At 44.6% G+C, this 288,358-nt stretch overlaps 4 protein-coding genes and 1 pseudogene across 7 annotated transcripts; 3 read left to right on the top strand and 2 right to left on the bottom strand.

Annotated features, from left to right (window-relative positions):
- The first annotated feature begins 52,114 nt into the window (after positions 1-52,114).
- Positions 52,115-105,269, top strand: TMC3 (transmembrane channel like 3). The gene is made up of 22 exons (XM_061159623.1): positions 52,115-52,305; positions 54,197-54,343; positions 59,793-59,868; positions 63,526-63,607; positions 69,958-70,064; positions 71,193-71,291; positions 71,394-71,536; positions 74,664-74,811; positions 75,490-75,533; positions 76,958-77,105; positions 79,115-79,224; positions 80,871-80,949; positions 82,992-83,231; positions 84,993-85,121; positions 85,381-85,448; positions 88,364-88,492; positions 90,015-90,125; positions 91,013-91,138; positions 91,780-91,858; positions 93,627-93,669; positions 95,955-96,204; positions 102,644-105,269. The coding sequence occupies exons 1-22, from the start codon at positions 52,217-52,219 to the stop codon at positions 103,461-103,463; spliced, it is 3,267 nt and encodes a 1,088-aa protein (XP_061015606.1). The 5' UTR covers positions 52,115-52,216; the 3' UTR covers positions 103,464-105,269.
- An 8,804-nt stretch (positions 105,270-114,073) lies between these two features.
- Positions 114,074-122,620, top strand: STARD5 (StAR related lipid transfer domain containing 5). Of its 2 annotated transcripts, none has more exons than XM_061158859.1 (6): positions 114,074-114,218; positions 114,881-114,930; positions 115,287-115,419; positions 118,391-118,508; positions 119,615-119,708; positions 122,005-122,620. In XM_061158859.1, exons 1-6 carry the CDS (start codon positions 114,195-114,197, stop codon positions 122,150-122,152), a joined length of 567 nt encoding a protein of 188 aa, XP_061014842.1. In that variant the 5' UTR covers positions 114,074-114,194; the 3' UTR covers positions 122,153-122,620. The 2 variants fall into 2 exon arrangements, with proteins under 2 accessions (XP_061014842.1, XP_061014841.1); XM_061158858.1 differs by having other exon boundaries at positions 114,074-114,293.
- A 1,594-nt stretch (positions 122,621-124,214) lies between these two features.
- Positions 124,215-247,161, bottom strand: IL16 (interleukin 16). Of its 3 annotated transcripts, XM_061158856.1 has the most exons (20): positions 247,147-247,161; positions 233,886-234,016; positions 202,851-203,263; positions 180,188-180,296; positions 173,975-174,117; positions 172,946-173,056; positions 170,895-171,009; positions 161,935-162,008; positions 160,194-160,410; positions 158,132-158,249; positions 155,806-155,938; positions 149,869-149,956; positions 147,195-147,673; positions 140,768-140,918; positions 136,505-137,591; positions 135,439-135,607; positions 131,643-131,744; positions 127,824-128,082; positions 127,476-127,598; positions 124,215-124,695 (listed from the first exon to the last, which is right to left on the bottom strand). In XM_061158856.1, exons 2-20 carry the CDS (start codon positions 233,923-233,925, stop codon positions 124,502-124,504), a joined length of 4,125 nt encoding a protein of 1,374 aa, XP_061014839.1. In that variant the 5' UTR covers positions 233,926-234,016; positions 247,147-247,161; the 3' UTR covers positions 124,215-124,501. The 3 variants fall into 3 exon arrangements, with proteins under 3 accessions (XP_061014839.1, XP_061014838.1, XP_061014840.1); XM_061158855.1 differs by lacking the exons at positions 233,886-234,016; positions 247,147-247,161 and having other exon boundaries at positions 127,476-127,595; positions 202,851-203,253; XM_061158857.1 differs by lacking the exons at positions 147,195-147,673; positions 149,869-149,956; positions 155,806-155,938; ... (8 more) ...; positions 233,886-234,016; positions 247,147-247,161 and having other exon boundaries at positions 140,649-140,788.
- Positions 245,885-246,154, top strand: LOC133067998 (COMM domain-containing protein 6-like; annotated as a pseudogene).
- Positions 247,162-255,468: 8,307 nt separating the features above from the next.
- Positions 255,469-276,567, bottom strand: CFAP161 (cilia and flagella associated protein 161). The gene is made up of 8 exons (XM_061159098.1): positions 276,499-276,567; positions 274,869-274,958; positions 273,567-273,799; positions 271,679-271,763; positions 266,560-266,718; positions 256,919-256,992; positions 256,330-256,513; positions 255,469-255,507 (listed from the first exon to the last, which is right to left on the bottom strand). The coding sequence occupies exons 1-8, from the start codon at positions 276,565-276,567 to the stop codon at positions 255,469-255,471; spliced, it is 933 nt and encodes a 310-aa protein (XP_061015081.1).
- Positions 276,568-288,358: the final 11,791 nt, after the last annotated feature.

Here is a 288,358-nt window from a genome sequence, read left to right as displayed (position 1 = left end):
CTTTGCAGCAGGCACAGAGTTGCTTAGGATGCAGATTAAAATCAGCTGAGGACAGAGGTCAGGAGCAGGGTCAACGGTCCAAGCTCGCTATGCTTACCACTTGACATGAGGTGTGGAGGCAAAGAATACAGCTGCATTCTGAGGGCCGGCTGACCAAGAAGATGGCCAATTAATGTCTCCAAATAACCATCTTGTTGGGGTCTGGATGCCAGGTTCTTTTATGAATTAGAGATAGAAGAGGTGAGGAGACAAACTAAAAAGGCTGTTAATCTTGCATATATCTTGTAGAATGGCAAGTCGCAGGCAGGGGATGTGTTAATTTCTTCTTTCCTGCCATCCACAGGTGGACAGAGTTCTGAACAAAGGCACTTTAGTTTAACAGTCAGGCAGAGGGGCAGGATTCTCTGAGGCAGGCCATTATGTGTGATTATTGTAACAGAAGTAACAGAGAGCAAGTCAAAGAGCACATGCACGAAGGGTGAGTCCTGAAGATGCATGTGAATCAGAGCAGGAGCTGTGCTCCAGGAGGCTGGACTGTACGTGGCCGGTCACTGCCCCACTCCCAGGCACATCTGCCCTGTGGAGTCCTCTGCCCTTTGTCAGATTCAAACCTTTCATCTCACATTCCAAGCTCATCATTTCCCCCACTTCCAAGGTGGATAATCCATACACAGAAACCCAGGCAGAACCAAATATTCCTGCCCAGCTGTGTGTCACGTGGCACGTCTCTGGCTCAGATTCTCTACAGGAGGTTCCCATTGCTCTTGAAGAACTCTCATCCCCTCTGCACAACTCTGTTGCTGAAGATCTTGTCCCCTGGGTCCCCAGCCTTCAGCTCTTCCAGCCCCTTGTAGCTGGGCAGTCTATCACTGTCAGTTCCTCTGGTGCCCCCACAGTCGCTGGTGGGGTGACCTAGAGTAGCAGCAAAAGGCATAAAGCACTTCCCCTCCTCCAGGCCCTGGACTCCTTTATTCCTTTCCTTCTGTCTCCTTGGTGTATCTGTACTGTGAGTGTTCAATTCAATCGCTTTCAAAGCTGTGCTGTGACCATGGCCTTTGGATGAGGCTTCATCCCCAGGCATCAGCAAAGAGCCTGATACAGACTGGCTTGCAGAAAGTGGTTTTGAGGAATCCCCAGGGCCTGGGAGCTCCTGGAGAGAGTGGGCAAGTCCAGTTTCTTAAGGACATTTTGATCCTGCTTCAGTTTCTGTTCCAGTGTGGTTACTGGAAGGCAAGCGCAGAGAAAAAGAGAGTGAGCTGGGCTTTCAGGCAGAGAAAGATTTATTATAGGAAGAGAGGAAGTGACTGGCTTTAGAGAGAAACCAGTGATCTGCCTTACAGCCAACACTTCTTATACCCTATCAATGGGAAATTGTGCCCCAAAGGGAGGGGACCTTAGTTTATCTTCAGCCTGCAGCTGGGGTCTTGTGATCACGTAGTCAGAGGGGTCTCACAGGCAGGTGGTCACATAGTCTTGAGAAACTGGCACCAGCAGGGAAAAACAGGACATTGCCTTAAGGAAAAACAGGATGCCACCAGGGCGATGTGGCCACTGTGACATCATCCCTTGTTTGTCAGGTCACTGCAATGGTCCATTTTTAAATAATATGCTCTGAGCCCCTTGTGGACCCTAACAGGTACAACTTGCTTTCTAAAACCCTTCGGATCACATGGGTGCTGACATCAAAGCCTTCAGCCAGTCTGGGAACTGACCAAGACTGCAAATTCCCTGTGTAAATATCCATGAAAAAAAAGAAGCAGATTTTCCATCTGTGAAGACATCTCCTATCAGAACAGTTAATGAATAATGTAACACTAGTGATAAATACATGAAAAGAAGGCTTGGAAAAACTGCACATGCAGTCTCTATCTTGCACCACTAAGTGACTACAGCCTATTCTTCTGGGCTGACAGCAACACCCAACTACTCTTAGTCATTGCGTTTTGTTAGGTAGTTAGAATAGGAAACAGGAGTCCAGAATGGCAGTGGCTAAAAGATAAGGAAGGGGAAAGCCCACGAATATAGAAGAAAGGAAGTTCCGAGGACCAGAGTGAGGACCTCAGGTAGAACAAATAGCACTCCTGGCTAGCCCAATTTATATACGGCAGGCCCAGGGGGAGGAAAAAAACATATAAAAAGAGGAGCCAAAGGGCCGGGGGTCTCTCTTTCTCCGGCTTGCTGGCGTGCTCTCCCACTCTCTTCTCTTCGCATCTTTGGGTCGGCATGCCCTCACGCCTCGAAGATGGATTTTCCTGCTATTTTCTAAATAAAATAGAGCTGTAACACGGAGCTGTAACACTGATCTGTCTAAGAGCTATAACACGGTGTGTCCGAGATTATGACACACCAGGGGCTCTAAAGTCCATCGCTTCAAATTTTTGTTGTGATGAGACAGAACTGAGGAGAATACACTCACCCGACAATTTCATATCAGCTGGATTCCTCTCCTGCATGACAGGTCCCACTTAGATCCTGATGATGCAAGAAGGTGGTCCTTCCCTTCAAAAAACATACAGTCCAGACATCCCTGACAGTGCAGTAATGAAGACTGTGCCTCCAATGCAGGGAGTTGGAAGATCCAGTGCAGGTGGGGTTTGATCCCTGGCTGGGGAACTAAGATCCTACCTACCCCACTATGCACCCCAAAACAAAACAAAACACAAAAAAGACTGCTGTGTGATTGAATGGTATAATGTGTAATAAATACCCAGCTCAGGGCCTATTCCTAAGTGGACATTCAAAAAAAAAAAAAAGAAAATACAATCTGGTGGTGGAGACAGATGTATTAACATCCAGCAACACTATGAGAAGGATCTCATCAAAGGATGCTGTAAGAGAACTGGGGAGGGAGAGGCAGGGACAGGCTAGTGCCACACCTGCGGGGTGGCCCAGGAATTGCTTCAGGAAGTTCACACTAGAGCTGGTCTGAAAACTTGAGCAGTTGTAACAAGCTGGTACAGGGGAGGAGAGAAAGAGGGGGCCAAATGAAGTGATGTAGAGCAGGCAACAGGTGAAATACAAGGAAGCACATCACCTTTGTTGGCAAGAGCACAATCTGTGTGACAGTGGGAGCTGGAGCAAGACCATGCCTCGCTTAGGCATTCTGGAGTTTATCTCAGAGCAACAGTGAGCAAAGGAAGAATTGTAAGCAGCAGAATGCCATGAGCAAATTTTCATTTTGAAGCCCAACCCAGTGATAGTGAAACAGGGGGCAGTCATTAATTAGATTCCTTGAACTATCATCTGTATGTTAATAAATAATAACCTGTAACTTGCTTTCACTTACCAAGTGTGTTTTAATTGTGCCTGCAAACTGCATACCCTCCTGGCTTCACAGCCTAGAAAATATATTTCACAACTCTTCTAACTGCCCCTTGTAGACAACACTTCTGACCAGGGGTCAGTGTAGTAACAGTCGCTTAAGTTGTTGTTCAGAACACAGGGCTAGTTTTGCCCAGTTCAAACTAGTTGAGACCACTGACCATTCAACTGGGCCTGCACAAGTGTCCAGTGGGTGCCCTTTCATTGTCAAGGGCCAAAATCTCCATCCTGAGATCATGATAACACTGCCCATCATTTTCTTAATGTGCATCCCGTGAAGAACCATGTAACTCAGATATCCCTATGCACAGCTCCAATTACTTCACCTTTTTCTAACCTTCAATAACCTTTCCTGAAGCTTCAAACCACCCTGCTTCTCTTTTTGAATTTTATTTATTTGGCTGCACTGGGTCTTAGGTGTGGCACTTGGGATCTAGATCCCCAACGAGGAATTGCACCTGGGTCCTCTGCATTGGGAGCATGGAGTCTTAGCCACCGGACCACCAGGAAGTCCCCCACAATGCTTCTTTACCCCATAAATATCCTAAGCGTCTCCTTCAAGGAGGCCAATTTGAGATTTGTTCTCCTGTCTCCTTGCTTGGCTGCCTGTACCCCTGTAGCCCCTTTCTCTGCTGCAGACCTCAAGGTCTGAGCACTGGGTTGCTGTGCAAACAAATGTGATTCAGTTACCTGGTTCAGTAACAGTGGTTTTTTGGGTTTTTTTTGTTCAAGACCAGAGATGGAAAGAGCAGGCATCAGGCAAGAGGTTGTCAGTAATTCAGGCAGTCTGAACTGAGGCAGGGGCACTGGGAGCAGAAGAGACTTGAGAAATATTTTAGGAAGACCAAATGGTTGTACTTGGTAAGGAACTAAATATTGGGTTAAGAAATAGGCTGAGAGTCAATATTTTTAGAGTGGGTGATTGGTGGGACTTTCAGGGATACAGCAAAAACAGGAGCAGAGGGAAATGATCAGAGAACAATGATGAATTCTGTTTTTCACACATTGAGTTTGAGGAGCTGATGTGACAGCCACACAGTGATGTCCAGTGCACGGCTGACTATGGATTCAGAACAGCATGGCCTGGACATGACGGATCTGGGAGTCATACGCCAATGGCAGGTATGGTTGAAGCCACCTGGCATCAGGCAGGGAAATACACAGAGTGAGATAAAATGACCCAGGACCCAACTCTAAAAAACTGCAATACTTAAGGTATAGGAGGAAGAAGGGAAGCCCAGGGAGGAAACAGAAAACCAGTCCTACAAATAGGTGAGTGGTCCACTGAGTCAAGGGAGAATTTCAAGAATTCAGACAAGGTCAAATGCTGAGAAGTGTTAGGCAAGCTAAAGTGTTGACAGTCAGTTATACCTAGCACTGAGGGATTCACTGGCATATTTGTGAGCAGTTTTGTCATGATGAGACAAACAAAAATGAGAGCAGGCAGTCAAGGAGCCAGGAGGCAATGAGAAGAAAGAGAAGAAGGAGAAGGGAGTGTAGTGTAGCCTTGACAGCTGAGTTTTGTTTTGTGTGCATGTGTGTATAATCCAAATGATTGACTTAAGCTTTGCTTGCCAAGGCATGCATTTTGAAGATGGCTGTCTTCAATAAACACATTGCCAGCCACACAACTGGATAAAAAGCCTGGCTCCTCCCATCCCCAGCCCCCACCTCCACACTGAGGCCCCTTTGTTTTAGAGATTGTGGTTGACTTCAATGATTAACCACTTGGGCCACTTGCTTTTTCTCTTCCTGTGTCTTAAATTCCTGTTAAATTCACTAATAATGATTGAGCCCTCAAAATCCTAGGCTCCACCCCCCAAAACACCCTAGACCCCAGTGCTCAACCCCAATAAAAGTAGAACTCCAGGCCCTTGCAGTTCTCTCTACCCAAGACCGTGCTGTGTGGCCTCAGGTTTGCCATGTAATTTCCAGGTCATGTAAGTGTTAAACTTGCCCCCACCCCCCTGCCAACGTTTCTTGATGGTTATTGAAAGGCATCTTGTAATCTTAAGACCCACAAGGGCTGATCCAGCCACAGCACTGGTTATTGATAGACTAGCCTGACCCACAACACCGACAACATTAAATTGACAGATCGAGGTCCCTGAGAAATTACGTAGGGATTTGACCTAGAGCACCCAGAGGACTGGTCATAGACAAGTGAAGGACTGCCACTTCCCCAGTGATGTGAACAGAGTACAAGATGGAGAGTGGAAGATAAGGAGGAAGCCAAGACACTTTAATAACTTTTTACCTAAAGGCCTGACTTTTCTCTGAATAAAAAGATATTTACTGGCCCCCAAGGGGAGGTGATAGATAAGAAGATGGAGAGGTTGAAAAGGCTGGTATTCAATACACGAGAGGAAGCTGAAAAAGAGAGGTGTTATAGGCTTATAAAATCTTGATCATCTCTATAAAACCCTCCTTATTCTAAGTCTCAACTCCAGAGTTATTCTGATGAGAATGAAAAATGGAAATATGACCCATGGAGGACTATTTAGCAATGTTTATCAAGATGCAAATACATTTACCTTTGGGTTCAGCAGCCCTACTTCTGGCAGATATGTAGACTGATGTGTACGCAATGTTATGCCCTGGAGCACTATATGTTAAAGTAAATGCGTGAAAACAATTCAAGTGTCCACTGTTAGGAAGGAAGTTAGAAATGAGCAACAAGGGGAGGCCTGGCTGAAAGGATGTAAAACCCCATGGACAGCAGCAAGCCAGGCTTCCCTGTCCTTCACTAGCTATCCGAGTTTGTTCAAACTCCTGTCCATTGAATCAGTGATGCCATCCCACCGTTTCATCCTCTGCCACCCCCTTCTCCTCCTGCCCTCAATCTTTCCCAGTAACAGTGTCTTTTCCAATGAGTCAGCCTTTATATCAGGTAGCCAAAGTATTGGAGTTTCAGCTTCAGCATCAATCCTTTCAATGAATATTCAGGGTTGATTTCCTTCAGGAAGCCTCACTAGAAGGATTTTGAACATTACCTTGCTAGCATGTGCAATGATTGCAATTGTGTGGTGAACAGTTTTTGACATTGCCCTTCTTTGGGATTGAAATGAAAACTGACCTTTTCCAGTCCTGTGGCCACTATGAGTTTTCCAAATTTGCTGGCATATTGACTGCAGCACTTTAACAGCATCATCTTTTAGGATTTGAAACAATTCAGTTGAAATTCCATCACCTCCACTAGCTTTGTTCTTAGTAATGCTTCCTTAGGCCAATTCGACTTTACACTCTAGGATATCTGGCTTGAGGTGAGTGATCACACCATCATAGTTACCCGGGTCACGACTTAGTTTGGAGTAATAAAATTCATACTGAAAAAAATGATTTAAAATAAGTAACAAGATGATGAAAACCAGAAGAGATCTTTCTGAATCAGATAAGAAATTCAGAGTAGTAAACAAAAAACAATGGGCAGAACTCCCCTGGTGGTTCAGTGGCTAAGACTCTGCACTCCCAATGCAGGGGACTCAAGACTGATCCCTGGTCAGAGAAGTAGATCCCATACGCAGCAACTATCTAAAACCTCACAGCTAAATAAATAAATATTTTAAAAAGAGAAGCAATGGGTATATTTGTTCACATAAGTTTTTTTTTTTAATATGGAAATAGTTGTATGAAAATTCAAGCTTCTTAAAGAGTATATCATTATAACCTTTTAGACGTAAAATATGTCTTGACCTTTCCTCTAATAAGAGGCTTTGTGTTAGTTGTTCAGTCGTGTCCAGCTTTTTGCAACCCCATGGACTGTAGCGCAGCAGGCTCTTCTGTTCATGGAATTCTCCAGGCAAGAATACTGGAGTGGGTAGCCATTCCCTTCTCCAAGGGATTTTCCCAACCCAGGAATGGAACCCAGATTTCCCACATTGTAGGCAAATTCTTTACTCTCTGAGCCACCAGGAAAGCCCAATAAGAGGCTATAGAACAATGCAAAAGGCTCCAGCTTCCCTTACTAGGAAATAGCTGGGGGTGTCATTAATTCACTGGATATTTGTTCTGTAGTGCTGGGCACTCTTTTAAGTGAGTGCTGACCACTCGAAGGTCTTGCTCTCATGGAGCACATGTCCAAATGGTTAACAGTAAAAGATGACAATGATGAAGCAATGTGAAATCTTCTGGAAAATTCATGGATGCTCAAATCCCTTTCAAAAAATGGTGTAGTACTTGCATAAAACCTACACATACCTTCCTGTATACTTTAAATCATCTCTAAATTATTTATAATAACCTCAGACATGCAGATGACACCATCCTTGACATCATCCATGACACCATCCTTCCATCTTTGCAGAAAGCAAAGAGGAACTAAAGAGCCTCTTTTTAAAAAAATTATTTATTTTTTAATTGACAGGTAATTGCTTTACAGAATTTTGTTGTTTTCTGTCAAACCTCAGCATGAATCAGCCATAGGTATACGTATATGCCCTCCCTTTTGAACCTCCCTCCCATCTCGCTCCCTACCCTACCTCTCTAGGTTGATACAGAGGCCCTGTTTGAGTTTCCTGAGCCATACAGCAAATTCCCCTTGGCTATCTATTTTACATATGGTAATGTAAGTTTCCATGTTACTCTTTCCATACATCTCACACTCTCATCCCCTCTCCCCATGTCCATAAGTCTATTCGCTATGTCTGTTTCTCCATTAAGTTCAGTTCAGTTCAGTCGCTCAGTCATGTCCGACTCTTTGCGACCCCATGGACTGCAGCATGCCAGGCTTCCCTGTCCATCACCAACTCCCAGAGTTTACTCAAACTCATGTCCATTGAGTCGGTGATGCCATCCAACCATCTCATCCTCTGTCGTCCCCTTCTCCTCCCGCCTTCAAACATTCCCAGCATCAGGGTCTTTTCAAATGAGTCAGTTCTTCCTATCAGGTGGCCAAAGTATTGGAGTTTCAGCTTCAGCATCAGTCCTTCCATTGAATATTCAGGACTCATTTCCTTTAGGATGGACTGGCTGGATCTCCTTGCAGTCCCAGGGACTCTCAAGAGCCTTCTCCAACAGCACTGTTCAGAAACATTGGTTCTGTGTAGGAGCTGGTCTGTTCTCTGCTCGTTATTTCTGAAGGAGAGTGTGACAGCAGGGATAAAAGTAGCTGCTATTTGATTTGATATAAAAACACACGTCTGGAGAGAAAACAGAAGGAGTGAAAGATTAGACAAAGACTTTAGGAAAAAAGTAGCCAGGAGGGCAACTCTTTCTCCTTTGAACCCATCCTACACACACACACTCACACATATGCATTCACCTGGGGCCTGAAGGATGATGAAATGCTAGGAGGCAAGTGATGAACAGAGGAGCCAACAGAGGCTGGGTCAGGGGCACACTAAGTGTAGCAATAGGTCACTTTTACAGATTGTTTGACCTGGCTTTAAGTAGGGACCCTGACCACCATGTGAGCCCGGAGGCCATGTCTGTTACCTTTTTAACCAGTGTTCCTCTGACCGCAGGCAACACTTTGCCCATTAGTAATGGAGCAACAGGGTTTCCCTGGTGGCTCAGCATAAAGAATCTGCCTGCATGCAGGAGCCACAGGAGACTCAGGTTCCATCCCTGGTTCAGGAAGATCCCCCTGGAAGAGAGCATGGCAAGCCATTCCAGTACTCTTGCCTGGAGAATCCCATGGACACAGGAACCTGGTAGGCTACAGTCCATGGGGTTGCAGAGAGTCAGACATGACTGAAGTGACTGAGCACACATGCAGAAGGATTGAGCAAGAAGGATTCCCTTTGCATCTTACCACTTAAAACCCCTGGTATCATCCCAGGACACTTATATGTCTACTGAAACCCATGACCCTGGTCACCAAGTTTAGTGAGGCTAGGGATGATGTGCAAAGGACATATTCAGAGCTGGGTTACTCAAACTCAATCCAGGGCAAGAACTAGAGATGAATACTTCTTAAGGTCGCAGATGGCAACTCACAGCCTACTATTCTGTTGTTGTTCAGGCACTAAGTCATGTCCTACTCTTTGACACCCAATTGACTGCATCCTGCAAAACTTCTTTGTCCTCCACTATCTCCCAGAGTTTGCTCAAATTCATGTCCTTTGAGTCAGTGATGCCATCCAACCATCTCATCCTCTGTTGCCCCCTTCTCCTCCTGCCTTCAATCTTTTCCAGCATCAGGGTCTTTTCTAATGAGTCGGCTGTTCGCATCAGGTGGCCAAAGTACTGGAGTTTCAGCTTCAGCAACGGTCCTTCCAATAAATATTTTAGGTTGATTTCCTTTGATTGTTTGTTTTGATCTCCTTGCTGTCCAAGGGACTCTCAAGAGTCTTCTCCAACACCACAGTTCAAAAGCATCAAACCTTCTGCAAAAGGCAGCTGAGAGATGACCCTCTTCTTCCCATCAGCACCAAGAATTTCGCTGAGGTTTTGGAGATACCCACCTTGTCTCTTCAGTGGCCCGTGGTTGCCATCATTCCCAATCTAAGCTGTGAACTTCAGGCTTTCAGAGCTTTCAGAGTGGTTGGTGCTCCCTTGATCCGGTCCTGTGTGTGTCTATCATGTAGAAGTTCCCCAAAGTTTCTGGCATATTAAGGTCATTTTCCCTTTCTAAGTCCTGAGACTGGTTTTCTCTGCCTGTTTCCATATTTCTCTGGTTGAAACTTGGAAGGCACAGGCTTTACCCAGGTGGACTAAGTTCCTTCTCTTGAAATTCGACTGTGCATTAAGTTTCCCCTTAAGGGAAATTCAGCTGTGCATTGAGTTGTCACCTTAACTTCATCATGGTTTGTAAAATGTTTTTGAAGTTTCTGGAATTCGAGTGATGGTACAAACCCTTTCCCATCCATGGTCGTTTTAAGGTGAATGTGTGAGAAGCATACATTTATGAATATGTGGCCTCAGATTGCCACATCTCCGTGTTTTCACCAGATTCAAGAGATTTCATTTACATTCCAGCTCTAAGTCAACAAAGTGGAGAGGATATCTGTTCTGGGATAATTTCTGCTGTCTTAGACATGACTTACAGATGCTCTCTGAAGAATTCTGACATTGACAGGAACTAATAAAACTTTTAAATGAAAAGAAAGAAAAGACATTCTCTTGCGCAACGCCAACATGTACAACTGCCTGCTTCATTTTCTCCACTGCCGTGTGGACAGCAAACTAGAATTCATTCCCCTCTTTGTACCTCCTTTAATTCTTTCCTTTTTTTTATTGGCACTTTGCATGAGAGAAAATGTGCAGAGTTAAGAAGGCATTTTAGGATCTTTCTCTATGCCAAATTAGCTTGCAAATTCTGCTTCTGCTGGAGAACAAAATGGAACACTCTTGACATTGCCAATATTCCTGACTATAAGATCACTTAAGGTATTACATTCCCTCTTAGCAATCCCTGAAAGTTGTCCTCCTCTGTGATTTGAGATAGACTTTTGCCAATTTGCTTTCTCTCTCTCTTTTTTCTCCCACTTCTAATATATTTCTGTGCCATATACAAATATCTGTGTGCAAATCATCCAGAAGTATTCATATCTTAAAATAAAGCTCGTTTTCTTTTCCTGTGGGATGATAAAGCTGAAAGTAAAGTTTAGGGAAAAGAACAAGAATACACCAAGCCCAGATGGACTGTTTTCATTTGTCTCTGCTCACTTAGTATTACAGGGGGTGATTTTTTCAGTCAAATCTGACCACATGGTGAAACTCCTTGCAGGTTGACATGGAGCAGGACATGCAAAGGAAGGATGTGGGGTTTTTTGTTGTTTGCTTCTTTTCTTTTTTGACTTTTTGTTTTATGTTGGAGTATAGTTGATGAACAATGTTGTAATAGTTTCAGGTGAACAGAAAATGGAATGAGCAATACATATACACATTCTCCCGTAAACTCTCCCATCCAGGCCGCCACATAACACTGAGCAGAGTTCCTTGTGCTATACAGCAGGTCCTTGCTGGTTGCGTGGGTGTGTGCTAAGTTGCTTCAGTCATGTCCAACTCTTTGTGACCCTATGGACCATAACCCCCCAGGCTCCTTTGTCCATTGGATTCTGTAGGCAAGAATACTGGAGTGGGTTGCCATGCCCTCCTCTAGGGGATCTTCCCAACCCAAGGATCCAACCTAAGTCTACTGCATCTCCTACATTGGCAGGCAGATTCTTTACCACTGAGCTGCCTGGGAAGCCCATCTGATAGTTTCCAAAATTAGTCATTTGGGACTTATTTTAGGGAATGATTACTGGAAAAGGTCAGTTTTCATTCCAATCCCAGAGAAAGGCAATGCCAAAGAATGTTCAAACTACTGCACAATTGCACTCATCTCACACATTAGCAAAGTAAAGTTCAAAATTCTCCAAGCTAGGCTTCAAAGGTACATGAACCGAGAACTTCCAGATGTTCAAGCTGGATTTAAAAAGACAGAGGAACCAGAGAGCAAACTGCCAACATCTGTTGGATCACTGAAAAAGCAAGAGAGTTCCAGAAAACACCTACTTCTGCTTTATTTACTATGCCAAAGCCTTTGACTATATGGATCACAACAAACTGGGAAAATTCTTAAAGAGATGGGAATACCAGACCACCTTACATGCCTCCTGAGAAAACTGTACGCAGGTCAAAAGCAGCAGTTAGAACTGGACATGGAACAACAGACGGTTCCAAATTGGGAAAGGAGTGTGTCAAGACTGTATATTGTCACCCTGCTTATTTAACTTATATGCAGAGTACATCATAAGAAATGCCCAGCTAGATGAAGCACAAGCTAGAAACAAGATTGCCGGGAGAAATATCAATAATCTGATATGCATGTGACACCACCCTTATGGCAGAAACTGAGGAGGAACTAAAGAGCCTTTTGATGAAATTGAAAGAGGAGAGTGGAAAAAGTTGGCTTAAAAATCAGCATTCAAAAAACTAAGATCATGGCATCCGGTTTCATCACTTCATGGCAAATAGATGGGGAAACAATGGTAACAGCGACAGATTTTATTTTCTCGGGCTCCAAAATCACTGCAGATGGTGACTGCAGCCATGAAATTAAAAGATGCTTGCTTCTTGGAAGAAAAGCTATGACTAACCTAGACAACATATTAAAAAGTAGAGACATTACTTTGCAGACAATGGTCCATCTAGTCAAAGCTTTGGTTTTTCCAGTAGTCATGTGTGGATGTGAGAGTTGGGCCATAAAGAAAGCTGAGCACTGAAGAATTGATGCTTTTGAACTGTGGTGTTGGAGAAGATGCTTAAGAGTCCCTTGGGCAGCAAGGAGATCCAACCAGTCAATCCTAAAGGAAATCAGTCCTGAATATCCATTGGCAAGACTGATGTTGAAACTGAAACTCCAATACTTTGGCCACCTGATGAGAAAAACCGACACATTGGAAAAGACCCTGATGCTGGGAAAGAATGAAGGCAGGAGGAGAAGAGGACAGCAGAGGATGAGATCGTTGGATGGCATCACTGACTCAATGGACATGAGTTCGGGTAAACTCTGGGAGTTGGTGATGGACAGAGAGGCCTGGGGTGCTACAGTCCATGGGGTCACAAAGAGTCGGACATGACTGAGTGACTGAACTGAACTGTTGTCAAGAGCTGACCTCAGCCAGGCACTGTGTTCATTGCAGTGACCTCACTTATCTCCACAACTCCCTTCCCACAAATAGGAACCATGATTATCCACTTTTTACAAATCTGACAAGTAGGAGGCAGATTAGTGGTATGCTCATGGCCATACAAACACTAAGTGATCACTCCCAATGTGTGCTTGTACCACTATGCTTTTTGGTTTCTTAATGTTGAACTAATACATTTCTTTTAAAGTGCCTTAATTTGTCTCATCTCGCTTTAACCTATTAAGCTTTCAGGATTTCATAATCCCTTTTATCTCTCATTTTTACAGTCCTTTAAAATGTGTGTCTATTTATCCATTAAATATTTTATATATTTTATTATTTACCCTTTAATAATTTAACTGCAGCATCATTTTTATGTCCTTTGATGTCTGAGTTTTCATTCCCAGCAGTGAACACTTTTCCTGGCACAGAGAAAAATTCAAATAAATATTTTTTGAATATTGAGTGAGCTTCTAGTGTTCATACTTTTGATTTGTTAATCTTCTTTATAAGTTTCCTTTTAATTATTTACCTTCTTTAATTTTTATTATTCACCCTTTGGTAGTTTAACTTTGACACAATCAGTTCACTGTAAGTGCTGAACAAGTGGTTTATCTCTTGTGATTGTTTTAATTTCTCCATAGACTGCTAATGTTTTAAACTTTTAATATTAAAGTTCAAGGTCCTGATATAGCATTATTTTGCCCCCACCCCAATTTCCTTATATTTAACTTTTAAATTCTGAAGTTTTGTTTTTCTTCCTTAAATTTTCAGTTTCTTTCTTTTCCCAATTTACCATGCTGTCTCATCTTTATATTTACTTATTTTTAATTAGTTATATGAAAACACTTTTCTTTATGACATTTGCCACAATATGTTTTTATTAATAATAACTCTAATGTCAACTAACAGTTTTTACTGTATCAGAAAATGTAAATTGCCTTTCATAGTATCTCATTATTTACTCATTTTTTTGTTCTTGTTGTTTAGTCACTTCAATCATGTCCGACTCTTTGCAACCCCATGGACTGTAGCCTGCCAGGCTCCTCTAGCCATAGGATTTCCCAGGAAAGACTACCGGAGTGGGTTGCCATTTCCTTCTCCAGGGGATCTTCCAGACCCAGGGATCAAACCTGCATCTCCTGTATTGGCAGGTAGACTTTTTTTTTTTTTTTTTTTTTTACCACTGAGCCACATGGGAAGCCCCTTTCTAAATGATACCTGTTAAAAAAATTTTGCCTATTTTTCTATGAGTCATTTTCTTTTTCAAATTCATCAGTTAAAATTATTTATATATTCTAGATAGTATACACTGTCCCATCACTTTATCAATGAGCCTTTTGTTAAACACAAATTCTTGATTTAATGTAGTAAAGTGTATCAGCCTTGTTCTCTGGAGTGTGCGTTGTGTGTCTTGGGTAAGAATTCCTCCCATATGTCAAATTCACAACCATATTCTCTTGTACTTTCTTTTAAAAGTTTTATAGCTTTGTCTTCTACATATAAGACTTCATTTATTGGAGAACTAACTTTTGACTTTGTTCTTTCTATTATACACTTTGTTTCTACTTCATTAATCTCTCTTTCTGTGTGGTATAAACATTGATGATCCTAAAACTAAACATAAGATTAAAATGAGCCTATACACAAATAAAAAAATTTCAAGTTCTGAAAGTACTTTTGTTTAGAGGATATGAAAGGGCTTTCTTAATATACATACAAGTATAGATAATGACACCTCACTTAATTCTTCAGATCATGGAGAATTACCAAGATCTACCAAACCTTTTAGTGACCAGAACTGCATCTTAAAAATATAACTCTGGGACTTCCCTGGTGGTCCATGGTTAAGATGCCATGATTCCAGTGCTTCCACTGCAGTGGGCATGGGTTCGATCCCTGGTCAGGGAACTAAGATCCCACACACTGTGTGGCAAGGCCAAAAAAAGTAAATAAATAAGTAATAAAAATACTACTCGGGCTGAAGTAAGTGAGATCATGGAATTCTGAATGATGTCACTGACAACAGGTAGTCAAGAAGAGGATTTAGCCAGGTCTTATTGGGTGTGAGGTATGCCAGAGAATGGGCCAGTATTCAATTTCAATGTTAGTAAAGCATACGCTTAGTGACTATTAAATGGGGAAAGGAAACTCAATAAACTGAAGCCTGTGCTTTTGTATTTTGAAAAATAATTTTTTTTCAGTAGATGCCTACTTTTTTTTTAAATTTGAGTATAATTACTGTACAATGGTGTGTTAGTTTCTGGTGTAAAACAAAGTAAACTGGCTGTTTGTATACATATATCCCTTCCTCTTGAGCCTCCCACCCAACATGCCCCATCCCACTAGGTCATGACCTTCTTGGTCATCACAGAGCACCAAGCTGACTTCCCTGTGTTAACAACAGCTTCCCACTAGCTGTCTGTTTTACACATGGTAGTTTATGTATGTCAGGACCACTCTCTCAATTCATCCCACTCTTTCCTTCCCCTGCTGTGTCCACAAGTCCCTTCTCTTTGTCTGCATCTCTATTCTTGCCCTGCAAATAGATTTTCTGAAATTCTGAAAAGTAAAAGGAAAAAGAAGAAGGAAGAGCAGAAGGAAGAGGAGAGGCGGGAAGAGGAGGAGGGAGCTGTAATTCTAGCCCCATTAAAAGTTAAACCTTGTACATACATTATAGTCGGTATGTGTTTTGCTTTCTCACTGTGGGAAGTTCCCGTTAGTGCTTAATGAAAGCACTGTAATAGCTGCAAAGAGAATATAATCAGCCTCAGAAAAAGATGCAGGGAAGCCAAGACACAATGGAAATCTGACCATTAGATTGTTGGTGAGCAGAAAGGGGAAGAGAGGGTTCCACGGAAACAAGGACAAAAAACACAGCCCTGTTGAACATCAGCCCACTCTCAGACCACATGAGCAACAGGGGGAGTAACTGATCAACTACTATATGGAGTTGAAGGAGAAATAGCAGCCCCAGAAGATACTGTCCTGTTCTCCAAGGTAAGTGGTGGTCAGTTTGGAAAGGAGGATGGAAATGAAGCAGCCCATGGAGCTGGAATAACGTCCTTCTGGTAAGAAGGACAGCATTTTCCACCTCAAAGCCCCTGAATACACACCCTCACAGGGAACACCTGGGGGATCCTGGACTATCTCATTTGAGTTTGGTTTTGAATTTCCAAAAACGTTGTTCACTCCTTAAGAAATAAGATGTAGAAACCAAGGTGGGCTCAATATGAGTCAGGTCTTACTAAGATTGGATTCTGAGCTAGATGGTGTAGCTTAGACATGTTCATTGAGATCCAGGTCAGAATCACAAACTTGACAGACTTCTTCTAAAAGTGTATATATAGATAGATAGATATAGATGATATAGATAGGGGCTTCCCCGGTGGCTCGGTGGTAAAGAATCTGTCTGCCAATCGGGAGATTCACGTTCCAACCCTGGGTTGGGAAGATCCCCTGGAGAAGAAAATGACAATCCACTCCAGTATTCTTGCCTGGGAAGTCCCAAGGACAGAGGTGCCCTGGGGTCACAAAAAGTCAGACAAGACTTAGAGACCAAACAGCAACAATGTAGGTATATATATGTGTAGATACAGATAGTTTTCTCATTTTGTAGGTTAGTGTTTATGCACACAGAATTTGGTGCCAGATAAATTTGAATTTAAATTCTAAATACTAACTGTTGGCAAGTTGTTTAATTGTATCAGAAAAGGGAGGGCATCATAGATGTATCTAATTTACAAGGTTGTTGAGGAGATTAAATGCACAGAAAGAGGCAGAAAATAGTTAAGATCTCAATTAATATTATCTGTGATTAATTTCCCATTGTCTTTGAATACCAAATGTGCGAGGCATTTAACCTACGTTTTATTTGATCTTCGTAATAACCATCAAATTATGCCAAATCACTTTAACATTCAGTGAACCAGGCTCAATTTGTTAAATAAATCCTTGATTATTCAGTTAGGAAATTGGGGGAATCAGTTTTAATATGGGTCTATTTGATTCAGAAACTGTTGGAAATTTTCACTGCATGTGGCTGAATGATATTTCAAGTGATCCAGAGAATTTATTTCAAAATGAAGCAGTGCCTAGATATGGATTAATTTACTAAGTCCTAAGTTCAATTTCTATCTGAATATTGTTTTTCCTGCTTTAATAAAGACGTGAGTTTTTAAAGGAAATGTGAAAAATCAGAAATGAAAGGAGCTAACATCACAGATTAATAAACAAGTCAAGTGAATTGAACTTACTCTTTAAAATATAATTTTATTATAAAAGCTTTAAAATATTCAAATGATACAGAGAATGTGTGTGTGTGTGTGTCTGTGTGTGTGTATGTTAGTCAGTCAGTCATGTCTGACTCTTTGCAGCCCCATGGACTGTAGCCCACCAGGCTCCTCTGTCCAAGGAATTCTGCAAGCAAGAATACTGGAGCGAGATGCCATTCCTTCCTTCAGGGGATCTTCTTGACCCAGGGGTCAAACCCAGGTCTCCTGAATTGCAGGGAGATTCTTTAGCATCTGAGTCACCAGGGAAGCCCATGATACAGAGGACAGTATTGTGAAATCTCATGTATCTATAGCCAGATTTGACACATGTCAACAATTTTCCATATTTTTTAAGAAGCAAAGCACTGGTAGAGTTGAACCTTTAATCTCATTGTCCATTTTGCTTTTCTTCCCCAGTAGTAATGACCTCATCTTAAAGCTGGCATATATCTTTTTCCAGCTTCTCTTAGCAGAAATAATCATTTCCTTGATTTTATTTATTTTTTTTCTATTTTAAATTTCATATAAACAATCAGACTGTACATATTCTACAACTTGCTTTTGCTTGTTCAATAACTGTTATAGTTAATATATTTTTATATATATTATAATGTATTCATTTTACTGTATTATAATATCCATACAAAATGTAGTATATTTATAGATTTTGCTACAAATTAATTTGTTCTACTATTGTTGGGCCTTGGAGCTGTTTCCAGTTATTTGCATTATAACAGTTACAGTGCATACCTTGGCAAGTGTCTCCTTGAACATGTGTCTCTGATTGTGGGGTGCTAGTGTCTTAGCACATTTCCTTCTTCAGGTAAATTGAGTATTTCCTGGATATTGTAACTCTGTTTCCAAAATTTTACCCTTATAAAGAGAATCTGTGGTGTATATTTTGCACACTTTTCCCATGACTTTCTTAATTTGTTTACTTGTTTTTCCCCTACCTTCTAACTCCTTCCGAACTATGTTGTTCAGCTGCTAAGTTGTGTTCAGCTCTTTGTGACTAAAAGCAATTCTTTTTAGGGAATTGCTCTGACATCACTGAATATTAAATAACCTATACTTTTCCACAGTAGGCAAAGTGAAGCCACCCCACTACTTGTTAATGACATTTAATAAATATGTAAATTTTGCAGTATCCTATTATCTAACTCAATAAGAGAAGAGTACACAGTGGTGACCAGGTGGTCCAGTGTCCCGTTAAAAGATGCTCTCTGCTCCATCTTCCCACTGAAGCTGTCCTGTGCTCTGTTATTTCCTGGAAAGAACACTCAATCTTGTAAACTTGAGAAACATTGCCATGTTTCATTTCACTAAGATAGTGAGTCTTCAGGTAGTCGCATGAAATTTAATCTGAAGGAGAATAAAAATCTCCAATGCATTTTCTGTCTGGTGTGTAAGGAAGTCAGAATGTGCACACTTTCCTTAGTCTTCACCAAGGCTGTGTGTTTTAGAACATAATCTACGAGGAGAAATTGGGTCTAAGTTACACGGCTTTTCCTCAAAGGAAATTTTGCTGTTGCAGGTGGTCTGATGACTCTATTTCCAGCACTGTGAAATCTTATAGTTTTTCCTGAAGCCAGCCAACCAACCTTTTATCCTGTTAATGTGTACTTTCAACTTTATTAACAAGGATGACTTACCAAACAAGGCTTTTTGAGAGCAGCAAAATCAATGGCTTTCCTTCACTCTGACTCTTGGAGGCTGAAAAAAATGGAGCCTGATGTTCTTATCGTGTGTATTTTTTGGAAAGCTAGGCAGGGATATGTGAGCTTTAAAAATGGTTATTAAGAAGAGCTAGTGCACATTTTCATCTGCATACATAATTTATGCTAATAGCAAATATTTTCCGTGGGTGTGAACAAAAATCTAGCAGGCTGAATCGTGTTAGTGGCTAGATTAAATCAGGACACCGTGTCTAGGGCATTTTCCTCTCCTGTGATTTCAAATTTGTAATCGAAAACCTAGAACAACTGAACAATGATTATAAATGTGTGCTACATGGCAGAGATAACTGCTTTTGCACTTTGTTTGTTATTTGCTAGCATAATCTTCTCTAAGTGTGGATTTCTTCCCAAATGACTTCCAAATGAGTATTTAAAGTCACCATTTACAATCCACTATAAGCCCACACTTACTGCAGTCAGGCAATATTCAGTTCAGTTCAGTTCAGTCACTCAGTCGTGTCCGACTATTTGCGACCCCATGAATTGCAGCACGCCAGGCCTCCCTGTCCATCACCAACTCCTGGAGTTTACTCAAACTCAGGCCCATCAAGTCGGTGATGCCATCCAGCCATCTCATCCTCTGTCGCCCCCGTCTCCTCCTCCTCCCAATCCCTCCCAGCATCAGGGTCTTTTCCAATGAGTCAACTCTTCGCATGAGGTGGTCAAGTACTGGAGTTTCAGCTTCAGCATCAGTCCTTCCAATGAACACCCAGGACTGATCTCCTTTAGGATGGACTGGTTGGTCTCCTTGCAGTCCAAGGGACTCTCAAGAGTCTTCTCCAACACCACAGTTCAAAAGCATCAATTCTTCAGCACTCAGCTTTCTTCACAGTCCAACTCTCACATCCATACATGACCACTGGAAAAACCATAGCCTTGACCAGAAGGACCTTGTTGGCAAAGTAATGTCTCTGCTTTTTAATATGCTGTCTTGTTTGGTCATAACTTTCCTTCCAAGGAGTAAGCGTCTTTTAATTTCATGGCTGCAGTCACCATCTACAGTGATTTTGGAGCCCCAAAAAATAAAGTCTGACACTGTTTCCACTGTCTCCCCATCTATTTCCCATGAAGTTATGGGATCAGATGCCATGATCTTAGTTTTCTGAATGTTAAGCTTTAAGCCAACTTTTTCACTCTCCTCTTTCACTTTCATGAAGAGGCTTTTTAGTTCCTCTTCACTCTCTGCCATAAGTGTGGTGTCATCTGCATATCTGAGGTTATTGATATTTCTCCCAGCAATCTTGATTCCAGCTTGTGCTTCTTCCAGCCCAGCGTTTCTCATGATGTACTCTGCATATAAGTTAAATAAGCATCGTGACAATATACAGCCTTGACATACTCCTTTTCCTATTTGGAACCAGTCTGTTGTTCCATGTCTGGTTCTAACTGTTGCTTCCTGACCTGCATACAGGTTTCTCAAGAGGCAGGTCAGGTGGTCTGGTATTCCCATCTCTTTCAGAATTTTCCACAGTTTATTGTGATCCACACAGTCAAAGGCTTTGGCATAGTTAATAAAGCAGAAATAGATGTTTTTCTGGAACTTTCTTGCTTTTTTGATGATCCAGTGGATATTGGCAATTTGATCTCTGGTTCCTCTGCCTTTTCTAAAACCAGCTTGAACATCTGAAAGTTCTCCGTTCACGTATTGCTGAAGCCTGGCTTGGAGAATTTTGAGCATTACTCTACTAGTGTGTGAGATGAGTGCAATTGTGTGGTACTTTGAGCATTCTTTGGGATTGCCTTTCTTAGGGATTGGAATGAACAGTTCCAATCTGTTGGAACTGACCTTTTCTTTTTCTTTTTTTTTTAGTTGGAGGTTAATCACTTCACAACATTTCAGTGGGTTTTGTCATACATTGATATGAATCAGCCATAGATTTACACGTATTCCCCATCCCAATCCCCCCTCCCACCTCCCTCTCCACCCGATTCCTCTGGGTCTTCCCAGTGCACCGGGCCCGAGCACTTGTCTCATGCATCCCACCTGGGCTGGTGATCTGTTTCACCATAGATAATATACATGCTGTTCTTTTGAAACATTCCACCCTCACCTTCTCCCACAGAGTTCAAAAGTCTGTTCTGTACATCTGTGTCTCTTTTTCTGTTTTGCATATAGGGTTATCGTTACCATCTTTCTAAATTCCATATATATGTGTTAATATGCTGTAATGTTCTTTATCTTTCTGGCTTACTTCACTCTGTATAATGGGCTCCAGTTTCATCCATCTCATTAGAACTGATTCAAATGAATTCTTTTTAACGGCTGAGTAATATTCCATGGTGTATATGTACCACAGCTTCCTTATCCATTCATCTGCTGATGGGCATCTAGGTTGCTTCCATGTCCTGGCTATTATAAACAGTGCTGCGATGGACATTGGGGTGCACGTGTCTCTTTCAGATCTGGTTTCCTCAGTGTGTATGCCCAGAAGTGGGATTGCTGGGTCATATGGCAGTTCTATTTCCAATTTTTTAAGAAATCTCCACACTGTTTTCCATAGTGGCTGTACTAGTTTGCATTCCCACCAACAGTGTAAGAGGGTTCCCTTTTCTCCACACCCTCTCCAGCATTTATTGCTTGTAGACTTTTGGATAGCAGCCATCCTGACTGGCGTGTAATGGTACCTCATTGTGGTTTTGATTTGCATTTCTCTAATAATGAGTGACGTTGAGCATCTTTTCATGTGTTTGTTAGCCATCTGTATGTCTTCTTTGGAGAAATGTCTGTTTAGTTCTTTGGCCTATTTTTTGATTGGGTCATTTATTTTTCTGGAATTGAGCTTCAGGAGTTGCTTGTATATTTTTGAGATTAATCCTTTGTCTGTTTCTTCATTTGCTATTCTCTTCTCCCAATCTGAGGGCTGTCTTTTCACCTTACTTATAGTTTCCTTTGTAGTGCAAAAGCTTTTAAGTTTCATTAGGTCCCATTTGTTTAGTTTTGCTTTTATTTCCAATATTCTGGGAGGTTGGTCATAGAGGATCTTGCTGTGATTTATGTCTGAGAGTGTTTTGCCTATGTTCTCCTCTGGGAGTTTTATAGTTTCTGGTCTTACATTTAGATCTTTAATCCATTTTGAGTTTATTTTTGTGTATGGTGTTAGAAAGTGTTCTAGTTTCATTCTTTTACAAGTGTTTGACCAGAAAACTGACCTTTTCCAGTCCTGTGGCCACTGCTGTTTTCCAAATTTGCATATTGAGTGCAGCACTTTCACAGCATCATCTTTCAGGATTTGAAATAGCTCAACTGGAATTCCATCACATCCAGTAGCTTTGTTCGTAGTGATGCTTTCTAAGGTCCACTTGACTTCAGATTCCAGGATGTCTGGCTCTAGGTCAGTGAAGAGAAGACTCTACACATGGACATCACCAGATGGTCAACACTGAAATCAGATTGATTATATTCTTTGCAGCTGAAGATGCAGAAGCTCTATACAGTCAGCAAAAACAACACCGGGAGCTGACTGTGGCTCAGATAATGAACTCCTTATGCCAAATTCAGACTTAAACTGAAGAAAGTAGGGAAAACCACTAGACCATTCAGGTATGACCTAAATCAAATCCCTTATGACTATACAGTGGAAGTGAGAAATAGATTTAAGGGACTAGATCTGATAGACAGAGAGCCTGATGAACTATGGACGGAGGTTCGTGACATTGTACAGGAGACAGGGATCAAGACCATCCCCAAGGAAAAGAAATGCAATAAGGCAAAATGGTTGTCTGAGGAGGCCTTACAAATAGCTGTGAAAAGAAGAGAAGCGAAAAGCAAAGGAGAAAAGGAAAGATATTCCCATTTGAATGCAGAGTTCCAAAGAATAGCCAGGAGAGATAAGAAAACCTTCCTCAGCGATCAATGCAAAGAAATAGAGGAAAATAACAGAATGGGAAAGACTAGAGATCTCTTCAAGAAAATTAGGGATATCAAGGGAACATTTCAGGCAAAGATGGGTTCGATAAAGGACTGAAATGGTATGGACCTAACAGAAGCAGAAGATATTAAGAAGAGGTGGCAAGAACACACAGAATAACTGTACAAAAAAGATCTTCATGACCCAGATAATCACAATAGTGTGATCACTGACCTAGAGCCAGACATCCTGGAATGTGAAGTCAAGTGGGCTTTAGAAAGCATCAGGCAATATTAGAACACTTTATACACTGGCATTTCTCAAATTCTGTGTGGAAAGAAACAAAAGTCTTTTTCTGCCCAATGCATCATTAACTAATCATCTTAGAAAAGATAACAAAAGTGAATTGTTACATTGATGAAATTTAAAAGATACAAAGTAGGGACTTCCCTGGTTGGTCCAGCAGTTGACACTTCGTTTCCAGTGCAGGGGATGTGGGTTCAATCCCTGGTCAGGGAGTTAAGATCTCACATGCCTCATGGCCAAAACACCAAAAACATAAAAAACAGAAGCAATATTGTAGCAAAAATCAATAAACACTTAAAAAATGGCCCACATCAAAAAATTTTTTCTAAAACAAAGGTACAAAATATAATCCTCAGAGATTTGTTTAAATATTTAGATTAAACAGATGTAAAATTCCTCACTCTGTCCAACCGATGTAAAAGTTCTAACACGTACTCCCAATTTCTATATTTATCTCACTGCAGGTCAATGAAAAATATTTCAGGAGGGGCTCATATTCACAAGCCCTATTTTGAGAAGCACTGCCCTAAATAATGACAGATAAAGGAACATGTGTGACTTTCAAGGTCTACTCTGTTAGGCGATGCTTAGAAAGTTAATAAAAATGTCCCCATCTTTATCTAAACCATGTAAGCTTACTGGAGCTGTTAATTTTCTCTTGACTCTTTTTTCTGATGAGCTAACTGAGATAAGAGAGCCCCTGGGTTCAGGATTTTTTTTTCCAAAATCATGTTTGGATAACATCTAAAGACGTGAATACATCTCTTTGAGATCTTGTTAAAGAAGCATAATTTAGGAAAAAAGCTTCCTGAGATTGGGTGCTCTCCAAGTACAAGAAGTTGTTGTTCAGTCACTAGGTCGTATCCAACTTTTTGCGACCCCATGGGTTATAGCCTGCCAAGCTCCAACGTCCATGGGATTTCCCAAGCAAGAATACTGGAGTGGGTTGCTACTTCTATCTTCCTGAAGATCCCCTGGAGAAGGAAATGGCAACCCACTCCAGTATTCTTCTCTGGGAATTCCCATAGACAGAGGAGCATGGTGGGCTACAGTCCATAGAATGGCAAAATAGTTGGATACAACTTAGAGGCCAAATAGCAATGACAATGTATGGGATATTACAGGAGCAGAGTGATGAGCACATTTCCTATTTTTCTGGGGGTGGGGGGTGGGAAGCATTAGTGAAGGTGATACATGTCACCTGTCCCTGAAGAGGAAGCCTGCTTCTCTAGCAGATTTGCTAAAGCGCAGCATAGCCCTGGCCCCTGGATCAGGGCTCCGATCCCAGACCCTGGCATCTTTTTCCTTCCTAAATGTGCATCTCAGTTAGGTTGGGGAGCAAAGATTACATTTCACTCTTGGCTCCAAAATCAGAGAAACGGGTTTTTAAAAGGCTTCAGAGGAATTCAACACTACAGTGGACTGTGTCTGATGCTGGGGTGAGAACCTTAACTCAGTGTAAAAGAAAAGAAAGGAAGAGTGTGCAGCAAATCCACCCTGGGGGAAAAAAACCCCAAAAAACGTTAAGTCTCCTTCAAATTACCGGGAATCAGGCCTTTGAAGTTCAAAAGACATGATTTATTTTTTCCTTCATTGTTCTGTACATTTAAAGTGATACCTTTCTTCTCCTTCTGCCTTTTGGGGAAAAGTCTCAGGAAGGCAAATGAGCAGATAAAAGGATTCTCTCAGCCTCTTTTCCTCTAGTCTCAGAGCTGAATTTACCTGAACTGGATATCAAGTGATATGACTTCACTCCCATCACTTGCAGGATATTAAGCAACTAACTGAAAACATTTAAAGAATTTAAAGCGAGTCATCATTGGAGAACACAAAAATAAATATTAATACCATGAACCAGAACACAAACCAAAGGAAACCATGAAACACATAAGTCATATGAGGTCATATAAAAGGAAATACAACAGATATCAGCATATGAACGCATTGAAATATAATTATACATGGTATATTTGCATATGTATAAACAGAAAACCGACTGTAATCTTCCAATTTTAGTATATGTGCTGCCGAAGCGAGCACCCGACTGTAATCTAAAGTGTCAACAGTGCCTATATCTGTGGAATAGAAACAGAAACAAAAATGTAAGAGCATTCATTTCTAACCGTATCTAGTATCATATTATTTAGAGAGAGCATATTATCATAGTGCTCTGTGGTGACCTAAATGGAGGGAAATCCAAAAAAGAGAGGATATATGTGTATGCTGATTCATTTTGTTGTATAGCAGAAACTAGCATAACATTGTACAGAAACTATACTCTAATAAAAATTAATTTTAAACACACACACAAACAAAATAAGAAGGGAGATTGAGAGAGTGACTGGAAATCATTTTAGAGAGGACAGTCAGGAGCAATCTCTCCAGTGAGGTGACGTATGAACTGAGACATGAGACGGAGCCAGGAGGCAAGCCAGAGATGGAACCTTCCAGGAAGGTCTCCCCTTGCAGGCTGGGGTCTGGCTGTGGTGAGTGTCTTGGTGTTACAGTATTCAACCACGAATGTAGGATCAAAGGTAGTGATGTTGCCGGGCGGTGGAGGGGAATGTTGACTGTGCCCATTAGTCCCTAGCATGTGACTTCCTTACGGATGGCTAGATGTGCAATATAGCAGGGGTGGGGTGCAGGTGGGGGTGACTATGGTTTTTTTTTTTTTTGGTAAAACCTGTGTTTGCAAGATCAGCTAATAACAGGGACTTCCCTGGTGATCCAGTGGCTAGATCTCCAAGCTCCCAATGCAGGGGGCCCAGGTTCAATCCTTGTTCAGGGAACTAAATCTTGCATGCCACAATTAAAAAAAAAATCCCACACATCACAGTGAAAATCGAAGACCTCGTGTGTGGCAACTAAGGCGCGGTATGCTCAGTCAATTCGGTTGTGTCTGACCCTTTGTGACCCCTTGGACTGCAGCCTGCCAGGCTCCTCTGTCCCTGGGATTCTCCAGGCAAGAATATTGGAGGGGGCTGCCATGCCCTCAATAATGGAGTGGGTTGCCATGTCCTCCTCCAGGGGATCTTCCAAACCAGGGAATGAATCCATGTCTCCACACTGCAGGCAGATTCTTTACCTTCTGAGCCACCAGGGAAGACCCAAGACCCAGCACAGCCAAATAAATAAAATAAAATATTTAAAATATCAGCTAATAACAGGTGGAGGAACATAAGGTGAGAAGCAACTATTGCTCAGAACTAGTTCTCCTGCCAGCTCAGCCAGGCTTTTTCCTTCGTGGGTTTAGGAGACAAAGTGTGTGCAGGTCTCTGAGTGTAGGTTGATGCAATCAAATTCAACCTGTGAATTGTCCGCCAGACTTGTCGCCACCTTCAGTTTTCAATCTGGTCTTTTGCCATCATGTGATGAACTCCCTAGCAGAACTCATTATCTCAAAAGAGAAAAAATCACAGGAAGTCTAAATTCATGTAGACCTTTTATGTTCCTGCTTTTCTAGCAGATGTTTTTGTACATCTGACACTTTGCAACAAGAAAGTTCATAAGTCAGCTCTGCAGTGACAGATATCTAAGCAGTTTCCCAGGTGTGATTTAAAGAGAGTTGAGAGACTCTACATCTAGAGGTTAGGGTTAGGATTTTTTCCTTTGTTTTTGTAACACATCAATCTTTATTGAAAATGGCAGTATTATTTGGCTTCCCTGGTAGCTCACTGGTAATGAATCCATCTGCCAAGGCAGGAGACATGCACTCAATCCCTGGGTCAGGAAGATACCCTGGAGGAGGAAATGGCAACCCTCTCCAGTATTCTTGCCTGGGAAATCCCATGGACAGGGGAGCCTAGACAGCTACAGTCCACAGGGTCTCAAAGAGTCTACATGATTGAGTGACTGAGCAAGCACGCACAAAATATTACCATATACATTTCTTGTTGCAATAAACATGCTTTTAAGAATTTCAAATCAGAGTTCATCTACTTGTCAGATTGCATAAAATGTTAAAACGGTATGAATTTACACATAATGGAATTGGCTCAGAATGGACGTTCCATTGCTTTGTACTGACTGACACCTTAAGTTTATTTATTTATTTATTTTTTCATTTATTTTTATTAGTTGGAGGCTAATTACTTTACAATATTGTAGTGGTTTTTGCCATACATTGACATGAATCAGCCATGGATTTACATGTGTTCCCCATCCTGAAGCCCCCTCCCACCTCCTTCCCCATCCCATCCCTCTGGGTCATCCCAATGCACCAGCCCTGAGCACTTGTCTCATGCATCCAACCTGGACTGGTGATCTGTTTCACACTTGACAATATACATGTTTTGATGCTGTTCTCTCAGATCATCCCACCCTCACTTTCTCCCATACAGTCCAAAAGTCTGTTCTATACATCTGTGTCTCTTTTTCTGTCTTGCATATAGGATTATCTTTACCATCTTTCTAAATTCCATATATATGCGTTAGTATACTGTATTGGTGTTTATCTTTCTGGCTTACTTCACTCTGTATAATGGGCTCCAGTTTTATCCCTCTCATTAGAACTGATTCAAATGTATTCTTTTTAATGGCTGAGTAATATTCCATTGTGTATATGTACCACAGCTTTCTTATCCATTCATCTGCTGATGGGCATCTAGGTTGCTTCCATGTCCTGGCTATTATAAACAGTGCTGTGATGAATATTGGGGTACACGTGTCTCTTTCAGTTCTGGTTTCCTCGGTGTGTATGCCCAGGAGTGGGATTGCTAGGTCATATGGCAGTTCTGTTTCCAGTTTTTTAAGGAATGTCCACACTGTTCTCCATAGTGGCTGTACTAGTTTGCATTCCCACCAACAGTGTAAGAGGGTTCCCTTTTCTCCACACCCTCTCCAGCATTTATTGCTGTAGACTTTTGGATAGCAGCCATCCTGACTGGCGTGTAATGGTACCTCATTGTGGTTTTGATTTGTATTTCTCTGATAATGAGTGATGTTGAGCTTCTTTTCATGTGTTTGTTAGCCATCTGTATGTCTTCTTTGGAGAAATGTTCGTTTAGTTCTTTGGCCCATTTTTTTTTTCATATTATGGTAGTTTATTCTGATAAACCAAATGACCATAATTTATGTATATCTTGGATATAAAACTGTACTTTTTTCCTTTTTTTTTTTTTAAACATATAATACACTTTCCAGTGTGATGACATTTCAGTGAGGAAAAGATTGCATTCATAATGGATACCATCCTCCCTGAGTCCACAGCTCTGAAACACCAGCACTGTCTAGACCTCCCTCGTGGTGGAACAGACCCTGACAAAAAAGCTTCCTTCCTCTATCCCTTATCACTAGTTGAAAGTCACAGAAAGTGTAGCATTTCTGGAGTGTCTACATCAATCCACCATCGAGAATGCCAGTGACTAAACCCATAGCACTAACAGTGCAATGGTAAAACTACACAGCCCTGACTTCGCATTTTAATCTCTGTAGCCAAGGTCAGAAGTGCAAGGTTAAAATTGCTTTATTTTACCATTTACCTTGCTGAGAACCTCATAATCTGTTTTTCTTGTCAGTAGCAAAATTAGGAATATAACTCTGGAAGTTACCCAAGGACCACTAAAAAATATATATATATATAGTCTTTTCCAACCTGTTTCCCCAGCATCTGGCACACAGACCTTCATTAAATGCTTGTGGGGTAAACAGAATCACAATCCTCATTTATCCGGGGGTGTACAGCCAACGAGCCACAATAAGTTACGGTGTCACACTGATTTACTTTAAAAGACGTTCTTTCAAACTGAACGCCAGGAAGAAAAGCAGTCTACACAGCGAGGGATGCTGTAGCAATCTTGCTGAGGAGTTTGCTGAGAGCTCTAACTTTTCCTTCCAAGAATTGGGACTTTTTCCTCGGCGCCTCGTTGCTTCTCTTCAGTGACTTGAAGCGCTTTTGTCAGGTGGGCATTTTCCACAAAGAGCTCCTTGAGCAGCTGATCAGATCGTGTGCTTTTTCAAACTGGAGAGGGGAGAGAGCCACAGTGTACTGCACGTCTCACGCAGCCACACCACGCCACCAGCTCTCCCTTCCTATTCCTCCACACGCATTCAGACCAGTCTGGGGAACCTTAAATCAGAGACGTGTTGGATGTAATGACAGCTTTTTTTCTCCTGGCATGAGAGAAGAAACTGCCGAACTATGTGGTAGAGAAAATTTAAGCCACCTTTGTACAAACTGGGTTACCACAAAATGAAGACAAGAAGACCCAAATCTGGAAGCCTCCAAAAGACGAGGAAACTGTCAGGAGCACCCAAACTGTTTGGCTTATCTCAGCGGGCTCTGCAGGCCCACCATGTCAGCAGGAAGCACCGAGGCTCCTTGGGTGCTGCCTACATGACACCGACAGGGGCTCCAGCGATGGGGACGCAGGATACACGGTCAAGATGCAAAGACGCAGGGGTCCCGGCTTTGGGCTTTGACAGTCCCCGCTGAGTTCACTCACTCAAGTAGCTACTGAGCAGCTCTGCAGGCCAAGTGCTGCCCAGCCACGGCCCTGCTCCCACAGGAACGTGTTCTAACGGGAGGAGCCAGCAGACACTGCGTGCTCTGCTGGCGTGTTCACACAGAACCCAGCCGGGGGACACACGGCTGAGCCTGAGGTGAACAGAGAGACCTAAGAGGAGCATGGGGAACGTGGGGGAGGCTGCCTGGGTAAACCTCCCGGGCAGAGGCCGGCACATGCGGGGGTGACAGGAACGGCCAGGAGGCCTGTGAGGAAGGCAGAGCGGCCACGCCGGCTGGGCAAGGGGCCGAAGGGAGGGGGCCAGGACCTGCAGAATCTTGAGGCCACCAGAGAAGCCGCTGTCTACTCTGAGGAAGGCCGGCAGCTCCTACATATCTGAGGATGACTGCTGTGCTGAGGGGCTGGCAAGGGGAGACGAGCACCCCAGTTGTCAGGACCCAAAAGACGGTGGAGCGGGCAATGGGAGCTCTCCTCAGCACCGAGGGCTGCGCTGAAGAGTGACCCGCCCGCCTGGGTGGGCGGGCGGCTGGGAACAGAGAACTCAGAAGGGGCGCCTGTTCCTTCAGCTCACCCACTTTCTCTTGGAGGAGCACTTCCATGTTCTTCAAAATCATCTCCACCTCCTCCACCTGCTCTTCTGTTGCTTTCAGCTGTTTTTCATGTGCTTCCTGCGCCTCCTCCTGGAGCTGCCAAGCCCCTCGCTGCTCCCCTTCCAGCAGCTGCTGCAGCTTGGCCACGCGGCCTGCGGGCTCGCACTGTGCCATCTCCTCCTGCACCTGCAGCACCCACTGGGAGTGCTGGGACCGGGCCAGCCACAGCCTCTGGGTGGCTCCATACAGCTCTTCAGCAAACGTGTGAAATCGTAAAGTACTTGGCAAGACACTGCCATAATCCCACCCCAGGGCGCTAATCCGAAGCAGCCGGTCATACCTGAGCTCCAGCAGCCCGTCTCTCAGTCTCTCAGCGCATCACGGGGTGAGATGCCCACCGGAGCCCGCACGCACAGCAGCTTGGAGGACGGGGGGGGGGGGGGGGGGGGGGGGCGCAGCGCGGGGCGCTGAGTAAGTGGCGGCGACGGCCGCACGCGCGGGAAACTGCCAAAACCGACCTGCCCACAGCCACGGAGTGGAACCACAGGCACACCCGCCAGCCCGCTCGCGGCTGCGCAGCCCCAGAGCAGCGGCCCGGGAGGCGCCTGCTCGCCTCTGCCCTGACGGCGCCCCGCCTCAGGCAGCCTTCCCTTGACCGCGCGGGGCAGTCCAGGGCCGGCTCCATGGCCTCTCGCAGAACGTGGCGCAGGCGCCAGGCAGAGAACTTAGGCCGTGCCTCGTCGGTGGCGCGCGGGGGGAGTGTGAGCGGCGAGTGGCCCATTTTTTTGACTGGGTCATTTATTTTTCTGGAATTGAGCTTCAGGAGTTGCTTGTATATTTTTGAGATTAATCCTTTGTCTGTTTCTTCATTTGCTATTCTTTTCTCCCATTCTGAAGGCTGTCTTTTCACCTTGCTTATAGTTTCCTTTGTTGTGCAAAAGCTTTTAAGTTTAACTAGGTCCCATTTGTTTATTTTTGCTTTTATCTCCAATATTCTGGGAGGTTGGTCATAGAGGATCCTGCTGTGATTTATGCCAGAGAGTGTTTTGCCTATGTTCTCCTCTAGGAGTTTTATAGTTTCTGGTCTTACATTTAGATCTTTAATCCATTTTGAGTTTATTTTTGTGTATGGTGTGAGAAAATGTTCTAGTTTCATTTTTTTACAAGTGGTTGACCAGTTTTCCCAGCACCACTAGTTAAAGAGGTTGTCTTTTTTCCATCGTATATTCTTGCCTCCTTTGTCGAAGATAAGGTGTCCATAGGTACGTGGATTTATCTCTGGGCTTTCTATTTTGTTACATTGATCTGTATATCTGTCTTTGTGCCAGTACCATACTGTCTTGATGACTGTGGCTTTGTAGTAGAGCCTGAAGTCAGGCAGGTTGATTCCTCCAGTTCCTTTCTTCTTTCTCAAGATTGCTTTGGCTATTCAAGGTTTTTTGTATTTCCATACAAATTGTGAAATTATTTGTTCTACTCTGGTAGCTTGATAGGGGTTGCATTGAATCTATAGATTGCTTTGGGTAGTATACTCATTTTCACAATATTGATTCTTGCAACCATGAATATGGTGTATTTCTCCATCTATTTGTGTCCTCTTTGATTTCTTTCATCAGTGTCTTATAGTTTTCTATGTATAGGTCTTTTGTTTCTTTAGGTAGATATACTCCTAGGTATTTTATTCCTTTTGTTGCAATGGTGAATGGTATTTTTTCCTTAATTTCACTTTCTGTTTTCTCATTGTTAGTGTATAGGAATGCAAGGGATTTCTGTGTGTTAATTTTATATCCTGCAACTTTACTATATTCATTGATTAGCTCTAGTAATTTTCTGGTAGAGTCTTTAGGGTTTTCTATGTAGAGGATCATGTCATCTGCAAACAGTGAGAGTTTCACTTCTTCTTTTCCTACCTGGATTCCTTTTATTTCTTTTTCTGCTCTGATTGCTGTGGCCAAAACTTCCAAAACTATGTTGAATAGTAGTGGTGAAAGCAGGCACCCTTGTCTTGTTCCTGATTTTAGGGGAAATGCTTTCAATTTTTCACCATTGAGGATAATGTTTGCTGGGGGTTTGTCATATATAGCTTTTATTATGTTGAGGTATGTTCCTTCTATTCCTGCTTTCTGGATCGTTTTTTATCATAAATGGATGTTGAATTTTGTCAAAGGCTTTTTCTGCATCTATTGAGATAATCATATAGTTTTTATCTTTCAATTTGTTAATGTGGTATATTACATTGATTGATTTGTGGATATTAAAGCATCCTTGCATTCGTGGGATAAAGACACCTTAAGTTTAATGCAGAGTTAAGGTAGGCCTTTAACACTGAAGACAATGCTGACATAAGTACTAAGATAATAGGCTTTTTAAAAAAAGTTACTCTAACCATGTAAGAAGACAAAGCCTGCATCTTTTGTTGTTGTTGTTGTTGCATCAGAGATTTCTGCCATCACAAATCTATAACAACAATGGGCATAAGCAAAGAGCCTCTGTGCCTCCTTACATAGGAGGGTGTCACAGATGGTGACAACACAAAAGCTCTTTGGAAATGTAATTTTTGTTTTCTGGCTCTTTGGTGCCCTCTGGAGGTCTGATACTACATTCACATCCAATCATTTATTTCAGTGAAACAGGTCCAGATGTGTGGCAAAGAGCAGAGGTCCCCAACATTTCTGGCACCAAGAACCAGTTTTGTGGAAGATAATTTTTCCATGGACCCAGGTAGTAGGGGTATGGGATGATTCAAGCTAATTACATTTATTGTGGACTTTTTATCTAATATTATTACATCATCTTCACCTCAGATTATCAGGAATTAGATCCTGGAGGCTAGGGACCCCTGACAAAGAGAAATGAGCATGTAATTCATAAATTAAGACTCTTTGTTGAATCCTTATAAGTGAAGTGAAGCACAGGACTGACGAGATTATTTACGTACTTTTGGCCATGTCTTACCAGACATCCTAGAATGAGAAGTCAAGTGGGCCTTAGGAAGATTCTCTATGAACAAAGCTAGTGGAGGTGATGGAAGTCCAACTGAGCTATTTAAAATCTTAAAAGATGATCAATATTCTTGCCTGGAGAATCCCATGGACAGAGAAGCCTGGTGGGCTATAGTCCATGGGGTTTCAAGAGTTGGGCAAGACTTAGTGACTAAATCACCACCACCAAAACATGATGTTGTGAAAGTGCTGCACTCAATATGCCAGCAAATTGGAAAACTTAGTAGTGGCCCCAGGAATGAAAAAGGTCAGTTTTCATTCTAATCCCAAACAAAGGAGATGCCAAAAAATGCTCAAACTACCAAACAATTGCACTTGCCGGGATCCAGCCTCAGCAGGATCCAGGGGTACCCTTAGGATGAACGGCATCGGCAAGGAGAGAGAGAGAGAGGGGGAGAGGGAGAGGGGAGAGAGAGAGAGGGGGTGGGGTGGGGGGTGCATGCGCGCGCGAGAGAGACCAGACTGGGGGTGTGCAGCAGGGTTTGGAAATGCTTTATTTTTTACCATAGCTTTTATATTTTAAGTTAGTACATTTTTAAGGGGAAGATAGTTTAACATTACATCAGCTGGTCCTTCACGAAACCAGGGTGTTTTCTGCATACTTTTTTGTTTTTGAGTCTTGTACATTATCTTCTGGCCATGGGGCCTATTGACATTTTATGACTTAGGTGAATGCAAAACTGTTTTCTGTAATCTATTCTTTAATGTTCCATTTTGCCTTTCACAGAAAACAGAGAAGTTGCAGTGTCATGGTACAGCAGGGTGCAATATAGTAGCAATTCAATCCTGTTAACAGAAAGGTCAGTCCTTTTGCAGAAGTTGTCAGTTAAATTTATCTAAAAGGTTTACCAGACAAAGACTCTGCAGCTCCCGTGAGGAAGCCCCTGTTTAGCACTCCTGGTTAAAGTTAACAGTTTTCTTATTGTTTCCACACTAGGGCTAAACTCTTATTTTTCTAAATCTTTAACTATATTAACAATAGTTTCCACTGCACAACCTCAGCACATTAAGAGCAAAAACACAGCAAGCAAACATTGACCCAATAACCATTTTTAGAATAATATTTTTTGTGTTCTCTAATAGGGCTTCCTCACCCCCTGAAGGGCTCTGTGCCTATTAGGGCCTTTTGTGTGATCAGGTTTTTTATGCTGTTTAGGATTAAGGTGTTGTGAGCAGTCATGTGCATTAGTACGCATTTGCCAAGCAGACTAGAATGCCAGCAAAGGGGTCTAAATTGAAACACTCCTTTCATCCTGGATGATCTTATAGGATACCATTGTCCGGGGGACATATTGATTAAAGTTCTAAGTTGATTCTGTGTGGAGAGAGATCGGGGAAGGCTGTCTAGCTGTGTCACAGAAATTAGGAAGTAGTCTAATATAGCAAGCATCATAAAGACATCAGATATCATCTTTAAAGTGAGCCCTGGGGCAGCTTTTCGAAATCCCTGGAGTCCTGATCTGCCTTGCTTGTCAGGTCTTCTCCTCATGGGCTTGTCATGGATGGGATCTCTTGTGCTGGCTCCTGGCATGCACTCATCTCAAATGCTAGTAAAATAATGCTCATAATTCTCCAAGCCAGGCTTCAACAGCACATGAACTGTGAACTCCAGATGTTCAAGCTGGATTTAGAAAAGGCAGAGGAAGTAGAGATCAAATTGCCAACACCCATTGGATCATTGAAAAAGGAAGAGAGATCCAGAAAAACATCTACTTCTCTTTTATTGACTATGCCAAAGCCTTTGACTGTGTGGATCACAAGAAACTGTGGAAAATTCTTAAAGAGATGAGAATACCAGACCATCTTACCTCCCTTTTGAGAAATCTGTGTGCAGGTCAGGAAGCAACAGTTGACATGGAACAACAGCTTGGTTCCAAATAGGGAAAGGAGTCAGTCAAGGTTGTATATTGTCATCCTGCTTATTTAACATATATGCAGAGTGCATCATGAGAAACCCTGGGCTAGATGAAGCTCAACCTGGAAACAAGATTGCCGGGAGAAATATTAATAACCTCAGATATACAGATGACACCACCCCTATGGCAGAAAGCAAAGAAGAACTAAAGAGCCTCTTGATGAAAGTGAAAGAGGAGAGTGAAAATGTTGGCTTAAAAATCAATATGCAGAAAACTAAGATCATGGCATCTGGTCCCATCCCTTCATAGCAAATAAATGGGGAAACAATGGAAACAGTGACAGACTTCATTTTTTTGTGCTCCAAAATCACTGCAGATGGTGATTGAAGCCATGAAATTAAAAGATGCTTGTTCCTTGGAAGAAAAGTTATGACTAACCTAGACAGCATATTAAAAAGCAGAGACATTACTTTGCCCACAAAGGCCCATCTACTCAAGGCTATGCTTTTTCCAGTGGCCATGTGTGGATGTCAGAGTTGGATTATAAAAAAGCTGGGTGTTGAAGAATTGATGTTTTTGAACTGTGGTGTTGGAGAAGACTCTTGAGAGTCCCTTGGACTGTAAGGAGATCCAACCAGTCAATCCTAAAGGAGATCAGTCCTGGGTGCTCATTGGAAGGACTGATGTTGAAGCTGAAACTCCAATAGTTTGGCCAATTGAATGGAAGAACTGACTCATTGGAAAAAGACCCTGATGCTGGGAAAGATTGAGGGCAGGAGGAGAAGGGGACGACAGAGGATGACATGGTTGGATGGCATCACTGACTCAATGGACATGAGTTTGAGTAAACTCCGGGAGTTGGTGATGGACAGGGAGGACAGGTGTGCTGCAGTCCATGGGGTTGCAAAGAGTCGGACTCAGCTGATTGACTGAACTGAACTGAACTAAATGTAAAATCAAATAGCACAGCTTATCATCTGTTCAAGGAGTGAGAAAGAAGGAGGTAAACAGATGGACTGCCTACCCTGAAAGGACTCACTAGACAATGATTTAATGCTCAAGTAGACTCAGGCTGAAACTACACTAGCCCAAGTCCAAGTGTTAGAAGAACACCAGGAAAACAGAAAAAGCATTCTTATTTAATAACGTGAGTTCTGAAGACAGTTTGCATCAGTTCAAATACCACAGCCAGCATTTACAAACTGTGGTAGTAAAAGAGCTATATAAATTATCTTTTTTGGACTTCTGTGGTGGTCCAGTGGTTAAGAATCCACCTGCCAATGCAGGAGACACAGGTTCAATCCCTGGTCCAGGAACATCCCACATGCCATGGAGCAACTAAACCCTTATGCCACAACTACTGAAGCCCTCGTGCTCTAGAGCCCGTGCTTCACAAGAAGAGAAGCCACAGCAATGAGAAGCCTGTGTACTGCAACTACAGAGCGGCCCCCCACTCACTGCAACTAGAGAGAAAGTCCACAAGCAACAATGAAGACTTAGTGCAGCCAAAAATAAATAAAACAAGTAAATAAATTTTTGTAAAAACAGCAGTTATTTTTTTCTCTCCAAAATGAGCTATATAGTCTCTACCCTATAGGGTCTTTGTGAGAATTAAATGACATAAAGTGCGGAAAGTGCTTCCCATGGACCCTAGTGTTCAGCGCTCAACAAATACCAGGACATACTTGGGTGACATGAGACCCTTCTGATCCCTCCACCCAATGGCCCTTGAATAATGAAGCCTTTTAGTTCAGCTGGTGGGAGCAGGTTCTATGCCTGTGAAGACAGTGAGGTCTGGGGAGTGAGCACTTCCTGAAAGAATTGTGTTCAGCTGACCACACTGGTCACGTGTGGAGGGGTAGCATCAAGGCATGAGGTCAAGTTGAATGTAGGCAGATGACTTTGCTTTTGAAAACAAACTGCTGGAGTTCCCTCTTGCTATTGGAAATGACACCCATTGCAGTTCTAGTGAAGTCAACCCAGGGGACTTTATGTGATGGATGCTGGACAGGGAACAAGATCTGATCCTGCCCAAGGAGAAGTATCTTCATGCTTCACAATCCAGCTGGGGACATTGTACCAACAGGCAGGATTCAGGATTAGTATGGAGAACTCCATCACAGGTGCATAAGAAAGAACATCTAGACATACACAGAAGGAAGCTGAAATCCCCAGATATGGATGAGATGGAAAGTATGGCCTCCAACAGACTGCTCATTGAAGAGGCAACAAGATAGGGTGTGAGTAAAAAACAAGATGCACAGAACGTTTGCTTCCTTTTTCTTAAATTCACATTAACGTAACACACAAGTTAACTTCTGAAACAAGACAGCATTCTTACTATAGTAGTCATGTCTGACTCTTTGCAACCTCATGGACTGTAGCCAGCCAGGCTCCTTTGTCCATGGAATTCTCCAGGCAAGAATACTGGAGTGGATTGCCTTTCCTTTCTCCAGGGGATCTTCCTGACCCAGGGATCCAACCCTTGTCTCTTGCGTCTCCTGCATTGGCAGGCAGATTCTTTACCATTATCGCCACCTAAGAAGCCCACATTAGTGATTATTAGTCTTATAATGGTCTTCCCCATTAGATGGTAAAGAATCTGCCTGCAACACAGGAGACCTGGGTTTAATGCTGGGAAAAATTGAAGGCAGGGAAAGATTGCTGGGAAAGTGAAGGCAGGAGGAGAAGGGGAACGCAGAAGATGAGATAGTTGGATGGCATCATCAACTCAATGGACATGAGTCTGAGCAAACTAGAGGAGACAATGAAGGACAGTGAAGCCTGGACAGCTAAGCATTAACAGTTATGTTTTGCCAAAGACAGTCAATCAAGTAGGAATCAATTTGAAAAAGAATTACCCCAAGACTTCACTGGTGGTCCAGTAGCTAAGACTCTGAGCTCCCAATGCAGAGGGGCCTGGGCTTGATCCCTGGTCAGGGAACTAGATCCCACATGCCACAACTAAGAGCCGATGTAGTCAAATAAATAAATAAATATAAATATTTTAAAAATAAAAATATATTAAAAATTGCTCCAATAATAAAACGAGATACAAAATGAAGAAACGTAATTGGCTAATGAATATTTAAGAGATTATATGTTTCATTTACCTATTACTAAACAAATACAAACTTAAACCACACCACAATTGCATTTTCACATAACAAATGGTCCAAGATTAAAATAGTTGCCTGATATTTGGGAAATAAATGTTCACTCTTGTAACATGCTTACTGAGAAGTAAACTGCTGCAGACTTTCTAGAGAACAATTTGTAATTCAATACCAAATCTCTTTAAAATGTGCATTCTGAAAAATATATATATTTAAATAAAAGCTAAAAAATTAAGTATTCTGTTGAATTAGCTACCCCACCTTTAGGAATTTTTCTTTAGGAAATAATCATGAACATGCGTAACATTTAACTTTAGCCATAAGAATGTACTCAGTAGAATGTTTATAACAGCAAAAAAAAAAATTAAATGGTAGAAGTAATATATGGGTGAAATAACTTATGCTCTATCCACACCGTATATTATTTAACTCCTGTTTGCCAAATTCCAGAAAAGCATCCTTTACCTCGATGTCCTTGCACAAGTCTGTTTTCTATTAGTCTTAATATCTTAGTTTTACTTCCATCTTCCAGGCAATCATCTAGTCACAATTTTATAAAATTTAAAACTTTTATCTCCTAAGAAAGGTAAAAACCAACTGGTTCAGCCCTATTCTCAGGCCCGTTACATGTTAACACTTTCTTGAGATTCTTTTTCTTGTCTTCTATCACCAGCTTCAATGATGTGCTTTCTTTCTAAAACTGTATATCACAGAGAATAGTGATTTATCCCTTCATGAGATCTACGCTCCTCACAGCTGAAAGTAAACAGCGTTCTTCCTGAAACAGATGTTGGGACTCTGGCAGCCCCACTGGAGAGGTGTGAAGATTGGTTTCCTGCATTAACCGTGCACACTTCAGAGTTGAAACATGTACTTCTCCCTCTCGTGGAATGTTTTCTGGACTGCAACTCCTGTTCGGTTTTGCTTCAATTTGCCTTGTATACCTTTGCCTATCGTTTTTGCTAATTTTATAATGTACTTATTTTATTGTTTATTTTTGGTTGCATTGGATCTTCATTGCGGTGCAGAGGCTTTCTCCAATTTCGGCAACTGGGACTACTCTCTAGTTGTGGTTTACAGGTTTCTAGTTGCAGTGGTTTCTCTTTTTGGGACGCACAGCTCAGTAGTTGTGTAACTTTTCCTGCAATTCTGATACCATCGTGATATTTTAGAGTCTTTAAAGAGTTACAGAGCTGAGTTCACATCTCCCAGAGGTAGAGTGGTCATAGTGGTACAGTCACACAGCTGAGTGAGCTTGGGCCTTCACACATGGTGTCAGTCGCTCAGTCATGTCTGACTCTTTGCAACCCCATGGACTGTAGCCAACCAGTCTCCTCTGTCATGGGATTTCCCAGGCAAGAATACTGGAGTGGGTTGCCACTTCCTCTTCCAGGAGATCTCCCTGACTCAGGGATTGAATCCATATCTCCTGCATTGCAGACAGATTATTTACTGCTGAGCCATTAGAGAAGTCTTGATTATGCTAGGTCCTACAGCAAAGAAGATGACAACATCATATTACATGAAACTCCATCTTATTAGACAGAAAGGAGGGGTCCCCCCACAACACTGACCCAGAAGAAATAAGCAGCTCTGATGTGAACAGCTTACAGACAGGGCCACAAACCTGGGGACCAGAGGAGTGGAGGGCTTCTTTCCTACAACGGCAGGGAACTAAATTCTACCAACAACCACATGAGCTTTGAAGAGGACCCCAAATGCCAATGAGAACACAGCACCAACTGACACTTGATTCCAGTCTTGTGATGCACTGAACAAGAAACTCAGTTGAATTCAGAATGCCCAGACTTCTGACCTATGGAAATTATGAGATTACAAAGAGAAAGGTGTTATTTTAATCCAGTAGATTTGTAGTAGTTTATTATATAGAACAGAAAACTAATGCAACTTTGATACACAGTTTAGCAGCTTAGATGCTGCCACCCCACACAAGAACCACCCAGCCATCCTCCTGACCTTTGAGTTTCTCAAACCATTTCAATTCCCATCACTTTTAAAATTGTTATCCCACATTGGCTACCACTATTGTAAGAGTGCCGAGGACCTGGTCAGAGCCCAGATCTAACCCACTTCTGTATCCTTCTCTCCATCCTTCCTGCTGCTCTCTTAGTTGGACCACTGTTAGCTCTTCAGCTTCGCTTGCTCTCTGGATCCATTTCCTGGGACACCAGGTGTTCTTTCTAAATGCATACAATTTAAATGTCGACCCTCAGGACAAAACCTAAGCTCCTGGTAGGCATTTACATTGTGGTCAAAGATTTTGTTCCTTTTTAAAATTCTATGCAGGGATTTCCCTGATGGTCCAGTGGTTAAAATTCTGTGCTTCCGCCTCAGGGTTCCATTGCTGGTTAGGGAACTAAGATCCTGCATGCATCAAGGTGTGGCATAAAATAAAATAAAAAGAAATAAAATAAAGTAAATGAAATGAAATAGAATAGAATAAATGAATAGAATAGAATAGAATAAATGAAATAAACATGAATGAAATAGAGAAATAAAGTAGGATAAAATAAATGAAATAAAATAAGAAAATAGAATAAAAAATGAAATGGAATAAATAAAAAATAAAATACGTGAAATAAAATAAATGAAATAAACAAATTAAATTAAATTCTCCCCACTCTTACCTCATGTGTGATGACCAACCACTCTCTCCTGCATCCCGATGCATTTTCCTGGTTAACTCCTACACCTCCCTGAGGGGTCAGCTCAGGTTTCTCCTGTTCTAGAATAACTGCTGGTGTCCCCAGGTACCCCAGAATCTCCCTAGCACACCCTACCTCCATAGTGTCGAATCCCCTAGACTTCCCTGTCTGTGCACCTGCCCCACTAGACTGTGATATCACTGGGGGCAGGGGCTGTGCCGTGTTCACCAGTGTATCCTCACTTCCCCGCACATAGTAGGCCCTCTCGTGAGTAAAAGAATGAACAGCTGTCTTTGCACAGTTCACTGTACAAGTTGGAATTCTGTCCTGAATGGCTGAACGAAGCTTCTCCTGTTGGATCGAAGCTGACACGCCTTGTTTATGCTTCTCATGGAAGGCATTGACCACCTAGCTGCTCCTCTAAGTTTGCAAGATGTTCAGTACTGAAGGTGATTGCAGAGCTGAATTTAGCCACAAGATGGAGACTCTATCCTGGTCCTGGAATGCATCCCAGTGCCTGGAATTTCTGTACTTACTATTTCAGAATGAAATACCTTAATTAATTTCTAGTCCAGTCTCTGGTCCCATCTATAAAATGGAGAGGTCATGGAGAAGTCACGAGTCAGTTTTCAGCAGACAGGAAGGAGAGATTTTCTCACTGATATCACCTGGCTCAAACTCTTAACTCACTTAATCACAGTTGGTCTTTCTTCCAGGACCAGCCCCCTTCCTAAGTCGTCTCTTTAGCATGCGTGCATGTGTGCGTGCTCGTTGTTCAGTTGTGTCTGACTCTTTGTGACCCCATGGACTGTAGCCCGCCAGGCTCCTCTGTCCGTGGAATTTCCCAGGCAAGAATACTGGAGTGGTTTGCCATTCCCTCCTCCTGGGAATCTTCCCAACCCAGGGATCGAACCCATGTCTCCTGCTTTGGCAGGCGGACTTGGAGATGAGGGAGGTTATAATGGAAGGTTGGCTGTGGCCTGAAGAGGCAACAGATTATTCATTCACCAGGAAGTCAGAATTCTAATGCAAATTTATAGGTTTTTTCCCAAAGGAGCTTTGTTTGTGTTGACCTCTTATGTTCATTTGAAATGGCTTTCCCGTGATCCCTGGTCTCCAGGAGCTAATGATATCTTTGGAACAAGGCAGTTCTGAGACTGATAGCCAACTTCTTTCTGTTCTGAGTAGCAGACCCTGAGGACTGCCTTGGGAAGACACTTGGCTAGACTTCCTCCTATTTATCTGCATCAGGGCTGGCGGACACTGTAATTGCGTTTGCTTCATTTCCTATACAATTTATAGGAAGATCGTCAAGCAACAGGAAAGAACAGAGGTCAGAATATGTGAGAATGACACTGAAAGGTTTAGGCTGGCTGTTGAAATTAGAAAGAACCAGAAGGGTCCGCTTCAAGGACTTACACAAAGGTACGAAACAGGGCAGCAGTTCTCTTGGTGATTGTCCTTCCTCGAGCCAATATTCTTCAAGAGATTTTTATTACAAAACAGATCATCCATCATATCTATAAAGACTACGTTGTGATTACATAGTAGATATTATACCTTAAGTCTCAGCTCTGTGAGAGTCATCATTAAGGAGGCTGTGTTCAACACAATCAAAACTAGTATCTGGAGGAATTCCCTTGTGGTCCAGTGGCTAATATTCCAAGCTCCCAATGCAGGGGGCCTAGGTTCAATCCCTAGTCAGGAAAGTAGATCCCACATATCACAGCAAAGATCAAAGACCCTGCATGCCGCAACCAAGACCCAGCTTTGTTGTTGCTGCTCAGCTGCTCAGTTGTGTCCAACTCTGCGACCCCATGGACTGTAGACCACCAGGCTCTTCTGTCCATGGCATTTCCCTGGCAAGAATACAGGAGCAGGTTGCCATTTCCTTCTCCAGGGGATCTTCCTGACCCAGGGATTGAACCATGTCTCTTGCATTGGCAGGAGGATTCTTTATCTCTGAGCCACTTGGGAAGCCCACATGACCTGGACTAATCACAAAAGTTCTGGGAAATATAGTCTTTCTGTGTGTACCTGAAGGACAGAAAAACAGATATGGGTGAGTCCTGGTTGACCCTTACTTATTGCCTCATAACTGTCCTTATTATCAGAGTTATATGAGAGATGCTATTATAGTTAATAGGTGTGTGTGTAAATGGTACACAGGAGGTACTTAGAGAAAGTTAACTTCATCATTATTTTTTATTCCATGTCAATGAACATGTGGTTTGCACATAAGAAATATAAAAATCAAAGGAAGAAATGACATTTGAAAAGGCTGCTTAAGAACTTCCCTGGTGGTCCAGTGGTTAAGAAACTGTGCTTCCGCTGCAGAGGACAATTGCCTTACAATACTGGTTTCATTTCTGCCATCCATCAACGTGAATCAGCCACAGGTATACACATGTCTCCTCTCTCTTCAACCTCCCTCCCACCTCTCACCCCATCCCACCCCTCTAGGTTGTCACAGAGCACTGGGTTTGAGCTCCCTGCCTCATGCAGCAAATTTCCACAGGCTCATTCTATGAAGCATCAAGTTGCTTTAAAGAGAGGCTGGTGTCTTGTTTTCCATTTCATCCCTAAGGAAGTGTGGACGAAGCACAAAGCAGGCACAGAGCAGACATTCAGCAAATGCCTGATGAGCAAACACAGGAACCAAGGGGCTGGTTTACAGCTGACATCCTGGCTGGTCTGCTCTTCCTCCCTGCCCCAGCCAGGTCAGCTCATCCCAGAACAGGCCAAATTTGAGAATTCTACCTTGGCCTTGACATTAGGTTGGAGTGGAGGGGACAGAGTAGAAAAGCAGTGGACAGTTGCAAAGGAACAAAAAAAAAATTTTTTTTAATCACGATGCCAAAGAATTTCTGCCCAAAGGGAAAAAGAATAGAAAAGGATCAACTGAGTTTTCAGAATAAACAAATCTGGATTTAACAAGAAAAAACCTTTTTCCCCCCTCCTCCTGCATGTCTGTGGACTGCCTTCTCTATTTGATGGCCATTTGGAGATCATTTCAAGTCCAATCCATAATTGTTTTCTTGCTAAGCTTCCTTTATGCAGAAAAATGATAATATGGTTAGGATGCTTTCAAAAGTCCCCAGGGAAATTAATTTGTTTACAGGATCATGTATCATATGGTTAAACCAACAAGGAGGAACAGAAGGCTCTCTTTCTCAGCTGTGCTAAAACCACTGTCCTGTGAGGTCACAGGTAGGTGATGCTCTCAGGGCCCCAGTGGGCTCAATAGGTGCTCTCTGTTTTTTGCTTGTTTTTATTTTTGTCTTCTTCACACTTTTAAAAATTAAATTTTATTGGAGCACAGTTGTTTTACAATGTTGTGCTAGCTTCTGCTGTACAGCAAATGAATCACCTAAACCGATACATGTGTGAAAGTGAGTATTAGCGGCTCATTCGTGTCTGACTCTGCGGCCCCGTGGACATCAGGCTCCCTCATCCATGGGATTCTCCAGGCAAGAATACTGGAGTGGGTAGTCATCCCCTTCTCCAGGGGATCTTCCCGACAGAGGGATTGAACCTGGGTCTCCTGAATCGCAGGCCGACTCTTTACCATCTGAGCTCTTTACCAGGGGAGTCCATGAGGTACCTAGCATGGTGGTCAAATGCACTGAGACAGAAAGCAGAATGATGGCTGCCAGGGGCTGAGAGAAGGGCGGGTGGGGGGAGTGACTGCTTAATGGGTACAGAGTTTTCGTTTTGCACCCTGAAGAGAATTCTGGAAATGGATGGGAATGATGGTTGCACAGCAGTGTGAATATTCTTAATACCACTGAACTGCACACTTGAACTGGTTACAGTGACAAATACTATGAATACTCATAATTACATTATCGAGACAGAGGTGATCCAAGCAAGAGTGGCCATTCCGAATAGGAAGTCTCCAGCGTGGGTATTTTGCACAGATTAGAGCTCTCTCCACAGTGATGAGATCTTCCTGCTGTGGAAAATTTCCAACAGAGAAGGAAAGGAGACAGACAAAGCCACATAGGTATCGGAGGAAGAGGACATGTGAACAAAGAACGGAAGGAGAGAACTACCCACGAGTGCAAGAAGGGAGGAGTTAACAGAACAAATCCCCAGTTCTTTCCAGGATATTGTCAACTAAAAAAATGCACAATGTGAGAGTTGCAAGTTAAGTTTTATTTGGGGGCAAAATGAGGACTGCAGCCTGGGAGACAGCACCTCAGATATCTCAGAAACTGCTCCAAAGAGGCAGGGGGGAAAAGACAGTAGAGATGTGATTTCGATGAAGTGGGAATACGTGCAAGCAAGCATATTTTTTTTGGTAGAAAGTTTCTGCTGGTCTCGTGAAGCTTCTGCTAATCATGAGAAAAAATCATCACCATGAAAGATTTTAGTGCTTTTCTAGCTATGAGGAGATGCAAGAATTGGGCTCATAAAATCAGTTCCTGAGAATATCTAACTATCTGAAGACCTGTTCAACCAGTTGTTCCAGAGCACAGAGTGCCTGATTTCTGCTCTCCACCCTGAGCTCCTTTCAGGGGGTGTTGAAGGTCAGCAGCTGCAGCAGAACCTGATTTAATCCTTGTGGAAGTAGACAGCAAGTGCCCATGGCAAGTGCCAATTTGTGGCTGACAATGCTCCTAGTTTCCCTCCCCTTCCATTGCCTCTTACAAATAGCTGTGAAAAGAAGAGATGTGAAAAGCAAAGGAGAAAAGGAAAGATATGCCCACTTGAATGCAGAGTTCCAAAGAAAAGCAAGGAGAGATAAGAAAGCCTTCCTTACTGATCAGTGCAAAGAAATAGAGGAAAACAATAGAATGGGAAGGACTAGAGATCTCTTCAAGAAAATTAGAGATACCAAGGGAACATTTCATGCAAAGATGGGCTCAAAAAAGGACAGAAATGGTATGGACCTAACAGAAGCAGAAGAGATTAAGAAGAGATGGCAAGAAGACACAGAAGAGCTAAACAGAAAATATCTTCATGACCCAGAAAATCATGATGGTATGCTCACTCACCTAGAGCCGGATATCTTGGAATGCAAAGTCAAGTGGACGTTAGGAAGCATCACTATGAACAAAGCTAGTGGAGGTGATGGAATTCCAGTTTAGCTATTTCAAAGCCTAAAAGGTGATGCTGTGAAAGTGTTGAGCTCAATATGCCAGCAAATTTGGAAAACTCAGCAGTGGCCACAGGACTGGAAAAGGTCAGTTTTCATTTCAATCCCAAAGAAAAGCAATGCCAAAGAATGCTCAAACTACCGCACAATTGCACTCATCTCACATGCTAGCAAAGTAATGCTCAAAATTCTCCAAGCCAGGTTTCAACAGTATGTGAACCGTGAACTTCCAGATGTCCAAGCTGGTTTTAGAAAGGCAGAGGAACCAGATATCAAATTGACAACATCTGTTGCATTATGGAAAAAGTGAGAGAGTTCCAGAAAAACATCTAGTTCTGCTTTATTGACTGTGCTAAAACCTTTGACTATGTGGACACAACAAACTGTAAAATTCTTCAAGAGGTGGGAATACCAGACCACCTGACCTGCCTCTTGAGAAATCTGTATGCAGATCAGGAAAGTGACTGTTAGAACTAGACATGAAACAACAGACTGGCTCCAAATAGGGAAAGGAGTACGTCAAGGATGCATATTGTCACCCTGCTTATTTAACTTATATGCAAAGTACATCATGAGAAATGCGGGCTGGAGGAAGTACAAGCTGGAAACAAGATTGCCGGGAGAAATATCAATAACCTCAGATATACAGATGACACCACTCTTATGGCAGAAAGTAAAGAAGAACTAAAGAGCCTCTTGATGAAAGTAAAAGAAGAGAGTGAAAAAGTTGGCTTCAAACTCAACATTCAGAAAACTAAGATTATGGCATCTGGTCCCATCACTTCATGGCAAATAGGTGGGGAAACAGTGAGAGTTTTTTTTTTGGGGGGGGGGCTCCAAAATCACTGCAGATGGTGATTTAAGCCATGAAATCAAAAGACGTTTACTCCTTGGAAGAAAAGTTATGACCAACCTAGACAGCATATTAAAAAGCAGAGACATTACTTTGTCAACAAAGGTCCATCTAGTCAAGGCAATGGTTTTTCCACTAGTCATGTATGGATGTGAGAGTTGGACTATAAAGAAAGCTGAGTGCCAAAGAATTGATGCTTTTGAACTGTGGTGTTGGAAAAGACTCTTGAGAGTCCCTTGGGCTGCAAGGAGATAGAACCAGTCCATCTTAAAAGAATTCAGTCCTGAATATCCATTGGAACAACTGATGTTGAAGCTGAAACTCCAACACTCTGGCCACCTGATGTGAAGAACTGAATCATTTGAAAAGACCCTGATGCTGGGAAAGAATGAAGGTGGGAGGAGAAGGGGACGACAGAGGATGAGATAGTTAGATGGCATCACTGACTCAATGACCATGAGTTTGAGTAAACTACGGGAGTTGGTGATGGACAGGGAGGCTTGGTGTGCTGCAGTCCACGGGGTTACAAAGAGTTGGACACAACAGAATGACTGAACTGAATCAAACTGAACCACTGCCTCACCCCACAAAGTCATCACCCAGCAGTCTCCTCCAGTGACAAGCTGAGAGATTATATCTAACAGCATCCTTGAAGCAGTGAGGAAAATTAAAGAACATTATTGGGGAACAAATACCAAACAACAAGAACACTGGATATTCAAGGAGCAAGGACAGAGAAAGAATTAACTAAAAATCCCATAACGTTAAAAAAGGAAATGAACATGAAACATGCAAGAGGTAGAGAAAAAGCATATTTTAGAAGACTGACTACAGAAAACAAAATGTAATTCTTAGCCCATACTGACTTCTCTCAACGAAATAAAATCAAAGTGTTCTTTCCGAAACAATAGATGCAAAATTGAAGTAATAAGAAAAGATAGTTATAAAGAAAGGCCAAAAGGGTTAAAAAAAAATGTGAGTGGAAATTGACATGGCAAAAATAAAAACCAGACTTGCAGAACGTCAAGAAATAAGATGAGGGTAATCCAAGCCCTTCGGCAGCCTTGAGTGAAAGGTTAAGGTCAAGGGTTGTCAAAATAAGAGAAAGCTTTAACCATGGTAGAAGCAAGTATCAGTCACATAACCCATATTTCAATGAGCTTTTTAAGGATACATCATAAACTACTAACCCATAGTGGGTCATCAATAATCTAGTTACAATTCTCACTCGGCTTTTATTTCTTTAATTTAATTTTATTACTTTTTAAAAATATGTATTTATTTAGGCTGTGCTGGGTCTCTGTTTCAGGCTTCTCTAGTTGTGATGCACAAGCTTCTCTAGCTGTGACCTGCCGACTTATTTGCCCCATGGCACTTGAGATCTTAGTTTGCCAACCAAGGATCAGACCTGCATCCCTGCATTGGGAAGCAGATTCTTTACCACTGGGATCACCAGGGAAGTCCCCTTAGAGCAGTTTATGGGTTTAGATATAATCATCTATGAAAAAGAATTTCTTTTTTTTTGAGAAAGCACAACTGCAGAGCAGGACAGGAGATTTCTATTTTCGTATCCCAGTTGCAACCCCTCTAACAGTCACTGCCTTCTTCCACAGGATTCTGTTGGGGTGGTGATAATCTGTCTTCACTTACTGCAGGGGCAAGTGTAGCAGAGGACAACCCCACCCTCCTGCCCTGTGGTCAACCTCTCATAACTAAATGAGTAACAAAGTTTCGCAATCTCCCTCAGGGAAATCTCAGTGTCTGCTCAGTTTCAACTTCAATCTGTAGGAGATGACTTCAGGAGGAATTCAACAACAGTAATTTGCTCTCATGTCTCAACAAATTCCCTTGTTATTTAGAAAACTGGAAACAATTCTTGAACTTCTCCCCTAAATAACATTTTTTGGACCCAAATTGTAATTCTAAACTTCAAACAAAAGCTTTTAGTGTCACTCAGACAATATAACAGGCACGTAAATATATCTCAGAAATGGAAACGTCTCTCTTGTAAAATCCAGAGCTAAACACTTGATAACTTAGAAAGGGGAGCTTGGCATCGCTGATGGGACTCAGATAGTACCTTAGGGGTATTAGTATTCACTTAGCAGCAAGTGGGGAATGCCTTTTGTAGATGATGAAGGGAATCAATGTTATTTTGCCTGTAAACTAAGCTGCCTCATGATTTCTGTTAAAACCTCCTGGGATTTATAACAAATTTTTATTTCTTTTCCAACTGAAAGAGATTTGTATGTTATACAAATAGACCTCCACGTGATTTTTCTCTCCTTTTCAATCTTGTTTATCTTCCTCCTTCTCACACCACCCAGAATTTGTAAGCAGTCGATTTAGAAAATAATGGTTTTAGTGCATCTTGACATTGGATCCTTTCTGATTTTTTAAAGTGTTTCCACTATTAGCATTGGAAGGATTTTTAGTCATTTATCTACATACACATGCTAGCTTAACTTAAAACCATCCAGCACATCTAAAGCCGCTAATCAGATTGTCAGAGGAAGTCAGATGCAAGCCCAGTCATTTATCCCCAGCACTCAGAAATTAGCATCTCCTGCCTGCACTTCCTCTTTCTAACCAGCCCGGGGGAACCCAGAAGAGCTGGGGGCCCAGAGAGGAGCTAGGCGGGACGGGAGCAGGTGTGTGTGAATCTGAGTCCCTCGTGCTGGGGCTAAGGAGCGGCAATGATCCCTTCACCTGGTGCTCATCGCCACAATGACTGCCCGGTGGACTCAAAAAGAACTTTAAAAATCAGGAGAAGGAAACCATAAAAAGACCACACACAGACCACACATCAGAGCACATTAAAGCTCATTCTACCAATATTCAAAAAACACAGCATAATTTGTTTTAATAAATCTCTGTAGAATCCTTTAAAATTTGCTATCAGTACCTTTTCCTATCTCTCTAAATGACAGAGGAAACTGGCGGGCTACAATCCATGGGGTCGCAGAGTTGGACACGATTCAGTGACTAACACTTTCAATTTCACCCCTCTAAAAACACAAATATATATATATGTATATATGTATATATATATATATATGTATATATATATATATATATACATGTGTGTGTATATATATATATAGTCGCTCAGTTGTGTTCGACTCTTTGCGACTCTTTGGACTGTAGCCGGTGAGGTTCTTCTGTCCATGGGATTTCCCAGGCAAGAATAGTGGAATGGATTGCCATTTCCTAAAAAAATAACATGCACACAAACCAACCAATAGAAGCAATTCTATTATATATGCCATTTTGTCCATTTGATAAACACAAATTTTATCTAATATTACTAGATGGATTATCAGGTCAAATGACCTCAGGCAGATTAACAGACAGGTGACCAGATGTCACAACGCCCCAAGTCCATCTTGAGTGAGGGCCAGCTCTGGTGTCCCGGCCTCTATTTCATTCCCATACCCTGAGCCCCAGGATCTAAACTCCTGTCTGCAGCAGTCCCTGAACCCCAAGGTCCCAGACTAGGGTTCTGGCTTTGCTTGTCAGACCCATGCATGACAGACAGGAAGAGGAATCTAATGACTTGCTAATAAATGAATAGAAGAACAAAATAATGCATGAATGCAGTCCCCCTCCTAAGCCCCAGGCCTGGAGTTGCTAACAGATTTCCTTTCTGCCCGGTTGTCTAGTGCTTGGCCCGTTCCAAGACTCACCTCTTTGTGGTGTCTCTAGTGTACTGACAGTGCAGAGTCTTCAACAGAAAGAGCCTTTTCTAGTTCAGTTCAACCAACCTTACTGCAAGCAAATAATTTCTTGGGTCAATTTTTTTTTTAATGGAGGTTTATGTGGTGAAACTATTGGAAAGTCCTGGACTTAAGGATGAATTCAAAAGTTAAAGTGAAAGAAACAAATCTAATAAGGAGTTAGATTTATTCTTCCCTATTACATGAACAGGGACAAGTTTCTTACCTTCTCTAAGCTACTTTCTTGATGTGCAATCGTGCAAAGTCACTTCAGTCATGTCCAACTCTATGCGACACTATGAACTGTAGCCCAGCAGGCTGCTCTGTCTGTGGGATTCTCCAGGCAAGAATACTGGAGTGGATTGCTATTTCCTTCTTCAGGGGATCTTCCTGACCCAAGGATCGAACCTACATCTCTTATGTCTCCTGCAGTGGTAGGCAGGTTCTCTACCACTAGCACCACCTGGGAAGCTCACTTTTTTGATAGTTAACTTTTTTTTTTTACTGCACCGCATGGCATGTGGGATCTGGTTTCCCGACCTGGGATCAAACCTGCATCCCCTGCTTTGGAAGCATGGAGTCTTAACCACTGGGCCACCAGGGAAGTCCCCTCTAGTTACTTTTAAATGGTGTAGGGTGGAAATGTATAGATAAAAATTAAAGCAAATGTGACAAAATGTTAGCAATTGGTGGGTCTAGATTATGAATATATAGTACTTGTATGCTTTGTATTGTTCTATCAACATTTCCGTAGGCTTGACTTTTTTCAAAACAGAAAAATAAAGCTGAGAATATTGGTAGTGGTAAAGAGGGGTAATTAGTGGTAAAATAGAGCTAGTGGTAAAGAACCCGCCTGTCAATGCAGGAGACATAAGAGATACTTCTCTTATGATAAGTGTTCTCTGGGGGTTCAATCTCTGGGGGGAAGATCCCTTGGAGGAGGGCATGGCAACCCACTCCAGTATTCTTTCCTGGAGAATCCCATAGACAGAGAAGCCTGGCAGGCTACCATCCATGGGGTCACAAAGAATCACAGGCGACTGAAGCGACAGTGCACACAATAGGGGAGGAGGCATGGTTGATTGTTCAAAGTCTTGGTGTAGGAGTCCTTTGTTCCCACAGCTGTCCAGACAGATCAAGTATTCCTATAGATCTCCAACAAGACAAAATGTTTTCTGTTCTGCAACTTTCCATCTCTATAGGAATGGAAAAGTGTTACACCCTTAAAGATCAGGGCCTTAAGAATGGGCCCTCCTGTGTATTTCAAGCTATAGTTGACATTCTTAACACAGTAGAATACAAAGGTTAAAATAAAAGAAACAGATTTAATAGGGAGTCAGATTTATTCTTCCCTATTACACGGACACGGACAAGATTCTTACTGTCTCTAAAGTACTTCTTGATAATTAAAAAACCAAACAAACAAGCTATGCCTTGCATCCTCCCTAAATATTTTCTGAACACCAGTCATGGTAACAGATATAAAGTGCTTTGCAAACAGCAGAGCCCTTCCTGGCACAAGGGGTCATCCATGTGATTATTTGGGCAGCACCAAGTGGTCTTAGATCACTTGGCCAAGCCTCTTGCCTTTTGCTGTCTTAACTCCAGCCAATCTCTGCTGCCACAGCCACCTTAACATGCATATGCATGAGTGGCTTCCTGGCTTCTCTGCTCAGAGTATCACTGCAGACGCACAGACCTGGTCCTGAGAACTGGAGGGCAGAGCAACTCACACAGCAGACTCCTGCCTGCCTGCTTCTCAGCGCCCTGCCCACCCCTCCTGATCCCTGGCCGCCAGCTGGCTCCCATGAAACCACCGAAGGCATCCCAGCATTTTAGAAGCATTCGGAGAAACGCCAACCAACACTACTTCTATCAGGAGTCCCTGCTGCTCAGGTGAGCCGTCCCGCCCATCCACCGGGCAGTTAAGGCAGGTGTGTGAGGAGGAAAAGCCTGGGTCCCCCTTGCTTGCATCTTTCCAGAGGACCAAGTGCCCATCTTCCTGGGTTCTCCTTCAGAATAAGCTCAGAAACTCCTTTATCCAGGTCCTTATCCGTCAAGGAAGACAACCTCAGCCACGTGCACAGAGGGTAGTGTCTACCTGCTTCTGATCAGCATCAGAAAGCTTACACCCCAACCTGCCTTTATTGCTGGCCAAACCCACAGACGTCCTTTATCTGTTTTCTCTTCTCTTTACTCCATCAGCAATATCAAGAGAGAGCAGATGATACATCTGGCATAATAAATGAGGTTTCTGTTAGAATATAGACTAGATAGAAATGGGGGAGTGTTACTTGAATTTGTTAAACATTTGCAAAGGTATATTAAAACCTCCATAAATTCGGAGAAGCTGGAGAAAATTCTCCTTGGAGTAAGTAAAAACAATCTGAATTAGAAAAAACAAAGGAATTATTTCCCCTTACCTTTAAGTGCTTCCTTGAAGAAATAGCCATAGCACAATACTCTATCCCCTCCTGAAAAGTTGCTTTAGGGTACATATGTCCTTTTGAATTAAGCTTTGAATTAAGCACAGGAAGCTCAGCTCAGGTGCTCTGTGATGATCTAGAAGGAAGGATGGGCTGGGGGCGGGGAATGGTCAAAGGAGAGGGGATATATGCTATACTTTAAGCTGATTCACTTCGTTGTACAGCAGAAACTGTTAGGGAGTCCAAGCTGACTCTGCTTGCCAAACGACAGGCCAATGAATCTGAGAGAGGAGGGGTTGAGGCAAGGGACAGATTTTAATTGGGGAGCCGGCTGTTGGAGAAGATAGCAGGCTAGCGCCTCAAAATAACCATCCTGTTAGGGCTGGGTTGCCAGGTCCTTTCCTCAATCAGAGATGGGAGGAAGTGAGGAAGCAAAAGCAAAAAGACTTCAGTCCTTACAAATATCCCCTAGAATGACAAGCCTCAGGCAGGGGGATGTGTTAGTTTCACTTCCTTGCAATCCTTCACAGGTGAGTGCCTCAGGCAGGCCATTATGTATGTTTAATAACAAAAAAGGGTTAAAGTCACAGAAGCAGTTCCAACATAAATTCAAAATTAACCTTTCCCAGTTACAAAACTAACACAACATTGTAAAGCAATTATATTCCAATAGATAAGAAATAATATGTAACATTACGGAAAAAAAATTTGCATTAGAATTAGTGTATTCATTTTCACTGGGAATAAATGTTGCTACAAACTGGAAAGTTGTTCTCCTTAGAGAGTAACTAATACGCTGAAATATTTGCCTGTGAAAATTTGTTTAGCTAATTTGTTCATAGAAACGGCTGCCTGTTTCCCATCCTTATCTCAGATTTCAAATGAATCCAAGCAGGAGTGCGGAGTGGGGGGGCTCTCTAGATGAGATAGTTTGGTTTTTATTTATTTTACATCCAGAGTTAGGGGGCAGGAGGAGTCCTTTCTTTAAAATTAAGCTGATTATTTCAGTTAGCCTGTAAAAGAAATTGTTTTGCCACCAAAGATGCTACTCTTCAGGAATCCTACCTAAGTACTCTCTTGGTTCCTTTTACGACAGCTTCTGATAGCATCTTTTATCCTTCGAAGGTTATGTCTTTTACTGACCCATCAAAGTTATAGAATCCAGTGAATGTGTTCCGGTGGCTGCTAACACTACTGGATTCTCTCTCCAATGCCCCAGATCCCTCTCCTCTTCTTCCACACACACCAGCTTCATACAAATGACCCCCAGAGAGCAAGAGGCTGAACTTACCCAGGGTAAGATCTTGGCTGGAAGTAATTCTACTAATCTGATTTCCTCCTTAATGCTCTGATCCATTCAGCAACTTGGAGGACAGCTTTACTGCTGATGAAACGGGGGACAGCCATGATCCAGAACAAATCTTCCAGAACATACAGTTCCAGAAAGATCTCATGGCAAACATTCGCTGTCGACCCTGGACCATGGGGCAGAAGCTGAGGGCGCTGAGGTAAGGGCCCCGACAGCACCAATTGGTTATTGCAAGTGTAGGTGTGATAATCTGTTTCAGCCCTGTTTGACTCTTTGTGACCCCAAGGACTGTAGCCTGCCAGGCTCCTCTGTCCATGGGATTCTCCAGGCAAGAATACTGGAGAGGGTTGCCAAGGCCTTCTCCAGAAATCAACTCTATTTCAAAAAAACACAAAAAGTCATGTAGGGACTTCACTGGTGGTCCAGTGGTTGGGACTTTACCTTACAATGCGGAGGCTGTGGGTTCCTTTCCTGGTCAAGGAGTGAAGATCCCACTGCCTCAGGGCCAAAAAAAAAAAAAAAAACCCAAAACATAAAACAGAAGCAATATTGAAACATAATAATAAAGTCTTTAAAAATGGTCCACATAAAAAAAAATCTAAGTCATATATTCTATCAGAATTTTGAAAAGCATACAGAAACTCTGATGATTAACAATTATCTGAAATGTAAGAGAGTGAGTTTTTTTAACCAGCAGGCAGAACAAAGCAAATGATAACTTTTCAGTCAGGATTCAAGGAATGAACCAGGCCCTTCTCCATAAGTGTAGCCAGGGCTCTGAGACGCCGATACCAGGGAGGCCCAGGCCAGCCATCAAGCTCTCGGAGAATAGCTCGCCCTTCAAGACCTGCATTTGTCATCCCCTGTCACCTGTCTTCTCCCAGTCACCTTGAGAAACTACTGGAGCAATGGTCCAATAATTGGACGTGTGGAGACTCACCAGGTCTGTGGAAGGCAGAGAGAGCAATGGACCCTGACTGATCTGGGCTCAAGAGAGTGTTGCTGAGGCAGAGAAAGCAGGAAACTCCAGCCTTGGGTCTGGACCTACAGCCACCTGTCTGGGAAGACAGAGCATGTATCTGTTACCTGTAGAGAGGCTGGTCTGTGATGGGGCCTGGGTTAGGAACTGTCCCCACTGCTGTTACTGAAGGGTCCTTGGCATCCTTCAGTTCAGTTCAGTTCAGTTCAGTTCAGTCGCTCAGTCATGTCCAACTGTTTGTGACTCCATGGACCGTAAAACGCCAGGCCTCCCTGTCCATCACCAACTCCCAGAGTTTACCCAAATTCATGTCCATTGAGTCAGTGATGCCATCCAACCATCTCATCCTCTGTCATTCCCTTCTCCTGCCTTCAATCTTTCCCAGCATCAGGGTCTTTTCCAATGAGTCAGCTCTTCACATCAGGTGGCCAAAGTATTGGAGTTTCAGCTTCAACATCAGTCCCTCCAATGAACACTCAGGACTGATGTTTAGGATGGACTGGATGGATCTCCTTATAGTCCAAGGGACTCTCAAGAGTCTTCTCCAACACCACAGTTCAAAAGCATCAATTCTTTGGCACCCAGATTTCTTTATAATCCAACTCTCACATCCATACATTACTACTGGAAAAACCACAGCCTTGACTAGACAGCTAATGTAATGTCTGTTTTTTAATATGCTATCTAGGTTGGTCATAACTTTCCTTCCAAGGAGTAAGCATCTTTTAATTTCATGGCTTCAGTCACCATCTGCAGTGACTTTGGAGCCCTCCAAAATAAAGTCTGCCACCATTTCCACATCTATTTGCCATGAAGTGATGAGACCAGATGCCATGATCTTAGTTTTCTAAATGTTGAGATTTAAGCCAACTTTTTCATTCTCCTCTTTCACTTTCATCAAGAGGCTCTTTGGTTCTTCTTCACTTTCTGCCATAAGGGTGGTGTCATTTGTATATCTGAGGTTATTGATATTTCTCCTGGCAATCTTGATTCCAACTTCTGCTTCATTCAACCAGCGTTTCTCATTATGTACTCTGCATAGAAGTTAATAAGCAGGGTGACAATATACATCCTTGACATACTCCATCTCCTATTTGGAACCAGTCTGTTGTTCCACGTCCAGTTCTAACTGTTGCTTCCTGACTTGCATACAGGTTTCTCAAGAGGCAGGTCAGGTGGTCTGGTATTCCCATCTCTTTCAGAATTTTCCACAGTTTATTGTGATCCACACAGTCAAAGACTTTGGCATAGTCAATAAAGCAGAAATAGATGTTTTTCTGGAACTCTCTTGCTTTTTCGATGATCCAATGGATGTTAGCAATTGTATCTTTACTTCCTCTGCCTTTTCTGAATCCAGCTTGAACATCTGGAATTTCACGGTTCATGTACTGTTGAAGCCTGGCTTGGAGAATTTTGAGCATTACTTTGCTAGTGTGTGAGATGAGTGCAATTGTGCAGTAACTTAAACATTCTTTGGCACTGCCTTTCTTTGGGATTGGAATGAAAACTGGCCACTGCTGAGTTTTCCAAATTTGCTGGCATATTGAGTGCAGCACTTTCACAGCATCATCTTTCAGGATTTGAAATAGCTCAACTGGAATTCCATCACCTCCACTAGCTTTGTTCATAGTGATGCTTCCTAAGGCCCACTTGACTTCATATTCCGGGATGTCTGGCTCTAGGTGAGTGATCACACCATTGTGATTATCTGGGTCATGAAGATCTTTTTTGTACAGTTCTTCTGTGTATTCTTGCCACCTCTTCTTAATATCTTTTGCTTCTGTTACGTCCATACCATTTCTGTCCTTTACCAAGCCCGTCTTTCATCTCTGCATGAAATATTCCCTTGGTATCTCTAATTTTCTTGAGAGATATCTAGTTTTTCCCATTCTATTGTTTTCCTCTATTTGTTTGCACTGATCACTGAGGAAGGCTTTCTTATCTCTCTTTGCTATTCTTTGGAACTCTGCATTCAGATGCTTATGTCTTTGCTTTTCTCCTTTGCTTTTCACTTCTCTTCTTTTCACAGCTATTTGTAAGTCCTCCTCAGACAGCCATTTTGCTTTTCTACATTTCTTTTCCTTGGGGATGGTCTTGATCCCTGTCTCCTGTACAATGTCACGAACCTCCATCCATAGTTCATCAGGTTCTCTGTCTATCAGATCTAGTCCCTTAAATCTATTTCTCACTTCCAATGTATAGTCATAAGGGATTTGATTTAGGTCATACCTGAATGGTCTAGTGGTTTTCCCTACTTTCTTCAGTTTAAGTCTGAATTTGGCAATAAGGAGTTCATGATCTGAGCCACAGTCGGCTCCCAGTCTTGTTTTTGCTGACTGTATAGAGCTTGTCCATCTTTGACTGCAAAAAATATAATCAGTCTGATTTTGGTGTTGGCCATCTGGTGATGTCCATGTGTAGAGTCTTCTCTTGTGTTGTTGGAAGAGGGTGTTTGCTGTGACCAGTGTGTTCTCTTAGCAAAACTCTATTAACCTTTGCCCTGCTTCATTCTGTACTCCAAGGCCAAATTTGCCTGTTACTCCAGGTGTTTCTTGACTTCCTACTTTTGCATTCCAGTCCCCTATAATGAAAAAAACATCTTTTTTGGGTGTTAGTTCTAAAAGGTCTTGTAGGTCATCATAAAACTGTTCAACTTCAGCTTCTTCAGCATTACTGATCAGGGCATAGACTTGGATTAACGTGATATTGAATGGTTTGCCTTGGAAACAAACAGAGATCATTCTGTCAGTTTTGAGATTGCATCCAAGTACTGCATTTCGGACTCTTTTGTTGACTATGATGGCTACTCCATTTCTTCTAAGGGATTCTTGCCCACAGTAGTAGATATAATGGTCATCTGAGTTAAATTCACCCATTCCAGTCCATTTTAGTTTGCTGATTCCTAAAATGTTGACATTCACTCTTGGCATCTCCTGTTTGATCACTTCCAATTTGCCTTGATTCATGGACCCGGCATTCCAGGTTCCTATGTAATATTGCTCTTTACAGCATCGGACCTTGCTTCTATCACTAGTCACATCCACAACTGGGTGTTGGCCTCCTTAATCAACAGAAATTAACCAGAGGCCAGACAAGAAATTCAGGTGAGGCTTTATTGGGGTCCCTGCTGCAGCAGGGGAGAACAAGAACAGACAACAGATTCCCTTGTTTGCCAACTTGTTAAAGTGGGGGAGGGTACAAGTTTGCCTCTTTTGTGCAGTGAGGGTAGGGTGTGTTCAGGGGTCAGGCCGGAGGGATGGCTTAGGTGTCTGCCCACCTGAGGTGGTGCATGTGCAGGGGGCATGCACAGTACCCTGTTTTTGTTCCTGACTCTTCAGAAGTGATAGTTGGGGTTTTGGTCTCTTTGTATCTTATTGTCCATAATTTGCCCCAACTATGCATGCAAGTAGCTATTTTTAGTCCTTTATAGTTTCTTTGTATTTTGTTGCCTGGGAGGTGTGTCCAGGTGCACACACTGTAGGAAAGCGTCCCAGGTCCCAGCCTGGCTCACTGCTGCCTCGGCCCCCTACTCAGTCCTTACACACCCACCCTCTCCCATGGTTGCTTGAGGTCTCTGTCATCCTTATTAGCTAGTGGGTTATTCCAAGGGACCAACTGTATTTTATGCACCTCTGTGTTCCATTGTACTTGACCCAAACAGGTGTGCAGAAAGTTGCTTGCATGGAAAAACGTAATGAATGAATTGGGAGAATAGCACTGACATATACACACTACCATGTGTCAAATAAACATCCAGTGGGAAGCTCCACTGCTATAACACAGAGCTGAGCTGGGGGCTCTGTGATGACCTAGAGGGGTCAGATGGGGGTGGGGAGGGAGGGACAAGAGGGAAGGGATATATGTATACATACAGTTGAGTCACATCATCGAATAGCAGAAATTAACACAACATCATAAAGCACCTATATCCCAATCAGAAAAGAAAAACTTGACCTGAAATTTTATAATGAGTGAATGAAATGAAATGAATTATTATTTCACTGATACAGGCCGTTGTCTCTGCTGTTGTTATTCAGTCACCAAGTCATGTTTGACGTGACTCATGGACTGCAGCATACCAGGCTCTTCTGTCCTCCGCTATCTCCTAGAGTTTGCTCAAATTTATGTCCATTGAATTGGTGATGCCATCCAACCATCTTATCCTCTGCTGCCCTCTTCTCCTTTTGCCTTCAGTCTTTCCCAGCAACAGGGTCTTTTCCAGTGAGTCATTTCTTCTCACCAGGTGGCCAAAGTATTGGAGCTTCAGCTTCAGCCCTTCCAATGAATATTCAGGTTTATTTCTTTTAGGATTGACTGGTTTGATCTAGGATTGACTGGAAAGATTGAGGGCAGGAGGGAAAGGGGGTGGCAGAGGATGAGTTGGTTTGATGGCATCACTGACTCAATGGGCCTGAGTTTGAGGGACTCTGGGAGATAGTGGAGTACAGGGGAGCCTGGTGTGCTGCAGTCCTTGGGGTCTCGAAGAATCAAACACAACTTGGAGACTGAACAACAACTGGTAATCAAAAGTTAGGAAATGCAAGATTTGTATAAGCGCATCTCTTCTCCACGGTTTGGCTATCTATTCCTACTGCACATTTACATGTGTTGCCGGGATGACCAGGGTGATAAACTTGTGCTCACCACCATGTTTTATTTCCTCTCTCAGGCGAGCGAAGGACATTGTGCTGAAGTTTGAAGGGCGGTTGACCAGGACTCGAGGCTACCAAGCGGCCGGTGCAGAGGTAAAGAGCACACACACACAGATGCCCACCCTTCCTCTGGTCCCCTAGCCCAGGCAGTTGTACTTAACCTTGAACTTGCTGTACTACATGTGTTATAAACGTCCATCATTAATAGTTGTTGAACAGTATGGTGAGCTCGAAGGTCCGAGTTTCCCAAAACTTGCATTTGAAGTCCTGATGATGTCACTTAACAAATTGTGCACCCCCCAAGGAAGCCCAACTCATCAGCAAAAGGAGATCTTCCCTTGGAAGAATGATCTGGCCTCTTTCCCAAGTGAAGCCCACTTATGTGTGTGGGTTTTCTTCACTAATGAGAAAGTTGCAGGCATATTCCAACACTCATTTTGTAATACAGTGTTATATTATTGCTTGTTACTTTTCCCATCCAGTTACTTACAGTTGAACTTTGGTATACAATGAAAGTATTTATTAATAAAGACATTCCAATAATTTTCATAAATGCTTCAAAAGCAACAACAAACAAAAAAATTTCTTCCACTATAATCCTCTACTTTCCATAGTATCTTTTGGTGGGGGATGAAGTAGAAAAGAATAACTTTTACTGCTTTGCTTGTATCTTTCTTTAAACTTCACATTTCAGTCATTGGATATATAGTTTTCACATCAGGCTAATTATGTTGTTGCTGTTTAGTCACTAACTCGTGTCCAACACTTTGCAACCCCATGGACTGTAGCCACCAGGCTCCTCTGTCCATGGAATTTCCCAGGCAAGAATATTGGAGTGGGTTGCCATTTCCTTCTCCAGGGGATCTTCCCAACTCAGGGGTTGAACCCACGGTTCCTGCATTGACAGGTGAATTCTTTACCATCTGAGCCACGAGGGAAGCCTCAGAGTAATTACAGTATATAAATATTTTTGTCTTGCTTTTTTTCACTTAACACCATAACAAGGATTTTTCTCCATGTTTCTATGTTTATTTTTCACCATGTTTTTATACTTATTGTTTTCTATGACTCTGTAATATTCCATCAGGAAGATGGATGTTAATTTAATTAGTTACTTGCCTGCTGGTGATATTTAAATAGCTTCTAATTTTTCATTAGTGTTAACAGACCTTCAAAGATTGTCTTTGTGCAGATGGCTTTTCCAGTCTTTTAAAAGTCTTTTTCTAGGATACATGTCAAAACTATGACCTCTGTAGAAAAAAAGATGATCCATGTTTTTTGGTTCTTGATAAATATCAATCAATTGTTTCTCCAAAGCATTTACCATCCACTATGAAGACAGCAGATTTTTTCATTCTGACACTTTGGTTCTTCCCCTCCTCATTCATAACATCATTCCTCTACCCTTTTTTCTTTTTCGGGGTTGACTATTTATTCTTATGTCTTGTATGATAGTGATCAATGATTGTGTTTTTTTTTATTGGAATATAATTGCTTTACAATGTTGTGTTAATTTCTGCTGTACAAGAAAGTGAATCAATGATATTTATTCATATATCCTCTCCCACCCACCCTCATCCCTCCTCTCTAGGTCATCAAAGAGCACCAGGTTGAACTCCCTGTGCTATACAACATCTTCTCACTAGCTATCTATTTTATACATGGTAGTATATACATATATCAATCCCAATCTCCCAGTTTGTCCCACCCATCTCCCCCCGCCACGTCCACATGTCCCTTCTCTATAAGTATGTCTATATTTCTGCCCAGGAAATAGGTTCATCTGTACCATTTTTCTAGATTCCATACATATGCATTAGTGTATGATATTTGTTTTTCTCTTTCTGACTTCAGTTCAGTTGCTTAGTTGTGTCCGACTCTTTGCGACCCCATGGACTGCAGCATCCCTGTCCATCACCAACTCCCAGAGCTTGCTCAAACTCATGCCCATCAAGTCGGTGATGCCATCCAACTATCTCATCCTCTGTCGTCCCTTTCTCCTCCTGCCCTCAATCTTTCCCAGCATCAGGGTCTTTTCCAATGAGTCAGTTCTTCACATCAGGCGGCCCAAGTATTGGATTTTCAGCTTCATCAGTCCTTCCAATGAATATTCAGGGCTGATTTCCTTTGGGATTGACTGGTTTGATCTCCTTGCAGTCCAAGGGACTCTCAAGAATCTTCTCCAACACCACAGTTCAAAGGCATCAATTCTTCGGCACTCACCTTTCTTTATAGTCCAACTCTTGCATCCATACATGACCACTGAAAAACCATAGCTTTGAGTAGACAGACCTTTGTTGGCAAAGTAATGACTCTGCTTTTTAATATGTTGTCTAGGTTCGTCACAGCTTTTCTTCCAAGGAGCAAGCATCTTTTAATTTCATGGCTGCAGTCACCATCTGCAGCCATTTTGGAGCTAAAAAAATAAAGCCTCTCACTGTTTCCACTGTTTCCCCATCTATTTGCCATGAAATGATGGGACCGGATGCCATGATCTTAGTTTTCTGAATGTTGAGTTTGAAGCCAACTTTTTCACTCTCCTCTTTCACTTTAATCAAGAGGCTCTTTAGTTTTTTGCTTTCTGCCATAAGGGTGGTGTCATCTGCATAGAGGTTATTGATATTTCTCCCGGCAATCTTGATTCCAGCTTGTGCTTCATCCAACCCAGCATTTCGCATGATGTACTCTGCATATAAGTTAAATAAGCAGGGTGGCAAAATACAACCTTGACGTACTTTCTCTCTGACTTACTTCACTGTATGTGACAGACTTTAGGTCCATCCATATCTCTCCAAATGACCCAATTTTGTTCCTTTTTATGCTTGGGTAATATTCCATCTTACTTACATTAATGTACATTGTGTACACATTACATTTAGAATTAAATCCAGACTCCTTCCTCTGACCCACCAGATCAGCCATTTGCTACCTTTTTGACCTCATCACATTCCTTTCTCCTTATTCTTTTCTGTAAAATGCCCAGCTCATGCTAACCCACAGGCTTCTCCTGGCTATTCTCCCTTTTTAGGTAGCTCCTCTAAGGACTTACTATTTTTTGAACTATTGATTAACTTTCATTCACATCTCAGCTCAAGTATGACCTCCCCAGATAGACCTTCCTTGACCCTTTGTTTCAAAGAGCTATCCCCCAGTTCTAATGAGTTGAATTCTTTGTTGTTTCCTCCCCTCTACCTGGATGCAAACTCCACACCAGCTGATACCTTACATGTCTTGCTCATGACTTGTATCCGAGGTACTGGAAACACAACATAGGTGCTCAGTACACACTCTGGATGGACAGACTGTTCATAAGCTATAATACATGTTGTTAGTACATATCTGCTCTCGATGATCTTAGAAGCCTTACCAAATCTCAATAACCCAGGCCTGAAATTAGGACCCATTTCTTCCTTGGTTTTGCTTTATTTTGTGTTCACTTTGCCCTTAAAAGGCTTCCCGGGTGGCTCAGATGGTACAGAGCCTGCCTGCAGGTAGGACACCTGGGTTTGATTCCTGGGCTGGGATGATCCTCCTGGAAAAGGGCATGGCAACCCACTCCAGTATTGTTGCCTGGAGAATCCCATGGACAGAGGAGCCTGGTGGCTACAGTTCATGGGGTTGAAAAGTCAGACATGACTGAGCGACAGCATGCCTGCTGGGAGCCTCACCCGCACGTAGGACCTGGGCTCCACACAGTCACTGCCACCCTCATGGATGTCAAGTCCTCTAATCCTGCTCCCTCCTCTCTAGCTGTGGCGGAAGTTTGCTCGTCTGGCCTGTAACTTTGTGGTCATCTTCATTCCCTGGGAAATGAGGATAAAGAGAATTGAAAGTAAGTGCTGGCACTTGGAGGAGTGGGGTGGGAGGTGGTGCTGGTGGCCAGCCAGCAGTGAGGTCTGAGATGGGTCTGGGGCAAACTGGTTCCTACACTGGATAGTCAGGGCCCTTGTACATGCAGTGTTGACTGAGGCTGCCCAGGGGTCTGTGGAGGTGGGAGACACAGTGCTTGTCTGTCCCTACCACCTCCCAGGATAAAAACAGCCTCACATTCCGCTGGGGCTCTGTCAGTTATCTGTCAGTTCATGCCTTAGATACAATATAAACCCAGAAACAATAGGGAGGAAAAACTGTTAGATGAATAAAAGGATAACATGGGTGATTGCAAAACAAAATGCAAAGATTAGCATTTTGAGAGAGGTGACTGTACTCATTTAGAAAAATACACCCCCCCCCCAATTAAATCAATCACAGTAACATTTGAAAGCACACACACAGGGGGACTTCCCTGGTGGTTCAGTGGTTAAGAATTTAACACTCCCAACACAGGGGTCATGGGTTTGATCCCTGCTCAGGGAACTAAGATCCCAAATGCTGCACAGCACAGATGAAATAAATAAATGTTTAAAAGAATAAAAACCCACACAGTACAAACACACAAATGCAACACACAGGAATAAATATAACCAGAAGTCTGAAATGAAAACTAAAATTTGATCATGAGATATTTAAAACATTTTGTGAAGAGACATAGAATGATTTAATATTTGGGAGGTATTGATTTTCTCAATATCAATTCATAAGGTTTAATGCAATTTCAATAAAATTACAATACAGTGTGTTTTGTGTATTACTCATAGAGAAAAAAAAAACTAACTGAAAACCTTTTTAAAAGGAAAAACTCAAATGAACTTGTATAACCAAAATGTTAAATAAAATATGTTGTAGAAACTACAGGAATTGAAACATGTAGTATAGCGCCATAATTGATGCTGGAACAATTGATTCAACTGTTTTAAAGAATAACCTAGATCTTTCACTTTAAAGCTCCATTAGGTCAGTTCAGATGCTGAGTAGTGTTCAACTCTTTGCCACCCCATGGACTGCAGCACACCAGGCTTCCCTGTCCATCACCAACTCCCAGAGCTTGCTAAAACTCATGTCCATCAAGTCAGTGATACCATCCAACCATCTCATCCTCTGTCATCCCCTTCTCCTCCTGCCTTCAATCTTTCCCAGCATCAGGGTCTTTTCCAATGAGTCAGTTCTTCACATCAGGTGGCCAAATTATTGGAGTTTCAGCTTCAACATCAGTCCTTCCAATGAACACTCAGGACTGAACTCCTTTAGGATGGACTGGTTGGATCTCCTTGCAGTCCAAGGGACTCTCAAGAGTCTTCTCCAGCACCACAGTTCAAAAGCATCAATTTTTTGGCACCCAGCTTTCTTTATAGTCCAACTCTGACATCCATACATGACCACTGGAAAAACCATAGTTTTGACTAGATGGACTTTTGTCGGTAAAGTAATGTGCTGCTTTTTAATATGCTGTCTAGATTGCTCATAGCTTTTCTTCCAAGGAGCAAGCGTCTTTTAATTTCATGGTTGCAGTCACCATCTGCAGTGATTTTGGAGCCCATAAAAATAAAGTCTCTCACTGTTTGCATTGTTTCCCCATCTATTTGCCATCAAGTGATGGCATCAGATGCCAAGATCTTAGTTTTCTGAATGTTGAGTTTTAAACCAACTTTTTCATTCTCTTTCACTTTCATCAAAAAGCTCTTTGTTTTTCTTCTCTTTCTGCCATAAGGGTGGTGTCATCTGCATATCTAAGTTTATTGATATTTCTTCCGGTAATCTTGATTGCAGCTTGTGCTTCATCCAGCCTGGGATTTCTCATGATGTACTCTGCATATAAGTTAAATAAGCAGGGTGACAATATGCAGCCTTGACTTACTCCTTTCCCTATTTGGAACCAGTCTGTTTTTGCATGTCCAGTTCTAACTGTTGCTTCTTGATCTGCATACAGATTTCTCAGAAGTCAGGTCAGGTGATCTGGTATTCCCATCTCTTAAAGATTTTCCACAGTTTGTTGTGATCCACACAGTCACAGGTTTTGGCATGGTCAATAAAGCAGAAGAAATACATGTTTTTCTAGAACTCTGTTTCTTTTTTGATGATTCAGTGGATGTTGGCAATTTGATTTCTCGTTCCTCTCCCTTTTATAAATCCAGCTTGAACATCTCGAAGTTCACGGTTCATGTACTGTTGAAGCCTGGGTTGGAGAATTTTGAGCATTACTTTGCTAGTGTGTGAGATGAGTGCATTTCTGCTGTAGTCTGAACATTCTTTGGCATTGCCTTTCCTTGGGATTGGAATGAAAACTGACTTTTCCAGTCCTGTGACCACTGCTGAGTTTTCCAAATTTGCTGGCATATTGAGTGTAGCACTTTCACAGTGTCATCTTTTAAGATTTGAAATAGCTCAACTGGAATTCCATCATCTTCACTAGCTTTGTTCATAGTAATGTTTCCTAAGGCCCACTTGACTTTGCATTCCAGGATGTCTGGCTCTAGGTGAGGGATCACACCATCATGCTTATCTGGGTCATGAAGATTTTTTTTGTACAGTTCTTCTGTGTATTCTTGCCACCTCTTAATATCTTCTGCTTCTGTTAGGTCCATACCATTTCTGTCCTTTATTGTGCCTATCTTTGCATGAAATGTTCCCTTGGTATCTCAAATTTTTTTGAAGAGATCTCTAGTCTTTCCCATTGTATTGTTTTCCTCTATTTCTTTGCATTGATCACTGAGGAAGGCTTTTTTTTTTTTATCTCTTCTTGCTATTCTTTGGAACTCTGCATTCAAATGGGTATATTTTTCCTTTTCTCGTTTGCCTTTCCCTTGTATTCTTTTCACAGCTTTTTTTAAGGCCTCCTCAGACAACCATTTTCCCTTTTTGTATTTTTTTTCCTTGGGGATGATCTTGATCACTGTCTCCTGTACAATGTCACGAACCTCCATCCGTAGTTCTTCAGGCACATTTTCTATCAGATCTAATCCCTTGGATCTATTTGTCACTTCCACTGTATAATCATAAGGGATTTGATTTAAATAGGAAACCATGAGGGAACAAAAGAAATACAAGTAATGTGATGTCAGAATGGAAGCCTGTCAAATTCTGAAAGTAAAGAAGAAATCATCCAAGAAAGTACTGTTATATTTAACTACACATAAAAGTAATTTTACGTACATAAAAAATAGAGGTAAAAGTTAGATGACAGATTGAGGAGGGGAAAAGTATTTTTAACATTTAAGTGATATTAATCCCTTTCATACCAGTGGTAGAAATGTCAATTGGGATGCTATTTCTAGGGGAAAGTGGTAATTTGAACCAAACACCTTCAAAATGTTTATACTGTTTGATAGAACCCTTCCATTCCCTAACAACCAGAGGAAACAGCAGCCACAACAAAATCAGTCACACTTGGTCCCCTGCCCAGATCCCTTTACTTGTCTGGTCCACCCTTTTTCAGCTGTTCTGAGTGCTGGCTGCTATGTCTTCTGGCCACTCCCTTCTCTCGAGGATTAGTCTTGGCCCACATGGTTCCAGATGTTGGGCACACATCACTTGCTCCCCCAGACCCACTGGAGAGCTTACAGGTGATGACTAAGGGTAATTTAAGTCTAGCTTCTTGTTCAAAGTGGAACCAACACTATGATGCAACTTGCCCTCCAGAGCTCCCCATGGGGTTAGGCTAAGCCAGGCTCAAGTTGAGACCACATTTTTGCTCAGCTCTTTCCCCTGACCTCCCCTGACCCCCTGACCCTCTTCCTCCTGAGACTGCTTCCTCAATATATCATATTCAGTTCAGTTCAGTCAATCAGTCATGTCCGACTCTTTGCCACCCCATGGACTGTAGCATGCCAGGCTTCTTTTGTCCATCACCAACTCCCAGAGCTTGCTCAAACTCATATCCATCAAGTTGGTGATGCCATCCTACCATCTCATCCTCTGTCATTCCCTTCTCCTGCCTTCATTCTTTCCCAGCATCAGGGTCTTTTCCAATGAGTCAGTTCTTCACATCAGGTGGCCAAAGTATTGGAGTTTCAGCTTTAGCATCAGTCCTTCCAATGAATATTCAGGACTGAACTCCTTTAGGATGGACTGGTTGGATCTCCTTGCAGTCCAAGGGACTCTCAAGAACCTTCTCCAATACCACAGTTCAAAACATCAACTCTTCAGTGCTCAGCTTTCTTTATAGGTCAACTCTCACATCCATACATGGAAAAACCATAGTTTTGACTAGATGGACATTTGTTGGCAAAGTAATGCCTCTGCTTTTTAATATGCTGTCTAGGTTGGTCATAGCTTTTCTTCCAAGGAGCAAGCGTCTTTTAATTGCATGGCTGCAGTCACCATTTGCAGTGATTTTGGAGTCAAAAAAAAAAAAAATTCTCTCACTGTTTCCCCATCTATTTGCCATGAAGTGATGGAACCAGATGCCATGATCTTAGTTTTCTGAATGTTGAGTTTTAAGCCAACTTTTTTACTCTCCTCCTTCACTTTCATCAAGAGGCTCTTTAGTTCTTCTCTTTCTGCCATGAGGGTGGTGTCATCTGCATATCTGAAGTTATTGATATTTTTCCCGGTTATCTTGACTCCAGCTTGTGCTTTATCCAGCCCAGCACTTCACATGATATACTCTGCATGTAAGTTAAATAAGCAGCGTGAAAATATACAGCCTTGACTTACTCCTTTCCTGATTAGGAGCCAGTCTGTTGTTCCATGTCCAGTTCTAACTGTTACTTCCTGACTTGCATACAAATTTCTCAGGAATCAGGTCAGGTGGTCTGGTATTTCCATCTCTTTAAGAATTTTCCACAGTTTGTTGTAATCCACACAGTCAAAGGCTTTGGTGTAGTCAATAAAGCAGAAATAGATGTTTTTCTGGAACTCTCTTGTTTTTTCGATGATCCAACAGATGTTGGCAATTTGATCTCTGATTCCTCTGCCTTTTCTCAATCCAGCTTGAACATCTGGAAGTTCACAGTTCGTGTACTGTTGAAGCCTGGATTGGAGAATTTTGAGCAATACTTTGCTAGCATGTGAGATGAGTGAAATTTTGCAGTAGTTTGAACCTTCTTTGGCATTGCCTTTCTTTGGGATATATATATCATGTTAGTTGAACCCTTTTCTCAGGCTCTGCTTCTAGGAAATCTGACCTTAGAAACTGATTTCTGCAGAATCATTTATGCTAGCAAATACTCTACCTAGTGAAAAGTTAGAAACTTCCAAAGAGTCAGGGAGTGGGGTTTAAGTTAAATAAATTGTGTAAAATTCATTGGATGGAACAATAAAATTCATTTTATAGGGAAATATTTAGTATGAGAAAATGTTCATAATAGACTGTTAACCCTAGATGTGTAGAGATATGACAGCTTTATACCAAAAAATACACATATGGTTGACACATATGGATGACAATGGATGGTTCCACTAAAAATTACTAGAAAGTAATTCTAATAGTGATTTTAATTTAGTAGCCTTGGAGTAGGTGACTTTTTTGGGCTTTCTTTGTGATGTTTTGTGTTTTCCTACTTATTATGAAACATAAGCTAGATTTGAAATAAAATTTCAAGATGCTACTTTTCCAAAGTATGATACAAGTCCACCTGCTCCAGAAAGTCATCACAAGTGTCACCTACATCCCCATCCAACTTTATCTAAGCCCCCTTGTTTTCTCAATAGAAATTTGTTTTTATTCATTTTTTGGCCACATTGTGGGGCACGTGGGAACCTCAGTTCCAGGACCAGGGAGTGGTCCACCTACCACCTGCCACCTTCCACTGTGCCACTTGCAGTGGAAGTAGGGAATCTTAACCATTAGACCACCAGGGAAGTCCCAGAAATTTGTTTTTAAATGCTCTTTTTATTTTAGAATAAGTTTAGATGTATGGAAAAGTGGCAAGGGGAATTCTTATAACCCCTTTGACCACTTTTCCCTAACATCTAACACGCTGTTATTTCTTTTGAAATTAAGACAAAAGAATCCTTACCATACCCTTGGAATTTTCCAAACTATGCAAAATGAAAAAGAAATCTTTTAAATCCTCAAAAATAGGCTGATATTTCTGAACATAGGTGGAATGTAAATCTGATAAAATCATTTTAGGTCCATATGATATTAGGGATTAAGGATGTATGTGTGTAACTGGTAGGTATTAAGGAATGTGTTAATCCTTCTGAATGATCATCATGGGTCAACACCCTGACAGGGACATTATGGCACTCTTAGTCTATGTCCTGCTGATATAAGAAAAAAAATCAGTGTTGCTTTACAGTGAACTTCTTGCACTGGGGGGATTTACTTTAAACTGTGCTCCTTACCTTGTCTTTCTTTAGGTCATTTTGGATCTGGTGTTGCCTCTTATTTCATATTCTTGAGATGGTTATTTGGAATCAATATTGTGCTCATGATTATGACAGGTGCTTTTATTGTTCTTCCAGAGGTAAGAACTATATCAGGAGAGTTTAAAAGTGCTGTTTGTTATAATGAAGAGATGTTTAAAGCTGTAGTATAAGACAGGCACCCTCATTATCCTCGTGGGAAGGATAATCTGTGTGTCCAAACAGGGCTCGGTGAACTTTTTTCAGTAAAGGGCCAGATAGTAAATATTTCAGTCTTTGTGGGCTTTTTAAATCTGCCACATCATACAAAAGTAACTAATAAGCCCTAGGTCACTAGTAAGTATGGCTGCATTCTGATAAAATTTTATTTATGAGTACTGAGTCACTCAGTCGTGTCTGACTCTTTGTGACGCCATAGATTGTAGCCCCCAGACTCCTCTGTCCATGGGATTCTCCAGGCAAGAATACTGGAGTGGGTAGCCATTCCCTTCTCCAGGGGATCTTCCTGACCCAGGGATTGAACCCAGGTCTCCTGCATAGCATACAGATTCTTTACCATCTGAGCCACCTGGGAAGCAATTTTGGATTTTTTTCCAACCTGTGCAATGGTCTCCCCAGGTGGTTCAGTGGTAAAGAATCCAACTGTCAAGCAGGAGATGTGGCGTTGATTCCTGGGTTGGGAAGATCCTCCAGAGAAGAAAATGGCAACCACTCCAGCATTCTTGCCTGGGAAATCCCAAGGGCAGAGGGGCCCGGGGGTCTATAGTCCATGGGGTCGCAAAGAGTTGGATATGACTTAGCCACTAAACCACCACCACTCAAACCTTCCTTAGCTCTTGGGCCACACAAAAGGAAGTGTTAGGCTGGATTTGGCTTATGGGCCAGTGTGCAGACATTGTGTTAAAGTAAAATCCATTTCTCAACTAAACTTTATCTTTGCAAAGCAAATGGGACCATTTCCTATGCCATTATAGAAAGCCAGTGGCTTCAATCATCCTCCCTTAGAGGCCATGTCCAGCCTAGAGAGTACACTCAGACTGGCCCCAATCAGGCAAATGAAAGTCTGGGCACTCATGATGAATTCCTCATCAATAAGTATCAAGCAGAATCCACCTCCTAAGAGTCTTGTAGGTGAAGCATCTTCACAGGTGCATGGAGATCAGTGGCCCCTTTTCTTCCGGTCCCTTCCCACCCAGAGGACTGCATGATCGCCTTTCCTCTGTCACCAGCTCATTGCAGGCCAACCATTTGGAAGCACAGCCAGCAAGACCATCCCCAAGGAGCATATTGCATCTGCCCAAGATCTGGACACCGTTTGGTCTCTGGGGGTGAGGTTCATGCCCAGCCATGCTCTTGTCTCGAGGTGGGAGGGGGCTGTGAATGTTCTAGAACCTGGGAGTCAGAAATGACGCCAAGTGCTTTCTCTGCAGGGTTACCTCCAGTACTCAGTCCTCTTCTATGGCTACTACGGCAGGGAGAGACGGATCGGGAGAGCTGGGTACCGGCTGCCCTTGGCCTATTTCCTGGTGGGGATGGCGGTGTTTGCTTACAGCTTTATCATCCTCTTAAAAAAGTATGTCCGTTCAGTTCCTCAAAATCCATGCCAAATGCTGTGGATGATCTCATTTCATCTTGTCACTAACCCTGCAAAGTCAGGGCATACATCTGCTCACGTTACAGATTAGTTACAGATTAGGCGTGGCCTCCTTGCTTAGTCATATCTGACTCTGCAACAACTGTATGACCTGTAGCCCACCAGGTTACTCTGTCCATGTAATTTTCCAGGCATGAATGGATTGGGTTGCCATTCCCACCTCCAGGGGATCTTTCCAATCCAAGGATTAAACCTGTGCCTCCTGCATTAGCATGCGGATTCTTTACCACTAGTGCCATCAGGGAAGCTCTGATTCTGTGAACACACCAGCTTGTCTTCATCACACTGCCCCTTGCATCATCATAGCAAAGTCCAGGGAGAAGGGATTAGGATAAAAAAAGATAAAACAGTCATCATCATCATTATCATCAAGCAGATAAAACCTAGGGAGATGCGCAGTGACTTGAGTACCTTAAGAGTTCACACAAAAATGGGTACATGTATATGTATGACTGAGTCCCTTCGCTCTGCACCTGAAACTATCATAACATTGTTAATCTGCTATCAGTTCAGTTGATGTCCAACTCATTTCAACCCCATGGACTGTGCCACACCAGGCTTCCCCGTCCGTCACCAACTCCTGGAGCTTGCTCAAACTCATATCCATTGAGTCAGTGATGCCATCTAACTATCTCATCCTCTGTCGTCCTCTTCTCCTCCTGCCTTCAATCTTTCCCAGCATCAGGGTCTTTTCCAATGAGTCAGTTCTTTGCATCAGGTGGCCAAAGTATTTGAGTTGCAGCTTTAGCATCAGTCCTTCCAATGAATATTCAGGACTGATTTCCTTTAGGATTGACTGGTTTGATCCCCTTGCAGTCCAAAACCCCAATAAGAAATAAAGAGTTAAAGAAAAACAGGAACATGATAAAAATCAGCAAATAAGAATATTGTTGAAATATGTTTATTGATATGTAAGGTTATGTTTATAATTATGGTTATAATTAGATTATTATAAAACAGAAAAAACAGCAGGTGGTGCTAGTGGTAAAGAATCTGCCTGCCAGTGCAAAAGAAGCAAGAGATGTGCATTCCATCTCTGGGTTGGGAAGATCTGCTGGAGAAGGAAATGGAAGCCCACTCTAGTATTCTTGCCTGGATAAATTCCATGGACAGAGGAACCTAGTGGGCTATATATAGTCCATGGGGCTGCAGAGAGTCAGACACAACTGAGTGACTGAGCATACACACTCACATACAGGGAGATGCAGAGTGACTTGAGGACCGAAAGTTCACAGGAAGCTTTCCAGCTTAGCCTCTGGGGGGCCTCAAGACCCCACCTACAACATGAACCCTTTGCTGGATGTTAGAGTTTAAGAGACAAATTGCTGTCAACTCTGGAGCAGGAAACATGGATAGACAGAGAGGGAAAAGCTTCTAAGAGGAGAGATGCTCTAGAGCAGCAGACTTTTTTGGCACTGGGGACCAGTTTCACGGAAGACCATTTTTCCGTGGACAGGGTAGGGGATGGTTTTGGGATAATTCAAGCACATTACATTTATTGTGCATTTTATTTCTATTATTATTACATTGTGGTATGAAATAATTATACACCTCACCGTAGTGCACACTCTGGGAGCCCTGAGCTTGTTTTCCTACAACTAGACAGTCCCATTTGGGGGTGATGAGAGAGGGATGGGGTGCAAGTGAAGTAGAGACGAAGCTTCGTTAGCTGCCCAGTGCGGCCTGATTCTTAGCAGGCCACGGACTGGCACTGGTGCTTGGCCCAGGGGTTGGGGACCGCTGGCCTGAAGGACAGGAGCACTTTCTCCTGAGGACAGAATCGTGACTCCTGCCTCACATCTAATGCAAAGTCCTGTATAAGAGGTATCTGACAGGCTCCCACTTGGTGGGGTGGTAGCTTCATCGGGCAGGGGCTCCAAGGAGAACTGATTCAGTTCAAATTTGTTTCACAACCACAGCTGCACAAGTGCAGTGAGTGCACACACTTACAGGGACCTCCTGACCACTAGTGATGGGAGGGCTTATGCAAAGGACTTACCCAAGAATTTGCTGTTTTCACACTGTTCAAAGCGGGTGGTTGAGTTCACAAGCCACAAGCGGGGCTGAACCCAGCCAGGGCTCTGCCCGTCCACACATAGATGGGGCTCCTTGCTCTGCATGGACTCACAGCAGCCCCCAGTGGCTGAGCCTGTTTCCAACACTGTTCTTGCATGACCCTCTCTGGTCTTTTTGTAAAAAATTTTAATTAGTGTTTAGTTGACTTTTCAATATTGTGTAAGTTTAAGGTATACAGCAAAGTGAATCAGTTACACCTATATATGTGTGCTCATGTGCTCAGTCACTCAGTCCTGTCTGACTCTCTGTGACCCTATAGACTGTAGCCCACCAGGCTCCTCTGTCCATGGAATTCTCCAAGTAAGAATACTGGAGTGGGTTGCCACTTCCTACTCCAGGGGCTCTTTCTGACCCAGAGACTGAACCCACATCTCTTGCATCTCCTGCATTGGCAGGTGGATTCTTTACCACTAGCGCCACCTGGGGGAAGCTTACATATACATAGGTTCACAGATTGTTTCCCAATATAGGCCATTACAGAGTATTGAGTAGCATTCCCTGTGGTATGCAGCAGATCCTTATTAATTACCTGTTTTATATATATCAATGTATATGTGTCAATCCCAATGTTCCAGTTTATCCCCTCCCCCACTCTTATCCCACCCCCAGTAACCGTAAGTTTATGTTATACATCTTAACTCTGCTTTGGTTTTGTAGGTAAGTTCATTTGTAGATTTTTTGTTTCTTAAGATTCCACATATAAGTGATATAATATGATATTTGTCTTTCTCTGACCAACTTCACTTAGTATGAGGATCTCTAGTTGCATCCATGTTACTGCAAATGGCATTGCTATTCTTTTTATGGCTGAGTAATACTCCCTTGTTTATACACACCACGTATTCCTCTATTCCTCTGTTGGTGGATGTTTAGGTTGCTTCCACGTGCTGGCTGTTGTGAGTGGTGCTGCAGTGAACATTGGGTGCATGTGTCTCTTTTGAATTATGTTTTCTCTGGTCCTCTCGTGCAGGATGGCTAAGAACTCCCGCACAAGCCTCGCCAGCGCTTCCAGTGAAAACTATACATTCTGCTGGCGGGTGTTCTGCGCTTGGGATTACCTCATCGGCAACCCAGAGGCGGCCGAGAGCAAAACCGCAGCCATCGTGAACAGCATCAGGGTGAGTTAGGGAGCCGTCCAGGCTGCCGGGAGTCAGGGCTCTGCAGACCACAGCCTTTATAGCAAGAGCCGCTGGCCCTCTGTCGGGGGTCAGCGTGGTCCCGTTCCCATGGCACTCAGACCAAGGCAGCCACAGTCTCCAACGTCACGTGACATGATGTGTCCCCCACATGCCCCAAACAATCCGATGGTGTGCAGGAGAAAAACACTGGAACTTTTTAAAAAAATTTCATCCTTCTAAAATTTCCATGTGTGTATCTGTGTTAATTTGCATAATGGATTAGTACCTTGTTGCATGCATATAACTTGTAAATGAATAAAAACATCTATGTGGGAGATACAAGCTCTTAGCATTGACTTAGAAGATAACACAGTAAAAAGCATTCAGTGACAGAGCTCCTGAACAACAACATTACAGCTAAATGGTGCCGCTTCTGAGAAAAACATTATTTAGATCATTTTGATGATCTCAATAATTTACTTCTCCATTTCTTCTTTCCATTCTCCAGTTGCCTTTTTTAGTCTATTATTATACAAAGTGCTGATATAGAATGAAGTCTAGATGTTGAATTTATGATTTAAAATACTGGATAAGTCATTTCTCTCATAAACTATTTGTAAAAATTTATGACTAATGAAAATACTAAGCTTTCAATACTGTATGTGTCTTTCTTTAAAGGAGGCTATACTGGAAGAACAGGAAAAGAAGAAAAGCAAAAACCTGTATGTATGACAAACTCCCCATACTAGAGTCTTTGATAAGCTGTTTTAATTTGGTGCCAAAATCACCAGAGTCTATCTTATTTTCATACAACGTCAGGCAGTTCTTTTTTCTTAAAATCTATCCATCTCGTAATGTGGTATGTGGGAACCCTATAATTTTTCCCTCTTTAAGAATATTTACTATTTATTTATTTGGCTGTGACTGGTCTTAGTTGTGGCATGTGGGATGTAGTGCCCTGTTGAGTGTTTAGTTGCTCAGTCATGTCTGACTCTTTGCGACCCAATGGTCTGTAGCACGCCAGGCTCCTCTGTCCTTCACTATCTTCTAGAGTTTGCTCAAATTCATGTCCATTAAGTTGGTGATCCTATCTAACCATCTTATCCTCTGTCGTCCCCTTTTCCTTCTGCCCTTGATCTTTCCCAGCATCAGGGTCTCTTCAGTGATTTGGCTCTTTGAATCAGGTGTCGAAAGTATTGGAGCTTTAGCTTCAGCATCAGTCCTTCCAATGAATATTCAGAGTTGATCTCCGTTAGGATTGACTGGTATACAGAGCAGTGTTTATATGTTGATCCCAACCTCCCAATTCATCCTACCCCCTTGGGGTCTATGCATTTGTTCTCTATATCAGTCTCTCTTTCTGCTCTGCAAATAAGTCATCTCTACCATTTTTCTAAATTCCACATATAAGTGATAATTGTGCTGTGTTTGTTTTTCTCTGTCTGACTTACCTCACTGTGAATGGTAGTCTCTAGGTCCATCCTCACTGCTGGTTTAAGCTCATGGTTAGTTCCTGCGATGCAGAAAAAGCCTGTCCAGGGGATGCTGGAGACCTGGGGAGTTAAGGAAACACCAGCCCCTGAGAGGAAGCAGTTGTTATGGGGAGATGGACTCTCCATAGGGTGTTGGAAAATGGATTCTAGCCCTTTCTTTGTCATTATTTCTATGACCCCAAAATGCCCTTGACTCTTCGGGGCCGCTGCTTCCTTAGCTATGAAATGAAAGGATGGGACTCCATCTATGTTCCCAGGGGGCAGAGAGCACCACCCACATGAGGATTACCTGCAAGGTGCTGCAAATGCAGATCCCTCCAATGCCCACCTTGTTTGACAGAATTAACATCTCTTAGAGTGAGACCCAAGACTCCACATTCTTAGCATGTCTCACAGAGCAAACCTCACAGGTGATTTTGATGTTCCCTCAAATGTGAAAGCTGCAGCCATCCTGAACACATTCCCATTCAAAAATGTCTCATTTGGTGATTCGTTATTACAAGCAAACAGATCAGCAGAAAGCCCAGTTATCATTTCTCTCCCACACACAAATCCTGAATCCTCCTGATTCTGTCAAAATGTGAGGAAGACATGCATCTGGACACCCTGTGTGGAGCCTGGCGTACTGTCCCCACACCTGCCTCTCCCTGCAGGGCAGTGACCATCTGCCTGCGGGTTGTGGCCAACATCCTGGTGCTTGTCTCACTTGCTGGGAGCATCTATCTCATCTACTTCGTGGTGGACCGGTCCCAGAAGCTGGCGCAGTCCAAGAAGGAGCTGACACTCTGGGAGAAGAATGAGGTACCCACACACAGTGGCAGACCCTCCTCTGTTTCCTGGGTGTTTCTTATTTTTTATTTTTAATGAATTAATTAATTTGCACCAAGTCTTAGTTGCAGCATGCAGGATCTTTAGTTGCAGCATATGGGATCTAGTTCTCCAACCAGGTATGAAACCCATGCCCTCTGTACTGGGAGTACAGAGTCTTAGCCACTGGACCACCAGGGAAGTCCCCCCTGTGGTGTTTCTTAAGTGGATTCACTGGAAGTATCTCCATGGAAAAACTGTAGTCCTCTTATTCTAGAGCACGGATCACAAGGGCTTGGAACCAGAGTGGCAACACTCGGGCTTGGCTGAATGATATCCCCAGTCTTAATGAGGAAGGTTTTGATTCAAAACCACCCTCAAGATATGTACATTCTTTCCCTTGGAGTTGTACGGCTGACTGTGCTTTGCTTTCTTGGCTTTGTGTTTCTTTATATGCATGTTTCCAGAAACTGACTTCACCAGGATTTGAATTAGCAATTGCATTGTCTTCCATTGCATGTGTCGAAGTTGACCACATGGGGATTGTTGAACATTTAGGCGGTTTCCGTATTTTTATATTTTGCCTGTGCTGGGTCTTCGCTGCAGTGTGAAGGCTTCTCTTGTTGCAGTACATGGGTTTAATTGCCCCGAGGCATGTGGGATCTTAGTTCCCTGACCAGGGATCGAACCGGCATCCCCTGCACTGGAAGGTGGATTCTTAACTATTGGACCACCAGGGAAGTCCCTCTGTATTTCTAAGTCACAATAATGTTTCCCAAAATAGCCTCACACTAATGGCTCATTTTTGTAAAGGTCCTTTCCCCTCCATTTATGTGACTATTCCCACGAATAGAAGATTACCAAGAGGAAGGTTATAAACAGTTTTATAATTCTTACTAATTATTATAAGACTCTGGTCCTGAAAGTTTGGTTTGATTTACCTGTAAATATTTGAATGGCAGAAGTAGCACAAATGCCATCTCTCAGACCACTTCTATGAAAATGATTAAAAACAAAGTATGCAGGCAAAATATTCATCCCCAACGTACAATAATTTTCCAGAATCTGAGACTGCATTACAGAGTCTCATCTCATACCTCTGTATTTTATGTCAACTAAGTGGGTTATAGAAATATGTGCTTGTGTGTGGATAGGTAGAGTCTCATCTCATACCTCTGTATTTTATGTCAACTAAGTGGGTTATAGAAATATGTGCTTGTGTGTGGATAGGTAGATAAATTTTTGAAAGATAAATTCAGAAATTATTTCTTCTTTAGCTCACACCTCTCATGTACCAGCTAAGCCTCTGCTTTCACTTGCCATAAATACAGAGAAACAAGAGTCATTCAAAAGTAATGCTCTAGATAATCTTACATGTGCAGAAAGAATTTTATTACCTCTCAGACTTTCCTTTTCTGTTCTTAACAGCTACATTTATTTTCTTCTTCCATCCACGGTAAGGAGAGTTTACATAGAATAAGATGGTAATTGAAGAAGGTGGCCAAAACACCAGTGAATCCCAAATGGCATATATGAGAGTCTTCAGTTTAAGGAAGGTTCCTAGAAAGAATAGGGCTTCCCTGGGGGCTCAGTTGGTAAAGAATCTGCCTACAATGCAGGAGACATGGATCGGATCCCTGGCTTGGGAAGATCCGCTGGAGAAGGAAATGGCAAACCACTCCAGTATTCTTGCCTGAAGAACCTCATGGACAGAGGAGCCTGGTGGACTGGAGTCCATGGGGTTGCAAAGAGTTGAACATGACTTAGTGACTAAACTACCACCGCACCACTGCAAAGAATAAACCCATGGCAAAGTGGCCTTGTCAAACAGCTATTAGCTAAGATCTGGGGGAGGTTTTCCATGTAAGAACTGCAGGATTCTCTGAATACCTCTCTCCCCTACCAAACATTAGGCTATGAGATCAACTGTCAGGTGATGAAGCCTGAGATTCGGGGGTGGGGGGCCCTCGGAGGAGCTTGGTGGGGCATGCATTCTCTTGTAGGTGAGTGTGGTGGTCTCCCTCGTCACCATGCTGGCACCATCGGCCTTCGACCTTATCGCCGCCTTGGAGATGTACCACCCACGAACCACACTGCGCTTCCAGCTGGCAAGGTACGGCCACCGTGCTGGGAGGTTTCCTTATGGGTCCACTGTCTGGCCACCCACTGTGGGAACTCCGTCTCTCAGGAGCCAGGGCTTGCTTTGCCCCACCCCGCCAACCTTAGCACAGGACTAGCCCTACGGAGTGTCTTAGCTACCGGGGTTGAATGATGGGAAGGAGGGGGAAGAGGAGGTAAGGAGAGAGGAGGGGGCTGGAGAGGAAGGACCAGGAGGACTGAATGGAAGAGACGGATGAAAGGGTGGTGATGAGAAAAAAGGAAAAGAGGAGGAGGGAGGGAGGGATGGAGAGGATGAGAAGAGGGGGAAACAGGCAGAAAAAGCAGATGCGAGAGAAAGGACCAGAAGATGAAGGAAAGGCTGCCCTGTTTTGCCCACACTTGGAGTCCCTCGGTTGGATTAACCACAAGAGGTGAGAGACTCTTGCTGTCTTTGCAGATGTGAGATGAACATAATGCTTTACTCATAATTCCCCAAAGCACAGACCCATAGAGGTTCTTGTGGGTAAGTCAGGGAGCATGGGGGCTGTGTCAGGATGGTCAGTGGGTGTTCAGCAGGTGGTAGATGCAGATGTGAGCCACAGCAGTCTGAGGACAGGGGAGATCAGAGGGGCTGGACTCATGAAACCACATTTCATTGCTAGTATTGGCTTCAACACTGTCTTACTGAAAAATCTCCGTTTCCTCCCTGGAGCAGCCTCTTGGTCAGTAGACATGCAGCTTTAGGGGAGGTTCTGTTAGGGTGATGGTTGCAGAGGGCAGGGATATTAGAACATGGCTTACTTGTCTCCTAACCCTCTGGGGCCTCCAGTGCTTTGATTGTATTTCCTCTTGTAACACTGGATCATGTTCTACAGAACAAATAGATCACTTTGTGAAGAATGACTCTCTTTCAGGAGTCGGCAAATATTTTCTGTAAAGGACCAAGTACCTCTTTTTGATTGTGCTGGTCTATGAAATCTCTGAAGAGAGACTATGAAGGCCTATGAAGGCTCAATTCTGAGGTCATAGTAGGGAAGTGACCATGGACCATACAGCATCTATGGGGTGTGGCCGTGTTTCTTGCAGTTTTATTTCCAGAAATAGAAGAGGGTAGGATTTGGCTAAAAGGCTGTTATTTGCCAGCCTTGAAGTCCAACGGAAGTCCAATTGTCATTTCAAAGATAGAAAAACAACACTTGAAAGATCAGGGGATGGCATGTGGAAACCCCTCATCCAGGGTGGCTCTGGGGGGAGGGGTGGTCCCAGCCCCCGGGTTCAAACCCTTGCCTCTATGCTGCGCTCAGCACCTCCTCTGTCAACCCAGGAGAGAGAAGAGCATTCCTCAGCAGCTCCCTCACAGGTAGACACCAGGGAGAAGCAATACTATGATTGCATTCTTAGTATACAGATTGGCCTCATTGTTCTTGTTCAAAACTAGAGAAACAGAGGCATTGATAGACTTGCCCCTCATGAGTTCAGGCTACCATTTTTTTTTTTTTTTACACAATCTGATTCTGAAGGAAACCAAGGGTGACAACCAACCACTGTCTTAGTCTAAGCATGATAGTCACTCCAGAATCATGGTAGAAGCATGGATCAGACAGAAGCATGGATTTTGTGTGGTGGTCTGCTCATTCAAGGTGGGTTTGTGGCTTTCAGGGTCCTTGTACTCTATCTGGGGAACCTCTACAGTCTGATCATCGCCCTCCTGGACAAAGTTAACAGCATGAGCATTGAGGTGAGTGCTCTGCCCTGGGAACTTGCCCAGCTGCCCACTGCCTCCCCCATACCACACACAGGCACATGTTCACATATACATATACACACACACAAACATTTACACACACATATGCACATGCACACACACATGCATACACTTACTCATACACATATATGTGTGAACACACGTGCATACATACACACAGATACACACATGTGCGTACACATATGCATGCACATAAACACATGCATATATATGCATACACACACACACACACACACACACACACACACACACACACACACACATACACATACACACACATTGGGCTTCCTAGGTGGCGCTAGTGGTAAAGAACCTGCCTGCCAATGCAACAGACAAAAGAGGTGCAGGTGAATCCCTGGATTGTGAAGATCCCTTGGAGGAGGAAATGGCAACCCACTCCAGTATTCTTGCCTGGAGAATTCCATGGACAGAGGATCCTGGTGGGCTACAGTCCATGGGGTTGCAAAGAGTCATACATGACTGAAGTGACTTAGCATGCAGCACGTATGCCAATATACATACCCTATGAATACATACACACAAACAGAGGTACACATATATACACAGTACACACAGAGACACACATATACACATGCACACATATACACATAAACAAACATATATTTATATATATATATATACATATACATATGCACACACACACACATATACATACACATACAGGGCAATCGTCAGTATTGTCAGCATTACTGCTTATACTTGCACTCCATTCTTCATGTTGGAAATTTAATTCAGTTGTGGTCTTCTCAACATAAGAATGGGAAAATTAGTCCCAAGATAGAGAACCTGAGGCCAGAATTGATGGCTAGTCACTAATAAGTGCTAGAATGAGAATCTGGGTTTCCTGACTCTCTTTTCCTGGAATTCCACCAGGAAAAGCCATTAACAGCTCTGGTAAATGATCCTGGAAGAACTGCAGGCCATGTGACCCACTCAGAAAATCAGGAGAACATAAACATCTTATGGAGAACAGTTCAGAGCAGCCCCCCTCCCAATACCCACCAGGGGATCCACTCCCAGCCTAGGATAGGTTTGGAGTTCATGTTAAACCTGATCCACCTGTGAGAATATCCCAAAGGGTAGGGGGAAGTGAGGCAGGGAAGAGGAGGTTTCTTAGGGTTGTTTATATAAGCCATACCTGACTAACATCAAATCTTACAGCTTGTAAGACAGCGGAGGCCACAGGGAGTAATGGTTCTGCATCAGGGCTTCAGTGTTGCAAAGACCGGGTCCCCACCTGCCACCTACTAGCATCTTACTTCATTTAGCTGAGCTTCATCTCATCTATCACATCTATAACATCCATTCCTAGTACGGAGCACTCACCTCATCTATCACATCTATCTTATCTATCACATCTCGTCTATCACATGCAATAATCATTCTTACCTGACACTCTCATGAGAATGAGAAATAGAACAGGCCATAACTTAGGACAGCCTCTGACACTTACTAATGACCAATAAACAGTATTCATTACAATGTTCATTCCTGGACTCTTCCTAGTCAAGTGGTTATCAACCAAGCTAGAGAGAGTGGGAGAGTGAGAGAGATAGAGAGATGGAGACAGAAACAGAGATATAGAAAGAGATTATTTTGAAGCATTGCAATGATACCCTTGGTGTTCATGATAGATTGTTATTTACAAATACAGTAAGTCCCCTACATATGAACTTTCAAGTTGTGTACTTTCGAAGATGTGAATGTGCTCCTGTGTGCTAGCTAAATTGTAACTGTACTACTGTACTTTTCAAGGTCCTGTACTGTTAGAATAAAAATGTTTTCTTTATTTTTGGGGTCTTTTTTAATGTATTATTTGTGTGAAAAGTATTATAAACCTATGACCGTACTGTACTATACAGTAGATTGTGTTTGTTGGATACCTAGGCTGACTTTGTTGGACTTATGAACGCGATCTCAGAGCTGAACTTGTTCACATATTGGGAACTAACTGTAACTGAGCAACCTCTTTTCTTCCTTCTCTCTGTCTGCAGGAAGCCACTCCCCAAAATAGCACAAGTCACTGGATAGATTCTACCTTTGCCACCAGGGCAGCCCCCGGAGAAGAGAGATGGTCCACACTTGGGCCTGGAATAGGGCTCAGGAGAAACAGCACATGGGCCTTGGAAGAGGCCAACATTCCAACTTACATCTCACCTCTCTCAGGAGCCAACAAGACCACAGTCTCCACCCGGAGTCCACAAGACCAATGCTGGGAGACCTACGTTGGACAGGTAGGTTGCTGTCCTTTATTTATTTATTTATTTATTTTGGTTGCTGTCCTTTATAAAACCCTTTTGAGTCGATTATGCCTCTTTTATAGAAAAGGAAAATAAGTTAATTGGGGGTTTAAGATTGCCCAGGTCTCAAAACAAATAATAATAATCAGTGTAAAGACTCCTGCAGTATTAACCATGTGCTTGACCCTGTTGTCAGCGCTTAGTCTAGAATTTTATTGTTATCATCCTTAGAACCAGAGATAAGGAAATTGAAGCACAAGAGGTTAAGTAACTTACCCACATGACAGATAGTTAAGAGGCTTCCTTGATGGCTTAGTGGTAAAGAATCCTCCTGCAATGCAGGAGACACAGGAGACATGGGTTTGATCCCTGGATCAGGAAGATCCCCTGTAGGAGGAAATGGTGACTCACTTCAGTATTCTTGCCCGGAAAATCCCGTGGACAGAGGAACCTGGTGGGCTATAGTCCATGGGGTCACAAAGAGTCGAACATGACTGAGCATACACACACGCACACGGATAGTAAAAGCAGAGTGATGCCCCAAATGCAGGCATCTGCTCTAAACTGTGCTCTGAACCCATCTGCTTTTCACATTTGCTCTGTTGTCTTATACAGAGACTCTCCCTCCCTAGGTATTATCCCATAAACATGCCTCAAGTGGTCTCCTACTAAATGGCTCCCAATCATAGGTTGTTTTTTTTTTTTTCCTGGTTTGGTGTAATGCTGGCCTCAAATATAAAAATTCAAATGAACAATTTTTTTTAAAGATTTTTTTTTTATTATTATTATTATTTTCCAGTGGGTTTTGTCATACATTGATATGAATCAGCCATGGATTTACATGTATTCCCAATCCCGATCCCCCCTCCCACCTCCCTCTCCACCCGATTCCTCTGGGTCTTCCCAGTGCGCCAGGCCGGAGCACTTGTCTCGTGCATCCCACCTGGGCTGGTGATCTGTTTCACCATAGATAGTATACATGCTGTTCTTTTGAAATATCCCACCCTCACATTCTCCCACAAAGTTCCAAAGTCTGTTCTGTATTTCTGTGTCTCTTTTTCTGTTCTGCATATAGGGTTATCGTTATCACCTTTCTAAATTCCATATACATGTGTCAGTATGCTGTAATGTTCTTTATCTTTCTGGCTTACTTCACTCTGTATAAGGGGCTCCAGCTTCACGTGGACCATTTTTTAGTCTTCCTACTTTTGGGCTTCCCAGGTGGCCCAGTGGTAAAGAATCAGCCTGTCAAGGCAGGAAACACAGATTCCATCCCTGGGTTGAGAAAATCCCCTGGAGAAGGAGATGACAACCCACTCCAGTATTCCTGCCTAGAAAATTCCATGGACAGAAGAGCCTAGCAGGCTATAGTTCATGGAGTCATAAAGAGTCGGACATGACTAAACACGCACATGCACAATTTTTTAGTCTTTATTGAATTTATGTTTTACAATATTGGTTCTGATCTACGTTTTGTTTTTTTGGCCCCGAGACATATGGGATCTTAGCTCCCCAACCAAGGATCGAACCTGGCCTCCCTACATTGGAAGGTGAAGTCTATACCACTGGACCACCAGGGAAGTCCCCAGATGAACAAATATTTATTGAGTGCCCGTGTGCCAAAAATGGAGTCACCACTGGAGGGGGTCCAGTGGCTGAAGTCATGGAAATGAACAGAGATGGGGGGATCCTGATGAGAAAGTGGCCATGGGGAGGTCTGGGCATGGTGGCACGCAAGGATGCCTTGTGTTTCAGGAGATGCTGAAGCTGTCCATCATCGACATGCTCTTCACCGTGGCCAGCATTCTGCTCATAGACTTCTTCCGAGGACTTTTCGTTCGGTACTTAAGTGACTACTGGTGCTGGGACCTGGAAAGCAAGTTTGTAAGTAAGATGCTGCTGAATCCACCCTTTCCTGATGGCCAGGCTAGGAAACTGACATGGCTAAGAGAAAACACGTGAGGGACGAGAGAAAGAATGTACAAAACTAAGTTTCCATTTCTTTTTTTTTCCCATTCACTATTTCTGGGATGGCCACACAGACAATGGGAGCAAAGAATTCTATGCATGTCATGATAATGAACCAGTTTACGCAAAGAACTTTGGAATGTTTTTTAATACAGAAGTTCATTTTCCCTTGTAGCCAGAATACGGGGAATTCAAAATTGCAGAGAACGTGTTACATTTAGTCTACAACCAAGGAATGATTTGGTATGTATCAAAGCTTCTTCTTCCTGCCTGTGCTCATATCTAATCTGGGGTGAGATTTTTATTTACTTCAACTGGATGGGGTGTGACCATAGTAAACACAGTCATAAGAATTAGTAAAGGACATAAACAGTTTATGATTGAAGGATTTCATATGAATAGTCATTTCAGTAATGGTTTTTGAAGCATTTTGTGGAAAGGAATGATGAAGGAAATGGTCCATTTTTAGACCACTATCAGTTCCTGCAAAACAAATAAGCAAACAAAATTGCACAAGAACCAAGAACCAGTAGAATAAACTGTTGGGGAAGGTGGGGCTGGTGGCAGGGGGAGGCTAGGAGGAGCGGCTGCTGACCCCTCAGGAGGATTTCCTTCAGTAGCTGTGTCCCAGCGGGGAGCCTGCCCTCAGCTCCCCACTCTCCTTTCATATTTTTTTTGAGAATATTTATTTATTTATTGGCTGTACTGGGTCTTGGTTGCTTTGTGCAGCCTTTCTCTAGTTGCAGTGAGTGGGGCTACTCTTCATTGCAGTACACGGGCTTCTCATTGTGGTGGCTTCTCTTGTTGAGGAGCATGGGTTTTAAGCACAGATTCAGCAGTTGCAGTGCATGGGCTTAGTTGCTCCAAGGCATGTGGGATCTTCCTGGATTGAACAGCGACACAGGACCTTGCCGGACTGAACCTGTGTCCCCTGCATTGACAGGTAGATTCTTACCCACTGTGCCACTAGGGAAGTCCTCTCATTTCATCTTTTCACTAAGCCCAGGTGCATGACCATCCATCTACCGGATAGACAGACCCATCCTAGGGGAAGGCTGTTCACCCAGGTTAACTCCCAGCCATGGCAATCATGTTCATAAAGATGCTAAAGGCTGGAAGGGATCATCTGATCCTTATGGACAGGTGTGTCCCTGGGGGCATGGTGGAGAGCTCCCTAATCATTCTTCCACTTCTGGCTTTCCCTCCTGGACCCCCTAAAGTGCTCTCTGTTAAAATACAAGCAAAGAAAGAAAAGGAAGAAGTGCCTGAATGTTCCATACATTCACAAGACACAATCTCTTCATCATCATACAGTAAAATGCAGGAGAAATGGAGAATCAAGTAATACTCCTTTATTCAAATTCTGTGTTCTTGGGACTTCCCTGATGGTCTGGGAGCTAAGACTCCAAGCTCCCAATGCAGGGGGCCTGGGCTCAATCTCTGGTCAGAGAACTAGATCCCGAGTGTCACAACTAAGACCCGGTGCAGCCAAATAAATTTTTTTTTTTAAAGTTCTCATTTCAAGAAAAAAAAAATTAATTCTGTGTTCTTATAGTCCACTTATTTTGAAAAATATTTTCATAAATATAGTATTAAAATAATACATAACATTTATTTAACATTTGCTAGATATCGGGCACTTTTTCTTTTTACCTGTAATAATTGGTTAAATCCTTATAGAGACCCTACGAGGTAATTAGTATTTTCTTCTCCATTTTAAATATGAGGAAACTGAAGAAAAGAGAAGCTAAGTGTCTTGCCTAACATCACATGGACAGTGATCTTTTTGCCTGATGTGAGAAACCAAAAGCTTTTTTTAAAGAGTTTTACTTATCAAACCTATCCTTGTATCTATATTTATCTTCCTGCTTACTAAACCCAAATTTGACAAGTATTGTATTGAATGAGCATCTAGTACAAGCAGATTAGCCTTCAGTCAGAAGATCTGGGTTTCTTTCCCTATTTGGCACTTATTTGCAGGGTAATTGTATCTCTGTTTCCCTGGCATTTCATCCCAGGCCTGTCATTCCCAAAAGCACTCAATTTGGTTGATATAGGTCACCCTTTTATTATTAGTCTTTGAGCAAATCACCTAATTTTCCCAGACCCAACTTTGGATACTAACCCCTCCTTTTATTTTATTTTTATATTAATATGTTTATTTACTTTTATTTCTGACTGTGTTGGGTCTTCATTGCTGTGTGTGGTCTTCTCTCACCGGGTCTTAGTTGCAGCATGAGGGATTAGTTGTCGCTTAGCATGTGGGATCTTAGTTTCCCAACTAGGGATTGAACTTGTGTCCCCTACAGTGGAAGGCAGATTCTTAACCACTGGATCACCAGAGAAGTCCCTACTCCTCCTCTTTGATTGCAGAAGGTTAAGTGGGCCAAAACATGTGAGGATGCTCAGCCCAAGGTGCAACAAAAGTAGCTGTGCTGCACATATCTTGATGGAAACTGAAAGTCAACAGCTGATTAATGTAGCCCTCACCATGGATGCTTAGATGCTCAGCCACTTCAGTTGTGTCCAACTCTTTGTGACTCCATGTAGCCCACCAGGCTCCTCTGTCCATGGGGTTCTCCAGGCAAGAATACTGGAGTGGGTGGCCATGCCCTCCTCCAGGGGATCTTCCTGACCCAGGGATTGAACCTACATATCCTGCATCTCCTGCATTGCAGGCAGGAGACACCAGGGAAGCCCTAGCCCTCACCATAGACAGGCAAAATCTAGAGCCTACTCAGAACCGTAGGGTTATCCACTGTTTGCATCTTGACCAGAAGAGGGTCTTCCCTTTGCTAACTCTGAAAAGACATTCAGCATTCCTGTGTCAAGAGAATTTCTTTTAGGCCATGCTGTGCAGCAGGTGGGATCTTAGTTACCCAACCAGGGATGAAACTTCTACATTGGGAGCTTGCAGTCTTAACCACTGGACCCCCAGAGAAGTCCTTTCTGGTTTTTTCTTAAGAGGCTATTTTAAAATAGGCTCTCAGCTCATCTGCGGAGGTGACTAGTCTTGCTTCCAGAAAGTGGAGGTTTTGGATCTCAGATCTCCAGGGGCTTCCTCAGTTATTTAAGCACAGAGTACACATCTCGAACTCTCAGAACCAAGGCAGACCCGAGGAGAACAGTAGCTAACTGGGCTCCCCTTGTGGTTTCAGGATGGGAGCCTTCTTCTCCCCATGTCTCCCTGCCTTCAACGTCCTCAAGCTCATTGGGCTCATGTACCTGCGCAGCTGGGCTGTGCTGACCTGCAATGCGCCGCACCAGCAAGTCTTCCGGGCCTCCAGGTCAGTGAGTGGAGAGAACTCACATCAACCACACGCACCTTATCCAGGGGGGGTCTCCCCAGCTCTCTGCCTGTCAAAATCTTGTTCACCCTCCATTTGCATTTCCTCCCTGAAGCCATTGCCAATGCCCACTGCTCCCCTCCACTCCGACCTTGGAAGGAATCACGACTCTTCTTTAAGCTCATGACACTTCCTTTACAACTTTTTCCTGAAGTTTAATCATCATCTAGTGTCAGTCACTCAGTCATGGCCGACTCCCCATGGACTGTAGCCCACCAGGCGGCTCTGTCCATGGAATTCTCCAGGCAAGAATACTGGAGTGGGTTGCCATTCCCTTCTCCAGGGCATCTTCCCAACTCAGATTGAACCCAGGTCTTCTGCATTGAAGACAGATTCTTTACCGTCTGAGCTTTCTCAGCTCCTATATATATACATATACATATTTATATGTATATATATATTTTATATAAAATGTGTGGGCTTCCTGCATGGCGCTAGTGGTAAAGAACCTGCCAGCCAATGCAGGAGACATAAGAGACACAGGTTCGATCCCTGGGTTGGGAAGATCCCCTGGAGTAGGGCACTGCAACCCACTCCAGTATTCTTGCCTGGGAAATCCCATAGACAGAGGAGCCTGGTGCGCTACGGTCCATAGGGTTGCACAGAGTCTCAACGATTGAAGCAACTTAGCATGCATGCATAAAGAATGTGTATACATAAATAGAGAAAGGCTTCACAGATTAACACTCACCTACCTACTATGTTCTAAGTGGCCCAATATTTTCTTTACTCTTCTAATCAGTCTATTTCATTAGAGAGAACATGCTGTCTGAGAATCTGTAGGTGAACAGATCATTCATTCTCTTTTCAGGACTGTTTACAGTCCTAAAAACACCAAACAGACCTGCACTGTCCTCAGGGGAAGCCTGAGTGGCTGAGCTTTCAGATACTAACTTAGGGCCCAGGGCCCAGGGCTTAATCAGGCAGAGACTATTTTTCACCCTGAGCAGCCAGGAGCAGAGCAGATGAAAGGCTGAGAGACACAACCAAGTGAGAGAGTTAAGAACCACAATGAAGGAGTCACACCATCCTCAGACATAGGGGACAAGCTCAAGGCTGGCAACTGGAGAGGGAATCACTCCTTAAGGACTCAGGTGGGTGGGATAAAGGTTCAAAGATTTTTTCCATGAATTAGTTTACTATGTGATGGCCATGGGGTCATCCCTCCCTTGGTTTGATGTGGACAGATGCTCAGCAAGTGTTTAGTAGATGAGCAGGTTGGGCTGGGTGATCATTAATTTCCTTGGAGCATCCATTTCTAGTTTGCTAAGTTGCCTGTGACCCTGTGACAGACCCTTTCCTTAGCAGTAATGGGAGGAGGATATTTTTCTGTTTGCAGAGAATTAGGGCTACAGTTTCTGTGTTGGTGTTTTAGGGGGCAGGAGAAGTGGGGTGATACATATGCATCAGTGGCAGCTGGCCAGGGAATGAACTCAACACCTGGCACTTGTTTTCTTTGCAGATCCAACAATTTCTACTTGGCAATGCTCCTGTTTATGCTCTTTCTATGCATGCTGCCAACCATTTTTGCTATTGTCCGGTACAAACCATCTCTAAATTGTGGACCATTCAGGTAAGTCAGGGCTTCCCAGATGGTGCTAGTGGTAAAGATCCTGCCTGCCAATGCAGGACACGCAAGAGACTCAGGTCAGATCCCTGGGTAGGGAAGATTCTCTGGCATAGGAAATGTCATCCTACTATAGTATTCTTGCCATTAATAGAGGAGCATCCTATGGACAGCTTTTTTTAAAAAAGATATTTTTGATGTGGACCATTTTTTTAAGTCTTTATTGAGTTTGTTACAACACTGCTTCTGTTTTTTATGCTTTGGTTTTTTTGGCCATGAGGCATGTGGGATCCTAGCTCCCTGACCAGGGATCGAACCCACACCGCCTGCATTAGAAGCATGGAGTCTTAACCACTGGGCGGCCAGGGAAGTCCCCAGTGTCACTTTTGATTCTACACTTATCTAGCTGCATCAAGACAGAAGTCCCTAGAGTTATCTCCACCTAGGATTTGCTTTCAATTAGGGTTTTTTTTATTTTATTTTTTGGCTGTGTGGCCTATGGGATCTTAGTTCCCCCATCAGGGATCGAACCTGCGCCCCCTGCATTGGAAGCATGGAGTCAACCACTGGACCACTGGGGAAATCCCATTAAGTCAGTTTTGATACATTTATGTAACATTTACAGTTTGTCTTTGTATACGTTATACACACACACACATACCCCCATGTAATTATTGACTTCATCTTCAAGCCTACATGTTAATTAAATGAATACTTCAGATAGGATCATTTTAGGAACCCTACATATCATCCACGTTCATCGGATACTTATTTTAGCTTTGAAACTGACTTGAGGATTGGCCTCTGGTCAACTAGCCCCCCTTTTTTAATGGCTCACAGGATCCTTCTGCCAAAAGCAATATAATCTGGAATTATGGTTTTCTTTCTCACAGTGGACAAGAGAAAATGTATGACATCGTGTCAGAAACCATTGAGAAGGACTTTCCCGCGTGGTTTGGCTCTGTGATTGGGTACATCAGTAGCCCTGTGGTCATCCTGCCAGCCGTACTGCTACTTTTGTGAGTACTTTCCTGCCAGTTGTAGGGGGACTTCTATGTGTTTGGCCAACAAGAAAATCACTGCTTCCCAGTTAGAGTATAAATTCAGTGAGTTCATTCAAAAGTCACTTACGGAGCCTGATGATCTGAACAGGAACACTGAATCCCGTGGGGACCAGGGAGGCAGAGCATGATGGATTCATCACCAGTATTTGGGCCATCGCTGTGGCCGTTATCATGGTGTTCAGTGTCATTATCATTATTTTACTTTCCAGAGGTTTAATCTCAACATGGAATTTTACAGTGCAGCTCGGTAGCATCTGTTTTGACTTAAAGGGAAAAGAACATCAAACAGTGGATCCAAGATTCCTGGCATGATGCACTGTAAATGCCTCACCCATCTTCACTCCTTCTTTACTGTTGTTACCTGTAAAGAATTTCAGGTCCATGGAGGTGGCTTTGAAAATCAGGAGAGAGAAAAGGAATGCCACCCCTTCCTGGTGCTCACCAGCCTGAGAACTTGCTGATACCTTTTGTCCCCAGAGGGTGGGCTGGGGTGGGAGTGGGGGTTGGCTGGTCACCCACATCTGGCGGGGAACTCGGCCAGAAAAGCTGAGAAAGGAGATGAAGTACACTCACCACCCTGTGCTCTTCCACCCTAGCATGCTCATCTATTACCTGCAGAGCATCGCAAGATCCTTAAAACTCAGCAACCACCAGCTCAGAATGCAGATCCAAAATGCAAGTATTGTGTAACCTTTGCTGTTGTGAAGGTGTGTCAGCCATCTGACTGATGTCCCTGGCCAGGGAATACAAGTGAGGTCATGCTTGGATTCTTGGCCCTCCCTCCCCGTGTCAGGACCTCCCAGGGCTATATAGTTACAAGAATACCCAGGCCTTCTGGTGTCAGAATGAGCCTCCTATCCCAGAGACTTTGTTGATGCCTTCAGCATTTCAGCATCCTCTCCTGTGCCCACATGGAGCTTACAATGGACTAAACTCTTCTCCTGGCTCTGCTAACTGGGAGCGGAGAAAGGATTCCTCCCCAGCCCCATGTCAAGTTGGAATCTGAGTCCAAAGACACTGTTTAGACTCAAAGACCCACCTTTTCCCTATCTTTTAATTTCTGGTTGTCATTACAGTAAGTCCCCTACATAACGAACAAGTTCTGTTCAGAGGGTGTATCTGTAAGTCCAACAAAGTTAGCATAGGTACCCAGCTAGCATAATTGGCTATATATCACTGTTCTGTCATAGGTTTATCATGCTTTTCACATAAAAAGTACATAACAAACAGACATACAAAATAAAAAAGCATTTTTAATCCTACAGTACAGTACCCTGAAAAGTATATTAGCACAGTACAACAGCTGGCGCACAGGGGCTCTCATCGAGTGAACAGGCAAGAAGAGTCATTGACTAGAGGAGGGAGTGGAGGTGGGAGATGGTAGAGCTGAAGGATCATCAGCAACAGGAAACAGAGGGTAAGCTGAGGTGTCACTCAGGCCAGATGTTGATGAGATGTGTGTTCGCATCTTTGAAAGTATGTAACTTGAAGTTTCATGTGTAGGGGACTTACTATACCTTCTCTCCTGTCTGGGGCTCAAACCACAGATCTCAGAACAATCAGAGAATGACCAGTACTCACCAATTTTTCCACAATTTCTCCTCCTCTGCACGCATCTCAGGTATTCCCCTAGGCCTGGGACTAGGAGGAGGCAAGCGAGGCACTAGGGTGCCCAGTTTAGAGGCACAGACTCTGAGGGTCACATCGACCCTGGGCTCTCACAGCCCCAAGAGTGAGCTCCTCCTTAAATTTGGCCCCTGGAGATCTCACTTGCTTCACCCCAGCCCCAGAACCCCATGTGAAAAACTCCCACCTTTCTTTTTTTTAAACTCTCATAAATATCAATTAATGTAAAGAAATACTAACTCATTTCATAACAAGTCAAATAAAAAATGTATCTGGGGACTCCCCTGGCAGTCACATGGTTAAGACTGGGTTTCCACTGCAGGGGGCACAGGTTCAATCCCTGATGCGGGAACTAAGATCCTACAGGCGGCATGGCTTGGCCACTAAAAGAAAAAAGAAAAAAGAGAGAGAAAGAAAGAAAGGAAAGAGAGAGAGAGAGATGCAGCCAGAGTTGCAAAATGCATTTTTATGAAAACATACATCTCCCATATGGTGGATCCATATTTCTCTTTTGTGTCTCAGGCAAACTATTCTTAGCAGAATCTCAACAAAATCTATCAAAGAGCTGCCCCTAAAAGTGAAACTTGCCAGGGATTAAAGTTCAGCTTTCAGGTGTCAGCATGTATTCATTCAAGTCACAGGCTTAGGGTCAGCAGATGCTGTCCTCAGGTGATGGCAGTAGCTTGGCCATGGCCCAACTACGAGCAATGATGGCCAGCACCTTCCCCAGCACCTTCCCCAGTCCCCGTAAGAATAGTATTTGTTACTCCTTCCTGCTAAATCCAAAACAAATGTATGATTATCATTTATATTTTAGGCAAGATCTGAAGATAGGAAAAAGGTTGCGCAAATGGTAGAAGGTAAGTACAAACAAGAGTTCCTGATGTCTCAGTTGGTAGGCATTTTTAAAAAACAGCCATTTAAGGTTCAACACTAACAAAAACAACAACAACCAAAAGACTTCCTACTCTAGTTCAGTTTTCACAGTTAATTAGACCCGATAAAAATCTAGGGATAGGCAAATTCCTGGTGGTCTGGTGGTTAAGATTCTGTGCTCCCAATGCAGGGGGTGTAGGTTCGATCCCTGGTTGGGGAACTAATCCCACATACCTCAAGGTGTGGTCAAAAATAAATAAAATAAAAATGAAACAAAAACTATAACCTAAAGCCTTCTTTAAAAAATAATCTTAGGATATAAATGTTGGTCTGTATCTATAATTTTTACATCAGACCTAGGCCTGTGAATAATCCCAAAACATGCCTGAAATCAGAAGGAAATATTGAAATAGGCAAGAAAAAGCAGCACAAAATTCTGGAGGAAGCCCATAAGAATGTCTTGGCCTTGTTTACATCTGTGTACTTCCTCTCAGTGGCTCATTTCTTCCTTGCAAGATGCCCTCCCCTGTCTCTGCCCCTTGGGTCATATCCCCCATGACCATGTTGGGGCCTCTGTGTCCCCCACCTGCAGAACAATGTCAGGTGGGCAGGTCCAGCCATGAAAACAGATTTCCCAGTAAGGAATCCAAGCCCAGTGGGCTCACCTCTTCCTGTCTTGCCCAGCAGTTCCTGGACACACTTGTTCCCATCTAGGCTTATCCAGGGAGAAGGAAAGAACATCCCTGTAGAAAGAATGAAAATATAAAGAGGATCATGGGCTGAAGGGAGGGGAAAGTGGACAGGTACAGCTCAAAGGAAACACATCTGCCACTTGGAGCCACTGACAGGTCATGGTATGAGCCAGAAGGATCACCAGACAATGGCAAAATTGTGTGGCTCGTGTTCTCCTGCAGAAAATGAACGAGAAGATGACCCAAAAGGCTCTGTTAGCCGGTTCTTTTGTCTGCTTTTCCTTTTTTTTTTTTTTTTAACTCTATGGCTCTTTGATATTTATTTATTTCTTTATTTGGCTGCCCCAGGTCTTAGTTTCGGCACATGAGATTTTTAATCATGGCGTGCAAGTGCTTAGTTCCCTGACCAGGGGTGGAACCTGGGCCCCCTGCACTGAGAGCTCATAGTCTTAGCCGCTGGACCACCAGGGAAGTCCCGTTTCGTCTGCTTTAATCCAGAACTAATTGGGAGGGATGTGTTTCCTTCCAGGAAAATGCCTGATTAAGAGTCTTGAGGCCTCAGGGTTGTGTTCGCTCCAACCACTTTCTCAGAGAGCAAGCCTACACATAAAAACTGCTGTGGGAAGAGACTGTAGCTTATGTTACAAAATTCCACTGTTTAATTGTCGTTCAGTCACTAAGTCGTGTCCCACTCTGCAACCCCTGGACTGCAGCCCACCAGGCTCCCCTGTTCTTGACCATTGTCCGGAGCTTGCTTAGATTCATATCCATTGAGTCAGTGATGCATGTAACCATCTAATCCTGCCACCTCCTTCTCCTCTTGCCCACAATCTTTCCCAACATCAGGGTCTTTTCTAATGAGTCGGCTCTTTGCATCAGGTGGCCAAATCCCACTGTCATTGTCAAGTATTATTTGCCAATGGAGCATAATTCAGCTTAGTTCCAGTTACCTTCAAAAATTAGGATTTCTATAAATTTTCTCAGGATAGCAGTATCATCCTCTAACGTCCATTTTCCAGCCCAAGACCACATTTATTTTTCACAGTGTTCTCTGAATTGTTTATAAAACACCATAATTATCATCCAAGCTCCATTGTATGCATTACATAGATAAACAACCAGAGCCCCAGAGCTAATGGGGCCATTAGATGGTGCAGCTAAAAAGGCTTGGGGTTCATTTGATTACTCCTACACTCCTTTCTGGCTTCCTAGGTGGCTCAGTGGTGAAGAATCTGCCTGCCAATGCAGGAGATATGGTTCAGTCCCTGGGTTGGTAAGATCCCCTGGAGGAGGAAATGGCAGCACACTCCTGTGTTCTTGCCTGGGAAATCCCATGAACAGAGGAGCCTGGCAGGCTACAGTCCATGGGGTCGCAGAGTCAGACATGACTGAGCGACTAAACAACACTTCCTTCCAACTCCAACTCTCAGTGAAGAAATGATTTGAATGATAGTTTCACCCATCCGGCTAGGAGTATCCGCAAGTGCACACAACTCTAGATGCACCTGCAGGAAGTCAGGATACTGGCAGTGCACCAACCTGAGTGTGTCTTCCTCTTGCCCTCCCTCTTCCTGCAGCCCGCATCCAAACCCAGGACGAAACCACCAAGAGGTTTCCCAAGGACAGTGATCTCGGCAGCCAGTTGTCCTCGGCTCACTCGGCGACACCCCAGAACAACGGCACTGTGGTCAATTTTGACTCATCGAGCAGCAGGAGTAGTAGGGTGGAGACCGTTGCCCAGCCCACGACCCCAAGCCCCCAGCCAGGGCCTGGCAGCCCCAGCTCCCCTCTTCCTGGCTTCTCCAGGTCTAGGCACTATTCTACCAGGTGAGTCATCTGCAACTTGGCAGAAAATCTGCCTCCTTGGTGATACCCTCCTGTGATGGCCCAGGGCCATAAAGAGCAGCATAAAAAGCCATTAAGGCTTCAAAGGCCCTAATAGTTTCCAAGGAAGTGAGAGCCATTACATTCCATTTCTGCTGAACATCACAAGGCCACTTCTTCCTGTGACAGCTGTGATTGAGGAAGAAATGAAAGGACAAAGTTTATCAAGCAGGACAAATTCTTCCTTCTCAGCCTTCTGCCATATAACCTATAAGCAAACCTTCCTGCCAGCCTAGGGTATTTATTTCTATAGCCTATGAAAAGAAAATGCCTTAAAAAAATTTTTTTTCCACTGGGGACTTACTTTAATGAAGGGCAGGATTAATTTTATTTTATCCTTTTAAATCAATATTTTTCTAAGATTTTTAAAAATATGGACCATATTTAAAGTCTTTTATTGAATTTGTTACAATATTGCTTCTGTTTCATGTCTTGGTTCTTTGGCCAGGAGGCATGTGGGATCTTAGTTCCACAACCAGGGATCGAACCTGCACCCCCTGCATTGGGAGGTGAAATCTTAACCACTGGACCACCAGAGAAATCCCAGAGGGATTAATTTTAATTGGTGTGTCAGTTGTTTGCTTATCAATGGCAGCAACACTCTAACTCATGAATTCCCAAAACAAATTTATTGTAAAGAATTCTCTAATGTCTAATTCAACAAGCTTTTATTGAGAATCAACTCTATCCTAGTCTCTGTGGTTACCATAGCTGCAGAGATGATCAGACACATCTCTGCCTCAAGGAGTTGACAGAATAGTGAGAGAGTGATGTAGGTAATTTTTATATAATGTGATAAATGCTATGCTTCTGCGATAAACATGTACTTTCAGAGGACGGGGTAAGTCTATGTGGAGAATGCATAAATATTTCATAGGAGAAATAATATTGGACTTCAGCCTTAAAGACTAAGTAAGAGCTCACTAATGGAGAAAAGCCAAGAATAGTATTGAGTAATAAACTGTTTTTTTTTTAAACTTTTATTTATTTATCTGGCTGCACCAGGTCTTAATTGCAGTATGTGGGATCTATTTCCCCTGTACAGGGATCAAACCCATGCTCCCTGCATCAGGAACACAGAGTCTTAACCACTGGACCACAGGGAAAATCCCATAAACTAGTATTGATGAAAAGCCACTTTTTAAATTGATTTAAAAAGAACAATTCTTGTATTTCTGGGATAAAACACACCTGGTGACAATGTACAATTCTTTTTATTTATTAAGAAACAAACTAGAATATGTTCCTGAGAATTCTTGGTTGGTTATGGACAGTATTGCCTAAGACCTACACCAGTTAAAAAAAAAGTTTGCAGTTCTTAGTCAATTAAATCCCTCCATTAAAAGGAGACAATGGCATTGAAAAGAATGAAATAATGCTATTTGCAGCAATGTGGATGGACCAAGAGATTTACATACTGAGCGAAGTAAGTTAGACAGAGAGGGAGAAATACCGTATGACCTACTTTATATGTGGAATCTAAAAAAAAATGATACAAATGGACTTACAAACCAGAAAGGGACTCATAGACTTAGAGAACAAATCTATGGTTTCCAGGGGGTTGAGGGGAAAGAATGAAGGGAAGGGATAGTTAGGAACTTTGGGATGGACATGTACACACTGCTATATTTAAAATGGATAACCAACAAGAACCTACTACTGTATAGCACAGGGAAATCTGCTCAATGTTATATGGCAGCCTGGATGACAGAGGAGTTTGGAGGAGAATGAATACATGCATATGTAAAAGCTAAGTCCCTTTGCTGTGCATCTGAAACTATCACAACCTTGTTAATCTGCTATACTCCAATACAAAATAAAAAGTTTAAAAAAAAAAGGAGACACTGCAGTAGAGTAAAAAAACCGAAGACAATGGTATTTGTGTAAAAAAAGTGGTTACTATGTGAGGTGATGAATGTGTTCATTAGCTTGAGTGTGGTAATTATTTCACAATATATACATATATTAAATCAAGTTGTGTACTTGAAACATATATAATTTTTATATGTCAATTATACCTCAATAAAGATGAGGTATATATTACTATACTAGTAATTGAAAAGGTCCATTACTATTCCACTATACAGACAGACTATGATTTATTTAACCAGTTTCCATTTATTATATTTTTGGTTTGGGGATATAGAGAGAATGTTATAAAGAAAAAACAAAACAAATTAAAAATTAAAAACAAAAAAATTAAAGAATGTACTATAGCAGAGAATAAGCATGAACAAAGGTATGATGTTATAAGGAAGTGAAGCATCTTTGGAAAATGACCATAGAAAACAGAGCCTGGAGGGGTTTCCCTGGTGGCTCAGGAGTAAAGAATCCACCAGCAATGCAGGAGACGTGGGTTCGATCCCTGGGTGGGGAAGATCCCCTGGAGATGGAAATGGCAACCCACTCCAGTATTCTTGCCTGGAGAATCCCATGGACAGAGTGCACCTGAGAGAGGGGTCTATGGGGTCACAGAGTCAGACACGACTAAGCAACTGAACACACACATACAAGGAGAGCCTGGGCGGGGGGCAGGAGATGAGTCTGGAAAGAAGTGTGATGCTGAACCACTAAGGCCTTTGAGTCTCTTTGGAATTAGAACATTGTCTCCTTATTATTATTATTATAAGTATAGTTGATTTACAAAGTCACATTAGTAAGTGATTCAGTTATATAAACATAGATATATACATATAACTTTCCTGGTGACTCAGAGGGTAGAGAATCTGCCTGCAATGCGGGAGACTCGGGTTCAATACTTGGGTCAGGAAGATCCCCTGCAGAAGAGAATGGCTAACCAGTTCAGTATTCTTGCCTAGAGAATCCCATGGACAGAGGAGTCTGGTGAGCTATAGTCTGTGGGGTCACAAAGTGACTTTCACTTTCTTTTCACCTCATTCTTTTGCAGATTCTTTTTCATGATAGGTTATTACAAAATACTGACTATTGTTCCCTGTACTATATAGTAGGTCCTTGTTGTTTAAATTTTTTATCTTTTTTTGTTTGTTTTCACTCCAGACTGACTATATTATTGGCAAGATCTTTTATATTTTAGTTCTAGGCTGGCTAAGTTATTGGCAAGACCATTTCTGCATTATATGGGTCAATTATTATTATTATTATGTTATATTTATATTATATAATAGATATAATATTATATATTATTATATATTATGTATATTATTTATATATATAATATATTTTATTATTATTATTATTATTCAACTGTACCTACACATAAGAAAGCAGAACCCTGCAGTCTTTCATGGAGACTGGATATCAAAAAGGTGCACTGCCCCTAACTTATATGGAGAATTATATTTGATCAGAATGTAACACAGTGAAAACAATATAGGTAAAATATCGGAGGGTTATTTGGCAGGGGGGATTGTCTTGTTTTAAAGACAGTAAGTTAACAGGAATTGTCTTTGTGTATATATTGGGTTCTGGCAAGAAGGAGGGATTCCAATAGTCCTGGAGAGGTGTCAGTTGAAAAAAAACAAAAAAACGCACAACCTAAAGTTTGAGACTTATGTTTTAGTCAGCAGACTTACTGAGGACTGGGCTTCCCTGGTAACTCAAATGGTAAAGAATCCACTTGCAATGCAGGAGACCCAGGCTCAATCCCTGGGTCAGGAAAATCCCCTGGAGAAGGGAATGGCAACCCACTCCAGTATTCTTGCCTGGAGAACTCCATGGGCAGAGGAACCTGATGGACCACAGTCCATGGGGTCGCAGAATCAGACATGACTGAGTGACTAACACACACACACACACACACACACACACACACACACACAGTGAGGACTATGGCCTAGGACATGGCATCTCAGAGAGTTCTGAGGGACTGTTTCAAAAAGGTAAGGGAGAAGTCAGAATACACAGGAAGTTTCGCTGGAAAAAAACCATGCTGTGGAACATCAAAGGATAACTGCTAGTTGCAAAATACAGATGTCTCAACTTAATGACTTTAGTGCTTTAAAAAAATTTTTTTATTGGAGTATAATTGCTTTTCAATATTGTGTTTATTTCTGTTGCACAACAACATGAGTCAGCCATATGTATACATATATCCCCTCCCTCTTGAGCCTCCTTCCATACACTCATCCCACTTTTCTAGGTCATCACAGAGCACCGAGCTGAGCTCCCTGTTCCTCTATGGAAAGATGCAAGAGTCTGGGCTCACTGAAATCATTCATTTGATTTGAATCTCAACTACCTAGGGCCAGTATCTTGTTTTTCTCTATTCTGAAACTCCTTCAGGGTGCACTGTTTTGGGTAGCTGCGTGCCTGATGGCTTTACATTCTTGGTTTAAAGAAATGGCAGGTGACATTCTTTTTTTTTTTTTTTTAAGTGCAACAGCAGAAATGTATTGTCTCTTGGTTATGTAGACTGAAAATCTGAGCCTAAGTTGTTGGCAGGGCCCTGTTCCCACTGAAGGCTCTAGAGAAGGATCTGTTCCAAGCCTGTCCTGGCTTCTGGTAGTTTCTTGACTTGTGGCAGCGTAACTAAAGGTGACAATCTTTGTCCATACATTATGGGGAGGAACTGTCCAAGAATCTGGACAGCTACATGGCAGAGATGATCAGGGGCATTGTTCACAGAATGCACTCCACAATCCCTAGACACACTATGTTGTCCTTGTGGTTTAGTCACTCAGTCATGTCTGACTCTTTGTGATCCCATGGACTGTAGTGCACCAGGCTCCTCTGTCCATGGGATTTCCCAGGCAAGAAAACTCTAGTGGGTTTCCATTTCCTCCTCCAGGGAAGCTTCTCAACCCAAGGATCCAATCTGCATCTCCTGTGTCTCCCTTATTGCAGGTGAATTCTTTACCTCTGAGTCACTGGGGAAGCCCCTAGGCCTAAAGAATTCTGGAGATGTTGAATGGGGTGAGTGTTCTTCACATGAGAAGGACATGAATTTGGGGGGCCAAAAGCCAGAATGTTATGGACCAAACTGTATCCCCTCAAAATTTATATACTGAAGCCCTAACCACCTGTATTTGGAGACAGGGTCTATAAGGAGGTTAGAGGTTAAATGGGGGCCAAACTGGGAGGGGGGAGGGGTGGCTTAATCCAATAGGAAGCATCCTTATAAAAAGTGGGAGAGACACCCAGAACTCTGTCTCCTTCTGTGTGTACACAGAGAAGAGGTCATGTGAGGATGGAGACAGAGGAGCCTGGCAGGATCAGTCCTGTCCATGGAGTTGCAAAAGAGTAGGGTATGACTTAGCAACTAAACAAGAGCTACAATGTTAGAAGAGGACTGTCAACAAGTCAGTAAAAGAAGTCTGACCAAAACCAACCCTAAGAACACCTTGATTTTGGACTTCGAGTTGCTAGAGCTGTGAAAAAATAAATTTCTGCTGTTTAAGGCATCCAGTGTGTGCTTTTCTTTGATGGTGCCCTGCAGACTATTGGGCCTCCCCAGGTGGCGAAAGTGATAAAGACCTGCCTGCCAATGCAGGAGACGTGAGAGATGCAAGAGACACAGGTTCGATCCCTGGGTTGGGAAGATCCCTTGGCAGAGGGCATAGCAACCTACTCCAGTTTTCTTGCCTGGCGAATCCCCTGGACAGAGGAGCTTGGCAGGCTACAGTCCATGGGATTGCAAGAGTCAGACACTGCTGAGTGACTAACACTACACAGGCTATTACTAATACAGGGTCCTACACATTTCTTAAAAATTTTTCCTAGATGTTTTTTATCATAATGTTATTCAAAGTGGCATTTGGAATAGGGGTTCTGAGGCTTTTGTGCACCTATTAATAGTGGTCCTTGGTTCCTTTTCTTGAAGCCTGCTCTTACTGCTATTGCCTCACATCAGTCTACCTTGTAGCTTCTGTTACTGAACTGCTGAATTCAAAGGGACCTGACCCTGGTTTACCTTCATATTGGAGGACAAAGACACTACGATTTCCAAATGCTATCCTCGAGGTTACGACTGGGAAGTTTAGGATAGGATAGTTAAGTCCCCTGAACCAGCCGGTGTGCAGTGTGGTCAGCAACCTGTGCAGATGAGTTTCCTGAATGTCCTGCAGGAGTTGGGCGCTCTCCTCTCCCCTGTGGGGGAGTGGCCCTGATGAGTGGGGTTTGATTTGTTACAATATTGTTTCTGTTTTGCCTTTTGGTGTTTTGGCCTCATGGCATGTGGGATCTTTGCTCCTCAACCAGTGATGAAACCCGCACCCCCTGCAGTGGAAACGTGGAGTCTTAACCACTGGACCACCAGGGAGGTCCCCACTGGACACTCACTGATACTTCAGAGCAGGTTTTGGTGAAAATGTAGTGGCAGCGGCCACCTGTCCTGCAACACTTGGATGGCTTGGGGCTCTGAGAACACCAAAGCCACAGGTGTCTAACTACCTCTGTCTTTCAGGTATCCATGTGGCCCATGTATGAGCACAAGTGACCTTCATAGGAGCAGATCCTGCACACCTGGGATGTTTACAAAGCACATTGAAGACGTTCACTCAGAACCTCTTTTCCGAAAAGATCTTCAGCCAATCAACCATGGGTCAGTGGTCTCAGCCTTGGTGCCACATAGTCCTCGGTCCCATGCCCCCAGATACTATCTCATTAATGAACGTGACTCTCAGCAAAAGAAACATTCAACTTTCTGGCCAGAAAGACATTTCAAGATAGACACCTCCAGGGACACTGCGGACATGTACCCCAGGAACATGAGACGGTGTGAACCCTTGGCCTCTCCACAGCTCAGTGAAGAAGAGGAGGAGGTTCCGAGGAGACAGGTGAGCAGACAGGCCTTCCACCCGCGCTCCTTGACCGACCTCCACGGGGTGCATCATTTTTATGTTGGCGAAAGTTCAGGAAGTCAGGCCCTGACTCCTGAGCTCCAGAGACCAACACATTACACATCTTGGAATGATGGCTTTGGGGGTCAACTTGACAGGCCAATGTACATGCACAAAAAAGCACGCTCCCAGAATTTCCAATACCCCCAGCACCCTCTGAAGCCCAGGGCTAAGGCCAAGTTTGAACCATCCATCACAGAATCTGACTTCATGTCCGCGGCATCCAGCAGGGACCAGCAGAACAGTGGCACCAACCAGTACTTCCAGGTCACCCACAGCCAGCCCAAGTGGCCAAGGTCTGCGGGCCAGTTTGGCCGGAGGAAGGCAATATCGAGGCAGGAGTTGACTGCAGGTCTAAATGACCTGATTTGTTCAAATGTCTAGGGCTTTCTTCTGGCATCCTGTTCCTAGAAATCACTCCTACTGGTGGAGTGTGGTGTGGTTGACAATGCATGGTCCCTCCCCTTCTGGGAAGACAGACAAACACACCCAGCGGATGTGATCAGTGGGGCATATTCAGGCACGTCGTCTGCTGGTTGTGGCCCAGAGACCCACAGGGCCATGACTCCCTAATCTACAGCAACTGAACACAAGTGGGCTGTGTCCGGGGGTCTCTGGGTCCAGACACTTTAGGAGATTGTTTCAAAAAAATCAACCTTTGACCTCCATTCAGTGTGATGCCAGATCATAAGCAAGCCAGGCAGCTCACCTAATTGCAAAACCCTTACGTGACATGTCTACCCTTGTCCTGAATCTTAGGAGTGACCTGTTTGTGTTATAATGTTCTCTTGCAGCATACATATCTCAGTCCTCCCTGATAAGCACCCCAAAATGAGTTGGCTGCCCTTAAAGATTTCACAGTGCTTAATTACTTCACATTAATGATCAGTTTGATAGTAACCAGAGTAGTTAAAATTTATTAAGAATGTAAGATGTTGAAGCTGAAACTCCAATATTTTGGCCACCTGATGTGAAGAGCTGACTCATTTGAAAAGACCCTGATGCTGGGAAAGATTGAAGGCGGGAGGAGAAGGGGACAACAGAGGATGAGATGGTTGGATGGCATCACTGACTCAATGGACATGAGTTTGAGTCGACTCCGGGAGTTGGTGATGGACAGGGAGGCCTGGCATGCTGCAGTCCATGGGGTCGCAAAGAGTTGGACACGACTGAGTGACTGAACTGAACTGAACTGAAGAATGTACCATACTGTTTACCCAACTATGTATCTGTCTTAGGGCTTCCCCCATGGCTCAGTGGGTAAAGAATCGGCCTGCAATGCTGGAGACAGGAGACACAGGTTGGAACCCTGGGTCCAGCAAGATCCCCTGGAGGAAGAAATGGCAACCCTCTCCAGTGTTCTTGCCTGAAAAATCCCATGGACAGAGGAACCTGGTGGGCTACAGTCCATGGGGTTGCAAAGAGTCAGACATAACTAAGTGATGAAGCACACACATATATCTGTATTAATTAGTCAGGACCCTTGGGTTGGAGGTAACAAAATCCCCAAGGTTTATTGGTTCCTTTAACTAGGAGGGATGAGAATCAAGCTAGCTTCAGGCTCAACTGGACCTGGCTATCAAACATCTTCTGGATTTTGTCTTTTCACCTCTCAGCTCTACTTCTGTTTGTTGACCTTGTTTTCTCTTACTGCCAACAGGCTTTCTCCATGTAGTAGGTGAAGGAGGAATGCACAGACACAGAAAATTCCAGGTTGATGGCACCCAGCCAATGAGCCCCAAGGAAAGAACAGAGCTATACCCATTTGCACTCCTGTCCTATTTCCATGATAACTCTTTCACTTTAAATTTATCTTTTAAGTTTTCTGTCTCCTCCATCAGACTGTTGAGTTCCTTTGAGAGAGGAATGGTGTTTATTCATTTCTGCAGAACTGGTAACTGATACATAACACATTTTGTACTTGTTTTCTCCCTCTCACTACATAACAAACTTAGTAACTTAAAACAACACTGATTTATCAACTCAGTTTCCATAGTTCACCTGGATGCTCAGCTAGGGTCTCAAGCAAGGTGTTATCCAAGAGCCTGCATCTCATCTGGGGCTAGGGGGTCACCTTCCAATGTTGTGTGGCTGTTGGCAGCATTCACTTCCTTGGGGTTGTAGGACTGAGGTGTTCTGCTCCCAGGGGCAGCCTGCATTTCCCTACCACATGATCCTCTCCATAGTGTGGCTGTTTGTATCTTCAAGGCCAGCAAGAGAAGGCCTTCTAACATTTGAATCTCTCTCTTGGCAAGACGTGGATTATCTTTTAAAGGACTCACCTGATTAGGTCAGGCTCATTCAGGATAATGTCCTTTTGATTCATTCAAAGTTAATTAGTCAGAGACCTTAATTATATCTAAATAAATTCACTTTTACCATATAATAGAACCTCATCATGAGAGTGAAACCTTATCAGATTCACAAGTGCCAACACACTCAACAAATTTTCAAGAAATGTACAACAGGGGCAGGAATTCTGGGGGGCATCTCAGAAGGCTGCCTATCCTAGGTATTTCATGAAACATCTGTTGAGTGTAAATGGATGGACTGGAGTAATGAATAAATTATAAATGACATGGTAACAAGATTATCTTCCAAGATCTACAGCTAATTCTAACCTCAGAGAAAAATCTAGTATAAATAATGCCATTTTAAAAATAGACAGAGGTCTTCCCTGGTGACTCAGTGCTAAAGGACCCACCTGCCAATGCAGGAACCACAGCAGGAAGAGAAGCCACTGCAATGAAAAGCCTGAGTACTGCAACTAGAGAGTGCCACAACTAGAGAAAAGCCTGTGCAGCAATGAAGACTGAGCACAGCCAAAAATAAATAAAACTTTTAAAAATAAAAAGTAGACCCAGGTTAACACTCCTCACAAAAACCATGAAAAAATGTGCAGTATTTTCACATTTCTTGACAGTGCTTAACTACTTCACATCATGCCCTCCAATTCTTTGGCTACCTGATGCAAAAAGCTGAGTTGTTGGAAAAGACCCTGATGGTGGAAAAGACTGAGGGCAGGAAGAAAAGGGGAGGACAGAGGATAAGATGGTTGGATGGCATCACCAACTCAATGAACATGAGTTTGAGCAAGCTCCGGGAGATGGTGAAGGACACGGAAGCCTGATGTGCAGCAGTCCATGGGGTTGCAAAGAGGCAGACATGACTGAATGACTCAACAATAACAAAATGCCCTCCCAACCACGACAGACCCAGGAGGTTGTGGCATGTTCCAGATGAAAAGCTTACCCTGCCATGGGAACATCCCTTTGTGGTACAGGTGCCTGCAGGAATTCGTCCATGCGGGTACTCTGGTTCACATGCTTGGTCTTGGGGCTGTAGCCTAGAGCTCCCTGGGACATTGAAAAAGCCTAGCTCTGCCCCAGGCAGCAGTACCTGTGTCTGTGTGCAGGTAGGGGAGCATTCCATCCGGCAGGCCTTGCAGCATTCCTAAGAAAGCATGAGTTTAGCCAATATTTATCCAGGGTTGCAGATGTGTTCATCAACTTTCAGTGAGCAACACAGCTCACATATACTCCAGCACTTAGTATCAGGTATGACTTTAATTTAGAGCAATTTAAAAGATGCAGAATAGTACAGAGACTAGTGTGACAAGCACTCATACTTCTATTATGTCAACAACTGTTGACATTTTATTTCCATCTAGTCATTTTGTTATTAAAATATTACAGATACCAAAATTTACTCTAATCCCCACACTTAGTTGCATTCCCCTCATGCTACTAAGAGTTCAGCATGTGTCCATTCACCATTTGTTTACAGTTACATATGTTGTATGCATATAACTATATATGTATAAACATCCATAAACAATATGTAAGTACATCTTAAGTAAGTACTATAATACTGCATGTATTGTACATACTTACCTTTTTAATGTCCGTTGAAGAAATAAACAGATCAGGCTCACTTATTGTAACTGCTATGTAGTGTTTCATCATGAATAAACTACACGATATTTATCCATTTCTTACTGATGGACATTGAAGTCATTCCCACTTCTTTGCAGCTAAAAATAATGTTACACTATTCTATACAGTGTCTACTGCACATGTGCCCATGATGAGTTTGAAGTGGATACTGGTACTTTAAAAAAATTATTTTAAAAAAGATTTTTATTGAAATATAGTTGATTTACAATGTATTAGTTTCAGGTGTACAGCTAAGTGATTCAGTTACATACACAAATATATACATATATATAAACAAATATATATTATATAATAATAATTACATATATAAATATATATTCTCTTTTAGATTCTTTTCTATTAGAGGTTACTACAAGATACTTAGTTTTTGTGCTATGCTACAAGATACTGAGTAGAGTTCCTGTTCCAGTAAATCCTTTTTGATTATCTATTTTACATGTAGTAGTGTATATATTTTGGAGCTTCCCAGCTGGCTCAGTGGGTAAAGAATTCACCTGCAATGCAGGAAATGCAAACAGATGGGAGTTCCATCCCTGGGTCAGGAAGATCCCCTGGAGGAGGGCATGGCAACCCACTGCAGTATTGCCTGGAGAATCCCATGGATAGAAGAGCCCAGTGGGCTACAGTCCATGGGGTCACAAAGAGTCGGACATGACTGAGAGACTAAGTGCACACACATTACTATATATAGAATAGATAAACAAGGACCTACTGTATAGTGCAGGAACTACAATCAATATCTTGTAATAACCTACAATGGAAAAGAATCTGAATCACTTTGCTGTAAAAATGTTAGCGATGTAAGGATGATTCTCTTGGTCACTCCCCTGCCCTGCCTTTTTTTTTTCCCTGCTGCATTGTGAGGCATGTGGGATCTTAGTTCCCTAACCAGGGGTTGAACCCATGCCCCATGGTTTGGGAGCACAGAATCTTAACCACTGGGCCACCAAGGAAGTCCATCTTGGTCATGTTAGGTAGTTAGAATAGGGGATGGAGTCCAAAATGGCGGTGGCTAAAAGACAAGGAAGGGAGAAGCCCGCGAAAATAGAACAAACGAAGGTCAAGGGAAGGTCTGAGGACCGGAGTGAAGACCTCAAGCAGGACAAACAGCACTCCTGGCTAAGCCCAATTTGCATGGGGCAGGCCCAGGGCGAGGAAAAAACATATAAAAGGAGGAGCCAAAGCGCTTTCTTTCTCTCTCTCCCCCACATGCATATGCTCTTTCTCTCTCTCTCTTTCTCTCTCTCTCTCTCCCACACGTGCATGCGCACTCTCTCTCTCTCCCACGTGCGTGCACTCTTTCTCTCTCACTCCCTCTCTCCCACGGGTGTGCGTGTGCGCTTTCTTTCTCTCTCCCTCCCCCCTGCCACGTGCGTGCACTCTCTCTCTCACTCCCTCTCTCCCACGCGTGCGTGCACGCTTTCTTTCTCTATCCCTTCCCTGCCCCCCCCCCCCCACCTGCATGCGTGCGCGCGCTCTCTCTGTCTCTCTCTCTTTCTCTCTCCCGTGCTGTGGCACTCTTCTCTTTGCATCTTTGGGTTGACATGCCCTCACCCCTTGAAGATGGATTTTCCTGCTAATATCTAAATAAAATAGAGCTGCAACACGGAGCTGTAACACTGATTTGTCTAAGAACTCCAACATGGTCCATTCAAGACCTGAGAGCTATAACACGGTCTGTCCAAGACCTGAGAGCTGTGACACACCGAGGGCTTTAATGTCCGTCACTCCAAATCTTTGGTGTGATGATACAAGAACCAAGGAGCATACACTCACCTGACAGTCACTTCTTACATTTCTGGATTCATGAATGCCATGAAATTCAAAGAAAAGTTTTCTACACACCTCTAGAAGACTAACTTCCCTAATCTGTGGTAGCATTCCTGTTTTCCTGATACTCTGTAGTTGCGTGTTTGTGTGTTTTTCCTCCTTTTTAGGGTTCATATGTTATTGTACGTATGTTTTAACCTTTGCCCATTTCATAGTAAACACTGCATATCCTTACAGGATGTGGGAATCAGTAAAGCATATGAGTCAACATGTGACCTTCAGAAATATAAACAGGTGTGGTGTGTACCATAGTTCTGCCACTTATTAGCCATGTTGCCTTGGTCACCCTTACCTGTGTGATACTGTTTTTAAAATAATTTTATTTATTTTTACTTTTGGCTGTGCTGGGTCTTCATTGCTGCATAGGCCACTCTAGTTGCCATGTGTGGGCTTCTCGTTTCAGTGGTTTCTCTTGGTGTGGAGCGTGAGCTCTAGGGCATGCCGGCTCAGTAGTTGTGGCTCCTGGACTCTAGAGCACAGGCTAAATAGTTGTGGTGCACAGGCTTAGTTGCTCAGCAGCATGTGGGATCTTCCCTGTTCAGGGATCAAACCCATGTTCTCTGCATTGGCAGGTGAATTCTTAACCACTGGATGATAGATAAGTGCCAATCCTCAGTTTCTTAACCCAGGTTGTTCAGTCACTCAGTCATGTCCAACTTTTTTCAGCCCCATGGACTGCAGGCAATTGGAGATAGTTGTCTCTACCTGTGAGGGTTAAATGGCACAACGCAGGTAAGGTGGTTGGGACAGTGGCCTGCCAGTGAATAAAGAAGTACCTGTATGCCAACAGAGTAGATCACCTAGCACCTGCCTGACTAAGTAAACATGCATACAATTCTTCATCAGTGTCTACGTAGAAAGCAAATACTCCATTCAGGAGCTTTTAGGATCAGCGCACTTGGACACTTGGCCCACCCCCTTGGTGGTCTGGTGGTGGTTTGAGTTAGGAATCTCTGGGCCTCCTGCCCCATAGGCACTTAGTTAAAATTCATCTTGGACGTCGGTGAGGTGTGCCCTGGACAACTGAGTGACTTGGAGGCCTGACAACCTCCCGGGTGGGGTCTGATCAATGGAATCTACAGATGTCAGTCATTTCTTCTGCCCTGGTGGCTCTGAATGAGCCTCCAGCAGACTGCTAAACAGGCCAGCTGAGCAACTCTGATGGGCAGGTGGCACTCAACCCCTGGATCTTGCCAGCCACTCATCCTGCCCTGTCCTGGACTCTGGAGACAAACAGATGAGAGCCTGCCCTTGGTTGGCCCTACTTCACCTGGCGCCTGCTGCCAGTGTGTGAAGACCTCGGGGATGAACAGTTTGCCTCTCTGAATATTTCACATATAACCAGGACTGGCATTTTCTGGCAGCAAAGATTAAAGTGTCTTACAGTGCTAGAACAATTTTAAAGCCATGCTCCATTTTGTAAGTATCAGTTCAGTTCAATTCAGTTGCTCAGTCGTGTCCAACTCTTTGTGACCCCATGAATCACAGCACGCCAGGCCTCCCTGTCCATCACAAACTCTCGGAGTTTACCCAAACTCATGTCCATCAAGTCCGTGATGCCATCCAGCCATCTCATCCTCTGTCGTCCCCTTCTCCTCCTGCCCCCAATGCCTCCCAGCATCAGGGTCTTTTCCAATGAGTTTGTAAGTATAAAAATCTCTTAAATGTTCAATGTCTAAAAGTCACTTTCTAGAGCAAACTTACTTTCCCTCAGCTTCATTTTCACAGTTTTTTATCCCCAAACAAAATTCTAATAAGCTCCAGACTATGAGAGTTCAAAGCTGCGACTTTAAGAATTATTCTACATTGAATTTTTTAATGATGCTTTTTAAATTTAAGAAAACCTACATGTCAGTAATTAATATAGTAAGCAGTAGATGATGCTATAAAGTGAAAAAACATCTTTTGGCATTACCCCCTCCTGTTAACAGTTTATTCTATGCCTTTTTAGAAGTGAATATTCCAAACTAATGTACATATATCAACATATATAACATATATGTAAAATAGAAATATAAGCATATACAAACACAACTTGAGTTATTTCTCTTTCTCACTCAAGATATATATACATGATCTATGATATATATATATTATATACATTTACTTACTGAATGCCATGCACCATTCTCATTGCTTTTCACTTATTAAATCCTTTAACCCATATGTCAACCCAATGAGTTAGTATTACTATTGTTTTTATTTTCCAAATGAGGATGAAAAATTCTGGAATGGTCAGTTATGTACTGAAGTCACAGCTAACAAATGGGGACACTGGGATTTGAACCAGGGCACTCTGACCTGAGCCCTGACTCTCATCTGTAGAGCTGTTGTCCTTCAACTTATATATATATATATATATATAATATTATATATATATGACATTTTTCCTGTTACTACACATATAAACATTTGTCCTGTGTCAGGAAGATCCCCTGGAGGAAGAAATGGCAACCCACTCCAGTATTCTTACCTGGGAAATTCTGTGGACAGAGAAGCCTGGCAGGCTGCAGGTCCATGAGGTTGCAAGCAGTCAGACAAGACTGAGTGACTAAGCATGCACCCATGGGGTAGTTGGTGGGGATAAAAATTTAAATTTTAAGTTATTGTAGAGTTAAGGTTGAAATACCATTTTTATTTCCTTCCTAGAGAGTGAACTGCTCTTGAATAAAATAGTCGACTCATATTCACTCATACTTCTAGTTGCCTAGGCTCTTTTGAGCATTTCCTGTCTGTTCCAGCCCCACCTTTGTTCATCTGGGCCACATTATATGAATGGCTACATAATAGTCCAATAAATGGATATCCTATAACTTTGTTTAAGCTACTGACAAATAATGGGCTGTTTCCAGTGGTAAAATCAACTTTATACACCTGTGTGCAGGAGTTGCTGGGTCAAAAAACAAGTAAATTAAAATTTTAATATATTATTTTAATAATTTTTTATATATTTTAATTTTAATATATTATTCTATTCCCAGAAGGTTACAAAAATTGACACTCTCACCCACTACTGTTTATCCATATGCTTACCAACATAGGGAATTAACAAACCTCTTCAGAGTTGTCTCTCTGATAGGTGTAAAAAGTGCCCCTTGTTTTAATTTGTAACTCCCTAACAGTGAGGGTGGTTCTGCATCTTCTCATATCTTTGTTAGCCATGCTTATTTTTCTGTAGTGTCTGTTCATATCTGATGCATCCTTTTTGTCTGTTGGGTTATTTGAAAACGATTTAGTGATTTCCAAGAGCACTTTGTACATTAAGAAAACTTCCTTTTAGTTAAAACAGGCTAATTTTCCCTCAGACTGTGGTCTGACTTTTTATGATATTTTGATGTGCTAATTTTTTAACCACGGTTAACTGCAGGAGTTATATAGATATAGATATAGATATAGATATAGATATAGATATTTGATGCAGACCATTTTTAAAAGTCTTCATTGAATGTTACAATATTGTTTCTGCTTTATGTTTTGGGGTTTTTGACCCAAGACATGGGATTTTAATTCCATGAACAGGGATCAAACTGGTACCCTTTGCATTGGAAGGTGAAGTCCTAATCACTGGACCTCCAAGGAAGTCTTTTTTTTTTTTTTAATGGCTTCAAGGAACATTCACATGCATTACTTCACCTGCCCATCACACTGGCATGGGATGACATCTATCATGGTCTTGCTTCACCTATAAGCAAACAGACTAAGTGACTTGCTCAAAAGCACACAGTGAATTGTGCACGAAGCCAGGTTTAGAACTCTCTAATTCCGCATCCAGCCTCTCAACACCTGGCAGTCCATCACATCTTCCATGAAATGGTTTCAAGTAGTCATTTTCTTTACACCATTTTTTTAAAAACTTGAGATGAAACAATATGCACCCAAAACAGAAAATAAAAACTGATCTCAGTGTTGATCTTCTCAAATATTTAGTTGGTTATAGCTCTGAAAAGGGGGTCCCGGGTGGCTCAGTGGCTTCCCTTGTAGCTCAGTCAGTAAAGAGTCTGCCTGCAATGCAGGAGACCTGGGTTCCATTCCTGGGTCAGAAAGATCCCCTTGAGAAGGAAATGGCAACCCACTCCAGTATTCTTGCCTGGAGAATCCCATAGACAGAGGAGCCTGGCAGGCAGTCTATGGGACTTGATAGTCTATGGGGTTGCCAGAGTCAGACACGACTAAGCACACGCAGCAGCAGTAGCTGCACTTGGGTTCCATCCCTGGGTGGGGAAGACTCCCTGGAGAAGGGAATGGCAACCCATTCCAGTGTTCTTGCCTGGGAAATCCGATGGACAGAGGAGCCTGGCAGGCCACAGTGCATAGGGTCGCAGAAGAGTTGGACACGACTTAGCGATTAAACGACAACGACCGCGCTGCGAAGGAGGAAAGGAGCTGAGGGGATGTGATCCCACGCACTCCTCCAAGGTGGAGGCCACCAGAGGCACAGAACTCTGCCATCTCTTAGCTGTGCCCAGCTCTGTCCCAGATGCCAGCGCATCCCAGAGTCTCCCAGACATCCCTTAGAGGTCTTTCAGGCACCTCCTACTGAATAAGATCAGAACTGAACGCACCATGTCCCCCCTCAACCCTGTCTCTGGCCTCCCTCGCAGTTAAGCTACCAGCGGCTCAAGCCAGGTGGGAGTCATGAGCTTCCTACTCCTCCAGTCTCCACCATCTTTCACAGAGATCTCTATGCTCTAGCTTTCTAAACACTTTCCGAGGGTCCTCTTCTCTCCACCTGCACCACCACCCCCTGCTCCAGGCCACCCCCATCTCTCCCATGACCGCTGCAGCTTCCTAACTGCTCCCACCTCCACCCCCGTCTCAGCGCACACTGCCTCTCCCACCCCTACAACAGCCGCCCTAGAAAGGAATATCTGATTGCAATTTCACCATCATCCGCCCTGGCAGAAAGCCTCTCCGCACTCAAGACAAAAGTCCACTATGCTTACACAAGCCTACGACGTCGTCCAAGACCTGTTCCCGCCCTCTTGGCTCTCCACCACAGGCCCTCCCAAGTTCCGGCGCCCCCAAGCCCCTCCCTGAGCTGGGACGGGCGAAAGGCGGATCCCGCTGGACCTTGCAGGGGGAGCCCTGGACCAGCCCAGGCTGAGCGCGTAGTGTGCGCTGCGGGGCCGGTCTATCTCCAGCGCTGCTAATCTCAGAGTAGGGCGGGACCTATCAGAAGGCCTAAACCAATCCGAGATCGGGGGCGGGGCTGGGGCGGGACTCTGGGCTCCAAGCCAGGCCCTGGTTTTCCGGCTTTCCAAACCCAAGTGCGGGGCCGCGACCGCATACCCCGCCTGCGACCCCTAGGCCTCGCGCATCTTTCGGCGCAATGGACCCGGCGACGGCCGCGCAGGTGAGCGAGGCGGTGGCGGAGAAGATGCTCCAGTACCGGCGAGACAACTCGGGCTGGAAGATTTGCCGGGAAGGCGTGAGTGAGGAACGGGGCAGAAAGGGGTCGTGGGGCCTTTGCTCACTGGGGCTAGGGTCTCAGAAGCCCCTAGGCTCCTCCTCTCCCAAGAGGTTTTGTGCATTCTATCCCCTGGAGCTAGATTGAAGAGGAGATTCCACTGGGGGTTGTTTCCTTAAAAAAAAAAAAAAAAAAATAGGGCCAGTTGTGCACACAATGACCCCCAGGGGTTGAGTATGTGTCCATTTCACTAAATGACTTAGCCAAGGTCACCTGCTGGCAAATGGTTAGGGTGGAGCGGGAAGCACCAAACAGAGCTAAATTGTCCGAGAAAACAAGATGCATGGTGGGTTTTAAAGTGATTTGAAAATCTCCAGTGCTCTAAAGCTCTTCCAGTAGCCACACGAGATCCCTTTGTCCACCGCATCCTCCTGGAGGCAGCTTTGTTCAGGACTAGTCCCCACTCTGTCATGAATCAGTTGGGTCTCACCTTGGAAACTTGCATCTCTTGAGGCTCTTGACTTTTCTTTCATAAAACAGGGGATCGGGCTCTATCTCCCAAGAGTCCTTCTAGCTCTAAAATTGTGCGATTCTGTGCCTTTTGACAGAACGGAGTTTCAGTTTCCTGGAGGCCATCTGTGGAGTTTCCAGGGAACCTGTAAGTGCATGCCTTGCTCAGAGCTCCTTAGGGTGTCACACCTCTCCTGATGTTTCTGTGGGTTTGCTTCCTCTGAGACGGCAGTCCATCCTAGCACCTGGAATCAACTTGCCAGTCATCCTCCGGAAAAGCTTCTGCATCTAACTAAATCATTTCCTCAAACTGTATTCTTGTGAAAGCTTAGCATCCGTCTGTTTCTGCAGGCCCATGGGGAGGTGGGCCAGTAGATGTCAGCCCCTTCTCTGCAAGGCTGTCTTAAAGAAGAGTGGCACACATGGCTTCTTGTCCTTCTGTGTAATCCCAGGATAAACAAGTTTGGTTTATGCCTTAGGGTCACATTGCTCTTTGTGCTCCAGGTACAGAGGAAAAGGCATTGTGAACGGGACACCAGAGCAGGTGTGGGACTGCGTGAAGCCACTTGCTGGGACTTTACGAGCTCAGTGGGATGAGAATGTGAACAGTTTTGAAATTATTGAAAGCCTCACTGATGTAAGTCTTTCCAAGCACTGTTATCCAGAGACAGTAAGCTGACTCTGTCCCCTCTGTGAAGGGTCAGTGACACCTTTAGGCAAGGGGTTGTTGCTTTGTTGCTAAGTTGTGTCCGACTCTGCAACTGTAGCCAGCCAGGCTCCTCAGTCCATTGGATTTCCCAGGCAAGAATACTGGTGTGGGTCGCCATTTCCTTCTCAAGGAATTTTTCCCGACTCAGGGATCGAACCTGCCTCTCTTGCATCTCCTGCATTGGTAGGTGGATGCTTTACCACTGTGGCATCTGGAAAGCCCTTAGGCAAGGGGAGTGCCCAGCAAATAGGTTGTGCACTGCTCAACACTTAAACCCAGCCTCAGCCCAGGTGTAGGTATGTAACAGTGAGACCCAGAGAGGTAGAGCTGCCCTAGACAGAGCTGAGAGAACCCCGCAGTGGCTAATGAAGGCAGGAGTGCAGAGTGAATGTGAGCTCTGAGAATGGTGAAGCAGCCTGGATTGGACGCATCAGCTCTAGTTTGAAATATTGCCCCTTGATGGGACCGTGATAATGAGTCCTGGCCAAAGACTCAGGATCCTCTGCCAGCTGTGAGGCTGTGCCGGGGGAAAATTCTGGATGCCAGTTTCTCTGCTGATAAAACATGTGGTATCTAGCCTAGTGCTGCCCAGTAGAACTTTCTGCTGTGATGAAAATATTCTACAACAGCGCTGTTCAATACAGTAGCCACTGGCCCCAAGTGGCCACAGACATTTGAAAGGTGTCTAGTTTGAAGAAATAGTTAATTTTATGTAATTTTCATGATTCAGTGTAAATTTAAATTGCCATGTGGAACTTGTGGCTGCCATATTGGACAGCAGAGATCTAATTGGTCCTGCCCTGGGATCCTCTGTAGTGTTAAGCGTGTGTGTGTGTGTGTGTGTGTGCTAAGTTGCTTTGGTTGTGTCTGACTGTTTACGACCCCATGAACTGTAGCCGCCAGGCTCCTCTGTCCATGAGATTTCCCAGGCAAGAATACTGGAGTGGGTTGCCATTTCCTCTTCCAGGGGATCTTCCTAACCCCGGAATTCAACCTGGGTCTCTTGCATTGGCAGGTGGATTCTTTACCACTGAGCCACTTGGGAAGCCCCATAGCGTTAAGAATCCACCTCATTTTGATTATAGAAGTTAAGGAGGAAAAAAAAAGACAGCCAGAAGAAATGAAAAAGTTGCCTTGAGGAAATGTTGCAAATTTTTTTTTTTTTTTTGAATGGTGCCTTGATTTTGACATCTGTGGACCTAGTACCCTCTTGGGTGCTTCTGTAGCAGGTATTAGGAAACCTCAAGCCATAATTCTTTATTACTTGATCGGCAGGAGCCAAGTGTTCTTAACCTTCACCAGGAATTCACATTTCAATTCATCATCACAGGAGTTTATGTCAGTGTTTCGTGAAGGGTGAGGCACAAGGTGATAGGTCTTTAACATTTGAAGCTGAAGTTCAATCACACCTAGTGACGTCACTCCATTTCAAGCCTTCAATCTCTCTGATAACTTGAAGCAGAAAGTCTCAAGGGCTGATGTGCCCTTGACACCTTGCTAATCTCCATGATGACAAGACAGCTGGCCTCAGGCCCAGAAACAGAACCCAAGAATTCCGTGTGTGTGTAGCAGTTGTCTTTTATTTATGCCAACTGATACCTTCTTTTTCATTTCCAGCAATTAAATAGCTTCCTTTTAAAATAACTTTAAGTTTTAAAAAGTGAGCACATTTAGATAAAAAATAGTAAGTGAATGGGCTTCTCTGATGGCTTAGATGGAAGAGAATCTGCCTGCAATACAGGAGACCTGGCTTCAATCCCTGGCTCGGGAAGATCCTCTGGAGAAGGGAATAGCTACCCACTCCAGTATTCTGGAGAATCCCATGGACAGAGGAACCTGGCAGGCTACAGTCCATGGGATCACAAAGAGTCAGACACAGCTGAATAATTAACACACATTCAGTGAATAATGGGATAGGCGCTCCCTGGGACTGTCCCATCTTGGGGCCTGATCTTATGACCCTGAAAGGACTGATGTCCTGCTGGAGTAGGGGAACCATGGGATAAAGCATGGGCTTGGGGGGTCCTTGACTTGTAAAGTGGGGGAATGGACTTGGTGGAATATTCTGAGACTGGGTGAAGTTCTAGGGGTGTTCCCTCCCAGGGTTGGGACTGGGGGAAACCAGAAAGCTGTGCAGGACACATATTTAAGGAGGCACTGTTCTCAGGGTTGGGCAAGAAGAGCAAAGGCAGCCTAAGAAAGGAGTGGCCTCTCTTGCCTCAGCCTAGACCCGGCCCAGTTCAAGTCTCTCCTCTCCACCCTGAGCTTTGTGGTCAATTCCTTCATCTCTGCAAGCCTCAGTTTTCTTCTTTGGTCAAATGGGTAAATGAAACCAGTTTCTCAGTTGTGCAGGACCACTGAGAGCATTGTTCATAGACTCAGTGGACATGAGTTTGAACAAACTCTGGGAGATAGTGAGGCACAAGGAAGCCTGGTGTGTGTTAGTCCATGGAGTCGGTGCAGAGAGTCGGACAAGACTTAGTGACTGAACAACGGAGAGCTTTGTCCAGCCAGACTCTTATTACATGCTCCACCAATGACAACTCTCATGATCCTGTTTATTTTTTAAAGTATTTATTTGTTTTTACTTTTGCCTGAGTCAAGTCTTAGTTGCTGCAGGCCAGCTCTTTGTTGCATCATTTGGGCTGCCCTTGTTGCCAAGGTCACAACCCAAGATTTTGCTAACTGGGTGTGTTCCTGTGACCCTTGGCACCTCCATCCGGGGAAGTTCACCCCAGACCCTCTGGGTCACAAAGCCACCTTGCTGTCAGTGCTGTTCCCATCTTCCAGAGCCGGGGTTATTGGGACCAGATGCGGGGGTGGGTGAGCTCTGAGGAGTCAGGGCAGGGGGCAGACGCCTGGCCATTGCACGCAGCTGGACCCCTCTTTCCTCTGACAGACCCTGCTCTTCAGTAGAACCACCACGCCCTCAGCCGTCATGAAGCTTATTTCCCCCAGAGACTTCGTCGACCTGGTGCTAGTCAGGACATACGAGGACGGCACCATCAGTTCCAACGGTGAGTGACGGTGGCCCTGCTTCGAGGTGTTAGTGGGCTGCTGGTCTCTGTCTCCCCCACACCCGCCCAGTTCCTCAAAGAAAGCCCACCAGCTAGAAACCCCTGGGGCATGCACAGCCTGGGCTCGTTTTTCTGTCTTCCCCTCCCCTTGTCAGGTTTGGGGGGATTCTGTGCCAGGGAGATCTGAGATGAGAGCGTCCATACATGTCATTTTAGTTTGAAGACACAGATTCCATCAGCACCCTGTTTTCATTCCTGCTGAGGTGCATAGTTCGTACCCCAGACACGTGGGCTATGGTTTGGCTCCAGGGAACCCCAGGGTGTGATGATCCCCTGCACCCATGGAGCACCTTCCCATGAGGACTGTGGTGCTGTCAGCTCCCCGACTTCCAGCCAGGAGCAAAGTTCCTGCCTCTGCACTTTTTACGGTTCCTCCTGCAGAAAGTGCCAGCCTTGCTGCTCTCCTGAATATCCCATGTGGGGGCAGGTGATGGCACGTCCACACCTCTGTTGGCTGGGATTTGAGAGGGGGACCTTCTTCCTTCTACCCTCGAGCCTGACATCTGAAATGTTCTTTCTTTTAAAAAGAAAAAATTGTATTTATTTGGCTATGCAAGGTCTTAGTTATGGCATTTGGAATCTAGTTCCCTGCATGTGTGTATGCTCAGTAATGTCCAACTCTTTGTGACCCCCTGGACTGTAGCCTACCAGGCTCCTCTGTCCATGGGATTCTCCAGGCAAGAATACTAGAGAGGGTTGCCATGCCCTCCTCCATGGGATCTTTCCGACCCAGGGATGGAACCCACCTCTCCTGCATTGGCAGGTGGGTTCTTTACCACTGGGCCACCAGGGAAGACCCTGAAATATTCTTTCCTCTAATACACTGGCAGGTTGGAGAGGGTGTGTGTGCACGTGTGAGTGCAGAAATGTGTGGGCACACATACGTGTGAACGCGTGTGTGCAAGGGACAGTGGAGTGGCAGTATGGAGAGCTCAGGCTCCAGGTGACTGGTCTGCATACACTCTGGGTGCCTGGTAAGGCCCTTCAGCCACTGGGGCCCGATTGCCCAAAGCTACAGCTCCCTGACCCTTTACTCTCTCTTCCAGCTACCAATGTGGAGCATCCATCTTGTCCCCCGAAACCGGGTTACGTGAGAGGATTTAACCATCCCTGTGGTTGTTTCTGTGAACCTCTGCCAGGGTAAGGACAGCCTCCAGAATGAATGGCGTGCTGAGACCTCACTGTGGCTTCACTGAAGATGTCCTGTTGTTGTTGTTGAGTCGATCAGTCGTGTCCGACTCTTTGCAACCGCAGGGACTGCAGCATGCCAGGCTGCTCTGTGCCTCACTGTCTCCCAGAGTTTGTTCAAACTCACGTCCATTGAATCGGTGATACCATCCAGCCGTCTCATCCTCTGCCTTCCCCTTCTCCTTCAGTATTTTTCAGCATCAGGTCTTTTCTAGTAAGTCAGCTCTTTGCATCAGGCGGCCAAGTATTGGAGCCTCAGCTTCAGCATCAGTCCTTCCAGTGAATATTCAGGGTTGATTTCCTTTAGGACTGACTGGTTTGATCTCCTTTCTGTCCAAGGTGGAGGATGTTCTACTCAATGGCAACATTAATGATGATTCCCAATAATTAAAATGCCTTACACCTCTGTAGGCCTTGCTGTTACAGAGTCTGTGCAGGGTCACAGGCTGGCCATGTAGGGTCTGGGCACCCAGTGTTCTTGGGGTTCTGAGAGCGCTCCACCAGCTGGGACCAGCCAGGAGCTTAGCTGTCACCACCCTCAGTCCCCCCACTGGTGCTCATCTTATGTCCCCTCAGCAAGGAATGAGGTTGAGATGCTCTGGCCTAATGGGTGATTCTGAGAGCACAGCATGAGTCAGCCCCAGAACTGAGCTCAGAAATGGTTCTGTCCCTGTGTTCTCACAGGTCATGGCCAGGTTTGTTTATTTATTTTTTTTATTTTGCCATACCGAGCAGCATGCAGGATCTTAGTTCTTATATTTTTGGTCTGAGTCTCCACTGTTACTGTTTAGTCACTCGGGTTGTGTCCAACTCTTTTGTGATCCCATGGACTGTAGCCCGCCATGATTCTCTGTCCATGGGACTTCCCAGGCAAGAATACTGGAATGGGTTGCCAGTTCCTTCTCCAGGACATCTTCCCGACCCAGGAATCAAACCCACATCTCCTGAATTGGCAGGTGGATTCTTTACCGCTGAGCTATCAGGGAAGCTCTCATTTACACTCTTCAGTATTATACAGGGCATCAAAGTGTTTTGTTCATGTGGATTATATCCATCAGTATTTACTATATTTGACATTAAACCTGAGACATTTAAAAATATTTATTTTAACATAATGATACATTCATTAGAAGTGACTCATTGGAAAAGACCCTGATGCTACGAAAGATGGAAGGCAAAAGGAGAAGGGGATGGTGGAGGATGAAATGGTTAGATAGCATCACCAACTTAATATGAATTTGAGCAAACTCCAGGAGACAGTGAAGGACAGGGAAGCCTGTCGTACTGCAGTCCAAGGGGTTGCAAAAAGTCAGACATGATTTATCGACTGAATAACAACAACAGCAATTACATGATAATGTAAATATTGTTGTGAAAAATAACTATATTTTTCAAAAGAAAAAAATAGCGGGGAGTGGCCTTGTTTTACATTTGAGGAAATATTAATGTCAGGCTTAATAGAAGCTCACATCTGCTTCTACATTCAGTCTGTTGTGATGCACACATCAGAGTCTTTGGAAACTGCCCCCCACCACCGCCCTAGCAGCGAAGCTGTTAACAATTCCATTCAAATAAGATGCTTAGGAACCTCCCTGGTGGTCCAATGGCTAAGACTCCATACTTCCAATACAGGGGATGCAGGTTCGATCCCAGGCTGGGAAAGTAAGATCCCACATGCTGTGAGGCATGGCCTCCAAAAATTAAAAATAAATAAATAAACAAATAAAAATGCTTAGTCTCCACAAAGCCCATGCCTTCATTGTGCTGGCCATGGGGAAAATTTGTGAGAATAAAGTACAGGCTGAGAGAATGGGAGTGGAAAGGCAAATCACATCTTAGTGCTGTGAGAAAAATAGCCTTGACCTTGAAAAGCCCTTGAAAGGGTGTTAGGAACTCCCAGGAGTTGCCAGACCTCTCGCAGAATCACTGCCCTCAGTGGTCAGAGGGCAGCATCGTGTCTCTTTCTCCCAGGACCCAGCACTGGAGTAAGTTCTCTGAAAGACTTTCCCGAGTGAATCAGGCACAGGGAATGAATGGCCTTGCTGGAATGGAAATGGGGGCATGTCCTTGCTGGCCATCCATGTGGGGCCAGGGAAGCATGCTTGAGAGGACCCGCTTCCATCCTGAAAAGAAGCAAGTCCAGAGGGGACCCCTGGGCAGTGAACCCAGCAAAATCCCTGGGTTTGGACCACTTCCCTGAGTGGGCCTTGGTTCTAGATACCTAACAGCCCTGTTTTTGTTTTCACAGGGAGCCAAACAAAACCAGCCTGGTCACATTCTTCCAGACTGACCTCAGTGGTTACCTCCCACAGGGCGTGGTGGACTCCTTCTTCCCCCGCAGCATGGCTGGGTTCTATGCCAACCTTGAGAAAGCAGTGAAGAAATTCTTCGGCTGACAGCCTGGCTGGTTGGCCGAGCACTGCCGTGGCTTGTGCAGAAGGGCAGTTGTTGGGACACCCCTGAAGAGCCTGGGAGCACATGGGCTCCTTTGGAAGACACCGATGGAAAGTTCGTCCCCGGGGACATCAGCCAGGGGCGACCCTGTGTCCCCTGCTCCTCCATCTACTCGGGTGGGGCTCTTGTCATCCAAGTACACCTTCTCCGGCAGGTGCATCTGATCCCCCGACCACCAGACGGGGACTCTGCCTGGGCACCGTGGGACACACTAGGGTCCAAAGCCTTCCTCTGCCGGTCACTCTCAGAGATCCCCCAAAACCTGGCTTAGCCCCTTTCTTGCATCCGAGCTCTCAGTCCTGTACCACAGACCCCCGGATGTATGGTGCTGGGCCAGCCTTCCCCTTAAAGACGTCAACCTGATGTTTAAAAAATGAGATGAACCTTCAGGAAAAACACTTTCAATATTCCTTTTGTTGTCTCTTTTATTCAAATCATTTTTCTTTATTTTCCCCCTGCATGAGTTAAATTTCATGTGCCCCAGGGAAACCAGGCAGTTTGAATCTGGCCCTGGAAGCACTCTGGAATTGATTCTGGATGGAGCAAGCCTACAAGTGGGATTTGAGGAGAACCTCCCCTCCCTTGGGCATTTGCCTTTTCTTGTCCTTGGTTATGGAAGGTGGAGCAGGAGTCTTCTGGCCTCCAAGCCCTGGTAGGGCCATACGGCTGTTACCAAGTCCATGGGATTTCCCAGGCAAGAATACTGGAGTGGGTTGCCATTTCCTTCTCCAGGGGAGCTTCCCAACCCAGAGATCAAACCCATGTTCTCTTGCATTGGCAGGCAGATTCTTTACTGCTGAGCCACCAGAGAAGCCACGGTCAGGGGATACTAGGTGTTGCTAATCAATTTCCTTGCCCCAAGCTCAGCAGTCAGGCGCTAAGTAATGACCACAGCGGTGGCTTCCCCACAATGTTCTGTCTGCATTTAAAAGCATCCTGGCCTCTTGTGCACATGCTTGTTGCTCAGTTGTGTCCAACTCTTTGTGAACCCACGGACTGTGGCCCGCCAGGCTCCTCTGTCCATGGCATTCTCCAGGCAAGAATACTAGAATGGGTTGCCATGCCCTCCTGGCAGGGAATCGAACCCGAGTCTCTTGTGTCTCCTGTATTGCAGGCAGATTCTCTACCTGCTGAACCATCGGGGAAGCCCCATCTTGGCCTATTGGTCTCAACCAAATCACAGAAGAAAGGACTCACTCTGTATCATTTACCAGCTGGACAAGTTTCTCACTGTCTTGGGTCTCAGTGTTCTCATCTATATAAGAGGATGATATCACGCTCTGTAGACACTGCTGTGATTACTGAAGACAATGTCCACTTAATACCAACACGGTGCTTGGCACATGGGAGGTAAATGGCAGCCATGTGTATTTCACCCTGTCAGACTCAGGCTGGTCTATTCTGTTGGCACAGCTGAGCACACATGGAGTTTCACTTGTCTGTTTACTTGCTCTGTCACTGGGTACCACCCCAGCTAGGAGCGCTTCTCCAACCCCAACCAAAAACAGTTTTGCAAATGCACTATGTGATAGACCATATTTTTCAAAAATAGCCCAAGCTGCCTTTCCCCTCCCCTTAAACCTGAGCAGGTCTGGGCCAGCTCTGACTGATGGATCACAAGAGAAGTGATGCTCTTCAACTTTGGAGATAAGGTCACATCAAGGATGCAGCTCCTACCTGGCTGTCACTCTCTTGGGGGACACCCAGTCATGTATTGTGAGGAAGCCCTGGCCACAGGGAGAGGCCGCCTCCAAGTGTCCAGGCCAATGGCTCCAGCTGAGTTCCTAGCAGCAGCCAACCTCAGTGACCTGTGTGTGAGTGAATGACCCTTCCAGTGGTTCTAGCCTCCAGCCTGTGAGTTGGCACCAGTTGATGTCAAGTGGAGCAGGATGAAGGGAACCCCCTCCAAGCAGGCCAGCATTGCAGACTCATGAGAAAAACAAAGGTTAGGGTGGATCGTCACCCAGAGACAGGCCTTAGAAAATCTGCAGAGCAAGCCATGGATTTCATATCCAATCATATATCCATTTTATTTACAGCACCACAGTCTTATCACTAAGCTCTCTAGATACAGTCTGTCATTTGTATCGGCCACCCCACTGTGACTGTGCCCTAACTTCTGGGACCACCCTGTCACTGGGTGGGGTCCCAGAAGGTCCAGACCTGGGCAAGCAGCCACCGGGAAGCACACCTGTACGTTCCCCCATTGGGTGGGGTTAGCTGTGACCCTGAGAATTAGCAGTTCGGGGACCTGCATGTGGTAGGCTCTGGCGTCTGCACTGGTGCTGGGCCTAGGGATCTCCAGCAGCTGGGGTCCCCTTGGACTGCAGGCTCTTCCTCCTGAGGACAATCGTCACAGGGCCATCAGGCAACGCCTTGATGATGTTCCAGGCTTCAAACCGCGTGAGGCCCTGCATGGCGGTGCCGGCCAGATGTAAGATTTCATCTCCTGGCTGGACTGTGTCACTCTGTTCTGAGGCCACCCCTGGGATGAGAGAGGAGAGAGTGGGTGCCTTGAGTGACAAGGGAACAAGCAGTCACCACCTACCCTTGGCCTCTGAGGAGCCAGGACAGCTCAGAAGGGAACTGGAGCCCATCCCTCTGGAGCTCAGTGGTCGATCTAAAGCGAGGCCTCCCAGGACTTCCCTGGTGGCCCAGTGGTTAGGGCTTCACCTTCCAGTGCAGGGGGCACAGGGTCAGTCCGTGGTCAGGGAGCCAAGATCCTGCATGTTGTGCAGTGTGGCCAGTAAATAAACAAATAAAACAGATCAAGCATCTAAACAGAGATTTCTAAAAAAAAAAAAAAGCTAAAATATACTGGGCAATTATATATCACAGGCTTTGTGTTAACACTCAGCATTTATGGCAAGAGTCCTAGGACTCTAGTAGCTCTGTTACTGTTCCCTTTTCATGGGGGAGGAAACCAAGGACTCAAGTAACTCACCTGAGCTTCGAAGCTGCTGCGTGATGGGGTCTAGGTTTGAACCAGACTTTGTGGCTCTAGAGTCCACATCCCTTGGCCCCACATCACCCTGCAGCTGGCAGGCTCATCCCCGTGTAAGCAAATGGGACCAAGATGGTGAAGTGACTCGTCTAAGGTCGTGCTGCCATTGGTGGCAGAACTAACACTAGAATCCAGGTCCAGTGACTTGGAGACGTATGCTCATCTCAAATCAACTTTCAAAAGTTAAAAATACTGGGAATTCCCTGGTGGTCCAGCGGTTAAGACTTGAAGCTTCCACTGCAAGAGGTGTGGGTTTGATCCCTAATTGGTAATTAAGATTCTGCAAGGAAATAGCAACCCACTCCAGTGTTCTTACCTGGGAAATCCCATGGACAGAGGACCCTGGCAGGCTACAGTCCACGGGGTTGCAAAGAGTCGGACATGACTGAGCACACATACACACGTGCTATGCAGTGTGGTCAAAAATTAAAATAAAAAGTTAAAAATATCTTTCCCAGAATTGAGGACTTCCCGGGTGGTCCAGAGATTAAGAATTCACCTTCCAATGCAGGGATTGAGGTTGGGGAACTAAGATCCCACAGGCCTTGGGGCAACTAAGCCCATATGACAACTAAGCCCTGCATGACACAACTAGAGAAACGCCCATGTGCCATAACTAAGACCTGATGCAGCCATAAATAAATAAGGTGAAGTCTTGGTTAAGGATAAAAAAAAAAAACCAATTCTATATATACATATATATTATATATATATAGCTTCTCCAGAGTTGGAGTAAACATAGCATCCTTCGTAAGCTCCCATGTGAGCCTCAGCAGTTGTAGCAGGCCTCCCAGAAACAAAACCAGTCTGCAACGGGGCCTCCCTGGGGTACAGGGAGCAGAGCTAGGAAGGCCTTTGCATTGCAACACTAAGAGCCCAAAGACCCCCGTCCACAGCTCTTCTTATAGATCAGGAGCCTCAGGCCCAGAAGACAATAGTCACTGGCAGTTAGAAGCAGAGCTGGAGGGCTTCCCTGGTGGCTCAGTGGTAAAGAATCTGCCTGTCAACGCAGGAGACATGGGTTCGATCCCTGATCGGGGGAGATCCCACATACTGTGGAGCAACTAAGCCCATACACCACAACTACTGAGACTGTGCTTTAGAGTTAGGGAACCTCACGTGCTGCTACTATTGAAGCGTTCGTGTTACGGAGCCTGTGCTCTGCAACAAGACGCCACTGTAATAAGAAGCCTGTGCACTTGCAACTAGAGAAAAGCGTGCATACAGCAATGAAGACCCAGCATAGCCAAAAAAAGAAGCAGAACTGGACCAGATCCCAGACCACATGACCCCTTGTCTACAACTCCTGGCTCTGGGACTCAGGGGGTCCAGCTTGAGAAGCAGTGAAGAATCAGGAGTGATTGTATGTGACAGCTGCAGGCCATTCATTATCTTCCCAGGAAAACCCAAGTAACCTCCAACTAGAGTTGGCTTGCTCCCCAATCCATGATGAACAAAATCTCAACATTTTGAATAACAGTAGGAGCTGATGAGTCCAGGATTAGAATGAGGTGAGTGAGGCTGGGTTCTGCTAGTGGAAAGTCAGACTCTGTGTTTTGTTCATTGTGGGCTTTTTGAATTAATTTCGATTTAAAAAAATATTGCATTGAAACAGTCTGTATCTTGATTACTGAATATTTCGGCACCCCCTTCAATATTGCACCCAGGACTTCCCTGGTGGACCAGTGGATAAGAATCTGCCTGCTAATGCAGGAGACGTGGGTTCGATCCCTGGTCCAGGAAGATTCCATATGCCAAGGGGCAATTAAGCCTGTGCACCACAACTACTAAGCCTGAGTGCTCTAGAGCCCCAGCTCTGCAATGAGAGAAGCCACCACAATGAGATGCCTGCACACCGCAACCAGAGAGTAGCCCCTGCTCTATGCAACTAGAGAAAGCCCACGAGGAGCAATTTAACAATTTAAATTTGTTAAATAAATAACAAAAGATTTTTAAAAATTAAAAAAATGGCACTCAGGGCCTCATGTACTTCACCTTGGTCCCATCCCTGCCAGGCTGAAGCCAGAGCAGGCTGGGTCACTTACAAGGACCCAGCAAAATAGAGGGATTATGGGGATGTCTGAGCCAAGCAGAACAGGGAGAAAAAGCAAAGTCAAGTTCGTAAGAGGTCTGCCTGCCTCCCAAAAGGGCCTGGGGTTGTGGGAAACCGATATGCCCTGTAGGGCCCTCAGAAGCCTGTAGGCTGCCTGGCCCAACACCCACAACTAGAGCTGAAGCCGAAAGGGGGACCCACATCACACCTTTGAAGATCCTATTAACCGTCAGAGGCTTGTCCCCATGCAGGGAGCCCTTCCCTCCTTCCAGGCTGAAGCCCAGTCCCGCAGAGGTCTTTTCCAGGGTCACTGTGCAGACTGTGGCCTCTGCTGATGAGAAAACACAGAGGTTTGTTAGGGATGTTCTCCTTCTGGGTATCAGGTGAGCCTGGCTGATGCTGCCAGGGAACTTGTGCGCATGTACAGATTCACCCGTGTGTGCATCGCCCAGCTGGCTAAGTGTTCTGAGGACCAGGAATGGCCCTGCCAGCGCTGGCCTCACACATCCAAAAGTGATGTGGCCCACAAGGCTTCTACCAGGCAAGGAGAACTTACCGGATTCTATGGAGATGTCACTGGCCACAGAGGCTGAGCCTGAGGAATCAGTGGAGGAGTTGAGGTCGGTCGTGGCCTCCAGAGTCGGCCTCCTGGTGACGATCACAGCTTGCCTGGGCTCCCGAGCTTGGCGGAGGATAGCCAGGGCATCATTGTGTGTGGCTCCTTTGAGAGACTTGCCGTTGATGGAGAGAACCTCGTTGCCCTTCTGAATGGTCCCTTCCTGGGAGGCCAGCCCGTTAGGGAACACCCTGTGAACCTGAGCAAACCAGAGGAGATCAGGACCCAGGACTTACCATATTGGATCCAGATTCTTGCTGGAGGAGGATCACGACCAGTTAAACCCAGGTTCTTGTTGTTTAGTTGCTAAGCGACCACCTCTTCTGTGACCCCATGAACTGTAGCCTGCCAGACTCCTATGTCCATGGGATTTTCCAGGCAAGAATACTGGAAGGGGTGCCACTTCCTTCTCCTTGCATCTTCCCCACCCGGGAGTCAAACCTGTATCTCCTGCATTGGCAGGCAGGTTCTTTACCACTGAGCCACCAGGAAGCCCAGAAGATTCTTTCAAAGAAAATAAAATGAAAGATGTCCTAGCTCAGGGCTGCCAGCCAGCTTCACCCCCTTCTCTACCCAGAGCAGAGATCATTAGCAAAAGTGGCCAGACTGGCCCTCAAAATTCTTTCCAACACAACCTCCTAGACTGTATTGCTACAATCCTAGTTAACATTTGGTCACATTCTTTTGCTCTTTGTGCTATGCATCAGCATTCTCCCAGGGAAACTTTCTTCAAGCACTGATTTTGTGCCATATTAATAGATATTGTGTTAGAGAAGTTTCCAAGGTCTAAGAAAATTAAGAACATTGGATAAAATACAAGCTCTGAAAATGTCTACCATGTAAAAAAAAAATATTAGAGACTCTATAGTGCAGGCTGGCATGATAATTCTCTAAGAACAGGCCAAATAATATACTGATCCCCAAAAGGTTCAGCAAAGCATTCTTTTTTTCATAGAGAAATTCTCAGGCCACATGTTTCACAGAATGCAGAATTATTATCCTAGGAAGTCTGAATATTTTTAAAGCTCCTCCCCTAGAAATTCTGATCCTTAATTCCAATTAAAAGAGACCATCACCCACCTAAGTTCCCTTTCTGAAAAATGTGTAGGATTTAAAAAAAAAAATCTCATGTCTTTGCCACAGTTGTCTTCTTTTTTTTTCTGTAATACATTTTTTTTTAACATGTATGGGGCTTTTTATTTTTGGCCCCACGGAATGTGGGATCTTAATTCCCTGACTCAGGATCAAACCCACCACCTCTGCAATGGAGGCACGGAGTCTTAACCACCGGACTCCCAGGGAAGACCTGCCTCAGTCTTTTTAATGATGTAAATTCTAATGTGCTTAATTAGGAGGACTGAATGACAGCATGAGTGGGCAATCGCTAAACTGTGCTATGTGTTGTTTTGCTGTTATCCTTTGATCAAGGTTCTTTGTTTCTCTAAATAGTTTCAGTGTTGGAAAAATTCTGTTATGGGGTCAGATGTAGTCAAGATCCTCTGATTAGGAGACCCGAGTAGGAGGCAGAATTTCTGTTCTGCATCTCCATCCATCCTCCACAAATGAAGCAAGCATGCCAACGATCCCCCATCCTGAGGCATGGGGAGGAAAGCTTGCACGTCAGTGGGAGCCCAGCTTGTTCTTGATAATGGACGGTACTCAACGTTAGTTCTCTTTGAATGAATCTGGAAAGGAACAGAAGCGCTCAAACATGGAAGGAGAAAGGGGAAGTTCGGTGCATAGGATCAGCCGATGTGTACCGCTCCTGGCTTTTGAGGCAGTGTCAGGGGTGGCGGCCGAAATGGGTGCAGAAAACTCCCCCCTCCAGGGCAGACCCACAGATCCAAAGTGTTGTTCCCACAGGCAAGCTCTCTTTTCTGCTCTTCAATTAGGAAGCAGACTGTACCGTCCAGAACGTCTTTATGGTGATCTGCCAGTGCTCAGTGTCAGAACTAGGTCCTCATGGGTTTTATGTGCTTTTTTGTGGTGGAGAGCTTGCTTGCGAAGAAGGAAGTTGCTGCTCACACACGACTGACTCTGAAATGACTGAAAGCAGTGTGCTGAGTTACCCTGCATACCAGCTGGTCCTGCGAGAACAGGGGGCTGGACCTCGAGATCTGAAGCCTCGGGTACATCCTGAGCTGTGCTCTGTGAATAGCAACAGAAACAGCTTCCTGACCTTTCCAGGTGGGCCCCACCGCCCACCGCCAACCGTCAGATCTGCTTCACCACCGTCTGTGTTAACACACCCCATCTCCCGGTGGGCAAACCCAGGAAAACAGCCTGCTGTACCACACCCGCCTGCCCAAGGCCTCTTTCTGTCCAGGTGGGACCTCTTTCCATCTAGGTGTGCTGTGCTATCTGTCACAGCCAGGCCTTCAATCCTTCCTGTAAAGCCTTTGGCACAGGCTCCTGTGGTCATAAATCATTCTTGTCTAAACGTTGGTGGCATATGTATGTCAAGCACAGGGAGCTCAGGTCAGTGCTCTGTGATGACCTAGATGGGTGGGATAGGGTGGGGAATTGGGAGGAACATCCCAGAGGGATGTATATATGTATACATGTATATATGCATATACATATATGTATACCTATAGCTGATTTGCTTTGTTGTACAGCAGAAACTAACACAAACATTGTAAAGCAATTATACTCCAATAATAAGATAAAATGTTGGTTGCTCAGTCGTATCCGATTCTTTGGGACCCTATGGACTGTAGCTTTCTGGGCTTCTCTGCCTATGGGATTCTCCAGGCAAGAATGCTGGAGTGGGTTGCCATTTCCTACTCCAGGGGATCTTCCTGACCCAGGGATCAAACCTGGGCAGATCTTCTGCATTGTAGGCATATTCTTTATTGTCTGAGCCACCAGAGAAGCCCAGTGGCTTATAAAGTTAAAAAATTTTTAAATGTTGGTGGCTAATAGGTTGCTGGTCTCTATTTCCAAAAGAGACATGACACTGAAAAAAATTTGTTTTGAATTTTCTTCCTGTTGTCTTGCTGTTGAGATGAAATTCACATAACATTGAATTAACCTGATAGCTCAGTTGGTAAAGAATCCGCCTGCAATGCAGGAGACCCTGGTTTGATTCCTGGGTCGGGAAGATCCGCTGGAGAAGGGATAGGCTATCCACTCTAGTATTCTTGGGCTTCCCTGGTGGCTCAGCTGGTAAAGAATCTGCCTGCAATGTGGGAGACCTGGGTTCAATCCCTGGGTTGGGAAGATCCCCTGGAGAAGGAAAAGGCTACCCACTCTGGTATTCTGGCCTAGAGAATTCCGTGGACTGCATAGCCCCTGGGGTTGCAAAGAGTTGGACATGACTGAGTAACTTTCATATCACTTCACTTCACTTCAATGAAGTGACATTTACTGTGTTGGAATTTTTTAAACGTCTCTCCAGGACCTTCAGAAATGGAGGCATTAAGGCTTTGACTTCAAGGAATTCTGATAAAACAGCTCTGGGGTGAGGCTGAGATGCCTGTAATATTTTTTTAAGTTCCATAAGTGATTCAGATTTCTTTGGGTAAATTAAAGTCGTTTTGTGTACACAGGGACCTTTTTAAAGTTAAGGATCATGGGACTTCCCTCGTGGTCCAGTGGTTAAGTATCTATGCTTCTCTAAGTATCTTAAACTCCTGCAGTAACCTCCTGCCCAGGGCCTGGGGTTATGCATTCCTCTGATCCCCCTCCTGATAAGTGCTCCCCTCTCCAAGGGTCATTGCCTCTGGCTCTGATGAACCCCATGACTGGGCCACTCACCGTGATCACCTTGTTTTCTAGATCTGCTCCTCCTGCCAAGCTGAACCCAAGGCCAGCCCCTTCCTCCTTGTGCAAGATGGTGACATGGATGCTGTCTAATTGCTGCAGAAGGAAAATATATATATTAAAAACATTGTATTGCAACAGCATGAACAATTTAGCAAGTATTCTTCTTCCCCTCTGTTCAAGTTTAATAAAACTACAGAAGATCAAGATTAAACAAGTGTTCTAACATCAGGCTGTGTGTGTGCTTAATTCATGTCTGACTCTTTGCAACCCCATGGACTGTAGCCCACCAGGCTCCTCTGTCCATGGGATTCTCCAGGCAAGAATACTGAAGTGGGTGGCCATTTCTTACTCCAGGGGATCTTCCTGACCCAGAGTTCAAACCCACGTCTCTTGCATCTCTGGCATTGGCAAGTCGATGCTTTACCACTAGCGCCACCTGAGAAGCGTAACATCAGGCTGATTTGCTCTCAAATCGCAGCTTGTCCATGTTCCCAGTTGTGTCAAACCCATCTCATTATTTAGAAAAAGAAAACTTTCTGGGAAATCATGAGAAGTTCAAAAGAAAAAGAAAATGCATGTACGGCAACCTGTAGAGTTCTTTTCCTCTCCTCTGCACCCATCCACACCCACATCTGTATAGATGGGGCTGGGTGCTACTGAGTTAGCTGGAAATCGAAGTTGGGACAACACAGCTCTGCCACCTGGTGTGGGATGGGGTCAGCCTAGAGAACTCTGGGTCAGCAAAGCTGGGGTGGTGCAGTTTTGCAGGAGTTAGTGGTTCTGTTTTACACCTGCTGCTCCATAGGGCACAGCAACAGCATTAAGGAGCCCAGCCGGCTTCTCACCCTAGAACACACATGCATATACATACACACACACACACACGCATGCCCACCCAGGCACACATACAGACACACACACACAGAGTACTTCCCAGCCTGGACCTGGGCTCCCCTGGAGCCAGAACAATCCCTCTGCAGTGTCTAAAGTCAGAGACCCTCATCTGGTCTCAATGGTGGTGGAGGGGGGGTCTCAAACTCAAGTGCATCCAGGGCCCAGGCAGACCACTTAAAAGAGCAAAAGGGGCAGATGTGAGAGAGAGAGGGGAACTACAGAGAACTGAGAGCACATCGGCTCGAGAGGACCCTCTGCTCCTAGGAATGCAGACCAGTGCTCCAGGACCATTCATGCCCTTTATAAAGAGAGAGAAGCCAGGAGACTTCCCTAATGTCCAGTGGTTACGGATCTGCCTTGCAATACAGGGAACGTGGGTTCCATCCCTGCTCGGGGAACTAAGATCCCACAAGCCACAGGGCAACTAAGCCTGCAAGTTACAACTAGAGAGTCTGTGAGCCGTGGCTAAGACCTGACTCAGCCAAATAAATAAATATTTAAAAAGAGAGAGGGGGGAAGCCAGAATCCAGGTTTTGATTCGGGTTTGATGATATTTAGAATATTAATATAATACTGAGCTTCCCTGGTGACTCAGACGATAAAGAATCTGCCTGCAATGTAGGAGACTTGGGTTGGATCCCTGGGTCAGGAAGATCCCCTGGAGAAGGGAATGGCTGCCTGCTCCAGTATTCTTGCCTGGAGAATTCCATGGACAGAGGAGCCTGGTGGGCTACAGACCATGGGGTCGCAAAGAGTCAGACATGACTTAGCAACTACACACACACATACACACACACACACACACACATACACACACACACAAAATATAGTACTTTTTAGACAATCATCAAGCAGACCAAATACAATACACCTGCAGGCTCTCAGGCCACCAATTTGTGCCCTGGCACAAAGGAATAACCTTAAATCAAAAATTCACTTGCTCTGGCACCACCAGAGCCTCCGCTGTGCCGCTAGCTCCACGAGCCTTTGATCTGGAGTCCCCAAGACCCAGGGGGGGATGAAGGGATGAATAGACTTCACTGTCCCCACCTCTACTGCAGCACTCGCCCAAATCTCCCAACTTGTCCCCAGGCATCAGCTTACTTGCCTTGTAAGAGCCCTTTGTCAAGTTTAAAAGCAAATACTCCCAGGGAGGCCCCAAGAAGGACAGCTATGTATTTTACACAGTACTTTGTTGCTGTTGTTCAGTTGCCAAGTCATGTCGACTCTTTGCGACCCCATGGACTGAAGCATGCCAGCCTTCCCTGTCCTTCACTATCTCCTGGAATTGCTCAAACTAATCTTCACTGAATCCTTGATGCCATCCAACCATCTCATCCTCTGTTGCCCCCTTCTCCTCCTGCCCTCAATCTTTCCCAGAATCAGGGTCTTTTCCAGTTAGTTGGCTCTTCACATCAGGTGGCCACAGTATTGGAGCTTCAGTTTCAGCATCAGTTTCAGTCCTTCCAATGAATATTCAGGGTTGATCTCCTTTAGGATTGATTGGTTTGATCTCCTTGCAGTCCAACGGACTCTCAAGAGTCTTTTCCAGCACCACAATTTGAAAGCATCAATTTTTCAGTGCTCAGCCTTCTTTATGGTTCAACTCTCACATCTGTACATGACTACTGGGAAAACCATAGCTTAGCCTCTGTTATTTTGTTGAAATCAGGCTCTGGGTAAGATGGTGCCAGTGCACAGGTGATGAGCAAGAGCCCCAGAGGCCCAGGACATCTTCTCAGGCTCACCCATGCCCTTGATCTAGGGCAGCAGTCCCCAACCTTTTTGGCACCAGGGACCAGTTTCATAAAAGACAATTTCCCCACAGACTGGGGGAGGGTGATGGTTTCAGGGTAATCCAAGTGCACTACATTTACTGTGTACTTTATTTCTATTATCATTACATCAGCTCCACCTCTGATCATCAGGCATTAGATCCTGGAGGGTGGGGACCCCTGCTGTAGGGAACGCTGGCTGTGCTGCCTCCTTACCCTCTCCTCCCAGTCTGGATAATTCCAGTGTAAACAGCCTTCGTGGACTGGGGTCTCCCAGACGGATGCAAGGCCCGTGAGGCTGTGCTCATCTGAGCTGAATGAGCCTCAGCTCTGCCTGACCACTTCCTCTCCACAGACTTTTGGGTCATGCTCAGAAGGCATAGGGGAAGTGGGACTTTCAGAATGACTTGACTGAGTGTGGGAGCCTTTGCAAGTCCTGGGATCAGTCACCTCTTGGTGAGCAGGGCAAGTCTTCAGGCAAGAACTCAGAATTTATAATGGACAGCTTACTCACAAGCAGCATCACCCTGGAGATGCAGGCCAGGCAGGCAGCCAGGGGAACGCAGAGATAGAAAACCTTAACTCTGTGACCTTGAACCTCACCTTTCTCCTTTATTAAATGATCAAAAAGATACAACTCTATGATTGAAATCACTTCATGAACGACAAAGCTCCCTACACTGGAAGGTCTGATTTTGGTCCAGTGATACAGCACCCCTCTGCCCTGGGCAGGGCACAATCTGACTCTGGTATCTGCCCCTGGGAACCACTGTCTCGACTTCAAGGATCCCAGGGCCACATGGGTTGCTTCTCCTCCGACCTAACTGAGGTGACCACACTGCTCTGAGCAAGGCCTTCATCTCTGTAAGTGCTAAGTCACTCAGTCATGTCCAACTCTGAGACCCATGGACTGTAGCCCACCAGGCTCCTCTGTCCATGGGGTTCTGCAGGCAAGAGTACTGGAGTGGGTTCCCATTCCCTTTTCCAGGGGCTCTTCCTGACCCAGGGATCAAACCCATGTCTCTTAATGTCTCCTGCACTGGCAGGTGGGTTCTTTACCACTCGTGCCACCTGGGAAGCCCTTCATCTTGGGAAATGCCCGTAAAAAAGAAACCTACCTTTAATGTAGCTTCATCCAGAACCTTCACTTCCTCTATGAGCTTCTTTAGTTCCTCTGTGCTCAGCAGGGAGATAACCGATTGACCAGGCTGAGGGGTGCAGTGGTCACAGTCGTTGGCTTCCGTGGACTCATTGAGACCTTCCGTGTATTCTCTCAGCTCTGAAAGGCTTGGCAGGGAGGAGAAGCACACAGTATGAGTTGTGATGCTAACAAGAGCTAACAGCCTTTGCATACCTACTGTATTACCGGAGGGTGCTAATGTTCATTCTACAAGTACATGCAACAATTCTATGAATAGATACTAGCATTTATTCACCATAGAGATACAGACACTGGGGTTCAGGGAGGTGGGGAAACTTGTCTATGGTCATGTGGTTATGAAATGCCAAGATCTGGAATTTGAAATCACAGATGTGGTGTGTCTGACTCTGAAGTCTGTGTTCAAAACTTCACCCTGAAGTATAACTGATGCTTTGGGCAAATCTGCGTTTATATGACCACCAAGAGTGATGTCCTCTCTCTCTCTCACACACACCCACATACCCACACACTCACAAGACTCATACACTCTCACACCCACACACACTCTCTCTCACACACACTCTCACACACTCTCTCTCTCTCTTATGCTCATAAGAACAGGTGATGACTTCCTTGGTGGTCCAGTGGTTAAGAATCCACCTTGCATTGCAAGGCACATGGACTCAATCCTTGATCTGGGGAAGATCCCACATGCCACAGAGCAACTAAGTCTGTTTGCCACAACTACTGAGCCTACGCTCTAGAGCCTTCGAGCCACAACTACTGAAGCTCATGTGCTTAGAGCCCATGCTCTGCAACAAGAGAAGTCACTGCAATGAGAAGCCCGCGCACCACAACTAGAGAAAAGCCTTTGAAAAGCAATGAAGACCCAGTGCAGTCAAAAAATAAAATAAACATTTAAAAAAGAGAGAGACAGAACAGGTGGAATAATCCTTTAGCAAACCTGAGAAACTTTTTAAAGACACAGAGGATTGTAAGAGGACGCAAGATGAGAGATGTGAACACTGGACGGAGACACTCACTTGAGAGAGAAGCCGGTGTCTGAGGCAGGAGCTTCAGCAGAACTATTTGTGGGGTCTTCACCGAATGCTGCAGGAGGCAATACCCCTTCTTTGGGGCTGCAGGGGGTCTGGCCAAAAGAGAGGGAAGACGGGAGGCACAGCAGGGACTTCATGACGGCCGAGGACACTTGGCTGCTGATGGAGTAGAGTTTACTGGTCTTCTCATCCAGTGGCTTCATCTCGCAGGACTGGGTCCGGCTCAGGGGGAAGCTCCGAGCCCGCTGACTTGGCATCTTGATCACTGGGCCTCGGGGTCCCTCCATCTGTGTCGCCAGCAGCCTTGAGAGAGGGTCGGGGTCGAGGGAGACGGTTTTCTGGCCGGGCTGCTGTTCCAGGGCAGGGTGCCCCGACACGCTGGGGTCGCTGGCCTCTGGGGTGGCCGGGGAGGCGGGGAGCAGCTGCTCTGGCTCTGGCCGCTGCTGCTCCATGGTGGGGGGAGCGCCTCGCCCTGAGGGACCAGAAGCCCGCCCTCCCTCTTGCTTCCCGGGAAGTTCTGCTGCTTCACCGGAGGAGCTGGAGGCCTGGAGACTCAGTCTCTGGGCTCCTCTGTCAGGTGGGTAAGCAGAGCCAAAGGTTTCGAAGGAGCTGATCCTCTGCTTGATAGAGGACGAGGCCCGCGGGGGTGGCCCGGGGCGCTCCCTGGAGGAGGGGGACGGCTGGCAGGAGGCGGCCATCTCTCGCCTGGAGTCCGGAGCACGATTGCTCAAACCTCTCAAGCTTTGGCGAAACCAGGCTGGCTTGGGGGCTACTGGAGGGCCCTTCTTCATGGTGCTGCCGCCCGCCGGCTTGTAAGCTTTGGGGCCGCCACCCGTGGTGTCCAGCTTCGTGGCAGCCCCATCTGGGTGGCCTCGCATCCCATCTTCCTCACCCCGCGGGGCGTCGGGCGGCAGCGGCACGTGGTTGTGGTTCTCACTCATGATGGGGCTAAAGAGATTTTTGATGCAGTCAGAAATTCTAACCCAAGGGTCTTCGGCTGTGGTCTCAAGGCTATAGTCCATCCGAGCCTGTCTCCTAAGCAATGGGTGTTTTACAGGGGACGTTTGCGTCCCTAGGGGGCAGAAAGAAGGCCAGAGCTGTGTGTTACACCTTGTTGTGGGTTTTCCTCCTAAGCTCTACTTTCAAAGATGAACAGCAAGGATTCTAGGGGAGGAGAAGAGCAGAGTGGGGGATCCCTAGCTGGATAAGCTGCTACCCCAGGTGCTATCACCTGGCTGAAGCGCACACAGAACCAGGGGACCAGAGGCGTGAGTTAACGCCACAGCATCCTAGCGTTTTACAGTTAGAAGGGTTCCCACAGAATACCCAGTCTGATCTCTGATGCTGTGTAATTGAGGAACCCAACATTCACAAGGATAAGGGGTCACCTGTTGGCAGAGCCAAGACCCCCATCTCCTGACTCCCAACTTTTGTGTCCTTTCCACTTTTGTGTCCTTTTGTAAGTCCCCTCCATACAAACCTTCAAGTTGCAAACTTTCAAAGATGCAAATGTGTGTTCTCATGTCCAATCACGTGAGTTAGTTCATATGTCTGGTGTATACTGTCACATGTGTGCGTCCTCTACAAGTGCTTGTGCTTGCGTACACTTTACCGTATAGGACTGTACAGAGGACAGTAGTGCAGTGTCTTTACTTCAAGCCCAGAATGTCTGGAAGCAAGCGTAAAGGCAGTGGTGATGTAGCTGGCACTACTGTACTTTTCAAGGTACTGTACTGCCAGATTTAAAATGTTTTATTTTTTGTGTTTATTTTTTATGCATTATTTTTGTGAAAAATATTATAAATCCATTACAGTACAGTACTATGTAGCGGATTGTGTTAGCTAGGTACCTAGGCTAACTTTGTTGGACTTAGGAACAAATTGGACTCATGAACGTGCTCTCAGAACGGAACTCATTTGTATGTAGCGGACTTACTGTGCTAAGTAGCCTCTTGGATAACTCATTAAAACTTTAAAGGTCAAAACAATTCTCAATTCTCTTACCATTTAAACTTTTAGGCCATGAGTCACACACTGAGAGCCTTAATTGGTTTGGACCACCCACGTCACTGAAAAGCAATGCAGGCCTGAAGGACTTCAGATAGGTTGCACCCCAGCTCAATGGGGTTACAGCCCTCTCTCTCACCCAGTCAGCATTTCACACATTGAAGTATCATCTGGTCCCTGAAGTCATGTCAGTTTGCTACTCTCCCTACTCGAAGACTTAACCAGCTTGCTCAGCAGAGGAGCGTTCCCAGCCCAAAGAGTCAACGAGAGATGAGAAGGCTCCAGGGAGAAAGCAGCTCTGTACCAGTGATTTCCCAAACTGGGCTGCACACTGGAAACTGGAGGATCTAAAATATACTGGGTCTGATTTAATACACCTGGGATGAGCCTGGGTGTTGGCATTGGGGCAGCCCCACAGGTCCTTCCAGCCTGCTCTAGCAGGCACGCCCAGTCAAGTTCAGGCCCTCACCCCTGGGGTCAGAAGAAGGGGAGCATATATTGGTCTTTCTTGGAAGCCCATCTTGAACAAGCCAGGACAGGGGAGGCTCTGCCACCCACCACTCTTTCCCAGGGGCAGAGGGAGGCTGGCCGCCGGTCCTGCACAGCCGAGAAGCTAAGTGCATGTGTGGCCCTTCGGTCACCCCAGGTCTCATTGTTCTGGTGCCATGCTCTGGGCGGTGCCTGGTATCAGAATTCAGCCCAGTGTCAGGAAGACATTGATTCCTCCTGCGTGTTGTTCCAATGCCAGCCCTCAAGCTACAAACACGCAGGGCATTAAGCCTGGAAGACCCCAGTGAGACCTCCTGCACTGTCCCGGAGGCTGGAGTGGTTAGTACTGACTCTGGGGCTTTACTAGGTGTGTTTGGCCCTCTCAGCCTGGTCCTGTATTTATGCATTGCTCTGCTGTAAGGCCTATTGTAAGACTCAGCAGTCAGACACTGTATGTGAGAGCCTTATGCAAACTGGGGCGAGGAGCTCTTGCCAGAAGAGTGCTGAGACGTTCCCTGGTGTGTTCCTCAGCTGGGGTGACTAAAGGGTGGGGAGGAGCCTCTAGTAGTAGGGCCTCTGCTCCGGGTGAGATGTGCCAGGTATTTCCATTCATAGCGTTCCTGGACCTCTAAGAGCCTTCTGTGAGCTTTGCATGTGGTTATTGCTGTTTAGTAGCTAAGTCACAATGGACTCTTTTGCAAACACCATGGACTGTAGCCCGCCAGGCTCCTATGTCCATGGGGTTCCTCAGTCAAGAATACTGGAGTGGGTGGCTATTTGCATGTAGTGCTACTCAAACAGGTTGAGCAATAAATATGTAAGTGTGTAGCCTATATATTTGTAATTCCGCCACTACCACTATTGGGAGCTCCCTGATGGCAGGAACTGGTCTGTCTTCTTTCAGTCATTCTCCCTCACATTCATTCTCATCTCTCTTTCTCTGTGCGTCTCCCTCTTCGTGTGTCTCTCTCTCCCAGCATCTGTCTCTTCCTCTGCCTTGCTCCTTCCTGAGAAGCCAGTACAGGGACCCATGAAGGCAGCATTCAATACACACTTACTGAATTGAATCACTTGTTGGGGTTCTATGTGATTTCCCACTTGCTGATGAGAAAACTGAGGCTCACACACACAAAAGTTGAGTTGCCCCATATCACATTGGTGAAGGACATAGCCAGGTTTCCCACCCTAGTCTCCCTGACGCCAAATCCCATGCTCTGTCCTCAAAGCTCTAAATATTCAGCTCACATCTCAGCACTTTCAGTGGCAGCATGAGGGCACACCCTGGTCATCCCCCACATGGGGCTGATGACCACCAGCAACCTGCTAGTCACTCATGCCTCTCTGACCCGCATTCCCAGTCTTGGAAATGCTGGAAGCAGTTTTCTAGAAGGCTGTCACCCTGGAGGCAGCAGCTGCTTGCTGTGGTTGGATAGGCGTGTCTGGGACCTTTCCCAAGGGCTCCCTTCTCCAGCTGACTCTCTGGATTGGCCCGCATTGCCCCCACATTGCCCCCGTGCATCCCCCCACCCCCCCGCATCACAGCATCACTACTCTAGCCAAGAGGTTCCCACCCTGGATGGCACCCCCATGGTCCCGCTGCCCCACCGCCTCAGGGGGAGCCCTGACTGCTCACCAGCCCAGGTCCAGCTGTCCAGCCATGCAGGATGCTCTAACGCTCCAGACGGTCTTCCCCTAGTGCTGCACCTTGACCCAGAAGGTCCCTCCTCCTGGCAGATGGCAATGAAGACCTACCTGGGCTGGCTGCCCTCCTCCCTGGCTGGCCCTCTGAGAGGGATGTGGTGTGTGGCCCGACTGCAGGTCCTGGGTGGTCAGCAGCGGCGTGAGGGGTTCTCCCTGCTGCGTCTTCCTGCGGAGGCGGCGGTGGCAGCAGTTCTCTGGCTTCCTGTGGTGTAAACAGGAAGTGAGACTGTGTCAAAACGGTAGCCTCCAGCTGTGAGAAAGTAAGGAGCCCTCTGATTGGGACTGGGGGGCCAACATCGAGCGGCTTTAATGAGAAGTCCAATAGCAGCCCTGCTGATCAAGAGGGTTCTTTCCTTCATGGCACTGCCTGCATGGGTGACCAGGGAGCTGGCACCTCCTGGAGGCCCAGAGCATCCCTCTGCTTCCTGGACACATGAGCCGGCATCCAGGACAAGGGCTTATCCACTTGACACATGTGAAGATCCTGGGCCCCCTGTGACCAGGAGAAGAGGGGTGGGGGTGGGGAATGGGGCTGGCACTGCTTCACGTACCATTCAGTTCAGTTCAATTCAGGTGCTCTTTCATGTCTGACTCCTTATGACCCCATGAATCACAGCACTCCAGGCCTCCTTGTCCATGACCAACTCTCAGAGTTTATTCAAAGCCATGTCCATCGAGTCGGTGATGACATCTAGCCATCTCATCCTCTGTCGTCCCCTTCTCCCCCTGCCCCCAATCCCTCCCAGCATCAGGGTCTTTTCCAATGAGTCAACTCTTCGCATGAGGTGGCCAAAGTATTGGAGTTTCAGCTTCAGCATCAGTCCTTCCAATCAACACCCAGGACTGATCTCCTTTAGGATGGACTGGTTGGATCTCCTTGCAGGCCAAGGGACTCTCAACAGTCTTCTCCAACACCACACTTCAAAAGCATCAATTCTTCTGCGCTCAGCTTTCTTTATAGTTCAACTCTCATATCTATACATGACCACTGGAAAAACCGTAGCCTTGACTAGACAGACCTTTGTTGTCAAAGTAATGTCTCTGCTTTTTAATATGCTATCTAGGTTGGTCATAACTTGCCTTCCAAGGAGTAAGCGTCTTTTAATTTCATGGCTGCAGTCACCATCTGCAGTGATTTTGGAGCCCCCAAAAATAAAGTCTGACACTGTTTCCACTGTCTCCCCATCTATTTCCCATGAAGTGATGGGACTAGATGCCATGATCTTAGTTTTCTGAATGTTGAGCTTTAAGCCAACTTTTTCACTCTCCTCTTTCACTTTCATCAAGAGGCTTTTTAGTTCCTCTTCACTTTCTGCCATAAGGGTGGTGTTATCTGCATATCTGAGGTTATTTATATTTCTCCCGGCAATCTTGATTCCAGCTTGTGCTTCTTCCAGCCCAGCATTTCTCATGATGTACTCTGCATATAAGTTAAATAAGCAGGGTGACAATATACAACCTTGACATACTCCTTTTCCTATTTGGAACCAGTGTGTTGTTTCCTGTCCAGTTCTAACTGTTGCTTCCTGACCTGCATATAGGTTTCTCAAGAGGCAAGTCAGGTGGTCTGGTATTCCCATTTCTTTCAGAATTTTCCACAGTTTATTGTGATCCACACAGTCGAAGGCTTTGGCATAGTCAATAAAGCAGAAATAGATGTTTTTCTGGAACTCTCTTGCTTTTTCGATGATCCAGTGGATGTTGGCAATTTGATCTCTGGTTCCTCTGCCTTTTCTAAAACCAGCTTGAACATCTGGAAGTTCACAATTCACTATTGCTGAAGCCTGGCTTGGAGAATTTTGAGCATTACTTTACTAGCGTGTGAGATGAGTGCAATTGTGTGGCAGTTTGAGCATTCTTTGGGATTGCCTTTCTTTGGGATTGGAATGAAAACTGACCTTTTCCATTCCTGTGGCCACTGCTGAGTTTTCCAAATTTGCTGGCATATTGAGTGCAGCACTTTCACAGCATCATCTTTCAGGATTTGAAATAACTCAACTGGAATTCCGTGTACCACTACATCTGGCTAAACTCCTCCTCCTCCCAGGGGGGAAGACAGTGAGGCAAAGATCTGCCCCCCAAGTCTTCACTAAGTTAAGGGAACCCTTGGAGGAAAACTTGTATCTGTTGCTTTCTATATTGTGATTCATTATTCGATTATTTATGGTCTTCCTTGATGGTTCAGTGGTTGGGAAAAAAAAAAAAAAAATCCACATTCCAATGCAGGAGACCTGGGTTTGATCCCTGGGTCGGGAATATCCTCTGGAGAAGGAAATGGCTACCCACTCTAGTATTCTTGCCTGGAGAATCCCATGGACAGAGGATCCTAGCAGGCTACAGTCCATGAGGTCACAGAGACCTGGACATGACTGAGCGACCAGAAGACAACATGCAGCTATTTAGAAAGGATGTTGCAAAGGATGACAGAAACTCTGGAACTGTGCCATATCTCCCCTCTGCTGCCCCCAGGGTGACCTGATCAGTTTAGGGCAGGACGGTTTTCCCATTAAGCATGGATGTGGCCTCAGGCTGCTTCACAAACCAGTTCAGGGATGAGCTGGACCAAGCACCAAGTCACTCTCTAATGCTTGAGTAGAGTCTGGGTTTTCATACAGCATGAAAGACATGTTGCCAGGGCCCAGAGGCAAGGACCAGCACCAGTTCTGTCCAGAGCGGGGCAGAAAGCTTCCCAGGAGAAGTGCTTCTTGTCTGGCTCTTGAGCAAAGGGTAAGAACTTTCCAGGCAGAGAAGCCAAGGAAAAGTGTTCCAGAGAGATAAACATCCATGGTAGAAGCAAAAAGCAGAGCAGCAACCCAGAAAGAAAAGAAGGCCAGTATCAAAGTGATGCTATATTATAGGGCTTCTCTGGTGTCCAGTGGTTAAGAATCCACCTGCTAATGCAGGGGACATGAGTTCGATCCCTGGTCTGGGAAGATCCCCTATGTCTCAGGGCAACTAAGCCCAAGTGCCCCAACTACTGAAGCCAGAGTGCCCTAGAGCCCATGCTCTGCAACAAGAGAAGCCACTGCAATGAGAAGCCCACTCGCTGCACCTAGGTAGACCCAACACAGCCACAAAATAAAATAAATAAATAATTTAAAGAAAGATGCTGCTAACATTTTTCTGCAGGGGAAATACTCTGCCACACTGCAGTTCATGGTATCTCTTTTCTGCTCTTTCCAGGGTCAGGTGGAATGATGGGTTGGCTATTAGACAAGGCTGTGAGCTCCCTTCCAAAAGGAAGGAAAGAAGGAGGAACAAATGCACCATGTGGGACTAAAAGAGAAACTGAAGACATTTGTGGCCTGAGATTTATATCTACTTTGTCAATAAACATTCTTTAGGAAGGATAAGTCTATACAGGTTAGAAATGTGTTCACCAAGCATTGTCCCAGCCCAGGGTTCCCCATTAGGAACTGAGTCCTTCGGTAGCACTTTGGAAACACCGAGAGACCAACCAACCCAAAGGAATCACTGTGTCTCTTGAACTAGTCCTTCATAAAAGCAAGGCTTGGCTATGACATTAGAAGCTTAAAATATCAGACTGATGCCACTCATCAGCAGGAAAAAAAAAAAAAATGACATGCGTCTGAAACTTAACTGCACCCAGGGAACTCAGCACCCAGTCTATATCCGTGAATGGTTGACACTTTCATAGGCTGATGCTCTGGGTACCAACCACAGTGGTGAAAGCAACTTTACATGTTGGAACAGACTCGGATGTGTTTTGTCTTTTCATCAACACACCTGATACTGCACCCTCTTCATGGGAGGTTTTTTTTTTAATTAGCTCCTGAAGTAAGATTGATTTCACTTGAATTTTGCTGTAAATAATTTTTCCTGGTACAGGGCTTGGTAGTGAATGATGGAGAGAGATGGGAAAGAAGACAGAGGAGATGACTTAGGGGAAAAAGTGATTTTTAACCAAAAGTGATCATTGAAGCTGATTTTCTAGAAGGGAGAGAACTGGGCCTCTGTTGAAAGAAATATCCTGAAGGTCATTTTGGTTGTGGAAGTCCCATTGAGTTACAGTAGGTGAAAAAGACTTTGGGGTTGTCATAAAAGCTTGAGAAAGGTCATGGGACCCTGGAGAGGAAAGACTGGAGGAGGTGGAGGGTAGAGGACAGAGAGAGAAAAAGGAGAAGGAGGAGGAGCTGGAGGGAGGAAGGGAGGAAAGAATGGAGAGAGATTACACACTGGGGCCAAAGAGAAAAACACCCAGTGAGAAATCCCCAGACATGGTGGAGGATATTTTAATAAGGATGACATGCAGCAAACAGCCCCTGTTTTTATGGTGCTGTCGTCCCTTCTCTGCACCCCCAACACCCAGGAAAATAATATGGTGCTGGCTGTGCCTTTGTAAAAGGCTGTGGAAGGGTCTGTGGGCCACGTGGGACAAAGCAGGAGGACAGAGAACTGCAGCTGCGGAAGTGGGAAGGGTGCAGGCAGGATGCCGACGGATGCCGAAGAGGCAGCCAGGGCGGCAAAGATGGGGGACTTCTACCTGCAGCAGAGTCCCTGTCTGCCTTCTTCTTCCCCAGCAGCCTTGCTTGGGGAGATTCCCTCCCTATATCTGGTCCAACCCGGCCAGAGGGCACAAGGGCATCACCAGGGCAGCCTCTGTGACTTCCACAGACCCTCTCTGGGTCTCTAGGAACAAAGTAGATAGCCTGGTTTCCCAGCTTCTCTGTTCCTAATTTGCCCTCTGGGACTCACAGGTCTTAGGCTCAAAGGAAAATGAAATGTTTGCTTAAAATGGGGGCGCACAAGGTGAGGGTGTCTGTTCTGAAACCTTAACTGGACAGAGACTAGGTATCTTCAAGATTCATAAGCTGTCTGGCTGTAAGTTCATTTCAGTAGCAGACCTCACAAGTATCTGAGGTCAAAACCCGACCATGTGTTTAAAACAATTTTTTTATACCATGTTAATAAAATATTCATTTGCTTGGAAAGAATTTTTTTAAAAAAGGAGCAGCGGAACAGAGCCTCCTGGGCAACTCCACCACGAATTGCTAACGAGCCCACATCCTGCCAGCTCTCTGCAAGATGGTACTTCCTCTTCAGTAACCTGGCTTCCTCTCCCTCCTCTGCTCTCTCACTCCTCCTCCTCAACACCTTCCTCTCTGGGGTTTCTTGCTCCTCCTGAAGCTTCCCAACCCTCATCGCAGACTGTTCGAGGGGATTACCAGAGGCCCCAGTTCTACCTACGCTGTGAACTCTGCCAAAGAAGAAGTGAAAGATAGCAAAGCCTAAATAAAGTGATAAAGAAGGCAGTGATAAAGTGACCCACAGGCGATGTGAACTTGAGCAAGTCTCTCACCTTTCTCTTTGCATGAAAGGAACTCTTATCCCCAGATGGTTGTCAGGCTTAACTGAGACAGAGCACAGAATCTGGTTCTAAAAACGGCTCAAAAAAAAAAATAAAAATAAAAAAAATAAAAACGGCTCAAGATACAGCAACTGCCTGGCCATGAGCCTGCCCTCCTGTGAGGGAGGGGGATGGGGCTGCAGAGAAAGGAAACGGAGGTCTGCAGGGGTGTGAGGCACGCACTGTCACAGCAATGAATACTGATATGCCTGAGAGCCTGTAAGGCATCCGCTGGGTTGGTTCCATTGAATCCTCACCTTAGCCCATGGAGGGAGCTCTAGATTCAGCCGCAGGGACTTCCCTGGCAGTGCGATGGTTAGGACTTTGCCTTCCAATTCAGGGGGTATGGGTTCGCTTCCTGCTCAGGGGGCTAAGATCCCAAAGGCCTTATGACCAAAAACACAATATTGTAACAAATTCAGTAAAGACTTTTTAAATGGTCCACATAAAAAAAAGAAATCCTGTGGTTTCCCTGGTGGCTCAGTGGTAAAGAATCCGCCTGCCAATGCAGGAGATTTGGGTTCGATCCTCAATCCGGGAAGATTCCACATGCTGCAGAACAACTAAGCCCATGCACCACAACTCCTGACCCTGTGCTCTAGAGCCCAGGAGGCTCAACTACTGAGCCCACATGCCCTAGAGCCCATGCTGCTACTGCAATGAGAAGCTCACGCACCACAACTAGAGAGTAGACCCCGCTCACTCACAACTAGAAAAAAGCCTGTGCAGCAATGAAGACCGACTGCTACCAAAAATAAATAAATAAATAACTTTTAAAAACCCCAATGCTTGTAAAAATGAAATAAAACTTAAAATAAATTTTAAAAACTTCGACCCAATTAATAGATGAGGAAACTGAGGCTTAGAGACCTGTGAGAGCAGCCTTGCATTCCAGTGTGTCGTGGATGGCAACGCAGAAGTCATTCAGCAAGACGGGCTTCAGCTGAGGTCTGCCAAGCTGCAAAGCTCTCTCTCTGAAGTCAGCCTTAAGCTTGAGGCCAGCCCCTTCTCTCTGATGGAGGAGAAACCCCTTCCTTGCCCTCAGCTAACACTCTACTAACGCCCCAGTCAACCCTGCTTGGCTCAAGAGAATGCTCAACCCTCTCTTACCTGGCCACAGGTGGGCAAGGTGTGTCCAGAAGGGCACACGGAGTCCTTTCTCTCTTCCAGACTCTTCTGAGGGTCACTGTAACTTTTAAAGTATTTTCTGGGTGGAGGCTTGGGCTTGGAGGATGTAGGCTTTCTCACCAAAATCTCAAAGGATTTCTTGAGTCTCAGGGGCGGGTGGCTGCCCTGGCTTGCAGGGAGGGGCAGGTTCTCCTGGGGGTGCCTGGCTGAGGCCCCAGGAGGCACCCCTGGTTCCCGCCCCAGGGGCAGGCTGGGGCTGTGTGCACTGACTTCCAGGTCGGAGGGTGGCTGCTCCCCGCTGCTGCTGGGACTGCCCCCGGGGGATCCTGACATGTAGCTGCTGTCACTGCTGGAACGGATCATGACCTTCTGCGCCCGGCGATGTGGGGGTGCAGAGTTCTTGTCCCGCTCCTTCTCCAAGGTGGGCCGCCCGTGCCAGCTGCTCTCCAGCCTTTTGACACCTGCATTGGAAGCACAAATAAACTCCATTTCTGGTCTGGCTCAGGACTGCTGCCAGGGGTATGCTGCTTACCCAGGCTGTCTGCTTCTCCCCAGAGGTCACTTTGGAGTGAAGCTCAGAAGTCTCGGGTCTGGTGTCCAGCACCAGTGACATCAGGCTGGGAAAATCATTCAAACTTTCTGAGTCTCCAGGTATAGAGACGGAGATGCATCCCCAAGGTTGCCCTTCAAGGAAGGGCTTGATGTCCTGGCTGTCAGCCCCTTCAGGGACCACCTCACCCAAGAGGCAGCCTACCTCCAATGCCTGATGGAGATCGGGCTAGAAAGACCCAGCCAATTCTGCACACAGGACACCTCCAATGGGCCATGTGAGCTCCATGGCTTGGCAGAAGTGGTCTGATAGGGGCAGTCTGGTATCATCTCTGCTTAACTGGCCTCTCTGCTCAGCCCTGCGACCCCCCTTGGTGTGGAGCCTCCAGATGCTTCTGAATCAACATTCTGACCATGCCCCATTTCAAAGCCTGCTGGCCTTTGGGGGAACCCAAACTTCCACCCTCCGTTTCCTATCTATAAAATGGAGATCCTCATTTCAGGGTCACTGGACATTTTGAGGTTCAAAATCAAAGAGAGAAAATGTCTGTGAAGGTGCTTTGAGCTTTGTCCAAGAGGTCAGGGCTTTCATGGTGGCTCAGTGGTAAAAAAAAAAAAAAAAAACCCACCTGCCAGTGCAGGAGACTCAGGTTCAACCCTGGGTTGGGAAGATTCCCCTGGAGGAGGAAATGGCAATTCACTCCACTATTCCTGCCTGGGAAATCCCATGGGCAGAGGAGATTTGTGGGCTGTAGTCCTTGGAGTCGCAGAGAGTTAGACATGACTTAGTGACTGAACAACAATAATCAAGAGGCTACCTTTCTTTCCAAAAATGAGGATGAAGCAAGGCCAGAAAACCACTGTGCCTTAGGCAGACTCTCCTCTTCCTTTTCTTCCTATGCAGCCCTTCCTCCTGGTTCTGAGCCCCGCTCTGAAACTTCCTCATATTCTGAGCACTAGGGCCAACCACACACCCTCCACTGACCCTTCTTTGTCTCTAGTAGTAGAAGATGCCCCTTGCCTAGCATCACAGATCAGAGGAGCGGGAGCAGATGGAGGCCCAGGCTCTCGCTCAAATATCAGCACATTCTGCAAGTCCAGGAGCAACAGGGGAGCCCCAGAGGCGAGCATCTCAGACCTCAGTACAGAACCACGGCCGACCAAGCTCATAATTCAAATTGTCTTTAGAGAAAAAGCTTCTCTTTTGCTTTTTCCTGATCATAAAATAAAAATGCATCTTTGTTTAAAGTCAGCTGCAAAAAGGAAGAAATGAAAGCAAAAATTCACCCTCAGCCTATCAGAGGTAACTGCTGTCAAACTTTTTTTCCTCTGTCCTCCTCCCTTGAGCATAGAAGCATGTTGACTGGTTGGAAATGGGAGAACACCACTGAAATAAAATTCTGGGTCCTGTCCTTTTGTCCGGATACTTTCCAGACTGTGCAACATCCTTGTGAATATCAGTGCTAAAGTCTGCACATTATTCTATGATATGGACATTCCACAAAGACCTGGCCAATGCCCACCAGCTATACATTGGAGTTGGCCAGCCTGGTGCCCACCCCAGATCATCTGTGTACTCTGTGGCTGATCTGGGGTAAGGGAGCCTCTCAGGGCCCCACATTTTTCTAAAAATATGCATGAAAGTCATATGGGAAGATTCAGGGAAATAGTGTATTAAATAGCATGCCTAACATGATTAGAACTCAATACATGTCAGAAACTCTATTAATAGATATTACTCTTTCTAAGGAACCTATTATCATGGGCTAGTGGTTGAAATCTCAAATGCCTATAGGGACAGAGGTGAGACAGGCAACCTGGTAAAATAAGATAACAGGGAATGGTGAGGACTGTAAAGAACTAGAGAAAGTTTGTGGATTTAAAACAATTCAAATTCAGACAATTTTAAACTCTTGTGCCTCCAAAACAAAGTAAAATGGGACCCCAATTTAGCTGGTGGACTGCTAGTTTTCAATCCTTGTCTATGAACCAAGCTCATCTGTGATGACTACTACGTGTTCCTGGGGTAGAGAGTAAGTTAGTGGCTAGACTCAAAGCTTTCTAAGAAGACAAAGATGCTGCAAATGCAAGTTCACTGTCTCCTTACCTTCTAGACTCCACTGGTGCCGCTCCTTTCCAAACTTGACATTCTCCACAGCCTGGGCCACAGCTTCTTTGAGCTGCAGTTCAGAGACCTGGAAAATATACATCACCTCCTCAAGCAAATAGTGGGAACTTCTGCATCAGGTTCTGAGTCCTGTACCAGTTCCCTAGCCGGGCCCCTGGATTTTGCTGTCTTTTATTCACACCCACTCCACAAAGAGTTGACACTCCCAGAAACACCCTGGGCATCAGTGGTTCCCTAATTTGGACAAAGTCCAAACTCTGTCAATAAAGGGATTCTCAAGGTGGCCCCTCTGAACTCCCCAACCTTCTTTCCACTACTTGGTGCCAAACTGGGCAGAGTGACCATTTGAGAGTTTACCTCTGGGGAGTTCTTCCACACTTAACGCTGCCATGACAGCATCATTGCCTTCATTACCAACAACAAGAACATCATAACTGTAACCATAGCCATCTTATTGTCACAAGTAATTAATCACCTTCTCGTAACAGTTAAAAGTATGAGTTCTGGAGCAAACAGACTCATGTGCAAGTCCCAGTCCCCTCATTTTGTAACCATACACTGACACAAGGAACTTAAGCTTCTAACCCTCAATATTTCCCCTGCAAAACAGTGACAATAATAGAACCTACTTCACAGTAAAATCAGAGGGTTTTAAAAAAGAACTTTTTGGACACGAAAAGCACAAGAAACAAAAGAAAAAAAAAAACAGATAAATTGGACAATCTCAATATGAAAATATTATGCATATCAAAGAACTATGATATAAATTGGACAGAAAATATAGATACAATTTGATGACAAAAAAGAAAAAGATAGATAAAAAGAAAGAAAAAGAGACAAATCAGATAACATCAAAATGAAAATGTTCCATGTATCAATCAACAAAGGGCAAAATCAGCAGAGTGAAATGGGACTCACAGAATGGGAGAAGGCTTAGGCAAATCAGATTCCTACAACTCAACAGCAAGAACAATCAAACCATCCAAGTAAAAATGGGCAAAGGATTTGAATAGATATTTTCCAAAGACAGACAAATGGCCAATAAGCATGTGGAAAGATGTTCAACATCAGTAATCATTAAGGAAATGCAGATCAAAACCAAGAGAGAACTTCCCTAGTGGTCCAGTGGTTAGGACTTCCCCTTCCAAAGCAGGGGGTAGAGGTGCTAAGATCCCACATGTTTCAAGGCCAAAAACCAAAACAAAAAACAGTATTGTAACAATAGGAAGCAGTATTGTAACAAATTCAGTAAAGATTTTAAAAATGGTCCATATAAAAAAAAATCTTAAAAAAAACTCAAAAACACAACAAGATATCACTTCACACCCATGAGGATGGCTAGGTGGTCCAGTGGTTAGGAATCAGCCTGCCAATTCAGGGAACACAGGTTCAACCCCTGGTCTAGGATGGTCCCAATTGCCTCAGGGCAAATAAGCCCATGGGCCACAACTGCTGAAGCCCGCATAACTTAGAGCCCATCCTCTGCAATAAGAGAACCCTGTGCACTACAACTAGAGAGTAGCCCTTGAACAGCAACAAAGACCCAGTGCAGCCAAAACTAAAAATCAAGTCATTAAAATAAATAAATAAACAAAAAGTGACAAGTGTTGATAAGGATATGGAGAAATTGAAACACTTGTGCGTTGCTGGTGTGAATGTAAAATGAGACAGCCAAAATGGAAAACAGATGGCAGTTTCTCAAAAAATTAAAAATAGAATTACCATATGATCCAGCAATTCTACTTCTGTATATTACCCACATAGAATGGAAAGCAGGGACTCGAATAGGTATTTGCACACCCAGGTTCATAGCAACAGGATTCACAATAGCCAAAAGGTGGGAGCCACCCAAGTGTCCATCAACAAATGAAGGGATGTGCAAAATATGGCCTCTATATACAATGGAATCTTATTCAGCCTTAAAAAGAAAGGAAACGCTGACACAGTCCATAGCACAGGTGAGCCTAATGGACACCATGCTAAGTGAAAGAGCCCAGTCACCTATGACACCACTTAGTTGATGTATGCAGAGTTGTCAAAATCAGAGTTGTCAAAAACAGTGGGAGCTCTGGGACACGGTGGGAGACAGAAAGTAAGTAGAAGAATCATCTCCAGAGCGGGGTATGAGGGCTGTTTAAGGGGTAGAGAGTGTCACTTTGGCAAAATGAAGAGTCCTGGGAATGGCTGATGGTTATGGCTGCAAAACAAATGTGAATGTCCATCACACCACTGGACTCCATGCTTCAAAATGGCTAAGATTGGGCACTTCCCTGGTGGTCCAGTGGCTAAGACTCTGTGTTCCCACTGCAGGGTTCCATCCCTCATCAGGGAACTAGATTCCACCCACAACTAAGAGTCTGCATGCTGAAACAAAGATAGAAGATGCCACATGTTGCAATTAAGACCCAGTGCAGCCAAATAATACATAAATATTTCCTCCAGCGTGCTTACTGTCAGCGCTCACTAAAGAGCAGGGCTGCATTTGAAGCCTGCCACACAGGCCTGTGTGGATCTTACCCACCATCCCCTTCTCTGTCCTACTTCTGCTGGAAGTTCAGAAATCCACTAATTAATAACATAGGCTATCATGGGGTTAAATCCTAGCCTCTCCACTTCGTAGCTCCACCATTGGGCAAGTGCCTTTTCCCTTCTAAGCCTCAGTTTTCTCATCTGTGAGATGGAGGGGAAAATCATACCAGCTTCAGAGTTGGACAACAACTAAATGCCATTGTGTATATCAGGTCTTTGGCAAACCCACCTGGAACACATTGAGTGAAGTAAAGACTGATGGTGATTATCACCAGGGTCCCCAAAGTCATCACACCCATGCCCATGGCTGCACTTCCCAAGTTGTGCTCCCACCTGCATCTCACTTGCCAGCCACTCAGTTCAGTTCAGTTCAGATCAGTCGCTCAGTCATGTCTGACTCTGTGACCCCATGGACTGCAGCACACCAGTCTTCTATATTTATCACCAACTCTCGGAGCCTGCTCAAACTCATGTCCATTGAGTTGGTCATGCCATCCAACTATCTCATCCTCTGTCATCCCCTTCTCCTCCTGCCTTCAATCATTCCCAGTACCAGGATCTTTTCCAATGAGTCAGTTCTTCTCATCAGATGGCCAAAGTATTGGAGCTTCAGCTTCAACATCAGTCCTTCTAATGAATATTCAGGACTGATTTCCTTTAGGATTGACTGATTTTATCTCCTTGCAGTCCAAGGGACTCTCAAGAGTCTTCTCCAGCACCACAGTTCAAAAGCATCAATTCTTCAGCACTCAGCTTTCTTTATAGTCCAACTCACACATCCATACATGACTGCTGGAAAAACCATAGCTTTGACTAGATGGACCTTTGTCAGCAAAGTAATGTCTCTGCTTTTTAACATGCTCTCTAGGTTGGTCATAGCTTTTCTTCCAAGGAGCAAGCATCTTTTAATTTCATGGCTACAGTCACCATCTGCAATGATTTTTGAGCCCAAGAAAATAAAGTCTCTCACTGTTTTCATTGTTTCCCCATCTATGTGCCATGAAGAGATGAGAACGGATGCCATGATCTTCATTTTTTGAATGCTGAGTTTTAAGCCAACTTTTTCACTCTCTCCTTTCACTTTTATCAAGAGGCTCTTTAGTTCTTCTTCTCTTTCTGCCATAAGGGTGGTGTCATCTGCATATCTAAGGTTATTGATATTTCTCCCAGCAATACTGATTACAGCTTGTGCTTCATCAAACCTGGCATTTCTCATTATGTACTCTGCATAGAAGTTAAGTAAGCAGGGTGACAATATACGGCCTTGACGTACTCCTTTCCCAATTTGGAACCAGTCTGGTGTTCCAAATCTGGTTCTAACTGTTTCTTCTTGACCTGAATACAGATTTCTCAGGAGGCAGGTAAGGTGGTCTGTAAGGTAAGGTGGCAGGTAAGGTGTATTCCCAACTCTTTAAGAATTTTCCACAGTGTGTTGTTATCCACACAGTTAAAGACTTTGTCGTAGTCAATAAAGCAGAAGTAGATGTTTTTCTGGAATTCTCTTGCTTTTTCGGTGATCCAATGGATGTTGGCAATTTGATCTCTGGTTCCTCTACCTTTTCTAAAGCCAACCATTATCAGTCCTAAAGCTAACTGCCTGCTAGCCTGTCTAACTAAACACCCTACAGTGCCTCCATCTTACTGGTCCCCAATTGAGATCATTCTTGTTGAGTTCTGCCCCAAGGTCACAGGTGTTAGGCCTCCTCAGAAGTGGAGCCCAGAATCAAGGTCACCTCTGAAGCTGACTGAGCCCCTTTGGCTTTGCCAAAAGCCTCCTGATCATCACTAACAAGCTTCCTGACTCCCAATTAGGCAAAGATGCCCACTCCAGTAAACAACCTATGGCGCCCCAACCAATCACCTAACACCAACCGTCCAGCAGGAATTTTCTTTGTCTTGAGGCTATAAAAATTGACTATTAACCCACAGAAATTGTAGGCTCCTCCTGGTCTGCCAGGTCTGCCTGGAGGTTGGCCTGCTGTGCTCCCATTGCCCACATTATCTCTGCTCTTTGTTCTTAAAACACTCATTCCCCTCTGAACTGCTCTGTGTCTGGAAATTCTTTTCCAACTCGAGCTTGGAATGCCTCCACAATTCTCTTTCCTCCCAAGTACACTCCCTTCTCCAGTTCTCTGTTCTGGCTGTGGTGTTGCCATCGCTCCATCTTCCAATCTAAAAACACTCCAGTCCTCCTAGGCTCCTCTCTCTCTTATCCCAAACCTAATCAGCCAATAGATCTCTTTTTTTCCCCCAACATCTGGGAATTGAAGATGGTTTTTAAAATCCTTGTTGCTGGTCTATTTAATTTATTTATTTGTTTATTTTTTGGCCATGCCACAAGGCATGTGGGATCTTAGTTCCCCGATCAGGGATCAAAACTGTAGCCCCTGCATTGAAAGTGCAGAGCCTTAACCACTGGACTGCCAGGGAAGTCCCCAACCAGCAGATTTTGTTGATTCTTCCCATGTTGCCTCCTGCTGCCCCTTCTGCTCTATTCTCCTCCCACATCTGCTGTTTAATTCAGGCCCCATCATCTGTTTCCTTCCTCTGAAAAACTCCAACTCCACCTACTCCATCCTGTCCTCTGCAGAGCAATCAAAGGGTAAGAAGAAAAATCTGAACATGAGCTTCAGACTCCCCTAGCTCATCACCACCCACAGAATGCAAACACCTTAGCATGCTGTGGAAAGCCCTTGGCATGTGACCCCAATGCCTCACCAAACTTTCTCAACCCTCTGCTCTGGTCTCTGCACCTCAGTCCAGAGAACCTACCCCTCCCTCCTTCCATGGCAGGTGACTTCACAACTCTGCAACTTAACTCTGTGTCCCTGCTGCCTGGAATGACCTTTCACAAAGTCTTTGCCTGGAGAAAATTAACTTCTGTACATCTTGCTTTTATCTAGCCTTCCCTTCCCTATCCCTGCGTTCTTATAGTACTGACCACGCAATTTTGCAATATTGCAATCATTGCAATATTGCAATGATTTCTCTGCCAGTCTCGTGGGAATGTAAGGATCTGGAGGGCAGGACTGTGTGCTAAGAGCTCACTCACTCTTCCTGTGTGCCCAGCACCCAGCTCCAGAGAGTCACATAGTGGGGACCTGCTGGATGCATGGATGAGTGAGTCTCTTCTACCCGTTAACAGAAACTCTGGGTCTATGTTTTCCAGCCCTCAGGCCTGTAAATCAGCTACAAGAACCTCCCTGAGCTAATGCCAAGTGCCTCGGTGTCTAGGAGCTTGCATAGGACTTCTGCTGCAGAAACTTGTTAGTACAGATGTTTGGTTCAAACTCATTTAACAATGTCTGCATGTTCATCCACTTCTTGTTCCCATGGGAGTCCTGCAAGAGTGGGCCTGGGAGGAAAAGGATGCTCAGGGGGAGTCACCTGTGGGTCCGGATGGCGGCTAACCATGATGGGGATGGGACCCGGGTTACAGTGACTCAGGATGGCATAGACTTCGTTGAGTGTCATGCAGTGAACGGGGGAGTCGTTGATCTCCACCAGCTCATCGCCGCATCTGCAAAAGGCAGCAACAGGGAGCCGTCAGGCAGCTCATTCACAGGGCATGTGCACGGCTGAGTCCCCAAGGTCCCACTCCTTCCTAGGCTACGTGATGAGACCCCAAATTCACCGCACTGACCAAAGCAGCTCATCACACACCCACTTCATGCATGACCACAAAGTGGGAGATGGTGCATCCCAGAGTGGGGCAACATTCACCACAGTTTGTAACTTTTTTCTGCCCTTGTCCATATAACTTAAAACTCAAATGAGATGAAGGGTGTAGTTTAACCAGTGTAATAGATTAACCAATTAACCACAGGTGAACTGATCACGTCCTCTCTTGGGCCTTCTGTGTTCCCATACGTAGAATGTGTAAGGAAATGAACGAATGGGATGTGCTAAAAGGTAGAGAAGAAATCACTGGTTGAGGTTCTTATAAAAAGAAATAAATTGGGAAGGCAATGGAGTTCATTCTTATAAGGCAGGAAATGGGGGGGAGATGAGGTAGAAAAAAATAAGGCTGCTTTGATAAACAGGGAATTTATACAAACCAATTCCCTTGCTTCACACATGGGGAAAATGAGGCAGAGGTGAAATTACCTCCTCAATAAGACCTCACTTAAGGACTAAAAACTTTTTCTGTTAAGTGCCACATAGCAAATATTTTAGGCTTTGCAGACCATACCATCTTTATCGCAGCTCTGCAACTCTGATATCATAGCATAAAAACAACAGCCTTAGAGAATATGTAAATGAATGAGTACAGCTTTGTTCCAATAAAACTTTATTAAAAAAAAAAACAGATGGTGGGCCCTCATTTGCCATCCTCTGCCCTAGCTGGTTATCAGCAGAGTTGGGACTGAAATTTAGGTCTCCTGACACTGATTTCATGGTTCCTGCTGCTGTGATCGGCTGCTTCTTTCTTCTACATTGCTAATGCAGAGTTGGTCCCCCTTTCCCGTTCTTGCTAAGAAAGCACACATTTTCATTGCTGTAAAAGACCATCGCCAGATAGCACCTGATGGCAAGGAAAGTGAAAGTTTCCAAAACAATCCCTACTCAGCTCAAGTCTAAGAAGGAAGACTGTCTCAAGAGATTTGGACTAAAACCATCACTCTGACTTAGCCACGCTGTCCCAGATGACAGCACAGCAGCTCAGCCAATCAGCCATCACCCTCCTGCCTAGGATAGCAGCAAACCCATCATTAATTCAAGCCTGTACATACTATAGTGATAGGAAGACCTTTAAAATATGGCCAAACCCTGCTGATTTAGCAAAACCCAAACTCAGTAGAGAAGGTATACATGAAGATACATTATCTGGAATACATACAAATATATAGCATATATTGCTGTTGTTTAGTAGCTAAGTCATGTCCGACTCTTTGGGACCCCATGGACTGTAGCCCACCAGGTTCCTCTGTCCATGAGATTTCCCAGGCAAGAAAACTGGAGTGGGTTGCCATTTCCTTCCCCAGAGGATCTTCCTGACCCAGGAACTGAACTTGACCCAGGAATTTCCTGCGTGGCAGGCAGATTCTTTACTACTGAGCTACCAGCATATATCATATGCTCGATGAGAGAAGATAAACCATATATGAATGTGGAACTGAGTATTCTAACAAGTTAAACTGGAATAAAATGTTATTACTAGACTCAGATAACTTGTTGAAAATAAAATTTAGATTTTTACTTCTCTTAGAAGTTATTTGTAAAAAGACATACATGAAATGCCGAAAAATCTTTTGTTTGTGCTACCAAGAAATGGAGTTAATACTACTGATTTACTCAGTAAGCTTTTTTTTCCACATAGACTACACAGGCAAACCTCCTTGAACCTCCTGTTTATGTCACTATACAATCAACATCAGTTATATCTGAATTAAAGTGAGTTCACTTCATGTTTTCTGTTTCTGGCCATTATTCTCTGAAACAATATTTCTTACATGATGATGTGTGTACAAATTCCCCAGGATCGCCTAAAAATGCTGGTTTCAATTCAGTGAGTCAGGGAGGGCCCTGGAATTCTGCATGTCCAAGGGATTCCCAAGGGATGTCAATGCCCCTGGTCCAGGAACCACACTTTGAGGATCAAGGCTCTGAGCTATCACTGGACAATTTTAAAGATCTCATCTTCCGAGCAATCTCCTGACACACTAAGGAATTCCTTCCCTAAGATCTTTTCCAAAACATAATCGGGACATACCGCAGTCGACCATCCAGGTGTGCCACGGATCCTGGAGACAGTGTGTGAACGAAGATGCCGGAAATGCACTGGAAATAGGGGATGCTGCACAGTCCGATGCCCAGCCCGACACCAGCCTCTGGAAGGCAGAACAGGGTGGAGGCTGGGGCTTGTGACTGCACTAGACCAGGTGTGTGCTGGTGTGTCAGGGGCCCAAACTTGTTCTGGGTTAGCTGGTGTCTCCTATTGATCAATGCATTCACTACATGCATAGTCACAGAGCATCACTGTGAACAGGCACTGCTCAGGGGTCAGAAACTAGTGACCAAGGCAGATGAGGATGCTGAGATCAAATAGGGAAAGAGAAGGAAGGAAGACATGGAGAGAGAAGGAAAAATGGGAAAAGGAAAGGAGGAAGGGACAGACGGAGGGAGGGAAGGAAGGAGGAAAGAGGGAAGATGGGAGGCAGGGAAGAAGGAAGGAGAGCAGGCCAGGTTGCAGAACCAACAAGGAGGCCAGCCAGTATGGCTGGAACATGGCTCATCATGGAGAAAGTGCTCAGAAGTCCCTCAAGGATTTCCAATTGCAATTAGCAGAGAATCAATCAAGGAGATCAAACTAGTCAATTCTAAAGGAAATCAATCCTGAATATTCACTGAAGGACTGATGCTGAAGCTGAAGCTTCAAATACTTTGGCCACCTGATGCAAAGAGCCAACTCACTGGAAAAGACCCTGATGCTGGGAAACATTGAGGGCAGGAGGAGAAGACAGTGACAAGAGGATGAGATGGTTGGATGCCATCACCAACTCAATGGACATGAATTTGAACAAACCCTGGGAGATAGTGAAGGACAGGAAAACCTGGTGTGCTGCAGTCCATGGTGTCACAAAGAGTCAAACACAACTGAGCAACTGAACAACAACAACAAAACTACAAAGGCCTGCAGGTTCTTTCTCTCTGTCCCCACCAAGGGCTCCAAAACCACTTCTCACCCTGCCCACCTTGCTGCAGCCACACTGGCCTTCCCTCTCTCCCAACAATCTGGGCCGGCCACCTCCTCTTCACCCTCCAGGTCTCAGCCTGGCTGCACTCTGGCCGGGAGGGGCTGCTGAGCCTGTCGCTGTCAGCATCCACCCCGAGTGGTGAAGGGACTCTATGTTGATCTTCAAATGTCTGAGTGTGAGAGCATCTCAATTCTCTGTTGCAAGTAAGAAAAAGATCCCAGAGAGGGCAAGTGACCTATCCAAGGTCCCAGCAGATTAGCCATAGAGCTGTAACTCCTGGTCGTGTATGTGTGTATGCATGAGAGAGAGCCCTGTGTTTGCTTCATTCTGTTTTATTTTAACCACTGCACCAGAACACACTGACTGAATTAACTGAATTTGGATGCCATGTCCTGGGTTTCTGTTAACAAACAGAGCCCTAGACCCTGGGGCTAAACAATAATCATAAAATATTGGAAAATCATAAACAGAGACACAGACATCAAGGACAATCGTATGGGTACCAAGGGGGAAAGGGAGGTGGGATGAACTGGGAGACTGGGATTGACATATATATATTACTATGTATAAAATAGCTAACTAATGAGAACCTATTGTAGAGCACAGAAACTCTACTCATTGCTCTCTGGTGATTTAAGTGGGAAGGAAATCCAAAAAAGAGGGATATATGTATATGCACAGCTGATTCACTTTCCTGTACAGCAGAAACTAACACGATATTGTAAATCAACCATGTGTGTGCTCGGTCGCTTGGCTGTGTCCAACCCTTGCAACCCCATGGACTGTAGATGGGATTTCCCAGGCAAGAATACTGAAGTGGGTTGATATTGCCTTCTCCAGGGGATCTTCCTGGCCCAGGGACCAAACCCACGTCTACTGCATTGGCAGGTGGATTCTTCACCATCTGAGCCACCTGGGAAGCCATAAGGCAACTATACGCCAACAACAAAAATCTGTTTAAGGACAACAGCCCGGCCTGATTCCCCCTAGGAGAGTCTGGGAGACAGCTCAGAAGTGGGGGGTCCAGTCAGAGGGTGGAGGAGGACAGTGAGGCCCCAGGAGGCAGTGCCTGCCTACCTTTCTTCAGCGACACCTCCACCAGGATCCTGTCGTTGGGCTTGGTGCTGCTGGCGGGCGCCCCGGGGCTCTCCAGGACGAAGGGGCCGCAGTCCTTGGTGATGCAGGTGCTGGAGCTCAGGGAGCGGCACAGTGGGGGCGACAGGTGGCTGCCCAGGGAGTGGGGGGCCGTCAGGCGGGTCCTGACCGTGAGGGTGAGCAGCCCCTTTTTGGCTTGCTGAAATAGAGAGGGTCACAGCTTCCAGCAGCAGCTCGGGGCAAGGCCGACATTTTATTTATTACTATTTTTTTGTAAATAACAATAGCGGAAGAACATGTTTTTGAAGAACATGTAGCAGTGTGTGTGTGTGTGTGTGTGTGATATGGAAACCTGTATATACATATGCAGTTGTTTAGTTGTTCAGTCACGTCTGATTCCTGTTTAGTTGTTCAGTCACGTCTGACTCTTTGGGACCCCACAGACTGTAGCCTGTCAGGCTCCTCTATTCATGGGATTCTCCAGGCAAGAATACTGGAGTGGGTTGCCATTCCCTTCTCTAGGGGGTCTTCCTGACTCAGGGATCAAACCTGTTTCTCCTACATTGACAGGGGGATTTTTTTTTTTACACCATTGAACCACCAGGGAAGCCCAAGTATACATATACATGATATATATTTGTATGTCTGAATATGGATATGACATCTTATATACCACATATATTCCCAGGTGAAAGTGAAAGTTGCTCAGTTGTGTCTCTTTGTGATCCCATAGACTATACAGTCCATGGAATTCTTCAGGCCAGAATACTGGAGTGGGTAGCCGTTCCCTTCTCCAGTGGATCTTCCTGACCCAGGAATCAAACTGGGGTCTCCTGCATTGCAGGTGGATTCTTTACCAGATGAACTATACGGAAGCCCATTCCCAGGTGGCTCAGTAGTGAAGAATCCTCCTACCAATGCAGAAGATGCAAGAGACACGGGTTCAATCCCTGGGTCTGGACAATCCCCTGGAGAAGGAATTGGCAACCTACTCCGATATTCTTGCCTGGGAAATGCCATGGACAGAGGAGCCTGGCAGGCTGCAGTCCATGGGGTCACAAAGAACTGGACACAACTGAACACGTATGTGCAAATACCACATATATACATATATATGCCAAAAAGATAGTCTTGAACTAACCAGTCAGAGACTCAGAAAATACCTTTCAGTGACTGTCTTCAAAACTTAAAGCAGATTGTAACAGAAATACACAGAACGTTTTGCTGCTGCTGCTAAGTCACTTCAGTCGTGTCCGACTCTGTGTGACCCCATCCCTGGGACTCTCCAGGCAAGAACACTGGAGTAGCTTGCCATTTCCTTCTCCAATGCATAAAAGTGAAAAGTGAAAGTGAAGTCGCTCAGTCATGTCTGATTCTTCGTGACCCCATGGACTGCAGCCTACCAGGCTCCTCCATCCATGGGATTTTCCAGGCAAGAGTACTGGAGTGGGGTGCCATTGCCTTCTCCGCAGAACGTTCTGAAACAGTGTTATAAACCTTAGATAGTTGATGTGGCCTCTGACAACAGTCCTGACCACACTGTGATTTCCTGAGTGAGGCCTCTTTTGGGCACTGTGCCAAGATTGGTGTCAGTGGGGTGCCCCACGCAAAGGAGTCCACGGTTCAAATGTGTAGGTTTGAAGTAAGGATGGTGATGTTGGGAGCTCGGTTCCTTTGCCTGGAGGCCCCAGCGTTTGGCCAGAGAGGGACAACAAACGGTCACCTTGAACTTCTGTAAAGCGTCCTGATGTGTCAGTCCAGCCATCGATTCCCCATTGAGTTCCAGAATTTCATCACCTGTTGGGAGAGGGAGGAGGGAGGAATTGTAGCTGAGAAGAGTGTGGCCCCCCAGGGGGCGTTACCCCCACCTTAAACTCTAGTGCCCTCCCCCACCCCCTCTCCAGCTCTCTGTGTGATGCACAAACCACCACAGAGCACATTACTCACCCAGGTCTCTCCCACTGAGAGGCGGGCAGGGCAGCAGGGCTGGGCCTTCTCTGGCCCCTCTTACGGTCCAGGGTGGGATCCAGAGTCCTTAGCCAAGGCCTGGCCCAGTCGGCTCCCTGTCCACCTCCTGGCTTCACCTCTTCCCCTCCAGCTTCAGCCCCTCATGCCGCCCTCTCCCCTGGACCACTTGCTGAAACATCATACACCTGCCTTTCCACTGTCATCTGTGAAGCTCTGTGCTTGTTTCCATGGATCTTCTCAACTACAACATGTATCTCCTACATTTTCCAGCTACCATCTCTTTATTTTTTGTTGCACTGGGTCTTTGTTGTGGTCCACAAGCTTTCTTTAGTTGCCATGAGTGGGCTTAGTTGCCCTGTGGCATGTGGGATCTTAGTTCCCCAGTCAGGGATCGAACCCGTGTCCCCTGCATTAGAAGGTAGATTCTTAACCACTGAACCACCAGGGAAGTCCCAGCTACTGCCTCTTAACCTCTCAGTCTCTTCCGATTTTGTGCTCTTGGGGCACCTGGCACCTCCCACTCTCAGAGCTCTCATCATCCCAGTGGTCACTGATAGCCCAAGAGTCCCTCCCTGAAGATGGGGCTTTGTAACAGCAGGCACTGTACCCCGAGGGCCAGTTCTGGGTGAGGCCTCCCTAGTACTCACTAAATGTGGGTTGGATGTGATGTTTCCAGAATGCCATGAAGATCATGTCTTATAGAAGAGGAAAGTGAGCTCAGAGAAGTCTGAAGTTCATATGGTAACAAGAATTAGGACTGGGGGCTTTTTACTCCAAGTCCTGTCTCCACAACACTAACACACCTAAGAGAAGAATTTTTTCTGTATCCAGAAATCCATTTTTATGTGCACAGAAAATCACTTTCTCCCATTCATTCAATCTATTCAATACACCAACAGACAGCACTGTCTCTGTTTTGTTTTTTTTGTTTTGTTTTTGTTTGACCACACTGCAAGGCATGTGGGATTTTAGTTTCCCAACCAGGGATTGAACCTGTGCCCTCTACTGTGGAAGCACAGAGTCTTAACCACTGGACCCCGAGGGAAGTCCTCTGCTTTTGTATTTTTAACATGACTTTCTGGCCTGATTGCTGTTGTTGAATCTGCAGTCATTTAATTATGGGTCCATTATATGTCTATTTCTGCTTTATTGACTATGCCAAAGACTTTGTGTGGATCACAATAAACTGTGGAAAATTCTGAAAGAGATGGGAATACCAGACCACCTGACCTGCCTCTTGAGAAACCTATATGCAGGTCAGGAAGCAACAGTTAGAACTGGACAGGAAACAACACACTGGTTCCAAATAGGAAAAGGAGTACGTCAAGGCTGTATATTGTCGCCCTGCTTGTTTAACTTATATGCAGAGTACATCATGAGAAACACTGGGCTGGAAGAAGCACAAGCTGGAATCAAGATTGCCGGGAGAAATATCAATAACCTTAGATGTGCAGATGACACCACCCTTATGGCAGAAAGTGAAGAGGAACTAAAAAGCCTCTTGATGAAAGTGAAAGAGGAGAGTGAAAAAGTTGGCTTAAGGCTCAACATTCAGAAAACTAAGATCATGGCATCTGGTCCCATCAATTCATGGGAAATAGATGGGGAAACAGTGGAAACAGTGGCTGACTTTATTTTGGGGGCTCCAAAATCACTGCAGATGGTGACTGCAGCCATGAAATTAAAAGACGCTTACTTCTTGGAAGGAAAGTTATGACCAACCTAGATAGCATATTAAAAAGCAGAGACATTACTTTGACAACAAGGTCCTTCTGGTCAAGGCTATGGTTTTTCCAGTGGTCATGTATCGATGTGAGAGTTGGACTGTGAAGAAAGCTGAGCACTGAAGAATTGATGCTTTTGAACTGTGGTGTTGGAGAAGACTCTTGAGAGTCCCTTGGACTGCAAGGAGATCCAACCAGTCCATCCAAAAGGAGATCAGTCCTGGGTGTTGATTGGAAGGACTGATGCTGAAGCTGAAGCTCCAATACTTAGGCCACCTCATGCGAAGAGCTGACTCATTGGAAAACACCCTGATGCTGGGAGGGATTGGGGGCAGGAGGAGAAGGGGACGACAGAGGATGAGATGGTTGGATGGCATCACTGACTCAATGGACATGGGTTTGAGTAAACTCCAGGAGTTGGTGATGGACAGGGAGGCCTGGCATGCTGCAATTCATGGGGTTGCAAAGAGTCGGACACAAATGAGCGACTGAACTGAACTGAACTGATAGACAATCCATCTTTTTTTCTCTGGTTGTTTTAAATACACTTTTCCCTTTGTCTTCAATAGGCTGAATTTTAACTAGGATGTATTGGGGTGCTTCCTCATATTGAAGTTCTGGGCTTTGAAATAATTCTAGAATATTCTTAACCATGCTCTCATTACCTATCACTCCCCTGCTCTCATGATGCTCTTTCTTTCTAGAATTCTCATTAGATTATTCTAGACCTTCTCAACCTCTTTTCCTTGTTTCTCTAGTGCTCATCTTTTTCTTCTCCATTGCTCTGTGTGGCCTCCTGGATAATTTCCAGCTCACATATTCTCCTGACAGTTGCATTTATCTGCTGTCTAACCCATTCACCAAGGTTTGTTTGTTTTTAAATTTCAATGGCTTTACTTTTTTTAATTTCTAAGTTATATTTTCACATTTATCTTTTCACTGTGTTCTATTCTTTCCTTATTGTTTTTCAGTTACTTCTTTTATTTTTTTTCAGCATATTATACACTGAGAAATAATCACCACAATATTGTTGTTGTTCAGTTGCTAAGTCATGTCTGATTCTTTTTGACCCAATGGACTGACCCAATGGACTGTAGCACCCCAGGCTTTCCTGTCCTTCACCATCTCCTGGAGTTTGCTTAACTCATAATCTAGTTAATATTAGTCACCACACCTGGTTACAAGTTTTTTTTTCATTGTGATGAGAAAACTTGCAAGATCTACTATCTAAAGAGGTATGTGGTTGTCAAAGCAGTGGAGGGCTGGAAGAGGGAAGGAGTGGGAGTTTGGGATTGGCAGATGCAAACTAGTATATAGAGGATGGATAAACAGGAAGGTCCTACTGTACAGCACAGGGAACTATACTCAATATCCTATGATAAGCCATAATGGAGAAGAATATGAAAAAGAATATAAATGTGTATCACTGAGTTGCTTTGCTATACAGCAGAAATTAGCACAACACTGTAAATCATCTATACTTCAATAAAAAAACTTTTAAAAAGCTCTACTCTCTCAGCAACTTTCAAACGCACAATATAATATTATTAACTAAAGTCACCATCATTGATTCATTTTATAACTGGAAGCTCATGACTTTTGACCACCTTCAGCAACCACCCATTTAGTCTCCGAATCTGTGAGTTCAGGTTTTTTGTTCTGTTTTTAGTCCACATGTAAATAAGATCATGTACTGTCTTTCTCTGTCTGATTTATCTCACACAGCATAATGTCTTCAAGGTCCATCCATGTTGTCCTAAGTGGCAGGATTTAATTCTTTTTGTGGCTGAAAAGTTATAGTCTTTATTTTCAACCCATTTTCAAGGGGAGCTTGTTTACTAGTGGAACTCCCACTAGTAAAAAGTGGGAGACATTAATTTGCCAATAAAGGTCCTTCTGGTCAAGGCTATGGTTTTTCCAGTGGTCATGTATCGATGTGAGAGTTGGACTGTGAAGAAAGCTGAGCACTGAAGAATTGATGCTTTTGAAGTGTGGTGTTGGAGAAGACTCTTGAGAATCCCTTGGCCTGCAAGGAGATCCAACCAGTCCATCCTAAAGGAGATCAGTCCTGGGTGTTAATTGGAAGGACTGATGCTGAAGCTGAAGCTCCAATACTTAGGCCACCTCGTGCGAAGAGTTGACTCATTGGAAAAGACCCTGATGCTGGGAGGGAACTCCCCTCAGACTGCTTTTATTTTTTCCCTTTCTTTCCAGTAGGCACCCAGGGGTCTCAGGGCTGGTTTAGGTCTAGTTGTAACATAAGCTCGGTGGTGTGGGAGTCCTGAGACCCAGGTTCTGATGGGAAAGCTGCAGACTCACCCAGACACAGGCTGATTCTTTGTTTTCTTGAGGGAGATGTCTTTCCTCCACCCAAGAGCTGAGGACAATGTTATATTTCCTCCTTGCTTCCCTTAGCTTGCTGGCTCATGAGCACAAAGGCTTTCTGCAGGTTCTCAGAGGTTCCCAGGGCCCATGGCCACCTCCCCTGTCCCTGTGTGGGCATCAAACCCCAGCCCCTGGGCCTTATGCCATAAGCAGCTTCCTGTGCTATTGACAGGGACAGAGTGAAGAGACAAAGTAGGTGATTAAATAGTTAATCCCACTAGGGGACTGTGAGTAGAAAAAATACCAGAGAGCCTGTCAGCTAATGATTACTTAGGAAAGCAGGTTTGCTTAACCACAGAACCAAGCAGGCCTGTTTAGCTACAAAACCATGCGACAGAAGCTGGAGACATGCTCCCAAAACAGGAAAACAACAGTGGCGTGAGCCCCACATTCTGCCCAGTGAGCTCAGCAAGTTAACAATCCCTAGGACACGCTCTCTGCACACATGAGAAAGAGTAATGTGTGGACCTAGCTTGGCCTGTAGGGACAAGAAAACGCTCCTGGCCAACCTGGAGGAGGAGCTGATGATGGACGCATGACGTCTACTCAAGAAAGAGAAAGAAGGTCTTCTTCTCCCCACGTTTCCTTATTATTATAAAACTGAAGCCCCATAAGTTCTCAGGGTGTGGCATTTCTCATCTGCCCACCTATAGAACTCACAAGTGTCCTATTCTAATAAACCACTCCTTATCTACTACTTTGTCTCTCACTGAATTCTTTCTGTGCTGAGACATAAAGAACAATGGTACCAGAGCTTTTTGGAGCCCTAGAAACGACACCAGTCAGTTTCACTATCACATCATCAACTCCTGGGAATGTCATACTTGAGATTAAGTGGTTTCTTTGTGTCTGAAAAGCTGGGCGTTTCCATTTCTTTCTCTAGAGTTTGAAAGTGCTGTTTTATCCAATGTGTCTGTGACAATAAAAGAGGTGGGGAGAATATTCAAATCAGCTTGATATGTTCAGTTGCTAAAACTAGAGGAGAAAAACAAAAGGCTCAGTCCTCGTCCTTAGAAGATGCCAAGTTGAGGAATGAAAATTCACAAATTAAAAAAATAATCACAATATAACTAAGTGCATGCTGAAGGAAGGATTTATAAAGGACATACTTCATACTTCACTACTCATTCTTCATTACACAAAATCCTGAACTTGTCTTCAAATTATTAGAAGGTCCATCCCAACGGAGCCACGGAGCCCAACTCTGGAACCCCCAGTCTTTATTCCTTATTTGGTCATTTCTGGTGGAAGGTGATTAGCCTCGGTTTTGCCATATAAATCTTACACAATCATTTTTTTGCAAGGAGAATACAGATAAAATATTATTAGCCTTGATCTGGACACAATAGTTTTGTTGCACCTGTCAACTACAAATTGGCACCTGCCAAGGGCATCTGCCATCTGCCTCTGTGGAGATTGAACCCTGGGCTGCTGCAGCTGTTGACTTTTGACACACCCTGAAGCGAGTCCAGGGTAGAGAGTGAGGCACTTTGAGCTCCAGGGAAACTGGTGGAACAGATCTTTATAGATAGCTAGATAATTTCAGGAACTGATTTTATGACCCCAATCCTCACATTTCCTCATATCTAGAAAAGCACTAAGATTAGCTCTTAGTGACATTAGCTCCTCGTGACTAGCAGAAAACCTCTTGTAAAGTAAGTGCTTGATTGCACTGAACGCCGCCTTCACCAAAATCTTATATACTGACCTTCCCCCACTACCTGTTTGGAGCAGTCTCTCAGCCCTCTTCACTCTCCTCTCTTCCCTGCCTCCTTTATCCACTCTATAACTTCAGCTATTTTCCACATGACCCTATAAACAATTCAACAAGCTTAATTCCCTTCTTGAACTGGGACCCAAATTTTCATTCGCCTGTTGGACTGCGCCACCTAGTGGTCACCTGGAGACCTGACTCCACTCTGCTGTTTAAAACTGAATATCTTCATTTGGTCCTCTTCCTTCACCTTCTTGTGGTTGCTGTTCAGTCACTAAGTCATGTTCAACTCTTTGCAACCCCATGGACTGCAGCACACCAGGCTTCCCTGTCCTTCTCCCGGAGTTTGCTCAAACTCATGTCCATTGAGTCGGTGATGCCATCCAACCATCTCACCCTCTCTTGCCCTCAGTCCTCCTGCCCTCAATCTTTCCTAGCAGCAGGGTCTTTTCCAATAAGTCTGCTCTTTGCATCAGGCAGCCAAAGTATTGGAGCTTCAGCTTCAGAATCAGTCTTTCCAATGAATATTCAGGGTTGATTTCCTTTAGGATTGATTGATTTGATCTCCTTGCAGTCCAAGGGACTCTCAAGAGTCTTCTTCAGCACCGCAGTTTGAAAGCATCAGTTCTTTGGGACTCATCTTTCTTTATGGTCCAACTCTCATATCCATACATGACTACTGGAAAAACCATAGCTTTGACTAGATGGATCTTTGTCAGTGAAGTGGTCTCTGCTTTTTAATATGCTGTCTAGGTTTGTCATAACTTTTCTTTTAAGGAGCAAGTATCTTTTAATTTTGTGGCTGCAGTCACTGTCTGCAGTGATTCTGGAGCCCAAGAAAATAAAATCTGTCACTGTTTCCACTTTTTCCCCATCTATTTTCATGAAGTGATGGCACCGGATGCTACAAACTTCGTTTTTTGAATGTTGAGTTTTAAGCCAGTTTTTTCACTCTCCTCTTTCACCCTCATCAAGAAGCTCTTTGGTTCCTCTTCACTTTCTGGCATTAAAGTTGTATCATCTGCATATCTGTGGTTGTTGATATTTTTCTGGGCAATCTTGATTCCAGCTTGTGATTTATCCAGTCCTCCGCCTCTTTTCTATGTAATTCATCATCGTTCTCTAGTTCACTAAGATCAGACACCTTCAGGGGTTCTCTGGCCTCATCTGCCACCTCCACAGAAGCCACTGCTTCACCCTTCAGCATCTGTCTCCTCCCAAGTTTACAGCCTCAGGGAAGACCCTGAAGAGCTGGGAGCCTGGCTCTTAAAACAGCCTCTGAACTGGTTTTACTGTTTCTGGTGTCTGGCCAGTCCACTTCGTCTTACACTCAGCTTCCTGAATCATCTTAAAAAAAACCAAACAAAAAAACCCTAGTCCTGGCTGGTCCCTCCCAAATTAGAAAAAGCTTCCAACACTCCCCACTGTCCATATAATAAAATCCATATGCATAACCCTGTATAATGTTACAATTGGCAAACTTTTTCTATAAAGAGCCAGACAGAAAACGTTTTAAACTTTGCAAGCACAAGCTGTCTGTAGAAACTACTCAATGCTGCCCAAGAGCAGCTGTAGACCAGAGGTCAATGAATGAGTATGGCTGTGTCCCGGTAAAGCTTTTCTATGGAGACTGAAATTTGAATTTAATTTGTCACAAAAGCATCAAAACCTCTTTTGACTTTTTTTCAGCCATTGAAGAAACAGGAAAACTGTCCTTCGTTCGTGAGCCTTATAAACATAGGCAGTGGCCCAGACGTGGCCTGCAAGGCTCTAGTTGGTAGACCCTACCCTGAACAAGTTGGATTATTAAAAGTGGTGAGGCTCCCAGCAGAGTATACAGAAACTGGCCTGGTAGGGAAGAGAAGGAAGGTTGTGAAGTCTCTTGTCTTTAAAGATCCATTTGTAGCCCAGTGCCAGGTCTGCAGGGTTTTCAGTCTGCTCCCTGACCATCTGCCCCCAAATTCTGCCTTCCAGTTAGAACTGTGGTCAAGCCTCTTGTCCAATAACCGGTGGGTGACTGTGGGGTGGGACTGGGTGGGGAGAAAACCCTACCCTCCAGGACAAGGAGACAGAGAGGGGCACTCGGGGAGCATCTCAGGCCCTTCAACCCTTTCCTCGCAGGGGCTTCCCTCCCCAGAAGAGATGAAAAAGCTGAAGGGAGGTAGTTGATAGCACAGGGTGGGCAGAAGGGGAAGGAGGGCAGCGGGTGGACCATTAGCTCCTCAGTAGAAGGACCCAGTCTCATAACCCTCCGCATTCCTAGGGTCCAGAACGGGGCAGGCTCGCAGAGAACGTTCACCCAACTCATTAGAGCACTGGGTCTGGCTCCTCATGGTTGTGGGCTGAGGTGGGCAGACAACAGAAAAGAAACAGGATGTCAATGGGAGGGGGGGTGCCAGCAACTGAGAGGAGCCTTGAAAAGCAAAGGCACAACAGGAATGCAAGGGGCAGAGCAGATGCCTTGGTCCTCTGTCCCAGGGCAGTGACAGGACTGAGACTGAGTGTGCAAACACACCCAGCCAACGGGCCAGACATGACAGAGCCATCAAGGCCATGTACCCCACTGCCTGCAGACTCTGCAGAATCCAGGCAACCTGGATTCTGAAGGCTTGAGACACATGTTACATTCCCAAGAGCTTCTACCGGGGCTTCCCTAGTGGTCCAGTGGCTAAGACTTTGCCTTCCAATGCAGGGGGTCTGGGTTCGATTCCTGGTTGGGGAATTAAGATCCCACATGCCTCACGGCCAAGAAACCAAAACATAAAACAGAAGCAATTTTGTAATAAACTCAATAAAGACTTTAAAATGGTCCACACAAACAGTTTCTACTGGAAGCCTGGGGATTCTCTTTTGATTCCTCCAACGTCACCTAGTAAAGCCCGGGAGATCTACCTTCTTGTAGTCTTCCATCAGCTGCTGCTGCTCCCCCTGCAAAGATGGTTTTAACGTAAATTCCAATGGGGCCGTAAATGCTGTCCTTGCCTCCAACAATGCTGAAGCCCAGGCCCTGGGAAAGAGGAGGAGAAGGTCAGACTGAGGCGTGTTCCATGCCATTCATAGGGGTTTCCCCGGTGGCTCAGTGATAAAGGAACCCACCTGCCAATGCAGGAAACTTACATTCGATCCCTGGGTGGGGGAGATCCCCTAAGAAAACAAATGGCAACCCACTGCAGTATACTTGTTGGTGTCCTTTTCCATTCTGCTTTCTTTTTTATATGTACACAATTTTTATTTTTTAGGCTGTGCCATGCACACATAGGATCTTAGTTCCCCAACCAGGGATTGAATCTCATCCCTTGCATTGGAAGCACAGACTCTTAACTGCTGGACATCAGGGGAGTCCTTGCCTTCTTTTGAGCACTGCAAAAGACAATCTCAAAAACAGTCTCAAAGTCAACTGTATTAAAATGCATCTGCCCAAATGCAAGAGATGATGAAGGACAGGAAAGCCTGGTGTGCTACAGTCCATGGGGTCACAAAGAGTTGGACACGACTGAGCAACTGAACAACAAAAAACACAAGAAGGTAAGAGCATTGTGATTTACGAATCAGGAAGAGGAGCTGTTTGGAGAAAATCGGGCACTGGATAGAGTGACTCCCTTGTGACTAGAGGGACAGTCATCTTAGCTCTTCCCACTGGTGTCTCCTTGTTTGCCTCTGCTGAGCTCCCAAGAGATAGAAGTGATGGGGGGGTGGAGAGGAGGACTTCAGACATGTGGAGCCTTCCTCTAGGAAGACCATTGTGGTGAATAGCTCTTCTCTTACACTACACGCCAAAATCATGAGGTGGGTAGAAAGCTACCCTTCCATTAAGCATCTTGGTCACTTGGGCTGGCCTGAGAACTCTGCAGCAGCAGCTGCGTCTGCCTCAGAAGTTCTTCGGTGCCCATGTTAGCTCCTCACTCGGGGCAGCATGCTCTGCGGGGCGTGCCCAGGAGCACTGGGGCTGTCCCACCACCCCCACTGCTTTTCTCCCTATCTTTCAGTACTTCTCGACTGTGAGGCAAAAATCAGTCTGCATATCTGAATTCGGGGAGACACAGGGACTGAATGTGTGTCCCCACCCATCAAATCAGTGCATTAGGGGGAAACTTTCAGAGGTGACTAGGCCATAAAGGTGGGGCCCTCATGAAGGGGGCAGGGGCAAGACAGGGGGAGGAGATAAAGAAACACAACCACCGTGTGTGAAATAAGTCGGCTACAAGGAGACATTACACAGTCCAGGGATCAGAGCCACTATTTTACAATAACTGTGAATAGAATACAATCTTTAAAAGTTGTGAGTCACTATGTTGTATACCTGCAACATACAATATTGTACATCAACTATGTGCGTGCTCTGTTGCTCAGTCGTGTCCGACTCAGTGACCCAAGGACAGTAGACCGTCAGGCTCCTCTGTCCACGGGATTCTCCAGGCAAGAACATGGGAGTGGGTTGCCATGCCCTCCTCTAGGGGATCTTCCCCACCCAGGGGTCAAACCTGGGTCTCTTGCATTGCAGGCAGATTCTTTACCATCTTAGCCACTGTAAAATCATGGAAGAAGTACTCAACATGCATGTCAACTGCCAGCACCTTCTACTTGGACTCCCAGCCTCCAGAGCCATGAGAAATAAACATATGCTGTTTAAGCTACCCAGTCTATAGTATTTTTGTTACAGCACCTGAACTGACTATGACAGCGATTTGAACTGAATCATCGGGTAAAACTGTTTTCAAAAACAGCAAACCAGGGACAAACTGGGGAACATTTGTCTTCCTGTGACCTGCTTTGTACAGAGCTAGCCTGCCTGCCCCTCCCTGAGCCCGCTCGCATGACAGCATCTGACACTCCTGTTCCAAGCCCGGATCCCCAGCACCGCTCCCCATCCCCACCGGGACATGACAGCTCCCTGGGAACACGTGTCCATCCAGAAGCCTCCCCTGGCCATAGTCCTTGCTCACCTTGGCCTGGCCCTTCATCAGCACGATGTTGGAGATGACAGACGCCTGCAGGCCCCCTGAGGGCTGCACGAGCTGAGCTGTGCTGAGCGACCGTGTTGGTCTCGACAAGCCCTGGAAAAAGGATGAGGTGGAGAGAGGATGAGTCCAAGGATGTCAGCTCACTCCCTCAGGAAGGGGAAAAGCCCACGGAGAAGACCTTGACGCCTGCTCTTCTGAGGGTCCGCCGCATGGCGGCTGCAGTGTGGTGAATGCAGGGCAGATGGTTGGGAGTCCAGTGCAAGGGTCTGTTTTGGTGGCCCCAAGAGACAGCTTTGCTGAGCCCAGGCTCCCTTTTGACCAGCAGCCAGATGCTCACTAAGATTTGTTACAGGAGTGAGTCCTGAGTCACAGACCACACATCACAGACCGCAGACAGTGAGTCCTATACTTAGAGTCCCCAGCAGAGGCTGGGGGGCCAATGGCCAAGAATGTCCTCAACAGAATCCAAGACACATTTACAGAGATCCTTATCTGGGCCAGGCACAGGGTGGTAGGCAGAGGGTCAGGAACCTCAAGATGTGGGACTTCCCTGGTAGGCTGGTGGTTAAGAATCTGCCTTCTGATGCCAGGGACATAGGTTTGATCCCTGGTCAGGGAACTAAGACCCCACATGCTTGCAGTGCAGTCAAATAAGTATATAGGACTCTTTTAAAAAATTGTTTTTAAAAATGTGAACTCCCATGCCTTCCTTAACTTGCCCCCACTTCCCTCGACAACCTATTAGGGTCGCTATACAGATGAAACAAAGGGATCCATGTAAAGCCCCACTTTAGGGTCTGCACAGGTGGAGTGCTCTTTGCCCAGGAGATCCTATTAACATGGAAGCAGCCGTGGGCAATGGTCACAGGTGACCATTCTTCATGTTGTTCTTTGCCCCCAAGCCAGCTGCTCACCTTATGTAACCCTGTGGACATCAAACCGCCAGGAAGTTTCTTCAGGAAGTCCTCCCCTCACTCCCTCTTCTCGGGGCTCCCCACCCTTCATTCTTACCACAAACTTTGCTGCAGAAAAGTCCAGTTGTTGAGAGAGAGACTTCCTGCCGCTGCAGAGGGAATAAGGCTGCCTGTCCGTGGAAGCCGATGACTTCTTGGTCATTGGAAAATCCGTCTCTCCTGTGCAATAAGGATTGACACCTAACCCAGGAGAGGAAAGAAAGGGAGAAATCATTTGTGCTCTCAGAGAATGAAGCTCTCTGAGATAGAACATTGTCCTTGCCCACAGCCAGCCCTCACGAGCTGGGGGCCAGAGTGAACTTGAAGGATAGTCGCCAGGTACATGATAGGGGAGGGCAGAGGAAGAAGTAGCCAGTACTCTGGCTACCTTCATCCATGCTGTGTGCACCACGGGATGAGGGTGGGACTGTCGCTTCCATTTCTACTCAGCTCAACTCAGTGAGGGTTGATGTGGCCTCTCCTACGTGTCAAGTAGGATGCTGGGTGCTCAGGAAACCACAATGATCTGTCAGCTCCAGTCCCTGCTGCCAGGGGTGAAGAGGGGGGCATTTCAAGAGAGAGGAGGAAAGCAGAAATGATGCCCCATACAGGCAGGGCCAGAGAAGAGATGGGGCAGAAGCCTGGATGATCTGCCTGTTACACACACATTTGCACACAGGCATACAAACACCCCTAACGCGAGTGCGTGCTCAGCCATGTCTGACTCTTTGCGACCCCATGGACTGTAGTCCACCAGGCTCCTCTGTCCATGGGATTCTCCAGACAAGAATACTGCAGTGGGTTGCCATGCCTTCCCCAGGGATCAAACCTGGGTCTCCTGCATTGGCAGGTGGATTCTTTACCACTGCAGGACCAGGGAAGGCCACATATCCCTAACACAGGCAGACAAAGAGTCAACTCTTGAGTCCTTGGGGATCTAAGAAAATGCATGGCAATCTTCTTCTCTTCCTTTAGGGGGAAACTCAGACTTCCTTTTATCCAACCAGGAAATCTACTCTACTGCTTCCAGCTGGAAATATCTTCAGAGATTATCTGCCATGGCTCCTCACTGTCTAAGACCAGTGCATCCCAACTGAAATACAATGCAAGTCATATATGTAATCTGAAAATTTCTAGTAGCCACATTTTTAAAAGTAAAAGAAAAAGAAAGAGTTTAATGTTAATAAATTTTTTTTTTTTGGTCATGCTTCACAGCTTGAGGGATGCTAGTTCCCTGACCAGGGATCAAACCCATGTCTCCTGCAGAGGAACTGCAGAGTGTTAACCACTGGACTTCCAGGGAAGTTCCTAATAATATATTTTATTTAGTTCAATATACCTAAACTCTGTCATTTCAACATTTAAATAATCTGCAAAGTTATTAATGAGGTACTTTGCATCTTTTCTTTAGTTTTGTGCTTAGTCTTTTCAATGGACACATCATTTACCCTTCTGAGCATCTCCATTTGGATAAGCCACATTCCAAGTGAGCAGGATGTGAACACTGGCCACTGTGCTGGACGGCAGGCACCCAGAGAAGAGCGGGGCCTTCCCAGTGTCCCTCCACACAAGTGGCTTTGGTGGGAAATTCCCCAAGAGAAAGATGTGAGATTGGTGGTGGTTCAGAGGGAAGATGGTGGTGGTTCAGAGGGAAGAAGGCAGGTTGGCACAGAGCTTTGGTTTGCATTTATTCTTAGGGTAGGAAAGACTTAAATTGGTTTATAGGCTGGAGAAAGGAAGCCACTACCCAGAGTGGGCTGAGAAAATGGGACACAACTGGCTTTCCTGGAGATGTGAGATCCTTAAGGGAGGAGGAGGAAAGGGATGAAGGCCTGGGGGAGAAAGGAGGTGTTGTGGTTCACTGGCGATCCGAGTGGCTGGGGAAATATTCCCCTGCCAGGACAGCTGCTCCCAGCATCTCTCCACACTAGGAGGTGATTCTCCCCAACGCACAGGGACCAACTGCCCCCAGAGGGGCCAGGAGAGAGAGGAAGCCGAGAGGTTCAGAAAACCATGCTCCAGAAAGAGGGGACAAAGAATCATGGGGCAGAGTTGGGAAGTGGAGCTATAGATGGTCCTAAATCTGCCTGAGCATCATGTTTTTAAAAAATATATAATTTTGTTTATTTATTTATTTTTGGCCGTGCTGGGTCTTTGTTGCTGCGAAGGCTTTTCTCTAGTTACAGCAAGCAGTGGCTACTCTCTGGTTGCGGTGCATGGGCTTCTCTTGTTGAGGAGCACAGACTGTGGGGCGCATGGGCTCAGTAGTTGCGGCTCCCGGGCTCTAGAGCACAGGCTCAGCAGCTGTGGTGCATGGGCTTAGTTGCCCCCAGGCATGTGGGATCTTCCCAGACCAGGGATTGAACCTGCGTCTCCTGCATTGGCAGGTGGATTGTTAACCAGTGAGCCACCAAGGAAGCCCAGGCAATGTGTTTATTGGGTGTTTTATCATAAGTGGCTCAAATCTCAATGCCCCACCCAGACCTGCTGAATCCATGCCTGCACAGATGGGGTCTGGGGGAGTCTGTGTGTTTATCAGGCTCCCCTGGTGATGTGTCCAGCCCTCAGTGGTCCTTTGGGGAAACTCAAAAGTCCAATCCTTACTTTATCATGAGGAAATGGATCCCAGTCTCCCATTCTCCTGCCCTCAGCAGGGCAAGGGGACTACCGTATCAAGAAGGGCAGCCGTGCATGGCTTGGGTTCAGGGAATATGGACAAGTAAACACGAGGCCAACTTGGATCAGCCCATAGGACAGAAGCACCTAAAGCCACTGGCCGGCACCATGGGAGTAAGACAGGCCACGCCAGCTCCGCTTCTACCTTCACTGAGCCAGGCAGAAAGAAAAAAAAAAAAAAACCAACCCAGGCTTTCTGAGGTTCCTGCTCCCACTGTGAGTTCAGATCAGCAAGGACATAGGCTTGGAGTCAGGACAGAACAGTCTCTCCAAAGCACCAACTGATGGTCTGAGCCCTCTCCTGTCCCTTCTGAAAATTACTGGATATGTTCCAACATCAAGGAAATAAATCAAAATTATCACCTTGGCTGAGGTGGGAGGGAGTTGAAACCAGTTAACATGTAGCCCTGAGTTCACTGAAAATGGGGTTATAAAATCCAAATGCAAAAGCCAAAACAATTTTTGACAGGGAAACTATGTGTTTTGATGGTTATATAATAACATGCTTTCAAATTGTGGTCCCTTGGACAGAAGGAGATCAAACCAGTCAATCCTAAAGGGAATCAATCCTGAATATTCATTGGAAGGGCTGATGCTGAAGCTGAAGCTCCAAAACTTTGGCTACCTGATGTGAAGAAGTGAGTCATTGGAAAAGACCCTGATGCTGGGAAAGATTGAAGGCAGGAGAAGAGGGTGACAGAGGATGAAATCATTGGATGGCATCACCGACTCAATGGACAAAAGTTTGAGCAAACTCCAAGAGATAGTGAAGGACAGGGAAGCCTGGTGTGCTGCAGTCCATGGGGTTGCAAAGAGTCAGATATGACTGAACAACTGAACAACAATAATAACAAGAGTTTTTATTTAAGTTTACATGGAATTATGAAATGGGGAAATAAATGGGAAAGGGTCTAGAGATAAACAACCCCATCTCCTATAAGGCAGACAATTCGGAAATATACAGTCTCAAGTATTATTATTAATAATTGATTAAACCTGATTGATTAAACTTAATCAATGAAGAAGTGGTGATAAAAAACTAAATAAACCTTCCAATCACTGCAAAAACTAAACACAGAAAACAAATGACAAATGACCATAAAAACAGAAAGACTCTTCGAAACCCCATGGACCATAGTCTGCCAGGCTCCTCTGTCCATGGGATTTCCCCAGCAAAAACACTGGAGTGAGTTGCCATGCCCTCCTCCAGAGGATCTTCCCAACCCAAGGACTGAACTCTTATGTCTCTTGCATTGGCAGGCAGATTCTTTACCACTCACACCACTTGGGAAACCCCTAAAAGAATATGAGTAAAAGCAAATATTAATTATAATACTAAAGTCAATGGCTTAAGCCTCTCTCTTAGAAAGACTGCCAGATTTGCTTTCAAGATATAAGTGCTATCATTTACAAGAGATAAGCAAAGTAAACAAAAAGAATGAAATAAGAGGATGGGCAAAAACTACCAATGACTGATGCTGAAACCAGCCACTTAGGGAAAGGAAAAAATCTATCTAGATTCTTGTTTCATATCAAACATCAAAAATAAAGTACAAAGAGAGTAAATTTAGGGGGAAGGCAAATCATTTAAAAACTAGAATAAAATACTATGTAGAAATAGTTTAATCAATATGGTTCAACACAAAATAATCTTCATATTATTTAACCTCTGTGGTTCTCTCCTGAATCTGTAATCAAATATGATTCAAGAAACATGTGCAAGCATATATCTATAATTACCTTGTAAATCTTGATAAAATTGGAGGCACTTTAAAAGTATCATAGTGTAATAATTAAATAAGTGTACATGAGAAGAAGACTGGGAGAAAACATCACCAAGTATTTAACAGCTCTCTACATGTGGAAGAAACTTTTAGGATTAGACAGGAAAAATTTGATGGATTTGATTAGATCAAATGAGAACATCTTCATGTTAAAAAAAGTAAAAGAGAAAGAATAAACTGAAAAAAGTATGTTTAGCAAATACGGCAGCCAAATATGAATTTAACCAAGACACTTTTTAGAAATAACTGACAAAATGATGGTCATCTGAATAGAAGAACAGGAGCACTCCAAAGAAGAGAAGTAAATAATGAAGGGGTGTTGAACTGCACCTGTGAAGAAAACTATTCTTTCCACTGAGTTTATAGGCATGTGGACCAGTGAGGGTTTGACAGAAGCAAAAAGCACATTGAGCTAGGACTTTGAGAAATTGAATGAAGGGGCCATTTACAAACGGTAGATGGTGTTTAAGAAAACAACAAAGGGACTTCCCTGGTGGCCCAGTGGCTAAGACTTCATGCTCCAAATGCAGGGGTCCCGAGTTCAGTCCCTGGTCAGGGAACTAGATCCCACATGCTGCAGCTAAAGATCCTGCATGCCACAATGAAAATCGAAGATCCTGCCTGATGCTGCTAAAACCCAGCACAGCCAAATAAATAAATTAAATATTAAAAAAAAAAAAAAAGAAAGAAAACAACAAGGCCCAGTGAGGTACTCTGGAGCTGGCATAAGCTGAAAGCTGTTACCAAGGCGTCCCTGTGGCTCAGGGGTAAAGAATCTGCCTGCCAAGTAGGAGATGCAGATGGTCTAATATTCAGATCTGGCATGGTTTTAACTTCTTCATGTTTGTCTGCATTCTTCACATTTTCCTGAATTTTGAGTTAGTGTTATCCTATTTGCAACAACCAAGAATCATGACATCTTTCAGTCCCAACTCTTATCCTGCAACAGGTGAGGTGACAGAAGCTCTGGGAGAGACCACAGACTTCCTAAGACCAAGGAGCCCGTCAGATGACAGAGCAGGAGTAAAGCCCTTGTCTTCTATCCTCAAGTGTCGGCTCTTCCCAACTTGGAACTTGAGATCCACCTAGAAGAGGAGTTGACCAACCCACAGAAAGGTCTGTCAACAAAAGCAGAGGTGCTCCAGCTGACCAGGGCATGCACCTGCAATGAAGGATGCTCCAGAAAAGCTGCGGATACCGTCTTGGGGCAGTCTGGCTGGGCGAGCAGAGACCCACCCTCCCCCAAGCCTCCCACATCACTGATATTCCCAATGCAGTAAGCTGACTACATACAAATGAGTTCTGTTCTGAGAGCGCATTCATAAGTCCAATTTGTTCATAAGTCCAACAAAGTTGGTCTAGGTACCTAACTAACACAATTGGCTGCATATTAATAGCAATGTACTATAATAGGTTTACAACACTTTTCACACAAATAATACATACATGAAAAAAACACCAAAAATAAACAAAACACTTTAAATCTTATGGTCCAGTGCCTTGAAAAGTACAGTAGGCCAGCTACATCACTACTGCTTTTACACTTGCTTCCAGACATGCTGGGCTTGAAATTAAGATACTACTGTCCTCTATACAGTCCTACACACTAAAGGACACACAAGCACAACCATTTGTAGAGATGCATGCACATGACAAAGTATGCCAGACACGTGAACTAACTCCCAGGATTGGACTTGGGAATACACATTTGCATCTTTGACAGTTCACAACTTAAAGGTTAATATGTAGGAGACTTACTGCATTCAGCAATATCTAAGCCCTGCTCCTGAGGATGGTTCAATGACACTTACTGGTTGAGTTGCTGCGTGTTCTTTGATGACACGCTTTGGGAAACAGGAAGTTATTACTTTGTGGGTCCAGTTTTCCAGACTTTTCTCGAGAGGAAGTCATAGAAGTTTCCTGCAAAACAATTTCCATTTTTTATTCAGAAAGTTAGAATAGAAAAAAAAAATTGAGATCTCAACACTGACCATGGAAATACTTGTCAGATGGTCTGTTTCTTCCTCTGTATTACAGGCTCTATGAAGGCAGGAATTTAGAATTACTGCCATCCATTAACTCATTGATATAGTAATTCATTTTGTCATCCACTAACTCATAGATATAATAATTCACTTAATAAAGAATATGAAATGAGTATCTTTATATTATGAAGAATACAAATTACAATAATGAATAGAAATTGCATAAATTTTGAACTAACACAATAAATGTTGAATGATGGAAACTTCCCTGGTGGTCCAGTGGTTGAGAATCTACCTTTCAATTCAGGGCACGCAGGTTTGATCCCTAATCGGGGAACTAAGATCCCACATGCTGCAAGGCAACTAAGCCCATGCATTGCAACTACTGAATCCAGGGACCCTGGAGCCAGGCCTCACACCTGGAGAGAAGTCTGTGCCTCAGTGAAAGGTCATCCAAGCTGAAACTAAGACCAGACACAGCCGGAAGTAAATAATTACATGTTGAGAGGTTACGTCAGCTATTACACGTCAGGTTCTGTTAGGCACTAGGAATATAGCTGTGACCAAGACAAAGGAGGACACTGATTTTGGAGAAAGGGCGTTTTCATGATGGAAGACCAACAGCAAACAAACAAAAAGTTGAAAAATAATAAGAGAGAATAACACGTGCTGTGAAGAAAAGAACTAGAGAGTGACACCAATGAGAGGCCGGGAGCTATGATTTGGAGAAGATGACCAAGTAAGTTCCGTTGTTCTGGCTCATCATAGGCACTTAGAAACAGTCACTGAATGAATGTTATATAAAGAGATTTCTCGATATTGAACCATCCTTGCATTCTTGAGTATATCACATTTTTCTTATACTGCTGATTTCTGCCTGTGAAGATTTCATTTAGGACTTGAAAAATCAATATTCTTAAGTTAAATTTAGTTATTATTCTGTTATTGTTTTTCTACTTTGCCATATTGATCAAATTTTACCTGCTTCTTTTTTATACTAATAATTCAGAAACTCTGTACTGAATCTAGAAGCAGTACGTACTAAACCACACACTTGAACTCATCTCTCTATCAGGCCAGTGATAAAAGAGAAAATAAATGACCCTTTCTCAGATAAGAGGAGAACTTGAAACAACTTTCACTCACTCCCCTCTCCTTACCCTGGTGTTTTAGAAACGGAGGACAGGGGGACAGAAGACTAGAGGCTGATAACGAGCATGATGCTATTAATTCTTTTACTTCTCTTTTCAGTACTATTTTTATATTGTTTTCCTATTGCATAACTTTATTGGCCACAATGATTGTGACTTAATTCTTGAGTTATGTTGGCTTTATTAGTCACGACCATAATCCTTAGGAGAGAAAGACAGAGAGTGTGTGTATGTTCTCTGAAAAACTATGCAGATGGAAAGCTCTCTGAATATTTGCATGTCTGAGAATGTCTTCCTGTGGTCATCACACTTGAGTGATTTGCTGAGTATAGGATTTTGGAATATTGGTTATTCTATCTAGAAACTTCAGCTGGCTCAAACCTGGGATTTAATGTCCTAGCCTAGAGCTTTGCTCAGGGTATCTGCCACCCTTTTCTGACAGGTCTATCTCATTCAAGGCCAGGACTGGCGGTGCTGATTTTCATGTGCCGAGTGCCTGCCGGCTTCCAGCACCTGGCGCACTTCCCGAGAGGAGGGAGGACCTGCTGCTCTTCCCCCTGTGCTCCACGTAGCCCATCTTCCCCTCCAGCCCCTGGCGCTGGAGGAGGCAGTTCAGCTGGCCTCTGCCACACTCAGTCCCCAGGCCAGTCCTTCCTGTGTGGTCAACGGCAGGCTAATGAGCCCTTCCCTCAATCAAATCTCACCTGCACCATGTCACGCAGAAAGTTCTCATGGCTTCCAGAATATGGTTTGCCCCTTTCCATGGCTTCCCATTCTGACACGCATTTCTCCCTGTTGGTACTTTTTTTTTTTTTTTGATAGAAATTTCTAAGAGGTGGGGGAGTTAATAAAGTGTACTCAGTAACCGTGTAACCATCTGGAGCCAGAAGTCTACTCACAACCTTTTTTTCTTATTAAAACTGTATCTAATTCTGACACAGAACTGCAAGAAGTTCCTGCAAGAAATTCCACATATCAATTCCTTTTAACTTGTCCACATCAATGTCCAAAACCAGAGAACTCATCTTCCTAGACATTCATTTTCCCTTTTTCAGCAGTAGATGGCACTATATTAACTTGAACAAAATTATCTTCTCTAACAAGGGTAGCCCAGGAAATGTGTTAAAGGAGAGAGATTATATAAGAGGGGACTTATATATATTTAAAGAGATTATTGGTCTTCCTCAGTGGCTCAGATGGTAGACTCTGCATGCCCAGTGCTGGGGTCCTGGGTTCAATCCCTGGGCAGGGAACTAGATCCCACATGCCTCAACTAAGAGTTCTCATGCCACAACTAAACATCCAGCATGTGGCAACTAAGACCCAGGGCAGTCAAACAAATAAATAAGTTTTCAAAAAAATATATTTATTGTTAAATTACTTTAATCCTCTTGACAAAGCCCCACATTCAAAACATTATATAGAACCTGCTTGACATAAAAAGCCAATTGATAGCAGAAAAATCATAGAAGTGGAGCATTTTTTTTTTTGGGGGGGGGGGGGTCCAGATTACCTAATGTCACATCCAGAAATGGCTGATGTCACATCCAGAAGTGTGTGCGAAGTTTCTTCAATTGTGTCCAACTCTTTGAGACCCCATGGACTGTAGCCCACCAGGCTCCTTTGTCCGTGGGATTCTCCAGGCAAAATACTGGAGTGGGTTGCCATGCCCTGCATCAGGGGATCTTCCTGACCCAGGGGATGAACCCACGTTTCTTGCGTCTCCTGCCTTGTCTGGGAGGTTCTTTACCACTAGTGCCACTGGGGCAGCCCAACCAGAAGAGGGAATCTTACAAGGCTTTGGGCCCTTAAAGAAATAGAGCCAAGACAGATCAACTGTCTTGGCTTCAGGAGCAGTAATCTCACTGTGCACAGACCAGCCATGGAGTCTCTTCTGTGGGCCAAGGCTTTCTAGGCCAGTCCTTCTTCACAACTCCATGTCCTGTGGCCAAAGCTGTCTCAGACATGAGACATGTGGCCTCTGCCATGAAGCCATCGTCTGAACACCTGGAGGCTTTGATAAGTTGCCTCTAACCAGGTGGCTGTCAACTCTTGGACAGTCATGAAGACTGAGGTGCTTCACTTTGACACCCTCTGCTATGAATCTGCTCTCTGGATGACTGCTACAGGGAAGAACAGAAATGTACCACCGTAAACAGAAGATAGCAATTTTCTATCAGATGTGTATGTAAGAAGCTACATAGTGGGACTTCCCTGGTGGTCTAGTGGTTAAGACTTCACTTTCCAATGCAGGGGATGCAGACTTGATCCCTGGTGGGGGAGCTAAGATCCCACATGCCTCATGGCCAAAAAACAAAGAAGTAAAACACAAACAATGTTGTAACAAATTTAATGAACACTGTAAAAATGGTCCACACCAAACTTCTAAAATGTGACACGAATGAACCCAACTATGAAACAGAAACAGAACCAGGGACATAAAGAATAGACTGGTGGTTACCAAGGGGGTGGGGCACAGGAGAGGGGTTGGGAGTTTGGGATTAGCAGATGCAAACTAGTATATATAGGATGGATAGACAAAAAGATCCTACGATATAGCACAGGGCACTGTATTCAATATCTTGTGATAAACTTTAATGGAAAAGATTATGAAAAAGAATGTGTATCTCTATCTATCTATATAACTGAGTAATTTTGCTGAACAGCAATAATTAACACAACACTGTAATTCAATTATACAAAACAAATACCAGTAAAATTTAAAACAATGGTCCACATCAAAAAATTTTGTCTTATTGTTCAGTCTCTAAGGTCGTGTCCAACTCTTTGTGACTGCATGTACTGCAGCACACCAGACTTCCCTGTCCTTCGCTATCTCCTGGAGTTTGTTCCAGTTCATGTCCATTGAGTCAGTGATGCCATCCAACCATCTCATCCTCAGCCACCCTCTTCTCCTCCTGCCTTCAGTCTTTCCCAGCATCAGGTCTTTTCCAATGAGTCAACTCTGCATCAGGTGGCCAGAGTATTGGAGCTTCAACTTCAGTATCAGTCTTTCCAACGAATATTCAGTGTTGAATCTTAACAAACAAAAGATTTATATGGCCCCTAAAAGCTCCAAAATAGAGGCAATGCACAAGTTCAATGGGAAGGAAAGCATGATAGCCCACTCCAGTATTCTTGCCTGGAGAATCCCACGGACAGAAGAGCCTGGCAGGCTAGAGTCCATGGAGTCGCATAGAACTGGACATGACTAAAGCGACTTAGCACGCACGTGGGAGGGCACAAGTTCTATGGACCTTATACTTTCCGGACATCAACAAGGATCCAGTGCTCACCCAGACTCTGGGATCATCTCAAGGTATATATTCACTCTTTTTAATTCATAAACCCTGAGCATAATGTTTCCCCCGCCAGAAAAGCACAGTGGGCCTAGAGCAGAAAAAAGGTCATGAGATGAGCAGCATTAAGCCTCTTGTGACCCTGGGCTGGTCAGTTAATCGTTTGTTCTCAGTGTCCTCTTTTGTAGGCTGAAGGGGTGAACTTAACGCTTCTATAATCACTTTCAGCTCTATACTTTTTAATGTAACAGATGATTATGTTTAAAGAGTCAAATGACTATTGTCCTCTCTGAAGTGATCACATGGCAGAAGGTCACTCACGAGGAGAAAATATCTTCCCTTGGTTCTTGAGGGAAGCCTGGCTAGTCTCCAGCAAGGATGTCCTGGGTGGAGTGGTGTCTCATCAAAGGAATCTCTGTAGGAGCCCCTGTGAATGCTTGCATAGTACAGCTCCCCCGTCAGTCCACAGAACAGAACTCTTCTGTTCTTGCTCCCAAGGTAGGGCTGCTCTTGAGGTCGAGGTTTGTCACTGAGGTCATAGGCTGGCAAAGTCATTTCCAGACACATTGCTCCTTGTTCTCATCAGAGGCTGTGACCCAGAGCCACAGTTCTGTGGGTGGTGTGCCCCATCATTACCTGGGTGGTAGTCTCTACAGGTATCTGTCCGCTTGGTGCCTGAGTGGGAAACAGGGTAGACTGACCAGGGAGCTCTCCTCAAGTAAGGACCAGTCATGTAACTGCTAGGGCTGAACAGTCAACCTCAAGAAATGGGAAAAGAAAAAAAAAAACACAAAAAAAACACAATCCACATGTAGCCAAGGAATAAACCCAGAACGAAGATGCAGAATTCTGCAGCATTTTGTACTACAAGCGACATTATTCTGGAATCTAAACTCCTCCCCAAAAGTTAGAAGGCTCTATTACTCTCTAAGAAGGGTTCATTTTGCATACAGACCCCCAACATTGCTGACACAGCTTGATGCTTCTGGAGTTTGGTGACTGTACTCCTCTTAAATACAAGCCTTCCCATTTTCTCTTTGAACTGAGATGCTATAGCTGTTCTAGTCTAAAGGAGCCACAAAATAGAATTCACTGCCCTCCTGGTCAAGACTTGTCTCCTGTGGTTGGGTTGATCACCCAGCAGTAGACTTGAACTTTAAGCCATAAAGATAAATAACTGTCCCCAGCAGATTGGTTCTGGGGTGGTCACGTCGTCATGTGGGATGCTGAGGCCACATGCATCCTGATATGGAGAGCAAGGGTGGAAACCAGAAACCTAGGAGTCCTCCAAAAGTCCTCCTTCTCCTGTGGTCCCTCCATGACCACAGCCACCAAGTCCTTATAATTCTATCTTCTCAAATTTCCCTATTCTTGCTGCTTATGTTCTAGTTCATAGTATTCCTTTTAGATTAGACTATTACAGTGGCCTGTGGGGTCTAGGAAAAGTATTCTTAAGAAAATTTTTAACACATGGCCTGGTACAACTGGATAGCCACATGTAAATGAATGAAGTTGAGCCCCTTCCTCACACCATATACAACAATTAACTCAAAATAAATCACAGACCTACAAGTAAGAGCTACAACTATAAAACTCTTAGAAAAAATATAGGAGTACATATTGATGAGACTATTTCTCTAGAATCTTGGGCTAGAGAAAGACTTGGTTGATATGATATCAAAAGCACGAGTGACAAAAGAAAATATAGGTAAATGGACTTTGAAATTAAAAACCATTGTGCCTTAAGAGATACCATCAAGAAAGTGAAAAGACAAACCACAGAATTGAAGAAAATTTTACAGTTGAAGAATTGAAGGACACTTTACAGTTGAAGAATATTTTATAATTCATATATATGATAAGAGACTTGCATCAAGAATATATAGAGTTTTACAATTCCATTATAGAAAGACAGATAATCCAATTTTTAAATGGACAAAGAATCTGATTTTGTATCTTCTCAAAGATATACAAGATGCCAAAAGACATAAGAAAACATAGTGAACACCATTAGCCATCAAGGAAATGTGAATCAAAACCACAATGAAATGCCATTTTACACCAGCTAGGATGGCTACCATCACACTTGCTTAACATCCACTAATATATGAAGGATTTAGAAAAATTAGAACCCTCGTACATTGCTGGTAGAAATGTATAATGATGCAGATGCTTCGGAAACAGCTTGGCAGTCCTACAAAAAGTTAAATATACAGCTACCAGGTGATATAGCAATTCCAATCTTAGGTATATACTCAAGAGAAAGGAAAATACACATCCACACAAAAACTTGTGCACAAATATTTAAAGTAGCATTATACATTATAGCCTCAAAGTAGAAAAAACCCAAGCGCCCATAAGCGAATGAAAAGGTGAATAAAATGTGATATATCTATACAGTGGAATATTATTTGGCGATAAAAAGGAATGAGGTACTAATATATTCTGCAAGCATAGATTCCTGAAAACATTACTCTAAGTGCAAAAAGTCAGTGACAAAAGACCACATATTATACAATTCCATGTATAGTAAATGTCCAAAATAGGCAAATCTATAGAGACAGAAAATAGATTAGCAGAGGGTTATGGATGGAGCAGTAGTGTGGTGAGGAGGTGGGAATGAGGAATGACTGCTAATGGCTATTAGATGGTTTTAGGGGTGATGAAAACATTCTAAAATCAGATAGTGGTGGGACCTCCCTGGAAGTCCAGTGGTTAAGAATCTGCCTTGCAATGCAAGGGACATGGCTCAATCCCTGATCAGGCAACTAAGATCCCACATGCTGCAGAGCAATAAGCCTGCACACCACAACTAGAGTCCTCTTGCTTTAACCAAAGACTCCACATGATGCAGTGAAAAGCTATGGTGCCGCAACAAAGATCCCTTAGTGCTGCAACTAAGACCAGACACAGTCTGATAAATAATGAAATCAGAGTGAAGGTTACACCACTCTGAAAATACACTAAAACCCACTGGACACTCCCACCACGTGCGTGCTCAGTCCTGTCTGACTCTTTGTGACCCCAGACCATCAGGCTTTTCTGTCCGTGGGATTTCCCAGTCAAGAATACTGAAGTGGGTTGCCATTTCCTTCTCCAGGGGCTCTTCCCACCCCAGGGATCGAACTTGAATCTCCTCCATCTCCTGCATTGGCAGGCAGATTCTTTCCCACTGCACTACCTGGGAAGCAAAAACCACTTAATAGTACACTTTAAGTAAGTGAACCATATAGTGTGTGAATTATATCTTATCAAAACCATTTAAAATGGGATATTCACCTATTCATTCATTGACTCACAAGTTCCCTGTCCCCAAGCTGCACTTTGATGCTTCTGCACTCAGCTGACATGATTTTACAAAAATGCAGATGGTACTCTCGCAACTTCCTAATTAAACCTATGATGATTCAAGATCAAATTCAAACTCCTTGGCATATCATTGTAGGTCCTTCCTTCTCTAATACTATCCAAACTGACTCAAGCCTCCATTTGCACCCAGTTATACTTCCTATCTGTGGGCCCTCATGTGTCCTGTCCTATCTATTCCATTACCCATCTTGACTCTTCTTTATTCTTCAAGAATCAATATAGATGTCACTATCCTTGTAGTGATGTTTCCATGCAAAATAGCTGCCCCTGAGACAATAATGGGCTTTCTTTCCCAATAACAGTCAAGGAAGGCTTAAATGTAAAGAGGCATTGAGATGGTTGTCTACGTTTTGTTTTTTTTTTTTTCAATTGGAATATAGTTGATTTATAACATTGTTGTGCTAATTTCTGCTTGCAGTAAAGACAATCAACCATCCATATACATATATCCCCTCTGTGTCACCACAGGGCACTGCATGCATACTATACAGTATGTTCTCATTAGTTATCTATTTTATACCCAGTAGTGTATGCATGTCAGTCTAAGTCTACAAAGTCATCCCGCTAAGACCATCCCTTCATTACTCTTCTTCTCAACTATTCTTACATGTTTGTTTTTCCGAACACATCATCAAATTATATTGTGTGGTTTAAAAAATATTGTTCTTACTAATTTTGAGAGAACAACCCTAAATCTAAAAATAACTCCAGGGAATACCACTTTTCTAAAAAGCGACTATTTTTCTCCAAAAACAGAGTCTGTATTTCTAATTGTCTAATAGAAATGCCCCTCAATGGAACTTTTATCATATTATGTAACAATGGGATTTTTGGAAAGATGAAATAATATATGCAAAGTACCTGGTTCATTGACCAGCAAGAACCCTGAGAAACCAATTAGTTACAAGAGTGTCAATCTATCTCTCAAATATTTTTCAATTCCATTGTTTCCTTTTAATAGTCTAGAAATGTATTATAGTAAATAATATGGCAAAATACACAAAGGTGTGTGTACAAAGATCTTTATCACCATATTATTTGCAATAGAAAACATGAGGGGAAATGTTCCATGATGGGGAAGTGATTGAAGATGGTACAGCAGGTTCATCAGTACCATTTTTCTAGATTCCATATATGAGTTAATATAAGATACCTATTTTTCTCTTTCAAGTGAACATTTCAACTGAACATTTGTGCACTTACTTCATTCTGTATGACAGGCTATAGGTTCATCCACCTCCCTAGAACTGATTCAAATTCATTATTTTTTATGGCTGAGTAATATTCCATTGCCTGGAGAATCTCATAGACAGAAGAGCCTGGAGGGCTGCACTCCATGGGGTCGCAGAGTCGGGCACACCTGGATGATTAACACTTACTTACTTACTAATATTCCATTGCATATATATACCACATCTTCTTTATCCATTCATCTGTCAATGGACATCTAGGTTGCTTTCAAATGGAGACATGGATGTACAGAATGGATTTGTGGAAACAGTCAGGGAGGGAGAGAGTGGGATGAATGGAGAAAGTAGCATCAACATATATACACTATCATGTGTAAATGGCTAGCTGGTGAGAAGTTGCCGTATAACACAGGGAACCCAGTCTGGTGCACTATGATGACTTAGAGGAATAGGATGGTTGTGGGGGAGGGAAGGGAGGCTCAATAGGGAGGGAATATATGTATAATTATGGCTGATTCATGTTGTTGTATGGCAGAAACCAACACAATATTGTAAATTTTTTTTTTAATAAAGGTAAATAAAAAGGTGTTATAACAGGAGGTTTCTGTTTCTGGAAGTAGGATGGATTTGTTACTTTGATCCCTCTGCTTACAACAAATAAAAGTGTTGGATGGAAATGTAAAGGTATCAATGAAATAGCAAATGAGTAAGAAATTCTCGAAGGCTAAAACGTAAATAAATTCTGCACCAAAACTTTCCCAAGAAGTAAGCAGATCCCTGAAGCTGGCTGTTGCCCTGAATCATTTTATGAACTGACTGAATGTAAACTTCATCTTCTATAGCTTTATGGTTATTAGGAGCAGACAGGAAGTCCTAGTTCCTTCTCAAGATGAGAAGTTTAATAGGATTCTCCTCTTACATAGAGGGAGCCCCAAAGGATTTTAACCTCATTTTAAATGTGAACTGGAAGTAAATCCATCCCACCCTCAGGAACTGCATGAAAATTGTCAGTCTGGAAATGGCCCTAAATGGAAGGGGGGAAAGCCTTTCCGATTTGCTGGGGAATAATAATTACCAGATGGCCCTCACAAGAGTTGGCAACTCTAATTCATACCACATGGATGTCTTTAAAAACCTCTAGATGAGAATTTAGTTTAAAATGGTTCCAGGCTAGTAGTGTCCCAACCACCTGGTGGAAGCAAATTCTAATCTTCTCTGGGGAAACGAACCAGCTTTGACTTAAGTCACTGAGACTCCAGCAGAAAAAGTGACAGGTCTTATGAGATTTCAGAGAAAAAAGTAAAAATAAATTTTTTTAAATGTAAAATACACATTGGAACAAGGCACCATGAGACAGAACCAGAAGTAGCAACACACATCAAAATCAGACCTGAAAAGACTTCAAATGGTGGGAATATCAGATGCAGAATTAAAAATAAATATATGTAATATTTTGAGGAAATAAAAGAAGTGACTGAAAATTTTGAGAAACTATGAAAATTTGAGCAGATCTGAAAAAGAACTAAGAAAGTTAAAAATAAAATTAATAATATTAAGAAATAAGTAAAAAATTTAAATAGTAGGTTGGATGACACTGATGGGAAGATCAAAGAAATGAAATATGGATCAGAAAAAACACTACCCAGATGGCAGCAAAAAGAGGTGAAAAATATGAAAAAGAGATTAAGAAATATTAAGACAGAGTGAGAAAGCATAACATCTAATCCAAGTTCCAGAAAGAGGGAATAGAAATCAATGGAAGAGACACACTGCATGTGATAATCTTTCCAGTCCTGATGAAAGATATCAACCCACAGATCAATGAAACCCAATGAATCTCAAATAAGATGAAAAATGAGAAATGCATACTTAGTTCCTAGTGAAACTACTTAACATCAAAATACATTAAAGGTTTCTCTGGAGAGAAAAGACAATCTTTGAGCAAGCAACAATTAAACTTAAAACTCACAGTTCAACTGCAATTATCTATGTCCAATGACAGTGAAATAATTAATTCACTGTGTCAAGAGAAAATAACCATCAACATAAAATTGTACACCAGCTAAAATACCTTTAAAGAATGACTAAAGTAAAGGTCTTCTCATATAGAAAATCTGAGGAAATTTGCCACCAGTGTATTCTCACTAAGAAAATCCCCCCAAAAAATGTTTTAGGGGGAAGCAAAGTGATCCCAGATTGAAAGCCTGTAGTACAAAGAATGGTGCTAACAGGAAAGAGTAAATATTTGGGTAAATCTAAACAAAAATATGACTTTGAAATAATAATACCTGTGGCTTTATAAATTAAAATAGAGCAAATCACCTGAAAACTATATAAGCCAGGAAAGAATGCTTTTGGAATGAAAATGTTCAATGACTTTTGTATTGTTCAGAAAGGAGGGCAATTAGCCAATAAGAGGAAATATAAAACATAAAGATCAGAAAAGAGGAAAAAACCATCCTCATTTGTAGATGGCATGATTGTCTATGCTGAAAATCCTTAGTCATCTACAAAAATAATTCCTAGAAATATGAGTTTAGCACTTCATAGGATACAAAATAAACATACAAAAATCAATAGCATTTCTATCTACTAACAATGAATATGTGGACACCAAAATTAAAATGTGTACCCATTGCAATCACTCAAAAATAAATACATTAGGTATAAATGCAACAAAATATGTATAGGACTTGTATGGTGCAAACCTCAAAATACTAATGAAATAAGTCAAAGTGAAAAAGTGAAAGTGTTAGTCACTCAGTCATGTTCAACTCTTTGCAACCCCATGGATTGGGGCCCACCAGGCTCCTCTATCCATAGGATTTCCCAGGCAAGAATACAGAAGTGGGTTGCCATTTCCTTCTCCAGGGGATCTTCTCAACTCAGGGATCGAACCCATGACTCCTGCCTCATCTCCTGCATTGTAGGCAGATTTTCTACCAGTGAGCTACTCTACTCAAGGCACTGTGAGGGCCTAAATGGGAAGGAATCCAAAAGAGAATAAATATATGTACACACATAACTGATTCACTTTTCTGTACAGCAGGAAACTAACACAGCATTGTAAAGTAACTATACTCCAATAAAATATTTTTTTAAAAAGTAGAACTGAGATTTCCAGTTCTAAGACACAATAGGGTCAACTCACTTTCCTCCTCCCTTAGAAATACAACTAAATGCCCTGAAAACTATTCAACAGACAATAAAAAGATTCTGAATGCCAGCAAGAAGAGGTTAACTGGCAAGAGACCCCGGGACTTACTGAATGATAATATCATGAATTCTTTGTGCCATCTCATTAAGTACTATATACCCAGTGGAGAAGATTATTCCAGTATTCTTGCCTGGAGAAACCCATGGACAGAGGAGCCTGATGGGCTGCAGTCCCTGGGGTTGCAAAGAGGCAGACATGACTGAGTGACTGAACAACAATTATATGCCCAGACCAAGTGCTGGAGACCTGCAACCCAGAACGGCCAGTAAGCAGACAAGAAACAAGGAAACAAACAACAGTGCTCTCTCTGGTCTTTCAAAAGACCAGGAAATGGGAGACACCAATACCAGCACCTAGCAAAATCCCCAGCCCCTGCCCGACAACCAGGGAACTAACAGGAGGTGTGACCTGCCTGCTGTGGCAGGCCCAGCCCCGGTCCTACAGCTCGGGCATCACTGGCAGGTGGTCTGATCTACCTGCAGCAGTGGCAGCAGCCAAGCCCCAGGCCGACCCAGCCCCCACTCTATTACTGGGCACAAGCAAGAGTCGACCCATCTACTGGGGCAGGATCAGCTGCGTGTTTCATTTTCCTGCCCTCCACCGGGTGGCCAAAGAGATCCGGGCCCAGCAGCTTCTGCACATCCCCACCCTGAGTGGCAGATGGTCACCAGTGACACCAGGCAGGCCAGAGAGGCTGAGCTGCAGGGAGTAAGGGAGAAATCTAGCTGTGCCAGAAAAATGAAGCAGACCAGAATAGCATTGCAAGGGCTCTGAAAACTAAAATGTCATTACTACAAAAGCCCACAAGAGGAGTACAGAACTATATGCTATAACGGCAGATTTAAACCAGATCAAGAGACCCCCTCCCAACATAATCATGAAAATGTCCAAGATACAATCAAAAGTCATTTCTAACATCAAGAACCAGGAAAGACATGATTTGAATAAGAAAAGACAATCACCAATGCCAGTACCAAGATGAATCAAATGTCATAATTACCTAATGAGGATTATAAAGCAGTCATTGTAAAAATGCTTCAACCATCATTGACAAATTCTCTTGATACCAATGAAAAACTGAGAAACATCAACCAAGAACTAGAATTTTTTTTAAAGAAACAAATGGAGGTTAGAGAACTGAATGCAAGAAACTCAGAAAATTAGCACCAAGATACCTCATAATTAAACTTCTGCAAACCTGAAGACAAAGAAAGAAGTTCTTAAAAAAAAAAGAGACAGAGAAATGATACACTACTCCCTCCCCCCAAAAAGACCAAGTCAAAAGACAGGTTTCACATCTGAAAACACAGAAAGTAACAGAAAAGGAAACAATATTTTTCAAGAGCAGAAAAATTCATGCCAACTATAAATCCCATATTCATCGAGATGAAAGACCCTTCAGAAATGAAGTGGAAATAAAGATATTCTCAGAGGTAGGAAAAACTGAAAGAATGTGTAGCTAGATGTACCCTTAAAGAACGGTTCAGAGAAGCTATCCAAATAAAAAGAAAATAATAAAACAGCTGAAAACTTCAGATAGGAAAGAATAGCAGAAGGGTAAAAGGGTTAGTCACTCAGTGTCCAGCTCTTTGTGACCCCATGGACTCATGGAGGAGCTCACCAGGCTCCTCTGTCCATGGAATTCTCCAAGCGAGAATACTGGAGTGGGTTGCCATTCCCTTCTCCAGGGGATCTTCCCAACCCTGGGATTGAACCTGGGTCTCCTGCATTGCAGGCAGATTCTTTACTGTTTGAGCCACCAAGGAAGCCAAGGAGTAAACACAATAGATTAGTTTTTCTCTTCATGAGTCTCTTTAACCATATTTTATGGTTGAAGCAAAAGTTATAATGTCATCTGATGAGGCACTCAATGGATGTAGAGGAAATATTTAAGACAAGGGAGAGTGAAAGTGAAAGTGAAGTCGTGTCCGACCTCATGGACTGTAGCCTACCAGGCTCCTCAGTCCATGAGGGAGAGTAAAGGAGTATAAATGAAGTCAGTTTTCTACACTTCACTCAAAATAGGAAAATGTTTTTACCAATATGGTAATATCCAATACATATGCAATATGATAATATTGTAATATTGATAATATAGCAACCACAATGAAAATTATAGAGATATACTGAAGAATTTTATAAATAAATCAAAATAGAACCCTGAAAAATGTGCAAGTAATCCACAGGAGGGCAAAAGAAAAGCAACGAAGGAACAAAAAAAATACAGTAAGTCCTTTACCTACAAATGAGTTCCATTCTGAGAGCGTGTTCATAGGTACAATTTGCTCATGAGTTCAACAAAGTTAGCCTAAGTACCCAACTAACACAGTCAGCTATATAGTACTGTACTGTAATAGGGTTATAATACTTTTCACCCAAATAATACATTCAAAAACAAAACAAAAAATAAACCATTTAAAATCTTACAGTATAGTACCTTGAGAAGTACGGGAGTACAGTACAACAGCGGGCACACAGGGGCTGGCATCGAGTGAACAGGCAAGAAGAGTTACTGACCGGAGGAGGGAGAGGAGGTGGGAGATGGTGGAGCGGAAGGGTCGTCAGCAGCAGGAGAAAGAGGGCAAGCTGAGATGTCATTCACACCTGATGTTGATGACATAGGTTCTGGTAACTTGTTGGATTAAATTCTATTACGCTCTTGCTTCCAGACATCCTGGGCTTGAAATAAAGATCCTGCACTACTGTTCTCTACATAGTCAGTTCAGTTGCTCAGTCGTGTCCGACCCTTTGCGACCCCATGGACTGCAGCACGCCAGGCTTCCCTGTTCATCACCAACTCCCAGAGTTTACTCAAACTCATGTCCGTTGAGTCGGTGATGCCACCCACATAGACTGTACAGTAAATTGCACACAAGCACAACCACTTGCAGAGGATGCACGCATGTGACAGCGTACGCCAGATACGCCAGAACGTATGCAATGGGACATGAGCATGTACGTTTGCATCTTCGAAAGTTCACAAGTTGAAGGTTCGTATGTGAAGGGGGACAGTAAGGCGACTTACTGTCATAAAGTGGCAGACTTAAGGCCTAACACATTTACCACGGAGCCACCTGGGAATCCCAGTAACCAGGGGGCTGAATACAAAGAATAAGGAGAAGCTTCAGGTGGTTTGAAATGTACATATGAAGAGCCATACTGAAAACAGAGTAGGCGGGCTTCCCTGGTGGTCCAGTGGTTAAGACTTTGCCTTCCAGTGCAGGGCATGTGGGTTTGATCCCTGGTTGGGAAGAAGGGGACGACAGAGGATGAGGTGGTTGGATGGCATCACTGACTCAGTGGACATGAATTTGAGCAAGCTCCGGGAGTTGGTGATGGACAGGGAAGCCTGGCTTGCTGCAGTCCATGATTGAGTGACTGAATTGACTGGCAAACTATGATTCTACCTGGCCCATGGCCAAAACAAACAAACAAACAAACATAAAACAGAAGCAATGTTGTAACGAATTCATAAAGACTTTTAAAAAATGATCCACATTAAAAAAAAATCTTTTTAAAAGAAAAAAAAAGAAAGAACACAGAATAGAAAAGGTAGATGGTTTACTGCTACTTCACAATAGCCCTTCTTCTCTTGCTTTTCTTTCCACCAAACCCCTTTTCCCTAACCAAATGCTGTCCTGTCAGAACTAATGAAACTCAAAAGACCAGCTTCCAGGCAAATAGCTCCAGATGTCTTTGACAACAGGAACAGCGACCAGAAATCACGTGAAGTTTTGGAGACAGCAAGTGCCCCAAACCCTACCTGTGGGCCGCCCCTCCTGCTTCCTGCACGTGGACCACCTAGGCTCCCTCCCCATCCTCCCGCCACACTGGGGATGCGGCTGGCTCCGTGGGAGTCCTGGAGCCCCGAGCATCCCTCCCAGGGGCTGCTCCCAGTCTCCACAAGCTGCTCTTCTGTGGCAGGAAGGGGCAGGCGGCCAGAGGATTGGGTTTCCCACTTGCCAAGGAAGCCTGGGCCTCAAAGCCACAGGCTGAGCAGGCTCGCAGGCAGCTAAATGAAGGGACCCATCTGCTCCCAGAGGGCCCTGACCGCCCTCTCTCCACCCGACAGCACATGCCAGAGACTGAGACGGCTGCTCCGACCTCAGTCCCTCCTGAGTCACTCTGCGTGAGTGGTGACTTGCCCTAACCAGTAATTTGAATTCATAAAGAGAAGCAGGGTCTTCCACAAAACGAAGACTGTTCCCATGTGGATCAAAGCAGCCTGAGTCCTCTTAAGAAGGCGGCCCCAGAGGGAGGACCTGCCCCAGGTCTGATCTAATCTGCTGTTACCCTATTCCCAGAAGGAGTGTCCAGTGACTCCAGACCCCAGCCAGTGGGAATGCCCAAAGCAATGTCCAATGTAAACCTATGGGTTGGCTCAAAAAAAAAAAAAAACCAACGCAAGCTCAGGCTATGTCAATAGACACTCGACGTCAAGGGTGGCCTCATTATGTTCATTTATGCAACCATTCTTTCCACAAATATTTATAGAGTGACTACCATGTGCCAGTACCCAATCACAGCCAGTGCCATGAAGAGCACCAGCTCTCAGACGGATAAACACTGCTTCAGGCCTCTTTGGTGATCTGCTAATACTTAGCTAGAGAGAAACTGAGAAACAAATGAGGTGGGAGGGGTCAGACTGCATCCAGAGACCTTTGTGTCCCCAGCCCCATAATCTCTCTCTCCTGGATCTAATCCAATCAAGAGCAAATATTACCACTCTGTGTACAGTCTGAGGCTGGGGAGGTGCCAGGGTGGTTACTTCCTAGATTAGAGAATTTCAGGTGTCCACGTGCTTGCAGGTAAGACCTCTTGTGGTACTGGGCAGTGTAGGGGGTAGAAGGAGAAAGAGGAGCATGGCCAGGAGCCAAGAGCCAGGGCCCCCACATCCCAGGGCAGAACACTGAGAAATCCAATAGCAGGGACTGCTTTGGTGGTCCAGTGGCTAAGACTGTGCTCTCAATGCAGGGGGCCTGGGTTTGATCCCTGGTCAGGGAACTAGATCCCCACATGCCATAACTATAAGACCCTATGTGCCCCAACTAAGACCTGGAGCAGCCAAATAAAACAATATTTTTAAAAAAGGGAGAGAGAGAAAGAAATCCAAGAACTTACTTGACCTTGGTTGTCCAAGTACTTGTGTTTGTCAAGGGAGAAGGACAGAACATGTATCTTAAAAAATATTTTACCTTGATTTATAACTTTAAGGTTCTTAATTTCAAAAAAATTTTTACTGGAGTATAGCTGTTTTACAATGCTGTGTCATTTTCTGCTGTACAAAAAAGTGAATCAGCTGTACGTTCACATTTTGTTGTTCAGTTGCTAATCATGTCCGAACCTTTTCGACCCCTTGGACTACAGCATGTCAGGCTCCGCCTCCTTCAATATCTCCAGGAGTCTGCTCAAATTCATGTCCATATGGATTTCCTTTTTGGGATTTCCTTTCCATTTAGGTCACCACAGAGCACTGAATAGTGCTTCCTGTGCCATACGGGAGGTTCTCATTAGTTAGTTATCTATTTTATACGTAGTATCAGTAGTGTATATATGTCAATCCCAATCTCTCAATGCATTCCATATTCTACTTAAAGGGTATTAAAAAATACTCTTTCAATTTGGAAAAAGACAGTGGGTGTGGAGTAGCCGAGGAGTCTGTGCGTTCCTTCCTTTGAAAAGTCTAGGTCTATGAAATGTTTGCACCTTGTTTTATGTCCTCTGATATGTCTTAGTGTGTCCTAGTTTATAGTCCATGGGAACTTGAATAGAATTTGTATGCTACTGTTGTGTGAAAATTGTATAAATCTTAATTATGTTGAACTGGTTCAGGGTGATTTTCAGTTCTACCATATCCTTCTACTTTTCTGTATATTCATTCTATTGATTTTTCAGAGTTTGATACTGAAACCCCAATTGCTGCTGCTGCTAAGTCGCTTCAGTCCTGTCCGACTGTGTGTGACGCCGTAGATGGTAGCCCACCAGGCTCCCCCGTCCCTGGGATTCTTCAGGCAAGAACATTGGAGTGGGTTGCCATTTCCTTCCCCAATGCGTGAAAGTGAAAAGTGAAAGTGAAGTCAGTCATGTCCGACCCTTAGTGACCCCATGGACTGCAGCTTACCAGGCTCCTCCGTCCATGGGGTTTTCCAAGCAAGAGTACTGGAGTGGGTTGCCATTTCCTTCTCCGGAAACCCCAGCTAAAAATCTTAATTTATCTACTTAAAAAAATAATTGCAATATATAGTAGGACTATGTGTAACTTTGTTCTGTATTTTCCAAGTCTCTTTTAAATGTGTTACCATACTTTCATAATTTAAAAAATAAGAAAGAGAGGAAAAAAAAGACATGTTCTTAGTCCAAACTGAGATGTTATGTAAGTAATATGCCTGGTTTCAAAAGATTTAGTACAAAAAAAGAGATGTAAAATACTTTGACCATTATTTGATAATAATTTTATATTAATGAAATAATGTTTTGGATATATTGGATTAAATAAAATATGTATTAAAGTTTTTTTTAAAGAAAAATCCATAAAAAATAATAAAAAATAAAGTCCAGGCCTGATACACTGAGTTTCTATTTACTAGGTTGGGGAATCTGACTTTGAACACTCTTCCCCAGGGCTCTGGATGCTACCCTGAAAAAGAAGTCCCTTTGGACCCTCAACGCACAGCACAGATCCAAATGTCTGCTTCAGATTCTACATGTCCCCTGCCCAGCTCTGGCACATCCCTGGGCGGTGACTGACTTAGTCCCGGTCGTGCCAAACACAACACATCCAATAAGGCTTTTATTCCTTTTTTCAGTTGGCTGTTTATCTAACTTCCTCTTTTTTAATTTTCATATTAGGCGTTTCTAGAGACAGGCATGATGTCATAGGGCCTCTTTCCAGACGTTATTTTGAAATCAGTGTAACCATGGCATTGCTGGAGGCTGAGGAGTCCCCCTGGGCCAAGGGAGTCACGCCTGGGTGCAGGGCAGGGCAGGAGCCAGGACGGGGAGTGGTGAGTCCCTGCGAGGAGGGACAGGGCGGGGGTGCTCCTGAGGACACAGAGGCTCCTCCAGAAAAGGACACCGGGACCAGCTGTCAACTTGGACCTTCCTGCCCTGGCACTTTTGACACAGGACGGTGGCTCAGATGTTAAAGAATCTGCCTGCAATGCAGGAGACGTGGGTTTGATCCCTGGGTGGGGAGGATTCCCTGGAGGAGCAAATGGCAACTCACTCCAGTATCCTTTCCTGGAGAATCCCATGGACAGAGGAGGCTACAGTTCATCCGGTTGCAAAAAAGTCTGACACAGTTTAGTGACTAAAAAACAACAATAACAACAATGTGCACCGCATGGTGGATTTTCTTGTGTAAATACTTATAACTGTGTCTTCATAAAACTCCTCTGAGGTGTGTGTCATTACTAAAAGTCTCCATCTCAGAGATGAGCAAACGGACACCCAAAAAGTTACGGCAATCAATAAGGACCTACTGTGTAGCACAGGGAACTCTTTCTCAATATTATGTAACAACCTAAATGGGAAAAGAATTTGCAAACGAATAGATACATGTATAGGGGCTTCCCAGGTGGCACTCCTGGTAAAAGAATCCACCTGCCAACGCAGGTAACATAAGAGACACAGGTTTGATCCTTGAGTCACGAAGATCCCCTGGAAAAGAAAATGGCAACCCATCCCAGTATTCTTGCCTAGAGAATCCTATGGACAGAGGACCCCAGCAGGCTCCAGTCCACAGGACTGTAAAGAGTAGGACACAAGTGAAGAGACTTAGCACACAGATACATCTGTATGTGTAATCACTTTGCTGTAAATCTGACACTATCAATATCATGACACTGTTTATCAACTATCTGCTTAGTTGCTCAGTCATGTCTGACTCTTTGCAACCCCCTGGACTGAAGTCTGCCAGTCTCCTCTGTCCAAGGTGATTCTCCAGGCAAGAATACTGGAGTGGATTGCCATGCCCTCCTCCAGTTTATCAACTATACTTCTATATAAAAGATAAAGTGAATTTTCCAGGAAAACACAGTTTACTAATTGGGAAAGTTGGACTCAAATCCAAGCAATCAGACTAATGAGCCCACACCTCCAGCCCCTAGGCCGTACTTCACCCCACTGCCCCTGAAATACAAATGCTGCTGTGATCTCCTTCTTCCCTGGAAAGGGTCAGTGAGATAGAACTGTGAAAACACTGTCTAAACCAAAGTATTTAGTGCACACGTGACTCACAGAGAGATGAGAAGGTGAGGCTTGCCCCAGACGCCTTGCCAGTCTCCTGCCCTCTGCCTGTTCATCTGGCCTCCCCGGGTCTCCAGCATCCTGCCGCTAGACAGGTGCCCAGAACATAGCTCCAGACGCACCATTCTGTGCACGGAGCCCATACATCAGCACTGGGGCCTCCTCACTGCTGCATCTCTGCTCATGCCATTCCCTCCGCCTGGGAGTCTCTCCCACCCACCCCTGCGTTGTCAAATCCTATGTCCTTCTGATGGCATCTCACCTTTTACTGGTCATTTTTGCAGCTCTGAATATTTCCCATCTTAGAACACACCATCTTCCTTTCCTGGGATTGGTCAGGACAGAACTTGCAGTTAAGCTTGCCACCTTTCATCCTCCCATGGACAAATCGTGCTGCCTTTGCCTTGAAAGTAAATACCTACCCTGGCCATCCACAGTACCACTGCCATGACCCTCTCAGTAAAACCACATCACTTCTGGCTTGGGTTATGGTCGTAGCTCTGCTCACTGGCCTCCCTAGGCTCCACTCCCTGCTTGGGAGCCAGAGTGCTTGTTAAAATTATTGAGGTGGCTCAGTTGGTAAAGAATCCTCCTGCAAGAGACCACTTGCAATGCAGGAGATGCAGGTTCGATCCTGGGATTGGGAATATCCCCTGGAGAAGGAAATGGCAACCCACTCCAGTATTCTTGCCTGGGAAATTCCACGGACAAAGGAGCCTGGTGGGCTACAGTCCCTGGGGTTGCAAAGAGTTGGATATGACTTAGCAATTAAACCACCAGCACCCCTGCTCCATCTTCCCATGTTTTCCCATCCTTCTGAGAGTAAAGCTCTGTGTCTGGTGGAAACTGGCTCCCGCCCTGACTCCATCCTCCCCACTCCCCTCTTCCCTGGATACCCTGTGCACACTCTCCTCTTCCTGTCTTTGCACATGCTGTTCCCTCTGCCTGGATGCTCTTCCCCTAGATGTTCACATGACTCACTTCTCTGCTCTCTTCATTCAGGTCCTGAATGTCCCTTCTTTAGAGAAGCCTTCATGATCACCTTTCCAGAAAGGGCAGGGACCCCTCCTCATCTCCCTCTCTATCCCTTTATTCTGCTTAATATTCCTTCACTATTGAGTATTTTATCACATGCTAAGTTGTTAACATCTGTATTTCCCCCACTAGAATAAAAGTTGCCCACAGGCAGGGACTGAGTCTGCCTACTCTCTAGAACAGTGCCTAACCTGGGTTGGTACTCTGTAAACATTGACTAAATGTACCCATGGGCTTTGCTGGTGGCTCAGACAGTAAAGAAACCATCTGCTAATGCAGGAGACCCAGGTTTGATCCCTGGGTTGGGAAGACCCTCTGGAGGAGGGCATGGCAACCCACTCCAATATTCTTGCCCGGAGAATCCCATGTGCAGAGGGGTCTGGCAGGCTACAGTCCATGGAGTCACAAAGAGTCAGACATGACTTACTGACTAAGCACAGCAGACCCTACTTAGTTTCCCCTCTCCTGCCTCCCTGTGGCTCTGCTGGCCATCCCTCATACACACCTGTGTGGGAACTGGCAGGGGGCACCTGGAGAATGTTCAAGGTTGGCATTCCAGTGCGGACTCACTCAGCCTGAAGTCCTTGCCCTGGCTCAATATACGGGCTCCTGCCAGGTCTGGGCCCTGTAAGTCAGCTTCTATTAATATCAGGCTCTCGACTGGTGTGAATCGAGCTGCCTGTCTGGAGACATGACCTCCCTGGTGTATAGCACCTGGCATTTTCCAGCAGGGATCTAGGCTCCGTTTACCTGGGTGGGGGGCTTACACAGAACCTCCATGAGTCCCTCAGGCAGGAAGGTCAGCTGAGCCTGACTCATTGTTATCATTCCAGTGGGTGCTGCCCCAACCTCTTCCCTGCTCTTGTTCAGAATGTGAATTCGGTGCCTCCCTGACTTTGGACTAGGACGATGTGTTGACTTCCATTCACGGCCCCGGGAGCCACCGGGGACTCCTCCCACTCCACACACACCCTGGCGCACCTTCATGAAGAACATCCTCCTGCAGGCCTTGCCTCGATCGTTCCCAGCTGCCTGGAGTTGTGCGGCCTCGGAGGACAATGTGAGGTCAGGAATGCTGCGGGGCGCGGCCTCTGACGTGTCTGCCAGCTGCACGGATGAGTGGAAAATTCCCTCCTTGCCCTGGCCCAGGGAAATCTCAAAGGGGTCAGGGTATCTCTCATCAGGGCTTGAGCTGTCATCACTGGTCTGGGCGTTACAGAGGATCAGGGAGCGGGAGATGGACCGCAGCTTGGTGGATTTTCTGCTCTTTCCGGAACGGCTGTGAGGCTCCATCCTCAGGGAGGAGGTAAAGCTGCCCTTCTTCCTTTCCTGATCTCTGGCCCTCGGCTGACGAGTGGTGACTGGACTGGGTTTAGCCACCACTTCGTGGGTCCCTGGAGGAGAAAGGAAATGGGAAGAGGCAATGGGACTTGCTGCAGACAAGTGGAGCAAGACACAAGTCCTGGAAACTGAGCCATGATGTCTGTGAAGCAGGACAGATGGAGAGATTCGATGTGACTGGCCCTTCCAGAGTGCCCGCCACATGGAGGGATCAACTGTTCACCACACCCTCCTGAAGTTCCAGTACTTTGGCCACCCGACGTGAAGAGCTGAGTCATTTGAAAAGACCCTGATCTGGGAGAGATTGGAGGCAGGAGGAGAAGGGGACAATAGAGGATGAGTGGTTGGATGGCATCACTGACTCAACCAACATGAGTTTGAGCAAACTCTGGGAGATGGTGAAGGACAGGGAAGCCTGGCGTGCTGCAGTCCATGAAGGTCGCAAAGAGTCAGACATGACTTAGCAACTGAACAACAACAATCACTCTCAGGCTCACAGAGCCCAGAGCTTCTCTTATCCAAACCCTCCTTCTACACACAGGGACACTGAGACAAAGAGGTTCAAATGCAAAGCCACAACATGCATTCGCAGGACAGTCAGTGATCAGATCCCGGGGAGGAGTTTAGAGCTCACAGAGACCTGTGAGACTTTTAAATGTAAAAGCCATTCTTCAGACAAGAGTGCACGGGGTACTCCAGCCTATAGAGCAGGTCAGAGTGAAGAAAAGGACTGGGCTCAACCTCCCATCCCCTCTGCTACCCCTGGTCACTTCTGTAGCATCTCCAAGTAAACCTGGGGATTCAGAGCCCAGGCTGAAGATTGCTGATGTCTATGCCCTCAATTTCCAGATGCTGCTGCTGTTTAGTTACTCAGGCATGTCTCACTCTTCGGACCCCATGAAATGTAGCCCACCAGGCTCCACTGTCCATGGAATTCTCCAGATAAGAATACTGGAGTGGGTTGCCATTTACTCCTCCAGGGGCTATTCCCGACCCAGGGGTCAAACCTGTGTCTCCTGCTTGGCAGGTGGATTCTTTACCACTGAGCTACCTGGGAAGCCCAATTCCCAGATAAAGAGCCTACAAGGAGGCTGGGAGGCTCGCCTAACGTTGACCCACCAGGCTTGTTTTGAGTATAAAAGAAGGTGAATCTTAGATGGTTCATGCCAAAGGGCTTAGCACACAGCAGGTACTTGGCAAACCTGCGTGCCCTTCCCCAGGATTAAGGTCACACTTGGCCGGTATCTCAGCCAGGCTGAGGGTCTCCTCTCTCATCTTTCCCCATGGGATCAAACCCTGGGATGAGTAAAAAGCTGGCTTTACTCATCAGGTCAACAGCATCACTCTCAGCACAGCTCAGCTCCGCTTCACTGAGAAGTGCCTGTCAAGGAATCAGGCATGAATCCTGTCCATGAGGCAGGTGGTTAAGGGGCTCTGATGCTGCAGAGTTCTGACTCAGGCCCAAGCCACAAAATAGAGCCTGTTGCCAGAACAACAGACTGTGGGATGCTCTTGGCCCACGGGTACTGCTGTTGGTGCACAGCTAGTACTGAATAAGGAAAAGCAGAGGTCTTCCAGCGTTTCATCATGCAGAAACCCGTTCACATTATATAATCTCCCCAAGAGAACATCTTCTTGAACAAAGACAGTGTTTTTCAATACCCAGGTGCACTGTATTGTTTTCTCTGTTAGTATTTTAATTTTATCAATTTATCTACCAACTTCAATGGCTCAGTGATAAGGAATCTGCCTGCAATGTAGGAAACACAGTAGTCGCAGGTTCAGGAAGATCCCATGGAGGAGAAAATGGCAATGCACTCCAGTATTCTTGCCTAGCAAATCCCATGGACAGAAGAGTCTGGGGGTGGGGTGGAGGCGACAGTCTATGGGGTCACAAAGAGTCAGACATGACAGAACACACAGATACATGTCTACAGCAACCAATAACAATGAATCAAAATGAATGAATGAATAACTATTTAAGAGCGTACCCTATATATCAGGCTCTCTTCTTGATGCTTTAGTATAAAGTAACTCAGTGGGTTTCCCTGGTGACTGACTCAGACAGTAAACAAAGTGAAAGTGAAAGTCAGTCGCTCATTTGTGTCCGACTCTTTGTGACCCCACGGATTATACAGTCCATGGCATTCTCCTGGCCAAAATACTGGAGTGGGTAGCCTTTCCCTCCTCCAGGGGACCTTCTCAACCTAGGGATCGAATCCAGGTCTCTGGCATTGCAGGCAGATTCTTTACCAGTTGAGCCACAAGGGAAGTCCAGTAAAGAAACTGCCTGCAATGCGGAAGATTCCGGTTCAAACCCTGGATCTGGAAGATCTCCTGGAGAACAGAATGGCCACCCATTCTAGTATTCTTGCCTGGAGAATCCCAAGGCCAGAGGAACCTGACGGGCTACAGTCCACGGGGTTGAAAAGAGTCAGACATGACTGAGCAATTAACACAACTAAATATTGGTCCATTTTATCAAACACCCTCTTGCCAGTATCCCAAAGTCCTGTACTCTGTGTCTTTTCATCTAGAAAACAGTAAGTCCCCTGTATTTAAATCAGTTCTGTTCTGAGAGTGTGTTCATAAGTCCAATTTGTTGGTAAGTCCAAGTTAGCTGAGGTACCCAGCTAACACGATCGGCTGTAAAGTACTGTACTGTGTTGAAAGTGTTAGTCGCTAGGTCGTGTCTGACTCTTTGTGACCTCATGGACCGCATCCCGCCACGCTCCTCTGTCCATGGGATTCTCTAGGCAAGAATACTGGAGTGGGTTGCCATTCCCTTCTCCAGGGGATCCTCCCAACCCAGGGAATGAACTCCGGTCCTCGGCATTGCAGGCGGATTATTTACCATCTGAGCCACCCAAGAAGCCCCTACTGTACTGTAATAGGTTTATAATACTTTTCACACAAGTAATATATAAAGAAAAAAACAAAAAAAAAATAAAGAAAATTTTAACCTCACAGCACAATACCTTGAAAAGTACAGTAGGATCAGCTATGTCACCACTGCTATTACACTTGCTTCTGGACATCCCGGGCTTGAAATAAAGATACTGCACTACTGTCCTCTACACGGGACTGTACAGTAAAGTGCACACAGCACAACCCCGTGCAGAGGATGCACACACGTGACAGTGTATACCAGAGTTCACAAGTCCATTTGCCATCTATTCCTGCCTGTCCATACCCTTCACAGTGAAACACATGCCCGCCTATGGAGCACATCCAGTCCACCCATCTGTTTTCTGGATCCCACTCCTCAGTTTCTTCAGACTTAAAAACAATAAAAATGATGGTATCTATCGTCATAGCTTCCCTCATAGCTCAGCTGGTAAGGAATCCACCTGCAATGCAGGAGACCCCGGGTCGATTCCTGGGTCAGGAAGATTCGCTGGAGTAGAGAAAGGCTATCCTCTCCAGCATTCCTGGGCTTCCCTGGTGGCTCAGATGGGAAAGAATCCTCCTGCAGTGTGAGAGACCTGGGCTCGATCCCTGGATTGGGAAGATCCCCTGGAGAAGGGAAAGGCTACTCACTCCAGTATCCTGGGCTGGAGAATTCCATGGAATGTATAGTCCATGGGGTCACAAAGAGTTGGACACGACTGAGCTACTTTCACTCACTCACAGTCATAGCAAACACTTTCTTCCAACAACACAAGAGACTCTACACATGGATATCACCAGATAGTCAATATTGAAATCAGACATTATATTCTTTATAGCCGAAGATGGAGAAGCTCTACACAGTCAGCAAAAACAAGATCAGGAGCTGACTGTGGCTCAAATCATGAACTCCTTACTGCAAAATTCAGACTTAAATTGAAGAAACTAGGGAAAAGCCATTCAGGTAAGATCTAAATCAAATCCCTTATGATTATACAGTAGAATTGACAAATAGATTCAAAGGATTAGATCTGATAGAGTGTCTGAAGAACTATGGACAGAGGTTCCTAACATTGTATAGGAGGCAGGGATCAAAACCATCCCCAAGAAAAAGAAATGCAAAAAGGCAAAATATTTGCCTGAGGAGGCCTTACAAATAGCTGAGAAAAGAAGAGAAGCTAAAGGCAAGTGAGAAAAGATATACCCATCTGAATGCAGAGCTCCAAAGAATAACAAGGAGAGATAAGAAAGCCTTCCTAAGTGATCAGTGCAAAGAAATAGAGGAAAACAATAGAATGGGAAAGATTAGAGATCTCTTCAAGAAAATTAGAGACATCAAGGGAACATTTCATGCTAAGATGGGCACAATAAAGGACAGAAATGGTATGGACCTAACAGAAGCAGAATATATTAAGAAGAGGTGGCAAGAATACACAGAAGAACTATACAAAAAAGATCTTAATGACAGATAACCACAATGGTGTGATCACTCACCTAGAGCCAGACATCCTGGAATGTGAAGTCAAGTGGGCCTTAGGAAGCATCACTATGAACACAGCTAGTGGAGGTGAAAGAATTCCAGCTGAGCTATTTCAAATTCTAAAAGATGATGCTGTGAAAGTGTTGCACTCATTATGCCAGCAAATTTGGAAAACTCAGCAGTGGCCACAGGACTGGAAAAGGTCAACCAAAGAAAGGCAATGCTAAAGAATGTTCAAACTACCTCACAACTACACTCATTTCACATGCTAGAAAAGTAATGCTCAAAATTCTCCAAGCTAGGCTTCAATAGTACGTGAACCGAGAACTTCCAGATGTTCAAGCTGGATTTAGAAAAGGCAGAGGAAACAGAGATCAAATTGCCAACATCCGCTGGATCATCGAAAAAGCAACAGAATTCAAGAAAAACATCTTCTTCTGCTTCATTGACTATACTAAAGTCTTTGACTGTGTGGATCACCACAAACTGTGGAAAATTCTTAAAGAGATGGGAATACCAGACCATCTTACCTGCTTCCTGAGAAACTTGTATGCAGGCCAAGAAGCAACAGTTAGAATCAGACATGAAACAATAGGCTGGTTCCAAATTGGGAAAGAAGTACGTTAAGGCTGTATATTGTCACCCTGATTATTTAACTTATATACAGAGTACATCATGTGATAGCATATTAATAAGCAGAGACATTACTTTGCCAACAAAGGTCCACATAGTCAAAGCTATGGTTTTTCCAGTAGTCATGTATGGATGTGAGAGTTGGACTATAAAGAAAGCTGAGTGCAGAAGAATTGATGCTTTTGAACTGTGGTGTTGGAGAAGACTCTTGAGAGTCCCTTGGACAGCAAAGAGATCAAACCAGTCAATCCTAAAGGAAATCAACCCTGAATATTCATTGGAAGGACGGGTGCTAAAGCTGAAACTCCAATACTTTGGCCACCTGATTTGAAGTGCTAACTCATTAGAAAAGACCCTGCTGCTGGGAAAGATTGAAGGCAGGAGGAGAAGGGGATGACAGAGGAAGAGATGATTGGATGGCATCACCGACTCAGTGGACATGAGTCTGAGCAAGCTCTGGGACATGGTGAAGGACAGGGAAACCCGTTGTGCTGCAGTCCATGGAGTCAGAAAGAGTTGGACACGACTGAGCGACTGAACAACATCAACAACAACACTTATTTAGTGCTTATGATGTACTGTTCTAATTGCTTTACCATTTAGTTCTCATAAAATCTATTGTAGGCTCCATCAACATCCTAGTTTTGCACACATACATACACAAAAAAACCGGAATTCATAGGGACTTTCCTGGTGGTCTAGAGGCTAAGACTCTGTGCTCCCAATGAAGTGAGCCTAGGTTCAATTCCTGGTCAGGGAACTAGATCCCACATGGCACAACTAAGAGTTTGCATGCCTCAACTGAAGATCCCAAATACTGAAATGAAGATCAAAGATCCTCTGTGCCACAATTAAGACACAGTACAGCCAAAAAATAAAGAAGAGTTTTTTAAAAAAGATAACTGAGGCACAGAGAGGTTAGGTCAGTTTCCCAAGATTGTACATCCAGAACTCAGTGAAAGCAGGAATTTAAGCAGGCAGTCTGACTCTGGGGTCTGCATCTTTGCCATGGTTCTGCACAGCCATTGATTAGTGTCTTTCTTTAACCTCAATCTCTCCCTCTCTTCTGGGTTTTATCCTCAGCATGTAAACATACTCAAGTTGTCCATCTTTGAAAAAATTACATGTTGTATATACATCCTCTTCTTGTTACCTGCCTCTCTTTATCCCTTTCATATCGTCCCCTCATCTTTTTAAAATTATGGTAAAAACATTTAACATGAGATCTGCCAGGCTTCCCTGGTAACTCAGTTGCTAAAGAATCCACCTGCAATGTAGGAGACCTCAGTTTGATTCCTGGGTCGGGAAGATCCCTTGGAGAAGGGATAGGCTACCCACTCCAGTCTTCTTGGGCTTCTCTGTTGGCTCAGATGGTAAAGAATTTGCCTGCAATGCGGGAGACCTGGGTTTGATCCCTGGGTTGGGAAGATCTCCCTGGAGAAGGGAATGGCTACCCCCTCCAGTGGGAGAATTCTTTCCTGGAGAATTCCATGGACAGAGGACCCTGGTGCGTCCATAGGGTCACAAAAGAGTCAAACACAACTGAGCGACTCATTTTTCACTTTCACTGCTACCTTAACAGATTTTTAAAAATACTTACTTATTTATTTGGCTGCACCAGGTCTTAGTTGTGACATGCGGGATCTTTAGTTGCAGCATGTGAACTCTTAGTTGTAGCATGTGGGATCTAATTCCCTGATCAGGAATCAAACTCAGGCTCCCTGTATTGGGAGCACAGAGTCTTAGCCACTGGACCACCAGGGAAGTTCCTTAACAGATTGTAAAGCATACGAACCAACACTGTTAACAACAAGCATGGTTTTGACAATGGACCATTCTTCCGCCCTTCCTCTTCCTGAACAATATGTTTTACACTCGGTACTTTCTGCCTTCAGGCTCACCTCCTCTTTGAGCTACAGCCCACAGAGTCAGCTTCCTCCCCCAAAACCACTGAAACTTTTTTTTCTTATCACTTCTGCATCTTACCAAAGTCATGAACCCAAGTCCAGAGGGCATGGTCTGCTTGCTCAAAGCCTGCTTTATTTCTAGAGGATTCATTAATCTGAATATCAATGCTCATATCTATTAGTTGAAGAATACACAGAAATCAAGCTTTTAGAGTAGCTCTTTTTCCCCCCCCATCTTCTCATTACTAGCCTTTACTTCTGGGTGTCATCTTTCAAATCCAAATTGTAAATGCTCTCCTCCCTGCCACCATAAACCTACACAGGCATTTCTTTGCATTCTGTCAATTCAACATCCCAGAACTATAAGCTCTCAACACCAGCACCACTGTAAGGATTAATGTACCCAAACCTCGTTGCATTTTGTTCAACTTCATGAGGATTCCCCGTAGTTCACCTGGGACTCATGGAGAAGGAAGTGTATGTGTATGTGTGTGTGTGTGTCAGAGCCAACACTGGTCCATTAGGCATTTGAAATACTGAAAGACAATCAAAGTTTAAAACCCTTCTGGACTTCCGTTGGTGCTGTACAGAGAACCTATAAATACGGAGTTGCCTGTACCACCTCATGGAAAGGGCTGCCTGAGAGTGAAGCCAACACAGAAGGTCCAGAACTCACAGAGGAAGATGAAGATAGAAAGGAAGACAGAAAGAAAAGGATGAGCCTAGATGATATAATACCAACACCTAGATACAGCCATGCCTGAAGTCATACTATACCTGAAGCCATGCTATCTAGTCACTTAGACAAATGAATAAAATGTCCTCTGTGTTGCTTAAAAAAAAAAATCCTCCTGGCATAGTTGTTCTTTCTGATGCCACTGGCATAAGTTATGGAAAATAGTGACATTCAAAGGCCGAGCGGCTTTTTGAAACTGTCTTTTATCCCATCCAAGTCTAGTAAAGGAGCCAGTCACCCCCAGTCAAGGCCCAAATTCTCCCCTTCAGTGCTTGGCTCTGGAATAAAGGCCTCTTGCCTTCTTTTTCACCAAGCATTACCACCATCTGTGTGTATTCTTAGACTGCAAACCCAGTTCCCTTCCCCCCTCTATCCCCCCACCCTCTGCAGCCCACAAGAGCTCTCCCAGCAAAGGTGAGCTCACTCAGTGAGCATTTTCCAGGACACAAACATGTGGAGACCTTTGGGACCCGGTAAAATGCATGTCCTGCCCTCAGTGGTGGAAATGTTAGCTGCATGTAGGAGACCAGAAGGATCGAATTCCTCAGTGGAAACTGGGCTAATCCCAGAGGACCGTTGCAGGAGTGTCTGATGAGTACAGTCAGTTTTCAAAAATAAGCTTTTCCAGAGAGAACCGTGACTTCTGCGGCTGTGGCTGTCACGTGGGATGTCCAGTGGAGCCCCGGAATGGGAGGCTGGTGATGTACTGGGGACCAGGGATTAACCCTTCAGTTTAGAGCAAAGAGGGTTTGCAAAATGAGCCTTGTTACTGTGGAAAATGTAAAAAAGAAAGGGAACAATTGCAAAAGGACTGTAGAGGAGAAGCCAGGACCGGACTTCTGTGGGGGCCTGTGTTCCCTCTAGGCCTGGCATAGTAAGAGAAGAGAGAGAGAATAATTGAAAACATAGCACCGTGGTCACACGGTTCAACTTAGCTTTGGTAATTGTGCTTAGGACATTGAAACCAGCTCCTGCTCCCTAATGGAACCAAATGTCAGCAGAGCTGGTGGGCAAGCCCGTGCCATTGCCCAATTCCAGTCTTCAAAAGGTCAGAAGTAATGAGCTTTCTCTGATTTTACCCCAGGGCTGTAGAAGCATTTGCCAAGCTCTTGTCAGCCTTGCTCTACCCGCATGGGTCCTCCACAAGGCTGTCTTTCAGGTCTCTTCCAAGGTTGCCCAAGGATGCACAGCTAAGGCTTCGAATATGGCTGTGCTAAAAAGGACCAGCTGCTCCCCTTACCCAACAGAAAACTCTGAAGGATCCGCTTCACCCCGGGAATCAGCTCTCCTACTCCTTGGAGGCCTTTCCTCCCAAACCATGACCATATTCACTTTAGTTAGAGCTTCCATAGAATGCTTGGGCTGGGAGGGTCTCCATATGACCCACACGAGGAGATCCTGTGGCCAAAAGAGACACAAACTGACTCACCATCATAGTTGCAGTGTACTTTAGACCCACCTCGGCTAAGCTGTCATCTGTATAGAAAATGCAGAACTGGGACTTCCCTGGTGGTCCAGTGGTTAAGAAGCTGCTGCACACTGCATAGATCATGGATTTGATTCCTGGTCGGGGAACTACATGCCACGGAGCAACTAAGCCCGAGAGCCACAGCTACTGAGTCCAGGTGCTCCAGCTACAGAATCCATATACAGCAATGAAAGATCTCATATGCCACAACTGAGACCCGGACAGTCAAATAAATACATTTTTTTTTTTTTTAAAGAAAGAAAATGCAGTGTCAAAAGCATAAAGTTGAAGGGCAAAAAAAAAAACAGATGGTTCTTCCTTTAAAGAGACTTGAAGAATTTCCAGACTGGGGGCTGGGGAGCTGCATCAGTTAAGTCCTCCTTTCTCTCCTTCTTTCTGGTCTTCTTTCTTCTTTCCTTCCTTCCTTCACACTTGTTGACTTTGCAAGCACTTGCTGAGAAATACTCTTATGTGCTTGCCTCTCTGCCGGGCATAGCTAACCCACTAGAGAAGAAACCATGGTATTTCCATCTGGTTAAAATACACTTAATTCACTGGAGAACTTTGCAAGGGTGCATAACCATATGGAGAGAGGGGAACTAGCTGATAAAATGTGTTTCAAATTTCTGAGTTCTCCGACAGTGTTCTGTATCAAAGGCAATTTTTAAAGTTTGGTCACTCCAGCCCGGGGGTAATTTTTTTGTTTTCAGTTGAGGAGTGACTCAGAGATAAGAAATGAAGGGAGGAAACTGATGGCTCCTTTTCTTTCTAAAAGAGTGTCTTTAATAGGATTCCAAGGACCTGCGGCTGGAGTCAGTGGGGTGTATGTCTGTATACATCGGTCATGGGACAAGACGAACGGCACAGCACCTCTCAGCCTCTTTCCCAACTGGTAAAGTGAGCGGGCCGTGTTGACGTGAGTTTTATACACTTGATCTTTCTTCCTGTGCGCTGTTACTTCCCAGAGGGAAGAGACCATATCTCATCATTTTATGTCCCCAGAGCTCTGTCAAGGCTTGCCACACACAGAGTAGGGGCATCTGCATGTCCAGTGAATGAATGAACAGTGGGTAAGCATCTCAAAGGTTCCTTTGCCCTCAGTGGACCTTTCCCACAGCAAAATAAGGTGAAATGATCCCAGGTGTGATGGTTAATTTTATGTGTCAACTCCAGTCTAAGGGGTGCCCATATAGTTGCTGGGCTTCCCAGGCGGCTCAAGTGGTAAAGAATCCACCTGCCACTGCTGGAGATGTGGGCTCAATCCCTCCATCAGGAAGATCCCCTGGAGAAGGAAATGGCTACCCACTCCAGTATTCTTACCTGGAGAATTCCACGGACAGAGGAGCCTGGCGGGCTACAGTCCATGAGGTCACAAAGAGTCGGACACGACTGAACAACTGAGCATGCAAACACACACGCACAGTCACTGGAAAGACATTCTGAAGTCTGCTCTGAGAAAAATTCTAAAGGCAAGTATGAGATTTCAAGAGGAGGCCCTCACAGGGGACGCTACACTTTCAAGCACCCTGGCAGGTGATCGAATCCATCAATAGGCAGGCACAAGTGGGGTCACCAGGATGCCCTCCAAAAAGCGCAGGCCTCTGAGACAAAAGATGAAGATGGACAGGACTATTACCTCATCAGTATGTATCCCTCCAAGAGAAAAGGGTGAAAATATAATTAACCTCAAGAAGAATCTAGATAAATTCAAGAAAGGCATCTCCACCCACCACTGCTCTGAAGGGATTGGCTAAGATGGATTCCTCATTAAATCTCAGTGCTTGGAGACTTCCCTGGCAGTCCGGTGGTTAAGAATCCAGTTTGCAATGATGGGGACATGGGTTCGATCCCTAGTTGAGGAACTAAGATCTCATATGATGCAGAGCAACTAAGCCCCCACTCTGCAACTAGAGAGAAGCCCACAGTCACAACTGCTGGACACACGGGCCACAACTAGAAAGTCTGTGAGCGGCAAATGAAGATCTGTGTGGTGCAACGAAGATCCCACGTGGTGCAACGAAGATCCCACGTGCTGCAACTAAGACCCAATGCAGCCAAATAAATAATAAATATTTTTAGAGATCTCAGTGCTTGGAAGAAGGCTTCACAGGTAGGAGACACTCAGTAAGTACTGTTGCCATGAAAAAAGCAGTCAGCTGCCTAGCGCTAGCCACAAGGATGCTTGTAACTGGGAGGAAAGACGAGCAGATGCAGAAATGTCCTAGACAACAGCTTAAACTCTGGAGGTGGCCTGAGTTTGCCTGCCAGGTTTGCCCCTTATCTGTGCAACCTCAAACCAAGTATTGAACTCCTTTATGACTTAGCTGATCACCCATAAAATGGAGATGACAATGCTAACCACGTGGGAACAAGACCAGAGAGTTCTGAGAAAGTCTTGGCCGAGTACCGGACACATACATGTACTAAAACAGAAAGAGAAAATAGTAGAATAGTGGGCATAACTTAAATGTACATCAAGGAGAGGTTTTTATTAAAAATATTATGGTACACTCACACACGGAACATTATGTGACCAATCTCAAGAATAAAATATATGGATATGGAAAGAAGTTTACGGTATGTTGTAAAGCTAAGAAACACCATAAAATAGTCATAGCGGCTAGATTGGGTTATAAAAATGAACTTGCCTGAATAGACATCAAACTGTGAACAGTGTTTTTTGGCAGGTGAAGATGCTGGGGGGTGAAATTTACAAGCAGTTTTTCCTTTTTACTTATTAATTTCTTATTTCTGATTTCTTATGACAGTTACAAGAAAATTTAATTTTAAATTAAATTTTAATTATACGTTTCCATCACAATTATAACCAGAAAAATAAGAAGTTTTTATTTTGAAAAATAAAATAGAAATTTATGGCTCATTTCTGTTAGCTAGTATTTCTGACTAACTTGAATAATAATTTTCTCAGATTTGAAAATATCTGGTTGACATTTTTACTGAGATTTATAGATGAATCTGGGGAGAAAATCTTCCCATCCAGGAACATTTTTAAAACTTTTGCTTTGTTTTTATAGTTGCTCAGCTTTTTTTCTCAGACCTTCAGTCAAATTTTATGTTCTTCATCATATAGAGTTTAAATATCTCTAATAACATTTATTCCTCTGCACTTTCCTTTCTATTTTGAATAGACCATTATTAAAATATTTTTCTAGTTGTTCATAACTTACCTATAAGTTATGACTTTTGCACATTTATTTCATAACCAGCAGTCTTACAGATCTCTCCTATCCAGAAGCTATTCAACAGTTTCCCCTTGTGTTTCCAATTGTCTGATATCTGAATATTAACAAATTTGCTTCATCTTATAATAATTTTTACCACTTGTTTCATTTTATTTTCTAAGTCTACTGACTAAAGTTTCCAGGACTTTAATAAATAATGGTAACAATAGAGGAGTTCCATGTCTTTTTCTAGATGTTAATGGAAATTCTCTAGCCTTTCACAGTTGAATAGAATATTGATGGCTATATTGAGATAAAGTTATTTTTATTATATTAAAGAAATCATCCAAATTACTAATTGCAATTTGGGAAGTATTTTCTCCAAGAATGGTGTTGCCTGTTAAATGCTTTTTTAGCTCCCAGCCATGTTGTGTATCATTCTTCTGAGTTCTCAGTGTGAAGAAACATATCACTGGCTTTTTTAAAACTGAGCCTCTAATATTGTGATCCTTCTGGACCCCAATTCTTCTCATAGAGAAATGAATTTAGTTTGCTAATATTTTGTTTAGGATCGTTATATCTGTGCTCACAAAAAGAAATGGTGGACTTTCCTAGTGGCACAGTGAATAAGAATTTGCCTGCCAATGCAGGGGACACAGGTTTGATTGCTGGTCTGGGAAGATCCCACATGCCTCGGAGCAACTAAGCCCATGTTGCCACAACTACTGAGCCCTAGTGTTGCAACTACTGAGGCCTGAGTGCCTAGAATCCATGCTCTGAAACGAGAGGCCACAGCAATGAAGAGCAGTCTCTGCTCACTGCAACTTGAGAAAGCCTTCGAGCAGCAATGAAGACCCAGCACAGTCAAAAATTAATTAATTAAAAACTCTTTAAAAAAAAAGCAGACAAAGCAAAAAGAAATGACCCTTCATCTCACTTTCTGCTGTCTTAGGTTATTATTTAAAAAGGAATTGGGGGAATTCCCTGGAGGCCCAGTGGTTAGGATTCTACGCTTTCACTCCTGAAGGCCTGGGTCTGAAATAGTTTACTAATTTAAAATAGAGCTTCTCTTGTAGCTCAGAGGGTGAAGAAACTGTCTGCAAAGCAGGAGACCCAGGCTTGATCTCTGGGTCAGGAAGATCCCCTGCAGAAGGAAATGGCAACCCACTCCAGTATTCTTGCTTGGAGAATCTCATGGACAGAGGAGCCTGGTGGGCTACAGATAGTAAATTGAAATACCAGCTGTAAATCCCTTAGCACAGTTGGTTGGCTAGTACAGTTACTATAGCCACCACTGTCAGCATAACCATTATTATAAAAAGCTAGAAATTTTCCTCTGAATGACCCTTTGGCCACAACCCATGGATTTTAAAACATGATGATCTAATTGTTGTTATTTTAGAAATGGCCTGTAACTGCAGCTTTGACTTCCAATTTAAACCCAGATTTTTAGAAGACTGTTGTTGTTATTGTTAGTTTCTTGTGGTTAAGTTTCCAAGATTTAACCTTGTTGTTCTTGTAATTTTTTTATTAGAAAATTCCAGTTTCATTGCATCGTGGCCACAGGATGTGTCCTGGACACTTTTTATTTGTTGGAATTTATTGAGGCTTATTTTATGAGCCAGAATTTGTTGTAGCTAAATGTTTTAAATGTTCAGTGCCCATTTGAAAAGAATGATTATTCTGTTTGGAGTTTCTGATATGGATATACTCAAATGTGATATTAAAATATGTATATATTCCATCTTATAAGTCATCAACTAATTATATTTTGGTCTAATCTGTAAAAGCTTAGAGTGGTGTTCATTGAAACCATATCTGTAAGACATTTCCAAAAATTTTGCTTTACATATTTCAATGTCTTTAGTAGAAGAAATTTTTACAAAATGATGGAAGAGTACACCATAAAGTTCTCAATTTTCATATCTCCATGGTGCACTCTTCTTTTATCATTCTGTGAAAATTTCTTGTAATTGTTGCCTCAGCTTTTGTCTGACAGAATTAACATTGTTACCCCACTTTCTTTTAATCTGCCTTTGCATGGTTTTTACCCATCACTTTATTTTTAACCTCATATGATTTCATTTTAAATGTATCTCTTACAAGTGGGGTATAATTTGGAGTGAGAGAGAATTTCTTTCCTTTTTTTTAAATGCAAGGTTTTAATATTTCTGTTTATTTTTGGCTGCACTGGGTCTTCATTGCCACACTTGGGCCTTTTCTAGTTGGAGCGATCGGGACTACTCTCTAGCTGGGGTGGCTTCTCTTGTGTGGAGTACAGGTTCTGGGGCACATGGGGCACATGGGCTCCATAGGTGCAGGTTCCCGGCTCTAGAGCATAGGCTCAGTAGTTGCTCTGTGCAATAAAGACTAGGGATCGAACCCACGTCCCTTGCACTGCAAGTTGGGTTCTTAATCACTGGACCGCCAGGGAAGCCCTCTTTCAATACTTTAGTTTCCCTTTTTCAAGCTGAATCTGGGAGACTTCCTTTTTAAATATAAACCTTGTATTTGATACTATGTTTTATATATCTTATACACATTTAATGGACAACCTTGTATCTTATATCTTAATTGAGACATCTTCCTTCCCATCTGTTTTGATTTGGTCTTTCTGTAGCTTCTTACTGTCTCCTTTTCTTGCTTTTCAGGCAACCCGTTCATTCTTTCCTGTCCTTAATCAATCAGAGGCTTTACGTTCTATTTTTGTATTATTGACGGCTCCGTAAAGAATTTTTGAAAGTGATGTTTGAGCGTAGATGTTCCCTCTTCATCCATTCCAAGAAAGACACTATCTGATGCCTCTTCCTACACATTCAGGGAAACCTCTCACTTCCTCCTGATACCAACCTCTCCGTTTAGAGGTTTGGGGGACATTATGTATTATCTCTTTCAAAATTATTTTTATCACTTGTATTGATATTATTTCAAAATCCTGTTGAGAACAGTCAATGATTGAGATTAACTTAAAGTTAGCCTCCTTTTGTGGCCCAAATATGTATGTGTACAGTGATTGGTTGGGGTTTGGGTTTTGCTAAAAGATTATGTATCATCTCTTTCATATTATTCTCTATTTCTCTTAACACACACACATGCTTTTACTGTTTGCTTTTTTTCCAACTTTTATTTTATATTGGAGTATAGCTGATGAACAATGATGTGATACACTGCTATAATTAAATGGATAACTAACAAGGACCTACTGTTTAGCACAAGGAACTCTGCTCAATGTTATGTGGTGGCCTGGATGGAAGGCGAGTTTGGGGGAGAATGGATACATGTATATGTATGACTGAGTCCCTCTGCTATGCACCTGGGCTTCCCAGGTGATGTTAGTGGTAAAGAACCTGTCTGCCAATGCAGAAGACATAAGAGACGCGAGTTCAATCCCTGGGTTGGGAAGGTCCCCTGGAGGTGGACATGGCAATACGCTCCAGTATTCTTGCCTGGAGAATCCCATGGACAGAGGAGCCTGGTGGGCTACAGTTCATGGGTGTCACAAAGAGTCAGACGTGGCTGAGTGACTAACACTTTCACAGACATTGAAATTCTGCTCAGATTGCTCACATCTTTCTCATGCAGATGGGAGCCTGAGGAAGGGGCTCAGGTTGACTCTCATTGGATGAGAGCTGCTAGGATCAGCAGGGAGAGAGCTTGTGCATCATCTGGAGAGCATGTCTGGGGCAGGATGGTGGAGGCACCTTCCATCCACCAGGCAGGGCAGCCTGTCCTCGCTGCTGCAGCTGTCTACCCAGAAGCATTTCTAGCCTAGATGTGCATGCCTAGTCTCAGCCAGAAGCAGGACTGGTGGGATCCCCCCGGGTGGTCCTCAGTGTCTGGGGCACTGCACAGAGCCACCAGCAGCATTACCAGTTGCTCCCACCCAATGCACACACTCTCCTCCAGCATCTCCAAGTGTGGCCAACACAGCAGCTCCCAATGGGCTCCGCCCTCCCACCCAGGCACCCTGCTCCCTCCCCCACAAGCCACCCCAACACCCTGTCTGTTCTACACTCTTTCATGCAGACCTCTCCATCTTTCTGCCACAACTTGCTGAGCTTACAACACCAACATAGATTTGTTCTTATTTAAACTGGGATCCAAAAGAAGAACTTGAAGTAAATTCCTCATTTCAGGCTGCCTTCCTAACCAAACTCCAAGCTCTTAGTTTATCTTGCCTCATGGGGTATTTTCCTCCCTGCATATACAAGCATGTTGTTATTCACACTGATTTGGGTCTCAGTATCAAAAACATCTTCTATATTAAAACGGGTTGCCAGCCCAAACGGACAGTGCACATAATAAGGTGCTATTGTCAGAGTTAAGGTTGTTGTCATGTTGATAATGTTCATTCAATTTTTATCTTTTAAGATTTTTTTACTGGGATATGCTTGCCTTACAATGCTGTGTTAGTTTCTGCGGTACAGCAGACTGAATCAGTCACATGTACACACCCCTCTCTGTGCCATAGAGCAGCTTCCCGCTAGCTATCTATTTTACACATGGTAGTGTATACATGTCAAACTCAATCTCCCAATTCATCCTACTTGCATCACCTCCCCACCCCGCCCGTGTCCACACGTTTGTTTTCTACAGGGATGAAATTGGGTCGTTTGTAGAGATATGGATACTTCACTCAGCGAATGAAGTAAGTCAGAAAGAGAGAAACGTATCGTATAATAATGCGTATATGTGGAAGCTAGAAAAATGGGTGAACCTAGTTGCAGGGCAGGAATAAAGATGAAGGCGCCGAGAAGAGACATGTAGATATTGTTCATTCATTTCTGCAACAGCTATTTTCTGAGATTCATCATGTGCCAGGCAATGATGATGTAAAGGATGAAGACATGGTCCTTTCCAGCCAGCTGGAGAAGAGAGATGTGTATCTGGGTAATATTCTTGGTGCAGGAAGTTTGATAATAAAGGTTTGAATCAAGTGCCACAGTCTGAAGTAACTTTATGTGTGGTATCACCAAGGAATCAGCCCATGAGCTGAGGCTTGAAAGCTGAACGAGGGTTTTCCATGTGTGGAAAGAAAGGAGATTTGGGAGTGAGCATCTCCAGCAGATGGAACAACACGCAAAGTCACAGAGCTGTAAAAGACCCTCCATATTCAGATCAGAGCAGATTTCTGGGTGACACCTGAGTCTGGGGCTGTGAACAGTGGGGAAGGGCCAGATGGCCAGTTCAGGGAGGCATGCAGCCATGGTGAAGGAATGAAGATCTGATCCTGCTGGTGAGAGGACTTCATTTCAAAGTGCACTCTCTCCTCTTCACCTCCAAATCCTAGAGCCCCAAATGGGGCCCAGAAAGAGAAACCGGGAGTTCGGCAAGAAGGCAGGACTCAAACTTCTGGCCTGCCTTCAGTCTGAATGATTCTGCTTCTAATTACTTACAAATGAATTTTTATGATGGTGATTTAGTCGCTAGGTCACGTTCAACTCTTTGTGATCCCAGGGACTGTAGCCCGCCAGGCTCCTCTGTCCATGGGATTCTCCAGGAAAGAATACTGGAGTAGGTTGCCATTTCCTTCTCCAGGGAATCTTCCCAACCCAGGGATAGAACCAATGTCTCCTGCATTCGCAGCCAGATTCTTTACCCGCTGAGCCACCTAGGAAGCCATTGGCAGTGCGTGAAGTTTCCCTAAGCTTCCTCAGCCTGGACTGTGATGCAGGCCCCAGAGACAGGGAGGGGGCCTCGGCCAGACTCACTTGTCAGGGATGGTCACCATGTAATTGAAGAGCTGCCAGGGGATGCCCTGCAGGACGGCCTTCCTGAAGCTGGTGTGGTTCAGCTCCTGCCTGGGCCTCCCGTCAATCACCACCACCTGGATGCCATTTTCCGAGCCAAGGTAATTCTTTCCGTCCACTGGAAACCATAATAAACACCAGTGGGGTGGATAAATGAATATCTCTGGCTTCGAGGAAGGGGCTGGCCCACCCTGATAGCTCACGCCCTCATCATGTTTGGAATACAGGAGGTGCCCTCAACTGTGGTCATACAAGTTGACTGCCACTTAACTTGGGGACATAAAAGAGAACAGAAGGGACTTCCCTGGTGGTCAAATGGTTAAGAATCTGTCTGCCAATGCAGGGGACAAGGGTTCATTCCCTGGTCCCGGAAGATTGCACATGCCATGGGGCAACTACACCAGTGTGCCACAACTACTGAGCCTGAGCCCTAGAGCCTGTGCTCTGCAACAAGAGAAGTCATCGCAAGGAGAAGCCTGTGCATCACATACTCTTTAGTGAGTAGCCCCCACTTGCCTCAACTAGAGAAAGCCTGCACACAGCAACGAAGACCCTGTACAACCAAAAATAAGTAAATCACTTTTAAAAGGAGAGTGAATGGAAGAGAGGAAAGGAATGGAGCCAAGGAATGGAGCCATCCTGTCCTTCTCAGCAACCTGGACCAAGGGCTGCTTGGGGAAATGGGGAAGGCATTCAAAGGTACAGCCTTCAAAGGGCTCAGCCAGAAATGGGAGGATTGCACCTGGCATGAGAAGGAAGTGGATGTTTCCTTGTGTCCATAGGGAGCAAGAAATCTGCTGAGTCCTCTGACAACAGAGCAAGCACATTCATCAACCAACAAGCACCAACCCAACCGTGTGAGTGAAACCACACGGAATTAGTCCAAAGCAAGTGGACCCTCATCTAGAGCAAGTGCAGTGACTGACAGCCTTCCCAAGGCCAGTGTCAGAGCTGTCCATGCACCGTGCCCATCTCAGGGAGAGGAAGCTTGGCAGGCAGCAGGGGAAGTCTCCTTTGGGCTGCCTCCACCCCCTCCTCTCGACCCTTCCTCCTACCTCTTTGCACATCTCCAGCCCCAAGATGAGGTCTTGGCTGTTAAGGTAGAAATCCCCGAACCAGTAGCTCCCGGGGCTGCAAAGTGAGGACAAACGACTGCCCGCAACACATCTGACCTCCCAGATGGCTTCCTCCTCCCCACACTCTGCAAAGGTGGTCCACGAGTCCCACCCCAATTACCGGCTTCTGTTCCTGCCCAACCCCAGCACAGCTGCCAAATAGGAAACCAAGATCCAGCAACCATGCCCCGCCCCCATGCAGGTCAGAGAAGTCAGCCTCCTGCCTCTGTGAACCGCCTCCTGGTCAGAACTGCTGCTCGAGGGACATTTTCTCTCCCGGGCCCACCTACCTCTCTGCTAACAGCCCCTGGGGCTGTGCCCTCCTTGGCTTCCCTCTCCAATTGCCCAGCTGGGACCACGGCATCATTTATCCCGGGAGAGCCAGGGCCCAGGCTGGGGTCAGAGGCGGCAAGAAATGAGAAATGGACGCTCCTTTCTTACCCAGAGGCTGCTCTCTGAATCAGATCCTGAGATCTGACACCGTCCTCAGCACCTGCTCTGGACAGGTGACTCTGGGCGAATGTGGCCAAAGTGTCATTGGCCAGCTCAGAGACTCCCGACCTGAGCCATCTGACTTCTCCATGGGAAGAGGCTTGGTCCAAAAGGGCCGGGCTGCCAGCACTGGGAAGCTCGGACTCAGAACAAAGTCCACCATCTGCTGGACTGGCAGAGAACAGGCAGGAGGCCAGTGCCGCCCAGAAGCCCAGAACCCGGCGAGGCGCCTCCTTGTGGTCCCAGGCAACCCCTGCCTTCCCTGGGTAACCCAGAAGTGACTGGGAGGGCAGGAAGGTTATGAACATGACCCAGTGTCTCAGAGAGCCTGGCATAAGGTCAGCGCACACCATCCTGCCATGGATCTTTTAATATCACTACATTCATTTTACAGATGAAAAGTCACTGCACAGAAATTCCTTGAGCACCTACTAAGTGCCAGACCTGGGCACCCAGGGTCATAGCCCATTACTGGTTCAGCAAAATCCAGTGACTTCCCAGAGGCCATGTAGCTAGCAAGATGTCAAGCCAGGTGTCTAATCAAGATTCACCCAACCCCTAACCCCTGGCTCTCTTCATGGCATTGTATTGGGACTTCCCTGGTGGTCCAGAGGGTAAGACTCCATGCTCCCACTGCAGGGGGCCTAGATTCAATCCCTGGTTGGAGAACTAGATCCCACATACCACAACTAAGAGTTTGCATGGCACAATGAAGATGTTGTGCATGCATGCATGCTAAGTTGCTTCAGTTGTGTCCAACTGTTTGCGATTCCATGGACTATAGACTGCTAGGTTCCTCTGTTCATGGAATTCTTCCCGACCCAGGGATCAAACCCATGTCTCTTGTGTCTCCTGCATTAGCAGGCAGGTTCTTTACCACTAGCACTGCCTGGGAAGCCCTAAGGCATGGTACAGCCAAATGCATATTTTAAAAAAAGAGAGAGAGAAAAAAAAAACTGGCTTTTGGGAGCCTGTCTGGTCCCCAAGTCAGTTGTGGGCATCAGTAGGGATGCCTCTGGGAAAACAATGGAAAAAATAAGTTATGTAACAAGTTTGAACCCATGGAAGATTCTTCTAGAAATACCAATTCTTAAGCTGCACCTTGTCCTCCAGAATCAGAATCTCTGAGCATGGGGCCTGGCCTGGCACTCCATTTTTACAAGCCCTCCAGGATCATCTGGTGCCTGCTCAAGTTCAAGGGAGTTTCCCAGATGGCTCAGTGGTAAAGAATCCATCTGCCAATGCAGGAAACACAAGCTGGATCCCTGCATTGGGAAGATCCCCTGGAGAAGGAAATGGCAAACCACTCCAGTATTCTTGCCTGGAGAATCCCATAGACAGAGGAGCCTGGCGGGCTGCAGTCCACAGGGTCACAAACAGTCAGCCATGACTGAGCACACAGACACGAGTTCAGGAACCAGGGACTTCACTTACGTAGAGCGAGTTGAGAACCACAGCATCAGCGGACAAGGCACTTCTGTGTGTCCTACCGGGATTCTCATCACGTGGGCAGAGTGCTTTTCCCCCACATGTGCCCCTGGAGAGCCTGATCTAAGGGTGACATTTAACCCGTCTGCCCCTTAAAGACCATCCCACACTTTTGTCTTAAGCACGGCCTCTATGAGCTGTTTGTATGGACCAGGCTGGGACTTTTGTGTGACCCTCTCTTCTAACAAACGGAATGCTTTCTGACGCTCACCACCAAATGTTTTAGGGCTGGCTGGGGGCTTTAATGAGGGTGTAGGTGCAATCCGTGGGAAGCCCCCGGAATGCCGTGCAAGGCTTTGGAAATCTGGCCATCGCTGGGACAGGGGCCCGTGGTCACAAGGGAGGCGCTGTGGAGACAAAGCTGCCTTTGTCAACGGGTGTGGGGGGCAGTTCCACATGGCAGGGCTGAGTCTGGGGTGCAGTGGAGTAACTTCTCAAGTGCAGGGAGGGCTTCCCTGGTGGCTCAGTGGTAAAGAATCCGCCTGCAATGCAGGAGACGCTGGTTTGATCCCTGGATTGGGAAGATCTCCCATGCCACGGAGCAACTAAGCACTACAACGGCTGAGCCTGTGCTCTAGAGTCTGGGAGCAGCAACTAGTGAAGCCGGTGCGCCCTAGAGCCTGTGCTCCACAACAAGAGAAGCCACCGCAACGAGAAGCCCAAGCACCACAACTAGAGAGGAGCCCCTGCTCATCCCAACTGGAGAAAGCCTGTGCAACAATGAAGACCCAGCACAGCCAAAAATAAATAAAACTGTATAAAGTGCAGGGAACCTTGGTCAGTGTCGCCTGCTCTGCTCACGCCTGTGATGCAGTCAGGGCTCAATCCCGGGGGTAGACCACCAAGGCTGCTTCACTGGCAGAGAAAGACTGGGGGTGATCTGGCAGCCCAGGAGGCCAGCCTGACCCTTCCAGACCCCACAGTCTCTGCAGGCCCTACAGCCTCCCTCCCACACCTTGTCCTTGTGTCTGAATCCAGGTCCTGCTTCTCCTGCTCACTCTCAGCAGATAAATTCATTCTAGCCCAGACCTTCACTGACACAGTGCGGTTTCTCTCCTGGTGTAGACATCCGTGCCACCTGGGACGCTTCCAGGAAAAGGAGAACCTCCCCTCTGCTTCCAACACTCCCCAAAGGTGAGCTCGTGCCTGAAGAAAGCTGGGAGGATGCAGCTGGAGAGCCCCACGTGGGTGAGAGGTAGGGGCCCCTGAACCACACACCAAGCTTGGCCAGCTCCTACTGTGGGATGTCGGTCACGTCTCAGCCTTGGTTCACTCAGCTGCCAAATGGAATTAAAAACTCCCACCGCGAGGGCCAACAAACACATGAAGAGATGCTCAACATTACTAATTATTAGGGAAATACAATTAAAACTGCAATGAGCTATCACCTCACTCCCATCAGAATGGCCATAATTTAAAAAAAAAGAAATCTACAAACAATAAATGCTGGAGAGGGTGTGGAGAAAAGGGAACTCTCCTACATTGTTGGTGAGAATGTAAGATGGTACAGCCACTATGGAGAAGAGTACAGAAATTCCTTAAAAAACTAAAAATAGAACTACCATATGACCTAGCAATCCCACTTGTGGGCATAAACCCAGAGAAAACCATGATTCAGAAAAGACACTTGCACCTCAATGTTCATAGCCGCACTGTTTACAATAGCCAAGACATGGGAGCAACCTAGATGTCCATCGACAGAGGAATGGATAAAAAAAGATGTGGTATATCTCCTTCACTTTCTTCATAGAACTGATCACCATCTGAAGGTGTCCTGTAGTCTATTTGGTCTGTGGTTTGTATCTCTATGTCCCGTTTAGAGTGCAAACGTCCCAGACAGGAGGAATTCATCAGATTTGTTCACTGCAGGGTCTGCAGCCCTAGGGCATGGCTGGTCCAAAGGAGCTCAGTAAACACTTACTGAGTGAATCAACCCCAAACTGAATGAACAAATAAATGACGAATGCCATGTAATGAGCATCTACATTTGTTTGTATTTTAGAGTCTACAGGGAGTTCTGGAAGACATTTTCTTAATCTAATATAGGTGACTATGCTCAGGTTTAGATGGAACTTAACCTATTCGACCCTCTCTCCTAGTTTCTCAAGGCCACAGATGAGAAAAGTGTGAGCAAGTTCTCTCCGAGAGAAGAGAGCTTATTTCTGAGAGCATCAGTGGCCCTTTGGATTGGACAAGCAGTCACTTGGTTTAATTCACAGCTACAGGATGAAGAACAGTTGGAGGTACAGAAGCTTGACTGGTTAATAACAGTAACAACTGGGACTTCCCGATCAGTCCAGTGGTTATGACTCTGAGCTTCCACTGCAGGGGGCATGCGTTTGATCCCTGTTCAGGGAACTAAGATCCTATATGCTGTGTGGTGCAGCCAAAAATAATAATAATAGCAACGACTGTCATTCGCAAAGCACTTGCTCTGAGCCACCCTACTAAGTACCATCGACACAGTATCCATCTCCACAATTAACTTATAGGGATGGTGCTATTCATTATTCCTATTTTCTGGATGAGGAAGGGAGAAAGAGGAGGCACCAGCTGGTAACAGGCTTTCCCAAGGCACAGAGCCAGTGTTTGAGCCCAAGGTTATCTGACGACAAAGTCCAGGCCATTCTGGCCCTTGGAATAAACATTGAATAAATAAACCAGGCGGAGTTGAGCAATCTGGAAATTCCTACCCAGCCCGGCAGCCCAGGCACAGGAGTTGGAGGTTGAGAAAGGGTTAAGCACCAAAGAGAGAGGGAAAGGCTGGTGTTTGGGTGGTGCTTTTCCAAGGCCCTGATCAGGAAGATTTGCACACGGTGTGCTTGCTTGCCCTCCATCCGGCCGCAAGAAAAGGCCAGGTTTTCATGAATGACTGACACTCCCAGGACAGGATGGAGGTGGGGGATGTTTCCATTCCACAAGATTTAGGCAGGGACCATGTGTTCAGTCTGGGGTCTTGCCTCTTATAAGGGTGCAGAGATAGTCGAGTCCCTCATCTTTTCTGGCTCTTATAGGATGCTGGAGCTCTCCGAGCCAGGGGCCCGGCGGCTCTGTTCAGTATGTGTTCAGACAGGACAAGGGGCGAGCCGGGGTGGGAGGGAACAGCCAGGCCCCCTCCTGCAGTCCTCCTGCCCACACAGTTATCACAGGAAAGCCACTTCCTGACTTGCTTCAGAAAGCAACGTTTTTAAAGATGAAGAAATCCCTGCTTTCTTTTCTTAATTTGTTATTGTCATGACATGACTGACTCAATAAGTAAAAATGTTCAATTCCTGCCCGAGGTCACAGGCTCATCTCCCCCAGGCTTGAAGCTACTCCGGAGGCTTCGTGCCTTCTCCCACTTCCGCACCTCAGCACACGCACATGCTGCCCTTTTCTAACTCACAGAGCCCCTGCTTCCCAGCCGGCTCTCATGTTTGGCTCAGAGCCACCTCCTACAGGAAGTCTTCCATGACACCTCCATCCCAATTCACCAATGGAATTAGGCACTGCTCTTCTGTCATTTCAAAGCTCTCTCATCAAGGTCTTATCCATTTACTGTGAGATCCCTGATGCCAGGGACTGTGTCTTCTCTCTCTCTCTCTCTCTCTGTAGCCCTGCACAGTCCCTGGATGTTAAATAGCTGTTGGAGGAAGGAACGAGAAGAGCAAAAAAAAAAAAAAAAAACAGGAAAAAAAAGCAGGAGGAAGGAGGGAGAGAGGGGTCTCTGTGGTCAGATGCATAGACAGATATATGCATAGGTCAGATATAATAGAGACAGAGACAGACAGATATAACTAACTGCATGCCCAGGTATGTGTATGTACCCTCCAGTCACAGGAAGGGTATGGCGGGAAAAGTCCACCATGGTCCAGGAGTTCAGAGACCTGAACTCTTATTCTCAGGTTGTTGCTGACTGGCTGTGCGACCTGGGATAAGCCATGCCCTCTTCTGAGCTTCAGCTATCTCCTTTATAAAATGTGTTATTATAAGCCTTTCAAGGGCTTCCCTGGTGGCTCGGTGGTAAAGAATCCACCTGCCGGCAGCAATGGAGACACAGACATAGAGAACAGACTTAGGAACACGAGGTGGGCCAGGGGCGGTGGAAGGAGGAGAGGGTGGGATGTATGGAGAGCAAAATGGAAACATACACTCAGTTCAATTCAGTTCAGTCCCTCATTCGTGTCCAACTCTTTGGGACCCCATGGACTGCAGCACGCCAGGCCTCCCTGTCCATCACCAGCTCCTGGAGCCTACTCAAACTCATGTCCATTGAGTCGGTGATGCCATCCAACCATCTCATCCTCCATCGTCCCCTTCTCCTCCCACCTTCAATCCTTCCCAGCATCAGGGTCTTTTCAAATGAGTCAGTTCTTCGCATCAGGTGGCCAAAGTATTGGAGTTTCAGCTTCAGCATCAGTCCTTCCAATGAATACTCAGAATAGATCTCCTTTAGGATGGACTGGTTAGATCTCCTTGCTGTCCAAGGGACTCTCGTGGAAACATATATTACCATATGTAAAACAGAGAGCCAATGTGAATTTGTTGTATGACTCAGAGAACTCAAACGGGGGCTCAGTAACAACCTAGAGGGGTGGGGTGGGGAGGGAGGTGGGAGGGTGTTTCAAGAGGGACCGGACATACGTATACCTATGGCTGATTCATGTTGATGTTTGGCAGAAACCAACATAATACTGTAAAGCAATTATCCTTCCATTAAAAATAAATATTTCAAAAAAAAAAAAACCTAAAAAAAAGAAAAAAGAACCCACATCCAATGCAGAAGACACGGGTTCAATCCTTGATCCAAGAGGATCCCACATGCCATGGAGCAACTAAGCCCATGCATCACAACTACCGAGCCCAATCACTGCAACTATTGAAATTGTGTGTCTAGAGTCTGTGCGTCTAGAGCCCATGCTCCACAAGAGAAGCCACCACAATGAGAAGCCCTCGCACTGCGATGACTAGAGGCCGCCGATTACTGCAACTACAGAAAAGTCTGCACAGCAGTGAATACCCAGCACAGCCATAGTAAATAAAAATCAATTTTCAAAAAAGAGTTCAGTAAGAAGGTTCTCACTGCCTGACGTGTGGTGCTGTTCCAAGAAGCATCAGTGTTGCCTTCCTCCGGCGGCACTTCACCTATGGTACCCTAGATGCCATCTTCGACCGGGACAGAAGGCAGGGTGCAGGAGCTAGAAGTCCGTTTTCATCTCATACCATCTCAGCCATTCACATGTTGAAATGTATATTCCCCACACTGTGTGATACCCACTCTGGCTGCTTCCGTGTTATCTTCCCAGGGACAGATGCTCGCACTGGCTCCAATTCCTGGACCAGCCTGGTCTGCAGCAGGACATACAGGGCATCTCCTGTGAAAAAAGCTTGGGAAGGGGACCCTCTGAGGGGACCCCAGGTGAGGCCCTGGGACACATGAGTATATACAGAGCCTTGACATGGTTCTCTTTGCCACCCAAGCGTCCGGTTCCCATGAAGGGCATCTGCTCTGTCTCCTCCATCCTGGCCTATTCCTAACCTTGCTGTCAGACCCCGGAGCCCTACTCCAACCCTACACCAAGCCTGCATCATTATCTGTACCTGCTTCTCCTCTGCCCCCCAAAACCATCTGCTTGATGCTGCTCCCTTCTCCCCAAACCCCAGCCAAAATCTGCACTTGAACTCACTGTGAGGTCCACCCAGTGGAGCTGGACGCTTTTCCCACCAAGGGCTCTGCCCGTAAGGCCAGCAAAGGATGAAGCAGTGCTGTACTTTATTGCTTTGTTCAGTCTCTCAGTGGTGTCTGCCTCTGCCACTCCAAGGACAGCAGCGCACCAGGCTTCCCTGCCCTTCACTATCTCCTGGAGTTTGCTCAAACTCATGTCCATTGAATCAGTGATGCATCCAACCATCTCATCCTCTGTAGTCCTCTTCTCCTCCCACCCCCAATCTTTCCCAGCATCAGGGTCAGCTCATCGCATCAGGTGGCCAAAGTATTAGAGCTTCAGCTTCAACATCAGTCCTTCCAAGGAATATTCAGGGTTGATTTCTTTTAGGATTGACTGATCTGCTCTCTTTGAAGTCCAAGGGACTCTCGAGAGTCTTCTCAGCAACACAATTCTAAAGCATCAGTTCTTCGGTGCTCAGCCTTCTTTATGGTCCAACTCTCACTGTATTTTATTAAATTAGGTCTTTATATCTAGTGACACATAATATATTATTAATATTAGTAAAAACTGAAAGCAACTGAGGAAGGACATGGGAGAGCCTTCTGGGGTGAGAATAATGTTCCTAACAAGCTAAGTTTGTCAGGTGTATCTCTTTTTCAAAATTAATAGAATGGTACTTACATTTCACTGTGTGCAAACTTTACCTGAAAGAAGAATAGTCACCAAATACTGAGCTTGTTTTCATTATATACATGCTGAAGTGTTTAGAAGTGATGGGTAGGGGTGCCTGAAACTTATTTGGAAATGTATTAAAAACAAAAGATGGGAACTTTCCTGGTGGTCCAGTGGTTAAGAATCCACCTTGCAAAGCAGGGGACATGAGTTCCATCCCTGGTCTGGAATATCCCACGTACAGATGGGCAACTAAGGCGGTTCACAACTACTGAGCCCATGTGCCCTAGAGTCCGTGCTCTGCAACAAGAGAAGCCACTGCAAGAAGAAGCCTGTGAACAACTAGAGAGTAGCCCCCACTCACTGCAACTAGAGAAGGCCTGTGCGCAGCAACAACGACCCAGTGCAGTCAAAATAAATGAATAGATTTTTAAAATTTTTAAAAATAAGATGGATGCATGGGTGGTGGATAGAGGATTGGTGGGATGGATAGTCGTGTAACAAGGCAAAAAAATGTTGCTTGTAGAATCAAATAGTGGGTATATGCTTGTTGACTACAATTCTTTCCACTTTCCTATATGTTTGAACATTTTTGATAATAATATTTTGGAAAGAACACAATTGAAAGCAAGCTAAGTTGATATCTGGGGTAGGTATGAAATCAATTGTGTCCCTGATGTTGTTTTCTGAGGCCATAATGGTGATGGTTCCTATAACGTCACAGGAACTGAGAAGCCTAACGCCAAGTAGAAACATCAGCATGGCAATTGGTCTGTTATGTGTCTAAGGATCACTGTAGTTATTTTTCAACCACATGTTAAGAAGTCACGCTTTAGCATGAAACAGAGCTGCCTGGGTTCAAACCTCAGTCCTTCTGCTCATCATTTGGATAAGCTCCCTAGGCCCCATTTCTGCTCACCTTACAATAAAGACAAGGCTTTCCCCAGTGGCTCAGACTGTAAAGAATCGGCCTGCAATATGGGAGACCTGGGTTCGATCCCTGGGTCGGGAAGATCCCCTGGAGAAGGGTATGGCAACGCACTCCAGAATTCTTGCCTGGAAAATTCCATGGACAGAGGAATCTGGTGGGCTACAGTCCATGGGGTCGCAGAAAGTCAGACACGACTGAGTGACTAATGCACACATCACCTCATAGGGATGCGGGGGAAGATCCAGTGAGTCCATGCCCATCAGGGTCCTAAATCAGTGCCTGTGCTGAAAGCCCCCAGGTGGAGGGAGGTGCTGGTATTTACAGAGAGATTTCCAAGAGGCACCCTCCAGGGTTGGCCAGCAGATGTGGGGAAGAGAGAGAACACGTGACACACAGAGAGAAGGGCTCTTGAGGCCTGGCCCCACCAGCAAAACCTCTTTTTTCCCTGTGCTGACAAGTCACCAGGATGCTTTTTAAAATTTTTTAAAAATTTTATTTGACTGCCTCAGTCTTAGTTGAAGCATGCAGGATCTTTTGCTGTGGCTTGAGGGCTTAGTTGCCCCAAGGAATGTGGGATCTTCCCAGACCAGGCATTGAACCCGTGTCCCCTGCATTGCAAGGCAGATACTCAGGCACTGGACCAACAGGGAAGTCCCACCAGGATGATTTTTTGAAAGATGCTGTGAGGAAAACAGACTCGATGGACAGATGTTTACAAAGCTCACAGAGGCAATGTTAAGCTCATAAGATCTGAGACAGTTCATTTCTCATTCCTTCTCTACCTCTGCACCCAACCTTACTCCCAAAGCTCCATACACAACTCAACTGGCGCCTTCTTAGGGAGGCCCACCCTGACCACCAGACTAGGCCAGTTCCCCAGCGAGAGCCTCTCATAGTGATGAATCCTCTTGTCATCCTATTGATGTGAGTGTGTGATATTTTATCTCCAGTTTCCCAGTAGGTCCTCAGAGCCCAGCACAGTGCCTGAAGCAGAGACTGTGCTAAATAATCTGTTGAGAATGAATTCCAAGTGTCTGAGAAAGCAACTGCACTCTCTGTAGATTGACAAATAGAAAATTGGTGGTGGGGTGAAGGGTTATTGGTTCAGTCGTGTCCGACTCTTTGCAACCCTGTGGACTGTAGCCCTGTCCAGGTTCCTCTGTCCATGGGATTCTCCAGGCAAGAATACTGGAGTGGGTAGTCATGCCCTCCTCCAGGGGATCTTCCCAAACCAGGGAGATCAAACCCGTATCTCCTGTACAGGCAAGCAGATTCTTTAGCACTGAGCCAACAGGGAAGCCCCGAGAGGTTAATTACCTTCCCCCAAACCAACTAGCCCATTCATCTCAGAGCTAAGGCTCCATCTCAGCAGCCAGACCCTGCAGCCCTGGAGTCTTGGTCCCTATGCTGCACTGCCTTTCTTCTGAAGTCAGAGACACTTTAATGGAACCTAACCAAATGGATCTCAGGGTTCCAGCCTCTCGGCCGTATCTTCCTCCTGGAGCTAGAAAAGTCAGAAATGTGCCTTTGACTTGCTTCTCTCTCTCTTTTAAAAGAAAACCACGTGTTTATTCTCTTCTGCCAAAGTTACAACAGAGCTGAAGCTTTGCCAGTGTTGACTTTAAAAGCTGGGCTGAGGGGTTAAACTCCTTTCCCCTGATGCCTGTTTGTTTATGTTTCCGGAGTGAAAGGAGAAGGTTGTTATAAGAAACCATGTGACCCATTGCAGAGGCTGTACCTGCAGCAAGGCAGGGAGTCTGGCCCGAGTATCTGGCGCCCCTCCCAGCACTTAGATCCGAGAAGGCTCAGAGGGGGTCCCTGCTCCAGAGACCTGCTCTCCTGTCTCGCCCAGATGCTGAGCAGCGCCCCCTCCTGTTCTGCATCCTGTCAGAAGCTGAGCACAGCCGTGGGGACCCTGACAACTTTGGACATTTAGACATCGACGCCCTTGTCCCTGAAAGTTGGCAGGACCCCTCACAGAGGAAGGAAGGGCAGGTAGAAACCGGCTGCCCTAGCCAGGGCTTTCTCTCATCCCCTTTGGGGGGTTCTGCAATAAAGCCCACCCTTCACCCTTCTGACAAGCAGCCTAGTGAGCACTCAACCAGCTTCCGCGAGGACAACGCAGAGAGACAGGGAGGGACTGCACCACACACGCGCACGCACACAAACACAGCACAGTATAACCATAACGATGCTTTTCTGTGCTTCCTCCCCTCTGGGAGAGTGTCAGAAAGAAAAAGTCAAACCCTCCCTCTCCGCCTCTCCGTGATTCAGCCCCACTCACCATTCTCCTTTCGTGGGAAGACCCTCTTCTGCAAACTCATGTTGGGGGGCTCTGAGGATGTGGGAGAGCCGTGGCTGGTCCCTCTGGATCTGGATCAAGAAGTCTTGGGGGATCAATAGCAGCTTCTAGGGCTGGGAGTATTTGAATGGGAGTTAAAATTACAAAGTAACTCCTCGTTAGAACTGTTTTTCCCCCGCCGGCAGGGAGGGAGGGAAAAAAAATCCCTTTCCCTCTGCCAGCAAATCTTTAACGTCTCAAAACAGTCGCTTCCAACTCCTGCCCTCCTTGTGAAGCGAATGTGTAGAAAGCGATGTAATTTCACTGAATCAAGCCCTCAGATCACAAGCCTTTTCCTGTACCACAAACAGAAATGTAAAACCTCAAACTTTCCCTTGGACTGGGAGTCCGTTGCGAGCGGGCAGAACACGATGCTCTATGAGGTCTAATGTATGGAAAACGTGCTGAACTTTTCAGATCATCCCAAGGGCTGGAGTCAGTTCCCCCCCACTTCCCACCCTCAATCTTTTCTTTTTTTTTTTTCTTTTTAATGAGTTCTGGTGTGTTCATGTCATTGCAAGGGACAAACACGACACCTCCAGTCCTCGCCCAAAGTCGAAGTGATTCATTTTCTCCTTCACACACGCCACACACACACACAGCGCCTGTTGAATCCCAGTGAAAACGGCTTTCATAAAATTTGCGCGGGGCTGGGGCGGAGTGAGGCAGGGTGAATGCAGTCTGTGTCCTGCGAAGGGCAGTTGGGCTCGGGGGAAGGTGGAGGCTGACTTGAATCAAGACAAACAGAAGGCGCCCTGACTCCCGCCCTTGTCAAGAGGAGGAGGGATGAAAGAAAAGTGGACACAAGCCCTAGGGAACTGGGCTCTGAAACTTTCGCAGTGTTCTCTGCCCAACTTCCCCTTGTTAGCCTTCCCATACCCTGAAGGATCTATTTTTAGACTTGGACATGGCATACTATTATTTTAAATGACCGATTTGATTGCTGGGTTAAAGAAATCCTTGGATTCCCCCCACCAGAAAGACCAAAAGAATATACAGTAAGTGGGCAAAGAGTTGGGGCTGAAAGCTGGGGAAGAATGTGATGGTTTTCAGGACATGGCAATGTGACAGCAGACGCAAGGAAAAGCCTGCTATGTTTGATAGAGAAAAAGCCGCCAGGGAAGCAGGAGTGACAGACCCTGAGTCAGCTCTTGGGTTACCTGTCACCTGCCAAGTGGCCCAGGTCTTCCAGGGATGGGCCCCTGCCATGGATGCCTCTGGCCTCCTGACCGATGTCACTCCCCCCATTCATAGCCTTTTAAAAAATATTTATTTATTTATTTGGCTGCACCGGGTCTTAGTTGCATGAGGAATCTAGTTCCCTGACCAGGGATCCAACCTGGGCCCGCTGCCTTGAGAGTGCAGAGTCTTAGCCACTGGACCACCAGGGAAGTCCCCATTCATAGCCTTTTTTAAATAAAACTTTTTAAATTTTGTATTGGGGCACAGCTGATTAACAATGCTGTGATAGTCTCAGGTGGACAGCAAAGGGACTCAGCCATACATATACATGTATCCATTCTCCCCCAAACTCCCCTCCTGCCCAGGCTGCCGTATAACCTTGAGCAGAGTTCCCCATGCTATACAGTAGATCCTTGTTGGTTATCCATTTTAGATATAGCAGTTGGGTACTTGTCCATCCCAAACTCCCTAACTATCCCTTCCCCATATCCTTCCCTCTGGCAACCATAAGATCCTTCTCTAAGTCTGTGAGTCTGTTTTGTAAATAAGTTCATTCTTATCACCCCTTTTTAAAGATTCTGCCCATAAGGGATGTCAAGCAATATTCCTCCTTCTCTGTCTAACTTCACTCAGCACCACTGTTCAGAGTCTTGAATCACCATCACTCAGTTAAACCACCTCCAGGTCCCTGTGACCACTCCACCTTTCCCCCACCTCCCCACCTCCCACCTCCCTCAAGTAATCATTTCTCTGGGCAGTGCTACAGGGTGCCAGGGGGAAAAAATTTTAAAAACCTCTGCTGTCAACACCTGGAGTCAGAACAGCTCCCTGAGGTTCATCCTTCTCCCAGGATGAGGGTTGGGATCCAGAGCTGGCACTTCCTGCTGCCTGCTCTACCTTGCACATAGTAACCAACTGACTGCCCAGGCCACGCTGCAGGTACTCTACGCACAAAGAGCCACGAGGGCCAGACCCTGGCCTTGCATTCTGGTGGTTCCCAGGTGCATTAACAATGGGAAGCCAGCCAGACAGGGGAATACTCGCAGAAATTAAAATGATGTAATAAAGATTTATTGTTACAGAAGAGCTTTCCTGGTGGCTCAGGGGTAATGAACCCACCTGCTAGTGGCAGGAGAGTTGGGTTTGATCCCTGGGTCAGTAAGATCCCCTGGAGAAGAAGATGGCATCCCACTCTAGTATTCTTGCCTGAAGAATTCCATGGACAGAGGAGCCTGGTGGGCTACAGTCCATGGGCTCAAAAAAGAGTCACAACTGAGTGACTAAACAACAATAACATTGTCAGAAATGTATTACATCACTAAGCAAATTAAATCAGGTAACAAACACAGAGTGTGTAGTGTGATCCATATGCACAAAGCAAAATTAAACTTGGAGAACTAAAATTGAGGGATTTGGGGTGGATGTCCCTGGTGATTCAGTAGTTATGGCTCACAGTCTCTAGAGCACGTGCTCAGTAGCTGGGGTACATGGGCTTAGTTACCCTGTGGCACATGGGATCTTCCCGGAGCAGGAATCGAACCCATGTCTCCTGCATTGGCAGGCAGAGTCTCAACCACTGGACCACCAGGGAAGTCCCACTATGTATTGTTTTAAGCTACTCATTTTGTAGCAATTTGTTACCGCAGCAATAGGACACTGACACATTTGAATTTGTGTGTATTTTGTTTGTTTCTTCAATGATGAAAGCTTGGCTTGGCTTACAAAGAGCAAGGCCTGGAGGATACAGAGCACAACATTTATACCATAAACCCACAGATTTGGGCAAAACTCTTGATGATATAAGACAGGCTACTTTCTTATTTGAGAGAAGATAAAAGTCTGCCCAACTGAAGGGAAGATGAGTTTCAAAGAACACGTGGCTGCAGAGGAGCGCCTCACTTCTGCCCCTTTGTGGCTGGCACCAAGACACACAGATAGTACATATTGGGGATAAGACATAACACAGAGACCTGGGTCCCACATTCAGCCTGAAATGCTGGGAGAAAAGAACCTCGTTTGAGTGTCCTGAGCCAACTCAGATTGGAAATGTCCACGTGGGATGGTTAGACCAAGATCCTGGAACCATCCCCTGAGTTCCCATGAGAGGGTGGAGGTAAGGTGGGAGAGAGGAGCTCAAAGTTTCCTGAAGAGGTGAACTTGGAAGAGATGCCCAGAATAACCCGAAGGCCCCAGCTGACCCAGGAGCTCTGGATGGCTGGATGTGGACAAAGCAGGGTGACCTTTGTGGTGAGATAATCAGATCCCTGGGTGGCTAACACGGAAGGGATGGAACCTCTCGGACAAAGGAGAAGCTGGCAGCTCCCTCTACAGAGAATGCCTCAAAGAGGGGACCACAGGCTCTGTACACCTTCCTCAGGGCCACCATCTCACATAACAACCAGGCAGGGAGACCCTCAACTGGCTGCAGGAACCCAGAGGAGACCTGACTAAGATCAGGAGTAAACCAGGAATGACTAAATTTACTTTGGGTTAGCAAAATCCATTTTCCATCTTCAGGATTTGCCTTGTGGTCCAGTGTTGAAGACTCCAGCCTCCCAATGCCAGGGGCCTGGGTTCAATCCCTGGTTGGGGAACTAGATCCCACATGCTGCAGCTAAAAGTCCCAAGTGCTACAACTAAGACCCAGTGCAGCCAGATAAATAAATATTTTTAAAAACCCACAGTCCAGAAAACTGGGGTTTAAAGAGTTAAGTTCAATACCAGAGAAATATGGAAAATTGCATTTTTTTCTGAAAATAGATTATTATTGATATTATATGCCACAACATAAACAGAGATTATCTCTGGCTAGTGAGAGAGATTATAAGTGCTTTTCATTTATTTTTCTCTACATTTCCTACTTTTCCAAAAGGAACACATTTATATATGTACGGATGTTAGAGCTGAACAATAAAGAAGGCAGAGTGCTGAAGAATTGATGCTTTTGAACTACGGTGCTGGAGAAGACTGTTGAGAGTCCCCTGGAAGGCAAGGAGATCAAAACAGTCAGTCCTAAAGGAAATCAACCCTGAATATTCATTGGAAGGATGGATGCTGAAGCTGAAGCTCCAATGCTTTGGCCACCTGATGTGAATAGCCAATTCATTGGAAAAGACCCTGATGCTGAGAAAGATTGAGGGCAGGAGGAGAAGAGGATGACAAGAGGATGAGATGGTTGGATGGCATCATTGAATCATTGGACATGTACTTAGGCAAACTCTGGGAGATGGTGAGGGACAGGGAGGCCTGGTGTGCTGCAGTCCATGGGGTCACAAAGAGTCAGACATGACTCAGCAACTGAACAATGACAGCTCCTTCCTCTCTGAAGATACCCCTAACCCAAGTGAATGGAGATGGGGTCAAATGACACAATCTCAATTATAAACACAGAATATAAGAGAATATGGGGTTTCCCAGGTGTCTCAGTGGTAAAGAACACTCCTGCCAATGCAGGAGGCACACTTAGTCCTTGGCTCTGCAAGATCCCCTGGAGGAGGAAATGGCAACCCATTCCAGCATTCCTGCCTGGGAATGCCCATGGACAGAGGAGCCTGGAGGGCTACAGTCCATGGGGTCACAGAGAGTCGGACACGACTTAGTAACTGAACTACCACATAGCTGATTCACTTTGCAGTACAGCAGAAACAAATACAACACTGTGAAGCAACTACATTACAATAAAATAAAATAAAAAAAAGCATGGTTACCTCCTCCAACCTAGACAAGAAGGTAGGAAAGTAGCTAACAAGTTGTCCACAGATTCTAGAGGCCACTCTCTGGCTGGCTTGCTGACCATGAGCTTCAGCCAGGCTGTGTGCTGCAGCGCAGGGAGCAAGAAGGACAGAGACAGCAGTGCCAGCCCAGGTAGGGATGCAGGAAGCATCCGGGGACCCAGTGGGGCACAGAGATGACTTGGGAACCAAAACAAGCACGAAAGTCTCATGGTAAGCCCTGGGGTGTCCTGTCTTTGCTCTCCCTAGAGGTGATGGATAGGTAACAAGCCCACTATTTGGAAGGTCGTGTGAGTTCAGCCTTGCAGTGGAGAGATTACTCGGTGGTCCAGCTGGGGAGACCTGGGAGAGGCTCAGCAGGGATGCTGAAATGGATGCTGAGTGCTAAGCCAGGGAGACAAAGGACCACTGTCTGAATTCCACCTCTCCAGCGGGAACTGGATGTGCCTGGATGGATGCCAAGTCAAAAGAGGCCCAGGGTCCACCCAAGGCCAGGCGTCCTCTCCGAGGCAGTCTGAAGTAGAGGGAGGCAGCACCAAAGGCCAGAGCTTATTCTCAAGGGAAGTCCAAGAGCCAAGTAGTGAAGCCTAGATCCAGTCCAGTGTCCAAAAGGCAGAGTGGGAGGACAATGGAGAGCTGAGGACGCAGAGTGGGGGAGGACTGGACTGGCTTAAGGGTCTGGAGCGTGCTCAAGGAGGGACAGGAACTCCAGTGATGAGAACACACAGTGGTCCCCAACCTTTTGGGCACTATGGATGGATTTCGTGGAAGATAGTTTTTCCACAGACTGAAAATGCCAGGGATGGTTTAGGGTTGATTCAAGCACGTTACATATTTTTAATTAATTTATTTTTTACTGGAGGATAACTGCTTTACAATATTGTGTTGGTTTCCGCTATCCATCAACATGAATCAGCCATATGTACATATAGGTCCCCTCCTTCTTGAACCTCCTTCTCACCTCCCTCCCCATCCCACCCCTCTAGGTTGTCACAGAGCACCGCTTTGCGCTCTCTGTGTCATAGCAAATTCCCGCTGGCTGTCTGTATGGCAGTGTATATGTTTCTCTGCTACTCTCTCCATTCGTCCCTCCCTCTCCTTCCCCTCCTCAACCTGTGTCCACAAATTTGTTCTTTATGTCTGTGTCTTCACTGCTGTGAAGACAGCAGTCTCCAGTACCATCTTTCTGGATTCCATATATATGCATTAATAAACAAGATTTGTATTTCTGGCTTACATCATTCTGGATAATAGGCTCTAGGTTCATCCACCTTATTCTAACTGAGTCAAATGCATTCCTTTTATGGCTGAGTAATATTCCATTGTATGTATGTACCACAGATTCTTTATTCAGTCATCTGTCAATGGACATCTAGGTTGCTTCCACGTCCTGGCTGTTGTAAATAGTGCTACGTGAACATTGGGGTATATGGAGCACATTACATTTGTTGTGCACTTTATTTCTAATATAATGCCACTGCTGATCTGACAGAAGGTACACACCGGTCCATGACCTGGAGGTTGGGGACCCCTGCTGTAGACTGGACTTCATGGAGGAGATGGCATTACGTTTGATCCTGAAGGCAGTCTCACTCCCAGGCCACCTCACACCTCCTTCCCCTGACACTGGCCCCAGAGTCAGGAGAAACACCAGGGAGCCCTCAGCCTCCCTGCTGGCCTGGAGCTCTCCTGGTTGTCTCTGAGTCTATGCTGTCTGTGGGGGACACAGCAGCTGTTCCTCTAGGGCCATGGGTCCCCTTTCCTCTTCCTTCCACTGTTCTAGTCTCTGATCCTCCCTAACCCCTGTCCTCCACAACTTAATCAGCTGCTGTCCTTATTCTCTGCAGGATTCCATTTGCAGCTAAGCAACTGGGGCTTCCCAGGTGGCACTAGTGGTAAGGAACCTACCTGCCGATGCAGGAGACACAAGAGACATGGGTTCAATCCCTGGGTCGGGAAGATCCCCTGGAAGAGGGCATGGCAACCCACTCCAGCATTCTTTCAGGGAAAATCCCCTGGACAGAGGAGCCTGGCGTGCTACAATCCTTGAGACTGCATAGAGTTGGACACGTCTGAGCACGCACAAAATACAATAAGGACAATGGGCTCAGGAGGGAGCCTCAGGAAATTCCAACATTTAAGGGATCAGCAGTGGAAGAGACATGCAACATCAAGGCAGAGAAGAAACTAAAGAGAGAAATAAAAATTAAGAAAGTTCCAACACAGAAGCCAAGGGGAAGGGAGGGTCCGTTTTGTATTTTGTTTAGTCGTTGTTGGCTTTGGGACAAAAGAAATAAACTTCAGGAACCTCTGGCAAATCAAGTTGGCCTCCTGTCTTTCTTGGAGAAGAGACTAGCTTTTAGCATCTCCTGGAACGAAACAGCTGTCATTTCTAAGGTGCTAAGGAGGGGGATTGGGGTGGGTGGGGGTTGGGGAGAGCAGATGGATATAACTAAACTGAGGATCTGGTCAGGGTTTCAACCAATTTCCCAAACCTAGTGCTAATTCGTGCAGCCCACAGTCCATTTCCCATAAATTGAAATCCCTGTGTATTTGAACGGAAATATAATCCACGTGTTCATGATTCATTTGCACTTTATGTAACCAAATGTTGGGCTGTCGCTGTTTGATGTCCAAGACACCATCTGAAGAATCTTTGCAGCCAGAAGTCATGAGTTGCCAGAGAATTGAAAAGGAGACAAGACTTGGCCAGCCGCATCCCTAATCGTAAAGCAGTCAGCAGGGAATGAAGAGGTACAGTGTGAAGGGGGATGCATCTGATATGTACTTACAGATCAGATATATGCTCCGTGCCTCAAGCTGCAAGCATCTGATGCTAAACAAGCCACATCAACAAACAGGCAGCGCCTGCAGAGATGCTGTCGGTGATGTAACTGTTTGGTTCCTGTTGAACATTTTAGATGATTTCCAACTCTGATATTATAAAGCTAAAACAAAAATCTTTTGTGTATCTGTTTGTGTCCACATCTCTTATTATTGCCTGATGATAAGTTTCCAGATATAGAATTACTGGGTCACAGGAAATACACACAGTGTTAAATTGTATTTCAGGAAAATTGCAGTTACCCTTTTATACCGGGCTTCCCAGGTGGCGCTAGTGGTAAAGAACCCACCTGCCAATGCAGGAGACATAAGAGACGCAGATTTGATCCCTGGGTCGGGAAGACCCACTGGAGGAGGGCATGGCAACCCATTCCAGTATTCTTAACCTGGAGAATCCCAGGGACAGGGAAGCCTGGAAGGCTATGGTCCATAGGGTCACAAAGAGTTGGACACCACTGAAGCAACACACTTAGCACACATATATGCACCCTTTTACACACAATGGATGAACTTGTCTTTCTCACCATGCTTTTTTAAGCTCTGTGCATTATCAAAGAAATAATCAATGATGTATTAGAAAGTTATTAAAAATTGTGTTTCAAAGACTATTTTACATAGCATGCAAAGCTATTAATATATAAACACAAAATTGCATAACTGAATAATAATTATATACAAGTATAAACTCAATTTTATTTAAATTATTCCATAGTTTGATGTATAGTCTATCACACAGAACAGCAGTTTCAGTATATGAAAAGGTGCTCAACACCACTAATCATGAGAGAAATGCAAATCAAAACCACAATAGTATGTCACCTCACACCTGTTAAAATGGCTGGTACCAAAAAGATAAGAAGCAGCAGGTGTTGGTGAGGCTGTGGAGAGAAGGGAACCCTTGTGCACTATGTGTGGGAATATAAGTTGGTGCAGCCAGTATGGAAAACAGTATGGAGGTTCCTCAAGAAATCAAAAATAGAACTACCACATGATCCAACAATTCCATTTCTGATATTTACCCAAAGAAAACAGAAACACTAGTTTGGAAAGATATGTTCACTGCAGCATTTTTCACAATAGTCAAGACATGGCAACAAGCTAGATGTCCATCAATGGATGAATGGATAAAGACAAAAAAACTATATTTATATATATATATATATATACACACACATACATATATAACACATATATATTTAATTTATTTAGGGGCTTCCCTGGTGGCTCAGATGGTAAAGAATCTGCCTGCAGTGCAGGAGACCTTGGTTCGATCCCTGGGTCAGAAAGATCCCCTGGAGAAGGGAACTGCTACCCACTCCAGTATTCTTGCCTGGAAAATTCCATGGACAGAGGAGCCTGGTGGGCTACAATCCACGGTGTTGCAAAGAGTTGGACTCGAATGAGCAACTTTCACTCACTCACTTATTGCTATGTACACACACACACACACAGTAGAATATTATTTACCCATAAAAAGAATGAAATCTTGCTATTTGTGACAACATGGATGGTCCTTGAGAGCAGGATGTTTAATGAAAGAAGTCAGACAGAGAAAAATAGAGTATGATTTCTCTTATGTGTGGAACCTGAAAAAACAACACAAAAGAACCCCCAAGCTCATAGATACAGACAACAGATTAGTGGTTGCGAGAGGTGGGCAGCCAGGGTCGGCTGGTGGAAGGAGTGTGGGCAAAATGAGTGAAGGGAGTTAAGAGATATAAACTTCCAGTTATAAATAAGTCATGTGTGTGAGTATCCAATTCCTTGTGACTTCATGGACGGTAGCCTGCCAGGCTCCTCTGTCCATGGAATTTCCCAGGCAAAAATACTGGAGTGGGTTGCCATTTCCTTCTCTGGGGGATTTTCCCAACCAAAGGATCAAACTTGTGTCTCCTGCATTGGCAGGCAGATTCTTTACCTCTGAGCCACCAGGGAAGCCCAAGGTTAATAATACTGCCTTGCATATTTGAAAGTTACTAAGAATAGATTTTAAAAGTTCTCAACACAAGAAAAACAATTCTGTAACTATGCCTGATGATGAATGTTAACTAGACTTAGTGTGGTGATCATATCACAATATATCCAAATATTGAATCACTGTGTTGTACACCTGAAATTAATGTTGTATGTCAACTGTAATTCAATAAAAAAAATTTTTTTCTTAAAGAATATCAGCTTCAGCTGCAATAACAAAATCAATCCTCAACTCTCAGCATTTTAATCCCAATGGAAGTTTATTTCTCATCAGCACAAAATCTGATGCAACCCAGGCCACTCTCCAAGGCAGCCCTTTCCAGGTAGTGACTCAGGGACCCAGGCTGTCTCCTTCCTGTGTCTCCACCATCTCAACACTAGTTGAATTCAGAGTTCCAGAACAGAGGACAAGAGAGCATAGAGACTTATACGTGGGCTTTTCAAGGCCTCAGGCCAGACCTGACACATGTCATTTTCATTCATGATCAACTGTCTAGAACTTACCCTCTGACCATGCTCAACCGGCGGGCAGCTAGAAAGAGCGCAAGGATGTTCAGTGCGCACTCAATGTCTCAGCTATAGTCTGGTCACCAAATATTCTTTTTCTCCGTTCTCCCACAAAGAAAATACTTCCAGCCCATGAACAATGACACATCACCCCATCAATTTATAGCCCCCGGCTCAAAAGCTCAGAATCTCCAGCAGACACACGGCTCCTTGTATAAAGCCAGAAGTGGCTGCTCTCAGTTCTGAGAAGCACCTTTCTAGAGCAGGAGTCGGCAAACTTCTTCTTCAGGGCCAGAAAGTAAATATGTGAGGCTTGCAGGCCATGAGATCTCTGCTACAGCTATTCAACCCTGCCATTTTAACGCAAAAACAGTCACTGACACTCTGTAAATGAACAGGCAAGGCAGAGAATGAGATGGTTGGAATGGCGTCACCGACCCAATGGACATGAGTCTGAGAAACTGCGGGAGATAGTGAAGGACAGGAAAGCCTGGTGTGCTGCAGTCCATGGGGTCATGAAGAGATGGACATGACTGAGTGACTGAACAACAATTGCTCTCAGAGGGCCCTGCAATTATTTACTGCTCGTCAAGGACACTTTTTGGAAAGTTCTCCATTTTCCATTCCCTCCTTGGCCACCTGTGCAGTAGACGTTGGAAAGCCTATGTCCCTTGGGGGCTGCTTTCCTCAGCCTGTTCGATGCCTGTGCATGATCGGAGTTTCAGGGTGCTTAGAGGGTTAAAAGTCTCAAATAATCACAGGCTTTCTAAGGCCAGGGTTCTTATTTCTTTTTTTTTTTTTTTTTTTGGCAGTCTGACTCTCAGACGACTCAGTAGTCACTTTCCGGTTCCATCTTCCAGGAACCACACCCACTGTTCTTTCAAGACTTGGTTCCTAGAGCTGCTGTATTTGTTTATTTCACATCCCCAAGCCTCTTTCACAAAATACAACAGTGGCTGCCTTCAGGCCACCTACAGCCACAAGCGTGAAGTTCCTATCCTTCCTCTGTTTGCTCTGAGACATAAAAACCAGGGGGAAATTTTAATTATAGGTGTCAGACCCGCACCTTTCATTTGATTCTTGCCCTGCTTCCAACTGGACGCGGCACTGGGTACCACACCCTGAATCTGAATTTGCCTTTGGCCACTCTGAAGTCTTTCTCAATCCCACTTCTGACGCTATCATCTCAAGGCGGTTCATTTTTCCAACCTTCATTTCTGGCCTTTCTCCATTGCCTGTTATTACTCTTGGAAATGAGTCGATTCTTTTCTGAGTGCATCTTTTCCTTGTAACACCTTGTTAAACATAGCCAGCAACAACCAATGTGATTACCACCATTCCGATTTTCCAACCACTTTCCCCAGAGCTACAAGTTCATTAGGAACCAAATGTGCCTTCCAGGTATCACAGAAGACTAATCATAAATATTTCGCCACTGCATAAGAGGGACTGAGGGTTCCTCCAGTCTCATTTCCTTACTGCCATTTACCTAACAATATATGGATACGCACTGCAGGTTTTTGTTACTGCATCATCTTACTTTTTTTTAACAACTTCTAAATTTGTCCAAATAAGCTAGGGTGTATTATGGGCACCCCCTAATTCAGTGGTTTAACACTTGCTTGCTCACATAAAGTCATAGATAAATCTGGCTGCATTTTGTGGCATATACAATATACATTAAGGTTTCCACCCAAGTGGGTGATGGAAGCCCTGGACCCTGCTATAGAGGGGTCCAGGGAGCCACAGCTGAATGCTAAGGCCACAGTCATCAGCCAGCTCAGAGATTTTCAATGGAAGCTGGGGATGGCTGTGAGGTCAGACAGTTGCAGATTACTTAAGTGTCCTTATGTTTCAAAGTGGCAGATCATATAGGTCAAGTAAAGAAAAAATTTTTTTGAAATGACAATTTCACATTTTCTGAATTTCTACAGACTGTTTAAGGAAGTTGCTGTAATTATTGAAACTATGTGAAAACTGATTACTTGGTTGATGGATTGCTACCATCATTCTAAAATCATGGACTTCATGGGACTTCCCTGGTGGTCCAGTTAGGACTTCTTTCAATGCAGGGGGTGTGGGTTTGATCCCTGGTCAGGGAGCTAGGACCCCACATGCCTTGTGGCCAAAAAAGAAACAAAGCATAAAACAGAAGCAGTATTGTAACAAATTCAATAAAGACTTTAAAAATGGTCCACATTAAAAAAAAATTAAAATAAAAAAAAACTACCACTTAATTAAAAAAAAAAACAAACAAACATGGACTTCAATTTCTGCAACAAAACGGCCTAAGGATCAAATGACAAGTACTGAATGAAAATTACACCTTGGGTTTTCCACTTTTTAAATAATAAAAAAAAATCAAACAGGAAAATATATAAAAATAAGATATATGTTAAGGAAACACACTAAAAATTAGGGAAACATTTTCTTTTCCTCAGTCTTCCACATTGAGTATTTATCACTTCGTAATCAGAATATGGACTTCCCATGTGACTCAGTGTTAAAGAATCTGCCTGCCAATGCAGGAGACACAGGTTCAATCTCTGGGTTGGGAAGACCCTTGGAGAAGGAAGTGGCAACCTATTCCAGTATCCTTGCCTGGCAAATTCCATGGACAGAGGAGCCTGGCGGGCTACAGTCCATGGGGTCATAGAGAGTCAGACACAACAAGCAACTAAACAACAACAATCAGAAGAAGATTACAAATACTTAAATCAACAGGTTATTCAGCTACTTGGGAGATACAGTTCTTAACAGTTTAGCTGACCTGATCCTTTGAAAACTGCATTCTCTGTATGGGCCTTTCAAGAATCTCTTTTAAGATAATACACAACCCCTGAAATTATCACAACATTGTTAATAGGCTATATTCCAAAACAAAATAAAAAGTTAAAAAAAAAAAAAAAGATTATAGAAAGAAACAACCCACCAGTTAAAACAGCAAAATATATAGTTAAGTTTACCTTTACTCTTCATGGCACAAGGGATGAAGAACTGTGTCTTGGTGTTGGATGGTGGGCCTTTTATGCCTGTATATGTTTGTTCAGTGTAAAACACTCCATGAACCAAGTTCAAGGACATTAGCAGCAAAAGGGCTATTTGTGGCAGCATGTTCTCAGATGGATTCTGAAAAACAGGAAAAAATAACTTCATACAGCTTCGTCATTGACCTGTTTTATTTTTCTAATGTTGTATAGATGAATTCTTTAGTTATGTACTTTTGCTAGCCTTATCCTATATATTCTGAATATATTCCAAAAATTAATGAACATTATAATTTTGTTAATCACACAAATATATGTCTTATTTGGTTTTGAAAATCACATCCAGGTAACCAAGTAAAATTAAAGTGATTTAAGTAAAAGGAAAAAAAAATGATGCTCTGGTGTATAGGCCCTTCCTTCTCCTGGGATGGCCTTTCCTATGAGAAGTCTTTTTGTTTTTATTTTATTATTATTCTTTTTATTGGAGACAATTGCTTTACAATGTTGTACTAGCTCCTGCTATACAACAATGAATCAGCTGTATGAATACACATATCCCCTCCCTCCTAAGCCTCCATCCCAACCCCCATCCCACCCCTCTAGGTCATCACAGAGCACCAAGCTGAGCTCCCTGTATTATACGGCAGCTTCCCTGTATTATATTATACTAGCCATCTATTTTACACAGGGCCCTGCATATATGTCTGTGCTATTCTCTCAGTTTGTCCCACCCTCCCCTTTCCCTGGTTCATCTGTACCTATTTTTCTAGATTCCATATATATGGGTTAATATATAATACTTGTTTTATGAGAGGTCTTTCCAATCTCCAAAGCATCCTGGAGTCTGTTCTCCCAATAGTCCTATGTATTTACTAGTCACATTGGGATATGGTAGTAATACTTTAAATTTACCTGCATGCTAAGTCACTTCAGTCACGTCCGACTCTTTGCAACCCCATGGACTCTAGTCCACCAGGCTCCTCTGTTCATGGGATTCTCCAGGCAAGGATACTGGAGTGGGTTTTGGGGCCCTCCTTCAGGGGCTCTTCCTAACCCTGGAATCAAATCCGCATCTCTTACATCTACCTGCATTGGCAGGCGGGTTCTTTACCACGAGCACCCCCTGGGAAGACCATCTGCTGTGCTGGGGGAGAGCAGAGGGACTACCTCTGCTTAGAAGGCCAAGGGAAGCTGTCGTGACCACTAAACATAGGTGGCTGCACTGGGACAGGCCTGTGTGCCTAGAATTTGCTGGGACCTAAGAATCCATGACTGATCCAGAAACCAATCACATCAGAGAAAGAACATGGGCATCTTAGTCCTGTCCAGAAGGTGTCCTAGAAGAGTAAACAGACCTCAGCAGGATAGACTCAGAAACATGGGGGATTCCCAGGGACTGAGAGCATTTGTCTTCCATGGAAAACTCTAGAAAAGATCTCAGGAGTGGGAGATATGCCCACAGATAACATCCTCAAGATAGATGCTCGTAGGAACTTCCCTAGCGATCCAGGAACCCACCCTTTCACCGCAGGAGGCATGGGTTCCATCCCTGGAACTAAGATTCCAGGTGCTTCTCGGTTTGGTCAGGAAAAAAAAAAAAAAAAGAAGAAAGAAAGAAAAGAAAAACACTCATCGTGGCCACTGGCCAAGATGGGAGAACAAAGAAGCTGGGTCTCTTAGCACTTACTATCAGGGAAGAAGTTTTCTCATGTCCTGATCTCTTTTTCTCCCCCCAAGCTCTTACCCCAAAAGGGTTAGAAAGTGCAGTGGGTAAGATGGGAGAGAAGACCTAGGGAGGGACCTCCTGCCGGCAAGGGGCCAAGCTGGGAGAGAAGGGATGGCTCAATTTTCCATCAAGTCCAGAATTTGATTATCACCTGGGAAAAATGACTTTTTATTTGCTAACTGGAGTCCATGTTTAAGTGTTCAGCAACACAAAGTAGCTACAGGACACTTTAGAACTGAAGAGACTCATTCAGGGGAGTATTGAGTATTCATCCAGGGGACAGGGAGGAAATACTTAGGCCCCTAGAATAAGAGGAAGGGCCAGCCCTTGGGAGACAGGATGAAGTCCCTTTATGATCCCATCCCTTCTCTGTTCAGGATTGCTGCTGCTACTGCTAAGTCACTTCAGTCGCGTCCGACTCTGTGCGACCCCATAGACGGCAGCCCGCCAGGCTCCCCCGTCCCTGCGATTCTCCAGGCAAGAACACTGGAGTGGGTTGCCATTTCCTTCTCCAATGTGTGAAAGTGAAAAGTGAAAGTGAAGTCGCTCAGTCGTGTCCGACTCTTAGCGACCCCATGGACCCCAGCCCACCAGGCTCCTCCATCCATGGGATTTTCCAGGCAAGAGTACTGGAGTAGGGTGCCATTGCCTCCAGGATTAGGGCTACATAAATAAAACAATCAACTCACTGGCAAAGACCCTGATGCTGGGAAAGATTGAAGGCAGAAGGAGAAGAGGGCGGCAGAGGATGAGATGGTTGGATGGCATCACGAAGTCGGTGGATATGAACTTGGGCCGACTCTGGGAGATAGTGAGGGACAGGGGAGGCCTGCTGTGCTGCAGTCCATGGGGTCGCAAAGAAGCGGACACGACTTAGCGACTGAACAATAAACCACAAGTAAAACAGAGGATGGGTGGATACAAACGGAAAGGTGAGAGTCAGAGAGATGACACGAGAGGGAGAAGGGAGGGGATGACAAGAGAGAGAGGGGAGAAGCAGGGAGGGAGGAGATGGGCAGCTCACAGTGACAGCGGCAGAGAGAATGAGAAAGAAAAAGAGGTGGGGGACTCTTCCTTGGTGGTCCAGTTGTTAAGACTTGTCCTTCCAACGCAGGGAGTGTGGGTTCGAACTCTGGTTAGGGAGCTGAGATCCCACATGCCTCACAACCAAAAAAACCAAAACATAAAACAGAAGCAATACTGTAACAAATTCTATAAAGACTTTTAAAATGGTCCACATTAAAAAAAAAAGAAAAAGAGAGGAGAGGGAGGGGGAACCACTGCTACGTAAATGCCCACTAGCCTCATCCTTGACCTTCATTGGCCCTAGTGGCAGGGACCATCTGTGTCCTGACCACCCCCTTGGTGGCTTCCCACTGCCAGCGCTGAAGCCCTTGCACCTGCAGGCTTGCTCCCAGCCCACTCCCTGCTGCAGGCAGAAAAGCCAGGAAGCTCATGGCCTCGGGGCAGCACTCAACAATGGCCGAGGGGAGGTGAAGAAGAAATCCCCTCCTGTGCTCACCTCCCACAGAGGAGATGAGGCTGTCTTTCTGGCTCCTCCGTGGACTGGTGTTTTAGGTGCCCCAAGGACACCTGCTTAATAAAACATTTTCTACTGACTTCCTTCTCTTGTTTCCCATCATCTCAAACAGATTCCCATCAAATAAACTACCTGCACTCACATCTTTCTCTCAAGGTCTATTTTCTGGGGCACTGAGAAGGCCATTCTCCTTCCCACACCCATCCTAGGAGTAGAAGCCTGTTCCTCTTGTCTTTGCCTCCCCAGGATGGCGGAGACAGTTTCTAACATATCTGCCCTCTCCTCCCCTCTCTTCCATTGACTGACCAGAGTACCGTCCCTTCTGGGAAAGAGGGGAAAAACACAGACCCCCGAGTTCTCCCATCATCTGGCCAGCCCCCAGAGACCCCAGGGGTCCCACCAGCCCCAGGCAGGCCAGGCAGCATCCCAGAGCAGCTCACACGTCGCCCCTGGCACCTTGGTCTAGGGCAGCTCCGCTTCCTGCCTGTCTGTTGGGAGCACTCACAGGAGACGTGAGCAGATGTCTGGCAGATGTTCAGCCTTGTTCGCACCAGCCAACAATAACAGAGCTGAGAGACGACGCTGGAGAGGGAGGAAGGGAGGCGGCTCTGGCCCCACAGCTGGGGACACGGCCATGGAGACACTGTCTCCCCTCCCTCTGGGGGAGGAGATGGGGAGGGGGGGCTCTGTGTGTGACCTGGCTGCAGTGAGTTAAGATACTGGGTGGATCAGCCTATTGCACTCAGTGCCCCCGACAGAACCACCAAACCAATGACAGGCAGCCTGGCTGCCCTGGGAGACCTGGAGAAGGTGCAGGAATTCTGGTCTATCAGACGGCAGGTTCGCCCAGCATGACCCACGGTCCCCTCCTACACAGATTGGGACATCTGTCGTGCTCTCTGCACTGAGAGTGGACACATCCCCCATCCTGCTCAGCACAGGGCTCCAGAGAGACTTGACTCATCCCCAGAGCTGGTACCCAAGATGAAGCCCACATACCACCCCTCCAGGCTTGCGAGATGCAGCTGGGGGGCTGAACCCCCAGGTATGCCAAGGCAGTGGCATTTCCTGGGGTGCCCAGGAAACTGAGCACTGCCCTCTGCTGAGAAAAGTCCCCATGTAGTCCCACCATGGCTCATGGCAGCTCCCAGTCTTTTCCACTGCTTCCCACAGCCAAGACTGAACAACTCTGGAGTGGCAAGCTCCACCTTACAGTCGCCCTCTCACTCATTCAATCGTGCCCTGCCGTCTTGGGCCTCTCGGCCCCCTTCAGAGGACACCTTCAAAGCAGCTCTGAACGCAGAACTTGAAGGCACACCTAGGGCCGTTCCTCATAGTGAATTGTGTGTGTGTGCGCCGTCTCTCAGTCATGTACGACTCTTTGCAACCCCATGGACTGCAGCCCACCAGACTTCTGTCCATGGAATTTCTCAGGCAAGAATTCTGGAGTGGGTTGTCATTTCCTTCTCCAGGGGATCTTCCTGACCCAGGGATCAAACCCTCTTCTGCATCAGAGGCCTGAGTGGCAGCACCAATTACTGATGCTGTGTTCTGGCCCCCAGTCCAGACTGCCTGGCTCTCCTCCTACTTGGCTGTACAACATCGGGGAAGTTAACCATTCTTTGTCTGTCTGTCCTCCTATGAATTCAGATACTGATGGTCCCCATCTCACAAGTTATATGTGAGGATTCAACTGATGAACACATGAAGAGGTTCTTAGAACAGTGGCTGGCACCTCATGCTCCATAAATGTTAGCGATGATGATGATGACGTTCTGACACTAGGAGCACAACTCTGAATTGGTTTTCCTGCCCTTGGGGAGCCTGCAGTCAGGCACAGAGAGAAGTAAACACACGATGACAACTCAGAGAGACAAGTGATCTGCAGCAGGAATGCCAACTTGTGTGCAATACTGGGCAGCTCTAGAGAAGGAAATGGCAACCCACTCCAGTATTCTTGCCTGGGAAATACCATGGACAGAGGAGCCTGATGGGCTATAGTCCATGGGGTGACAAAGAGTCAGACATAACCTAGTGACTGACGACTGAGCATGCACACTGGGCAACTCAGTTTACCTCTCCAAGTTTTCACCCACTTACCTGTAAACTGGGGAGAAGGGAGGGGAGAGGATCTTAGTAGCACGAACACTGAGGATACAGAGACGAAAATTACGTATGCATACATGCAGCTTCTGTATTTGAAGAGTTCACAGTCACGTGGAGGAGACAGATATTTAAAAATGAGGATGCAGCAATGACAGGCAGCATACAAAGAGCCCAGAGATGCAGGAGAGGCACAAGTCCCCTTGATAATTGGTACAATGACTGACATGGTACCGGATGGGACACTGGATGCTCAGGATATACAATCACACAGCAAGCCTATGAGATGGGGGACATTTTAGTCACTCTTTCACCTATGAGTGAATGGAGCCTCAAAGAAGTACAGAGACGTCCAAGGTCACACACCTAGGAAGTGACCAGTGCATGCATGTGTGCTCAGTCGTGTCTGACTCTTTGTGACCTCATGGACTGTAGCCCGCCAAGCTCCTCTGTCCATGGGATTCCCCAGGCAAGAACACTGGAGAGGATTGCCATTTCCTTTTCCAGAGGATCTTTCTTGCCCAGATGTTGACCCTGCGTCTCCTGCACTAGCAGGCAGATTCTTTATCACTGAGCCGCCTGGGAAGCCTGAAGTGACCGATCTCCTCATTGAGTTGTCTGACCCCAGAGCGACTCTTATAACTTATTATCCTCCTGCCATTCATAAGAATATATTATGTTAATTCATTTAATCTTACAAACAAGTCTGAGAGGAAGTCAGTAGTCCAGCAGAAAACACTGAGGCTTGGCAAGGAGGAGGACCAGAGAGAAGCAGAAAGGGCTTTGAATGACTTCCTGGATATCACAATGCTGTCACTCAGGGAAGCTTCAGACCCCAGGATCCCAGGCCTGGGTGCTTAGCACAGTTTCCTGGGGAGAAGTCCAGACTTCAGACAGAATGTCTATACAGAGTCCCAGAGGGGCCATATTAAAACCTGAACGTCCCCAGGCACAACCCCTTGGAATGCTGTTTTTTAAAAGAAGCCTTTACACTCACCTAGTATACCATTTCTTTTACAAGGGAAAAAAAATGAACTGATACCCTAACTGCAGTGCTTTTATGGTTTTTCCCCTCTTAAAATGTACATTTTTGAAAACTGGAAACTCCCTCGTATTTTGAAATTAAGCTCAACTGCTGAACCAGGGCATCCGACTTGTTAGCATTTTTAACACTGACATCTTGTGGCCGCTTTGGAAAACTGCAAGACTAAATAAGCAGGCGAGAAACCGGTCCCTTTCTCTCTCTTTCTTTTCTTCCTTCCTTCCTTCCTTTCTCTTCCTTACTTTTAATTGAAATATAGTTGATGTGCAATATTATGTTAGTTTCAGGTGTACTATATCACGATTTAACATTTTCACGCATTATGTAAGATCACCACCTGTCCCCATACAAAGTCATTACAATATTCTTGACCTTTATGCTGTACATGACATCCTTGTGGCTTATTTCATAACAGGAGGTTTGTAACTTTTACTCCCCAACACCTATTTCACCCACTTCACCATTTCGCTCCCATTCTGGCAACCACCCATTTTTCTCTGTATCTATGAATCTGTTTTCATTTTGTTTTTCAGATTCTACATGTAAGTGGATCATACTGTATTTGTCTTTATCTGACTGATTTCACTTAGCATAATGCCTTCAAGATCATCCAGGAGATTTCAGCATATGTATGAATCTTACAATCCCATGGACGGAAGAGCCTGGTGGGCTACAGTCCACGGGGTCACACAGTCACGACTGAGCGACTTCACTTTCCTTTCCTATGAATCTTACCCTAGTTACTTCCATTCTCCAAAGGACTTAACTGATTGTGAGACTAATCAGCTTTGGTCCCTGTGGGCTCTGACACTCTGTGGTTCCGTCACTGCCTTTCTTTAGGAGAAGAAGAAAGAAAAGGCATCTCATTATCTTCATTGGAACTTGCTTTGAAATGTTTACTGAAGGCTTAAATTATTTCTCATGTAATTTCCAGTTAACACCTTTTGCCTTATTTTTCTAATGGCATGATTGTGGTTTTCTCTTTCACTTATAAGAGTTCTTTACATATTTTAATTTTTTTTTGCCATGCGGCGGGTGGGATCTTAGTTCCCCCACCAGGGATTGAACCCACAACCTCTGCACTGGAAGCACAGAGTCTTAACCACTGCATTCAAGCACATTATATTTATTGTGCACTTTATTTCTATTGTTATTACATCAGCTCCACCTCAGATCCTCAGGCATTAGATCCCGGAAGTTGGGGAGCCCTGTCCCAATCCATCCCTTTCTCTCCACCTTCCCTGACACTGCCTCAGTTCAGAGCCTCTTCTCTCCCCAGGGACCCCTTCACTCCCTGCTGCTTCCTTAATAATCTTTCTAAAGCAAAATCATGCCACTTTCCTCCTTAAACCCTTTGAACCCCATCACCTTCCAAATAAAATTCAAATAACTTGATACATGCAGCCACGAATGATTCAACAACCTGCAGTTTTTTCTGCCTATCACTGGGCACCAACCAGACAAAACACACTCCAGCCACTCTGAGGTCGGGTCCTCCAGGCTCCCTGCTGGGCCAGACATTCACTATGAATTTCTGGGCTAGGGCCAGGCTTCACTCATTACTAAAGCTCTACAGGTGAATCCAGTGCACAGCCAAGGGCAGTAACTCCTCCTATTGTACTGTAATAGACAGGGTAATGACTGCCTCCTGGAAAACAGTCAAGCCACGTTGGCTTGAAGCTGCATTTATTTAAAATGCATTTATATAACCTGTGACTTACTTTCCGCCTCTGGGCACACAGTTGTTACTCGGTATCCCCGAGGACAGTTCCAGTGCCCCCACGGACACCAAAATCCTAGGACGCTCAAGTTCCTTAAGCCAGCTTCCCTATCTGCAGGTTCTGCATCCACAGATTCAACCACCCGCATATCATAAACATAGTATCAATGCTACACGTTGGGCGGTTGGTTGAATTTGCAGATGCGAAACTGCAGATAGGGAGGGCTGACGGGATTTTTATGCTAACCAGCCATAACCTTCATCTTAATCTCTTGGGTTGGGCATCTCTTCAACCCATTATAACACCTTACACATCACAGGTACTCGGTACTCCACAAAGAATGAGTAGTAAATGGACAAACACATGGAAAGATATATATTCATTTTGTCTGATGACATGAATGCCACAACTAATATGCTGGTTTCAAAGATAAGGCAGAAATAAGGAGATTCTGCAATACGAAAATCACTACAAAATACAGGACTGGCCAAATAGAGGTCTTGATTCCCCTAAGCCAAAAGAAGACACAGAAATACGAGAGGGAAAATGTTTAATGTAAGGCCACAACAGTCCACAGCTACCCACTTTTTATTTCTTACTACACTGTGCAGGGTTGGGATAAAGAGAGTGGAGCCAGAAATTCAGTAAAGTTCTGATAACTTTATTGCAAAGACATAGCTTTAAAAAGTAACACAGCCCTCACAGAAGCTGCTGCTACAGAGGATCTAAATATAGGAAGCTGAGTCTTCAGAATTTGCTCATCAACAAAGGAATGTCATCCGGTAACCTTCAAATGCAACTTCTGAGCTATTGCCCATGGCAATTTTTTTCCTGTGTCCTACACCTACACTGTTAATTCAATAGTCTGAATAGAGTCTTTGTTTTAATACAATGTTCAGAGAGTTCTATGCCTTTCTTAAGAATAGCCTGAGGTATGCAAGGTTGATTTCCCATAAAGCTACTTTGGAAGTGCACACTGAGGCACGCAGGCATGCACATCAGGTGTGTTTCCGGCCCCTGGGTCCGAAACCTGCTCTCTCGCTTGCTCCAGGGCTCGGGTGTCCTCTGCCGGAGGCTTGGGCAGGTCCAACATGGTGGACAAGTCCTTCCTGGGAGCTCCAGTCACCAACATCCAGTGGTTCTTTGGCTTTTCAACTCTGTGTGAATCCAGATAGGTGTGAGCAGCGACCTCTGCTTCCTTTCCAAAATAGGTTCTGGGGCAGGAAAGAATTAACACAGGTTGGAAATGGAATTACAACCCTCAGTAAGCTGTTAAGTTCATCTCAAAACCCCTAGTTCAGCAGAGTGCCATATAAAGCCCTTGCAGGGAAGGAGTTTCTCTAAAATAGGATGTTTTTGCCAGCAAGACTCACCAGATTTGGGCATGGACAAGGTGTATAGGACCCCATAATAGCTAAAAATCCTCTATGGGGAAGGACTTGCATACTAGAAAGGGTTCTAAGGGAAGTTTTCACACCATCAAAGTTCTGGGTGCTAATATTTTTTCGTCATCAAAGGACTTTTGTGCGTGGCCATCCTCTTTAAATTGAACTTCTTTGCCTATATTCACAGCCTCCCCCCTCCAGCATGGCATTTTGCTGTACCCTGCTGTACAGTACCTTAGGAAAAGATGCCGGTGGGCCACCAGCCCGCGATTCGTGTGGCAGTGAGTGATAAGAATCTTTGTGTTTGCCTTTAAAGATAAAGAAAGTGTGTTATTTGAATTATGAATCAAGGCTTTCAGTTTCGAAAAGGCAAGACTTTGGAAATATTGTGTGTATATATATATATATATAATATATTTATATATAGTATCTATATATAGTGTATATGAAAATCACTACCAAATAATGGAATAAATAAAATAACATGAAGATTACCAGTAGTTATTTATATATTATATACATATATAATACTGTATACTATATATAGTATATATGCTATATATATAGTAGTTATATGCCAGTGCACATGCTCAGTCGCTTCAGTCATATCCGACTCTTTGTGACCCTATGGACTGTAGCCCTCTGTCCATGGGATTCTCCAGGCAAGAATACCGGAGTGGGTTTCCCTCCTTTCCAAGAGGTCTTTCCAGCCCAGGGATCAAACCTGCGTTTCCTGTGTGTCTTGCATTTAAGGCGGATACTTTACCATTGAGCCACCAGGGAAGCCCAGTAGTTTTATAGATATATGTATCAACTGATAATATTCATATTATTTTTGTACTTTTCTGACTTTTCATAAATGAACATATATTGTTTATAATATATAAACAAAAAAGATTATTTCAAATTCATATATATACACATATGTATGTATGTGTGTGTGTGTGTGTGTGTGTGTTAGTCACTTAGTCGTGTCTGACTCTTTGTGACCCCACAAACTGTAGCCCACCAGGCTTCCCTGTCCATGGAATTCTCCAGGCAAGAATACTGGAGTGGATTGCCATGCCCTTCTCCAGAGGATCTTCCCGACCCAGGGATTGAACCCTGGGTCAATCTGCATTGCAGGCAGATTCTTTACCACTTAAGCTAGGTAAGTAGAATAGGAAAAAGGAGTCCAGAATGGAAGTGGTTAAAAGACAGAGGGAAAAGAACAAAATAGAGCAAATGAAGAACAAATGAAAAATAGAACAAATGAAGGTCTGAGGACCGGAGTGAGGACCTTAGGTAAAACAAACAACCCTCCTGGCTAGTTCAATTTACATAGGGCAGTCACGGGGGAGGAGAAAAGAACATAGAAAAAGAGGAGCCAAACGTGACTGGGGGAATTCTCTTCTCTTCAAGTCTTTTTGGGTCAACCCGCCCTCACACCTCAAGGATGTATTTTCCTTTGCTTTCTAAATAAAATTGAGTTGTAACACGGAGCTGTAACGCTGGCCTGTCTGTCACTTGAAATTTTTGCTGCAGCGAGACAGACCAAGGCAATTACACACTCCCCCAGCATATATGGTGCCGTGACTAGGATTTAACCTAGCTCAAACAACTTCGGCTCGGCCCCCATGAGGCAGAAGCCAAGCACAACAGAGGCCCAGCTCGGCAGAAGCTCCTGCGTTGGAAGCTGAACGTGAAGAAAATCCAGCACAGGGGAAGTGACAAGTGGCCCAGCGTGCTGGAAACCAGGACATCAAAAACAAACTCAGCAGAATGCTCACGCGGCTTGGTCTCAGATTCCAGGAGACCTCCGGTTGGGGTAGGAAGTCCTCGCCCCTATTGCTGGAAGGACATTTGGCTAACAAAATCGTAATTCCTTTACAATCACTCACTTCTTGTTTCCTCAAACCCCTCTGTAAATGGGCGAATGGCAGTGGGTGCCCCAGGGTGTCCCAAAGGCTCTACTATCTGCTGTGCCTTAGTGGCTATTGCCCAAGTGGGTGGGGGTTCTTCTGTCCTTAATCTTCTTTGTGCCAAGGATCAGGCCAATGAAAACTGTGGGCACAGGTCTGGTATTTAGCAGATTTTCCAGCAGGTTATGAAGGGGATTCCTCGGCACATTTTTCCCACTGCTTTTTCCTCCCATCCTTCAGCTCCTCTCTCCATCTATGCCACTGCTTACAAAGTATTGGGCAGGTCATCATCTTTCCATTTCTGAAAGTTGTGTTTGAAACCATTTACCTAAGACTGGGACTCAAACCCATGAGGCAGGGATTCTGTGCTATGCTTAGTCACTCAGTCATATCCGACTGGGACTTGAGCCCGGCCAAAACCCACGGTGCCTGGTTTTATGACCTAATGAAGCTCAGGCTCTTGATGTCTCATTGCAAAAAATTCAGTGAGAGACACAGCAATAGGTGAGAGGTGAATTTATTTGGATTTAGAGAGATGCACACTCCACAGGGTGTGGGCCTTTGCAGAGGGCAAGTGCAGAGGCCATGGAATGTGGTGTGGTTAGTTTTCTCGAGCTGGGTGATTTCATATGCTAATAAGTGGGATGATCATTCCAACAGTTGTGGAACCACCCACTCCTCCTCGGTCTTTTGACAGTGCCTTGGAACTGTCCTGGTAACTCTGGGTGTGTCATTTAGCTTACAGACTGAGGATCAAGGTTTAGTTGAATTTGACTTGTCATCTTTGATCCATTTTATTTTAAGCAGTTTATGTTATGCCCTTGGGCTATGTCATTTTTTCAAAAGTTGTACCCTACTTCCTTCCCTCCTGTTTCATGCTCTTTTCCTGAGCCTTGTCCAGGCCCACAATGTTGCCTCTACAATCTTCTGGAGGGACAACCAGAAAACAGCTGGCCTTTGGGAGAGAAATGCTGTATAATATCCAATCTCTCTAGATATTCAGGCCTTCATCTTCCATGTTTCCTACAACATGCCCAACAACATGCAATTCAGGTTCTAAACTTTTTGGCAGAGAGGGGATATAATGTCTCCCATGCTAAGGCACAAGTGATCAAGATAAAGGTCACTTACCTGGGAGTTCAGATTACACACAAGTCCAGAAGGCTGTCCTCTGACTGAATACAAGGAATCCTCCAGTGGCCCTCCCTCATGACTCGAAAACAACTGCAAGCTTTCCTGGGGCTAATTGGGTATAGAATCTGGATACCCAACTATGGTCTAATTGCCCAGCCCTTATATGAAATCTTGAAGGCACAGGATGATTCAATCCCACTGATGTGGGGAACTCCTTAAAAGAAAGCAGAGGCTACACTAAAACAAGCCTTAACTCAAGCACCTGCCTTGAGGTTGCCAGACCCAGAAAAAGCATTCCAACTTTATGTCCACAAAAAAGAAGGAAGAGCCTTGGGAGTGTTAACTCAAAGGTTGGGACCTGAGCCCTAGCCTGTAGCTTACTCGTCCAAGAGGCTCAATCCAACCGCCTGAGGCTGGCCTCCCTGCCTTTGAAAGTTTGCAGCTATTGCAATCCTGATAGAAGATGCTTTAAAACTCCCTTATGGGGGCAAATTAACTATTTTTACCAGCCACCAAGTGAAACAACTCCTAAATGGGAGAGGCCATTTATGGATGTCTGATCAAAGAATCCTCAGATATCAAGTAATGCTGACGGAAAATCCAGGCCTGACTATATCCCTTGTGAGGTTCTTAACCCTGCCACCCTCCTGCCTGCCCCCGAGGGCTCTCCCCCCTTTCAGTCTTGCCTAGAAACTTTGGACCACTGGACAAAACCCCAAGAGGGATTGTCAGAAGATCCACTGACCAATCCTGAGGAAATCTGGTACACTGATGGAAGCAGCTTTGTCTTGGATGGAAAAAGAAGAGCTGGATATGCAGTAGTCTCCAAGTTTGAGACCACAGAGGCTAAACCTTTGCCACCAGGTACTTCAGCCCAATTAGCTGAGCTCATAGCCCTGACTTGAGCTTTAGAACTGGGAAAAGGAAAAAGAGTAGCTATTTACACTGACTCCAAGAATGCCTTTCTGGTGCTACATGCACATGCTGCTATTTGGAAAGAAAGAGGCCACTTGACCACCCGAGGGTCCCCAATCAAATATGGTGATCAAATCCTTAGACTCTTGGAGGCAGTCCATCTGCCCACTGAGGTTTCAGTCTCCCACTGTAAAGCACACCAAAAAGAGAGCACAGAAGTGGCACGAGGGAACCAAGCAGCTGATCGGGCAGCTAAGAGAGCAGTGTTACAGAACTATGACCTAATAGGGGTTGCCACCCTAGTTCCACAGACTAATTTGCCAGAAACACCTTCATATACTGAAAGTGAGACTCTTAAAGCTAAGAGTGAGGGCTTTCAAGATCATATGGGGTGGTGGTTCCAAAAGGAGGGACTCCTTTTTCTCCCTGGGAACCGCCAATGGAAGTTGGCTAACTCCTTACATGCCACCACTCATTTAGGGGGGAAGACTCTCCAAAGACTACTAGAAAGTTCCTTCAGAGGAACAGGCCTCCAAATGACCATAAAGCAAGTGGTCTCCTCCTGTCCCACTTGCCAATTAAACAACTCCCAAGGAGCTCAAAGACTCCAGCTGGCCCAGCCTGTCCAATGACATGGGACCTACCTGGGAGAGGACTGGCTGATGGACTTCACCCAGTTGCCAGTTTCTCAAAGGTAAAAATACCTATTAGTCATGATAGATACATTCATAGGATGGATTGAAGGCTTTCCCATCTGGACTGAGAAGGCTGAGGAGGTGGTAAAAAAACTGCTCCATGAAATCATTCTGAGATTTGGTCTGCCCCGGTCATTACAAAGTGACAATGAGACATCATTTACTTCTAAGGTCACCCAAGGGGTCTCTAAAGCATTGGGCATTACTTATTATCTCCATTGTGCCTGGAGGCCTCAGTCTTCAGGAAAAGTAGAAAGAGCCAACCAATTCTTAAAATCAGCAATAAAAAAGATAACCCAGGATACCTTCCTGGGATGGAAGGAGGCTTTATCAATAGCTCTCCTCTGCACCTGTATTGCCCCTAAGGAACAGGCTGGTCTTACTCCTTATGAGATGCTATATGAGAGACCTTTGTTTATGTCAATGACCTCTTCCTCAATCCAGAGGCTCAGTCCCTCCAGTTTTATACCATGGCCATTGGGCAATTCCAACAGGATATACGCTTGTGGGGTGTCAACCAGGACCCAAAAGATGCTAAGGAGTCACCACTATATGCCCCAGGGACTCAAGTCCGAATTTAAAGTCTGGAAAGATGGGTCCCCAAAGGCTCAACTCCAGCCCACATGGAAGGGCCCCTACCCTGTAATACTTTCTACCCCCACAGCAGTAAAGGTACCATGACTCCTGGATTCACTACTCATGAATCAAGCCATGGAAGAAAACAGGACACTCAATACACCTGTGAGCCCCTGATAGATCTCAGATACCTCTTCAGGACTGCAAACGAGTGCCATTCTAATGAACACCCCCAAAATTAAGTTTCTGGGGATAAGATTTCTCAGGATAGCGCTAAAGAGCCAATACAGCTTGGCAGGGGTTGTATTCCAAAGCAGACAGGAGATAGATCTCCTGATCCCTAAACAAGGAGGGGCTTGAGCCATCTTGAATGAGATGTGTTATTTCTGGGTAAATACCTCCAGCTAAGTTAAAAGAAAGTCTCACAGTCCTCAAGAAAAACATTCAGATCCTACAGGATCTCAAAGAATGAGCTAGAGAGTTAGGGTGGCTACAATTTCTCTTTGGGGGATCCTGCTCGTGGCGATGGGGAATTTGGAGTTGGCTAGTGCCCCTACTAATCCCTGTCATCACCATATTGATGCTATTTATGATTGCTCCATGTATTATCAATTGTCTAACCCATTTTGTCTCTGCCCAGGTCAACAAGCTATAACATGCAGTGCCAGTTCAACAAGGATATATAAAACTACAGCTGACCATGGAAAATATCACTCACCCTTAGATGGACACTACTATAAGGACTCTGAGGCTTGAGACTAGCAAGAGGGGGAGGCCCAATGCCCCTTGCCATCCCAGTTCAGCAGGAAGTAGCCAGAGAGACCTCAACACCCCTATTCCCAAAGAATTGGGCCTCCCATCTCTTGAGGGGGCAATGTTAGGTAGTTAGAATAGGAAAAAAGAGACCAGAATAGCAGTGACTGAAAGACAAACAAGGGAAAAGCCCACAAAAATAGAACAAAGGAAGGTCTGAGGACTGGAGTGAGAACCTCAGGTAAAACAAACAGCCCTCCTGGCTAGCTCAATTTACATAGGGCAGGCCTAGCGGGGGAGAAAGAAACATAAAAAGAGGAGTCAAACGTGATCCGGGGACTTCACTTCTCTTTGAGTCTGGTCAACTCGCCCTCATGCCTCAAGGATGTATTTTGCTTTGCTTTCTAAATAAAACTGAGCTGTAACACGGAGCTGTAACACTGGTCTGTCCATCGCTTCAAATTTTTGCTACAGCAAGACAGAACTGAGTAAATTACACACTCCCCCAAGATAGATATAGATATAGAGAGAGTGAGTGAGCGAGAGAGATGGAATAACCTAGAAGTCAAACCTTTATAGATTAGTAAATACATTATTATAAATACATATATGATGGAACATTATATAATCATTTAAAGTCAATTTGGAGGTGATCCTTGACAATTGGAAATAGGGTCAGTGGTGTTTTTAAGTGGAAAAAAATAAGAATATTCCTGATGTCCTAATTTTTTAAAAACATTAAAATTAAATTTTTAGAAAACATAGACATGGAAAAAGAAAAGATAACAGTGGCTCTCTCTAGAAGGTGGAACTACTGGTAATTTTCTTATTATTTTTTGTCCTTTTCTGACTTCCCATAAGTGAACATACGTTGTTTATAATCAGAAAATAAAAGACATATTATTTCAAAATCCTGACTCATGTAAGCTAAAGGCAGATGAGAGAAAGCAGCTCTGACACCCAGGAGCTGGGCTGGCACCCCCAGCTATGCCTTAGTGTTCCCTTGTGGAATATAATCAATTTCACACAATGCCCACATCAGACAAGGCCATGCTGTGACCACAATGGGTCAAGACAGAAAGAAGACCACTGTGTCACTGTGTAACACAGCAAAACCATGAGCATTGTCCAAACCACAAAATACCAAATGTCCTTCTCTCCCAGAGAACAGGAGTGACCGCAGCTTCCTTACTCAGGACAGCTTTGGCCGGGTGCTGGCCTGCCCTCTATAGATAAGATGTGCTGAGACACACCTGCTTCCTGACGGCACCCACTTCCTGAGACCCTCCCTAAACTCTCCCACCACAGCCCCAGTTCTGTAGCTTGTCCTTCCTGACAGTCTTTTACTGAGACACCCCACCATTTCCTGTGATGCGTGTTCTCCATCACTGAGACAAGAAATAAAGCTGACTCATTCAACCCCAGGTGCTCCTGACTGAAGGCCACTGACATGTGGATGGCAGTTGGACAGGTATGAAGTGTTCCATTTTGCAGAGGTGTCTGAGTAAGGCTCAAAGACCTGCCTCGGGCGGTGGCTTGAGTTAGCAATGGAGAAACAAGCTCCTGGTGCCTGACAACCTGTCTAACCTAACAACAGCAACAGAACCACCACCACCATTAAATTAACAACAATGAACACTTGGGAGTGCCCTCTGAGCCAGGCACTTTTCTTTTTTTTAATTTTTATTGGAGTATAAACTCCAGGAGGTAGTGAAGGACAAGAAAGCCTGGCATGCTTCAATCCATGGGCTGGCAAAGAGTCAGACATGACTTAGAGACTGGACAACAACATAGTTGATTTACAAACAATATTGCACTAGTTTCAGGTGCAAGCAAAGTGAATCAGTTCAATGTAATATATATATATATCCACTCTTCTTTTCTTGCACCTTTAAAAAAAATTTGTCCATGCTACGCAACATGTGGGATCTTAGTTTGTCGACCAGGGAAGTCTCTTTCTTTGTACTTTTCTAATAAGCATGGTAAATGTACTAACAGTTTAATCCTCATAAAACCTGATAAGTTGAACATCATCATATGTCCTCATTTTATAGATACTGAAGCTGAGATACTGACAGTTTAAACTGTGGCGATGAGAGGCAATTTCAAGTAGAACGAAGCTTGGCAAAGGCCAGCAGAAATCTGTCAAGCATGCATCATTGTGGACCACGTGTACATTCTCCGTGCTGGGAGAAAGACCCTTGCAGGGACTTCCCTGGTGGTCTACTGGCTAAGACTCTGCACTCTTAGTCCAGGGGGCTCCAGTTCGATCCCTGGTCAGGGAACTAGATCCTACATTTCACAGCTAAGATCTGATGCAGGGAAATAAATATTTTAAAAAAAGAAAGAAAAAAGACCCTTGCAAACCTGGGTCCAGCTATGGAGCTTCAGAGAGAAGCCCACTGCATTGGGTAGATCCAGAGTGGCTGGTAACTGGAAATCCCTGGATGGCCAGCTCTTTAAGTCCTTCCTGGTTATAAGTCTGTAGTCTCCCAATAACCTCTAATGACCCCTCGGTCTTCATCTTGATGCTGCATGAGCAAATAGCACAGCCTCTGGTACTCAAAACAGCTCCGCACCTCTGCACCTGCCTCCCCATCCGGAACTATGCTGCCATCTGCAGGGCCCAGACTCCTGAGAAAACAGCCAGCCTGTGCTCACCTGTGAGGCTGCCCTGCCCTGTCCTTCACTCCTCTAGATTACCTACGCTCTTTAGAAGTGAGGACTTAGGGAGCTCCTGGTGGCTAGTGGTTAGGATTCCAGGCTTTCACTGCTGTGACCCAAGTCCAATCCCTGTTCAGGGAACTAAGATCCTACAAGCCATGCAGCCAAGAAAAAAAAAAAAAAAAAAAGATTTTTCAGCTACAACACCAAATGCATAATCCATTAAGAATAAAATGGATAAATCTGACTTAGTAAAAATGAGGACTTGACAGAGGCCTGAAAGAAAGCAGCAGCAGCATCTTTACAGTGTCAGGGGAATGGTTCTCAGCCTCATCTCAGGGGCAGGGCCTGGGCCTCCGCATTTTTACAAAGCTGTGTGGGTGACTCTATGTGCGGTCAGCATGGAGAAGTACTGAGGCAGAATGCTGCCACCGGGGAAAACATTACTCCCCAAACTTGAGTTAGGAATGAAAGCAACGGACTGCCCTGGTGGTCCAGTGGCTAAGACTCTGTGCTTCCCATTTGAGTCAGCTCTAATGAGGTGGATGAACCTAGAGCCTGTTATACAGAGTGAAGTAAGTCAGAAGGAGAAAGACAAATATCCGATATTAACACACATATACGGAATCTAGAAAGATGATACTGATGATCCTGCTTGTAGGGCAGCAAAGGACACACAGACCAAGAGAACAGACTTGTGGACACAGTGGGGGAAGGAGAGGGTGGGCTGATGTGAGAGAGTAGTATTGAAACATATGCATTACCATATGTAAAATAGACAGCCAAGGGAAAGTGGCTGTGTGACACAGGGAGCTCAAACCCAGTGCTCTGTGACAACCTAGAGGGGTGGGAGGGAGGTTTAAGAGGGAGGGGACATATGTATACCTATGGCTGATTTATGCTGATGTATGGTGGAAACCAGCACAATACTGTAAAGTAATTATCCTCTAATTTAAATTAAAAAAAAAAAAATAGACTGTGCTTCCACTGAAGGGGGCGCAGGTTCAATCTCTGGTCAGGGAACTATTAATAAGATCCCACTGCCAAGCAGTGCAGCAAAAAAAAGTTTTTTTTAATAAAAAAAAAACAAATCATATATTTTTTTAAAGAAATGAAAAAGAGACAGAGTGAAAGTCCATGAGGCACAGGAGCCATCAGAGCCCCGACAAGCCTCCATCTTACACACAGGAATGCTTTGCAGCCACTTCACAGCATCGGCACACACAGCTGTGCTCACCGGGACGGGGGAGCCCTCGTACTCCAGGCGAAGCTGGGGATTGGGGAAGGCAGCCTGCCAGCAGTTCAGGTAGGAATCCTCATGCGTCAGGGACACCTCCTGGAGCCAGGACCTCTTGGATGACTTCAGAAGGGTCCTGTGGTCACTTGATAAATATAACTGAAAAAGACAGCAAGCAGATGTTTTCTATCATAGCTATGCAAGCAGCAGTTCACTAGCTGGATGGCCAGTGTGTTCAAAAAATGAAAATGTTAGTCACTCAGCCGTGTTCGACTCTGTGCTACTCCATGAGCTGTAGCCTGCCAGGCTCCTCTGCCCGTGGGATTCTCCAGGCAAAAATACTGGAATGGGTTGCCATTCCCTTCTCCGGGGATCTTCCCAACCCAGGGATTGAACCTGGGTCTCTTAATCTGGCAGGCAGATTCGTTACCATCTGAGCCACCAGGGAAGGCCAGTGTGTTCAAAAGCAGTTTTCCAAAGCCCTGCTCTTACTGATCGTATGAGGACACTCAACTTTATCTTGAAAAGGCCGTCTCAAGAGGCTGAGACCACTCACCCTGGCATCACCTCCAACTGCCTTCCCTTTCTTTGAATACCAAACCCAGCCTCCTTCTCCTTCTTCTACACTCCTCCTCTTGTTCAGGGCATTGGGTTTGGATCAGTATTTTATTCATTATGAATAATGTTGCATGAAATGTACTGCGTGAAGTGAATGCTCTTAAAACCAGCACCAGCACAGCTGATACTCATATGTAAGCCTCCAAGAGGGACTCAGCCCCTCTGGAATTGATGTCCACACTTGGGACTTCTGTCAGCTCTCTGGCTGACTTTTTAACTTTGCAGCACCCCATTTTGCTGAAAAGTCCATAACGTTAGTTCCTGGTCAGCTGTTTACCAATACGCCTTCCACCCTGCTCCTAGCAGTTGTTTCTGCATATTTTGATCACTGTTCATTAAACATCTTTTCTATGCAAAGCTGTGGCATGAAGCACTCTGGGGAAGGTGGAAATGAGTTACTGCCCTCTAGAAGTTTCCTGACTAACAGGAAAGAGGATTGAAATGGGAGCATCTGTAAGGTATGGTATCCAGCAGGGATGCCAAGAGCTACAGGAGGGGACAGGTGGGAACACTTGCTCTCCCAGGGGCTCAGGAAAGACTTCAAATAGGAGGTGATGTTTTGCCAGGGAGCCAGAGGGGATGAGCATGGGCCAGGATGGAGGGGATATATTGTTGTTCAGTCGCTCAGCTGTGTCTGACTCTTCTATGACCTCATAGGCTGCAGCAAGCCGGGCTTCTCTGTCCATGGGATTTCCCAGACAAGAATACTGGAGTGGGTGGCCATTTCCTTCTCCAGGGGATCTTCCCGGCCCAGGGATGGAACCCTCGTTCCCTACATTGGCAGGCAGATTCTTTACCACTGAGCCACCAGTGAAGCCCCAGGGACATATTACAGAGGGCCTTAAATGCCAGTCAACAGCAGCACTTAATGCAGAGGGCAGCTGGGAGGTGGGAAGAGGGAGCACTATGGACTTTTCATTGGAGATGGGAGGTGAGAAGAGCTGACCTTTTAAAGGATCAACCTGACAGCAACCTGTCAGTATGGAATAAAGTCAGGATAGACTGAAGGGATCAAGGTATGGGGAAGTGGCATCGGCAATGCAAAGATGGACCAGACTGCATTATGAAGGAAGAGTCACAGGACCTAACAACTGGCGCTGTATGTGGGTGGGAAAGAAAGATAGGTCCAAGATGTACTGTGGCTTCAGCGTGGCTGATGGCGAGGATGGCCATGCCATTTAGAGCTAATGGAAAATAATATACATCTCACGTTACAAACATTGCTTTCTTCATATAAAGAAAAATATTAATACAATCAGGAACAAATCTAGATGGCCACCATCACCAGATTTTTCATAAATACCCTGAAAGGGCTTGCTAATTAAAAGATGAGAAATAGAAATAAGAGGTATGAGAACTTGGGATGAGATAAAATTGTCATAATTTGAACATGAGGTGACTGTATACCTAGAAGTCACAAGAGAAGCAACTAGAATTAATGAGTAAGTGATTTCATCAAAGATGAGTAGAAAAAAATCAATGTTTTTCTTCTATTTTTTACTGCAACTGTCAAAAGGACCTGCCTTAATAGCTTCCAAAATAGAAGATATCAAATAATAACCTTGATGAGATCAGTGTCAGATCTATGGGAAGGAGAGCACAAAACTTTACTGAGATGTAGAAAGGAATAATTGGATAGGGACTTCCCTGGTGGTCCAGTGGTTAAGTCTTTGCTCACACTGCAGGGGGTGCAGGTTTCATTCCAGTTTGGGGAAGATCCCACATGCCTCACAATGTGGCCAACAAAAAAAAGACAAAGAAACAAAGAAAGAAAAGAATAATTGAAGAAACAGACATCTCAGAAGACAAATACTATAAAGCTACTAAATAGGTGAATGCACTTATTTTTACAATGTCAGTCAAAACACCAAGTGATTCCCCCGCTACAGGGGCAGAGGGACTTTAAAAAATTGTTACTACATTTAACTGAAAGATTAATTCCTAACATAATTCAAAGAAGTATCATGAGAAGGAATTAGCCCTACAAGTCCTCAAGGCTGTATTATAAAGCTACAGTTGGGAAATTAAAAAAATAGACAACTTCAGTTCAACAGTCCCAAATAGGAAGCTCAGAAACAGTCATATGTAATAATGTACGCAGCACACTTCAGTGAAGAAAGGGATAATTACTCAAGAAATAACACAGATACAACCAACAAGTCATTTGGGGGATATTTAGATGTTCACATTAAGCCCTTGATCAAAATAAATCCCAAGTGGATGAAAGAATAAACTTAAGCAATACTTTAAGTTCAGACATCTAAAAATTAATACAAGTTACTCTTTTTATCACATCTTTGGAACAGACTTCAAAGGCTCTGAGCCATGGAAGGAATTACAAAGAAAAGCACTGATAGGTTTGACTCAAACATAGATTAGAACAGCTACAATTTAAAAGCCAAGCAACAAAAGAGAGGAAATACTAGCAACACACGTGACACATTTTTATCATCTGTGAAAGAGCAGATATTAAAGCCCAAGGCAATGAACAGGCAAAAAGAATAGATGATTTACAGGAAAGAGAAAGAGAGACGAGATGGAAGGGGGAGGTAGGAAAAGAAAGAGAAAGGGAAAAGAAAAGAAGAAAATAATATCTAAATGTTGTAGTGCTTGTGATCTTCCCTATATTTTAAGATTTTCCCTTTATAAAGTAAGTCAAAATGTTAGTAAGATTCCTCTCCCAATAAAACAGTGATGATTTACTGTCCTTTCTCTGATGAGATATTTCCTCTAATTTTCACATTTAAAATCAGGCTGCACACAGGGAAGTTTATGAAAAAGGAAGCTTGAGAAAAGAATTTTATGCGTGGTCAGGATTGATTAAGATTAGATTGAATTTAATTATATCAATGAATTTTATTATTAAAAGTAAACTAATACAAAAAAATTCAGCTGTGCATTATGGGTAGACTTAGATATGTCTGTCTAAGTAAAGTCAGACAGAGAAGGAGAAATATCATATGATATCACTCATAGGCAGAATCTAAAAAGAAATGGTACAAATGAATTTATTTACAAAACAGACTCACAGACTTAGACAATGAACTTATGGTTGCTGGGGGAGGCGAGGTGGGGGAAAGGATGGGGGAAAGGGATAGTTCAGAGAGTTTGGGATGGACATGCACACGCCGCCATATTTAAAATGGATAACCCATCAGCCCCTACTGTACAGCACACGGAGCCCCACTCAATGTTCCGTGGCGACCTGGATGGGAGGGGGGTTTAGGGGAGAGAGGATGCATATTTATGTGTGTCTGAGTCCCTCTGGCCATCACCTGATGCTATCACAGCATTGTTAATCAACTATATACTCCAACATGAAACAAAAAGTTAAAATAAAATCAGGCTGCAGCTTACCATCTATGGTGTTTCAGAGTGTAACTGCCAGCATTAATATCTTAGTACAAAATAATTTAGTACAAAAACGTTTCTTAGTACAAAAATAATAATGATGATGATGATGCCACATCAAACAATAAAGGAATCTTTGAGTCAATGAAAAAATGTTACATTAACACCAGCGCTGCCATTTAGTAGCCATGTGACTTGGAACAAAATCAAGTAATTTGCTGTGCCTCAGTTTTCCCATCAGTAAAACTGTGGTAAAATAGTCCCTATTTTTAAAGACTTGTTGGGAGGAATAAATGAGTTAATATATGTGAAGCACTACACATGTAGTAAGGTATAACTGGAAAAGACTTTGATGCTGGGAAAGATTGAAGGCAGGAGGAGAAGGGAGCGACAGAGGATGAGATGGTTGGATGGCATCACCAACTCAATGGAAATTAATTTGAGCAAACTCCCGGAGATAGTGAAAGACAGGGAAGCCTGGTGTGCTGCAGTTCATGAGGTCACAAAGAGTCGGACATGACTTAGTGACTAAACAACAACAAGAACATGGTATAATAACCTCCATTTTTATAGACAAGATGCAAAAACGTTAAATAACTTACCCAAAGTCCCATCCCATAGGTATGCATCTCAGCTGGAATTCATATTTGTCTGAATCCCCAAGGTGGAGGTTAAGATCAAAGACTTGTGCTCCCTGATTTATGCAAATATGTTAGCATGGGTGACATTAAACAGCTGTCAGGGCCTCTCACCTTCTGAGATGGCCTACATTCTGTCTATGGAGTATGTATCTCCCTGAATAAACCTTTTTTCACTAAAAAAAAAAGGCTGTCAGATTATTATTATATAACCTGATCATTTAACTTATAAGTGGAGGTGGTATGAGTTTTTGCTTTTTACCAGATGCATTGCAAAAAAGGTTTTTTCCCCCTTACTCTTTAGCTTTTAAGGATGTATTTTTGTAATCCATGAGGTTGGAAGCAAAAAATTGGCCCAAAACTGCCTTGGAAAAGCTGCAGTCTGATACTGTAATGAGACCAGAGATGGAGCCCATACCTGTAGAGTTCTCTGTCCACTTCAGTAAGTAGCCAGTAGCCCACCCGGAAACAAAAGTGACTGGTCCCAGTAGACATGCAACATGATGACTCACCATTCTGTCGTCAAATCCTCCTGTTATCCCGAGGCGGAAGTTCTGCCCGTATCTAAGGACTTGACCGATGACCTCTCCAGCTGCACTGTCGGTGGAGAATGAATATAATATCAATTCTCTGTATTAGGATCATTCTACTGCTCTTTTTTTGTGTGTATGCAGTTTTGTTTATAATTTTCTTGGTGGTTTAGTCGCTAAGTCACGTCCAACTCTTACAGCCCCATGGACTCTCTATATACCATGTTGTTCAGTTGCTAAGTCGTGTGATCCCATAGACAGCAGAGACCAGGCTGTGCTATCTATGGGATTTTCCAGGAATACAGAATACTGAGTGGGTTGTCATTTCCTTTTCCAGGGGATCTTCCCAACCCAGAGACCAAACCAGGTGGTGCTAATGGTAAAGAATCTGCCTGCCTGTGCAGGAGATGCAAGAGACTTGGGTTCAATCCCTAGGTCATGGAAGAGTCCCTGGAATGGGAAAATGGCAGCCTGCTCCGGTATTCTCGCCTGGGAAATTCCATGGACCAAGAAGCCTGGCAGGCTACAGCCTATGGGGTCCCAAAGAGTTGAACAGGACTGAGATGATGCCTACTTGTGTACAGTAAATGAAATAAGTCACTAACTAAAAGGTCTTTTCTTTTGACCTTCAAATCTTGCTGGCACCTTATTCACCACCTTCCAACACAGTCAGGACACAGAACGTTCCCACTCTGTGAGCCTAGGATGGACTGAGCACATCATACTGTCCTGCTGCTGCTAAGTCACTTCAGTCGTGTCCGACTCTGTGTGACCCCATAGACGGCAGCCCACCAGGCTCCCCCATCCCTGGGATTCTCCAGGCAAGAACACTGGAGTGGGTTGCCATTTCCTTCTCCAATGCAGGAAAGTGAAAAGTGAGAGTGAAGTCGCTCAGTCGTGTCCGACTCTTCACATACTGTCCTACACTAATGAATTGGCCCAAGTTCACTGACATCTTTTTTTAACTTAAGTACAATTGATATATAATGTTGCATTTAGTTTTAAGTATATACAACATAATTCAACATTTATATACATCATGAGATGATCACCATGATAAATCTAGTTACCACCTGATGCCATTTAAAATTATTATGATATTACTGATTATATTCCCTCATCTATACAAGACATTTCCAAACACTGACATCTTTAGAGAGAAGCAAGGTAACAAATTTGTAGACATTTGGTATACTCTTCCCTCTTAATCTTCCAAGAAACAGAAATTGTGATCAATTTTTAGTTGTTTTAACATAAATAGTTTGCATTCAAAAAAAAAACCTAAAGACTTAAAGGACTGACTATATCCCTATCATATAAACTTGCTATCATTAGTAACAAACTGAAAGCAATAACTTTTGATTGTTATTATGTATCTATTCTCCAAGGACTTAAATGCTCATCTACAAAAATTCAAGCACCATTTTAAGTGGATAATTAATTTTAAAAGAGCAAATCTCTGTGTACTATCTTACATTTAACTATATATTTCTGATGCAGAAATAGCATAGCAACATTAAAAATAATGAAAGCACTTGGGTGAGCTCAAAAGCATTAGGAAATGATATTAGGAAAACCCCACTTGGCTTCTCAGGCAGAATCTGAATTTTATTCCCTGGATCAATACTTTCAAATGAAGCATCTGGAACTGAACTCAAATTACCCATTATCCTGATGTTTATGTGAAGGAATTGTAAAGATCCCTTGACAATCATTCTCAAGATAAGAAAACAGGATGAGAATCACAGAGAATGTTCATATAACCTCTGACTCCAATCAGCAGTGCTCTCATTCCAGAGGATCCTTAAGCTGCAAGTGAAAAGATATTTCTGATGCAAAGGAGCCTATTATACAATTCAGGTTTCTTTACCACAAAATAGTAAAAGTGTTTCTGCCAACTGGGATCTTGATTTGAGCTGCGCTTAGGCCACAGGGAACCTCTAATTCATTGCTCAGATGGGCTTTAATCTCATCTGGAGTCATACACAGGCTGAGGTCCCCACGCAGAAACAAATCAGCCTCTGTCTCAGGATGATCGGGACTCACAAGCATCACTTTGTCACCGTAGTGAATGTATCCGTCTTCAGATACGGAAAGCTGCATCTGCGATTGAAATAGGAATTTTTCAAATAAACCATGCAATTCCTTCTGCCACCGCAGATGTACCCCATTTTATTTTATTAATTTTTGGCTGCACCCCAATTTTTGATGGCATGTGGGATATAGTTCCCTGATCAAAGATGGAACCCACGCCCCCTGCATTGGAAGGCAGAGTCTTAACCACTGGACCACTGGGGAAGTCCCTACCCTATTTTAATAAGGAATGGACTTGAATTTCCTCAGATCCTTATTCTTTCTTTTTGTGCCACCAATCTGCTCCCAATTTGCCAAATTGAAGCCCCTGATAATCCCAAATGAAGTAAAATAAAGCTCATGAGAAATACATGGATTGATTCTGTTACTATTCCATTACATTCCTTGAAAATATCTTGAGCACCAACAAAAGGGCATTTTACTTATGAATGCATCAACCTATTCATTTCTTAATTTGGAGAGGCTTCCCTGGTAGCACAGTTGGTAAAGAGTCTGCCTGCAATGCAGGAGACCCAGGTTCGATCCCTGGGTTGAAAAGACCCCTTGGAGAAGGAAATGACAACCCATTCCAGTATTCTTACCTGGAAAATCTTATGGACAGAGGAGCCTGGCAGGCCACAGTCCATGGGGTCACAAGAGTCCGACATGACTAATTTGGAAAATATAGATAAACGTAATTATAGTAAACTTCTCACGTTTCTAAAATCTTGCTTTTGTTGTTTAGTCGCTCAGTCATAGCTGACTCTTTTGCCGCCACATGAACTGTAAGCCCTCCAGGCTCCTCTGTTCATGGGATTTCTCAAGTAAGAATACTGAAGTGGGTTGCCATTTCCTTCTCCAGATCTTCCTGATCAAGGGATCAAACCCAGGTCTCCTGCATTGGCAGGCAAATTCTTTACCACTGAGCCACCAAGGAAGCTCTTCTAAAATCTTAGGGGATTTTAAATATTGTGATTATTTAAAGATAACAATGGGAATTTTCCAAATGATCTCTTACTTATGGAATATTTGCTTGCTTAACATATTCCCACACTTAATTTGATAAAGTTTTGAAAATTTTGTTTGAATTTACAGTTACCGGTCTCAAAAGATTCTCTTTTAGTCTTCTGTTTCTCTGTATGAGGAGTTGTCCCTTATCCCTCTTTGCTAAGAAGTCTTTCATGATCTCCTGGTTAAAGAGAAAAATGAATGAAATCCAGACAGTCAACAAGAGTCCTGAATAATACACACACTTAGAGCTTTTAGGTCACAAGAACACCAAGCTGAAAAAGTAAAATTTTAGAATGAAAAAAGAAATGTGAGGATAACAGGAGTGGTAGACTTTTCAGCATTACATTTTAGCATTACTTTTTATTTCATTTGGAATGTTTAGAAAAATAAGAAAGACATGAAAAAGAATAATCACCTGTAATTACTTCAACCAGTGACAAACATGAGTAACATTTGAAGGTCATATGCTCCCCCTTCTGAGGTCTCTGCTAGTTCTATGATGATGAACACTAGATGTCCTCCCTGATGGCCCAGGGTCTAGTTAAGATCATGGAGAAATTTAGGGCAATGAGTATAAGATCAGTAAAAGGGATGCTACTGGGAGCCTTAGGAGGTGATGTGTGATGGGGATGGAAGCAGTAATTTTGCTCGGGGTCTGCCTTCTCACCTGGACGGAAGCTTCTAGTCTGTAGGTCTCTAAGGAACAGAGGGAAATTAGTGGGGCTCTGAACGAAGGGAGAGACACAGATAGGGATGTTGAGAGTTTGGGAGGCCTAGAGATGCAGTGAACCTAGAGTCTGTCATACAGAGTGAAGTAAGTCAGAGAAAGAAAAACATCATATATTAACGTATACATGTGGAATCTAGAAAAATGGTACTGATACCGATAAACCTATTTGCAGGGCAGGAATAGAGATGTAGACATAGAAAGTGGACTTGTGAACACAGTGGGGGTGTGGAAGGGAAGGGTAGGATGAATCGAGAAAGTAGCTTTGACGTAGATACACTATCACGTGTCAAATAGAGAGCTAGTGGGAGGTGGCTGTACCGCACAGGGAGCTCAGCTCCGAGCTCTGTGATGACCTGGGTGGGGGAGGCGGGGAGGGAATGGGGAGAGGGGAGGGAAGTCCAAGAGGGAGGGGACATATGCATATATACACATATAGCTGATTCACTTTGTAGTACAGCAGAAACTGTACGTGGACCTCATAGACTGTAGCAGGAGGCTGCAGAGGCTGACATCACAGTGACTGACCACCACCAACAACACAATTGCTTTGCAGTGTTGTGTTGGTTTCTGCTGTACAACAGTGTGACTCAGCTCTAAGTACCTGTATGTCCCCTCCCTCCTGGACCACCCTCCCCCGCCCTCCCCACTCCCATCCCACCCCTCTAGGTCATCACAGAGCACCCAGCTGAGCTCCCTGTGCTATGCAGAAGCTTCCCACTAGCTTTCTGTTTTACACATGGAAGTTGGACTCCAATAAAAATAAATAAATGTTAAAAGCTCAAGAGAGAGAGAGAGTAGAAGGGCGTGAACTTGTGGGACAGCCTGTGAGATTCTCAGGGAGTTCATAGGGAGATGGGGTTTTAGGGACATTAGATGTGAGCTGGGTGAGAAAGGAGGCTTGGGATGCTCAAAGAAGGGGCTGGAACTTGGACCAGGTGTGGGAGTCCCCGGGCCATGGGTGGGCTGTGCCGGGCCACACCCTTCGTACCTCCTCCAGGTAGACGTCCTCATTCCAGTTGCCAATTCGGACTCGTGGACCGTACAGGTTCTGCGCCATCGTCCCCAGCTCTCCCACCAACAAGCTTCGGGCACAGCGCCCTTGTTAGCTTCCTCGTCGCTATGACGACCCAGCGCCCAGCGATTGGCCAAGGGCTGGGACCCTGCTAGCCAATAAGTGAGTCGCGCTGGGCTGAGCGCTACCGCCCCCCAGGGTCTGTCACCCACCCCCTACCCCCAAGCTCACTCCGCCTCACTTCCATCCTTAGGTTTTTCTTGAGTTTAATGGCTAAGCAGGAGAGAGATAAAACTCGAGGTTACAGACCCCGTTTTGTCGTAAATGCTCGCAAACTTTTTTTTCTTTTAGAATCTAAAAGAAACTGCTTTTAAGGAGGGTATCGCTTGCTTCGGGGTGGGGGGGGGGGGGGGCACCAAAGAGGAGCTTTGAAATGGAAGCCGAGCTTGCTTGCAGTCTGTTTTTATAATCAGCAAGCAGCCATTTCATCATAATCATAAAACAATACAGACTTGATGTAGAAATTTGGAAACCAAAATAACATAGAAAAAAGGAGGAAGGGAAAATTACTCACAATTTTCACCTCTTCCAGAGTAAGAAATATATCATATTAGCCTATTCGTGGATTTGTTTCTGAAGTGGTTCTTATTTTCACAGGCTTTACAGCATTCCTTCTCCTTCCCCCAGGTACCAAGTGTAAGAAGAAGCCGATGATTTGCAATAACTGTTGATAAAACCGGAATATACTACAGCCAGTATTTTTACACAAAATATAATTTTTGTAAGTAGGAGGGGGAAGCAATTGCTGCAGGACTCCCTGGGACCTGATGCTGAACGAATGCATTCAGTAACTCACCTTTATTTACTGTCTACTAAAACAGGACAAAAGACACAGGGATCTTTCTTCTCTTCAGCAACCCCAGACTAAAAAAGAAAAGAATTCATGGCGGGGGGGGGGGGGGGGGGGGGGGGGGGGATGACTTCTGAGAAATGAAATGAATGCAGTTAAAGATGTGCCAATGGTCAGAAAGAGAAAAACAAATATTGTATATTAATGCATATATGTGGAATCTAGAAAAATGATATAGATGAACCTATTTGCAGGGCAGGAATAGAGGTGCAGACATAAAGAACAGACATGTGGACAAGGTGGGATGGGGGAAGGAGTGGGTGGGATGAACTGGGAGATTAGCACTGACATATATACACACTACCGTATATAAAATAGATAACTAGTGGAAAGCTGCTGTATTGCTCGGTGCTCTGTGAAGGCCTAGAGGGGTGGGATGAGGATGAAAAGGAGGTCCAAGGGGGAGGGGATACATGTATACACAGAGCTGATTCACTTCGTTGTACAGCGAAACTAACACAACATTGGGAAGCAATTATACTCCAATATGTTTTTTAAAGATATAACATGAAGGGCCGTAGTAGCCTAAAGAAAGATTCTTTTCTGCCTTGGGAGATGGTGAGAATGAGAGTCAGCCTCTATGGGTGGTGACTGAAGGAAGGGGGACATTGGAGATGAACTTGGATTTGAGCTGGCAGGTTGCAGCCTGGGATACAAACGGGAATCCATGAGCTTTGTGAATACAGCATCACATGCCTTTGAAAGGATAAATGGTACAAAGAAAGTAAGTCAGACATCATACCACTAACTGCACTTGATAAATCAAGGAACTGAGACTCAAAAATGCTATGGCTTATCCAAGTTTAAACTGCTAACAGTGGCTCAAAGCAAGGACTTAACTCAGATTTTCTGAATCCAAAGTCCATGTTTTCTCTTTGTCTACAAATTTCTTGTAAAATTGGGAGTATGATAAGGCTACTTAAAAAATCCATATGACTTATTAAGTATCTAATGATTCAGTTATTTGCTTAACTCAAGACAGCTTCCACCTGTTTTCTTTGTGCTATTATGATCGAATACAACATACTTTTCTATTTTACAGGCTCAGCAGTACAGTTACATACATGTTGCTTTATGCGATTGCTTCTTAAATCAGTCAGGATTTAAAATGTTCAATTATACTCTTTTGTAAATTACATACATAATTATCTTTGTGTGTCTGCTCACTCATTCAGTCGTGTCTGACTCTTTGAGAGCCCGTGGATTGTAGCCCACCAAGTTCTTCTGTCCATGGACTTTTCCAGGCAAGAATACTGGAGCAGGTTGCCATTTCCTCCTCCAGGAGATCTTCCTGACCCAGGGATTGAACCCGTGTCTCTTGCATCTCCTCCTGTATTGACAGGCAGATTCTTTACCACTGTGCCACCTGGGAAGCCCATGATTATCTTTACTGGTGCTCTTTATTTTTTCAAGTGTATACCAATTACAGCCTGGTATTATGTGATTTCAACTTGAAGAATCTCTGTTGGGATTTCTTATAAAGCAAAATTTCTTTTCTCTAAGGCTGTATTCACTTCTCTTCCTTCTTTTTTCTCTCTGTTCTTCAAACTGCATAAAATTTCTATTGATTTATCTTCAAGTTTATTCTTGCCTGGAGAATTCCATGGACAGAGCCTGGCAGGCTACAGTCCATGGGGCCACAAAGAGTGGACATCTCTGAGCAACTTAACACTTTCACTTTGGGCTTCCCTGGTGGCTTAGACAGTAAATAAAGGAGACCCAAATTTGATCCATGGGTTGGGAAGATCCCCTGGAGAAGGGAATGGCAACCCATGCCAGTAATTTTGCATGGAGAATTCCATGGACAGAGAAGCCTGGTGGGCTACACTCCATGGGGTCATAGAGAGTCAGACACAACTGAGCGACTAACACACACACACATGCTTATTTCTTCTGCTGCCAGCTCAGGTCTACTACTCCATCTATCTGGTGAGTGTTTCATTTTGGTTATGATACTTAGCTCCAGAATCTCCTTGGGCTTCCCTAGTGGCTCAGTTGGTAAAGAATCTGTCTGCAATGCAGGAGACCTGGGTTCGATCCTTGGGTCAGGAAGATCCCCTGGAGAAGGAAAATAGCAACCCACTCCAATACTCTTGCCTGGAGAATTCCAAGGACAGATGAGCCAGGCAAGCTACAGTCCATGGGATCACAAAGAGTCAGACACGACTGTGTGACTTTCACTTTCATGATACTTAGCTCCAGAATCTCCACTTGGCTCTCTCTCTCTTTTTTTTTTTTTTTCATTTATTTTTATTAGTTGGAGGCTAATTACTTTACAATATTCTAGTGGTTTTTGCCATACTTTGACATGAATCAGCCATGGATTTACATGTGTTCCCCATCCTGAACCCCCCTCCCACCTCCCTCCCCATCCCATCCCTCTGAGTCATCCCAGTGCACCAGCCCCGAGCACTTGTCTCATGCATCCAACCTGGACTGGCGATCTGTTTCACACTTGATAATATACATGTTTCAATGCTGTTCTCTCAGATCATCCCACCCTCGCCTTCTCCCACAGAGTCCAAAAGTCTGTTCTATACATCTGTGTCTCTTTTTCTGTCTTGCATATAGGATTATCGTTACCATCTTTCTAAATTACTAGAACACTTTATAACACCATACACAAAAATAAACTCAAAATGGATTAAAGATCTAAATGTAAGGCCAGAAACTATAAAACTCCTAGAGGAGAACATAGGCAAAACACTCTCCAGCATAAATCACAGCAAGATCCTCTATGACCCACCTCCCAGAATATTGGAAATAAAAGCAAAAATAAACAAATGGGACCTAATGAAACTTAAAAGCTTTTGCACAACAAAGAAAACTATAAGCAAGGTGAAAAGACAGCCTTCAGAATAGGAGAAAATAATAGCAAACGAAGAAACAGACAAAGGATTAATCTCAAAAATATACAACCAACTCCTGCAGCTCAAGTCTAAAAAAACAAATGACCCAATCAAAAAATGGGCCAAAGATCTAAACAGACATTTCTCCAAAGAAGACATACAGATGGCTAACAAACACATAAAAAGATGCTCAACATCACTCATTATCAGAGAAATGCAAATCAAAACCACAATGAGGTACAATTACACACCAGTCAGAATGGCTGCTATCCAAAAGTCTACAAGCAATAAATGCTGGAGAGGGTGTGGAGAAAAGGGAACCCTCTTACACTGTTGGTGGGAATGCAAACTAGTACAGCCACTATGGAGAACAGTGTGGAGATTCCTTAAAAAACTGGAAACAGAACTGCCATATGACCCAGCAATCCCACTCCTGGGTATACACACCGGGGAAACCAGAACTGAAAGAGCCACGTGCACCCCAATGTTCATCGCAGCACTGTTTATAATAGCCAGGACATGGAAGCAACCTAGATGCCCATCAGCAGATGAATGGATAAGAAAGCTGTGGTACATATACACAACGGAATATTACTCAGCCATTAAAGAGAATACATTTGAATCAGTTCTAATGAGATGGATGAAACTGGAGCCCATTATACAGAGTGAAGTAAGCCAGAAAGATAAACACCAATACAGTATACTAACGCCCTTGGCTCTTTTTAAATCATTTCTTTTTTGATATTCTATATCTGAGGAGGCATTGTCATCAGACTCTCCTTAAATTCTTTAACTTTGGTTTCTCTTAGTTCTTTGTGCATATTTATAATAACTGCTTTGAAGTCTTTGTTTATTAAGTCCAACATTTGGGCCCTCTCAAAACCTGTTATTTTCCCTGTATCTGGGTCACATGTTCCTGCTTACTTGCAGGTCTCATAATTTGTTGTGAAACCTGAACATTTTAGGTAGCATACTGTAGGAACTCTGTATTCTGGTTCCCCACCCCCAGAGCCTGAGGTTGCTGTTTGCTTATCCACTCATGTATCTATTTAGTGACTCTGGCTGGACTAGTTAGTGAGGTCTACTCCCCAACGGTGTACAGCCCTCTGACGTCACTCTTTAGGGTACAGTCCTGAACATATGCAAGTTCCCCGGATCCCCTAAATAAATCTTAAAATGATAAGGTAACATAAAGAAGCATCTCATAACTGACAACACAGGTATATTTAACAGTCAGGTGATGGGACTTCCCTGATAGCCCCAGTGGTAAAGAATCCGCCTTACAATCCACGGGGTTCGGGTTCAATCCCCGGTCAGGGAACTAGAATCCCACCTGACTCAGGGCAACTAAGCTCACACTCCACAACTAGAGCAATCTGTGTGCTGCGTTAAAAAGATCCCACGAGGAGGCTTCCCTGGTGGTCCAGTGATAAAGAATCCACCTTTCAATGCAGGGGACGCTAGCTTGATCCCTGTTCCAGGAAGACCCCACATGCCATGGAATAACTAAGCCTGTGTGCCACAACTACTGAAGCCTGCAAGCCTGGAGTCCGTACTCTGCAGCAACAGAAGCCCCAGCAACGAGAAGCCCACGAACTGCAACAAAGAGCAGCCCCCGCACACCGTAACTCCAACTGGAGAAAGCGTGGGTGCAGCAGCGAAGACCCACCACAGCCAAAAAATAAAATAAATAAATAAATAAATAAAAATTTTTTTTAAAAAAAAAGAGCTCACATGATAGCACAGATCCCTTGTGCTGCAACTAAGACCCAATGTAGTCAAATAAATAAATAAAATTTTCAAAAGAAATAAAAGCCAGGTGATAGTAACAAAACTATAAACGAACATATAAGGAGTTTTTGGAAAGAGCTTTTGACTAATTTTTACTTTTAATTTGGAAAAGTTATAAAATCTTTAGTTTATGGCAATTACAGAGCACTTTAAATTTACATTCTTCAAAACCCCTCAAAGCTACAATAACAGGAATGTGCACATACATTGCTAGTCTCTGAGTCATTTACTCAATTCATTATGTAGCCATAAGTATTTGTTTAAATTAGGCCACCATTCCCTCCCTTTTAGAAGTATTATAATTTTGACATAAACCAGGTATATATTGGAAAACTCATTTGCTATTTTTTTTTTCATGATTTGATGAGGCTCTTGGAAAAATTTAATTGGAGCCTTTTGTTACTTGCTTGTGAGGCATCTGGCAGGATGAGAAAAGCCAAAGAAATCCTTGGACAGGATCATTTTTAGAAAGGAAAATTAGGATAAAGTTCAGATATTGAGAAAGAGAAATGAGAGTTATCGTCTTAGAAACAAGTAACTTCCAGGCTGCTGAAAATAAGTTTTCAAGTCCTCATTGGACAAGACACATTGTAAGTCATCATAGTGTCCTAAATTTAAAAATGGGGTTGACACTCCTTGCACTCAGTTTATGCAACTATTTTCGTCCCTGGGCCTTAGCATCTTCATCAGTAAAAACGAGTTAAGGATAATTTTACAGATAATTCTTTAAGAAGCATTTCCAAAATATGCTATGTGTGTTAACAGATATGGAGGGGGAAAGAGGTCTCCTGTAGGTCAGTTTGAGAAATGGTGGGTTAAACAGGCACCTTATTGCAGTCCTTGTCAGAGCCTTGAATGTAATGATGCTCATTATAAACCCTCAAAAAGATGATAATTAAGGCATTTCTCAAACTAAGTTCACCATGGAATACATTTTTTATTTTTTTTTATGTTTTTTTTTTCATTTATTTTTATTAGTTGGAGGCTAATTACTTTACAATATTGTAGTGGGTTTTGTCATACATTGACATGAATCAGCCATGGAGTTACATTGGAATACATTTTTTAAAGAATCATTGTACTTCGCTGATGGTCCAGGAGGTTAAAAATCCTCCTGTGACTGTAGGGGACATAGGTTTCATCCCTGATCCAAGAAGATCCCATATGCTTCAGAGCAACTAAGCCTGGGCACCAGAACTACAGAGCCTGAGTGCCCTAGAGCCCGTGCTCTGAAACAAAAGAAGCTACCACAATGAGAAACCCACGCACCGCAACTAGAGTCTAGCCCTCACTGGCCACAAGTAGAGAAAGGCCGTGTTTAGCAACAAAGACCCAGTGCAGCCAAAAACAAATAAACAATAGCTTTAAAAATAAATAATAAAATAAGAAGAATCATCTTGCAAGAATAATTTTTATGAGATTTTGTGTGGCTCAAATGACATAATACTGTGTAAAATGGGCAGGACTTGGACGTGTAGATAAAAGAATCAAGATAAGCACTTGCCAGAGGAAGAAAACAGGATGCAGTAGGGCAAAGAAGCTGGAGTCTCTCAGGGGCCAGGAAGGAGCAACAAGGTAACGAATGTGAGTAGGGAGAAGACAGAGGGGGAGGGGAGACCTGAGGTACCAGGGCAAGGGCTGTGAATTTCCTTCTTTAAGTCAAAGAGAGCTATGAAAGTTTCCAATGCAAGGATGTCGACAGAGAGCAGAGTGGAGCTTTGGAAGTTTGCTGGGGCTATAGGCTGTGAATCGCAGGCAACCAGGCCAAGTAGAGGGCAGGGAGCCCAGTTAGGAGACGCCCTGATGAGAGGGGATGGGTGCGTTTAAGTAGAGAGGGAGAGGAATGATAATAACACCTCAGGTCAGGAGCTCTTCAAAAAACGACTGTGCAGTGGGGGAATCCATCATTAACCCACGCAAGAGTCACCGAGTGCCAAGTACTATGGAAATCGTGGGCCCTGCCTTTGTGCAGAGTCAAAAGGTAGACACAATGCTGAACAAGTACGTACACACGCGAAGCCTCATGCCAGAGGGTCAAGGTGGGAAAGTCTTCTCTGAAAGGATGTTGGCTAATAACCATCCTTTGACAAGTAGATAGGCTTCCAGGCTTCCCTGGGGGCTCAGATGGTAAAAAATCCATCTGCAATGCAGAAGACCTGGGAAGATCCCCTGGAGAAGGGAATGGCAACCTACTCCAGTATTCTTGCCTGGGAAATCCAGTGGATAGAGGAACCTGGAAGGCTACAGTTCATGGGGTCGCAAAGACTGAGATATGACTGAGCGACTAACACTTTCACTTTGATGAGTAGGCAGGCTAATGAAAGTCCTGATCCATCTACATCATCATTTTGGGCTCCAAAATCACTGTGGGTGGTGACTGCAGCCACAAAATTAAAAGATGCTTTCCCCTTGGAAGGAAAGCTATGACATACCTAGACAGTGCATTAAAAAGCAGAGATATAAATTTGCTGACAAAGATCCATATAGTCAAAGCTATGGTTTTTCTAGTAGTCATGTACAGATGTGACAGTTGGACCATAAAGAAGACTAAGCACCAAAGAATTGATGCTTTCAAATTGTGGTGCTGAAAAAGACTCTTGAGTGTCCCTTGGACAGCAAGGAGATCAAACTAGTCAATCCTAAAGGAAATCAACCCTGAATATTCATTGGAAGGACTTTTCTGAAGCTGAAGCTCCAACACTTTGGCCACCTGATGTGAAGAGCTGACTCACTGGAAAAGACCTTGATGCTGGGGAAGATTAAAGGTGAAAGAAGAAGGGGGAGGCAGAGGATGAGATGGTCAGATGGCATCACCGACTCAATGGACATGAGTGTGAGCAAACTCCGGGAGATAGTGAAGGACAGGGCAGCCTGGCATGCTGCAGTCCATGGGGTAGCAAAGAGTCGGACACGACTGAGCAACTGAACAACAAGGACCTACTGTGTAGCACAGGGAACTCTGCTCAATGTTACGTGGCAGCCTGGCTGAGAGGGGAGTTTGGGGAAGAATGGATACATGTATATGTATGGCTGAGTCACTTTGTTGTTCACCTGAAACTATCACAACATTGTTAATCTGCTAAACTCCAATATAAAGTAAAAAATTATTTAAACAAAGAAAAGAAAGTGCTGGCCTTTATTACTCCAGAAAGATATAAATAGAAGCATTTTACATATTGAGGGCAAGATTTAGAATGCAACAAGGTTAAATCCATTTGGGTCCATCTCTCCCATTCTTTTGCAATATGAAAGTTGGTAACTACAAACGAGCTCTGAAAACAAAGCAACCGCACGAACGCTTACAGTGCACTAGAACATGATGGAGAAATGAACCAGTTCCAGGAACTCCCGGAGAGTGTCAATGCAAAGACACGTTTCCCCAAAACATCAGCATTTCCAGTTCCTTTAATCTGATGGGAAAAGAGAATGTCCCTTCAATGCACAAATGAGGAAACGGAAGCACAGAAAGGTAACGGGAAATACTCAAGTTAGCATAGGAGCCAGAACTGAAAGCCACCACGAGAACGCAGGAAGAGAGGAGGAAGAAAAAAAGGAGAGAAACCAGAGAAAAATAGGGCCTTGTATTATATTTTTTATAGCATCCCCAAGTGTCACATCACTTTACACACATCATTTCACTTGAAAATTACCCTTATAGGAGGTTGGAAAAGAAATCTGTGCTCTGTAGCCAGCTCTGTGAATTAAAACAAAAGCTCTGGAGCCGAACATTCCTAGTGCAGATCCCCAGAACTAACCACTGGCAGCCTGTGGGACCCTTGAGCAAAGTCATGACCTCTTTGTGACTCAGTTTCTCCATCTGTAAAATGAGGAAATAATAATACCCACTTCCTATGGTTACTGAGAGGCATAAATGGGAGCCCACATGTAACACCCTCGGCACAGTGCACAGGACAGGATATTGCTGCTCATTGAATTACAAACATTGGCATCAGGCATGGCTTGATCAAGGAGTTCTCTCTTTGCAAGATTCACAAGTTTGAAGTTCAAGGGATAGTTCATTTAATAAAAGGGAAAACAAAGACCAGCCAGGGGAAGAGAAGTGGCTATGGTCAGAGAGCTAGTGATCCCAGGATTTCTACTAATTCCTTCTCTTTGACTCTAAGGTTCTGAGTATGAGCCTGGGAAATGAAGCATGTTTTCTGTACGTAATCCCAACGTAGACAGTAATGGTGGTAATGTTTAATATTAGGGCTCTGTGTGGTAGAAAAATTCCATCTAGGGAGTTAATTACCTCTGAAGGTATCATTCTGCCTTCTCTTAGGGCGAACTCTGTGGGCCAGCAGGTTGCCTGAACTGCCCAAAAGCACAGAGCCAATGCCCATGCATGACCTGGGTAGAGCCCTGGACCCACTGACTCAAAATTTAGCACTCCCTGAATCATACAGCTCTCACACCCTCCAGAAATGGGGAGAGAAATTACACGCACCGCAGTCCTTGAGAGGTTGAATTCTCCTTCAGTATCTTTAAGGAACTTCTGTGAGCTCCACTAAACTGTGGCTTCAACTAGGGTAGGGATATTGTTTACCCAAATCTGATAAATACCCTGAGAATATCTGAGAAGGTATATGGGAGATGTTCATAGTATAGTAAATTAAAATGAGACTATAAAAGAGTTTATAATGTAAGATGTCCATTTTATGATTAAAATGTATATATTTTTTAAACATATATTTTTACTTTTTTTTTTTTTTGCCATGCTGAAAGGCATGCAGGATCTTAGTTCTCCTATCAGGGACTGAACCTGTGTCCCTTACCTTGGAAGCATGGAGTCCTAATCACTAGACCGCCAGGGAATTCCCTAAAATGTGTATTTTTAAATGGACATTTTAAAATGTGTATTCATAGGAAAAATGTTATAATTTAGAAACATGTGTGATGATCTATTCATATATGTATATGTAACATATGCATATATGCTAAATATAATACAATATATAGTACTGTATATAATCATGCATACGTGTGTGCTAAGTCAACTTCAGTCATGCCCGATTCTCTGTGACCCTATGGACCATAACCCACCAATCTCCTCTGTCCATGGGATTCTCCAGGCAAGAATACAGGAGTGGAATGCCATGCCCCTTTCTATGGGATCTTTCCGACCCGAATCTCTTGTATCTCCTGAATTTGCAGGTGGGTTCTTTACCACTAGCACCACCTGGGAGCCCATCATATATAGTCATACACATGTCTAGCCTACATAATCTATACATATATCAACTATACACAACTAAATATTAACCCACATATACACAGCTGATGTGGAGGGGGTATCAGGCTTTCCATAGGAAAATGCTTTTTTTTTCTCTATAATGAGCATGCAATTTTTATAATAGCAAAAAACAGAAAATCTCCTGAAGGCATTCTGGCCCAGTGGTATTCCATACCTAAACTAAAACTCTGAATTGTGTCCCATCAGCAGGACTAGTGATAAAATATCTCAGTGGTTCAAGAAGTTAGGATCAAGAAGGGGAGTCAACTTTCTGCTCGCACTGCCCCAAGCACCTCACTCAGCAGATGTCTGCAGCTTTTATATAATCACTTTGGACCGTTTCTCATGCTCATTGATCATCTGTCAACCAGAAAAGCTTGTGAGAACAAGGTCTTTTCTGACCTTTCTCTAGAGGCGAGTTCAATTCCATAACTAGGCAACTGCGCCCTCGTGTGGCACCTCCCAGGTACAGTTCTTTGTCCGTAAGGAGGAAATCACACAGGGACAAGATGGTCTATGAACTCAGACAGGAGACCCCAATTTACAAGTGGGTCTCTGTTCCCAAAGGGATTTGGTGAGCTGGGTTTCTAGGCATTACAATGTATCTTCCTAGAAGTGATAAACATGGAAGTTAAGAACCAGAAAATGTCAAAAGCCTATTAAATCATTGTCTACTTTTAATACTATCACCTCCTATAAATGACACTGTTTTACATTATGTTCTAAGAATATCAAAATAGTTGAGGTTTCCCAGAAGGATGCTTGTATTGCCCTTGATGTTTCCTCTATTTGAATCTCCTTACTCCAGACACTTACTTCCCCAAGTCATCTACTCATTCATCAAGACCATCCCCAAAGTCATCTCCCTTAACAACATCCCGAGACTGGACAGAGGAAGGCATTTGCCCCTCCCCTGGCTCTCAACTCACTTTGTATTTTCCCTGCAAATTGCTGTGATTAGAAGTTTTTATTGGACCTGAGCAATTTGAACCAGCGTAAGCTCCTTGAGGTCAAGGACTTTGTGTTTCATTAGTACATCCTTAGTGCTTAGCA

The sequence above is a fragment of the Dama dama genome, chromosome 13, assembly GCF_033118175.1.
Source record: "Dama dama isolate Ldn47 chromosome 13, ASM3311817v1, whole genome shotgun sequence".
Lineage (NCBI taxonomy): Eukaryota > Metazoa > Chordata > Mammalia > Artiodactyla > Cervidae > Dama > Dama dama.
This window is presented reverse-complemented; position numbering and strand designations above follow the sequence as displayed.

What these genes read in the sequence shown, in the direction of transcription:
- TMC3 (XM_061159623.1), top strand. Translation starts at nt 52,217, where the DNA reads ATGAAACCACCGAAGGCATCCCAGCATTTTAGAAGCATTCGGAGAAAC. An exon ending in AAGAAGAAAAGCAAAAACCT is followed by an intron (nt 75,534 to 76,957) that starts GTATGTATGACA and finishes CTCTCCCTGCAG; the next exon opens with GGCAGTGACCATCTGCCTGC. An exon ending in TCTAGGCACTATTCTACCAG is followed by an intron (nt 96,205 to 102,643) that starts GTGAGTCATCTG and finishes TCTGTCTTTCAG; the next exon opens with GTATCCATGTGGCCCATGTA.
- STARD5 (XM_061158858.1), top strand. Translation starts at nt 114,195, where the DNA reads ATGGACCCGGCGACGGCCGCGCAGGTGAGCGAGGCGGTGGCGGAGAAG. An exon ending in CGGCACCATCAGTTCCAACG is followed by an intron (nt 118,509 to 119,614) that starts GTGAGTGACGGT and finishes TCTCTCTTCCAG; the next exon opens with CTACCAATGTGGAGCATCCA. An exon ending in TTCTGTGAACCTCTGCCAGG is followed by an intron (nt 119,709 to 122,004) that starts GTAAGGACAGCC and finishes TTGTTTTCACAG; the next exon opens with GGAGCCAAACAAAACCAGCC.
- IL16 (XM_061158856.1), bottom strand. Translation starts at nt 233,925, where the DNA reads ATGAGTTTGCAGAAGAGGGTCTTCCCACGAAAGGAGAATG. An exon ending in TGATGGAAGACTACAAGAAG is followed by an intron (nt 162,009 to 170,894) that starts GTAGATCTCCCG and finishes CTCTCCCAACAG; the next exon opens with GTGATGAAATTCTGGAACTC. An exon ending in TGACATCTCCATAGAATCCG is followed by an intron (nt 127,599 to 127,823) that starts GTAAGTTCTCCT and finishes TTTTCTCATCAG; the next exon opens with CAGAGGCCACAGTCTGCACA.
- CFAP161 (XM_061159098.1), bottom strand. Translation starts at nt 276,567, where the DNA reads ATGGCGCAGAACCTGTACGGTCCACGAGTCCGAATTGGCAACTGGAAT. An exon ending in GAGGATTTGACGACAGAATG is followed by an intron (nt 266,719 to 271,678) that starts GTGAGTCATCAT and finishes TGTCTTTTTCAG; the next exon opens with TTATATTTATCAAGTGACCA. An exon ending in TGGAGCAAGCGAGAGAGCAG is followed by an intron (nt 255,508 to 256,329) that starts GTTTCGGACCCA and finishes CCCTATCTGCAG; the next exon opens with TTTCGCATCTGCAAATTCAA.